The 288,358-nt window shown below is 41.4% G+C and overlaps 3 protein-coding genes and 3 pseudogenes across 7 annotated transcripts; 2 read left to right on the top strand and 4 right to left on the bottom strand.

The window, feature by feature from the left end:
* Positions 1-15,095: 15,095 nt before the first annotated feature.
* On the bottom strand, positions 15,096-113,707 carry TPH2 (tryptophan hydroxylase 2). Its single transcript, XM_036301652.1, has 11 exons — positions 113,443-113,707; positions 110,927-111,079; positions 108,054-108,237; positions 107,843-107,943; positions 102,542-102,609; positions 80,220-80,416; positions 76,834-76,969; positions 52,568-52,694; positions 24,595-24,690; positions 16,138-16,271; positions 15,096-16,005 (listed from the first exon to the last, which is right to left on the bottom strand). The coding sequence occupies exons 1-11, from the start codon at positions 113,545-113,547 to the stop codon at positions 15,831-15,833; spliced, it is 1,476 nt and encodes a 491-aa protein (XP_036157545.1). The 5' UTR covers positions 113,548-113,707; the 3' UTR covers positions 15,096-15,830.
* A 415-nt stretch (positions 113,708-114,122) lies between these two features.
* On the top strand, positions 114,123-116,075 carry LOC118650613 (annotated as a pseudogene).
* A 9,905-nt stretch (positions 116,076-125,980) lies between these two features.
* TBC1D15 (TBC1 domain family member 15) lies at positions 125,981-198,902 on the bottom strand. Of its 4 annotated transcripts, XM_036297365.1 has the most exons (18): positions 198,819-198,902; positions 175,011-175,109; positions 174,495-174,569; positions 169,494-169,632; positions 163,803-164,013; positions 157,470-157,572; positions 156,067-156,117; positions 155,597-155,794; positions 152,986-153,114; positions 152,350-152,453; positions 150,666-150,760; positions 147,468-147,584; positions 136,681-136,781; positions 132,180-132,279; positions 131,196-131,293; positions 129,366-129,482; positions 128,802-128,888; positions 125,981-127,323 (listed from the first exon to the last, which is right to left on the bottom strand). In XM_036297365.1, the coding sequence occupies exons 1-18, from the start codon at positions 198,846-198,848 to the stop codon at positions 127,102-127,104; spliced, it is 2,076 nt and encodes a 691-aa protein (XP_036153258.1). In that variant the 5' UTR covers positions 198,849-198,902; the 3' UTR covers positions 125,981-127,101. The 4 variants fall into 4 exon arrangements, with proteins under 4 accessions (XP_036153258.1, XP_036153259.1, XP_036153260.1 ...); XM_036297366.1 differs by lacking the exon at positions 156,067-156,117; XM_036297367.1 differs by lacking the exon at positions 129,366-129,482.
* LOC118649883 lies at positions 154,177-155,009 on the top strand (annotated as a pseudogene).
* A 47,493-nt stretch (positions 198,903-246,395) lies between the features above and the next one.
* RAB21 (RAB21, member RAS oncogene family) lies at positions 246,396-281,381 on the bottom strand. Of its 2 annotated transcripts, none has more exons than XM_036296965.1 (7): positions 280,954-281,381; positions 267,213-267,272; positions 266,173-266,280; positions 260,403-260,466; positions 253,565-253,619; positions 251,739-251,827; positions 246,396-248,847 (listed from the first exon to the last, which is right to left on the bottom strand). In XM_036296965.1, exons 1-7 carry the CDS (start codon positions 281,098-281,100, stop codon positions 248,705-248,707), a joined length of 666 nt encoding a protein of 221 aa, XP_036152858.1. In that variant the 5' UTR covers positions 281,101-281,381; the 3' UTR covers positions 246,396-248,704. The 2 variants fall into 2 exon arrangements, with proteins under 2 accessions (XP_036152858.1, XP_036152859.1); XM_036296966.1 differs by lacking the exon at positions 280,954-281,381 and adding an exon at positions 274,333-274,416.
* On the bottom strand, positions 275,507-275,647 carry LOC118652170 (annotated as a pseudogene).
* Positions 281,382-288,358: the final 6,977 nt, after the last annotated feature.

Raw genomic sequence — 288,358 nt, forward strand, 5'->3', positions numbered from 1 at the left:
AGAAAAAAAGAACCAGAAAAATTATAAGATAAAAGAGAGACATTTTTAACTTCTTGTGTATGTGCCTCTAAAATATAGAGAACGTGATGTTGTGTTCAGACAAATCCACCATTATGTTCTCTTTGATTCATTTTATGTGTAGCAAGCATACTAAAAATAATGGATATTAAACTAATCCTGACAAAACAAGCTAATTCTTATTAGTGCACAGTTATCTCATTTTTCCTGGATTGAGATAGGTATAAACTATGATTAGTACATGAATCACTTTATTTTTAAGAAATAACATACATCTCAAAAAAGAGAGGAAAGCTATAAATATATTTGAATATCTCCAAACATTGAATGTGGTCATTTGAAGATGGCTTTTTTTAAATTAAATCTTTATTGTTCAGATTATTACAGTTGTTCTTCTTTTTTCCCCCCATAGCTCCCCTCCACCTGGTTCCCACCCCACACTCTGCCCATATCTCCCCACCCCCGCCCCCGACTGTCCTCATCCATAGGTGTACGATTTTTGTCGTCTCTTCCTGCACCCACCACTCCCCTTTTCCCCTGAGAATTGTCAGTCCACTCCCTTTCTATGCCCCTGATTCTATTATATTCACCAGTTTATTCTGTTCATCAGATTTTTTATTCACTTGATTTTTAGATTCACTTGTTGATAGATATGTATTTGTTGTTCATAATTTGTATCTTTACCTTTTTCTTCTTCTTCCTCTTCTTAAAGGATACCTTTCAGCATTTCATATAATACTGGTTTGGTGGTGATGAACTCCTTTAGCTTTTCCTTATCTGTGAAGCTCTTTATCTGACCTTCAATTCTGAATGATAGCTTTGCTGGGTAAAGTAATCTTGGTTGTAGGTTCTTGCTATTCATCACTTTGAATATTTCTTGCCACTCCCTTCTGGCCTGCATAGTTTCTGTTGAGAAATCAGCTGACAGTCGTATGGGTACTCCCTTGTAGGTAACTGACTGTTTTTCTCTTGATGCTTTTGAGATTCTCTCTTTGACTTTTGCTGTTAGCATTTTAATTCTGATGTGTCTTGGTGTGGTCCTCTTTGGATTCCTTTTGTTTGGGGTTCTCTGCGCTTCCTGGACTTCTAAGTCTATTTCTTTCACCAGGTAGGGGAAGTTTTCTGTCATTATTTCTTCAAATAGGTTTTCAATATCTTGCTCTCTTGCTTCTTCTGGCACCCCCATAATTCAGATGTTGGTACCCTTGAAGTTGTCCCAGAGGCTTCTTATACTATCTTCATATTTTTGGATTCTTTTTTCTTTTTGCATTTCCAGTTGGGTGTTTTTTGCTTCTTTGTACTTCAAATCTTTGACTTGATTCTTACTATCCTCTAGTCTGCTGTTGGATCTCTGTATATTATTCTTTATTTCAGTCAGTGTATGCTTAATTTCTAGTTGCTCCTTTTTCATATCCTCGAGGGTCTCACTAGATTTATCAAGGGTCTCATTAAATTTATCGGTGGGTTCTAGAAAATTCTTGAAAAACCTTATAACCATGGTTTTGAACTCTATATCCAGTAGTTTGCTTTCCTCCATTTCTGTCATTTGTGTCCTGTTTCTTTGTCTCCACATTTTGGCTGCTTTCCTGTGTTGATTGAGTGGCTTTCTGTGCTAGATGTCTTATAGGGCCCAGTGGCTCAGCCTCCCCAATTACCTAAGGTGGACACTTTTGGTGCACCCCTTTGTGGGCTTTGTGCAGAGTCTTGTTGTAGTTAAGCCTTGATTTTTGTAGGTATCACTGGGAGGAATTGACCTCCAGGCCAATTGGCTGTGAGAATCAGCTGTGTCTACAATTGGGTGAACTTCTGTGCTGGGGACACCCTTCTGGGCAAGACTTGCTTCAGTGGGGCTTTGGTGCTCATTGAGTCTGCCCCCTGAGTGTGTCCCTTATGGATCTGAGGAGTTGTAATCTGGATGGTCCCACTCTGACCACTGGGTACACTGGCTCTTGGATCTCTAAGGAGGTGCTAATTTAGCCTCTGCCTGAGGCTACCCAGCAGGAGCTACGGAGAGATCTGCAGATTCCTCTTCTTTGTTTGGGGTTTGGAGGTGCCCAGATGAGGCCCAGCTGGAATCAATGCAAGCTTCTGTGGGGCCTTGGGCCTTCTTTTGGAAGTTCTGGGTCTCTCTGACCCAGCTGCAGTTTTTTAGATAATTTTAGATTGCAAAGGCCAGGCCATTGATATGCAAAAGCCTCTGCGCACAGCTTGGGTGGGGCAGGGTCTCAGGGAGTCAACAGGGCAGAGGAAACAGCTATGGCTGATCCTCAGCCCTGCCCTAAGAGGCCCCGGGTCTCAGTGTCCCGGTAATCGCTGCAAGCACCTCTGAGAGAAAGCCGCCCTCGAGTTCTGCCTGCTGCCAGACAGTCCAGTTTCTCCCCGTATGAGTCTGGGTCCCCAGAGACTCGCCCGGAACTGGAGTTCAGAGCAGTCGGGAGCTTGAGACTCCCTCCCGAATGAAAAAGACAGCCATGTCCTCAGTTGCCAGCCCTTTCCTCGTGTGCCTCCGTTCCTCTGCACTTTACTTCCGCACCTCCTCTGAGTCTCAGTGTGCTTTCCTCTTTCCTTCTAGTTGTCGAATTTCCACTCAGCCAGCCTTCCTGTGGTTCTGGGTGATGTCTGTTTTGTCTTTTAGTTGTATTTTTGAAGTGGTTGTGTGAGGCAGCAATTTCAGGTGTTTATGCCGCCATCTTGATTTCTCCCGTGTTTTAACTCTGAAGATAACATTTTTCATACAGGCAGAGGCTTCCACTCTGAAGCATTAGTGAAACTAATGAGCAACTGCTCTCTCAGGTTAAAAGAGGCATCTGACACTATACAGACCTCCTGGGCTTGAGCCTCTGACCTTAGTTTTCTAGGTTATACAGCTCAAATTATCACAGCCACAAGGTCACATAAACCAAGGGTAAAACAATCCTGGAAAACTCTGAGACAGAAAACAAAAACAAACAAAAAAACAGGACCAAATCTTCCCATAGTAGGTACCACAAACCTCTCACTTACATGACATCTCAGGAGTAAAGTAGGGAGTCAATTCACTATGTTGGCCTGCCTTACAGGTAGTGTCTTGATAAAAAATTAAGCCACAAAAAAATAAATAAATAAACCTCACTTTCCAAAGAAAGGAAAATACAACTCCCCGAATGAGGCAGGAATCCCAGTAGGACCACAGAGTCCGTATGCACAGAACTTGTCTGGCCATCCTCATGATACCAGCTCTAGTCCAGTGCACAGGTGCCCCATCCACATCCCTAACACCGGAGGCTGTTCTTTGGAGTCCATAGTTCCTTAACCCTTAAAGCTTTTCTCCTTTTTCTTCCAGGACCACACATTCCTGACACCCCTCCCTTTCTGGATGCTTCTGTTTTCACTGTCTCTCCTCTCTGCCCACTACTGTCAGAGCCCCCCAAGTCACCTTTCTAGCCCCCACGTGAAATGATATCAGATACAAAGTAGGGAGTGGCGAGAGGGACATTTGAAGGAGAAGCTAGCAAGTCCAAAAGGGAATGATAGAAATGAGAAAAAGGAGGTACAGGCCCACCCCAAATCTGATCATTTGAGATCTAAGGATTAAACTCCATTAAGCATGATGATTGTAAAGTGGGACAACAGTTATAGCCTGGACTATAAAAATCTAGTTGGGTTTCTGCCCAGCCTGTGTTCTCCCTTAACTGCCTCCTGCCTGCAGAAAAGGGTCTTCGCAATCATATTTATACCCCCTTACCTCTCCACTCTGACTGAAGTCAGCTGGACCAGGACTGGACAACTGACCCACACTGGATCAATCGGACTCTCTTTCCTAAGAATTTGAATTCAGAGGCAATGGAATCTTCTTTGGCTAACACTATAACATGTAAAACTCAGAAATTTTAGAGTCACCATATTCCACCATGCAGATAGGTGATTAGAAAAAATCTCATCTGCAGAGAAATAAAAGAAGATGAGAGTCCCGGAAAGTAGAACGAAACAAATGTGCAGAGAAGGCAAAGGTAAAAGCAGAGAGAAAATTCTGAAGTCTTTCCACTTACCAGCTCCAGTCCCTTTCGGAGGCCCACTGCATCCCTGCTCTTGGGTCGCAATGAGTCATATGTAATAAAGCTCCCCATTGTCTGCCAAGCTAACTCCAATTATACAAATACTACAAAAATAAAAGTCAACAAAGTAAAGAATGGGAAATAAACCTAATAGTTGGTTGATCTTTGATTATAATCCTTCCTGAAATGAGTATCTATTTTCAGATCACATGTGAAATGTCATTTCTCCTTATGCCTAACCTAGGTCCTCAGGTAAAAGCAAGCCACAAGGGTCATTCATTGCTCTGTGTTTAGGCTGGTGATTAGAACGAGCAATCCATTCAAAGTTGTTTAACTTACAACCCCGGTGAAAAGGAGGCAAGAATAAAGTCAAAGTAAAACTGAATCCAGCCTCTCTTTCCCTTCCCATATCAGAATATTTTCCTCAAAGTGAAATCTTCAAAGGAAAGGACATCACAAAGGAAACAGATGGTTATTTCCGTGGGAGCAAGTAGGAGACACTCCATGCTGCCTTTCCCTCACTCCTTCCTCTAACAGGAAGGATGTAAGCAGTGATGGTTATTCCTCACATACATTTCAGCTGTCCTGTTTGTGCAATAGATAGGCAGATAAGCAGCTGACTGTGGGAGGAGATTCAGAAATGGAAAGCTTGTCAGTTAGTGTTAGTGAATCATCACATGAAACAAATTGTTCACTTTTTGTTCAGCCCCTTAGCTGCCAGGATGAAAGGAATTGCTCTCCCAACACATAATATTCCATTTTCCTATTTTCACTTAGCACTTCCTTTTTCTGCTCTGCAAATAAAAGGCATTTCTATTCTGCTCTTAATTTGCTCCCTTTGACCAGGACTTTACTTTCATCAGGAGACAACCCTAAGCAATTGCTCTCTGAAATGGAGCCTGGGGAATGCAGTACCTCGGACATAAAGGAGGTTGGTTGGGCCTGCCTTTCGGTAGGTGGACTGGTGACTGGAACATATACCCACCAACCTCTCTGCCCTCTATTTCAGTTTTTCTGAGCTAGACAGTGTGCAATGGCTCAAAACCATCTTGCCACAATTCAACGAACTATGAATAATAGTTTGATTTGCTTAGTGTCTTTCTTCCAGAAAGTTCCAAACTTTATATTGTTTCATTGATTTGAATAGGTCTTTATTCCCATTTCATAGATATAAATTTTGATGTCCAGAGAGAAATGCAAAGCATCTCCGAGGTCACTGAATCGGTTCGTATCCATTGCGTTTGAATTTTCAGGTAGTGATTTAAGGCCATCGTGCAAATGACCACAAGCCTACAGATTTACATTTGAATGAGATTCTGTCAGTTCTACCAAAATCACCCAATAAAAGTATGAAAGGTCACAGAAATAAAAACAATGACCCATAACACTGATATAGTACTTCTTTGGGCCATTAAGTTACAATGATTTCATCATCTAAAAGTGTGGGAAAAGCTGGGAGTATTTAAGAGTTGATAGATTTAAAAACAAGAGAAGGAAATTAGCATTTTTAATATAATTTTGTGATTGGACATATATGTAATATTTAATTCTCATGATAATTCTGTAAATGAGGTATTCTCATACTCATTTACAGAAAATAAAACTGAAGCTCAGAGAGTACCAATAAGAGATCATCCACCTAGTAAGCAAAAAATGAGAATGTATTTCTGTTTACCCAATTCCAAAGCCAATGTTCTCTTTACTATAAGAATTTTTTTTAAAGGTACCCAATCCTAAAGAAAACTAGATCCTTCTGAAAATTACAGGTAAAAAAGAAAAAGAAAAACTACAACAGAAAAAGCCTTACCCAGTTATCCTAAGTTTAATTTTGATTAATCTTCTTTTTCCATGAAACAAATGGTGGCCTATAGATTGAATCTCAAGTAGTCACCTAGAACCCAATTAAACACTTCTATTGAACACGTTTGCTGGCCATATCTCATGGAAGAAGTCACAGTTTCCAGCATTAGAGGAAGATTAACAGATCAGGGTCAGGCATCCCATATTTCTATGGCACAGACGAAGCCAAAAAAATGTAACTCTTACTTCTTCAGGAAGTTGTGGTTTCCACAAATGTAAACTCTCCTGCCTCTCCTCTTGGGCTTTCATCCTGGGTGTTAGCAGTCTTTGGGTGTCAGTGACTGCAGCAGGAAAATAAGAGCAGGGGAAGTGGGCATTTATCAGTTCACAGATCTGGAAAGTCCAAAGGTACATCTAGCTTCAGGCACAGCTAAACCCATGAGCTTGACAATGTTGTTAAGATACTGCCACATGGGTCGACACTCAACCACTGAGCACATTGGCTGGTGTCATGTTGCTAATTGTTAATATCCTATTCTCACCAATGTAACAGAAGTATGTGTCCATCCATTTTACTCTTTGTGCAATTGATACCATTGTAATTAGCTAGCTATTAATAGAAGAGGAGCAAAAGGAAGGCCAAATATTATAAGTACTAGAGGCTTGGTGCTCGAATTTGTGCACGGGTGGGGTCTCTCAGCCTGGCCAGCAATTGAGGCCTATGGGGGGGTCGGCCAAGAGGAAGGGGCCATGGGAGGTTGGTCAGCTTGCCCCCCCCCAATCAGAGCCATCAGGGGGGCTGGTCAGCCGGGGGGAGGGGCCTCAGGAGGTTGGCTGTGGGAGCGCACTGACTGACCACCAGGGGGAAGCTCCTGCATTGAGCGCCTGCCTCCTGGTTGTCAGTGTGCATCATAGTGACTGGCCAACTGGTCGTTCCGGTTGTTGCAGTCGTTCTGTCGTAACGGTCACTTAGGCTTTTATATATATATAGACTAGAGGCCCAGTACACATAATTTGTGCACAGGGGGGTGTCCCTCAGCCCGGCCTGCACCCTCTCACAATCCAGGACCCCTCGGGGGATGTCCGATTGCCGGTTTATGGGCCTAAACCGGCAATCAGACATCACTCTCGCAATCCGGGACACTGCATGCCCCTGTGACCATACTTTTCATACAAGTGAAAGGCATCTTGTTGCAAGGGCAGCTACATTTTTTTGCCAATTATAAGAAGTAGTACATAAAGTGATCCTTCTGAGGCAGTACTACCATTTTCCCCATCTTATGGTGGAAAAACTGAAGCAGAGAGAAGTAATTGGCTTTGTCACAAGTTATAAGTGTCAGAATCAGGGCTGACCACAAAATGTGCAAGCCAGAGTCCATGCATGTCATCACTGCATCATCCTGTTTTTTCAGTGTTAGAGTAGCCTTGCCAGGTTTTAATTTTTAAATCTAAGAGACTGTTCCCAATATATAGGGTAGGGTCCCTAGGCCTGGCCAGTGATCAGGGCCGATCTGTGGGGAGACCGCTGGGCAAATTGGGGGCCCCCGCTGGCACCTCCCTTGGCTGGTGGCCTGATGCTGCCTGCTCGCCAGCCCCGCCCCTTGCTGCCGCCGGTCGCCTCCCTCTGCCCACTGGCACCCACCTTGGCTGGCCTGGGGCCACCTGCTCAATGGCCCCACCCCCTGCTGACTTGTCGTTCTGCAGGTGGTTCTGCTATTTGGCCAATTTGCATATTAGGGTTTTATATAGATAGACTAGAGGCCCGATGCATGAAATTCATGCAAGGGGCTCAGCCCCCGCAGCCCTGACTTCGTCCGGAAGGTCGTCTGGCTGTCCAATCTAATTAGCGTATTATGCTTTTATTATTATAGATGGCCATCTGGGCATCTTCACCAGGAACCTACAATTCAACACTCCCCAGCCCATTCCCTGTAGACCACTGGGGAAAGGAGTCCAACAAAGGGAAGGTAGATGCATGTGCAATAAATTTGGGGTGACATAGGGTAGGTGCCTGTCAATCAATTCTGGGAACAGAAATAATTGGCCATAGTGGGTGGGGCCACTACAAGCCTGTGAAAATTTTGGAATACATAATCCCCAAGACTAAGGAGGCTCTTGGCTCTCTTGTGGCTCTCTTGTTCCTCTGTTTTTCCTCCTGCTCATGTTGCCTCTGCAACCATGTGGCCCTGCTGACACCACACCCAGTGGACTGATGGACTGCAGCTGGGAACACAAACTCACCTAGCATAATGCTGGATTAGACTGTGTTCCAACGTGGAACAGAAACTCTGGACAATGGCCTTAATCCTAGCCCTGCTGAAGGCTTAGCTGGACTTCTTTTGGGGTGAGGTGGGGTGGGGGAGGGGGAACAAAGGAAATGGGACCTTTGGAAACTCAGGGATTTAACTCCATGCAAATAAATGTCACTCATTCTCCTAAAAAATTTTTTTAAAAAAGATATTGCCTCTCTCTTACTCTTGTCCCTGTCTCTATACGATGGCCCCCGGAAATTCCAGACTCACATACTACCACCTTTCAGTCGCAGAAAAAAGCAGCACACCTCTGCCCCAATGGTTCCAGAAAGGTCCAGGGTTTGACCTTCATTGGCCCACCTCACAGCATCATCCCCCCTACCCCTGCAGCAATCATTGCAGGCAGGGCCATACACATCTCATTGGCTGACACCAAGATCCTTGTTGAAACTGACCAGAACACTGACTGCACATCTACCCCTTTCCCTGCACATCCACACTTGCCCTCTCCCTTATAAAACAGTCTGGCTTTATAAGAGATGTTAATGTGGTTATTAGGACAGGAATCCGCTATCTTCTCACATCGCTGGCAATCAAATTAACTTCTTTCCTCCTCACCAGCACATATAGTTTGGCTCTCATAAGCCCACCTCTGCAACTGAGAGGTGGAGTCAGTCTCATCCAAGCTATAAACAAAGAATAGTGGGCGGTGATTCACAAAAGGAGAAGGGGGATACAGTTACTAGACAAAGAGGGTATGGATGCTGGGCAAATAAAAGCTACCCATGTAAGCAAAGTGACACCCACTCTCAAAGGAAAAAAACAAAACACCTCTGTCCAGGCTTGGTAGGAGTCATGAGGATTTTTCCCTCGGTTCCCAGGCAGAAGCTCAAGAGACAGATTCAGTCTGGCAATTAGCTGTCAGCTGATCACCAATTCAAATGTGCTGGAGTGGGCCGTGCTGATGATCTGTACTTGCAGTAATCATTTGGCTGGGTGAATCAAATTATGCTTTCCAACACCACTTCAAATCAGGATTGCTATGTCTGCACTCATGTTCAGCAGTAAGCATTCCCCGGCAAGTTATTTTCTTTGATATTGACTATACGTGGGCAAGGCAGAAATTTAGGCTTCTTTTTATTTTTTTTTAATAGGTTCCTTTTAAGTTCTGCTTAACAGGAAAGACCAAAAAGTTTTAGAGATTTGTGAGGAGGCTAATTAGGATCCATTCCAACTTAATGGCTAGGCTTTCACTGAAATGGATAAGGGAACATGTTCTGTCCTTGCAAGGTGGAGAATTTTCTTTCAAGTAACTGTCTGATTTGGGAACCTCATTCTCTCATGATGCCATGTGCAGTGATCAATCAGATGTAATGATCAAAAGGAAGTTTGCCTTAATCAATCCCAATAAACAAATAACTGCTATAGTGGCAAACCTAATGTGTTCTTCACTTCAAATTCACTTGCCAATAATTGGCCTCATTAACGCCTGTGAAGTTAGCTGTTCACTAAAATTGGGCAAGCTGTACATTAGATGTGTTCAGTGGTTTGCAAACCTTTGGGAATAACAGACTTACTGAATCAGCATTATTCTAGTTCTCTGGAAATTAACAAGCTAAAGGGTAAGGAGATTGCAAAAGATCTGGGAGAAGTTCAGGAGAGACTGGGAAACTCCTATCACCTTCCTATATTAATATTATCTTTCTTTGCCTATAAAGTAAGAACGAGATTTGCACCTTTTTAAAGATTTGATATTGACAGAAAATGAACTTGATCTCTTTGTGCCATCCAGCTTTCAAATTACCCTCCCGCATCTGTCAGATGTTTCTGTTGTTCAATTATAAAAACTGTATCCAGACTGGATTATGAGAATGCTGTTTGCAGGCACCATAACTGCAGATGCCTTGGGTTGAACATCAGGCTCACGACAATCTTCCCAAAGAGGGAATATATTTCCAGCTGCTGCACCAGACCCGTCCTTCTTGGAGAGAAGAAGTCACAGGAAGTGAACCTTTCTGGGGTATCTGAAATGTGCATTTGGTGAGATGAGAGGCAGCTAGAAGAATGGAAATAGACTTAACTGATTTACTTACATTTATGTGGCCTATTCTTACAGAAATGGCCAGAGTGAACACAACTATTTAGTTTGCCTAGAAGTGAGGAAGCTTTTTTTGTTCTGAATCACCCTCTATGTCAGCACTACCAACTTTCACCCAAAACACCCTATTCTCTACTTCATTTTTGCTTATGCCGTTAATATCTGAGAGTCACAAGAAAAAAAATGCATTTGTGCTACAAAGGATGTATGAAATCTTATACTAACCAATAATATAATCTTCTTGATTAAACAACACATAATGAGCAATGCTTCTCCCCAGATCAGGAAACAGGATGTATGCCTTAAAATAAAGGCTTGGTTTGTCATGCCTATAGCATGCCAACAGCTTTTTTTTTTTTTTAAGTGTATTGCAGGAACCAACTGTTCTAGATCCTGCCTGGGCCTGGGGCACTCTGGTCACAAGAAATTGGCTGACACCAAGATCCCTGTTGAAACTGACCAGACCACTGACTGCACATCTACCCCTTTCCCTGCACGTCCACACTTGCCCTCTCCCTTATAAAACAATCTGGCTTTATAAGAGATGTTAATGTGGTTATTAGGCCAGGAATCCTCTATCTTCTCACGTCGCTGGCAATTGAATTAACTTCTTTCCTTCTCACCAGCACTTGTCTCATGAGTTTGGCTCTCATTATGGTCGGCAGCCAAAACTGCATCCAGTTTCATTTGCTTTCAGTCTGGCTTTTTGTCCTTAAAAGATGGCGAGGGCAAGTTTGGCATGATGTTTTGTCAAAGACAGCTTTAAGTATTTGTGAAAGACACTGGCTATCATGGCATATCTGCTTCTCCAGCCAAATGATTACCAACCCTGATTATTCCAGCTTCCCTCAGTGCTTCATATGACAGTTATGACCTACCCGCTTAATTTTGTAACCTATGTAACTACAACTCTTTCTAATAATGTCCACCATGAACCAGCAAGATAGTGACCTTGCAGATCCCCAGTATTGTGATGGCTCCTACTTGGTTTTACCTCTTCTACTCTGTCCACACACCCACCTTTCAACACCCCCCCCCAATTCATTTCCACCCTGGACCCTGAATAATCTCTTAAAAATGTAAACTAGATCTTGTAACTCTCTTGCTTACAGCCCTCCAAGACTTCCCACTGCGTTTAGAGTATACCTGGCCCCTCTGGACCCCTGTATCATCCACCCTTGCCCCATGCTGCTCTCTTATCCTGCCTCTCCAGCCCACTGGCAATCAATGTCTTCCTCAGACACCTCAACCTCATTTCTGCCTTCTAGACTTTGATCTTGCTGTTCCCCCTTCTAGGAACACCCTCTCCACATCTCTCTTCATACCTGGCTTCTGGCTTCTTCTCATCCTGTCCTTCTTCATCAAATACCATCTGTTCAGGAAGGTCTTTCTTACCCACCTTACTCCCTCCCCCACTTTCTTTACCACATTACCCTGATTGTTTTCTCCATAAAAGTCACCAGGATCTCAATAAAATAATCTAGGTTTTTTTGCCTGTATCTCTCCACTAGAATGTAAGTTTGAAATGGGCATAAACTTCCTCTCTCTTATTCACCACTATATCCTCAGTGTCTAACAGTGCCTGATACAGTTCCTGATAGTGCCTAACCACTGAATGAATGTTATGATCCCAAATAACATTATTTAAAAAATCACCATTTCATGTTCCAGAACTGGTTTATTGAATACAGACAAATGTAATATTAGAAGCTGTATCCCATTACTACTTCCCAGATATGACAATCTGCATAAGAAGCATGTCCCAAAATAAGAGAATGTCTTTAGAAACTGTAGAAGAAGAAAAAAAATCTCAGACACACTGGAATACTCTGGGCTGCCTTCTTTTTCATTATAAGTAAGACAAGGTTCATGAGAGTGAGCACCAGCACCGGGTTCTTCAGAAGTTGAAAATTAGATCAAATGAATTGGAGGGCAACTACATCTCGTGTTAATGTTTTCCTCCTCGAAGGAAGAAAATGAGATGATGTGAGCCATGACTCTATTTGAAAATGAAACTTTGTATTTCTATTTGCCTGCACATTAAAGCTCACTGTTTTCCATTTTAGACTTTTCACGTTGGTAAATGTTGCAATGCTTCACATTCATTAGGCTCAGGCCCATTTACCATGTGCAAGTGAGACAAGCACAGATATGTCATCCCCATAAAGCATCATTTCTAAATTACACAGTGAGTAAGTACTAAGTGAGAAACTCAACTTTCACAACCCTTACCACTATAGTTAAAAAAAATTTCTGCCCTGACCGGTTTGGCTCAGTGGCTAGAGGGTTGGCCTGCGGACTCAAGGGTCCCAGGTTCAATTCCGGTCAAGGACATGTACCTTGGTTGCGGGCATGTGCCCAGTGGGGGGTGTGCAGGAGGCAGCTGATCGATGTTTCTCTCTCATCGATGTTTCTAGCTCTCTATCCCTCTCCCTTCCTCTCTGTGAAAAATCAATAAAATATATTTTTTTAAAAAATTTCTTGCCCAGCCTGCATGGCTCAGTTGTTGAGCATCAATCTACGAGCCAGGAGATCACGGTTCAATTCCTGGTCGGGCCAAGTTGTGGGCTTGTCCCCAGTGTGGGGCGTGCAGGCAGCAGCCAATCAATGATTCTCTCTCATCATTATTGTTTCTCTCTCTCTCTCTTCCTCTCCCTTCCTCTCTGAAATCAATAAAAATATGTTGTAAAAATTTTTTCTTTAACCATCTTGAATCAAAGTTCCCTACTTGTAAAAGATACAACTTATGAACAATCTATTATGCTCTTAGTCTAACCCATAACAGACAAAAATGGTCCTAAAAGAAAACTGGACTAATCAGATTCTGGCTGTCTTTGGCAAAGTGTGATAAGTGAGAAATCTGGTCTTGCTAGGAACCTTGGGTTGATTTCTGATGAGCTGATTAGTGAAGGCAGCAGCAAAGCCAAAATGAAGTAGCAATTCATAGTGAGATGACAGTGAACACGTGCATTTAAATTTATAATTGCCCTTGGATCTATTTAATTTAGCTTTAAGTCATGAGTCATAATTGAGATAAATGGTTCCACTGAGCAGGTATCAGCGATGACAAGAAACTGGCTGTGATTGTTTTGTTATACTGTTTTCATTTGGGAACTTTTTCTACCAACATTTTTCCTATGATGGCTATTAAATTTTATAGGATTATTCCCACCATTATGTGTAATGGCATTTGTGTGTTAAATGCTTACAACAAATGAAAACCAGGACCGCATTCTTTCCCAGGGTGAAAACCATGGTAACTGCTATTCCAAATGGAGAACAAATCTGAAGAGAATCGAGTGCAGTAATTCCTCCTGCTTGTGTGATACCGATAGAAGCTCTGTGGGAAAGCTGACCTACGTTGTGACCCTTCTGCTTTTGAGATAACATAGATTTTTGCACATGTAAGAAAACTAAAGGTGCCACTCTAACCCAATCAGAAGACTGCTCAAATGTTACTTTTGTTGAGGGAATTTGTTTATAATTAAATATAATTCTTCCTTCAGCACATTTAAATAAGCAGTTCCCCTTTTTATGGGGCTAGAAGGGAAAAGTTTGATGGCTACTTATGGGATTTTTTTAATGGTGCCTAAAGGAATGCCAAATTATGGAAACAATATAAAAGGCAGACATTAAGAGTTTCTTACCCAATTTCCTCCTCTGAGAAAATTCAGCAACTTGTTCTGGAAATTTCTGGATGAATATTTATAAGTAAATAAATACTCAGGATTATCTAGACTTAGCAAAACAAGGTCTAAGAAACTAGGCATTATGGATCTATAAAACTACTGAAAATACAACTACTTGATCTTTCTAGATCCTTTTAATTTGGTTCAACTTACTCATAATTTCTCCACCCCCAATAATTTTTTAAATTACTGTGTCTTTCACTTAGAATAGCATTTAAATTGCATGATCTTCACAGTCTATGCACCAAATCCTTTCTCAAAAATTCAGTTATTCCTAGAATCCTGCAGAAATGAAAGATCTCAATAGCTAAGATAACCAATATTCAAACATCTGATTTTTTTGTCTTAATTTTCCCTCTCTCTAATGCATGTTTTAACTCTTCCTTGTGTTCTTCCTGAACATATTTAGTCCAAAATAGTCTGTTTCATCATGGGCCCATATAAGATTTTGAAATTATATATATAATTTCCTATTAAGAGAACATCCTAGGAAATTGCTCCAGTCAATATTTTAGAATTGCTAACTTAAAAGTCATTTCATCATCTTTTCCTTCTCTACTTTTTCTCATCTCCCCTTTCCTCCCCCACACCCACTCCCTCCCTGCTCCCCCCCCCTCTGACCCCCCCCCCCACACACACACACACACACACACAGGATTCTGTACCCAAAGCAGAATGAGGAGAACAGTATTGTGCTTGTTGAAGAAATCAGAAGAAGATGAAATTCATTCACTTATTCCGCAGGGGTTTTTTTATTTTTTATTTTTTCACTTAATCACCTGATTACACCTCTTATGGCAAGCATGACCAGAGATTTGTGGTGTTATCACTCTTTTTTGTCCGAATGTGCCCAAACTTTGGGCACATAGACAGACTCCCAGAGATCTGGCTTGGTGTGGGCCTGTGAGAGGAAACATCTGTACTGTTGGCAATAAATCTCAAACCAATCCCAATTTAGTGATGAACATTAGTTTTGATAAGCATTAGTTTCCCTTCTCTGACTACACATAAATATATGCATATACCAAGGTAAGCTTCTTAGCAATTCAAAAGCAATATGCAATGGGCTATAAACGTTGGTGCACAACTAACTATGCTACTTCAACCAAATCACTTAACCTCTCTGAGATTCAATTTCCACATCTTTGAAAGCAAAGCTCTCTGATTTTATTGCCCTCTAAAAGAAATGGGTTAAACACCTGAGCATGATAATTCACTTTATTCCAGCATAAAATTAATAGTCCCAAGATTTATTACCCATTGTTTAGTCTTTCCTAGTGTCCTTTCTGGAAGTGTTTCCTTCCGAAATGCTTTGGGAAGCATGCCACAACCCCGTTTCCACAAGGTCAGTGCAACCTGTCTATCCCATTTCTAAAAAGCTTTCTTTCCTTCCATTGTATAAATACTCAACCTACAAGTTACTCCAACTGGTGTGTTACCTCAACAATTTTGGAAACAGAATACTGAATCCTTGTTAATGTGACGAGAAGTTTAATACAATTCTGTGTTTATCTCAAGTAATGCTGTGGAAGTACTGACTCTATGGAAAGTAGAAACAGGTTCGCTGCTATTTTCATTTTATCTAATGAACACAGAGGAAAGGCTCAAATCTGAGAAAGAAAAGGTCAAAACCTAGAATCATAAAGGGCTATTTGCTACAAAGTTTATGTAGATGCAGTTTGGTTAAAGACACCAAGCAGGGATGTCGAATTGATTAAAGGTATTTAAACATATTACAATCTTTCATACAATGAGTGGTTACCTGTCACTGGGTTCTTAATGGTGTTCCACACATTAGCACAGTAAGTTACAAGCAGGTAGAGATATACATAATTGCATGCCTACTAGCCAAGCCACGGCACAGAAAGTTATTGGTGTTATATGACATTGACTGCTGAGACCCAAAAGATCATGCTGGCAACAACACTGGTCCTGGGCATCAAATCCCCAGGTACTGGTTCATTTTGTTCAAGGCATCACACACGGTGTTCAAATCGCTGCGGAGATCCTGCACCACGTTCTCAATACTTCTGGTGTCTTTCAGAATCTCAACACTCTGTGTGTAGGGATTGAAGTATACTGAGAAGGGACGGGTAATTGACTTTGCAAAATCCCTGCAAAATAAACAGACACAGCAGCGTATGCGATCGGCCCTCATTGGTACACAAGATAGCTAGAGGGAAGAAACAGAGCCAGAAAAAAAAATATTTTTTTATTTTCTCTGTATGGAGAAAAAACAAGCTTACCTCATCTTTTCTTTGGCTTCTTCAAAACTCTCAGAAACAAAGTAGGCCTCCTGGAAGGTGGTGATAAGGCACTCCTGTAGGCACGTTGTCTTCGGGTCAAAGGCTTTCACACAGGCCTTGTCAGAAAGAGCGTGCTGCAAAACACACCGCAGGCCCCGAGAAACGCCACGGTCAGGTTTCCGACGTGCCATGACGTCACATTTCTACAGCCCAGCTCCATCATTTTACAGCTCCACTCAGTGACCAGTCCGAAGTGGGGTCAACTGAGCGTTAGGGGGGTTTGTAGCTGTCAGTGTTGTTGATTTTAAGGGGAGAAATGAGGTGATGGTATTATTTTATTTATTATCCACCAAATACACACGGCAAAAGAGTTCAGAGCTGTATCCCAACAGAAATGGAATTTTAAATCTATGCTATGAATAGAAGCAGGGGTAGCATAAATACGGTCCTAAATTTACTGCTCTAAGCAATGTACTGGAATTTCACTTAAATGGCAGAAGTAATAATTACCTGCGTGGAGAGGTAACAGGGGCTCTGAATAAACTATTTGTGGACTCATTGAGAGACACTTTGAGGCCAGGTAGCAACAGAGTCTAGAGTGGGCCTGCCAATTTGAGAAAATTTACAAAGCATTCATTTACCTTCCACCCAGTACAGCAGAGCAATACACAGCAGATAAATATTTCCGGGTGGGAACAAAAGAGCTAATATTAATAGTTTATAGGTATGCCCAGAGCAGGCATTAGGAAAATAGGAGAGCCAGGGCAATTACTCTCTGAGCCTTCATTAGCTCCATTCGGCTCACTACACGGCTGGCCGAGGAACAGCAGGGAACAATGAAGGACTGGATTCTGCAGATAAGTTCAGTGATGCTAAAAGTTCATGGTCATTTCCTGCCACGGGCCACCTGCCTATTTATAGACCCTGCATCAATGATTCTCACACGGAGTGGGCACAGAATCACCAAGGAGCTCATGAAAATGCAGATACCCAGGCCTCAATTTTATTTGGTAGGTCTGGATGAACCCCAGAAGTCTGCATTTTAAAGGCATCCAAGGTGACTCAGGCATAAGTGGTTGCGAAGTATATTTTGATAAATACTCCACTAGACTCTGTCTCTTAATTTCCAGGGTAAATTGGTTGGGAGAGAAAGAAAAGGGGAAGCAGTAACTGCCTTGAACTGGGAGTTGGGCAACTTGGGCTCCACTCCAGGTGTTGCTGCTGTCTGACCGGGTAACCTTGGCAAATCACTTCCCTTCCCTGGGCCTCAGTTTCCTCAGCTGTACAGAGAGGCTTGGGTTGTGTGATTTCTATTCCAGCCTCTGGATTCCACCCAAAGCACTCTTCCACCTTCTCCAGCTCTAACTGCTATGTTTTCCGAGAGAAATGCTGAAAAACCTTTCCTGTTCAGTATTCTTGGTGCATTCCCCCAACAATTTCAAAACACATGGAATGATTTGCAGCCTGGAGAAGGCTGTGGTTCCCTAAGTTTGAAAATATAATTGTGAACCAGAGGACTGACACGCAAGAGAAAGGGCACATGGCCCTCCCCTGTGATCTGCTTTCTGGCGAGTTCTGTTGTCCAGAGCAATGCATACGTGAATCAGGGGATGCGGAGGGCATCTCGAAGTGGACTCATTTTTTTTGGCCCACAAACAGCTTCATCATAAGCAGAAGGTCACTAAACCTGCAAATGCATGTGTGCCAGATTCAGGGCAGTGCAGCGAATATCAGGGGATTTGGGTTCCCCGTGACTAATAATTCTGTCCACATTTTTAAAACAACCTCAGCTTCAGGAAACAAAATGTCCTGTTATGAGAGCGGTTGCTCCTCTGCAAAGAACAGGCCTCCTGTTGGGTCGCCACCGGTTTCAGAATTAGAAGTTGCTTTCTTTGCAGCCATATCTGGGAGCATTTTAATTCAGTGTGTTGCTCTCGTCGCCCATCCACCCATCAGTACATACAAAAGGAAGGACTGGGACTGACACAGTGTCGTTGGTCTTTCTCTCAGCCCCACATTCAGGAGCATGGGCAGAGTCAAGCAGAGCAGCCTATAAGAACATTTAAGCCACAGCTCCCCTGGGGTATCCCTGCTGAGCCAACAGAAGGACGTTTCATTGGGTCTAGGATAAGCACAAAAAGGGGGTGAAACTCATCTACTAGGGTCTGCAATGCTTTCATAGGAAATTAACAACCATAACAGTCACTCCGTGTAGAGAATGCCTCCAGAAAATGTGTAGGCAATACTAGGGACTGGAATCAGCGTAGTTTTAGAGAAATGTATCATGGGACGACTTCGCTGGACACTCAGATGAGCTTGTTTAGCCCTTTTAACTGGCAAAGAGGATGAGAGGACACCAAGAAAAATTCCAGAGGCACAGGGTGCTCTGCCCCAGAATTTAAGAAAAGTCAGTGGACTCACAGCATATAAATTGAGGGAAGACCACTAGACAATATGTATCAGGACCGCCTCGTGTCATATTCAGGGAAACACGGGCAGCTGGTTGGCCTATGATCTCAAAAATGCAGCCCACCCGCAGGAGCCTGTGGTGTCCAGTGTGCTGGTTACCTGCCGAGGGCCTGTCTATCCACGGGGAAGGGGACCAGTGCTGCTCCTGGGCTGACAGGAACATGGGGCTGATAATGGTACCCAGGACCAGCCTGGAGAATGACAAGAGCCTAGAGCTGGGGGAGCAGCCAGTGAAAGGGGACGACAAATGAAGAGGTGACACACCTTTAAGTGGTCTCCTTTACCTGCCGGGGAACTCCCTGTGTGATGACTGCCAGGAATATCCATGCAGCCCATAAGGTCCCCTGTTCTGAATACTAGAGTGTAACGTAGCCATGTCTCGTTGATTCCAAAGCCCACTGCCCACTGCCCACTGGAGTGAGGTCCTACTGAGTTTGCTCCTCAGTCACTATCCATATCCCTCTCTCAGCTGCTGGGCCTTGGAGAACAGCTTTCACTCCCTCTCCTTGGTGCCCAGTGGGTTCTCTGTAAACATCAAGCCAGACTGCTCCATGTCCCCAGGGAACTCCGTGGTGAGTCCTTCCTGAAGTGTTCCTCAGGTGCGCTGAAGTCTGCAAGAATTAATCCAGCTTCCTGTAGAGAGGGGCCTGGTAATGCTGACAGGATCTGGTTTACAGTCCTTTATTCTCAAGCCATTTTAAAAGCCCAGGAAAGCTTGAGAATCACCTCCCCTCTTCTAAAAGGACTGTTTTGGATTTACCCATAATGCTAAAGACTAGGACATAGGACTGGGAGCCAGGAGACCTGGATTCTAAACAGAACTGTCCCAGAAGCACAGTATCACCTGCGTGAAAAACCCCCAGGTTGGGGCACAGTTTCCTCTTTGAGCACCTCCATGAATTCTAAAGCTCTTCTCACAATGCAGTTTGAACAGGGCCTGCACTCATACCACCGACCCCTCCCTCCACCTCTGCCAGCATGAACTGCCCACAGCAGCCTTTCCCACTGAGCCTTGGCATGGCCTTCCCACCTTTCCCAGCAGAGATGGACTTTACTATTTAATTGGCTTTTGTGTACTTATTTGCCATTCCGGCCTTTTCAATGAAAACATCTCTTTTCAACATCAAAAACTTCCTAGAATCCAATTGTTACCCGAAGTTCCTACCTGACTTTGGACAACTTATCCCACCTCTGTAAGCCTATTTCAGTCTGCATCTGGAAATGGGAATGCTGTACGAATAGTAACCGCAACCCAGGGCTGTGGTAAGAATTGAACAAGGCAATGCATGCAAAGTACCTGGCACAGCGGAAGTGCTCGATATATTTGTTTATCATCGCTCAGCTAGTCTCAAGATGATGTTTGGTGTGCGTGTGCATTCAGCCACAGCTGCCACCACCAGCCCCTCTCCCCCAGGGCTCCGGAACCCACAGGTAAAGACCCATGGCCCCAGCTATGAGGCTTCCAGGCCCTGCACTGCAGCAGTGCTTGCCCTGAGTTCCTCAATGTAAAATCTCCCTCCCTCCCAGACACCTGCCTTTGTAATGACACAGAGTTATTACCTCTACTATTCTAGATGGAAACCCTGTGACCCTCACCCTCTCTATTAGGACTGGGTAAAGCTGGGGAAAGCACAGTGTGAAGTTGGGATTACAGGTAGACGCTGGCCTTAGATTGTGAATAAAATGAATTTGTAAATGCCTTTACACTCACACTACAATCATCTTTTCTCACATCAGAATAACAAATATATACATTTGTATATGCACATATGTAGGTATACTATATTTTTTAACCTCCCTCTAATGCTCCTCCTGCCAACCAAGCACAATTTGGCACTGACACCCCTATTGCCAAATTTGGGGGTGATGGCATCACACTTTTTTTTTTGGTGTCCGTGATGTTGAAAGTTTCGTCAGTTTGAATAAGCTGCAGGGGTGAGGGAATCAACTCTCTCTTCAAGCAATCCTCTCATTAAGGCCAAAGATCAGTTTCCAGCTTCCAATGCTCTGGCATTTGTTCTGTCATTATTGTTAAGAGTGCCGGCTTCCGGAAGGGAAAGGAAGGAGGAAGAAGATAGGAGATGTGAGCCAGCTGAGCAGGGTACAGGTGTGGGAGCTCAGAAGCAGTGAGTCCTAACTCTAGCTCTATCTCTCCCTACTATTATACCAGATGACCTCAGAGAACCCTCTTCTCTATAGCCTGGCAGTAATCCTGACCACCTCACGGAGTCGTTGTACATGGCAGTAAATACAAATGACTGTAATAAATATGAACCTGTTCTGTGAATGCTGATTAACAGCTATAAAAAGCAGTACAGCCCGGCCGGCATGGCTCAGTGGTTGAGCATCGACCTATGAACCAGGAGGTCACCATTCAATTCCTGGTCAGGGCATATACAGGGTTGCAGGCTCGATCCCCAGTGTGGGGTGTGCAGGAGGCAGCTGATCAGTGATTCTCATCATTGATGTTTCTCTCTCTCCTCTCTCTCTCTCTCTCTCTCTCCCCCCCCCTTCCTCTCTGAAATCAATAAAAAAATATATATTTTTTAAAAGCAGTACAATAAATTTACTGTGCAATGATATCCTAAAACCAAAGCCAAAATAATAATTATTGAAAAATTTAAACTATCAGCTTTATCAAAACCTGCAAATCAGAACAGATGTATTTATACTCTGGGATAAAGAGGGGGGAAAAGGGCATGAAAGGAAAGACACATGCTAGACTGTGGGTGAATGGCAGTCAATTATCCTATTTTCAACCTGTTTTTAAATCAGTTTTCCAGGTGATTTAGCTGACATTAACTGCTCTCCAAAGTGATGATGGTAAGAAAAGGCCCTACTTAAACACACTTTTTTTTGCATCACCTTTTATCCCCTCTATGCCTCTTCACCTCCACCCAACCTCCTCCCCCTCCCCCACAATCACCACACTGTTGTTCATGTCCATAAGTTCTCTCTCGTTTTTTCACTTTTTTGCTTAATCCCTCTACCACACTAACACCTCACCCCACCAGAGCTGCCCACTTGCTCTCTGTCTATGAGTCTGTTTCTATTTTGCTTGGTAGTTCATTAAATTCCACATGATAGTGAAGTCATACGGTACTTATCTTTCTCTGATAAACAAACTTTTAGACTTTCTGAAAGCTCATGACAAAACAGATAACTAGAACAAAAGAAGATGAACCATTGCTGAAATTTAAAAAAAAAAAAAAAAATCAGCCTTTATGGCTATCAGATTAATGTTAACTTTTACAAGCTTTTTCATATTTTTGTTTCTGTCTTTAAAGATTAAAAATAAGCATTATCAAAATTGTAAAAGAAAAAAAGGAAATGTTGTTATCAAAAAAATAAGACAGAATAATGAAAGTTATCCTCCAAACCATAGATATACCACTTGGAAATACTTGCTCAATTCTGAAGTGCAACATCTATGCCCAGTAAAATCTAGCCTCTTAAAGCACAAAGTTTAAAACGTGTCTATTCAAGCAGAGAAGGTGAGTTGTATATGTTTATGTAAAAGTTGTAAAGATTACACCAAAACTTCCAACAACTTAGGACCTACATTGGGCTGCAGTTGGATCACAAAAATATTTTACCACATAAGGTAACTGGATCCCAAACTGTAAGCGTGTTTACATTGGAATTATTATAATGCTATTAATAAAGTACCCCTACTTAGATCAAGGGCTAGGATGGATCATCTAAGTAAAAGTTAGACTGAAGTGTTGAGAAGTGTGTGGGAGGGTTGTGCACGGTGCAGAGTGGGCAGGGATGGGGTGAGGGAGGGCTGCTACGAGAGCATCTGCATCACGTTATGTATTCTCTGTGCACTATCAGAGGATTTTTCTTGTAGAAAGAATGCCTGAATTGTAAAAATGGTCCAAAGTAGCAATCATAGGGATGTTGGAGTGTTGAAATTTGAGAATGGAAGAATGCTAATGACCAGAGGTGATGGACCAGAACAGGAAGATTCATGGCTGACAATGCCCTTCGTCGGTGTACATGTTTCTGGCTGATTTCCATTTCCAGACGGTTCCATCCACACCAATAGTAACAAAAACAACAGATTCACTCCAATGCTGCCTACGCATGCCTCATTAACCAGATCAGAGGACCCTGTCGAAAGTTGAGGCAATAAGAGAGATTTGTTTCTTTTGTTTCTGGCGTGATTTATAAACCCTCTGAGGAGAATGTAAATAGATGTAGCTCAAGAGCTACGTGGTTTTCTGGCTCATCTTTTTTCGGGGAAATCAAAAAAGCACTCTGTAGAAGGCCTAAGTCTTTCAGGTATATGACATCATACTATTGCTGTGGGCTCCGGCCACTGCGCTGAGATCAACCCCAAATGGATTATTTTTGTTGAGAATTTAGTAAAAAAAATATTTCACCACATTACATCAGGCTTTTGTTATGCTAAATATTACCCTCAATTCCAGCCATGCCAAGCCTCAGGCCGCTCCCTAAATGGGGCAGGCTTGGCGAGAGCACACACTCTACTGTCCGCTGGCTGATCTGTGGTATCTCATCCTCCTCGTATTCACCCTTTCTGTTCCTCAGGAATCAGCTTGGGCGGCTGGGCCCTTCTCAGGAAGGCTTTCCAGGCATGGCCCCCTCCGTGCAGGCCCATTGGCCACACTGTCTGTATTATCTGATTGGGTATCTCTTGCACTAGAATGTAAACTCCTTAATAACAGGGGTCCCAGGCAGTGTAGCCTCATGGTTAAGGGTTCAGAGTCTGGAGCCCAGACTGCCTGGACGTGGTTGCATCCAGCTCCAACACGTATTAGCTGTGTGACCTTGGGCAAGTTCCTTAACATCTTTATACCTCAGTTTTCTCATCTGTAATGCTTACCTCATTATGTTGCTATGAGAATTAAATGGGTTTGTATGGCTAAAGTGTCTAAAACACTAAGGTCTATTTAAGTGTCCATTGAGGTAGTTGTCATTTTCTTCTTATTCTTATTCTTCCTCATTATTTGTGTTTGTACCTTCCAGTGACTGGCACCGTACAGGGTACATAGGAGGTGCTCAACCAAACGTTTGAAGGATGAAGGAATGGGGTCATAAACTGAGAGGGCTTGATAAAATTATAGTTAAATTGCATCTTTCAATAACAGAAACAACCAAACACTTCCAATTATCATATATTTCCTAATTATATAAGGATAATCAATACTCAAAATCAAAACCCTAAGATAGTCCATAATCCTGATTTTAGTCTGAATAATCAAAGAAAGATTATTTTCAGTACCATTTCTAGATTATATTGCACATCTCATTCTAAATTCATCAAAACTTACTCACCCCCAATGGTATAGATAGTAATTCTGAAAGAACCGGAATATTTAAATTACCAGATGCCCCAGGGCCCAACATTTCTGAATAAATGATAATTTACTGTATTTTAAGGCCAAAAAAAAAGTAGCATTCCTTAGGCAGCATTATACATTTTAGATACTACTCAGTAAAATAACCATATGTTTATTTAGTCTTTTTCTAAATTATATATGTTCCACATATGTTTTAATACACATTAACTTTGAAGAAGTTAAAATAACGTCAAATTCCCCTTTGGGAATAAATGCCAAGGAGTCTGGGGGAGCCATGGGGGTGACAGAAGTGAGAGCAGCCAAGGCACCCTAACAAGCAAGTGTCCATCAGTGGGAGCACTGCTAGCTCACTGCCCGCTTTGCAGCACTAAACTTAGGGCAGCCATTTGTTCGCCAACGTTTTAGCACACATTTGTCATTCCTGTGATTGTGCACATAGCTGCTCATCCATTTGAGTCACACCACAAACCCAGAAAGGCATGACCCATTTTCGGAAGTGCAAAAAGTTAGGTTAGCACCCACGTTGAGGTGCCAACTCCTCTGTGTTAAATATTTATGGAGTATCTGCAAGTAGAAATGCACAGACAAACAAATCAATATTTTCCATGACCTTGAACCAGTTTGCTTGGGAAGGATACTTTCGTTCACAGCTTCATACCTTTAATTCTCCAATGGAAGAAAGCAGTCCTGCTCCATATGCCCGCAGTTGCCCTTCTTGCTTGCAAAGGCCAAACTCAATTGTAAAGAAATAGCACTGAAAAAAAAAAAAAAAATCAACACACATCCAGTAAACTGGTCAACAAGTTCTTTCTTAGAATAAAATGGTGCGCAGTGCATAATTTCTTCAACCATGTCAATTTACAATAAAAAATATTTATTGAAATCTACTTTCTTGTTTAATAATCCTTTCCTAGGTTAAAGGTATACAGAAAAGGTATCAACCACTAGAAGTCTTATGCTTGCTAGATTCAGAAACCCTGTGAGTCAAATCAGATCCCATGCAATAATTTTAAAAGTAAAAAAAAGATTTACAAAATAAATGAATATGTTATCATGATAATGTTGTAAGAACATGCTATTATGTTTACTAGGTTGTGTTTTAGTGATACTAATAAGTTCATGCATATGTGAAAACATAATATAGAATCTAGTGATCCCAAACTGATGTTTGCAGTTTATTAATTCAACAAACATTTGTTGAGTACCTTCGGGATGCCAATGATTGGTAAAGAAACAAGAGAGAGACCAATAAAGCAAGTACATGCCAACCAAATTACCAAAACCACAATTTTAGTATGATTTTTAGTGATAACTTAAGTGTATATACACATATATATATTTAAATATATATAGTAAGAACCATTTCATTGACCTGCAGTATATCAGCACCAACTACTACAGCTTTCCCGAGATATTAAAATCTACAATTGTTTCTGTTGAGTTGAGGAAATTAACCTAGACAGACAGGAACCTCTGTACAACCAAAAACTCACAATGCTCTTGAGAGAAGCTGAAACCACACTATTTTTGCTTTGAGAAAAAAGTGAGAAGCTGACAATGAGCAATAAAACTTGCATCAAATTAACACCATCCTGCATTAGTGATGACAGGGTGCTGAAGGTGCTGAGAAAGAGAATTTCAACACTCCTGAAAGGGGCAGAAAATAATATTTCTAGCCCATGCCAGTTGCTCTATTTTTATTTGGAGGTTAACGTGCCCCTTGGTTCAGGAAGGTTTTCTGTTTCTTCAGTGTGAGGATGATCTGAAGTTGCATGGGCTAATGCCCGGCAGCTCTGGGCTGGACCCAAATGACCGGTCAGTCCAGGTCATGGAGCTGAACCTCTAGAAGCACATTTTCTTTTCCTGGTTCACTTCCCAAGAAAGCTAAGATGATAGCCCTTCCTACCCCCATCACCCTCCTGTGTTCTGACTTTTCTTTCTTTCCCATCACACCACTGTTCTGACATGGTCTTCACTTTATTTATGTTTGGTCTGTACCATTTGTCATCTGTCTCCCCACCCTAGATTATAAACTCCATGAGAACAGGGATCTGTCTGTTCACCGAGAACAGGGTTTCCCCAGCTCAGCACTACTGACAGGTTAGGCTGAATAATTCTCTATTGGATGGATGGGTGGGTGGGTGGGTGTCCTGCATATGATGGAATGTTTACGGGCCTCTACTCACTAGATGCCAGTAGCACCCCCACCCCAGTTATAACCACCAGAAATGTCACTAGACATTGAAATATGTTCCCACAGGAGCAACATCACTCTTGGTTGAGAACCATTAATATGGAATAGTGTCTAAAACACAGTAAGAGCTCCATAAATATTTGGCGAATTATCTCTAAGTTAATTAGGCTTGTTGTGTGGCGGTATGACCTGAAGGAAAGAAACATAATGAGGCCTGCATTCAAGTGTGAGCCCTGCTTTTAATTAGTTATGTGACCACAACCTCTCTAGCATATAGTTTTTCTGCCCATGGCATCCATTCATTCATTCATTTATTCTATACACACTCCTTGAGTACCTACATGCCAGACTCTGCTTTAGCTGTTAAGGATATGCAATGAACAAAGCAACAAAGTCCCCCTCCCCATAAAGCAGGGGTCCTCAAACTACGGCCCGCGGACCACATGTGGCCCGCTGAAAACATTTATCCGGCCTGCAGGGTGTTTTTGCCGCCGCTGCCTGTCCTGCTTAGCAGCCGACTCGTCCCGGGCCCACAGTGCGCATGTGTGGAATGTCTGAGGGACAGTGAACTGGCCCCCTGTTTAAAAAGTTTGAGGACCTCTGCCATAAAGCATATATGCTATGCTGAGATGAGACAGGCAACAATAACAACCACAAAAATCAATACGCAGGGTAATTTCAGGTAGAATATGCTATATAAATAAAACCATGTAATGTGTCAGATATTAAGCAAAAGACATGGCTATTTTAGGTGGAGAGGTCAGGGGAGGCCTCCCTGAGGGAGAAATATTTAAACTGAAACCTGCTTGGAAAACAGCCTTTTGTGCAAAGATCTAGGGCAGGAATGGAGCACATTCAAGCCGTGTAAGGCCCGCAAAATCCCTTGGTCTGGCCCTGCCAAGGCCTCAGGGGTGAGTTAATTAAGTGTTTAACCAAATATAGCAGACTAATTTTTAAGCTGATAATTTTGTATGGCCCTCCAACAATGTTATAAATATCCAGATGGCCCTTGGCAGAAAAAGGTTTCCCACACTTGGTCTAGGGAAGAGTATTCCCAGCAGAGGAAGTGCAAAGGCCCTGTGGCGGGAATAGACTTGTATTGCGAAGGACAATGGGAAGTCATTGAAAGGTTTTAGGCCTGGAGAGAGATGCTCTAATTTAGTTTTCAAACGATCATGCTGGTGCTGGGTAAAGAATAGATTGCAGAGGGGCAAGAGTGAAAGCAAAGAGACCAGTTAGATTCTTAACCTTCCTAATGCCGCGACCCTTTAATACAGTTCCTCATGTTGTGGTGACCCGCAACCATAAAATTATTTTCGTTGCTGCTTCATAACTGTAATTTTGCTACTGTTATGAATCGTAATGTAAATATCTGATATGCAGGATGTATTTTCATTGTTCGCGACCCACAGGTTGAGAACCGCTGACAGAAGGAAGCAGGAGCCAAGAGACGAGGGAGTGGAGTGACTTGAATAGACTTACTTGGGCGAGGGGTCGCAGGGGGTTGGGAGAAGGCAATATCACATAGGCCTCTCATGAGAAGAACCAAAATAAGAGATGTGAATATGTTTTGAAAAGTTAAAATACACAGGATAATTTCAGGTAGAATATGCTATATAAGTAAAATCATGTAATGTGTCAGATTGCACAATACTGGGTACAATGAAGAGAAACGATCATATAGACTCATATAACAAGAAGACTGAAAGTTCAGCCTCCTATTTTATCAAAAGGAAACTCAACTTTAATGAGATTAAGTGATTTACCCAGGACCAGTCTACATGGTGACATTTAAGAGATCTAGAGCTCAGTATTTTAAAGTTTCTAGGTAAAAGATTAATAAATGCATGATTTTCCCTGACAACCAAAAAAATGGAGAAATAAAAGTCAAACAGGAAAATTAGAATCTCATAACGTCTTCTTAGTGTGTCTTTAAGATGACTTCTCTAATGTATATTGCACATGATGTGAAATCCTTGGAACCTTAACACTGCATACAGAAGTATTTGTAAAATAAAATAAAAAATGTGCTATCATGTTCTAAAGCCTCCAAAATACACATATGGAGCCAGTTACAGGAGCCTTTAGGTCAACCTGTTAAGAGCATCTTCTGCCCTGGCTGGTTTGGCTCAGTGGATAGAGCGTCAGCCTGCGGATTGAAGGGTCCCAGGTTCGATTCCAGCCAAGGACACATGCCAGGTTGTAGGCTCGATCCCCAGTAGGGGATGTGCAGGAGGCAGCCGATCAATTATTCTCTCTCATCATGGATGTTTCTAGCTCTCTCTCCCTCTCCCTTCCTCTCTGAAATCAATAAAGAAATATAGTTTTTAAAAAAAGAGCATCTTCCATTTTCCTTATGCTACATCATTGCATACATAATGCATGCTCATGGTTATGGCCTAAACCAAAACAGGCTGAGGGAGCCCGAGAAAACATGGTGCACTGTGCACACAGTCTTCAGAAGGATTTGGCATCCCATCTAATTTTAAGAGAAATTAAAAGGTCTGCATCAACTCCACTAAAGATTCAAAGCTACACCTATCCGTGTGTCTTTAGTCCTCGTGCTTCTAGAATCAGGGAATCTCAGAGGAGAGAGTGTGTTCTCTTCCCATCACTAGGAACACTCTCGGGCCCCAGATCTCTTCTGGGGGTCCTTCCAGAAACCCTGACCTTACACAGCTCCGTCTGCTCTTTTCTTTTACCCGCCTTTCCCTTTGGTCTCCTATTGTCCTCAACCATGAAAGGTACCTACATGCTGCTTCCACAGCCCGCTCTCCCCGTAGAATTAAGACCTTTTGCTCTGAGACAGTTTTCCATTTTAGCTCCACATGTGGCTACCAGGTAAAGAGAAATGGTAAAATGTACCTGAACCTTTGCTGTTGGCAACATTTCAATGACGGATTGGCTCAGAATAATTTTCTTTGTCTGTTTCCAGTAGCAATAAAGCCCTCAAAATGCAGGCTGCCCTGGTTGGTCATGGTCCTAATGGGGAAGAGGGCGACTGCACATTTCTTTCGTCTGATGTTAAATCAGTGGTCGGCAAACTCATTAGTCAACAGAGCCAAATATCAACAGTACAATGATTGACATTTCTTTCTCTTTTTTTAATATATTTTATTGATTTTTTTTTACAGAGAGGCAGGGAGAAGGATAGAGAGCTAGAAACATCGATGAGAGAGAAACATCAATCAGCTGCCTCCTGCACACACCCTACTGGGGATGTGCCCACCACCAAGGAACATGCCCTTGACCGGAATCGAACCTGGGACCCTTCAGTCCGCAGGCTGACGCTCCATCCACTGAGCCAAACCGGTTAGGGCTGAAATTTCTTTTGAGAGCCAAATTTTTTAAACTTAAACTATATAGGTAGGTACATTGTTATTAACTTAATTAGGGTATGCCTGCACCGCGCCTCCCGTTGCCCGACAGACCAACACCCCCCACTTCTTCTAATGCCACTTCTTCAAAATAGACTCGCCCAGGCTGAAAACCGACTTCTGCGCATGGGCCACGAAGTTTCAATCGCACTGTACGTGCACGCCCCCACGTGGTATTTTGTGGAAGAGCCACACTCAAGGGGCCAAAGAGCCGCATGTGGCTCGCGAGCTACGGTTTGCCCACCACTGTGTTAAATGCAAGGCCCGTGTAGCATTGAACTGGGTGACCCCTTGACGGCCTTTCAGAATTCAAGGAGAACTAATTGCTTCTGAAACAGTTAAGAAACTATCATTTGTTTTCCTCAGAGAATTCTCCAGATGTGGATCTATAATATATCCCCTAGAGATTTACCAAATAATTCGCCTACCTATTATTTAAAAAACAAATAACAACAACAAAAAAAACCCTCGAGCCTTATAAAACCAGTAAAAGAGAATTACAGATTCTTGGCCACTAATGTCCTTTAAACAGAAACAAATAATAATACTAAGGGTAGCACCTCCCAAATTGAAGGTTACCTTTCATCAAAGCTGAAGTTCATGAATTCCGAGATTTACATACCACTAATTATATGTAATTATTTATAAATATTTCATTTGAATATAATTACATATAATCATTAGCCGAAAACCAAAACAGGAATGACAGACTGGACCTCTTCCACAGAAAGAAAGCAGAGCCGTTCGCATACACAGAGTCATTAAGCAGAGGAAAGTCTGAGTGGCAGTCGGAAACCCAGACCCTGCTGTGGAGCAGGCTGCTGGCCCTGCTTCCACAGAGCAGGTGCGGAGGGAATGCGATAGGTCGCCCAATGCTGCCACCGTCAGGTCACTGCCGGGAGCACAGCACCTCTGCAGCAGTTCCGGCGAGCCAAATGAGCGGTCCCGATGAGCGGGCTTGAGCGAACACAGTCCCTAGAGACTGAACACACCAACGCAGCACCACTGGCCCCACATGGTGACGTACAGAAGCTCACAATGCAACGTCCTTCTTATGTTTGGTGTGAGGTACCTGAAGCTTTGGCTAAGACACATATTCCAGGTAAAGAGAGGAACAGGTTTTTGGTGTGTTGTGTTTTTTTTTCAAAGAACTCTTGATGGAAAAGAAATGTACTGTTCCAATTCCTCTTAAAGGGTCCTTTTGCCTCCCACTTCTCCCCACTCCCTGAGGCCAGGGAATAACTATATAACCTTTAGAGTCATGCAAGTCCCCCTTCCCTGGCCTTCACCACACTGACTATGTAAACTGCAAATACTCCCAAGAGTCACACATGAAGCCAGATCACATTAGGTGCAATAATGACCCCCACGCGTTATTTGCAGCAGAACAAGGGTTCCTGGCCAGGAAAGCTCTCTGGGATGGGCTTAGAGGGGGAGCAGTAAGGGAGAGTTTGCCTGCTTCATGATTTTTCCCTGTGCTAGTCCAGTGTGAAATCAGAGTGTAAGAAATGCTGAAAGACACGTCATCTGCAGGCCTAGGGCTGCAGCTGCTCTGTCACCACAGACCATCCCCCCACTCTCGGAGCCTCCCCTGAGCACAAGGAAGCCCCTCCTCGTGTGTTCGCAGATATGGGGGCCCGTCACTGCACGGATTCCAGGTCCCCCCGTCTGAATGCCTTGAGCCACTGCAGCTACGCCTAGATATCTAGACTCGTATTTTACCATGAGCCTCTAAATAAAAATCACCATACCTCTTGCCAACTCACAACATATTCAAAATATATTTTAAATTTACATTTATTAAATTCTGTGCTCAGCTCTAGTTAAGATTACAAAAGTACCAAAAGATATGGTTCTATGCTCGGGAAAACCTGCCATTATGGGTGGGAAGACCAGAGTCTTATAATATAACACTAATAATTGAACGCTGCTCTTTTTACCCCACAACAAACTTCTCTGTCTTGAAATCACAGTATGCTTATCAGCCTCAGAACACAAAGATGATGAAGCTTGTGTTGGACTTTGACAGATAAAAGGAATGTTGGGAGGGCTTTGGAAAGAGGGAAAGTGACTGGAAATAATAAGGTGAAGGGGTTGGGGGAGGAGGTGATGTAAGAGAGCCCTAAGTGTGCATCATGGGGAGGTAGAGGTAAGTCAAATGATGGGATATCCCATCAAGCTCCACTTGAACTGGCCCAGACTGCCTCTCTGGACAGTGATTCTCCTCAAAGCAAGACAGACAAAAACAAGTAGAGAAAAAGAAGAGGGCTGGAATTTGAGCAACTTGTCTTGTCAGCTAGAAAACAATGACCTGAATTGTGCAAACAGCATCTATTGTCTTAGGTTAAGAACAGCCATCAAGTGAATTAAAATGTAAAAACCTAAGCTCTGAGGAAACATTATGGCAAACCTTGTGGAAAATTGATCATCAAATATAAGAGGATCGTCCATAGGAGAAAAAAAAAGCGTCAGCAGAAAACAACTTTTATTGAAGAATACATCGACATAGGCAATTTCCAGCAGTACTGTGTTAGTCGGGGTTTCTCTGTGGTTCTTAATACTCTTTCCTATATCTTTCAGGTTGCTTTCAAGAACAAATGGATTTTGTTTAAATGCCCTCCGGCCATTTCAGTTTTATTGCCCCTTCTTCAGCTTATCTGAGAGCATTTTCAATTTCAAAGGAGACCACCTGACTTATTATCATTTAATATTTACTAGTTTTTATGGCATTTTTTTTTTAATCTAGAAGGGAAAAAAAGAAATATCCCTCATTCTCTTCCTCCCACTCATGGACTAACAGGAGTAACAAACACTTACCATCAGTGACACCCAGCAGTTGGTCCACCTCTAAAACCCTGACAAGACCCACTGCAAGACACTTCATCCCCAGGGCTCAACGGCAGGTCACAATGCCAATCACAAAACTTTACTGTCCCCAAGTCCCTAGAGTAAAGGTCCAAGCTTCTTCATATGGCAGAAAAGACCCTCCATTGTTGTAGGCAGTTAGATAGACATGAGCAGAGCAAGGACGATGGGCCAGGTATAGAAGGTTGCCAGCATGGAAAGTCCCAGGGGCCTAGCAATAGACAATCAATTGTAGGGTGAGAAGACTTGCCCCCCAGGGTGACTTTTCCGCCCCTAGCATATCACTCCATGAGGTTTGGACCCCTTGACCTTTCCTCCCTAGAAATAACATCTATGCCTCAATTGTATTTCAGCTCCAGGCCCAGATAAGCAACAAAACCAGCCACTGCTGAGGTCAGAACTGATGCGTGCATTGAATAATGACCCTCTGCCCTGATGCAGGCCAATCAATCAGTGGAGACCACAACCCTGAAAAGATACACCTGGAAAACTGCTGAATATTCTGTTAGGAACTTTCCCTAGGACCTCCCCTAAAATCTCTGTCCTTAAAATCTTTAGGACAGAGGACCCAGTGTGCTCTCCCACCCCCACCCACACGTTACCTTCAGCTTCCTCCTCCCAAGCTCCAAGGGCCCTTCCTTTACCTCTATAACTTGTGTCCTAAGCCCATTTCTTCTAGGAATTACTTTTTCTACCTGCATAATTTACCCAATAAATGTTCTCTTACAGTTTGGGCCTTGCTCTGAATTCTTTCCCAGCCAGAACCCAAGTACCAATGTTGCTGAATCCAGGTTTGGTCTGACCCCACCGGTCAGACACCTGGTGCCCTTCCCACTGCCTATAATACCAGGACCTAGCCCCTCCCTCCTCCAGACCTATCTCTCAGCCTCTCCTCCCTACTGCCCACCACTCACAGACTATTTGCAACTGTGCAGCTGACGGCGCTCTCTTCAGCTTCCCACCTAGGCCTTTGCACACAGCTTCCTTCTGCCTGGAGTGCTCTTGTCACTGACTGTCACCTTTGCCCAATCCCTGCCTGTGCACCAGGGTAGGTGGTCCTCCTCTCACCTTTGGTTTAGCCTGTGGATCCAAACTGAAATCTCCTGTCTTCTTGCCTCTCTCCCCACCAGACTCTGAACTCCCTGAGGTCAGGGACAATGTTAGACTTGGTTTTTTTTGTTATTGTTTAATGTCTGGTTGATAGCACCCTGCCTGACATGTGGCAGATACTCTGCAAATATTGAAGGAAGGGGGGAAATGGTTAAACAAGAAGAGTTTCCCAGTGGCCCAAGACAACAGGGTCAATGCTGATATTCCAGACCCGTAGTTATTACCATCAGCAAATTTTCTAATATTACAGGCTCTGAAAAGATGAAAACCTTTCTACTGTACCCATCAAATCAGTTTTCACTTAGGGCTTCAGAAATACATCTGTGCCTTGACCTCTCTCTCATTGGCCACCTCAATAGCAGCCAATACCCTCCATGCAGGAAGAAGGCAGGAGCCGGCCTCCTCTGGGGCTGTCAGGAACCAGGAGGTTGATTGGCAGGTATCTCCTGTGGAAGCTCAGCCGTCTGTGGTTAAGTGGCTTCTAGCCTCCTTCATTACTACAAGCTGCGACTCTGAAAACCCACTGATTCTGACATCTGGATCCTCATCAGAACATGGGGGGGAGGGGGGGCGGGGATTTTCAGTTTGCTGTTTCTGAACATGGGAGCCAGCTGGAGACTAACCAGGGAAAATGCTCACGGCTCGGTCAAGGTATAGTGAAGTCTGACTGTGATAGATCCAGGCCCTGAAGTGCCTCACGGCCCAGGCTGCTCAGAATTAGCAGCCACGAGGAATTTCTGTCGGCATCACTGCCCAGACCTTCATTGAGCAGATGATGACACAAAAGATCAGACAAACGCTATTTCACCTGGAGATGAATTTGTGCGATGACCATTCTTCCAATTCTGTCTTCCACATAATTCTGTGGCTCTTTAAAAAGGGTATTATGAATACAAATAGGCTTCTTGCTAATGCCTTCTGGACCTGCAGGTACTTTGAGTTTCACAAATCAAAAGCTGGTTTTCTATTCATCAGTATTATTCCTTGGACCCTAGATGTAGTACACAAACCTCAATGCGACATCTCCATAACAAAACAATTCACATAGTGTGTCTCTTCTTTTAAAACAATCCCATCTTCTTTCAAACGACCCTTTGCTGAAGTTATATAATTAAGCACCTTGAAATGGCTAAACTTCCCTCTGAGGACACACGCACGCACACACGCCCATAATTTCATACCAGGTGCATGGATTAGCATTCCATTTTTATATATGTGCTTAATCTACTTTGCACAGAAGACCTACTTAAGCAAATGCTATAGATTCAGAAGTGCCCAAGAACTGACTTTTATGACCTAAGCAATTCTGAGCTCCTTGAAGGAGAAGAAAACTGATGAGTGCATTCCTGGCCATTCATTTTTTGGCATGCCCTAAAATGTTCTGCATCAAATCACACCTTCTCCCCAGATGTGGTGATTTTAAAGGTCAGCGCTTGAATGCTAGTATGAAAAATGAGGTTTTTACTGACTCCCTAGTAAACTGTGGGTAGTCACCACTGCCTTGAGAGGGTCGTTTTATTTTTATCTCTGCCTTACGATAAGCAACGCCCTCCTCGACACTTGGGCTACAGAGCTTGAACGTTCTCAGCTATTTCTTTCCAGGCAAGATCAGGAATCCTAGAGGATGATCATATGTCTGAAAACTGACAAGAAAGGTATGTTCAGCAGGAGAGCCATTCTCACTGCTCCATTGCACTGAGCGTCTTCTATTTGAAGTTTTTATTAATGAAGTCATGTTTCTTTTCTAGTCACTAACCATCACCACCACCGTCATCATCTCTCACACTCGGAGTCGACACTGCTGTCTATATGTATAAATGGAGCTGAAAGATTTACCTGTAAACTGGGGTCCCTGTCACAATGGGGGTCCATGGGTGATTCAACCACCAAACAGCATTTCGGCTCTGTTGAGCTTCTGTCTCTAACAATAATCACTGCCAGTTACTGAAACGTACACACTTGCACAGTGCAAAGCACTTGACCTCATGCTCACGCCTCGAGAGGCAGGTGCTATGAAGGTGATATAATATGGTGGTTTCAGCGCATTGACTGTGGAGTGAAAGAACGAGGGTTCAAGGGCAGGCTCTGCCATTGACTTCACCTTAGGAAAGTTATTTAGCCTTTCTCAGTCTTAGGTTCCTTTGTCCATAAAATGAATGAATAACTAACATGTATGAAATGCTCACTATGTAAATCCCCCATTTTACAGATAGGATAACCGAGACTTGATTGAGTAACTTGGGCAAGTTTAGGGCTGATAGAGCTGGATTGGAATCAGTTGTGCCTGACCCCCAATATCTATCTTGTTTGTACTACACCACACTGTTCCCCCTCTGTTCTCAGATCCCTCAGTGACTTGGAAACTGCAGACCCCTGGAATTTATGCCATGTTCTTGACAGTTGAGCTGTGTGTCAGGAAAGACAGGGGTCTGTCTAGCTTGCCTGAAACCATCCTTCTATAGCTTGCCCTGGGAAAGTGTCTTCATTGCCTTTGTGGCCTCTGGATCGGCCAAGTAACACAGCATAGGCTAAATATGCAATTATTTTGTCCCCAGAGACATTAGTGAGAACAGAAGGCACTGATTTGCAATCCCGGGGGATAGCAAGACTTAAAGAGTCTGAATCCCACTTCTGTAACCATAACCAGCCTCCAGGACACTGAGAGCCTGTCTTTGCTGCCTCACCTGGTCACATCTTGCCCTGACATCCTACACTCCTGGGAAGTGGTTTGGTATAAGAGATTGGGACTTAGAAAACCGAATCACTCCATCCCTGCCACTATTTACTGTATGGTCTTGAGCAAGTCTTTTCACTTATCCAAGCCTCCATTTATTCATTTATAAAATGAGGAGCCCCTTCCTTGCCAAATGTTTACTGAGCCCCAATTGTGTGTCCAGCACCCTGTGGTTACCAGGGACTGTGTTAGGGGACCATCATATGAGTCCTGCTTATCTTGAAGGGGCATTAGGAGACTCAAACACTAAGTCGGTGTAAGAGCTATAACATAGGCGACAGTTTCCTGCTCTGAGGTGATTAAGACCATAGTTGTCTTCGTGGCTGACTCATCTTGTCTCTGGCTCAAATTCTATAGAGAAATTCCTCTGGGTAGAAGATTATGGGCTTAATTACAGCTCGACAGTTCCTGAAACCCAATCTAAGGAGTTCTCCAATATGCAGGTAATTCATTGAGATGTAAAATTTTCCTAAATTATTAACCTCTGCTCTATCAGTAAGTACATATAACAGCAAATTTAAAATTACCAATTTGACTGCTGAGAAAGTCTTCCCGTAGGAAACTACCTTTGATCATCCATCCCATATCCTGAAACAGATGGAAGTGCCCTCCTTCCCCTCTCTTTGCATTTACCACATTATATTTAAACCCCCACCAGTATCCTTCACTAGACTCTAAGTCCCCAAGAAGCGGGACCATGTCTACCTGTTTCACAGTTGAATTACCATTGCCTGACACATAGTAGAGGCTCAGTAAATATTACCAAATGAGTAAATGAATGGGCCATAATTGATTCTATCAGAGTTGTAAAAAACGATATTTAGCAGGAATCCAACAAGGTCATACTTTTGCTAGATCACCTTAGCAAAGAAGCAGAATCCAATGCGCTTCCTGCCGATGATAGCCTTGACTTTGATCTTGGGAGAACTAAGTCTTCCCAATTATATTTGAGGGAGGAATAGGTGAACATCCCAAAAAAGGTTTTTGCGAAAGCTACGCATTTAAATGTTTCTAAAGCATGCCATTTTAATGTATGTGCCCTTGTTTTATCACAGAGAACTCTGAGACCTTGCTAATTAGACACCAACATAGGTCCCCTGTTACCAACATGGAGGGAGACACATCCAGAAAATGCATCGAAACGAGAGCAAACGGCATCTTTTGGAACTCTTCCAATAGCTTCTTTGCACGCTTCTACCTTAATGCAGCCATCTTACAGCCAAAGTGCAAACACCTGGCTTGAATTCTCAGAAACAAATTCATGAGGAGGAGCAGCCAAGGTCTGAAAACCCAAATTTATTGCTTTCTTTAGTTATTAAGGGAGGGTTGCATGTATCAATGAACAGCATCACTCCTAATCTGCTTGAAAAGTTTAGTCAGCGCTTCATATTTCATGTGCTTTCGCTGGCACAAACAATATTTATTCATTTGTTTTTCCCAGGCTGTTTTCTGTGACTTGCCTTTCTTTATGTTCACTCAAGGGAGGTGTGCTAATTAAGTCAGGGGAGGCCTTCTCCATCTCCAGGGAGAAACTTGACATCTTTTAAAGGAGGGCTTCCCTTTATTATTTATGGTTAAAGCCCTTCCCATTGCAAGGTAGCATGCCATCTCCATCTAAAACTCCTCTGTATCATCAACTGCATAGTCTGCATTTCAGAAGAGAAACCCTGAATTCTTGAAAGTTAGAGAATTACCCAAGGTCACATGGAAGAGTAGAAATTCTCTACAGGGGCCTTTCCTGTACTTGAGTCTTACTGATGTGGCCACCTAGATACCAAAGAGCACAGTCATGTCATACTCACTAGCTAGCATTTATTGGACACTTTGCACTGTGCTAAGCAGCTTTACAATGCATTATCCCATTAATCCCCAACAGAGCTACAAGACTAGATAGCATCGTTGTTCTCATTTTGAAGATGAAGAAACTAGGGCACAGAGAGGTTAATTAACTTAACCAAGGTTACCCAGCCAGTAGATGAGAGAGCCTAAATGTGAACCTAGGTCACTTGACTGTAAAGTCTGCACTCTGAATTACCCACTACACATACTGCCTCACCAGCAGTTCCCTCAGATACACAGGCTCAAAGAAAACCAAGAGTGTAGTATACCATAGGGTTCACTCTATTTTATTCCAGTTTTCTCTTTTACTCCCTACGGTATGATTAGCTGAGATCAAGTGCTATGAGGAAAGATGGTTATGATCTTACTCAAAAAGAGAACAAAAGGAAGGTGAATATTGATGAAAGTAGCACTCATTAATGGTGACAAGACTAATGCAACATTTCAAGACCAAAGATTAAAATATATATGGAAACCAAATTTTTAATTTAAAATAAAAAAGTTGTGCCCTGACCAGTTTGGCTCAGTGGCTAGAGCGTCGGCCTGTGGACTCAAGAGTCCCAGGTTTGATTCCAGTCAAGGGCATGTACCTTGGTTGCGGGCACATCCCCAGTAGGGATTGTGCAGGAGGCAGCTGATCGATGTTTCTAACTCTCTATCCTTCTCCCTTCCTCTCTGTAAAAAATCAATAAAATATATTTTTAAAATGGTTGTATTGGACAACGCCTTAAAAAAAAGAAAGAAAGAAAAAGCAAATGAAACTCATTAGCCACATATGATGTTCACTAAAACACTGCAACTTATGTGAGCAAAAGTCATAAACCCCGTATTCCTACAGAGTACTTCCAACCTGTTCTTTCTTCTGTTGATGTAAAAGATAAGGCCTCTCCTGACAGCACCGGTCTTTGGTAAATGGATGAACACCTCGTTGCTCCTTTTCCCAAAGCCAGGACTCGCTTTGACTTAGTTCTTACTTGACTTGGCAAACTGGCTTTGCCAGAAAACTAGAAGGCTATGGACCAAAATGTTAACAGTGTGATCACTACCATGATGTTGCAAATGATCTTTATACTCTTTTCCTTATTTATTCATTTAAATTTTTTTTTCTACAATGAATATCCTTCACTTTTGTAATAAGGAGGAGAAAAAATGGTTTTTGTACAGACTTTTCAGTAAAGGAGCTCCCCAGTCGCCCTGCCTCAGCCTTCCCTTCAGTGCTCAGGGAATGACTTTTTATGGACACCATAAAGACAGACTTGCAGACCCTGGGAAGAATGATGAGGCGCCCTGGGTGACTGATTCCTCCCCACCCTCCCAGCATTCTTACTCACACCTACTCTGGATTTAAGCCCTCAAATCACAGCATTTCCATTTTCTGCGAAACCTTTCCTCGGTATGAAATCCACCCATCAGAAACATCCCAAACATGCCGTCCTTACAGCGGCAAGCACATAAAACTCTAAGCAACTCACAATATTTCTGAGAAGGGAGCAAAGAGATTTTTAATCGCTGTGTGTTCAATGTCATGCCGTGTTCCCCTTTGTGCTTCCATTCATTGTGGTGGCTCATAATGTACAGTAATACATTTTATATCTGCTGAGTGCATTCTGGGTTTTTATATCACAGTTCAGAAGAATAGCTCTGAAAATCCTTTTGACTCTTTTATATGAAAACTACATTTGTGGAATGGGGTAATTAAATTCCTATAGTTTAATATAATGTTACCTCTGCTATTCTAGCTCATAAAAAGAAAAAATCCCAACCATCTTCTCTCTGCTTTTGCTAGAAATGGAATTACACCACAGATATTTCTGTTAATACAAGTGTATGATTTTGAGAGCCTGCTCCATTGTAGTTAAACCAGAAGACTCCTTCTTTTGTACAGCTTTATGGAAATTGAAATGACTGCGAAAGTCTTCTGTGCTTGATGAATGCGTTCTGGCTTACTTTGAGAAGAAAAAATAAGAAAGGCTCAATGTCAGGGCTTTCAAATCACAGGGAGAAGTTAGCTCTAGATGAAGACCTAGTGGATTTCAGGTCTTAAAATGACTTTAAATTTACTTAAATTATAATACAGTTCCTTTGGTGCGGTTAGGATTTCTTGGGTAAGGTAAGATCAAGTACTATCATACTTGGGTATGAGGTAGATAATGGCATGGCATACATCACTAAAATATTTCATCTCATTTGCTCTTCATTCAGCACTTATGGGAGAACATCACCATTTTAAGAAGACATTTCAGGCACAAAGAGATCACATAATTTGTCCCTGAGTTCAAGGTTAGGAAGTAACAAAGCTGGCACTGACATCATCAAAACACACACACACACACACACACACACACACACACAAGAGATAACAAATATTAATGAGGATGTGGAGAAAAAGGAACCCTTTTACACTGTTGGTAAGGATATAAATTGGTACAGCCACTATGGCAAACAATATGGAGGTTTATCCAAAAAAAAAAAAAATAGAACTACCATACAATCTAGCAATTCCACTTCTGAGTATATATTCAAAGGAAATAGAAACAGGATCTCAAAGAGATATCTGCACTCCCATGTTTACCCATGTTTACTGCAGAACTATTCAAATAGTCAAGATATGGAAACAAACTAAGTGTCCATCAATGATGTGTGTGTGTGTGTGTGGGTGTGGGTGTGGGTGTGGGTGCGCGCGCACGCGCGTGCATGAAATTCGGTCATAAGAAGGAAATTCTGCCATTTTCAATAACAAGAATGGATCTAGAGGGCATTATGCTAAGTGAAATAAGTCAGACAGAGGAAGACAACTAGACAACTACTGTATGATATTACTTGTATGTAGAATCTAAAATGCCAAACTCATAAAAGGAAGAATTGATCAAAGGGTACAAGTCTCCAATAATAACTCCCCAAAATAAGTTCTGGGGCATCTAATGCACAGCGTGGTGATTATAATACTATATTATATACTTGAAAGTTTCTAAATGAGTAGATCTTAAATGTCTCACCACAGAAAAAGAAATGGCAATTATGTGACATGATACAGGTGTTAGCTAACTAATCATTTTGCAATATATAAGTGTATTATATCAAGTTATTTACCTTAAACTTGCATATTGTTATGTGTCCATTATCTATATAAATAAAACCCTAAGCGACCGGGCGACCATTTGAACAGTCACTATGACATGCACTGACCATCAGGAGACAAACGCTCAACGCAGGAGCTGCCCCCTGGTGATCAGTGCACTCCCACAGCAGGAGCGCCACTCAGTTGACTGATGGTGCCAGATGCGGGGCTCACAGCTAGCGAGCACAGCTGTGGCTGCATGAGCATCTCCCGCCTCCATGGCAGCGCTACCGATCAGCAGCGGCAGGCGCAGCGGGGCCAGGATGAGCCGTGCTGGAACCTGGCCCAGGCATAGGCTCCTCCCCAGCCGCCTGCCACTTTGAGCACTACTACATCCCTCGGGGTCCCGGATTGCAAGAGGGTACAGGCCAGGCTGAGGGACCCCACCAGTGCACAAATCTGTGCACTGGGCCTCCAGTTTGTCAATAAATCTGGGGATAAAAAATCTGGCACGTGAGCCCCATTGAGCGAACTTCAGATTCAGACCCTTTCCACCCAGATCACACCACACCACACACTGTCAATCAAACATCCTGAATAGCAGCTTCACCAAGTGCTGAGGGAACCCCCACTGCTGACTGTGGCATTTACGTGGATAAAATTAAGTGGGCACAGAGCTCACTCAGCACACAGAGAATGAACAGTTACCAAAGCAGCTCCATTTTTATGAGTTTCCAAATACCTAAAGTAGGTTGTGGGGTTTTGTTTTATTTGTTTTTTCATCTGCAGTTATATAATAGCTCTCTGAAGCCCCTAGGACGTAGTTATAAATGATGAAGAAAGAACTGAGTTGCAAAAATATACAACTATTCTTGATTGCAAATGGATTTGTTTCTAAACACAGTGGGCAATCTATAGCTCTTTTTAAATATATATTTTTATGGATTTTAGAGAAGAAGGGAGAGAGAGAAAGAGAAACATCAATGATGAGAGAGAGTCATCTATCAGCTGCCTCCTGCATGCCCCACACTGAGGATTGAGCCTGGAACCCAGGCATATGCCCTAACCAGAAATCAAACCATAACCTCCTGGTTCATGGGTGGACGCTCAATCACTGAGTCATGCCAGCCGGGCTAGAGCTCATTTTTTAAATTCCAAATAATGGTGGCATTCTCATCATGACGTGAATAGATGGCACACACCTCATAATGGCAACAATGAATATCATACATGTAAAATACACAAAGAGATAGAGCAAAATAGTCTTAGCTCCTCTATCAAAATTCTCAGACGACAGCTATCATCAGGAGGTGTGGCCTTGGAGCGCCCTAGTGGAAAGAGACCAAGGGAAGCAAATGGGGAAAACTGAAAAAGACCTGAATAAGCTCTGTGGGGCTGGTTAAAGAAATACAGCGTTCTTTACGAGTGTTACTACTTTCCTATATGCATAGACGATATAAAAGTGAAAGCAATGAGTTGGAATAGATATTAACTTTTAGTTAAGTTACTCTTGAAAATAACACACAAACTGATCATCTACCCAGACATCTTAATTAAATATATATATATATACATTCCTTCCAGCCTTTTGTTAGCTTCGTATCAAATGATCCAAACACTTAAACTACTTCAAAGGTGCTACATGCACTAAATAAGCCTAGGGCTTATTAACTCAAGCTCTCTGCAGAGAAACTGAAATGATCACTCCTAATGTCATCCTTCTTCAGAAGGAACTAGAGCTTTCTTTTATTTTTTTAGATTGGAAAGAAGTCCCAAGGTTTTTATTTTAATTCTTTTTTTTTTTTTTTTTTTTTTTTAGAGAAAGGAATGGAGAAACACAGAGAGAGAAAGATTAATGTGAGAGAGAAATATTGATCAGTTGCCTCCTATAGATGGCCTGACTGGGGATCGAACCTGAAACCTGGGTATGTGCCCTGACCAGAAATTGAAACTGCCACCTTTTGGTGTATAGGAAATGCCCCAACCAAGTGAGCCACACTGGCCAGGGCTAGAGCTTTTTTTAAAAAACATCTGAAAGTTCCCACTTCCAGCCACGTAGGCAAAGACATGAGAGACCTGGAAACAAGCTGATGTCCTCAGAGGCAGGCAGGAAAACATTAATGGGCAATTCATAAACTAAGGTTGCCTTTGCAGTTACACTTCTACTATGAATTACAGTTGATTATTAGTTTAAGGCTGAATGTACATTTTATTGCCACTCTCAACATGGGAAAGTACCGGTTATACCTGAAAATTCAAACACACTTGATTCATGGCCATCAAAAGCCCCAATCAATGCAAACAACTTCACTTGGAACAGATAAATTATTTGTTTTGATAAAGTATAAAAAGAATCCTTATTACTGATTTTATGACATTTCTTTCCTGCAAAAAATAAAATAAAATAAAAATTAGCTAGTCTCTACTCACAATGAAGTCAACCCTTTCAAAAAGTATTCTAGACTTGTATCTCCTAAACTGTGCTCCTTGAAGTATTAATAGTCTGGGATGCTAATACACATTCATAAAAAATAGACTTCTATGACCATATAATGTAGTTTCTCAATTCTCAAGTTCACTTTTTTTACTTTTTAACCTTTATTTAACATTTCCAAAATGGAGCCTCATTTTACAAGGGAAAAAAAATGCTGGTTTGGCTCAGTGAATAGAGCATCGGCCTGAGGACTGAACGGTGCCAGGTTAGATTCCAGTCAAGGGCACATGCCTGGCTTTCGGGCTCAATCCCCAGTAGGGGGAGTGCAGGAGGCATCATTGATGTTTCTATCTCCCTTTCTCTTCCTTTCTGAAATCAATAAAATATAAATAAATAAATAAATGCTAGCTGAATCTTTTGTCCCCCTAAAAAAATAAAACTATTAAATGAAGGGCGTGTTTTACAACCAATTCCATCTTAAAATGGCAAAAGCATGGTAAACTTGGGAAAATAATTTTTTTATCACTTGTGAAGATTTGTTCTGCACCTTATCTTATTAAGATTCTGAAAAGTCCTGCACTTTATAAACAAAGCTTTTCACTTTAACTCAGTGTTTCCCAAATCTATTTTTCCATGGATCCCTCCTTTTACAGAACTCATAATATCGTTTCATTAGACTACAGTTCTGAGAACAGATTCTGGGAAAGTCTGCTTATTTATTCCTTCATTACCCTTGGCCAACACACCTCTCTCACCACCTTAGGAAGACCCAGCAGCAGAATTCCTTCCATCAGAAAGTGAACAGAAACATATGTCGGGGTCAACAGAACTGAACGGATGACCTAAAACTCTCAGTCCAGGGAAAATTCCAACTGGGCCACGGGCTGATTTGTTCTGCCTGGGAAACATCTGTGGCGTATTCATACTGATTGCTTTCTCCTAAGAGTGATGAACAGTTTTTTCTGTTCAAATGCCTTTCTGATGTGAGAAATGAATAGACTGAATTGAAGCCATCTGCATGATAGGATGGGATTCACTGTCTGGTGAAAGGAGCCCTTTACATTTCCTAACAATTGGGAGAAGAGAAATCAATATTTTCCTAGGACTAGCTCCTCAGTTTACCTTATCAGCAAGTTTCTGTTTGTGCATTCCTGAACAATTCAATGATAGAAGACATATGGCAAAACAGCAGGAGGCAGGAGAGTGTGAGAGCAGACACGTAAAACAGAACCAATGACACGGCACTCCTAGATTCCAGGGTCCACCTTCAGGCCCAGAATAAGTCCTAATACACTCATCTCACGCCCCACAGAATTTAGCTGCTGATACCCTATTCATCCAGTCCTTAGAAGAAAGTATGAAATATGAAAATAAGTTTAGAAGATTGCCCAGCCAGTGTGGCTCAGTGGTTGAGTATCAACCTATGAACCAGAAAGTCACGGTTCAATTCCCGGTCAGGGTATATGCCTGGGTTACAGCTTGATCCCCAGTAGGGTCATGCAGGAGACAGCCAAATAATGAGTCTCTTTCATCATTGATGTTTCTCTCTTCTTTCTCCTTCTTCTTCTTCTTCTTCTTCTTCTTCTTCTTCTTCTTCTTCTTCTTCTTCTTCTTCTTCTTCTTCTCTCTCTCTCTCTCTCTCTCTCTCTCTCTCTCTCTCTCTCTCTCTCTCCCCTTCCTCTCTGAAATAAATAAAAATATTTTTAAAAATAATTTTAAAAAATAAAAGATTACGCCGAAACCGGTTTGGCTCAGTGGATAGAGCGTCGGCCTGCGGACTGAAGGGTCCCAGGTTCGGTTCCGGTCAAAGACATGTACCTGGGTTGCGGGCACATCCCCGGTGGGAGGTGTGCGGGAGGCAGCTGATCGATGTTTCTCTCCCATCGATGTTTCTGACTCTCTGTCTCTCTCCCTTCCTCTCTGTGAAAAATCAATAAAACCTATAAAATCAATAAATAAATAAAAGACTACCATGTGCCTATTCAAAGACACACGTGGGCACTGTCCAACCGGCCTGCCCGTCCAACAGGTCTCTGGCTTCTCTTGGACCAGCAGCACCAGCATTACCCGAGACCCTGTCAGAAATGCCATCGCACCTCAGGCCGCACTCTGTGTGCCCAGGGTCTGCATTTCCACAAGATCCCCAGGTTACTTTATATTACAGAAAAAAGCACTGGTCTAGGAGCTACATAGCCTTTGTCTGACTTCCTGTTTGCTGATGATCAGGGCCCACATGCTGGGAGTTAGATGCTACCTTGTGAAGATCGATAAGTTGCACGTTATTTTAATTCACTGACACATAAATGATCTCTGCCTGGTAGAAAAGATAACTTCAAGGTTACGGTTTCTTGTCCTGTAAAACAGAAGCCATTTTGCACCTTATTCCAGGATTCTTTCTTTCAGCGACTAGATAGTCTCGATCCCCCAAGTTCCTCTCAGAGCTGGATTGACCACCCTGCTTTTCTCTCATTATTGAGTTAAATCAACATAGATGTATGACAGTCTTGCTTATAACTGCTTAAAATTATAAATTATAATTCAAACAACGCTGAGATGCTTATTTCTAGTGAACACTGTAATAGTTACCTTTTCTTAAGGAACAAAATTGCCATTGTCCAGCAAAAAGGCACTGAGAATGTTCAACATGATATGAAGATGAATCTAGGACGGGCTGGTAGTCTAGCATATAATCTAGCTCTAGATACAAGGGCTGGCAACTGAGAGCCTATATGTTTCCGCTTGCAGACATATGTGTAGCCAAAGAGCTTTCGTCTTGTTTTAATTTTTGAATTGGAAGGTGTAATGTGCCTTCTCCAGTTCTCCACAGACTCCAATACTCCTCATCTTATATCAGGCTGTTTCACACGTGTTTGCTACCCATCTGGTCCCTAAGGCATTTACATTTACAACCTTTAGAGAAGACACTAATCTATTAAATCCACTTAAGCCAGCACTCCAGTGGGAAATGGCTGGTCTCAAAATTATAGCACCCTCTACACAGCCCTTATTGAGAGGATTTTTGCATATCTGTCACACACAGACCCCGGACTGCGATGAAGAGCATGAAAAGAGTGCAGCTGCCGAAACCAGTGGCCTTATTCATTACCCACCAGAGGGCAAATTATTTACATGTATAACAATTCATTTGAAATACATTTACCAAGCAGCAGCATCCATTTCTTCAGATACAAAAGAGTTTCATTTAAATGGTTCTCAGGGCGTAGAAACCATTGCCCACATAAAACAGCGGAGATAGCTTCATTCTCAAAGCTGAGCATTATTAAAATGTCAAAATAAATAACAGGCAGAAATATAGCAACGGAAGGCAGTAGCTCCAGGCAATAACCTGGTCCCTCTGAAATCAGACCCAGAAGTTCAAAAGCAGCGGGGACAAGACAGAGTTTGGCGGTGCCAATTAGTCCTAGTGGGGGTTGTTTCCTTCCTTAGGTAGTTTCGTTGACAGCACATCACAGAAAGTTATTAAGTGTCTGCTTTCACCAGGCATGACTCTCTTTTTCATCAGTGCTTAAATTCACGAAACAAGGAAAAGCAGACACAATATAAACAAAGTCATTAATAATATAAATCTCACCTAGAGTAAGAGAGTAATATGGCCTGTCTCGTTGGTCTGCATAAAGTGATTTCTGCGGTTTTCCATTTACCCTCCCTATGGATTTTTCTTCTTTGGTACATCTCATCTCATTTTATTCTAGGATTTCTTCAGGGGCCTTAATGGGAACAACTTTGAGGAAATCGGCTAATACTACCTCCATTTCTCATCTGGACAGCTAAGAGGGCTTGCTAGCCACCACTATCCCCCACCACTGGACATTGTACCCCTCCTTAGTGAGACCTTAGCTCTAACCTCTTAGTCTTTGCAATTGGGTCATTAAATTGGGCTTCTAGCTTCGCCTATGGCTTGAGGGTCATTAATATGCATGTCATTTGATAGGTTATTTATTCCAGGGTTTACTTTGAAATTGCCTGGCTGAAATCTGTGTTTTCTTTTCAGACCACGTTCCAGCAGTGTTTTATTCACTTTGGTTCTAACTGAGGGATGGCATGTGGTTCGAGAAGTCAAAGGAAGTTTTAGCATCATTTCAGGAAAAATCGTCCTGACCCCCTCAATTGTGAGTCTATCCTCTAGAGCAGTGGTTCTCAACCTTCCTAACGCCGCGGCCCTTTAATACAGTTCCTCATGTGGTGGTGACCCCCAACCATAACATTATTTTCGTTGCTACTTCATAACTGCCATTTTGCTACTGTTATGAATCGTAATGTAAATATCTGATATGCAGGATGTATTTTCATTGTTACAAATTGAACATAATTAAAGCATAGTGATTAATCACAAAAACAACATGTAATTATATACGTGTTTTCCGATGGTCTTAGGCGACCCCTGAGAAAGGGTTGTTCGACCCCCAAAGGGGTCGCGACCCACAGGTTGAGAACCGCTGCTCTACAGCCTCCAGTCACACTGAAAAGGCTTTCCAAATTTCTCTTTGGTCTGCAAAACACTGTTCCAAGTAAGTGGGCAATCTCTAAAATTGGAAAGGATAAGAACTGTGAAGCTTGTGAGAGGGGAAACCAAAGAGAGTTGGGTGGGGCTCATGCAATATGGGGAAATGAGAAATACCAGTAAGATCAGGCAAAACCATGATGAGACACCACCTCTCCACCCCAAATCTCCACTGCATTTAGAAGAGACCCAAAATCCTCCAGGTGAAAGTCTTTTGCAAGTTTACACTCTGATTGCTTTTTTAAAAAAAACTGCAAGATTTTGGGCAGGTTGGCTCTCTTGGGAGATTTTTGATCCTCCCTCACCTGTCTCCAGTCACTTCCTATACAGTGAAGACCCTCTCTGCTGCCCCTGCTCCCATTCTGAATTCCATTCTCCAATCTCAGAACTCACACACACTTAGAAGATTTACCTTAAATCCACTTCTCCTACATATCTGCTCATGTATCTCAATAAAAGTTGACACTGACTTGGAGTGCTCTATATTTCTGTGCACTAGAGTGTTAGTTCTTTGAAGCAAGAACTACCTTTCAGTCTTTTATTTACTCCCTTTTTTGTGGTACCTGAGATTCTTTGGACTCTTAAAGAATGTCTGTTGACTTGATTGGCTATTTCAGAAAGGCAGGTACATTCCAGGGAAAGGATAATGAGAAAAGAGAGAGAAAGAGAGAGAGAGAGAAACATGATTAATGACCTAATGCTCTCTAACAGATGAAAGTGTTTTCAGCTATTAGAGGCAGGGCGATCCACAGCCAAGGGTATTGGAATCATGCTAAGAAAGGTAAGTTCCAAAAGAAACTTGATCATCCTACAGATTTACTGGCTCTAATAAATAGTTTTCAAGGTACATGTATTAGCTTTTTTCTTATACATATCAAAATAGAAATGAAGACTAATGTCCCCCAAAGATGTCCATGCCCTAATCCCCAGAATCTGTACATATGTTAACTTTGTAGATATGATAAGTGCAGCATGAATTATTCAATGGGCCCAATGTGTCATATCAGTCTTTACAAGGAAAAGGCCATTCCCAGCAATAGTCAGTGGGAGAGAGATGTGACAATGAAAGAAAAGGCAGAAAAGATGCAACATGCTGGCTTGGAAGGTGGAAGAAGAGGTCCACGAGCCAAGGAATGTGGGCAACATCCAGAAGCCAGAAAAAGCAAGGAAACAGATTCTCCCCTGGAGCCTTCAAAGGGAACACAGTCCTGCCAACACCTTGACTTCAGCCCAGTGAAAACTATATTGGAATTCTAACCTTATGAAAATGTAAAATAAACTTCTGTCATTTTAAGCCATGCATAATTGGTTACAGCAGCAACAGAAAGTGAACACAAAAGGCTACCCTGGGCTTCAGTATGGCCCTCAAAACTGGGGAGCAGGCATTCCCTGCTGAGCCCCCAAACCAGAGAGATTTCTTATTCCAGCTGAAACTATCCTTCTACTAGAGGCTTCGTGCATGAAATTCGTGCACTGGGTGGGTGTCCCTCAGCCCAGCCTACGCCCTCTCACAGTCTGGGAACCCTCAGGAGATGTCCTACTGACAGCTTAGGCCTGCTCCCCAAGGGCACAGCAGATTGGCTTGGAAGGTGGAAGCACGCCCCCCGTGGGCGGGTCCGCTGGGGGCCTTGGTCCCAGGGCAGGCGGCAGAGCATGCCTGCCTGCAAACCCCTCGCGGGAGTGGCCTTGGAGCTGGGCAGTGCCACACTCCCGCCGGGGGCCTTGCTCTCAGGGCAGGCGGCACAGCATGCCTGCCTGCAAACCCCGGCAGGAGTGGCCTCGGAGCTGGGTAGCGCAGGGTCTGGGGGCAGGCTCCAAGCCACTCAGAGCCCGCCCACAGCCCTGATGTGTGGTGTGTGTCCGCTGAGGCTGGGGGTGTGCTCTGAGCTGGTCATGACGCAGCCTTCTGAGCTGATCATGATGTCCCGACCTAATTTGCATATTTCTCTCTTATTATATAGGATTCCCCCTTTTCCTCTCTACCACTTGGCTGGCTTTTTCTCATCTTTCAAGACTCAGTACAAACTTTCTCTCCTCTGAAAAATCTTTTTCTATATAGGCTATAAAGGTCTGAAAAGTGGGGACCATGTCATGTTCTTTGTACATGTTAGTTTGAAGGATGGAATTAATTAATCATCATTTGATGGAGTGTAAAAAATAAAGAACAATCAAACTGCTTTCTTGTCACTGCTTTTAAGAAAAAAGATCACTCACTCACTAGGATCCACTTTCATTGACATTCATCAAGTCCTACCTTAGTCTTTCTCCTCCTCTCTTTACACACACACACACACACACACACACACACAACCTGGCAGTTAAATCCCAGTTCGTGGCTGTTCAGAGTCAGACAAGTAAGCAATACATTGATCCCTGATCAAAAAAAGGAGCTGTTAAAAAAAAAAAAAAAAAAAAAAAAAAAAGAGCTGTTGGAGGTCAAAGGCTGAAAGCAGAAAATTTCAAGGAAAATTTAAAAGGCAGGGAAAAAGATTCCAAAATGTGGAGTTTAAACCCAGATCCAATATTTGAGAATTAAATAACAGGACTCATGTGTGATAGTTTTTAAAATATATCCACAAACACTTTGACACTTCTTTTCCAAAAATGTGAAGCCTAATTTCCCCTCCCTGAGTGTGGGCAGGAGTGAGTCCCTTCTAATGAATATAATATGGCTGATGTGAGCAGCATAAGATCAAGTCGAAAAAGGCATTACAACTTCCTAGCCACATGACTGACACATCTTGGCCTAAGATCCCAAACCTTCAGACAATCGCAGGCCCACATCTTGACAGCAACCAGAGGAGAGACCCTGAGCCAGAACCACTCAGTTGAGCTGTTCCCAAAGTCCCAACAACAAACACAGTGAGGTAATAGATGCTCATTGTTTGAAGCCACTAAGTTTGGGGGTTATTTGTTATGCAGCAAAACAGATAGTCAATATAAATGAGATACATTCCCTAGGGCCGTGGTTGGCAGACTGCGGCTTGCGAGCCACATGCAGCTCTTTGGCCCCTTGAGTGTGGCTCTTCCACAAAATACCACGAGCGGGCGTGCACGTACAGTGCGATTGAAACTTCGTGACCCATGCGCTGAAGTCGGTATTTTGTGGAAGAGCCACACTCAAGGGGCCAAAGAGCCGCAGTTTGCCGACCACTGCCCTAGGGCAAAGATGACAAATTGAAAGGTTAAGAACCTGATTTGGTCTACAAATGTATTTTTCTCAGCTCAAAATGGTAGATTTTTTATGAGCCAAATTTTAAAAATCACTCAATTCTATTTAGAAATCTAGATTGCCAGTCTCGCTCAAAAATGTGGAGATCTGGCAACACAAAAGCCTGCATTTCCATCCGGCAGCCATGAGCGGGAAGAGGACCAGCCTTCTGCTGCAGAAGACGCATGCTCTCCCGAAGTGCACTGGAGTCCCCACTAACCCCTGTTCATGCCCACACTACACCAACCGTGTGGCTTTTGCAGTGCTGTTCCTCTTTTAGTAGAGAAGTATTTGCCAGCTCCCATATCTCTATCAAAAGTAGGAGAAAAAAGATATACTGAAAGGGCTGTGTGTCTTAAGAAGTCTAAGAAAAAACTTATTTCTTAGTGGAAGTGAAGAATATTCTTGCATGTCTAATATGCCCTACATGTGTGTCTGTATCAAATACACACAACTTAAGATCCCATTTTTTTTTCTTTCTCTTGGAGCTTTGCTCACTTAGATGACCTGACTAGTCCCTGTAGGGAAGTGAGTTTGCCAAGCTTGCTCTTTCTTAACGGGCTCTTTGAAATGGGGCTAAAATAAGTCACATGAACTTGTCAGATCTGGCTCATCAGCATCTTCAAGATAGCTGCCAATACTACACCTTCCCTCTCATATTGCATGTTTTGAGAAGAACCTTGCTGAGACCATAGCATCTATAAAAATTTTCTGGTTTTGTACATATAATAATTGTTTAGCTTGAGCTTCTAAATGCTGACTCAAATTGTGTCTGAGTGCAACCATAGCAACTAATCAAAGACATAATCCCAAGCACAACCCCTCCTTCACCATAAATGTATACATTTTACTATTATTAATATTTATAGGAAATTAACATTGAAAATGAGAGTCAGAAAGCTACAGCACACAGAGCAAGCCTGGCCCACCACCAGCTTTTGTGAATGACGTTTTCTTGGAATATAGCCATACTCGCTCATGGACATACTGTGGCTGCCTCTGCACCGTAGTGGTTGAGCTGAGTAGTTGTGACAGAGACCTTATGTATGACCTGCAAAACTAAAAGATTTACTACTTAGCCAAAGCCTGAATAAGAAGATTCGAACACAAGTATGTGGATGGTTAATAAGCACACTGCTTCAAAAGAACACAACACGGGAGAAGATAAAGTCACCATGCCCTATCCAGCATCTTTGCCTTAAAATCCATAGTTGATCACTCTAAAGCTTTCCTTACCTTACAAATGAACATAAGTAGAACAGGTTTTTAAGTTGAAAATAAACTGACCGTGGCTAGTTTCTGAACATCTTCATCTGATGCTCCCAGAGATGCCAGGCCTATTTCTTGTGAAAATTGAGCAAACTTGGGGTCCGCTAGTAGTGGAACATGTCCCAGAAGTTCATGACATGTGTCTCTGACAAGAAAAACATCACAAAGAAACGTTATGCTAGAAGCTTTAACTATCACTGGTAAAATAAGACTTAAAATCCTAAACATAACTTTGATATGTTTACTCTAATTTCTGTTAATTTCATCAATTCTAAGACTTTCATCACATTTTAGCAACTCTGAAATCCAGATGTACCTTAGAGTTAATGGCATCTTAAATTATGATATATAATATTTTTAGTAAAATATTAGCAACTACTATTTACAAGGGCTTACTTTATATCAAGCACATAAGTGTTTTATTATATATATATATATATATATATATATATATATATATATCCTATCTAATCATAGACAAAGATTGAAATTAACCGTACCTCCGCTACACTTCCCATTGGCTAATCAGCGAGATATGCAAATTAACCACCAACAAAGATGGCGGCCGGCAGCCACGCAGCTGAAGCGAGCAGGAGGCTTGCTTGCTCCAGTGATGGAGGAAGCCAAGCTTCCTCCCTGCTGCGGCCAGGCTCTGAGCTCCACTCTAAGCAACAAAGTTGCAATTATAGAAGCTAAACAAACCCCAGATACCTGCTTTCAGCAGGCTGTGGTCTCAGAGCTGGAGCGGCAACAAAGTTTCAATTATAGAAGGTAACTAAATCCCAGAATAAAAAAAAAAAAAGAAAAAAAGGAGAGGCTGGGAGCTTCAGTCGCCAGCGGGCTTGGTCAGCCTGAAAACCCTCAGCCCCTCATCCAGACTGGCCAGGCACCCCAGTGGGGACCCCCACCCTGATCTGGATCACCCTTCAGGGCAAACTAGCTGGCCCCCACCCATGCACCAGGCCTCTATCCTATATAGTAAAAGGGTAATATGTAAACTTACCCTAACAGCACAAAGACTGGGAATGACTGGTCACTATGACACACACTGACCACCAGGGGGCAGATGCTCAATGCACGAGCTGCCCTCTGGTGGTCAGTGAGCTCCCACATGGGGGAGCTCTGCTCAGCCACAAGCCAGGCTGATGGCTGCCAGTACAGCAGTGGTGATGGGAGCCTCTCCTGCCTCCTCAGCAGCGCTAAGGATGTCCAACTGCAGCTTAGGTCTTCTCCCAACTGGCAAGTGGACATCCCCCGAGGGCTGCCATGCCGCCAGAGGGATGTCTGATTGCCAGCTTAGGCCCAATCCCCCAGGGAGCAGGCCTAAGCCAGCAGGTGGTCATCCCCCGAGGGGTCCCAGACTGTGAGAGGGCACAGGCTGGGCTGAGGGACACCCCCCCCCCAGAGTGCACAAATTTTTGTGCACCGGGCCTCTAATATATATATATATTGCCAGGGGCCGTCATATCCGAAACAACCGAATGGATGACCGAACAGGCTACATGGGGCGACCAGGCCAGCAAGGGGCGCAGTTGGCGGCAATCAGGCTGGTAGGGGGGGAGAGTTGGGGGTGGCCAGGCCAGCAGGGGGGGGCAGTGAGGGACAACCAGGCTGGTGGGGGGGGGCAGTTGGGGGTGACCAGGCCGGCAGGGGGCCCAAGGTGATCAGGCAGGCAGACAGGTTAGCAGTTAGGAGCCAGCAGTCCTGGATTGTGAGAGGGATGTCCAACTGCCGGTTTACAGGATCGGGCCTAACCGGCAGTTGGACATCCCCTGAGGGGTCCCGGATTGGAGAGGGTGCAGGCTGGGCTGAGGACCACCCCTCTCCCCCGCCCCCCCACACACAAATTTCATGCACCGGGCCTCTAGTGTGTGTGTGTGTGTGTGTGTGTGTGTGTGTGTGTATGTATATATACTTAATCCTCAAGAGAAACTTAGAGGATTAAAGTAACTTATTAGTACAAGATCCTGTAGCTCAGGGGTGAGCCAACTATAGCCATAGACCAAATCTGGCCCACTGCATGTTTTTGTAAATAAAGTTTTATTAGAAAACAGTCATGTTCATTCATTTATGTATTGTCTGTGACCCCTTTTGACTAAAACAGCAGAGTTGAGTAGTTGTGACTGAGATCATATGGCCCACAAAGCCTGAAATGTTTACTAGCTAGCCCTTTACAGAAAAAAGCCTGCTGACACTTGTTATAGGTAGTGATAAAACCAAAATATGATTTTATCCAGCTTGTTATGACTTCCAAATTCTTGCTCCTAACCCTTCAGTTGCACTGCATCTCATGTTACATTTTGCCAGGCTCTGGGAAACAGCAGAGGATCATATTGTCGTCATCAAAGTGGTTTTCCCCATAGTCAATTTATCTGCCTATAACACAAGCAATTCCCTTGAGCCTGCAGAATGCAAGACCCTCCTAGCCCTCTGCTTTGGCTCACCTGAACTAAGTAATAAAAGAAGCTTAGTGCCTTGCTCATTTGCCTGAGCTTCCATTTGGAGCCAAATGACCAGGCAAAGGCAGTATGTGTCACAATTTATCAAGGCAGATGACTTGCTGAGTCATCTCCATGAATCACAGACTGTTTCCTGAAACCACACTATATTGGAACAAAGTCCCCTATGCCTCTCTGGAAATGGATCAAAAGGCAGCAATATTTTATTTTCTTTACAAAAACCAATTAGCCAGGTAGTAATTGAAAGATGTTTCCTGATTTCACCTGGGCTCCTCTGAAGTGTATCACATCAAACAGGTGCCATACTATAAATGCCAGGTGCAACCACCATATTACAAGTATAAAGTAGTGGATGGTTATGTGGTTGAAGCAAGTGAATGGTGGTCAAAGACACAAGATTGATGCCCACATAAAACAGATGGCATTACTCAATCAAAAAATCTTGTTCCCACAACTGAAACCACATCCCCACCGGCCAGCCACTTCACAGACACATCAAGTGAAAGGGCAGCCAAATGACATATGTGGACATGATACTAAAAGAAACTCCAAATTCATTCTTTGTCAACTGTGTGCCAAAAGCTTTCTTCTTGCACGTAAGCTGAATTTGTGGAGAATAATATGTGTTGTTTTTTTCTCTAATCACAATGCTTAAGGCAAAGAATTGGGGACCAAGCCTCTTGTTTTACCCATTCTATCTAATAAAAGAGAAACATGGTAATTAGCCGTACATCCGCTACCCTTCCCATTGGCTAATCAGGGTGATATGCAAATTAACTGCCAGCCAAGATGGCGGCCGGCAGCCAGGCAGCTTGAAGCTAACATGAGGCTTGCTTGCTTCAGTGACGGAGGACTCCAACATTCCCTGCCTGCTGCTGCCGGCCTCTGAGCTTGCAGTTTGAAACATAGTTACAAATATAGAAGCTAAACAAAACCCCAGAAACCTGCTTTCAGCCAGCCGGGATCTCAGAGCTGGAGTTGATACAGTGTTTCGATTATAGAACCCAAACAAACCAGATACCTGCTTTCAGCAGCAGAGGCCTCAGAGCTGGAGCCAGAGCTAAAGCTGGCCCAGAATAAAAAATAAAAAAAAGAAAGAAAGGAGCAGTTGGGAGCTTCAGTCACCCGCCAGCCTGAAAACAGCCCTCAGCCCCTCACCCAGACTGGCCAGGCACCCCAGTGGGGACCCCCACCCTGAAGGGTGTGTGACCAGCTGCAAACAGCCATCAGTCCCTCACCCAGGCTGGCCAGGCACCCCAGTGGGGACCCCCACCCTGATCCAGGACACCCTTCAGGGCAAACCAGCCATGCACCAGGTCTCTATCCAATATAGTAAAAGGGTAATATGCCTCCCGGCACCGGGATCAGCGTGACAGGGGGCAGCACCCAAACCCCCTGATCGCCCTGCAGCTCTGTGTGTGATAGGGGGTGGGGCCACAACCTCCCTATCCGCCCTGCTCTGTTCCTGACAGGGGAAGGCGCCCCAACCCCCTGATCAGCCCTGCTCTGTGCCTGATAGGGAGGGAGCTCCCCAACCCCCTGATCTCCCTGCGGCTCTGTGTGTGACAGGCTGCAGTGCCCCAACCCCCTGATCAGCCCTGCTCTGTGTGTGACAGGGTGCGGCGCCCTAACCCCCCCTCCCCCCCACGGGCCCTGCTCTGTGTGTGACGGGGTAGAGCCATAACTTCCCCATCGGTCCTGCCCTGAGTGTGAGAGTGGTGGCGCCCCAACCCCCTGATCAGCCCTGCTCTGTGGGTGATAGAGGGTGGTGCCCCAACCCCCTCCTCCCCCCATGGGCCCTGCTCTGTGTGTGATGGGGTAGAGCCATAACCTCCCCATCGGCCCTGCCCTGAGTGTGACAGTGGCAGCGCCCCAACCCCCTGATCGGCCCTGCTCTGTGGGTGACAGGGGGCGGTGCCCCAACTCCCCTATCGGCCCTACTCTGTGAGTGACAGGGGGGACCTCCTCAACCCCCTGATGGGCCCTACTCTGTGCATGACAGGGGGAAGCTCCCCAACCCCCTGATTGGCCCTGCTCTGTGCATGACAGGATACAGAGCCCCAACCCCCCTGATGGGCCCTGCTCTGTGAGTGACAGGGTATGGAGCCCCAACCCCCCTGATCGGCCCTGCTCTGTGAGTGACAGGGGGCAGTGCCCCAACCCCTTGATCGGCCCTGCTCTCTGCGTGACAGGGGGTGGTGCCGCAACCTCCCCATCCACCCTGCCTTGAGTATGACAGGGGGCGGTGCCCCAACCCCCCAATCGGCCCTATCCTGAGTGTGACTGAGGGTGGTATCGCAACCTCCCGATCCGCCCTGCTCTGTGCATGACAGGGGGCGGTGCCCCAACTCCCCAGTCAGCCCTGCTCTGAGCCCGACCAGGGGCTGCACTTAGGGATTGGGCCTGCCCTCTGCCACCCGGGAGCAGGCCTAAGCCAGCAGGTCGTTATCTCCCGAGGGGTCCCAGACTGCGAGAGGGCACAGGCCGGGCTAAGGGACCCCCCTACCCCCCTGAGTGCACAAATTTTTATGCACCAGGCTTCTAGTAAAGAAAATAAAAACAGAAAGAAATAAAAGGAAAGATAGCATATGTTGAGTTCTTACTGTGTGCTAGGTACTGTAGGAAATGTTTTCATATCGCATTATTACTTTAACCTTCACTTACAAAGAAGTCTTATTATTCCCACCTAACAAATGGGGAAGCTAAAAGTCAGTAAATGTAAGCATCTTTGCAAGGTCACTCTGTTAATAAAAGACAGAGACAAGATTTGAAATTATCTGCCTTAAAGCTATGCTCTTTCTGTTCTAACTTGTATTTGTAGAGTAAATGAGAAGGGAGGTGGGCCTTAGTTTGTGAGGAGGAGAGTTAAACCAAGTTAGTTAGCACAAGTAAAAATGTAGTCAGTATATCCAAAGTCTCTTGTACAGTGGGGCCTTGACTTACGAGTGTCCTGACTAACGAGTTTTTTGAGATGCCTGCTGTCTCTCGGCAGATTTTTTGCATTGAGTTGATAGAGTAATTTGAGTTAACGAGCTCCTTAACGAGCTCAGTCTTGGAATGAATTAAACTCGTAAGTCAAGGCCCCACTGTACAGCTATTCAGTAGTCTTCAACCCTCCCAATTACTTGAGGAGCCTTCTTAAAGATACCAGTGAATGGGTCCCACCTAACACCAATTCAGGCCGGCTCTTTGGGACCTGAGCCTCTGTATTTTGTTAAATTCTCACCCAAGGATATGTTTTTAATTGACTTTAGAGAGAAATGAATGAAGAGGAAGAGAAAGAGAAACATGGATCAGTTGCCTCCCATACACACCCCAATGGGGAATCAAACCTGCAACCTAGGTATGTGCCCTGACCGGGAATTGAACCTGCGACCTTTAGGTGTACAGGACAACACACAAACCAACTGAGCCACACCAGCCAGGGCTGAACATCTACTTTTTTTTTTTTTTTTTTAATTTTCTGGATGATAATGAGACACAGCCAGAGTGGAGACCCAATTCATAACTGATGATGCTAGGAGCTCTGCTAGCAAGCTTCAAGCAACTAGTACTTGAAATTGAAGCTGAATGTGAGTATGTACTTTTGAGCCGCCCAAATTTAATTTCACTAGAACCACATCATTAATACCGGAGAATAATGAAAGGAGGTGACAGAAAGGTCACCAGGTAGCTAATTATTCCTTTGTGTGTATTTGATTCAGTTAAATGTCTAATACTTCCAGGCTAGGAGTGGGCTCCACAGACTCACGCCTGTGATCAGTTTTTTAAAAGGTCATGCTGTCTGCACCACTGTTGGAATTAGGACCAAGTGCCCCCCCCCCACCTCGGATAAATCTGAATTCACCACTGTAAATACTAAAGCATCCCACTGATCCAGGCAGGAAAATGTGACAATAACTCCAAAATTAGACCAGATGTCAAACTCCAGGGAAATACTGATACTGGTATTAGCTCACGGTATGAATGAGCAAAGTGAGCAGAAACAAAACTAACTTTTGTGGCCAACACATATTAAATGCCTGCTGCGGGTCAGGCACAGAGCTACGTGCTCATAATGTGAGCATAGGAGACGTTGTGCCTACTGCGCTGGTGAATTCTTGATGCGGTACCGGATTTACTTTTGAGCTCGTTATGTACTTGAGGAAGCTGCTGCAGCAAGCAGCCTTCCACCTACCTACATCGTGATGGCGAACCTTTTGAGCCCGGCGTGTCAGCATTTTGAAAAACCCGAACTTAACTCTGGTGCCGTGTCACATATAGAAATTTTTTGATATTTGTAAACATAGTAAAACAAAGATTTATATTTTTGATATTTATTTTATATATTTAAATGCCATTTAACAAAGAAAAATCAACCAAAAAAATGAGTTCGCGTGTCACCTCTGACACGCGTGTCAGAGGTTCGCCATCACTGACCTAGATCCTAATGGAGTCTAAAGGTAGGAAGGAAAGTGAAAAGCTGGTGATTGGAAAGGAGAGAACAAGGGAAATACAAGAAATCCCGAGACACTAAGGAGTTAGTTCTCTGTGGTAGAAAAAGAGCTGTCGCCTGGATTTTAAGTTAGCGTGCCATTATCAGAAACCTGTAACTCACAGCCAATTTAGACATCTTTAATAGCATTACAATGGCTAGGTAATCCAACTATACCTAGAAGAGGAATTATAAACTTGAAAGAAAAGAAAAAATCATGCAATCCAGCAGTTTAAGTTCTATTGTTTCACTGAGAGTGAAAGCCTGGCCCTGGGCAGTGTGGCTCACAGTTTGTAGGAGCATCCATCCTTACACCAAAAGGTCACGAGTTCGATTCCCAGTCAGGCACATGCCTAGGTTTCAGATTCAATTCCTGGCCATGGTTTGGGAAGCAACTGATCAATGTCTCCCATATCCATGATTCTCTCTTTATCTCAGGAAAAAAAAAATGAAAGCCTGAAGCAAGATGTCTAACAGAAGCATTAATGGCACGTGAGGGGTGCCCTCTGCCCCATTAGAAGCAGAAATGATCGCTCAGGACTTCGCTACTCTGTGCCCTCTCTCAGCCCCGTGTCCAGGCAGAGACCCGGTGAAGAACTGCCGCTGGGATTCCCCAGCCAGTGGAGAGGCGGGACGTACAGGAACCAGCTTGTCCTTGAGCCAGGCTGTGAGCACCACATTTTAACACCAGAAAGAAGATGATTACCTGTTCTGACATTAGTGGAACTTTCTCAGAAAGAAACACGGGGTTATTCTCTATCCCAGTGTCTTCTGATAATTTTCGGGGTGTAGACCAAGGAAACTGCAGTGGAAAGATCTTTGATGTTAACTAATAAAAGCAACTCATTAACTTTGAGAAGCTGACATTTTCTTGAATGTCTTTGAGACTGAAGGACTTAGACGCTAGGTTGACTACAACTCTCCGGGGCTGAAAGAGGTTCCAGACTATTGGGAGCCTGAGCGGGGAGACTAAGCCTTCTCTCCAGCCTTCACCTCAGTTCAGCTCCGCTGGGCTGAATCATGCTATTTCACCCTATTTTACAAAGTGCGACAGCTTTCATGTCCTGCAGGTAAAGCAGTTCCGTGCCTCGGTTACGGCATCCACAGCTGGACCCCTGAGTGTCTAATTATGAACAGGTTTCTGATGTGAGTCCACAGCTATTGCCTTATCTCACCAGATCCTTCTTAAAAGGTCCAATTATTTGGCCATAATTGCACCTGTCAGCACATGCTGCCTCCAATCTCTACATCGGCAAACTTTTTCTCTTTTTAACTCACATTCCTTTGATGTATTTTTGCCTGAATAATGCTTGTCAGAGCCCTTTACACAATAGCGCTCTGTTCACTGAAAATGTAGGGCCTTTCAAAACTGTTAACACTATAAAACATCATGTCTCCTTTTGACAAAAAAAAAAAGAAAAGAAAAAGAGCGAAAAGCTACAGCTGATATCAGACACTAAACTTTGGCTGCTCTAAATTGGAATCTTCTCTGATAAGCCCTTCAGAAGGACGCTAAAGCCTGCTGAAATGGGCCTGCAAAGGGGCCTGGGCAAAAATGCCTCCAGGGAATCCTTAAGTCATTCTCAGAAAGTTGCCATCATTTTGCTGCATCGGGAAACAAGGGTTCTGGTTGTTAAATTCAAAATGAGCCTGGCATTTTTTCCCTCTTATCGCTTTCCAAAGCTGACTCCCCCAGCTACGAAGGATGTGTTGAACACTTCTTTCAATTCCTGCCGTAAATTAAAACCTTTAAGAAGCCATGAGTGAGCATCCAACATTGGCTGCCAATCCCAAGTCTGTGCAACTGTCTTTTTAGCCACATTTCTACAGGTTTTGTTTGTTCTAAATGACACGGAAGCCAACACGTAGCTACGTCACAAAGAGAAAAAAAGGAAGAGGGGTGCAAGGGGTGGGGTGTTCACAATGATGAAAAGAAAGAAGATGAGCTGGGAGCCAAAATAGGGTACTTTTCTCAGCTGTCACACATTTGGTGGGTAAATGCAAGTCATCTGGGATAACACACCCGGATGCATTGGAAAGGGGGTGACTTGGTTTGTTTTCACTGCACTAAGGAGATGATAACAGAAATTCATTTCGTATTGAGAAAAATTTTTTCAGTGTTTGCTTTGGAGCCGTATACAGAGATTCTTTAGCTTAGGTTTAAAATACCGCACTATATAATCCAAGCCAGTTTATAGGCAGCCCTTATGATCATTCCCTCTTTTATCCTTATCACAGTGTAGATAAACACCTATGTGACCTCTTTTTATGAATCCGAGCACCTGGATACTGCCCCGGAGAAAGTCTTATTTACTTTTTACCCTTTAGGAATTGTAAGTAAGGCCACTGATGTTACTCTTCTGCACTGTAATTCTTTTGAGACTGGCAGAAAATACTATAGTTGTCTTTTTTGAAATTTAGTTCAAGAGCATTTACTGTGTGACTATTATGGACCAGGTACTATGTTAGGAACTGAGGCTTAACAGGAAATAAGGCATTTCTGAATGTAACTCTTAGCAAAAGTCACCTTATCCTAATATATAAAAAGCCAGGGGCTGTCACGACTGAAACAACCAGACAGATGACCAAATAGCAGGCTGCGTGGGTTGACCAGGCCGGCAGGGGGATTAGTGAGGGATGACCAAATGACTGAACAGCAAGCTGCGTGGGGCAACCAGGCCAGCAGGGGGGTTAGTGAGGGACAACCAAACACTGAACAGCAAGCTGCGTGGGGCAACCAGGCTGGCGGGGGGGCGGGGGGGGGGCAGTAAGGGGTGACCAGGCCAGCAGAGGGGCAGTTGGGGGCAACCAGGCCGGCGGGGGCAGGCAGTTAGGAGTGATCAGGCTGACAGGCAGAGGCGATTAGGAGGGATAAAGCTGGCGGGGGGGCGGGGGGGGGGGTGGGCAGTTAGGGGCGACCAGGAAGGCAGACAGGAAAGCAGTTAGGAGCCAGCAGTCCAGGATTGTGAGAAGGATGTCCAACTGCTGGTGTAGGCCCAGTCCTGGGATTGGGCCTAAACTGGCAGTCGGACATCCCCCAAGGGGTCCCAGATTAGAGAGGGTGCAGGCTGGGCTGAGGGGACCCCCCCACCCCCATGCACAAATTTCATGCATGGGGCCTCTAGTGTTTCCATAACAGCTCAAACAGCAAGTCCTAACTTTCCTGACCAGTGAAAGAAAGTTTCCAGTTCTTGCAAGTACCACACACACACACACATTAAAAAAAAACAAAAAAACAAAAAACACTGCAAGGAAAACTTTCAATGTCTCTAGTTCCCTACCATCTCAGCTATTTCTTATTTCTTAAAGAAATAAGAGACTTTTAATACTTTCCCTGCCCCTCCTAAATTTCACAACATACAGGGTGTCCCCAAAAAATGTATACACACGTAATAGCTGATAGCTCAATTGATGTTTCTTTCTTTTCAGATTTAACCCACTGAAATTAATAATTATTCCAAGTGTGTATACATTTGGGGGGACACCCTGTATTAAGGAGGCAATATAACATAATGGTTAAAAGCTAATACCCTGGAGTCAGACCTAAGTCCATCCTTCCCGAGGCAAATGACTCAGAGGTGGCTGTGCAATAGGACCTCCTGCTGAGGACATGGGCACAGCATCTCCTCTATGATGGAAATATTCTGCATCTCTATCGTCCAGTATGGTAGCCACTTGGCAAAGGTGGCTACTGAGCACTTGAAAGGTGGCTAGCACTACTAAGGAACTACATTTATAGTTTTATTTCATTTTAATTAATCATTTTAAATAGCCACTTCTCTACCATAGTGTAGTGCATTCTCAACTATACAATGGAGACTGTAAGGGTCTCTATCTCCTGGAGTTCTTAAACAGTGTAGTAAGATAATGCATTAAACATAAGCTCCCAACAAGTTATATATTATTCATCATATTACATTCAATTATACTTACGCCGAAGTCTACTGTACTGCCCTAAGTTTTGCTCTTTGGGGGGATATTTTATCGCTTAAACAAGAAGCAGTAAACTTCTCTGGGAGAGAGGTCATGCCATGTTCATCTTGTGGTTCCCAGTGCTCAGAAAAGCCTGGCACATCATAGATGCCCAAGGGCTACATTTTGAACTCAACTGAATAGAGCAGTGATGGCAGGGTTCTGCTGCTCCCTATAGAGGTAAAGTGAAACCCAACTATAGTGTTCCTAACTCTCAGTGTCTCACAGGGCTTTGGACTCTACCTTGGTTTTGCCATCTCCTAGTTGTGTGACCACAAGGAAAACACCTGACTTCTTTGAACTTTGGAGTTGCCATCTGTAAAATGGTGACAGTCCCACTGAACAGACAGACGTGCGTGGGAAACATCAGGTCCCCTTTTCCTTCTCCCTTGTGGTGGCTCCTGTGCCTGTCAATAGATGTCATTCTCTACACAGTAGTGAAGGGGATGAACTGTGGCTACCGCTTCCTTGCCTAAAAAAGAAATTCAATCATTCTGAATTGCTTCTTCTGAACTTGCAGTTTAAAAATGCAAATATTCCTGCCCTAGCCGGTTTGGCTCAGTGGATAGAGCATCGGCCTGCAGACAAAAGGTCCCGGGTTCAATTCCAGTCAAGGCTACGTACTTCGGTTGTAGGCTCCTCCCCAGCCCAGGCCCTGGTTGGGGTGTATGCAGGAGGCAAACTAATCTGTTTCTCTCACATCAATATTTCTCTCTGTCTTTTCCTCTCTCTTCCACTCTCTCTAAAAATCAATGGGAAAATATCCTCGGGTGAGGGGTTTTTTTTAATGCAAATATTCCTGAAAATATGTCTCCCAGGTCATCTCCGTCTCCCACATCTGAAGGTACATAAGTGAGCTCCTCCCCCACAGCATAACACTGAGGGACTGTGAATTATGACGTAGGTGTGGGTGCTCACGAGAGCTAATTTTGGATTACAGGCATCACACAAGGAAGGCAAATCTTTGGAACAGCGGGAAAAAGGAAACCTGCTTTGAATCTGTCAAGAAATAAAAATTTTAAACATTATTTGAAAGCTTTATCCCAAGCCACTACCAATTACAGTCCTAAAAGAACAAAAACAGGACTCCAGCAGGCACGTAGGGCACAAATTTGGTTTGAAAAAAAGGCATAGGTTTTTAAAAATGTATAGAGTGTTTGTTTTGTTTTGTTTTTATAGAATGTCCATTGTTAGATTGCTTGGAGCTCTTGAGACAAACATCTCTGTAAAAAGTATTGTTTTTGCTTTTAGGCACTTGGCAAAACTAGACACGATGTTATGACTGAAAACGGGAGTCCAGGGCTAGGAACGTGGATGAGGATGTAACTGAGGATGCACTGGAATTTCTGAGGCACATCAGCCTCCACATGAATTTAGGTGCCAAGTAAGAGTGGACCTACTTGGCATTAATCCAAAGCTTTTCCTCTCCAAAGATCAAAGCGTTCTTTCATCATCTCTCTCGCTGGGAGGCTAAGTGATTTGCTGCCAGTCATACAGAGAGCTGATAGAGGGGCCTGGGTCTGGGGGCATGAAGTCGTAGGTCCTTCTGCCCAAGGACAAGGAGACAGCAGCCTCCCCTCGGCGTTACTACATGGTAGTGACACACTTGCCCCTCCTTCTTCCCCGTGAAACAGGAGATGCCCCCTCTTTGTAAATGGGGCAAGTTAACAGGGCCTGTGAAGGTCAAAGGAGAGAGTATGCTTCTAACAAGACGAGTAGTTGGACCAAAGACTGGACAGGGCAGCATAGCACTAGACCACCCCATGGGAACAGGCAGTATTTGGGGTTCTGGCAAGGCAGGGCCACTTAAATTAAAGTAAGAAAGTGTCACTTTACTATCTTATACAGAATTGGTAATTAGAAAGCCAAGAAAGGAGCTATTCAGCTTCAGCACACCTAGAAGTTTAGAGTTTTTCTGTTTAGTACTACTCTGTCACATATATTAGTGCTTATTCCCACAGATGTGGTCACTACCTCCTAAGTTCAAATCCTGACTTTGTCACTTACCAGCTGTGTGACCTTGGGCAAGTTACTTAACTTTTCTTATGGTTTCCTCATCCATAAACAATAATATTATCCACAATAATAATAGTAACAATTAAAATGGTTGTTATATTGAGTTCATCCACATATAGCACTTAAAATAGTGCCTAGCACATAATAGTTGATATATGCCTGTTTATTATTAACTAGAGGCCTGGTGCACAAAAATTTGTGCACTCGTGGGGGGAAGGGGGGGTCCCTCAGCCCGGCCTGTGCCCTCTTGCAGTCTGGGACCCCTCGGGAGATAACGACCTGCTGGCTTAGGCCTGCTCCCGGGTGGCAGAGGGCAGGCCCAATCCCTAGGTGCAGCCCCTGGTCGGGCTCAGAGCAGGGCCGATTGGGGAGTTGGGGCGCCGCCCCGTCATGCACAGAGCAGGGCAGATTGGGAGGTTGTGATGCCACCCTCAGTCACGCTCAGGGTAGGGCCAATTGGGGGGTTGGGGCACCGTCCCCTGTCACACTCAAGGCAGGGTCGATGGGGAGGTTGCAGCGCCACCCCCTGTCATGCACAGAGCAGGGCCAATCAGGGGGTTGGGACGCTGCCCCCATCACACACAGAGCAGGGCCCATCAGGGGGTTGGGGTGCCGCCCCCATCACCCACAGAGCAGGGCTGATCAGGGGGTTGGGGCACCTCCACTCTCACACTCAGGGCAGGGCTGATGGAGAGGTTATGGCTCTACCCCATCACACACAGAGCCGGGCCCGTGGGGGGGTGGGGGGGCTGGGGAGCTCCCCCCTGTCAGGCACAGAGCAGGGCTGCTCAGGGGGTTGGGGCCCCGCCCCCTGTCACACACAGAGCCGCAGGGCGATCAGGGGGTTTGGGCGCTGCCCCCTGTCACGCTGATCCCGGTGCCGGGAGGCATATTACCCTTTTACTATATAGGGTAGAGGCCTGGTGCATGGGTGGGGCCGGCTGGTTTGTCCTGAAGGGTGTCCTGGATCAGGGTGGGGGTCCCCACAGGGGTGCCTGGCCAGCCTGGGTGAGGGGATGATGGCTGTTTGCAGCTGGTCACACACCCTTCAGGGTGGGGGTCCCCACTGGGGTGCCTGGCCAGCCTGGGTGAGGGGCTGAGGGCTGTTTTCAGGCTGGGAGTGACTGAAGTTCCCAACCGCTCCTTTTTTCTTTTTTTTTTTTTTTATTCTGGGCAGCTTTACCTTGAGGCTTGGCTCCAGCTCTTAGGCCTCCGGTGCTGAAAGTAGGTTTCTGGCCTTTGCTTACAATGTTGCAAATCTGCTGGCTGAAGTCCGGCAGTATTTGTTACAATGTTTCTTAAACTGCCCGCTCAGAGGCCTACAGCCGCAGGCGGGGAACGTTGGTTTCCTCCATCACTGAGGCAAGCAAGCCTCATGTTAGTTTCAAGCTGCCTGGCTGCCGGCCGCCATCTTGGCTGACAGTTAATTTGCATATCTCGCTGATTAGCCAATGAAAAGGGTAGCGGTCGTATGCCAATTACCATGTTTCTCTTTTATTAGTGTAGATAGTAAAAAATATATATTGCTGCCTGGCCGGCGTGACTGAGGTTGAGCGGCAGGAGGTCATGAACCAGGAGGCTATGGTTTGATTCCTGGTAGGAGCACATGCCTGGTTTGCAGGCCGGATCCCCAGTGTGGGGAGTGCAGGAGGCAGCCAATCGATGATTCTCTCTCATCATTGATGTTTCTATCTCTCTCTCCCTCTCCCTTCCCCTCTGAAATCAATAAAAACATATTGCTGCTGCTGCTGTTGTTAAAATTATCTAATTTAAAAGACAGAAGAGATGACAGTATTTTTAGGCCTTAGGGCTTTAAACATCTTAACTGACCCTGGGTGTAGCCCCAACCAAACTTCTCCTGGGGGAGAAGATGGCTGTGATGCTGGGGTTATGAGTTTTGGGCTAAAATGCAGGAAAGAGAGGCCAGATGGGATCGGCTTTTAGGGAACATGCCATTTTCTGAGAATCGTGGTAGGAATGCTGCTTGCAATCCTGAGCAGCAACAATGAACGTAGTGCTGTGGAGGGAACCAGTTGGCTGGGCAGGAAGCTTGGCTCAGGCTGGGGTGCCCCACGGGAAAAAGCAGGTTTAAGCTGAACAGAGCTCCTAGGAATGAAGGTTAAAGTCTACGAAGCTCTGGCTTATCTTCCCGGCTCTGCAGTAAGACCTTGCCCAGCCTTGACCTCAGCCAGCCAGGCCTGATTCTAAAAACACCCAGGACAGCCAGGGCTTAAATCAGACAAGTTCACAGACCCAGTCTCTCAGATGTCAACACGCAGGGAAAGTTGAGAAAGGAAAGATCCTATGTTTTCCTCTCATTACAGACCTAGTGAGAGGCATCTGTTCGATCAACAGAGGAGCAGCTAACCCTTACAAATGTGAAAGCCTGCTGATATTGTTACTTAACAAATGAGGACTAAGGTCTGAGCCGCAAGAAAAGGAAGGAAATGGCACCGCCTGCCAGTTTTAGGGAGGGTTCTGTTCTAATGAGCAGGGCTAGGCGTAAAGCTCGTCTAATTTATTTCAAAAAGAGATGAACAATAGTGTCAGAAATAATTCACTTTTCTTTTTCTTGTAAAATTGAAACATGGTGGCAATTATAAGAAAAAGCACCTGACTGCAAAACCTTTTTTAAATTTTAAAAGTTATATTTAATAAAGTAACATTAATTGCCCTAAAAACGCTAACTGCAGCAAGAAAGGTTTTCCTTGATGCAAAGGCATTTAGTTGCACTGTGCAATAAACATTGCAATATTAGTCACTAGTATCCTGAGTTATTTCCTAAGGGTGGACGTTTACTCTTCGGTTTGAAAAGTGACCCACCAGGAATGAGCAGGCGACACGCCCACAACAGACAGGCTAAATAACCAGGCGTCCCAATGCAGCCTCGAATCTAGAACTCCTCAATGAAGTAAGTTTATGCTATGTTGAGCCAAGTACATTAGTATTTTTGTTACTAGTATGTTAAGCTCAACATCTGATATGTAAACTGGAATAAATATTTTAAAATGTTTTCATTCAAGCATTTTTCAAAGGGATTTCTGGTGCAAAATTGCAATAGCTCTTTTGGAAAGACAAATATTGTACTGACTCAACCTCAGAGAATTGATGTCAAAAAGCATATTTTATATTTAAATTCCCAGTTGCTTCTCCCTGAACAATGGACGAGGGGTAAAGGGTTGTGCTATGGATGTATATTTCAACACTGCCTTGGGCAATGTTTTATGTTCCAAGGGGCACCAGCAGAGAATCATAGGCATCTGGTAACCTCTGGTCTCCTACCAGAAATCTAGATCAGAGTGGGTTTGACCTGTATTGAAGAGAACAAGGCTGGAGTTTCCTACATATATATAGAAGTAATATGTTAGAAAATAGGGTCTTCTTGTCCTACCCCCTTCATTTCTGAGACCTCAGTCAGTCCATTAAGCTTTAAAGGAAAGCATGAAATTTGGCCCTAGGAAAATATGGTTTCATTAAACTGTGTTTCTAATTAAAGAGCTGCATTGCTAAGATACCACTGACCATCAGGACTCCAGTTATAATTGCAAAGAGTATACCCAAGTACGTGTGCGCAATGAACATTCAGTTGGCAACTATTTAACATCCACCTCACACAAAACACAAGTCTGTAGAAACCACAAAGATGAGAGCCCACAGATCCCCTAGAAGGAAGTGCCATAGGAAGAAAAGGCAAATGAACCAAGGCAGAGAGCTAGGAAGAGTAGGTTAAATAGAGCATCTGAAATTCAAAGCGCCCCCCTGAGGACCAGAGCCTGGTGTTAGAGACCAGACCAGGCCCCAACAGACCAGGGAGTGAGAGAAAGAGCCCAGCCTACCACTTGCTTTTCTCTTCCCAGGGTGCCCAAAACTTTCCTAAACTGAAGCATCACCACCCTCCAGCAAGAAGCTTCTACAGACAAATGAGGACATGTTCCCAAATGTCTGATCCACTCTCCTCCCTGACGGAGGAGCACCCACCCATGTCAGACACAGACAGCACATCCATCCACATGACAGTCCTGTAGGGATGTTGGGCAGAAGTTGCCAATCTCGTAGAATTACCTCATGACACAGTATTTTGAATAGTTCAAATATAATTTAGATCGTGTCACAGAGTGGCATTGGTTTTAAAGGTAAGGCAATGAGCTTCCCTGCCTTTCAGGTGAAATCATATTCAAGGTTAGTTACCCAAAAGAGAAGAAAATGTACATTTTTTAGCACCATGTGAGGTGTGATTGGGGGCTTTCTTTTTTCTTTACCTCCCTCCCTCTCTCCTTCTCTTTCTCTCATCTTAATAAGAGGAGGTGGGGGAAATCTTCCCGTTGCTTTTCCCAACTCTTCTTCAGCTTCACAATGAATAACAACTTTTTCATCCTGAAACTAACTTTATCCCAAAAACAAAACAGATGAGAAAAACAGGTTTCCCATTGCTGGGCGTGATTTGGAAAGAAGGCTATTCTCCAAGTAGTGGTCCAATAGCTTCAACTGGCATCTACATTTCCACCATTAGAGGTTCATGATTTTGCCCGAAGACACTGAAGTGCAAAAGTGCCTTATTCATAGAGGGATGGCCAGCATCGATCCCTGAAGTTAGAGTAAAGTTGTTGGGGTGAGTGGAGGACACTCACCAATAGAGGGCTGTAGCCCTCCAGAAAGAGGCCCGACTGCCACAGAGTGTGTCCCCAGGACTCCCCACGCTCCCTCACTCCACAGATTTCAGGGGGATCTGGGATCTGAGGATATCTCGAACCTGGCACATCCAGTGGTGGTGCTGCTCATGGCTCCAGCCCACGTCAGACTCAGCTTTTACTTGTTTCTGTATTGCCTTTGCCAGCTGGCCTTGAGCTAATGATGCCTTAGGAAGGAGACTGACGCATGAACAATCACCATGCAGTGTTGTAAGCACTGAAATAGAAGTAAAGCCAAGTGCCACAGGAATATCTAACTCTGCCTACAAAAGTCTTCACAGAGAAGGTTGAGGCTGCGCTTTAATCCTAGAGAATGAAAGGATTTTACCAGAGCATTCAAGCAGAAGGAGCCACCTGTTCGAGGGATGGAGGCATGAATCAGCAGGCTCATGGGGATGTTGAGAAGTCAGTGTGGCGGGAGCATAAGATTTAGAAGAGGCAGAAAGAAAAGCAGAAGACATGGTTTAATGAGATCAGATGTTTTCCCTGTATTAACAGGGAACCAACAGGGTTAAACAAGGGAAAGCTACATTCAGATTTGTGTTTTAGAAGGAAACAATGTCTAGAGATTGCTTCTAAGAGGAAGAAGTGTAATAATCAGCAGACAGCGCAGCAGTGTTAATGTGACCTGTCAGATTTTTTCTTCTAGAACAGTGGTTCTCACTGGGAGCCATGTTGACCCCCAGGGGACATTAGGCAATATCTGGAGACATTTTTGGTTGTCATATCTGCAGGACATCTAGTGGGTAGAAGCCAGGGATGCTGGCAAATATCCTAGGACAGCTCCCCACAGCAAAGAATTGTCTGGCCCAAAATATCAATCGTGCCGAGGTTGGGAAACCATGTCCTAAGGGAAGATGAGGAGGCCAGAGAATGCAATATGGCACAACAAGGCAAAAAGGAAGCCAGGAGATAATGGGGCTTCTCAAACTTTTGCTCTGCCACTACCCACATGCTGGGTGATGCTCACACACCCATACACCTAGGAACTCCAGATCCTTCCCTCTCATTCCACTGAGTGAGAGGGATGCTATTATTGGAATAACCTTGAATTTGACCCAATTGATTTTTTAAAGGAAATCATTTGCAAATTTCAATACTCAATTAGTGACAAAGTTGCTTGTGATCACAGCTGATCAAAGCCTGCAGCTATGCAACAGCCAAGTGCAGAATCACCGCCTCGGGTGCTGCTTAGAGAGAGAAAGAGCAAGAGGGTGTCCCTACTTCCACCAGCAGCAGCACCTTCAATCCAGGGAGAAGCACACAGAAAGCCCCTCCTCCCACCAAGAAAAGCAGGAGTCCCTGACTCTCCAGGACTTCCTCTATTGTCCTCCAGGCCAGAAAACTTTCCCCCAGGAAACAATCCAACCTGGCATCATTTCTGAAATTCAAGTCCCATTCTCTGGCCAGATTGAGAGAATCCAGAGTCTAAAATGCAAACGCAGGCCAAAGACACGTTTAAAACCCAACGTGTGTGGAAAGCTATGACACCAAAATGCATTCTACACAGACTGAACAGGAAAAGGAAAAATTCCTTTTTCAGATAATGTCTTTTGTTGCTTTCACTCTCCTTTCTACCTGCGTCTCCAAGGGTCAACTTTGTCTCATTAGCGCTGCCTCCACGGCAACAGCTCGGCAACTGAAGGCAGTTGTTTGGAAGCTGAGTACAAGCACCGAAGGCATTAGCCAAGCTGCACTTCACAAATTGGAGAATCTGCCCTCTTGTTGGTTTTCAATCGAGGAAATGGGATTTCATTGCAGAACAATGCCTGTGGAAGTGCTTGGGCAGGAAACGGCGCTTCCAGTATACTGTCCCATCGATGCAAACTGTGGCTGGTGAGGCACTTAGGACTTTGCAACACGTAAGGATTCAAGGGATCGGTACTGAGGATTCTGTCTGCGTAGTGTGTTTCTGGAAGGATGCACTGGCAACTGGTGGCAGCTACTCTGGGGAGCAGCAAGTGGGTGTCGAGGGGGCAGAGGAGAGAAAGAAACTGTGTTCACAGTGTGTATATACCCTTTTGTAGCTTTGAATTCTGAATCATCTACATGGGTTACCTATTCATAAAATAATAATGTTTTTTAAAGAATGGTATTTGAGCCCACCAATTCCAAAAAACAGCCCTAATTTAGCAAATCCCAAAACTCTGCTCATCTGTGTCATAGTAGGAGTCAGGGAAGAGGAAAACACTCAAATCTATAGTGAGCGCTTTAAATTTACTTCTGAATTTCAACCAGTATTTCCAGCTGCCAGAAGCTTCTCAGAACATCTGGAGGGCAGCTCAAAAACAACATGCCCCAATCCCACTTCCTCCTTTCCCTCTTCCTTCCCTCTTCCCTCCAAGTAGGATCCTCCTCCAATATTCTCAGTCACTATTAGCAATAACTACCCATTTAGCTTCCCAATCCAAAAACTTTAGCATTACCTTAGGGACCCTCCCCTCTCCTCACCCCTATTACAGTCACCCAATATTGTTCATTCCATCTCAGTGATTCTTTGCACACAGGTGCCCTCTTGTCCTACCTCACTGACCCTTTCTAGTTCAACACCTTATAAACTAGATCCTTTCAGTGGCATGTGAGTTCCCTGTCTGTTTTTCCATCCAGTTCATTCTCCACACTTCCCTCTCCACAACCCCCACCGCCCCCCCACACACACACCACCACCACCACCACCGCCCCATTCTTCTCACACAAGATTATCCAATCATGCCTAAGAACCTTGGATAGCTCCCTCCTGTCTACATAATTAAACCCAAAGGGCCTAGTTTGACAAATGACCATTTACACTGAGGCCTGAAGAAACATTTTGTCCCTCATACATAACCTGTGATCTGGCCTCTCTGGTCTAATGAGCCTCGATCATTCACGCCTCTGCGTGCCTTTACAACTTCGCACTTACTGTTTCCTTGACTTGAAAGTTTTCCCTTACCTTCACACCCTGCCTTGTCCAAAAAAGAATTTCCTATCTTCCTTTCCAGATCCCCCACCCCCCACTCAGTTTATACCTCTTGTGAAAAGCCTTTCGGGACTGCTCTCTCCTCTGCGCTCCTCTAAGACTTTGTACACAGCCCATTATAGCCCTCGCCACACTCTCTTATAATTATTTATGCTTCTATCTCCTCTGCCAGAATGTGGGCTGCTTTAAAAAACACCTGCTATATTTTATTCATCGCTGAATCCACTGCACCTCCCTGCTAGCATTGCACATAAATGTTTGCTGAATGAATTGGCTAAAAGTACTTCAATAAAAATGTAACACATTATCCCAAAATTTTATAGACCTCTGTGGCTAAAATCTCATTTCTTTGCCCTCTCACTCCGCACACAGACCAATTGGCACGCTATCACTGGTCTCAGGAGGGCCAGGTATTCAAAGGGAACTAACAAAGTGCCTACTATTTGTAAACAGGGCCATTTGTAAACCCTCTGGGCTAGATTTAGAGATTGCCTTTCCAACTCTGACAACACTCCTTTGAGCCCTCACTCCACTCTAAGAAGCATTTCTTTTCCAAGTGTCTGGAGTCCTATACGTAACCTTTGTTTACCCTGAAAACACTTTCAGGGAAGCTGAAAGGAGCTTAAAAAAAAAACAATGTAGACTCTGTAGGGACCCACCTGGTCAGTGAGCTCCATGCCCACCTAAAAGGAGGAGGGGACTTCGCAGGCTCAACTCCAATCTCTGCCCACTCGCTCCACCATCAGCTACTTAACTGCTTAAACCTCCAAGGGCTCTCTGCTCCCAGTGAGACCATGGCAGCCCGTTAATCACAAGATTATTGAAGTAAAACAGCATCATAAGTAAAGTGACAACCCCAGTGGCCTGAACAACAGTGGTCGTTTGGGTTCCTGGCCCCAATCCCAACATTGGAGAGGGGCCACTCCCGCAAACAAGGAGCAATTCTCAGACACCAGCTGGGTGTCCTACAACTTAACTCCATGCTGACACTATCTACCCAGAGTCAGCATTGGGTTCCACAGGGTAAAGGCTCAGTCCTACAAGCCTGCCCTCCCCACCCACTTCAGACCCCAGGTACACAAGTCCAGGTTGTCGCTGGTGCTCTAGCCCAACCTGCTTTAGGTTGGAGGCTCCAATAACCACTGCCTTGGGCCTCAGACACCAGGTATTGTTACCTATGTTTCTGACTGACTGGCTATAAACCAGAAATTTCCTTGAACTCCTCCTCAGGTTCGATTAATTTGCTAGAAAAGCTCACAGAACTCAGAGAAACATTTTATTTACTAGATTACTGGTATATTATCTTTTAAAATATGATAAAACATACAGATGAGCATCCAGTTGAAGCAACATGTGGGGCATGTATGTGGGTGGGGTGAAGAGCTTCCCAAAAGCTCTCTGAACACCATCCTGTTGGGTTAGTACACAGGTATGACCGGTTAAATCAGTGGCCATTGGCAACAGAGTCGACCTCCAAACCCTCTTCACTCCCAGAGGCCAGGAGAGGGGTCTTAAAGTTCCAACCCTCCAATCAGGGTTGGTTCCCCTGACAACCAGCTTACTTTGTTAGATGACCTAAGGGTTTTCCAAAAGCTACCTCATGAATATAACACGTGACATTCTCTCTCTCACCAAGGAAATTTTCAAAGGTTTTAGAAGCTCTGTACTAGAAATGGGGGCAAAGGCCAAATATGCATTTCTTATTATAAATCACATTATTACAAATGGGTAACAAATTAGATTAAAATTAGGATGAGGCACTCATTTGAATGGAGCACAGGGAGGCAGTGACCGCTCCCAACCTCAGTCTTTGCTTTTGCTCTTCTCTCTCCATCTGGAACGTTCCCCGTGATACAGTGTTGTCTCTACTCAAATGTCACCTCCCAAGAGGCTGCCCTAATGACTCAATCCAAAAAAGCATCTCACATCACCTGCTTTATCTGTCTTCATAGCATTTTGAGCACATCACCGCACTTTTACCTGCTACCATATTATCTACCTATCTCAGCAATTTTCAACCAGTGTGCCACAAGAATTTTTAAAACATGCAATACCTAGTCAAGGGCACCGACCTCTCTTCCCGTTGACTGTCAACTTTAAAAAATGACGACAGCCAATACAACAATAGCCATTCTCTGTGAACAAATCAAAAAATATACCTATTTTTTGTCATATCAGCAAAAAATATATTTTCTGGTGTGCCGCAGAATTTTAGTAATTAGTTTATGTGTGCCACGAGGTAGAAAGGGTGGAAAATCGTTGCTCTCTTTACTAGTATATGCTGTCCGTTGTCTCTCCCATCCTTCCAGGAGGGCAGGGACCTTGTCTTGTCCCCAGACTACCCAAGCACATAGTAGTCTTCCAATAAATGTTTGTTGGAAGCACAAAAAGAAGTATAATTCAGAGCACTCGAGTACTTTACACTTTCTGGGAAGCAGTAAGACACAGTTTAACATGTTAAAAGCTAGCATGGTTAAATACATGGAACAGGTGGGTAATAAGGAGAATGAATGGCAAATTTTCTGAAGGAGTGATTGTGCACAGGATGGTGAGAGAATGTTTGCCAGAGAAGACAAACACTGTTCACCTTGAAGGCAGTGGAAATTTCAGAAAGTTCGAGAAAAGGACCTACGGTGTTTTACACTGAGAGAGTGTACAACACCATGTGTCATGAGGCCAAGTGATTAACAAGAAGGGGTTCACAGCTTGCCCTCGGGTCCCCATGATAGAACAGCATAGCATCATCACTCGCTTCTCTCTGCACCTAGCCCACTCACTGCACACCTAGCCCACCCACTGCACACCTAGCCCACCCACTACATACCTAGCCCACCCCCTGCACACCTAGCCCACACACTCACTTCTCTCTGCACACCTAGCCCACCCACTGTCCAGGAGAGATAGGATAAAATCCCAAAGACGAATTCCCTTGAGGAAACCTGACAGAGCCCAAGAAGAATCACAAACGCCATATGAATCTAGAGGGGGGTGGGTAGGGCGGAGGAGCGTGCAGAAAACTAGGATGGCAGGGAGAGCATGGCACAGAGTTCTGAGTTTGGGGGTGATGTGAGGACCACAGGAGGGGGGGTGAGTGTGAGAGGAGCCTGCTCCTGCAAGAGGCACGCATGCCAACGTTCGCTTTGCCTCTCCTGCCTGTGTCTTCTCATCAGTAAAAGTGGAGATGATAACAGTACCTACTCCATAGGTTTGCCATGTGGATTAAATGAGTGGATGAGCCTGACTGGTGTGGCTCAGTGGTTGAGCATCGGCCTATGAACCAGGAGGTCATGCTCGATCCCCGGGGTGGGGGGAGGGCGTGCAGGAGGCAGCCGATCAATGATTCTCTCCCATCATTGATGCTTCTATCACTCTCTCCCTCTCCCTTCCTCTCTGAAATCAATTAAAAAATACACATTTTTTTAAATGAGTTGATGAGAGCAGAGCCTGCAAGGTAGGAATTATCCCGATTATTGGAATTTCCGCGTTTCTTTCAATGAAACGTTGTCTATATGGACCATGGCTTTATGAAAGCTACACGTGACTCTCAGAGGCCCCGTGTGCCCAGCTGAGGAGCCTGAGCATCCAGTAAGCTCTTCCTTCTCAGGTGAGTGCTGTGCCCCTCACTGGCCAAAGGGTGAAGTCGGGGGGGGAAAGAGGGCCTGGTCACTTCAGTGTGGTGACTCCCGCCAGCCCAGGCTCCCCGTGTGGGTACTCACGGTTCTGGGGTGTAGAGGGGGTCCGAGCCGTGCCGGATGTACTGGGTGCAGTGGAACACCCTATAGGCCAGTCCCGCCAGGAAGTCTCTCGGACTCAGGTATCCAGCCACCGGCCTCACCGTGAAGCCAGATCTTTCTAAAGAGGCAACAGAAAGAGCCAACTAAATGCTAAACCGACAGGACTTGCTGGGCCAACCAGGGCTTTCTGTTTTTTATAAGGGTGTTCTGGAAACAAAGTAATCAAGGTCCTACACCTCTTGACAATTGAATGACATACACAGTTGACCCTTGAACAACACGGGTTTGAGTGCCCAGGTTCATTTACATGTAGATTTTTTTTCAATAAATACAGTCAGCCCTTTCTATCCGCAGGTTTCACAATCACAGATTCCACTAACTGCGATCAAAAAACCTATTGTCACAGTCCCCGCCGGGTTTTCCCAACCGCAGATCAAAAATCCTGTTTGATCTACAGTTGTTTGAATCCGGGATGGGAGGGGCCAACTGTAGAGTCAAGTTACATGTGATTTTCGACTGTGCAGGGGGCCCCTGGATTGCTCAAGGGTCAACCGTACTGCTAACAGCTATCACGTCAGTGGCTTCTGATTACTAAACTACATTGTCGAGTGATGGTTTCTAGGGGAACAAGACATCTATGAAAATGGAAAGAAAAGGTGAAAAAAGATTGAAGGATTTAAATACAGAAGCCAATTTAGGACCAGAAGGCTCAAATACACAGGAGAGGATTACAATCTAAAGTGATGTTTACCACGTATTACCTGGTATCTTTCTAAACCACCTCCCCCCACCCCCACACCCCCACACCCCACCCCAACCCTCCTCCCTTCGTCCCCCAGGTAGGGATCCCTCCTTCGGGTATGTGGTCAGTTAACAGCTCATTTACTCCCTTCACTAGCTTCATGGAATCAATTCACATCCCAGCTTCCTACTGTCAATACCACCTAACTCCTTCATTCTGTATTATTGTTTCTGTGATATTATGAAAACAGTCACATCAATTACTCCAATTTGAAGAGGCACATGAAAGCCCTACATGCTTTATTGGTTTATAGTAAGAGGGAATCAAATAAGCAGAATATAATAAAATCTATGAAACCGCTCTATGCTGCCAGCTCAGTTAGGCTGTGGGTGGGTCGTCAGGGTCTCGGTTAAGGGCTGCCTCCTGCTTCTTCCTGGTCAAGGCCCAGAGCATTTACCACAGGAAGGCCTGTCTTCCCTCGGACACCAGCACACAAAGGCTCCCGTTCTGAAAACCTCCCCGCATTACGAGAGCACCTTAGAATGTCCAGAAATGGTTTATAAGGACAAAAAGCAATTAAGCTTATAGAACCAGTCTCCGTGGAGTTTCTGGTGTCTGCGTGGACATTACTGTCCTCAGGCCGCCTCAGACCCCTCATTCTAACAGTATTACCCTCATGCCAAAGCTTCCGCTTTGGATTGCTCCCCATTGGATATCAAAAAGATGGAGTGTAATTTCTCCTTTTTCTATTTTGTATCCATTAAGCCAGTGCGTCCCACTCATGGGGGACATGACTGTGGTACACAGAGGAACAGTCTTTATTTTAATAGTTATGTACTTTATTTTTATATAAATTGTTAAAAAGATATACCTATCACAGCAAGAACTTTGAATTTGTGGATACCATTGCTTAAAAAGTGTTCTTTTAAAATAAATTAGATATTTTAAAAGTCAGTCGATTAAAAGCAATAAAAACACTGACATTGTGCTTGCTATGAACCAATGAGTGATGCAAACCACACTCCCAGTATCCAGTTCACCAAGGGTCATGAGAAACAGCAATAAAAACAATAACAACAACAATAATAGTAATAATCACTAAGACTCCGCTACATTTAATGTGTGTCGAGCAATAATGTTAGGGCTTTAAGTTATATTGGTTAGTTTCCCCTCCCAACCCTCGTGAGCTAGATAATAGTATTATCTTCATTCACAGAGAAGAAACCCAGAGGCACAGAGCGGGTGCGGTAACTCATCTCAGGCCACAGAGCTAGGAGCCGGCAGCACGCAGGCTCCTCCAGGATCCGTGCTATACGCTATGCCACCTCTCACAACACAAATGCTAAGTTGGGAGACAGATATGGCAAAACTCGTGGGATGGTGTTCCAATTCCAGGGGTTTGAGAACAATGCAGTAAGAAGCAAACCCCGTAGGTGAGCAATCAGGCCCATGGTAAATATGTAATATGCACATAGCTCCGTGGGAAACAAAGAAGGGCACGTCAGAGGCAGGGCTTTAGGGGAAATGTAATCTAGTTAAACAATATAACAAAAGCTGATTCCCCATCTCTGTCCCTCAGTAACACACACCATGGGTGGTGCTCACCCTCCCTGGTGCCGGGTGTGGTGCTCAGCGTACCAGCTGTCAGACCACACCCACCTCCCTCCTGATACTCACGTGATCTAGGAGAGCTCAGCAAGGCTGTTAGATCAGGATTCATAGAGGAGCAGGATTTGTCCTGAGCCTCAAAGAGTAGGTAGAATCTGAGTAGGTGAAAATGGGCTGACTTGTCTAGCCAGGGGCAGAGCCTGAGCAAAGGTGTGAGGGCCCACAGTTGGAACAGAGGACTGTGAGCAGCTCAGTCATAGCAGGAGACAAACTCGGAAAGCTGGGTCAGGGCCTTGAATTGAGGCTGAGCAATTCAGAACTTGACCATGTAAACCAGACCCAGCACACTATGGCCTGTAGTCCAAATCTCGCTGGCAGTCTGTTTCTGTACACCCGTGAGCTAGAAACAGTTCTTACATTCTTTAACCATCATATTTAAATGGTTATAGAAGTACCTAAATAGGAGCCTTCATTTTGCCTCTCGGCCCACAAAGCCTAAAATATTTACCATCTGGCCTTTTGGGGCGGGGGGGCGGGGGGAGTTTGCCAACCCCAATAAAACAAAGGAGAGGCACTGATATTTCTGAGCAGAGATGCCAGGCAGAAAGTCGTGCGATAGGGAGCTTTATCTGGAAGCAGTGGACAGGGGAGGAGAGGGGAGAGGACATGGGCGTCGAGGTTATAAAGTGAAGGGGACTTCAACTTGAGTGGTAGCATTGGAGTGGGAAGAAAAGAGTGTTCACAATGGGTCACAAAGCTAGAGTGGCAATACTTAAGAGGCCATGGTAAGCTGAATAATGGTCCTCAAAAAAAGCCATGGCCCTTAATCCCCTCCCTGAACCTGTGAATATGTTTCCTTACGTGGCAAAGTGGACTTTGCAGATGTGCTACGTTAAGGACCCTGACATGCAGAGCTCACCCTGGGTTATTCAGGTCACCCAAGTCAGAGGAGGACATGGGTGTCCTTGGAGGGCAAATGAGGATGCTGGCCGGGACGGAAGCCTGTGTGAAGCCTTACCTTTCAGAAACACAGAGACATCCTCAAGCTGAGGCACGTTGTCCTCCCTGTAGCCACAGTATTTAGTCAGCAGAGGGAAGTTTTTCAAATACTCCCGGCAGGCGTGGGTGGGATAGAGTTTGGAGAGCTCCCGGAATACAACGCCCCAAGTTTTCGTTTCTTCCTCTGTGTACTCCACCCTGGGGATGGGCTGGCCACTAGGCAGGAGAGAAGACAAATGAATGATTCCAGCTCTGGGTCACTGACTTAAGTGTATGCTCACCTTCACACCTATCGCAAGTCAGATTCTTACAAAATGGGACACCTGAGTGTCTAAAAGGATCCCATCAGTATTATTATTATGTTTTAATATATTTTTATTGATCTCAGAGAGGAAGGGAGAGGGAGAAACACAGAAACATCCATGGTGAGAGAGAATCATCAATCAGCTGCCTCCTGCATACCCCCCACTGGGGACCAAGCTTGCAACCCGGGCATATGCCCTGACCGGGAATCAAACTGTAGCCTCCTGGTTCATAAGTCGACGCTCAACCACTGAGCCTCGCCAGCCGGGCCCATCAGTATTATTTTTTAGAGTTAAGTGCTAACCTTCTAAAATTGTGCTTTCAGACTTCCATATGAATGGTTTGATTAAGTTACAGCTTCCCCTGTCCTTATGGAAATTTGATAAGATTTATGTTCTCACTCTGAGATCAGTAACAAGTAAGAGTTCTGGGTTGGAAGGAATGGTTTCGGTACAAAGCTATGCTCTGAGAGCCTTATCGGCAATTGCCTGACAACAATAACAAATGAATGTTGTTACTTGAAAATAAAATTGCCTGTGGGTTCTCTGTCCCGTGTGGGGAACTCACCCCAATCTCCAAGTGTAATTTTAAGAATATTTGTCCAGTGTGAAAAACGTCTGAGAAATACTAAAAGACTATGCTAAGTTTAAAACTAGGAGTTTTGCAAACTGCAAAACAGGAGCATTTATTACACATCATGCTGAGACACGTGCACATTAAGCCCCTCAGTGGAGGAGAGGGGTCAGCAAGCTTTTTCTGTAAAGGACCAGAAAGTAAATATTTTAGGCTTGTGAGCCATATAGTCTCTGTCACGATTGTTCAATTCTATCATTGGATCTTGAGAGCAGCCCTAGACAGTACATAAACAAATGAATGTAGCTATATGTTTTCTTAATATTATCCATATTTTTTTGCATTTTATTTTTCAGTTGCAGTTTACATGCAATATTAGTTTGTATTAGTCTCAGGTACATAGCTCTATGTTCTGATAAAACTTTCTTTACAAAAACAGGTAGTGGGCTAGACCTGGCCCACAGACAGCATGTGCTGATGCCTGGTTTAGACTATTGAGAGGTGGCCCTGGACTGGAGTGGTCAGGGAGAGCTTCCTGGAGGAGGCACAATGTAAGCTGAACTTTGTTGGCCAGGTATGACCTGCAAGTTCACGACAGGAAGAAAGGAGGGAAAGAAATGCTGTTCTAACAGTAGCCAGCAGCCATGAGGAGGGAGCATAGCTCCTGCTACAACCTGGAAGGGAACACAGACATGAGCTTTTGCAAACTATTGCTTGAGGGTCCAGAATCTGAATTTAGCCTCTGATTAAAATACCTGTTTGGAAAGTAAAATTAGGGTTTGAGAAAACCTCTCACGACATGCTCAACAGCTACCTGCAGCGCTCCCCTCTGCCTACCCTGGCCACTTTTCAGAAATTCTGCCCCTGAAGTCAACAAATATACGCACACAATGTATGGAAGCCCAAATATATACACAGAAAACTAGGAATTCTACCTCAGCAGGCCACACAATCCCGCCTGTGTCAGCAGCCACCACAGGAGCATGTGCCCAGGCAGCAGCAGACACTCAGGGATGCTGTGGGGCATCTTCCACCAGCTGAGACCTCCCCCACAGCCCTCCCCACTTCCCACCCCTCCAGCCCTGCCCAGAGGTAAAATGGGGAAAGAGAACTACAGCCAGAGTAGGCTCGCAAACTGCCCCCTGCCCCCCACCCTCTACATACTCAGTGTTCTTGCCAAAATGATTTCTGTTTAAAATTCAGGTAAAATTGTGGTTCCCACTGCCTCAACTTTTTTTTAAATCCTCACCTGAGGATATTTTTTTCCATTGCTTTTTAGAGAGAGTGGAAGGAAGGGAGGAAGGGGGAGAGAGAGAGGGAAAAAATCGATGTGAGAGAGACACATCAATTGGTTGACTCCTGCATACTCCCTGACCAGGGGCAGGGGAGCAAACCTGTAACCCAGGTATGTGTCCTTGACCAGGAATCAAACCCACGACCCTTTGGTGCGCAGTCTGATGATCTAACCACTGAGCAACACCAGCCAGGGCCCAAATTTCTCTTTTTTATTAACTGCAGTACATGAAGGATGAGGGGATAGCACACACGGAAGAGAGAACCAGACATTAACATTTGCTTTTTCTAACTACCAAGAGGAGGGCTGATACAAACCAAATTAGAACAAGATTCGCACTGTTTAAATCTGGTTGCTGATAGCAAATAAATTACAACCTGGTGAATATTGGCTGAGAAGGTCAAGACTGCTAAGACTTAGCATCTGCATGAGTTCAGAATGAAAGCTTGAAATGGACAGATAAAAAAAAAAATAGAAAGGACATAGGAAATAAATATATAAACGGTCCAGGAAATTCAACAAAATCAATTTGAGTCGGGTAAGCCAATACAGCTCATCAGAGCTGTGCACAGTCGGAAGGTAAGAAAGCGATGAGGCTGAAACGATAAATGAAATATTGAGAAGCCATTTGAAAAGAATCGTTAGGTCAAACTTTTCCCTTTGACACCAATCTGCAAACATGCCGCGTTTCAGAGGGGAGCGGGCTATGTCCCACAGGAAGCAGCAGCAGGAAAACAAGTGTGAGTTAGGGGAGAAAGAAAGGCGCACAGATCTGTCACTCAGTAATGAATGCCTGGTGTTGCAATCTTGGACATGCAGATGGTCATGAATATTCTCATTTGTTGCTGCTTGTTTGTCCTGCCTGAGTAGCTAACTAGCCTGCTCTTCTGAGTGAATGGCTGCTGCCGCATTGCACTGCTACCTGGATCGACCGCAGGTAAGTCTGACTGCCCGTCCCATCACGAGATTGCTCACACTGCTCTGACCCCACCCTCCCCCGGTCATCTTTAAGGGAAATGTTTAAAAATCAGCTTCACCACAAAGGAAAGGCTAGTTTTATCCATTTAATTTCTATTTAAAATATCCAAAATACAGAAAAAAATGAAATTTCCCATTTCTCTAGGGAGTTAATACAGGGATATAATATTAGCTCATCTTTGAGAGCTGACTGTGGTGCCAGACAATTTTGTAAAGCTAAGAGTTTTTATATGAATTAACCCATTAGACTCTCCCAACAACTCCATGAGGTAGACACTATTATTATCTCTATCTGCAGATGAGGAAATTGAGACGCAGAGAGATTAAGCTATTTGCCTAGAATCATAGTGTCAAGTTTACCACTCAGTCAGTCTGGCTGGAGACTTGATTGACTAGTACATACCAATAAAATAAAAAAGGTATTCCAGCCCTAACTGGTTCAGCTCAGTGGATAGAGCATCGGCCTGCGGATTCAAGGGTCCCAGGTTCAATTCTGGTCAAGGGCATGTACCTTGGTTGCGGGCACATCGCCAGTAGGGGGTGTGCAGGAGGCAGCTGATTGATGTTTCTCTTTCATCGATGTTTCTAACTCTCTATCCCTCTCCCTTCCTCTTTGCAAAAAATCAATAAAATATATTTTTTTTAAAAAAAAAAGGTATTCTAGGCACCAACTTACTTTCACATGCCAAACTAAAACAAGGTTTGTGGGTGTGTGTGTTCATATGTAAAAATCGCATATACAATGATATGTAATCATGATGCTCATGTATATTTGTAGATCACATAATTTTGTAGATACTTTCCTATTTATTCACTCATTGAACCTTCTCAGTAAGAGAGGGATGTAGTGCTGGGTTCCCCTGCAGAATAAACCTGTGCTTAGGGAACAAGGAATGCAGGAACACCTGTGTTCTTTTCCTCTGCACTTTGAGATTTGTAGTCATGGAGAAAATCAGAATTTATGGCACTTGCTTGTACTTTGGATTCATGGGGTTTTGTGACTCGTATGTGAAAAAGATGACAGAGCAGTGTCCTGGCCTTTTTAGGGCCTAGGATACACACCCATGTATCATTACGTACCTGTCTGCGGATAAACATTATAATGCATATATTTCAATGTCCTAAAACACTCCTCTGGTCAAAAACTAAAGCCACTTAAATACTCCACGTTCTAGAGAAAGCCCCAGCAGCTGGAGCCAACCATCTCCCTGGAGGTCTTGTTAAGCAGCAGCAGAAATAGCCCTACCGCCCACAAAGTCCTCTCCATCACCCTGCCCGCCAGACCCCACCCACCAGTCTTAACAGAGAACCAGGGATGTGTAGGGCGGTGAGGAGGCCAGGGGTCGAGGGACAGGCCGGTTCTTTCCCCTTCCCTGAATGAGGAGGGCGGGCTGCGCCACGAGAACCCTTTACAAGGTCTGCGGATGCCCTAGAAGTGGAGTCTGGCATCACGTGGCCCACTGGACTCATGCTGAACAGCAGGGGCACAGGCGGTCCCTGGTGCTGCCGCAGAGGGAGCAGTAGCGAGCCAGTCCTGGGGTTGTGTCTGGAAGCCTGGGAGTCTGGCAGGCTGTGGGAAGGAGGGGTTCCTGTAAACATGGATCCTGCTGCCCAGCGAAATCTAGAGATTTCCATGGGATCCAATGTGGTGTGCCAGAAGGAAGATGGTGAAGCCTCACCCCTCCAGTTTGCTAAGTTCTTAGGAGGCAGAATACCCAGGGTCCCATCACCCCTGAAGAAGAGGCACTGATGGGCAGGTGCGTGGGGAGTGCCCAGCTGTGGTGCCCGCCTTGGAGAGGGGCTGGAGGTGTGACCACTGGCAAGGTCAAGGGGGTGCGTAGCTGCAGGGGTGGGGGTGGAGGGAATGGTCTCGCCCCAAGAAAACTGCATAGAACACTGTGCAGAGACCATTTCAACAGAGATCACCCCATCGGAAAGAGTCTGTCTGAACCAGGGTGATGTGGACTCCGGCCTGTCCGCCTATGACATTCTAACAATCCGATAAAAACCCCTCAACTGCCCCCCTTCCTCCTGAACCCCTGCTCCAGAGGAACTAGGTCCTAGAAGAAAGGAAAAGGTGTCTCGGTAGCAGAGCGCACACACACACTACCAATAACAAGGGGTGGGGGGAGGGATACACGTTGAATCAAGTTTGATATTAATCTTTTTTTAAATGAACGGGACTAGGTCTTAAATACCCAAATGAGACTGCACTAATAATTGAAAATGACAGGAAATTAGACGTTGCTAGGAAACTAGCTCCCCAGCAGGAAAGTAGGATTCAACACAATACAGTGGAGCGCAGTGAGCAGGGAAAATAAAACCATCTGATGTCGGTATAAACCCCAACAAGATGAGACTCTTCAAGAAACTCATTATACCTAAACATTATCATCAGGTCCCTAGGGAGTTCCTCCATTTAAATGGAATTCATTGGGATCTGGAATTCTCAACAACTACCACGATTATTAGTCACAGATCTCTAAGTCACCGGAGAAAAACAGATGTCACTCTCAGAGGTTTCCGCTCACGGCAGATCCTACCCCCTGGCCAAGGAAGGCAAAGGCCTTATAGACACCACAGGGAACCAGTGCTCACCAAGATGTACCAGGAAGAGGACGGAAGCGGTCACGGTGGGGATTGCGGCTTGACAATGGGAAAAGCTCCCTGGTGCCCGATGTTACTCAGAGATGACGAAGAACTCTCTAAGAAGACACTACAGGCCGTGGGAGGCCCCTTTCTGCCTGGAAGGTTAAACCCCACTCTTCCTTGAGGCAGCGGGGTGATTCTGAAACATCTGTCTTGTCCCTGCAGCGAGGAGAGACTGGAAAGTGCACAGACAAACCTCATGGCGGGGCCAGAGGGGGAGCAGGTACAGACAGTTCTGCTACGGAAGCCCTGAGCTTGTTAGAGCAGAGCTGTTCAACAAAGCCATTCTGACACTGGAATCCAGGGACGCGTACCCCGCTGAGGCGGAAATGCTGGGGTTCTGTACACAGCCAGGTGAATAAGCAACAATGCTTTCATTTGATTTGACTATTTGATCCTCTCCCCCAGCAGGTCCAACAGCAATCTCTTTTCCTTCTATGTGTCTTTTTTAATTTGGTGGGGTTGGGAAAGATGTGATTATGGGGTGTGTCCTGGCGGCCTGCTGGAGCCCTTGCTGTGAGCACGCCTAATGTGAGATGCAATTTCTCTGCTTGTGTTATCTTTAGAGAAGCTCCGGTGTCGGCACGCAATGCACTTACTCAGTGGAGGAAGATGTGACAGGCTGCAATTGATAGTATTTACATCAAGATGATCAGACTGGCTGAGACACAACGTGGATTATGTTCTTTGAAAACAGCTGGACTTCCTTGGTGGCAAGGACCAAACAGAGCAGAAGGTAAACAGAGAATTGGTTAAGGGGACGGGTGAATCTGATAGAAATAGTTAGGGGTGAACGCATTTTCTCTTTTATTTCATTTTGTGTTCCTAGGGGCAGGAGACGCCTGACTTATTCAAGAGCGGCTCATCTGCCTGGAATAGACTGTCTCTCTCAGCGCTGCCTCATCTTTTCGCTCCTTCCCCATCTTAGACATTTCTCTCTTGATTGACATTTCCACCTGGGGATGGCAGCGGGAAACGGAGAGGAGGTGAATGTGAAGTTCCATCAGCTTTGCAACTCACTAACAATCAGCAGGTCCTCCTAGGCTCAGCCTGCGAGAGCCTCTGGAGAAAGATTATGGGGAAAGGAAGGCAGGAGGTCTCTATCTTTGTTGCTCCTTGAACTATGAGACGAATGTGCCACGCTCCTCAATGAGCATACCCTGAATTCTACACCATCCCCAAGGAGCTATCTGTAATTCATCGTCTTCCCTGCCCATCCAAGAAAGCACAGAAGAGTATAGAACAGCGATGTTGGCATTATTCTAACATTATTATAGAATAATCTTTATTTTGGCCTAATTTAATTTAAAAGAAACATTTAGCATTCACAAAATTTGCTGTTTGTTACATGTCTTACAACTGAGGTGACACAGCAGTGTGCAGAAATGTCAGTCAGTTCTTATGACTCTTACTCTAGCTGGGAACCACAGTGTGACCCAGTACTCTGCTGGTTGGTACCACCGTCATGAACTAGTACCACCTGCAGCCAGGCATCTCCAGAGTGGAGCCATGTAGTCAGTGAGTGTCCAACAGGAAGATGGCTTATGTCCCTGAGACTGGGAAAAATGTGGCCATGCCCTAGCCTGTTTGGCTCAGTGGATAGAGCGTTAGCCTGCAGACTGAAGGGTTCCGGGTTCGATTCCCACCAAGGGCTCATGCCCGAGTTGCAGGCTCCATCCCCAGTGTGGGGCGTGCAGGAGGTAGCCAATCAATGATTGTCGCTCATCGTTGATGTTTCTATCTCCCCCTCCCTCTCCTTTCCTTTCTAAAATCAATAAAAATATATATGGGTTTTTTTTTCAATGTGGCCACAGCCAGGAAAAAAAAATTATATATATATATATATATATATATATATATATATATATATATATATAATCTCCTAAGTGGAATGGATGGATTCCATCATAGTTATACCATAAAGCAAATGCCTTTTTTTTTCCTACTGATTTCTAAGAGTCCATGAGAAAACTCTAAGGCTCCCACATTTGATAAAATTACACTTCAGAATTCAGACCATAATGGACACTCAGTCTATATATATAAAAGGCTAAGTGACCAGCCAACCAGCCGACCGGCCGGTAGGTATGACACGAACTAACCACCAGGGGGCAGACTCTCAATGCAGGAGCTGCTGAGTGACAGCAACTTTGCAAAGTGCTCTCTCGTACTTCAGGACCCCTCCGGGGATGTCAGACGTCAGACTGCCGGTTTCGGCCCCATCCCCACAGGCCAGGCTGAGGGACCCCACCTGCCGGGGGATCCCCACTCACTCCACAGACGCTCTTTGAACCCTGGAGCTGCCTCAGGTGCAGCCAGCCAGGGAGGGACTGGGGAGGTTGGCTCCAGGGCATGTCCAGCCCATCTCATCCAGTACCGCCCCACCAGCCACCTTCTAATTAATTTCCTTTCAATGTGCACAAATCCATGCACTGGACCTCTAGTAAGTTTATAACAAAATACTATCAGTAATACCTAAGGGTAAAAAAGAAGTAAAATTTCTTAAAATATTACTCTGCTAAATCTATTGCCCCATTACAATATATGCTTCTCGAAAACAGGGATATTTGTTTGCTTTGCTCATTTTTATATCTCTGCCACCCAGAGAAGAGCCTGGAATACATAGCTGTTCAGTAAATAATGTTTGTGGAATAAGTAAATCAACCAATTAGGCCAAAACAAGCCACAGATTAAAAGGTTGAGAAAAATTGCAGTTGTTCATCAGACAATCTTGAAGATAGGTACTCATCTTACTTCATCTCTGCTTCATATACTTTAATTGCTATGGAAAAAGCAGCTCAAAGACTCTGAGGTTTAATCATATTGCTGGTAGCTTCATTTATCCTTATGTACTACATAGTTTACAAGTAAGGTTTCCTTTTTTCTAATGATCTCAATTCCGGTTTCCTAGGCACTGTCACCCATCATACTTGCAGCCAAAAATTTTATCAGGAAAGAAAGCAGCAACAACCAATCCAAAGGGACATAAAAACCAAGCCTAACTAAACACAGACATGTTTCCTTGGCTGGACATCTTAATGAATGAACTTCCAAAGATATGTTCAAAGCCATAGGGCATGAAGATTGAATATTATTTTTCAAAAAGGAAACTCACGAATCACTACAGTGACTTAACAACCAGCTGAGCTGTACCAAGCTTTCCAATCATTCAAGTTGTCTGACATCAAGTGGCTCAATAGGGTTCATTCGATGAGGAGACTGGCGGCCTGTGTCAGCTCAGCTGCGTGAGGAACCGTCAAGGCGCATACTCATTTCCAGTGGGCCCCCTAGGCCAGTCGGGGAAAGAGCATTTGTGATCACATATTTTATTTGCTTTTGCAAATGAGTTTTGCACACATGAATTTTCCTAAATGAGTCTATGGGCCCTAAGGAACTTTCCAATGTTAGAAAGCAAAAAATGTGCGTCTGTTTTGTTCCTATTGTTAATATTGGTGCTGCCTTTGTAAGAGACATAATGAAAACAAACTACTGTACCCAGGGAGCCTCGGGGAGAGAGGAGCTTTAACTCCGGGAAATTGTTTTTATTTATCCTGTGCCCCAGGATAGGGCTTCCCACCATCTCCTCACCTTGCAGAAAGCCCTCTGCACATTCAAAAGGAGTGATTTTCTCCTGCCAAAACTACCATGAAATTAAACATCAACAGCAACAACAATGGGTCAAGCAGCCATTAAAATGTGCATGCTCAACAAACTCAAAGAAGGCCATACAGAAAAGAATTTAAATTCAATAGCAGTCAACTGTGGGGAGCCCGAACTCAGGCCCTGTTCCTCATAACTCAGTCCCTGGTCTTAGAACTCAGTCCCTGGTCGCAGAACTCAGTCCCTGGTCCTAGAACTCAGTCCCTGGTCCTAGAACTCAGTCCCTGGTCCCAGAACTCAGTCCCTGTTCCTGGAACTCAGTGCCTGGTCCCAGAACTCAGTCCCTGGTCACAGAACTCAGTCCCTGGTCCTAGAACTCAGTCCCTGGTCCCAGAACTCAGTCCCTGGTCCTAGAACTCAGTCCCTGGATGGGCGCCATATGTGGGGAGCCAGCACGGTCATGGCATACTCATGCCAGCTCAGCCTGGTTCAGTGACCCTGAGTGGGGGCGATGAAAGGCTTAGAAAAGACAGACAAGAGAATGAAAGCTGGGTCTCGGTGGGATGCTGCCCCTCTGATGGACAGCACCAACACCCACAGCCATGTCTTTATTTTATAGCTGATGCCATGAGGCAAAGTAAGGGCGTGACCAAGATGTTTACAACATTCTCATTGGTTTTAACCCTACTCAACTACATGCACCTGAACGCTATCACACAGGCATGTGGGGCCAAGTGTTTGGACCATAGGTTCAAGCTTATAACTATAGCTGTTGGCTATAACTGTGCTGGAAGGCTCTGCCCTCCAAGCTGGGACTTGCAAGTGGGAATGAGAAGACTGTGCCCTCTCCTCAGTACAAGGCTTGAACCTGTCCAAAACACTGTAGCTGCGCCCCATAGTCAACAGTCTCAGGCCACGGAGATGAAGAGACCCAGGTGAGGTTCTCCCAGAGCCCACTTCCAATCCCATACATCTTGCATCTGGACACACAGGGACGGAATGCTACTAACTACCGGGCCCCACCTCTTTCAGGGGTGGATGTGGGTATGCAGTTATTCTCCAGTTCATGGCCTAACAATAGCATCCACTCACTCATTCATTCGTCCATTTAACTATAACAACAATAATATAATAGCACAAGATATGGATTATGGCATATGCTGCTCACCTTCTAGGCTGATTAAATGACTGTGTGCATCTCCATTTTATGGTTGGGAAACTGAGGCTTGGTAATCTTCCCAAGATCAATCAGCTAGTAACTGGCATACAAGGACTCAGATTTCGGAAGGCTAGCTCTAGAGATCCCACTCAACCAATACGCCTCCCTGCCAGGGACTGAGTACCTAATGGTATCCTGCATGGAGTTTGGTCTCTGCTTCCTCATTTGACACAGAGGAGAATAAGACAACTGCCCAACACTGAGCAGATGCAAAGACATGTCCTCAGTAAAACACCTGGGCCAATAGCTAACGGGTACTCAGTACAATTGGGTCTCTTCCTCTGGGTGTACAGAAATGAATAAAATTGCATCACTTCCCTGCAGGGCCAGAAATAGGTCTGGAGATGACAAAGCAGCAGTCTTTCGGGTAAGTCCACTCAGGTCTTGGACAGGACTTGTGGAAGTAATTTTAATCTTTCAAGTTTGTGGAAATCATTCTACCGTAAAAATACTCAGACCTCGTTCCCTGTGAAACATTAGAGTTTGGTGCAGCTTCTGGCCTTGTCAGTAATACCCAGCCTTACTGTGTTCATGTTTCTCACAGCTGTGGGAGCCATGCTGTCATCAGGCAACATCCCACGGAGGCATTTATGCACATCTAACAAACCCATCAAGCCCCCAACATGAAAAGGAGAAACCTTTTCCAAACCAATTTTCCCTTTTGTTTTTCTTTGCGACTCTCGGGCCCCCTTCCTTTCCGCCACTGAGCTGAACCTCGGGTAGTGAGAAAGGCTCGGCATGAAAATGGTTCTCCCCTAAAGCCTGATCGTTTAAACGCTTACAAGAACTCGTGTACACCGAGAATTCTGTGGAGCAGAATAACTTTTAAAAAACCCAAGCCATTTAATTCTGTTGTTCTTGTTTTCAACTTGATTGATTCCACCTGTGTCAAATAGAAGTTGCTATGCCAATTTTATTTTATTTTAAGAAAGAAAGGGTGTGGCCTTGGGCAGATTCTCTTAGAATCCCTAATGCGACCTTCTTCGGAAACTATTCTAGTCGTCTGGGAAATGACCCCAATACTACAACTATTTGGTTTTGTTCTACTTTTCAATTTACCGCTCCATTTCAAAGAAATTAAAGTATCCACAGCTAGTGTTTACGCAGGAGTCACAACGTACCCAAACAGCCCCATATATCTCAGCTTCATTCAAAACCCAGGAAAGCAAATCAATGGAGGATAATGAAATGGGATAAAATTAGCTCGGTCGAGAAGAAAACATATTTGCCTTCTAAGGTGCCTCTTCTCAAAAAGACAGAGAAGATAAAAAATTAAACCTTGGACCCACAACACAATAAAGCCCACAATTCATCAAGAAACTGATGAGGAAAATGTCATTAAAGATAAAAACTTGCAACCACCGCCCCCCCCCCCCCGCCCAGTTAAGTTTTTTTTTCCCCTGTTAAGAAAGCATAACTTTTCCCTTTCGTTCTTCCTCTGCCTACTATTTGTTTTGTTTCCAATTAAGATTCGCCTATCTAAAAATAGGTAATGTAGCACTCAGGACTCCTGTTAGTAATGTATTCCTTTAAGCTACATTCTGAAACCAAGCAGGACCCATAAATCATGCCTCTTCTCGCATGAAATGAGAAATGCTAAGGTCAACGAAAATTTCTGGAAAGGTGCAGAGGTGGAGCCACCCCAGTTATTTTGCTGCAAGTTGCAATAATTGCAAATGCCTCCTAGGAAAACCTCCACAATGAATGGTAATCCTGCGGCCCAAACAAAAGCTAACTCGTCACAGCTACCTGGAAGCCCCAATATGCACAGAACTGGTAACAAGAGAAAAATTCTGAGGCGCCCTACATGAAATTACAGCACGGCGGAGGGTAAGAAACAGACAAGAATTGCTAACCAGTTAGTAGCTGTGGAACAACTGACAAAAGACTGCTCACACTCCTGAATGCCTGTGGGAGTTCTGTATCACCCTTCCGGCCGCCTATTAGCCGCCCACTAGACGCCGGACGCTGCTTGTGGGCAAACGGTCACGACTGCTGCCTACCAGCCATCAAAAGTAGCAAATGTTTCCTTGTTACAGACTATGCATCCAGCCTAGAACTGCCCTGCTTCACCTTTTCCCGCCCACCCTCCTCATCTGTAGCCAATGTAAATCTTTCAGAACTTACATCTTTCTTCCCCAAACCTAACGTATGAAAGTGCCCGTGAACTCCAGCTCAGGGCACACGTTGCCTGTCCGTGGTGCCCTGCGGCTGCTGATTCAGTCCTCAGGCCCCAGCACCTGGTCCTTTTCTGGCCAGCATAGGCCTCCAGACCCCCTTTCCCTCAGAAAACCTTTCAGCTGTGAGAGTTGTTTTAACACTGAGCATTGGGAGGTCAGAGGCAGAGCAGCAAACAGCTCTACCCAATATCTGCCCAACACTTCTACTCGAGGGAGCCTACCTTTGTCTCTGATCACCCACCTCCTTCCTTTCCTTTGACAACCTGTGGCTGACTCCTGCCGAGTCATCTAAAGAAAAGAGGAAACTGAGAAGATCTCCTGAGAAGTGAGGCGCTGGCTTAGGAGCCCACTACGCTTATTCCAAGGCTCGTCCATTCCGTCATTTGTGTCTATCCAGCATCTTAAAATGCATGGCATATTGCTGAATCTCAGTCCCAGAGGGCTTTGTTATGACAGTATGTGGTATGTGGGGCTGTGGGGAGAGGAAGGCGGGTAGCAGGGGGAAAATGCCCTTCTCTGCTTTGATGGGGAGAGGAGGTGAGATTCCCGTCACCATTCCCCGTTGAATGAGAGAATGCTCCCTCTGTAATGGCGCTGAGTGGAATATTCACAGCTCACCCAAATTGAATGCGCCTGCTGGGCTGGTGATTGCACTTTTCAGATACGCTCGTCTCCATTTGGGGCCGTTTTGTTTTAGTCTTTGTTTAGCTGTGTACCTACCCTCAGAGCAAATGAATCTCAAAGGGTGCAATTTTGTCAATCAAAAAATCAAGAAATAAATAGGCTAGCAACTAGAAAAAGCCAGAGAAAGACAAATCTCTAACATTGTTTTTCAAGCCTCGGCCCAGCTGTGTTTATTTCCATCCATGATATACCCCACGAGGGTCAGGCTTCCAGCAGGCGGGGAGCACAGGGCCTGAGAGGGGAGCACAATTGCTGCGCAGGGCGAGGAGGTGGGCCGCCGGCCAGGGCCCGGCAGATGTCCCACGCACTCCACGAGAGACAGCACATGGCCTTGGAGCCAGACAGGGCTGGTTTGCGTCCTGGCTGCATAAAATCTCAAGTGTATCAAATACTTACAAGAATGATGCATCTCTTGCCCTAACTGGTTTGGTTCAGTGGATAGACTGTCGGCCTACGGACCGAAGGGTCCCAGGTTTGATTCCGGTCAAGGGCATGTACCTTGGTTGCGGGCATATCCCCAGTCGGGGGTGTGCAGGAGGCAGCTGATCGATGTTTCTCTCTCATCGATGTTTCTAACTCTCTATCCCTCTCCCTTCCTCTCTGTAAAAAACCAATAAAATATATATATTTTTTAAAAGAACGAGGCATCTCAAATATGCTGAGAATTCTGTGTAGAGAATGACTCTTTAAAATTCCAAGTCACTTACTTAGTTGTTTCAGTGTTATTTTCAACTTGTATATGAAAACACATATGGCAAGTGAAGTGTTACAGCCACTTCCAAAAAAAGAAAAGAAAAGAAAGAACAACAATCTGGCTTCTTGCGCTAAGGAGAGGTTTAGGTTCCATCAGAGAGGCACATGGAAACCCCCGAGAGCGACCTTGTTCTGAGACTGTTCTGGTCATCTGGGAAACAAACCTGGGACTATAGATATTTGCTTTGGTTCAATTGACTGCTCGATTCTGGAGAAGTTAACGGAAGAACAACTGGTGTTTATGTGGATGACAATCAGCTGTGTCACCTTTTGCAAGTCTCTTCATGTCGCTAAACCTCAGATTCCTCACCTTCAAACCAAGTTACGATAATGCCACTTGTCACCGAGGCTTACCGTGGGGTTACATGAGAGAACATGCGCAATGCGTTTAACACGGGTCCAGCACGGGGCCAGAATTTAACTGAGGGAAGCCACCCAAATAAGCCGGCTAGGGGCTCTGCGAATGGTGAACATTTCTACCGCCACCAGCCATTCAGGGATGCCTCCCACACAGCGCAGCCCCCACCTGGACCCCTAACTGTAGCTGAGACTCGCTGACCTGGGAAGGCCTTGCAGAGGGTCACTGTGTAGGCTGAAGAAGCAAGCTGTGTGCATGAGTTACGTGAAACTGAAACTGCGAACGCGTACACACACACACACACAGATTTTTTGAAAAGCTCCTTTTTAACCCAGTCCACCATGGAGCCAAAAATTCCTTAATTCGTTCACTCCTTAAAGTCCTTTACTCAGTTTAAATGAGCTTAACAAATGGTTATATGGAACTAAGGAACCATTAGCAACTTAACCGTGATGATAATAATCACATCATCATAGATTCCACACCCGCTTGCACAGTCAGCATCTGGGCTCTGTCATCATTGCTAATCCTCCCAATGATACCAGGTGCACATTAAGATGAGAGCGCTGAGACTCCGAGAGACTACGTCAATGCTCATGGCCGCAGAGCTTGTGAGGAGGGCAGGAATTCAAATCCAGTTCTGTCTAGCTCCAACGCCTATACATTCTGCCCCACCTTCTGCTGCACCACGCTGCCCTGCCTTCGGTACGTTAGTTCTAGAGACAGTGCATGGGCACCCATTGTGGAAGAGCAGTTAGGGAGGGTCTTAAAGAAATAATATCAAACACAAATTAAATGTATGTCTTCACCGATTTCCAAGACAGTTCCTAGTGAGCCCCACCTGCTGGTATTCATGCCCAGGTGCAGTCCCCTCACACAGTATATCAGGGTTGGGCTATGAAACCAATAGAATTCATCAGGAGTGATGGTATATCACTTCTGAGTTTAGATGGATTTTTCCTCGATCTCTTCGGATCACTTGGTTTGAGGGCACTCCGGCAGCCCTGTGGAGAGGCCCACGTTGCCAGAAACTGTGGCCTCCTGCCACAGCCATGTGCGTGACCAAATTGGAAACGTCTCCCAGCCCCAGCCCAGCCCAGCCCAGCCCAGCCCTCACATGACTGCTTCTCTGGTCAACACTCTGACTCCAGCCTTCGGAGAAACCCTGACCCAGAGCCACCCAGCCACGCTGCTCCCCGATTCCTGACCCTGAGAAACTTCGTGAGATAAGTATCTGCTGTTTTAAACTGCTCAATTGGGGGTAGTTTGTTACACGGCGATAAATAACTAATACAGTGTAATAATCAGACGGACTTCAGGGCTTGTAGAAAGTCTTGGCCAAGGTGGTGGAGAAGGGTATTAAAGGTAATAAAAAGATTGGGAGATGCTAGAGAAAAAGGCAAGATCGGTTGAAATGGGAAAACGAATGTTATAAAAATATTAGCAAATACTTAAAGTAGCATTTCCTATGCAGTATTCTAAGTGTTGTTAGTATATTAGCCCATTTAACCCTTACAATAATCCTCTAAAGCAGAAGTAGGGTTATCCCTATTTTACATATAAGGAAACCGAGGCACAGAAGACAAATAACTTGCAGGTGTCCCTTGGCTGGCAGTGATAAAGCTGGAATTCACCCCAGGCAGTCCAGCCATAACTTCTACAACTCTTAATTACTCCACGCACAGCCTTTCAGATTGGAAGAGAAATTAAAGAAAGTAACTGAAGCCTTGCAAGCAGGTCAGGGGTCTGAGTAAACCCCAGGCTTCTGGTCTGGAGGTGTTGACTATTGTTTTAATAAAGTTAATAGTAAAGTGCATTACATGGCAATGCTCCATTGATTTCATTTAATCCTTAAAACTCTCCCAGGGGAGAGGCAGAGAGATACTGTTACGTCTATTTTACAGAGGAGAACACTGAGGCTGAGAGATGTCAGGAACCATTTGGATCCCTGGGTTTGTTTTTTGTTCTGTTTTGGCTTTTTGCTAATCCTCACCCGAGGATATTTTTCCATTGACCTTTCTTTTAAATATATTTTTTTATTGATTTCAGAGAGGAAGGGAAGGAGAGAGAGATAGAAACATCAATGAGAGAGAGAGTCATTGATCGGCTGCCTCCTGCACACCCCACACTGGGATGGAGCCCCCAACCCAGGCATGTGCCCTGACCAGGAATCAAACATGGCCTACAGGTTCATAGGTCGACACTCAACCACTGAGCCACGCCGGTGGGCTCCACTGACTTTTAGAGAGAGTGGAAGGGAGGGAGAGGGGGAGAGAGACATCGATGTGAAAGACACATCAATTGGTTGCCTCCCACATGCGCCCAACCAGCGCTGAGGATCGAGCCTGTAACTGAGGTCCATGCCCCAGCCAGCTAGGGTGGATTCCCTGGAATTGAAATCAAATGAGTTTCCTTGGAAAATTGGGGAATTTTCCAACTTTAATTAAAGCAAATTATGACATGTTGAAACTCCCTTGTTTACCTTACCCACTGACATTTGCTTTTACTTATTTGCATTTCAGATTCCATGGACTAAAAAAAATAAATAAGGAAAGCAAAAAGGAGGCAGCCCCATGAGAAGAATATGAGGTTCACGTACCACCTTAATTTCAACCAGGAGAAAGCACATTCGTAACCAAACAATCACAGTAATATTCAAAATCAATTTAAGCAAACAAGAGGGGCATATTAAAGTCAGAGCTCGGGGCCTCTTTCCAAGAGAGTACGATAGATTGAAATAACTACCGCCCCCCCCCACCACCACCACCACTAATATAATTAAATTAAATATGCATGCATATTGTTGGGGAATAATCATTATAATAGCCCCCAAAGAAAAATCTGTTTATTTCTAGTCAACCAGAAGAAAAAAAAAACCTGTATTACTCATTTTTCCTCCAACAATATAGCAATTGTGAAACCCACAGAAATGCAGGAAAGCTAATGTCAAGCTTAAAATATAGCTCCAACATCACAGTCATCATTTCCCCTCCTCCACATGCCATGTACCCCCCACGCACTTCCATTGCAAGTCTGTATGCGCTTCACATATCTCCTCCCGGGGTCCTCTGTGCTTGTTTACACTCGGATTTCTTTCCTTTGGGTTGGGGAGGACTGGCTGCGACCCGCATCCATTACCCATGATATTAAAACACTGCCCTGTCATTCCAGGGCCTTCATTCTCAGGGCTTCTAGGGAGACTGATATTTGCACTAATGAATGCTTCCTCCGCCGTTATTGGGGAGGCAGCTAGGTCTTCCTGACACGCGTGGCCACAGCGCTCAGGCATGTCTGCGGGCGGCAGCGCGCCTCTGGGTAATCAATCATGGTTCTCGGCAGCGCTGTCAATCAGGAACGCACCTGAGTGGCACCTATGGACAACTGTGTGCTGGCACGGTCCCCGGCCCTCTCCTCTCTCAGGCTCGTGGTTATACGGACTTCGAGCCTGCTGTTTTCTCATCACAGAGTGGAATTGTTTCATTTTCCTCTGCATGTGTTGATTCTTCCCCCCTGCTTTATCCTTTCAAGACTATCACAGAAAATATAGTATTCAACACAAATGCCCCAGAGGGCTTCCTGGCCATGTTTCAATAGATATGATTCAGTACTTCATATCTTTTCCTTCCCCTCCCCTGTGTACCCCTCAGGCGACATCCCACCAATCCCTACGGCACCCCCAAACCATCTCGGCTCCATCTTTGTCTATATTTCAGACCATATATTTGACTTCTTCTCCGTGTCCTGAAAGCCTAAACGAACTACCGACAGGAAGTTGAATTGGTCTCCCCATGTCAGACTGGTCTCTAATTTTATCACCAAACTATGTTTGCAGGGACCCCATGCACTGGGGGTTTCCAGCACCACCCAGTTTCCAATGATCTGCTTCTCAGACCTGTGGTTCAAGCTTTGGCTTGGAAATCAGATCCCAGCACTCGGCCAGAAGCCACTCAAACGCGCTTATTTTAAGTAATTATTGTATCGACATCTTTTTCCTTTGCTCACTCAGAAAGCCATTAGCACCGGAAAAAGATCTATTTCAACCAGAAACTGTAGCTTTATTTTTTGTCAAATAAAAGCAAACCTCAAAAAAAAAAAAAAAAACCTCACTCTTACCGGTTTGGCTCAGTGGATAGAGTGTTGGCCTGGGGACTGGAGGGTCCCGGGTTCGATTCCAATCAAGGGCATGTGCCTTGGTTGCGGGCACATCCCCAGTTGGGGGGGGGGAGGGTGCAGGAGGCAGTTGGTTGATGTTTCTCTCTCATCAATGTTTCTGGCTCTCTATCCCTCTCCCTTCCTCTCTGTAAGAAATCAATAAAATAAAATAAAATTTAAAAAAAAACCCTCACCGCGTGGCAAGCTGGAGATGATGACCCAGGCCCCGCTAGGGACTTGCTAATACCTGTGTCCCACCCCCATCAGCACCTGAACACAAGCCTGAGCCCTGCCCTCAGCTTGCAAACACACAGGTACTTGCACACAAACACACGTGTATTTATACACACAAAAATGGCTGGCCCTTATCCATCCTCAAACTCATGCCTGTAGAAGCCACAGCAGTGATGGCATGAGGGACACTAAGCAGTGACCGCTTTCTCTCCCCGTCCCACAAGTCCCTGACTGAAGCATCCCAGGGCACCTTCCTCACTCTGTCCACGACAAGAAGCACCCGAGGCCACTGGCGATCTGTTATCAGTATTTGCAGCTTCCCACACACACACGTGGGAACGTAACTGCTCGCTATGAAATCTCTCCACAAAGAAGGATGTCGGTCAGCACAAAATGCATCGGTAGACACAACAGTCTTTAAGTGGGAAACCGAAGGAGTTTTATTCCCAGGATTACTTACGGGGACACTTGAACTACAGTATTTGTTAAGGTGGCAGCAAGAACAATGGTGTTAACACAGCTAAAGAATTAAACAATAGGTCACCTGGAAACTGAAGACAGTCTGTGGACAAGGGAAAGGGGAGGATGTAATAATAACTGACAGTTATGATCACAAATCACGTGCAAAGCACAGCCATGGGCTCTCTTTCATAGTCCCTACACCAGCCCTGTGAGATGGGTTCTATTGTTAGACACTCTTCCCTGATGAAGAAACTGGGCGCTGTGATGTTGATCACCCCAGGAGGAAGCAGTGGAGTCAGGACTCAAGCCCCAGATAGTCTGGCTCCGATGGCCCAGTTTTCCATCATGTTATTCTGGGCACTCAGCCTGAGTCAGCACTGTCCAGGGGAGAGGGTTGCAATGGTCTTGGATCCCAAACTCTCTTAAATATCCTCTGCTTTGACTGTGTCGCCAAAATAGCCTTCAGGTTATCATCTGGCCTCTCTGGTGTCATGACAACAGGAAGCGGGCATGAGTCCTATGGGAGTAGTTTCTCCCTGTGACATGATGACTTGCTGGTGTCCTGCATACCTCGGCCTCCTGAACCTTCGGTTACAGAGAATCAGGCCCTGGACCCTGAGTACAGCCCCACTTTGTAAGCTGGGGCCGGACCCTGGAACACTGCAGCTCCCTCCGGCCCCAGCCAGCCCACCTTTGTATAAAACCTCCACCATTTCCAGCCTCCAATGTTGACTTGTGTTTCCAATACACACCACATCTCCGTGTCCCTCTTGCACTAAGGGAAAATGGCAAAGGCAAACTTGTGAATACTTTGAGAGCCTCACCCTCCATCATTTCTACTATGTGCCCATTTCCTCTCTTCTCTATATAAACATGTTTCCTTTAATGCCAAAGGACTCCCCATAACAATGCTTCTTAAAACGGGTTGACTCATATATATCAATTCTATTAGTGTCATCACAATACCAGCTTGCCTTTGTCCAGTGTGGGCTCTGTCAAGAAGAAATAAATGACATTTGAGCTAGCTCCTTGATCACTATGCTAACAAAATCCTTTCTATACCACCATATATATAATATACTGCATATGAGATACATTTGTATCTATCTTTTATCTAAAGGAAAAGGCTCTGCCAAGTCCTGAGCTTTGACTGTGTCCCCTCAGGTCCCAAAGGCATGTCCTGCCCACCCCTTTCTAAGGACCCACCTCTGCAGGCATGGCCTGGTTCCACAGGCAGGGTGTGTGAACCTAGGGGAGTTCATCTTTTTATTTTTTTAAAATATTTTTGTATTGATTTCAGAGAGGAAGGGGGAAGGGGGAGGGAGAGATAGAAACATCGATGATGAGGAGAATCATTGATCGACTGCCTCCTGCACACCCCACACTGGGGATCGAGCCCGAAATCTGGACATGTGCCCTGACTGGTAATCGAACCTGGTGACCTCCTGGTTCACAGGTCAATGCTCAACCACTGAGCCATGCCACTGGGCGGGGAGCTCATCTTAACACTCACGACCACTGATCAGGGCCTGATGTGAAAAAGTGAGCACGGCCATCAGAGTGCTGTTTTGGCAACCTGACAGGGGAACCCTGGAAGACAAGGTTAGAGAGAGACAGTGCTGAGGGCTTAAGCGGGCAGGAGGTTGGGCTTGGGCCTGGACAAGCCACCAGCACACTGACATTGCGAGGGGGTAGAAGGTCACAGTAGTTAAAAAAGGGTCAAGGAGCTGTGTGGAACAGAAGAGATAAGAATGGAGAAGACACATGTGGAAAAGCATGTGCCAAGCAGTCCTGGTTTTCAGGATTAAAAATATACTAGAGGAAGAACGAAGGATGCGTGGGGTTTGGTAGGAGGAAAGGAAGAGCACCAGAGCATCCGGGAAAGTTAGAAATGAGCAAATGACTGGCCCAATCAGAGGCGTGGCATGAAATCCTCCCATTTTTGCCTTCAGTGCCTATGGGTCATATTCCTTAAAAAGAAAGAAAGGAAGGGGGGCAGGAAGGAGGGAGGGAGGGAAGGAAACACTGATACCTTGTATAACACATGTAATGTCCTAACTTCTCACCAAGGACAAACTTGCCCCACAGGACAACTGAGTTTCTCACCTAGTCTCAACTAGAATAAGAAAGAATCTTTCCTGCCAGGTAGGATTTATATTTTGTCCTGATGACAGATTTATGTAGCTGATCACATACCAGACAAAGTAAAAGCAGCACCATGATGGGCTACAAGTTTTATTGGTGTGACCAGAATACATAGAGGCCTACCGTATACTCCATTTTTCTAGACACGGCCTGCAGTCAACACACTACATCATCGCCTGTCGCAGTACCCTGTCACGGCCATCTAATACCATGCACAATGCATGGTCCTCACCCCAATCCTTAGGTTCTTTCATTTCCTCCCCACCCTCAACCAGGATTGGGTCTGAAACTCTCCAATTTCTAGGAAGTTTCCCTTTCCACACAAAGCAAACACATCTCTTTTCATTTCGGCTGCTCACATGAGCCCTTTCACCATTCTTGCTGAATACCCTACTTTCACTGGGGACGCTAGACATTGAGGGAGGTTACGGAAAACTCAAATCAAAAGCAAAATGAAAACACAGTTTCTGGGCCCTGCAGAGTGGACAAAAGCAGCTTCTTCGTGGAGCTGTGAACACAATGGTGAAAATGTAGCACTTGGCATGAGGCCCAAAGGTCTCATTCTTTCACAGTTGTACCCAGATGTCAAACATCAGTGTTGGTATTTAATGCCCACAGAGTTGGAGAGTGTTTAAAAATGGTTCCTATCTGCCTTCGGAAAAGTCAAAGCCAAGAGAAGGTGGGTCTGTTTAACACAGCATGTGCTTTTCTAACTAGCCAGTGACAAGTTGCAGAAAACAGTTACACGGGTACTTACTATTTATAACTCATGGCCACATCCACAAAATACTTTCTTCTCTGTCGATAGACATTGTCCTTAAATCCCTTAAACAGAAAAAGAGATGACGTTATTTAACCGAGAGCCAAAAAGTGAGCTGCAGAAGGCCTCAGAGAAAATTGCTGTGGTGTTGACTGACTACGCAATTCAAATGTAAATGTGTATCCTTGTGTGACATCTTTATGACACAGGCAGAAGCAAACTGTGCTCACACAGTAAAACCTCATTAAACCGGGACTGTACTAATTTGGGATGTGTGGGAATTCAGGCTAAAGTTTACCTTTCCACCAAGTGGGCAGAATGGCTTAGTTAAGCAAATTGATGCTGTGGACTATATCTTTTGGTTTTCATTTGCATGTAATTGATCTTCATCATAAATTAATATTATCCTTTCCGTTAAAATCAGGTCCCTTTAACCTGATTATTCAGTAAGTTAATCTAAATTTAATTTCTTTGTGTAAGTGATCAATAAGTGTTCATTTATTTAAAACTCATTCATTCACAATAATTATCAAATCCCCAAATTAGTATGAATTAAAGAGGTTTTGCTGTGTCTTATGAGTAAAGCCACACGATGCAAAACCAATTTTAAGGGATTCATGCACAGGACAGCGAGTCGGCTCCATTTCACCCTGAGTTCTCATGAGTCTGATGAGTTTTTAGCAACTTCAAGACTTTTATTCATTGTCATAACACCTGGGAAATTAAACATCCTGTCTGTCATTCTTCAATCAAGTGGAATCCTTCTGAGAGGATTTCTTGTTTTACTCGAAAATCTCTCCTCTTGTCAATAGGCTTTCCATTTCCTTTCCCTTCAGAGGGTGTTTCTTCCAAGTGCTGGGAGCCCAGAAGGAATTATTTCAATTTAACTTTCTATTGATGCAGCCCCAAAAGATAAGCAGGAAGCAGTGGCCACTCTGAGAAGGGAGGCCAGGCAAGAGGACAGGCCACTGAGATCACTGGTCTGAGAGGGGAGCTGCCACAGGCCCACACAGGCCCACACAGGCCCACACAGCCCACACGGCCCACACAGGCCCACACTGGCCCACATGGCCCACACGGCCCACACAGGCCCACACAGGCCCACATGGCCCACACAGGCCCACACAGGCCCACACGGCCCACACAGGCCCACACAGGCCCACGTGGCCCACACAGGCCCACACAGGCCCACACCGGCCCACACCGGCCCACACAGGCCCACACAGGCCCACGTGGCCCACACAGGCCCACACGGCCCACACAGGCCCACACAGGCCCACGTGGCCCACACAGGCCCACACAGGCCCACGTGGCCCACATAGGCCCACACGGCCCACACAGGCCCACACAGGCCCACGTGGCCCACACAGGCCCACACAGGCCCACACAGGCCCACACAGGCCCACACGGCCACACAGGCCCACACAGGCCCACATGGCCCACACAGGCCCACACAGGCCCACACAGGCCCACATAGGCCCACATGGCCCACACAGGCCCACACGGCCACACAGACCCACACAGGCCCACATGGCCCACACAGGCCCACATGGCCCACAGGCCCACACGGCCCACACAGGCCCACATGGCCCACAGGCCCACACGGCCCACACAGGCCCACATAAGCCCAGCCACCCCCTGCTGCAACTTCTGCAAAGTGGGCTGTTCAACAGTAACTCAAACACATAGGAAACCATTGCATTCTCTCTCCTGGCTGAAGAACTGGCCTTCAAGCCAGAAACCTTCCCAGGACTCTGCTGGACAGAAGTGAACAGCTTCAATCACCAACAGCCCTTCTCTCGGGAAGCACAAGAGAGTTACTGACAGGGAGAGAGATGAGGACCCTGAGGTCACCCAGACCCCTGCAGCCATGAAGCTTCCCGCCCTGGAAGCCAGCACTTTTTTCCTTTTGCTATGAATTGGGAGTTTTTAAACTGGGGCCCATAGGCAGGCGTGGGAAGCCTTAAAATGAGTGCATACAAAATTTCGTGACCAGAGTTACCACAATCACAAATGGGTCTGGGACCTCAAAAGAAAACTCCTGCTGCAGAGGGGATACGTGATCCTGCTAGATAGAGAGTGAGCGTTTCAGCACTCACTGGGAACGCCAGGCAACCTGGGATGGCGAAACTGAAGAGATCCAAGCACCTTTATTACTCAAAAAGAAATCAGGCCAGGACAAAAGGAAAAGAGCCGTGTGAAAAGCACAGCATCTGTTCCCCAGTTCCTGCCAAACCGGACACCATGGTAACAGCATCATAATCTGCTGGGCTTCCTGAAGACTCTCGATTGTCTCTCCTCAGCGAACACCTGCACCTTTTCCAGGCATGCGGAGAGTGATTCACTCATCACGCCTCATTAGCCCAGGGTGGCGGCGATTACATGAACGTGTGGGCAATCCACAGCTTCCAGGACTGAATCCTGGGCCTGCAAAGTAAACCGAATGCTGGCTACCCTGGGGATCAGAGACACAGCATTCCATCACTCGGGACTGAGGCCAGGGTTAAGGGTACCAGATAAAATACAGATACGGGACACGTGCAATATTTGGGGCATTCTTCTAAGAAACAATTATGTGTTGTTTACTTGAAATGAATATGTAAATGACCATCCTATATATACTTATTTGCTAAATCTGGCAACCCTAGCACCCAGAAATAGCTACTGGACAACCCACCCTTCCTCTCTCAGTTTCAGCCAAGGGAAACTGAAGCCAGGCTGGCAGCCCGAAGTGCTCAGCTAACTGTACGCGGGCACTCAAGGAGCTATCCCACGTAAGTCAACCCTGGTGGGATTTCAGACGCACCGGGGAGCTTTAAATACTACTCAAACCCCAGGCGCATTCCCAGGCGTTCTGATTTAAGCACCCTGAAATGAGGCCCTGGCTTCAGTCTGTTTTTTAATTCCCCACAGATGATTTGAATGGAAAGCTAGGCTGAGAAGCACTGAGCTAGGACATTCGTTCTCAAACGTTAGAGCTCATGAACAAGCACCTTATGGGTGGACCTTGAACCAGTCTAGATCCTTGCTACTCAGAGTGTGGTCCCAAACCTGCCACATAAGCCTCGAATGGGAGCTCGCTGGAAATGCTAGGAAGCTCTCTAGAATCTCGGGACCTCATCTGCATTTTGAGAAGATATTCCGGGTGACTTGTTTGTCCATTAGCATTTGGGAGGCCCTGGCCTAGATAGTTAACCCTTTCCGGGGCGCCTCCGCAGCTGACTCTTACACCCCCAGCCCCTTCTGAGCCATGCCAGCACGAGGGGGCCCATCTTCGTGCAATAACCCTTCTTAGGACCGGGGTTCTTCTGAAGCACAAAAGGGCCTTGGACAACATTTCTGTCCTCATCAAATAATAAATAAAAAACACCAACTTACCAATATCAAAGTGTGCACAATGAACATTTGGTGTGCTTATAAAAGAAAGATGTGTGGTTAAAAAAAATGAGTGAGGTAGGAGGTTGCTAACTACTTGCAATTATTTAAAGTGGCTGTAAAGAAAATAAGAAAAGGCATCATAAGGTGGGTGTAATTAGGGATAATGGAACAAAATTAAGCACAGGACAATGTACACTGAGTACTGAATACATTTTTTCACAGCAAGGTCAGTGGTTCCTGTGGTTGTTCCAACAAAAGGGCTGACCCCCTTTCCCCAGGTAAGTAATTTTCAAACTAGACTGAGGGGAGCATTTGGAGAGAGGTTACCAAGAAATCCTTTACTGCCCAGGCGTTGATCTGGATGATTTAATACAGCACTTCCATTCCTGGAATTGGGTATTTACTCGCCAAAATGCTTTCCACTTGTTTTATTAACTATGCTTTTCAAATGCCCCTTTGAGGTCAATAAGAATTTTATTTCCACTTTTGCATAAGGAATTTGAGACACAGGGGTAGACAGACTTGCCCAAGGTCATCCTGCAAGTGAACAGCTGGTGTCTGGGCAGTGATCTCACTGTTAACCTCTTAAATCAAACCTCTGTGCTAATTCTGACTCCCCTGGAGGTGGAGAAGGGGAAGATGACAAAAAGATGATGGCTGAAGGCGCTTTTGAGTGTTTTTTTTAATGTTCAGCAGTCTTAACCTGTGAATTATCCTGAAACCTTAGGCTATGATGGCAGATATGACACTCTGTGTCTGAGTGAATTCAACTTTTTGGAAAAAAAAAAATGCAAATAATGCAATTGAATTAGATCTGTTTGACCATTTGTCTGAACGATATGTTATGAATTAGTTTGAGTGGGTCTATTATGCCAAATGGTTTGATTGAAAATGTTCCTCTTGTTGAAGTTGTCATCGTTTTCTTCAAAGCAGAGCTCTCAGACTCAAGTGTGGGCTTGTCACCACCAGTTCCTGATGCAGCTGGTCCCGGGACCACACTTGAGAACCACTGCCTGTAGTCCCACTATCAGATTTCCAGACTTCCTCCGCTTAAATAAAATGAATACCTATAAGCCATTGCCCTCAGACCACAAACACTCTTGTAAGCATGACCGATCTGCTTGGGTTTCGCCCTTTTATCTGCCTGTTTATAGACAAGGGGCACCGGGGGAAAACATGCTTGTAACGAATGAGGACATAGCTTATTTCTCCCAGACTATTAACTGTACTTCATTCTGACCATAAAGAAGTTCCCGGTCTCTTGTGTTAAATAAAAACGAATGTAAAGGTGGGGGGGGGGGGGAATCATGGAAAATGCTTACCTACGTATCATATTTCTTTCCAGGTGGTCATTTTTATTGGCATAGGGGAGAGATGGTGGTAAATAGATTCCGGGCGGATGCGGGAAGAGATGCGTCTTCCATCACAGCCTTATTCTAATGCCCTCTGCCTTTCCATTGAGACTGAAGTCCACTCCATTACTCTACTCCTAACTACCTCCCGTCAAGGAAAATAGCAAGGAGAATTTTATGCTCTCACTGAGCCCCATAATGCCAAGTCCTCCCTAGTTTCCCCAAAGAGTGATCAATTTCAGTTCGTCATTCTTCCAAGGGTCACCATCTGCACGTATATTTCAGGCTGTCTCATTCTACAGAAATCATCTCCCAGCTTCAGAATCTCCGCCTCTGTCCAACCCTCTAAAAAATGAATGCTTTGTGGAAATGCCATCTTTCTAACCTGCTTCCAGCCAACGCATATTTACAGGGGAGCTTTCTCATCTAAAAGTCCGCTCGCAGTTATGGGGAATAAATAATACATTGCTCTACAGTACAGCATTGACAGCACAGAACATGGCACAGTGCCTGGCACATGGAGGGAACTGGGAGAGCGGGTGTGGAATGGATTTTACTGGACACTTACTGGGTGATCAGCATTGAGCTCGGAACCATACATGAGCACTCTGTGCGAGCATTTGTCTAATTCAGAGATCTTCCGGGGGAACCAGGGCACATCCTCTAGCTCTGTTGAAAACACAGTGCAGGATCAAACATGTTAGCTCACAGATTGTGTGTTCCCCTTGGCAACGTTTGTCAGATTGCAAAATCACCCGACAAGCAAAAGCTGGCCTTGCCTTCTTCCTCTGTCCAAATGTTCTCGGGCGGATTCAGCGTCAGGATTGTAGTCTGAAATTTCAGCGACTGAATGAGCTCATTGAATTCTGTTTTGCCACACTCGAAGTCCACAAAGATCTCCACCTCGGAACTTCTCCGCCGGGATTTCCTGGACTCAATATGAACCATGTTGACACGTTTTTCCTGTGGGGATATAAGCAACGCCTCTGAATCACCTCCAGGCACAATGAAAGGAATGCCACAGCTACTCTCCTTCAACTCAGACAAGGCACCCACTGCCCACAGAGGAAGAAGAGACACCCTCCTCCCTCTTTGGTTAATGAAAACATGGAAATGTTTCCTCCAGTGTTTCTATTAATAGGAATAGAGACTGTAATCAGTTTTCCTGTCTCATTAAAAAAAGAGAGGCGGGGCGGGGGCGGGGGGCATAGCTGGCGTGGCTCAGTGGTTGAGGGTCAACCTATGAACGGGGAGGTCACAGTTCGATTCCCAGTCAGGGTTGCAGGCTCGATCCCCAGTGTGGGGCGTGCAGGAAGCAGCCAATCAATGATTCTCTCTCATCATTGATGTTTCTATCTCTCTCCCCCTCTCCCTTCCTCTCTGAAATCAATATAAAGAGGGGGACATTAATATAAAGGGCCTATAAAATTACAAACATCGGCATTTCCCAGAGCAGTCCAGATCCCACTGATTCTTTGGAGGGTGGGAGGGGAATTAAGTTATATAATTCCCAGATTTATATTTCTATTTTCATATGCTTCCAAAAAACATGACTAAAACTCAAAACCCTGGTTTTATAGTGGTATAAAGTTTCCATTGTAATTTAAAGTTTAAAAATAAACTTTATAACATTTAGAAATAAAATAATCTTTGAAAAAAATAAGTAAATAGTACAAGAGGCAGAAACGGGGACAGTGTTATGAAATGGCTGAAGTTTGGGAAACATGGGCCAAAGTGTAGCCCACAGTGTAGGCAAAGAAAAGGAAGAAAAGCAGCCAGTGTGGATCCCTGAAGGCCAAGAGAAACCAAACCGCAAACAAAATACCCTAAATGGGACCACTTAGTAACTGTTCTCTCAGCAACCTCCGGGCTAGCTTCATACAAGAATGTTTTGTTGAAATCACCACCCCATGATGGATTTCAGGAGTAAAAGTCTCCTTACAATAAGGTGTTTGAGTGATGGCAGCAATTTAATACTTGAACCTCAGGTTTAAATTTCCCCGGGGATGTAGTCTTCCTTTCCCCTGAATTAACTGAAGACTTAAGTTCTCCTCTCACCCTAACCCACCCCCAAAAAAGCAGGCCCCTCCCCATCACTCCAAATGGCACTCTGATTATCAGCACGATTCCTGGCACAGGAGCAGGAGAGGTGGTTTCCAGTGCCAATCAAACAGCATCCTCCTCGGCATAAAGAAACTAGTCCTGCAACTAGGAAAGGAAATGCCATAATTCTGTTTTGATTAACCTTTGCGCTAATGCCACATTTTCTAAACTGGCCGATGATAAAGGTGAGACTAATATGAAGTTCAAAGTTCAAGAGTCTTCACGCAGATTGTGTCCCTTTGGACTTTTAATGTCCTCTGCTTGAAGCCGAGTGGGTATTTTGTAGACAAGGGAACTGAGGTCCAGATGGGTTAAGTGGTTTAGCTAAGACCCCATGACTAGCTGATGGCCAAGTGAAAACGCAGGGTTGCTAACTTTTTCTCCAGCGTTTTCTCCACGGCACCCAGCTGTCTAATTGAATTGCCCTGCCATTGGGCATGTATGCAGACAGCGCTGGATGATATAATTATGTGTAAAATATTTCCCCAGATTTCCATTACAACTGTTTATGGTGCCTGAGCCTTTCTCCAAGGTCAAAAGAGAACAAGGAAATATTTGCCAAATCGGGCTGCTAATTCCCCCTCTACAGTCATCAAAGAGACATTACAATAATGCCTCATATCTGTACACTTGACCAAGCATTTTCACTCATATTATTTCATCACAACAACCTTGTTAGGTAGGAAGAATTATTGCTATTTCACAAATGAAGAAATTGAACATAGGAAGCAGCTATGATTTAGCCAAGCCAGGAGAACACAGGTCTGAATCCTCTGACTGTAATTCCATCTTTTCACTGCACTAGGAGCCCCCGGCACCTCAAAGAGATCGGCACCCTATCTTATCTAATCAGCAGCCCCCATAATGCATTTGTAAAGGAGGGTGCCTTCTGAAGAGTAGAGGAACCATCGGGTATGCCCTGGCAAGCAGGCAGTAGTTTTTCTGGATTTTTCTAACCTCATTCTCAACCAGGCTCTTTCTTCAATGTTTAAATCACCCATTAGGGCCTGGGGAAAAACAAGGCTACTGCATTTCCTTAAGCGAAAGAGAGAACTTAGATATAAGGAAAGTGACTCATCTTTTTACAAGTGGCAAGTTCATGAAACAAGGAGGCTGAGGGGAATACCAAATGCTTATACTCGGGCATCTCGTTTTATGCAGTAAATGTGCTTCCAAGACGGGCATGATTCAAATGTCAAATCAAATCGGGCTGCAGGCTCTTAATATTTAAAGAGATCCTGGCTCTTTTTGTGTTTGTATTTCCAGGTGTGAGGCTCACATTTTTTTAATCACTAACTGCTTCACCTGGCAACAGTCTGCAGAATTACTAGTAGGCTAACTCTGAATTCATAAAACATTGTTCCCACGAATCTGCTCATCTCATTGCTTGGCAGACCAACTCTCCTTGTGGAGCCTTGTGAAGTTTGTTTTCTTTGAACCTTTCAACACAGTATCCAGAAATAACTCAGTCATGTTTTGTAACAGACGACAGGTTTGTAACCAGGCGCACAGTCACTTTTAAAGATATGTAGTGATAGTTTACATTCACCTGAAAGAGTTTCAGCGCTTTGACCAATCCACCAACTTCATTTTTCAAAGAGAATACAACTGCCGTCTTGCCACTTTCAGTAGCAGTTTCACTTTTGCTGCTTGCCTTGTTGCCTTTCTTATCATCATGCTTGCCAGAGTTTGCTTTATTTAGCTTTAAGAAGGTAGAAACACACACATGCACACATATTAGTTAGGATTCCAAAGTTCTCTTTCTCAGTTTTGTTTTGTTTTTCCAGAGATTCCATTCATATGCTGGAAGCCCCAGGAATCATATAAACTCAAGAAGCTGCTATGTCAGTTCACAACTTTGGATCCTAAATGTTGGTCTAATTGGCTCTGGGAAACTATTTTCCACTGCTCTAAGACATCATCCAGTGGTTGCAATTAAAAGAGGGGCCAGATTTGATCCACTTTAAGAGCAACAAACATCTGACTATCATAAAGTAAAAAAATCTCATATATGAATAATACCTGCCTTTCTAAGTTTACTTTACAGCATAAAATGGGAACTGTTAGCCTAGTTGACCCATATGAAAACTATATTATTACTAAATACAACACAAAGAAGACCAAATGTATATTTTTCACAATAATTTTAGTTTCAATTAAATATTAAAAACAGAGTATTCTTTTTATTCTGAAATATGTCCAGACATGCACTGTCATTGATAACCTCACTTTCTGCAGTTAGGTCCACATGGCCAATGGGTATCTATCTACAGAAGTTCAGCACAAAGGGAAAAAATCAGAAAAGGGGTGTGGAGAGAGGGGGAGAGAGAGAGAGAGAGAGAGAGAGAGAGAGAGAGAGAGAGAGAGAGAGAGAGAGAGAGAACTACCTAATCATTAGACACAAAGAGTAGAATCTGAGAAACTGAAAAAGACTAACACTTTATTAGCCATTCAAGAGACTATATATATGACTAAGTAATGATTACTAGTCCTTTTGGCTAAAGATACAAATGGCAGATTCCAGAAACTCAGGTCACATTGTCAGAAATGCAGAATAAAAAAAAGCTTGAAACTTTAATTTGACAAAGCAAACCTAGGGTGTACTCTTTTGTACATGCAAATGAGGAATTGGGTAAACAGAGAACTTTATCCCTGACAAAACCCTTTTTCAATACAATCTCGCCAATCTATTAGTTCCTCATGAAACTGAGGAAAGTACCTTAGACATGGAACCCAATGAATAGTGATTTGCCATGTCTTCCTCTGTTTTCTCTACTGGCTTTATTTTCTCGTGTTAGTATTGTCTCACTCACTAGATTTTTATATCCATACAAATATTTTATTACTTATGACTTAAGGGAGAAAAATGTTTAATGCAGATATTGGAGTTTGATAGCATGTTGTCATTAAAAGTTCAAATGTTGCAGTACTCTCACCATCTGCCTCCTCCTCACCACCTAACACAGAGATCTTAGATATTTAAGTAGCATAACTCTGAGTTTTCTTTGTTTTCTTTCTAGCATTACAAGATAACTTCAAAATTCCTCCATGCAATATCTCATCCAAATATTCATAATATTTAAATGTTAGAAAATCTATGTTTAAGTTTTTTGGTCTTATTTTTGCATATTGATTTAAATAGTTCTACAAAACTTGCCCTGATTACTTTTCAACATTTTTAGCAGTAATAATACACCAGTACAATACAACCCTCTGGCACGGAGTTGGAGCTACAATATTAAAACAGATTTTTCTATGATACAGACTGAATTATTATTGGTTGATAAAGTCTAATAGTACAATAATGAAATATCATTTAATATTTTTAATGACTAAAAATATGAATACATTTTTCTTTCAGTGTCTTTTTTTAAATTAAATTCCATGGCTATTACCTCAAATCAGAATCTAAAATCCTGCAAAATATTACTTTTTATTCTCTTAATCTTTAAATATAAAAACTATCTTAAATATTGAAACAAGTGGTGTGTTGCTTTCATATTCCATCAATTAAACTGAATAAAATGGAGTACTGAGCAATGCAGGAAAACTGTTGAAAGGAACTCAATCTTTCTTTTAATCCAATAGCCAATACCTATAGAGTAAAGGAGAAAAGATTACTTCTGTGTTTGAAGGTCAGGCTCTGTAGTTGGAATTGGGTATAGGAGATGCAGTAATCTTTCAGGAACCCTGAAAATCTATTTCATTTCTTCTCCCTGTTCCCTCTCATAATAAATGGCCTTGCAAAATTCTACACACTTTTTGGGGTGTGGGTGTACGACATTGGCCTATATAACCTTTCGTTGATGTTCAGGACCTTCTTTGCTTTCTATTTATACGTTCTGAGGAAAAGAAGTTTAGCATGTAGCCATCAGTACACCTGCTCTACTTTATGGAGAGAGAAGGAAGACTGGAGGCAGACAGGAGGGAGGCAGGGTACACAGAGGAAGGAGTTGAGGTGTGTGCTTACTCTACACCAGGTGTCCATATGACAATATGGCAGGATGAGACCATTGCTACCCTAGAAAATACTCTCTAGACTAGTCCCAGACACTCAGTACTCACTGTTAAGCTGCCAAGTAGCTGATGCTCTTCGGGCACCGCTGAATCCAAGGAAAACCCTCTCCTTGCCCAGTATTTACTGGAAAACATCATCATTGCCGGCTGCATGGATCCCGATGTAATTTTCTTTCTCTGCAGCAGGGGGGACTAGAGGGGTAGCAGCTGCGCTGGTGGAGATTGAGAAAGGAGCCTGAGAACAGCAGCCCGCTCGGGGCGCTGTCCAGAACCCTGGTGCTGAAGAGCAATGTGAATCCTCCCCTCCCAGGGCTCCTTTATATGAGTGACTGGGGACTGATGGAAGGCTGATTAGAAAGAAACTCATTTCTGGCTGTTGATGGTCACGGTCAGATTACAGACCTGAAGCCTGGGGTTATCTGTGCTCATGATGCGATTTGTTTCATAGGTCGAGTAGCCGTTTGGACGTGGGTGATGGAGAACAATACATAATAGGGTGTTATTTGTGAAAGAAAATATCTGTCGCCTGATGTTAGCTCTCATTTCTCAAACCCACTACTGGCAAGTTAACCTCAGCCTTTAGGTGACTATGAATTCAAAGATTTTGTGCTTTCTTTTCAAAAGAAGGAAAAATTTTTGAGACAAATCAGCACTGCTGAATCCCTAAGCCATTTTATTTTATATGAATAAGCTTTTTCTGATTTGATGTGTTGTGTGTGGACGTGTGCATGTGTGATGGCTTTCATAAAGGTACTGCTTTGCAATTGTGTGATGCCATTTTGTGGTAATAGGCAATTGTAAAGAAAATGTGAGGCTTTGATTTAGCCACACATACATAGATTAGCCATATGCTTGACTAACCAAATAGATATAGCTGAGACACTAACCCTAGGATCTTTCTCACAAAGTGAAAAGGAAAGGAAGAAAAATGCCCATTCAGTCATTCTTTTGATGCTATTGATGGTTAGTGAATTTTTTAAAAAAAATTTTCTTTATTGATTAAGGTATTACATATGGTTAGTGAATTTTTCCTTTCCACTTGTAACTAGATCAAATCCAACAATTCAATTTGAAATGCATATCAATTGATATACTTATTCAAACTTTCAGAAGTCATGAAATTCATTTATTGCCACCTTCTTGAGGGGTGGATGGATGACTCTTGACCAAATGCAGTTGTTTGCCTGCAAAACTAACCAAAGCCTGGGGCTGACACTGCTTGTTGACATAGAAAAGAATATTAAACATCTCAAAACAGAAATAGATGAACTAATTATTAACTGAATTTTCATTGTTCCTGGAGTCTTGAGGGTGAACATTATTTTATCTAATTTTGGAAATACTATTTGACTTGCATTTTCTCTAAAAATCATTTCTGACCAGCTAAGAGGAAATTCAAGTTTAAATACATCAACTGAAATAATGGTAACATTAACTAATATTCCTGAGTGCTTAGCATTTTTAAATTTCTATTCTAAGCATATTTTTTAGGTAAAATAGAGATTCACCATCACAAAAGCACCTACAAGACAGAAACTATTGTTTACATTTTACATATGAAGAAACTAAGGCACAAAGAATTTAGGTTCATCCAATTAAAGAGTAATTGAGGCAGTGTATAAATTCATGTAGTCTGGCTCCAAAATCCATTGCTCTCAACTATTACATTAGATAGCTTCTTGAATATTCCAAACAAGGAAAAACATCTTAACAAAAATAAAAAAACTAAACTCAAGAAACCATACATAGATTATTTCAGCAAAACAGGGTTTGGGAAGATGTGTAATTCAACAAAGATTTGTTTAGCACTCACTTTGTGTTCGGCATTGAAACTGAATCCTAGGATGCAGGATGAATGAAATACAGTGCCTACCTTCTAGAATATCACAGACTAGCTGAAAAACCATACATGCAAATAAATAAGTGAACAAAATATGTTTACTTCATAGGGAAACATTAAAGAATAAGGGAGAGAGTGCTTAATGCTACCTTAGGGGAGTCAGAAGAGGCTTGTAGGAGGTGTGCCCTCACTGGGATAGAGCATCGGCCTGCAGACTCAAGGGTCCCAGGTTCGGTTCTGGTCAAAGGCACATGCCTGGGTTGCGGGCTCAGTCTAACATGCAGGAGGCAGCTAATCAATGATTCCCTCTCATCATTGATATTTCCATCTCTCCCTTCCTCTCTGAAATCAATAAAAATATATTTTAAAAAATAAAAGTGAGTTTGTGTTGTCAGAAGGGAACGGGAAATGATCAGAGACATATTTCATCTACAGAAAACAGTATAAGAAAATATGGGGGTCTGAGCAGCTTGGGCAGCCGGAAAAGTGGCAGCAGCCAGGCAGCCCAGGTTCTCGCAGTCACTAGGTGCGCTGCGGCCCTCAGGCACCCAGCACATGCCCGCCCCACTGCTACAACGCCCAAGAGGAAGGTCAGCTCTGCCAAAGGGTCAGCCAAGGAGGAGCCCAAGAGGAGGTCGGTGAGGTGGTCAGCCAAACCTGCTCCTGCAAAAGTGGAAACATAGCCCAAAAAGGGAGTCAGACAAGGGTAAATCTGCAAAGGGAAAGCAGGCCAAAGTGACTGACTAGGAACCTAAAAGGAGAGCTACCTGCGGAAAATGGAGGAACTAAATATGAGGAGAGTCCAACCTCAGATGAAGCAGGAGAAGCCAAGTCTGATTAATGTCATAGCCAGCCGTGGGCAAACTACGGCCCACGGGCCAGATCCGGCACGTTTGAAATGAATAAAACTAAAAAAAAACAAAAGACCGTACCCTTTTATGTAATGATGTTTACTTTGAATTTATATTAGTTCACACAAACACTCCATCCATGCTTTTGTTCCGGCCCTCCGGTCCAGTTTAAGAACCCATTGTGGCCCTCGAGTCAAAAAGTTTGCCCACCCCTGTTAGACCATGTTTTATCAGTGGTCCCCGTCTCCCTTCTTGTCAATCCAGAACAATATTTTTATCAATTATTTTACAAATGTAAATATTTTAGTAGCCCTAGAAACATTTTTAAGGAGGGAATTCCACCTCATCTTATTTTTTTAAGTGTAAATGCTTTTTTATTTTAAGAGGTGAAATCATTTGCTGGTTGTTTATTTTTTGCTACAACGAGAAAATAGTGGGATATTGTGTTGCAGAAGACCGGAGAAGAACCAAGCAATGCTTAGAGAGATGGAGTTACATTTATTATTATTATTACACGCGGGCCCAGAGAAAAATGTCTCTAGAATTCTGGGCGAAGTCACACAGGAAGTTCCCTGTATTTATACCTTTTTACCCTCTTTGTCTCCCAAATATGGGGTTTTTCCAGTTCCCTTTGCAAGTTCTTAAAGAGCCCTATGTGCTGGGGCTTTGAGATCTCAAAGGCTTGGCCTGGTGCCAGAAATGATAACTTCGTCTGGGGAAGGTTTATGACTTCTCTGGAACAGGGAGTAGTCTTATTTCTTTATTATTTAAGCAAGCAAGCATTTACAGAACCCAAAATAGCAGGCTTAAAATTTCAAACAGCAGTTTTTATATAAGATGGATGCTTCAATTGAATATGGGAGGCTTTGTCTTGGGTGTCAGCTTAACTTTCCATAGATGGGGCAGTTCTATGTCCTATACTACAAAGCATACTAAATGGCAATTTAGAGTCAGTCGTGCATTTGCTATGTCTTGAACATTTTAAATTATTTCTATTCACATGTTTTGGGTAGAATTGTTTCCTTAAAAACAAACAAAACACTTCTTGATCTTGGTTCTCTCTTCCAGAATTTTGTGCATCTTTGATGTGGTAGTCATTTTCCTAGTAACTTTGTTAATGTGCTGCAAAAGATTGAAAATTTGATAATGTAGTATATATGATATTAAATTGTAAATTAGTGGGGCTTTGATGTAACAGTGTATCAACATTTAAAGATATTGGTACTTGATACTCTATTAAGGAAAATTAGCCTCAAAAATTTTAAGCTAGAAAGTCACTGGAGTAACAGTTTAGAAATGAATAGCTCAGGTGACTTTACAATTTGGTACACATGTTCAGAATTGTGTACAAATTGAAATGTTTGTGTACTGATCCTCAAAACAAACAATAAAATCTCAATTATGAAAAAAAAAAAAGAAAACACGGAAAGCATAGTGTTTACTCAACAATGGTAGGGAATGGTTTGGAGGCAGGGGTGTCCAGTGAGAGATAAGGCTGAAGAGGAAAGCAGGGCCTATATCCTGATAAACCTTGAATGGCATTGGTGGGCTTTGCACTTCACCTCATTCTTCAAGTGAAAAAGAATGATTGAAAGGGTTTTCTGCAAGACAATAGCATAACCATATTGGTATTTTTAAAAAGTAGCAGCCTGGAGGAGGACTACAAGACTGAAAGACATAAACCACTTAGGACTTGAAATAGTCCAGCCAGGAGAAGACACCTGGCCTCGTATTTAGGAGAACCACATATTTAGACTCCAGCCAGGTAATGGGATTAAATGTCCACGGACTAATAGTCACTATAATTTCCATACTACTAAAAATGCTCAATGCAGACATGGCTTGTGATTATTTTAATTTTTATGATTATTTGCTATATTGGCGAAGAAAATTGACTTGAGAATGATCAGACTTCATTTATAAGTAAAATATATCTTATACTAGTGTTCTCATTGTCTTTCTAACAACTTTCATAAAGGGAAATTGATAAAAGGCCAGCATAGTTAAGCCCAATTTGAAGGGTATAAAACTGAAGCACAAAAAGGATAATGATGTATTTTAGGATCAGTGAGCCAGTAGCTCAGATGAAACCAGAAAACAGTTCAGATTTGAAACCAAAATTACCCCCGTCAACAGGAAACAAACCGAACGGTGCCCCAAGGCTGTTTCTGTAGGATAGAATGTTTGGGGAAGAAAACCACAGCTTTAGATGAAAAAAAGATGGCCTGTGGCAGTATCTATTTGGTTGCCATCAGATAATAATGATAGCATTTATTAAGGTTTAATCATGCCAGGCACTCCGTATTAAACATTTTATATGTACTCCACTTAGTCCTCACAACTAGGGTAGTATTTTTCCCACCTACAAATGAGAAACCAGGGGCTCAGAGAATGGTTATGATCACAAAACTAAGGAGCAACTTAGTCAAATCCATGACTAGCTGACTCCATAACCTGTGTCAAAACCCAAATAGCTTAACCCTTCTGTTTCACGTTCATACGTACAGGGGACATTTTCTGTAATGATCAATTCCATCAATTTGATTGAATTCCCCCAGTCCCCGCCCCCGACATCTGACTCCTGGAACTCATAGAATAAACTCTCCCTCTATGCCAAGAACATAAAGTATAAAGTGACCCAAGCATCCACACTCCACCTTAAGCCACCTCAAACCCCTTGAGGAAACAATGTAAAAGAAACTGTTTTTTAGTTCAGAAATACCACTTGTTACTGGTTATTATTATTATTACCAGTTACCATTACTATTTATCCAAAAGTACCACGTCTTGTTACCAGTCCCAAGTCTGTGTGCCTGAGGCTTCAAAGGAACCTCAGAATTTGGAACAAGGCAAGGTTTATTGATCAAGAAGGCACCAACCACAAAGCTGGGAGCCCTAGTAGTTCCTAAAATACACCTTAAGAAAGTACAGGGGCCCTAGCCAGTTTGGCTCAGTAGATAGAGCACCTGCCTATGGACTGAAGGGTCTCGGGTTTGATTCCAGTCAAGGGCACATGCCCAGGTTGTGGGCTCGATTCCCAGTACGGGGTGTGCAGGAGGCAGCCGATCCATGTTTCTGTCATCATTGATGTTTCTCTCTCTTCCATTCTCCCTTCCTCTCTAAAATCATTAAAAATATATGGGGGGGGGGGGGGGATAAAGAAAGTACAGAGTTTAGGCTTCTTTTATGTCAAGAAGAGGGGAAATGGGAGGAGCTATCTTTTAAAACCTCAAGCCCCAAGCAGAATTCCTCTAGTGACTAGCATGTCTAAAGCAGAAGCTATTAGCCTGAAGGCAGTGGGAACAAAGCAGGCTTGAATAAAGCACTTCACTCTGCTACACTATTAGCATAACTCATATTACGTATGTTTACCTAGGTATGGAGCTCTGAATTGTTACCAAGAAACTTTGAGGCAGTGACAGCAGGCAAATGAGGAGAAAAAGTATGCAAAGCTTCTAAGATTTTAAAAAGTTTAACAAAGGATATATATTTTTAAATCTATGGTGATGCTCTCAGATGATGTGAGAGTCCTTAATATAAATTTAGAAAAGAGACTAAGAGGGATCCCCAAGACCCATGGTCGGCAAACCACGGCTCGCGAGCCACATGCGGCTCTTTGGCCCCTTCAGTGTGGTTCTTCCACAAAACACCACATGCGGGCGTGCACATACAGTGCGATTGAAACTTTGTGGCCCATGCGCAGAAGTCGGTATTTTGTGGAAGAGCCGGTATTTTGTGGAAGAGCCACAGTGAAGGGGCCAAAGAGTCGCATGCGGCTCGCGAGCCGCAGTTTGCCGAGCCACAGTTTGCCGACCACTGCCTAGACCAGTGATGGCGAACCTATGACACGCGTGTCAGAGGTGACACGCGAACTCATTTTTTTGGTTTTCTTTGTTAAATGGCATTCAAATATATAAAATAAATATCAAAAATATAAATCTTTGTTTTACTATGGTTGCAAATATCAAAAAATTTCTATATGTGACACAGCACCAGAGTTAAGTTAGGGTTTTTCAAAATGCTGACATGCCGAGCTCAAAAGGTTCGCCATCACTGGCCTAGACCATGGCCTTTCATGGATTCATTCTACACTGTGAAACTCTCAAATGAAATACCCACATGCAAAAGAATGAAACTGGGAGCCACTATCTTACACAATACACAAAAATCAACCCAAAAAAATTAGATTTGGGACATAAATGCTCACAATTATTTGACCCCTCTCACAGAATAAACTTCCATTCTTGTAAATTTTCCTTTTTATTCTAATTCCGAACTACTGAGTTGAAGAGAGAGATGAAAAACTCAGCAATCCAGACATGTGAAAAATATTACAAAATCAAGTTTAGAGAGTAACCAAAAGAAACTTCTGTGGTAAAGAATCTTTTTTTTTGTAAGGAGAGGGTAGATAGGTTCTCATATCTGGAATGATTCCGTTGTAGTCCTGTTAGGGTCACACGAATAAATTAGGAAAAAGGATTCTGCTCAAGCTGAGTAATGGCTCCAGGATTCTGCCATCTAATTCAAACCTCTGAACCTCAGTTGATGCATTTTTTTAAGGTTTTTTTTTTTCTTCTATTGATCTCAGACCCAGGCACATACCCTGACTAGGAATTGAACCATGACCTCCTGTTTCATAGATTGAAGCTCAATCATTGAGCCACGCCAGCTGGGCAGTTGATGCATTCTTATTCCTTAAATTTCCTCCCTAAGATGTGCCTCTGGCAGGACTAACCCATTCATTCCATAAGTTATAGTTTATGAAGCTAGGGTTTCTTTTGTTACCCCTCGTAGGTATAAAATGTCAATGAAAGCGTTTCTTTTCTTCCCTACAGTCGCCAATTGAAACTTCAGCACATCATACTACACTGAAATGGTTAAAGGCTAATTTAAAAAACACTATTAGCTAATAGGATGTGAAAGAAGCTAGTGAGAACCACAAGGCTGAGTTTCTCCTTCTTTGGAAAGTCCAGTAGCTTGTAGATAGAATCCTTAAAAGCTCTGTAAATCAAAAGAATATCTGTCCCAAAGTTATCCAGAAATTGAATTTAAACTGAGCAATTTAACAAAAATGTTTTCTAACTTGCTTTCTTTACACTTTGACATGTGCACAAGAACAACATTATCTTGAATTTTGTCATTTGGGGGGAGAAAGGTGGTGAGGCTATAGGGCCATCTATGTATTTTAATAGCATTACTTCTATTAAGAGTACAAAAAGTACAATTTCACTCAGAAAACTGAACGATTTAAGTCTTGATATATATCATCTATTTATCATCAATGGGTTAGATACTATTAACTACTGATGACTTTCTAGTCTACAAATACTCCTTTTGGCACACTTAGCACTTGACTCAGCTAACAAAAAGCATGTGGCCTATTTTCTTTGGGTGCATCCTGCATACTGTGTCCACCATTGACAACTGCTTGCAGTGTAACTGCTGAGCACTCAGGATGATGTCAGTGGTTTCTAGAGCAAATTGCTTTGCAAAGTGAGCCTACAACTCACCATGAAGACATTCCAGTCCCTTGTACAACCAGGCCAGACATCTAAAGCAATGTAAACACGGCCCAATTTGTGTTTTTATAGTGGTCCACAAACCCACTGGGTCGTTCAGCATACCTCCAATAAGACTAGTGAGGTGTTGGAAAACATCTATTACTGTCACAGTAAAAGCCCATCCATGAGGTTAATAAGTCTTTTTAATTAAAAAAGCTGAACCAGAACTGGACTGCTCATTGATCATAGCTAAGCTTACTGGAATTTGTTCTTTTCATTCTCTCTCTTTTTACACAGAGAGAGATGTGTGAGAAGCAGTATACTACATAGATATTTGAGGAAAAGGAGTGTATGTAATAGCTGAACTATTACATTCTAACTTTAGGCATTGAACTACATTATGTAAATATGGTATTTCTGATTTCTGGCAGTTCTTAGCAAAAGATTTTAATTTTTTTTTACAGTGCGTTCATAAATAGTTTAATTTTCCATGGGCTGTGAGAGTGCTTTGGATAGCCAAAAAGAGTTACAGCAGTCAGTCCAGTCTAACTGCCCTACCCGACCCTACCTTTGCATCTAAGGGCAACAGTTTTTCTCCATGACAAGATGGATAGCCTAAAAAATAAAAGTCTAATAACAAGACAGCATGAAAAATATTTGAAATCAACCATCTTCAAAAAACTACAACTGAAAATCCCCATATTATAAGGACCCACGGAGAGAACAGGCCAAATACACTGCATCATTCAAATGACAGTGTATTCACATTAAAAGCACAGATATTTAGTACCACGTAATGACATTAGGTACTGATGAAAACCTTTCAGAATCATTTCAAATTTAATCGTTTGATGTTTAGAAGAGACATTGAAAATTCATGTTCACAATGTGAAAAGGGGAAATCTACATAAAACAGCAGGTTAAGATGACTGACATCACTTTTTGCTAAAAACGAGAACTAGGGCAAATTCACCTTAGAAAACCAAGGAACTACTTTTAAAAGTTAGGGACTTGACTACCTGACTGACCATAGCCAAACACTAACCTATAAAATACAATACACAATGGCAGTTCTCATTGGGGAGGCTCGGGAACCACTTGAATGCTTGTTAAAATGCAGGTTCCTTGACCTGCCAAAAATTCTGATTCCATAAATCTGAAGTAGAGCCTGGGCATGAATTTTGTTAATATAAACCAAGGGTTTGGAAATGAGCACTCTGAAGATATTTTAATTAATGGAGGTTTAGCATATAAAATTATTAGCATCAGCCATATTATTCTCACATTAAATATTTGTAACACTGGTTCTCAACTTTTGAGAAAACCAGAGAACCTTTTAAGAAATTATGTGACCTTTCCCCCAAAATATGCATGCATACACACAAGACTTCACATCTGGTAAGAAGTTCACGCATCTTCTGGAAACCCCAAGTACAGAAATCCAAGCTAGAATAGCATTACCTTGTTACAAAGTTGCAAGCCGATATTCTAGGTTCTTCAATAAACATTTTGGGTTACTTGTATAAACTACCTTTAATAATGCTCATAGTTACATGAATTTCCCATAAGAATTAGTTGGCATCCATTAAAACCCTTGGAAAAATCAGGTTCAGCAAAAATCACTATCTATCCCAAAAGAATGTTTTCCTTACTCAAAAAACAACTTCAGTCATCACCAAGGCTGAAGTTCCTAAGGTACAGAGATGAAGAATCCTAGACACATAAATCAATCAAATTAGGGATGTTCTTAAATGCAAAAAAGGTTTCCCATACTTATATCAGAAATAAAAAGACTTTTTAAAATTAGACATTACCTGAACTTTAACAACTTTAAATATCACATAACACAGCATATATTTTATGTTATCAAGGTATGAACAGAACATCTTGTTAAAACTAAAAAACAAATCTTTAAAAAGTGAGACTAACAAATTTATCTGAACTATTTCAGCAATCTCAATAGCTGAAGTTTACAAAATATTTGCTAACTGGATTTTGTGAACTCTGATTAAGATTTTATCAAGCAATCACCTCAGCAGAGCACAATAAAAGCCAAAAGAAACAAATGAGACTACATCAAACTAGAAAGCTTTGCACGGTGAAAGAAACCATCAACAAAAGAAAAAGGTAACCCACCAAATGGGAGAAGATATTTGCAAATGACATATGAGATAAGGGGTTAATATCCAAAAAGAGGTGTTCCCCAAAAATGTGTACATATTTCAAATAATTAATTTCACTTTTTCTTTTCAGATTTAACCCACTGAAATTAATTATTCAAAGTGTATATATATTTTTGGGAAACACCCTGTATATAGAGAACTCATACTACTCAACATCAAAAAAATAAATACAAACAGCTCTAGCCACTTTGTCTCAGTGGATAGAGCATCGGCCTGTGCACCAAAAGGTCCTGCATTCAATTCCAGTCAAGGGCACATACCTCAGTTGCAGGCTCCTCCCTGGACTAGGCCCTGGTTGGGGCTCGTGCAGAAGACAACCAATCGATGTGTTTCTCTCACATCAATATTTCTCTTTCCCTCTCTTCCACTCTAAAAATCAATGGGAAAATATCCTTGGGTGATGATTTAAAAATAAAAAAATACAACGAACAGGGATTAAAAAAAATGGACGGGGGGGGGGGGGGGGGGGGGGGGGGGGGGGACAGGGACCAAGATGGCGGCATAGGTAAACACCGGAGATTGCTGCCTCGCACAAAAAAAATGGACAGAGGATCTGAATAGATACTTTTCCAAAGAAGACATACAGATGGCCAATGGACACATAAAAAGATGCTGGACATTACTAATCATCAGGGAAATACAAATCAAAACCAAAACAAGGTTATCACATAACATCTGTCATATTGGTTATTATCTAAAACACACAAATAATAAACGATGGCAAGAATGTGGAGAAAAGGGAACCCTCATGCACTGTTGGTGGGATTGCAAGTTGGTATAGCCATTATGAAAACCAGTATAGAGGTTCATCAAAAAATTAAAAATAGATCTATCATATGACTCAACAACTCCACTTCTGGGTATCTCTCTGAAAACTGTAACACTAATTCAAAAAAGATATATGCACCCCTATGTTCACTTCAGCATTATTTGCAGTAACTACGGTATGGAACCAAACTGTCACTGACAAACGAATCAAGATGTGGTATGTATATATATATATATACATACACACATATACATGTCTACACACACAATGGAGTATTAGCCATAAAAAATAATGAAATCTTTCCATTGTGACATGGATGAACCAAGAGGGTATTATGCTAAATGAAATGTCAGACAATGAAGAACAAATATGGTGTGATTTCACTTACATGTGGAATATAAAAAAACAAAAGAAACAAACTCATAGATATAACAAACTTATGTTTGCCAGAAGGGAAGGAGGTGGAGGGAAAGACTAAAAGGGTGAAGGGGAATAAGAGGCACAAACTTCCAGTTATAAAATAAGTCACAGGGATGTAGTGTATAGCATGGAAAATATAGTCTATAAAATCATAACTTTGTACAGTGACAGTTACTAGACTTAGTGAGATCACTTTGTAAGGTATATAAATGTTGAATCACTTTGTACTCCTGAATCTAAAACAATATTGTATGTCAACTATAATAAAAACACTATCTAGCACTATACTACATTACTCTTCTGTATAAAAAATGTGCTAGACTATTTAATCAAGTGTTTTAGCAGGTAGTTTTATTTAAAACTTGACAAAAGTTCAACTTACTAAATGTGTTAAGATTTTTTAAAACTCTGAAGTAGATATCAAATTACGTAGTGGGAACAAATGTCCCCAAAGCCCCCTGTCCAGGAAGGACAAGAAGGACATCAAGATGTTCTAAGCAATTTCCTGAACAGCAGGAAATGAAAGGCTGGAGATGCTGAGTTTTTGATCAGTTTACTTTTTTTTTTTTCCTGAATAGGCTTACTCATTATTAACTGATGAAAGATAACACATATGATATTAAAAACTAACATCTAATGGTTCTGTCATGATTGTCAGTTAATGCTCAAGTAGGAAAAAATTTCATTTGCTTCTCTAGTTTTATGAGGGGGGTGGGGGCAGAACCTATCTATTGGATCATTTTAGAACTGCGTCACATTTTACATTATTAGCATCAACTGTAGAAAGCTGCTTTACTGCGTCACATAATTATATCCTCCATGGCAACACTATGCCCAATTTCATGCTGGTGAAAACTGTTTTGTTATGAAAGAAGTCTTATTTCTTTATTTCCACAACTCATCCAACTGACTGTTTCGATCACATAAAAATATGAAATTTACTGGGTCCATCTTGGATTTATTTTCTCCGAATGAAGAACCAGCAGATTTTTTTCTAGGTGTGATTTAACTGAAAACACTACTTCAACTTCAAATGTATTTTAATGATATGTACAGGCGTTAACAAATTACAATTAGAACGGAACCAGTTATGTTAATTCCACATAACTTAAAATCATGCAACACTGCATGGTAAAAACAACAGCTTTGTTCATATACAAAAGAGTACTATTTTGAGACTTATAATAGTATACTGAAATTTTTTACATAAGCTTTTTGCAAAGAGTATTTTATAAAAATTTAAAGACCAGATTAATTAGTACACTTAATACATTATTAGGAAAGATAATAAAACATTAGGAAAGTGAGGTTACGATTAATTAATTTCAAAATTATACCAGGTATAGGGTTGAATGTAGCCTCATGAAATAAATGCTTGGTTAAGAAAATAGTTTTGAAAAAGATCTCATATTGATGCTGTGTATTAATTTTGTCAAATCAGGGTATATAAATCAATAGTCAAGTTTATTCAGTTAAAGAAAATATGCTATTCTTTTCTTATACTCATAAATAAGTACTTATATAGTCTTTATATACAAGTGAACAAAAGTCCATTGTAAAAAATATACTGCCAATCCTCTTATGCTTGAAGTAGTTCTTTATCTACACATTAAATTGCATTGATGAAAATGTCCAATTTAAATCACATTCGACCAGCATAAATATTTAAGCTGAATATTATTGTAAACAACAGAGAAAAACAAATTCTTTTATTTTGTCACTGGGTAGCAATCCACTTCTCAGCTTAGAATGCTATAGAAAGGCTCAACATTTAATTTCATAAAATCCAAAGCCATTAAATTTAGAGTAAACAAAGTGAATGGTTTCAAAGTGCATAATTTCCAACTCATCCACTTGTAATATTTATTTGATTCCAGTTCATCCACATCCACAAGAAAATAAAATGTACTTAGCTATAAAAATACTAAGGAATGTTATTGAAAAAGAAAGGCTATTTGGTAGAAGTAACTACAAAAATAATTAGTGTAAATCTTTGTAAAGCTTTAATGCAAGAACATCAGTACACTTTCTTTCCATTAATCTTAAAGCATGATCATTACCAAGATTTAAAATTTCCACCTTTCAAAAACTTGAAAAGAAGTTGCAACAAAGTGTCTCTTCAAAAAGTAAGCAACAAGAAGGATCATGCAGGTGTTAATCTGCTAACATCTGGGGACAATGATATCTGTGTGGAGCTGTCATCTCTGGCTCCACTGGCAGCAAGTACAGGCAAGGAGTTACTCTGAAACGCAGGTGTAGAACAAGCAGTCAAGCCAACATGTTCATCTTCACCCGTGTCTGAATCTGGTGTTGTGACTTCACTGTCCTGAAGCCCCAAAATCTCACAAACTGCTTGTGGCAATTCCTGAATATAAAAAACAAAACCATCATTCACCATAGAGGAAAATTAACCACAAAGTAACACTTCTAATTAAGACTACACTGATTCCAGAATTTGAACATTTGTTCTAAGATTGTAACTGTTATGTTCCCTCTCAAACCTTCCTTCTTCACTCCAAAATGAAATCCTAACCACTTTTTTCATTAACTGGTTCCCTGATCTATTCTGAATCAATCGCTCTTCACCCCACTCTATCACACCCACAAACATAGTTACTAATATTTTATTTATCTTTATTATTGAAAGTTACTAATATTTAGCATTTGTTCCATTCTCCTTGTTTTTCTACTATCTTATTCATACTTTCCCCCTCAATATACTAAGGTTCCTTAAAATGTAAGAAGGTATCACTGATATTTTTTTAACAGAATACCTACCAAATAAGTGTTTAAACTGAACCAAAATAAGCATTTGGAACCATGAACGAATGACACAAAGACCAAATAAGAATTCTCATAAAAATGCAAAAGCCAAAATACATCTATGATTTGAATTCAGATAATCAAATTTGCCTTGTTATCAAACAAAGTAAGAGCATGATACACAAATGTAATGGCATGGACTAATCGTTTCTGATTAGCATCTGTCTTTATTTGGAGACACTGCATATTAATATGAGGTCCTATTCTGTATTCACTAATTCGACTGGGGAATACATACCAATGCTTAAATTCTACAGCCTCGCCTGGCCGGCGTGGCTCAGTGGTGGAGTGTCGACCTATGAACCAGGAGGTCATGGTTTGATTCCCGGTCAGGCACATGTCCGGGTTGCTAGCTCGATTCCCATGAGGAGGCATACAGGAGGCAGCCAATGATTCTCTCTTATCATTGATGTTTCTATCTCTCTCTCCCTCTCCCTTCCTCTCTGAAGTCAATCAAAATATATTTTTAAAAATTCTACAGCCTCGATGGTTGTCACAGAAATGTTTTCATTACTTTTGTCATTTTGCCCTATTATATGATTTTCATCTAGCATGGTTAACCAACTGTTTTCAATTACATGTTGTAAATCTATAATGGTAAACAAAATGCTAGCCAATGCTTTGTGTCTGCCTTCAACTTGCTGAAACAGCCATTTATATTATTTCTAAGAAGAAAAATTTGTTCTTGAGCTCAACCCACCAAAAACATTAACAAAAACTCTTGTAATTATTTAAAATTCTGTATACCTTGAGCCCTGGCTAGATAGCTCAAATGATTAGAGCATCATCCCGTATACCAAAAGGTTGTGGGTTCAACCCCTGGTTGGTGTGTGCACTAGAGGCAACCGATCAATGTTTCTCTCTCACATCAATGTTTCCCTCTCACATCAATGTCTCTCCTCTCTCTCTCTCTCTCTCTCTCTCTCCCTTTCTCTCTCCTCTCCCGCTCAGTAAACATATCCTTGGATGAGAATTAAAAAAAATTATATATATATATATATATATATATATACTGTATACCTTGCATTTTACCATCTGTAGAGAAATTGCTTCTGCCTTGCACAGTACATCTTCTACATCAATTTTCATGGACAATTCATTAATATGCTAAAATGAATCAATAAAATAAAATGACAATCAAAATTGGAAGCACTGTATGTTCTACTATATAAATAATTACCAGTTACATTTTACTACAGATAAAATCCTTAAAATAAAAATATCCACACACTACAAACAAACAGAACATTTAATACATCTTTTCTTAGATCATTTCCCGTTTTAAAGCTGAAAAATAACTAATAAGCTTATGGAACATTAAATCTAACAGCTGTCTCAAGTCTACTATCTTAAAGTTATAAGCAAAATAACAATATTCTTTTAGAAAACTATTAAAAAAGTGTACATTGAATTTTCCTTCTCTCCTAATTACTGGCCAATATGTAATTGGTTGAACTGTCATTCCCAGAGTCACTGACAGTTTAAATTACTCGAGGGATTCAATAAATCTCCAAGAAAATGTTTTGTGTATCAAAAGAGGGAAAAAAAAACAAATATTAAAATCTAAATTAAAGAAATAACTACCTTAAGTATTTCATTAAAACCATAATGCTTTTCCATTATTTGCTGCTTTTCTGATTCCAGAATAGCACAACAGAGAAGAAGATGGAAATTTTTACATGGTAGTTCAGTCCACATTACCTATAAAACAAAACAACTATTTACTAAACTATAATAATTCTAAAACATTTTCCTCATATATACAATGGTGAACTCTAAATGCCTTCTATGTAAAGCAGAAGTTGCCTAGATGAGGTAGTCCACTAGTTTTCTAGTTAGGAAATGAGGGGTAGAGAAGGAAAGTCTTACCTTTACCTACAAAGTAATAAGCATTTTGTGAACACAATGAATTCCAAATGTGGCTCTTTAGATAACTACAATAAGCAAATCATCGAATCTAACCAATATGATGAATGGTATTAATTAAGGAGCCACAGCTATGAGGTTAAGTTTAAGGTATAAGGGTTAGAGGCATTTTCAATATTTTCCTGAACTTTCAATTACATGCTGTTTCCCACTTTTAAATCACCTTCTGTCTCTAGAAAACTAAACCCTGTAAATAAAAAAGATTCAGTTACACAATGCATGGAACCCAAAAGACCCACAGACAACTCTACATTTTAAACATCATATTATATGTCACATATTGTGACAAAAACTGAATCAAATATCCCAAATTTATACCCAAATGCATAAAATATTTGATCAATAGTGCACTTCTTCCTAAATATTTACTTATGCCCTCAAATTTAAGGCCTTAATTTCCCCCTGTTTAATGTACCTAATAATATCTTATCTGGAAACATAAAAAGACCCATATAACCATACTATTAAAGCATACTTAACATGTTTTCATTTCTTTTACCAGGTGTAAATCAAGTTGAATAATTTTCAGACTAAAGCAATTTTTTAAAGTTTAAATGAAATTCAATTAACATCCAAGGATTTCCACTTAACATCCCAATATATTTGGTAAACACAGATTAGGAAGTTATTCTAACTATGTGGTAATAATATTCTCAATCCATCCTTTTAAAAAAGTTGAGTACTAAATAACAAAATTGACAACCTTTAAAAATATGATTCCAGGTCAAGAACATGCGAGTTGTGCCTGGCCAGTGTAATCCAGTGGTTGGGCATCGACCTATGAACCAAGAGGTCACCAGTTTGCTTCCCAGTCAGGACACATGCCCAGGTTGCAGGCTCAATCCCCAGCATGGGGCGTGCAGGAGGCAGCTGATCAATGTTTCTCTCTCATTGATGTTTCCATCTCTCTATCCCTCTTCCTTCCTCTCTAAAAATTCAATAAAAATATATTTTTAAAAAAGAAAATATGTGAGTTTTTCTTGAAACTCTGGTTTCCTCATCTGTTAAATACAGATAATAGGATGTGTTATGTTGTTATTCATACTTTGCTCTAACTTAAGTTTCTGTTACAAAGCAAAATACAAGTCTTCTCCCTCCCAATATCTCAAACTATAAATACAGTGCCATCTCAACTGATTGGCCTCCTAAAAAGTCCTTGAACTCTACAACCTATACCAGAATATGGCAGAGCTTCACACAGTCAAGTCGCCTCAGCAGAGAACACAGACACAAATGGTCTAGAGAACTGGATCTGGGAAATCAACTATCCCCAAATCTCATAAGGATTATAATTTATAGAAAAAGGCTCCAAAGATCAGGTATTCAGCTCAAGATCATTAATTTTAAGGAGAGACAACAAACTATCAGAATTTTGAAACATACTTGCTTTAGAAATTTCAGGTAGACTGGTATAATACATTTATATTCTATAGAATAAATTGTTGCTTTCCATAATAAATAATACATTTGTATAATTTAAGAACTTACCTCCCATAATCGAAGAATATCTAGAAAACTAAATTCCCTTTTGAATCTGATTAAAAGCCATCTGAAGCAAAAGTAAAGGTATCCAGAGTCCTGAGATTCTATATAGAAGGGGGAAAAAAATATATGGCTTACTCTCATGCTATTTATCTCAGAACACAGTGACCTATTTCAAACTCAAATTTCTCTATGCATTTTAGGCTATTGAAAGTCCTATAAATTTGTCTTCTACTAATTAAAGGAAACAATTCAAAGTTTGCAGGCTAACTTCTTTAAAAGAAAACAACCAAATAACAACAAATAACTCATTTTAAAAATAAATTGTTTTAAGACGTAAGTACACAGACCGGCCAATGTGGCTCAGTTGGTTGAGCATTGTCTCATGCACCAAGAGGTCGCCAGTTGAATTCCTGGTTAGGGCACATGGCCTGGGTTGTGGGCTTGATCCCCATAAGGGACATGCAGGAGGCAGCCCATCAATGTTTCTATCTCTCTCCCTCCCTCTGAAATCAATAAAAACATATTAATAAAAAAATATAAAAAAGAACAACAACTATCTTTTTTAAAAAATATTTTTAAGCCCTAATCAGTTTGGCTCAGTGGATAGAGCATCGGCCTGCAGACTCAAGGGTCCCAGGTTCGATTCCAGTCAAGGGCATGTACCTTGGTTGCGGGCACATCTCCCATGGGGAGTGTGCAGAAGGCAGCTGATCGATGTTTCTCTCTCATCAATGTTTCTAACTCTCTATCCCTCTCCCTTCCTCTCTGTAAAAAATCAATAAAATATATTAAAAAATAAAATAAAGTAAAAAATATTTTTAAGATATAAGTATGCCAAGACAGTTTGGTCCCACACTTTTATTCCTCAGAGGAACCCTGGCAACAGCAATAGAGCGTATATGTCTTTAAAAGAGTCATTTACATTTTTTTTTCTCCCTATGAATTACCCTACAATTTGCTGGGTATAGTTCTGATTCACTACCTTACCTAAGTAACTGCAAAATCCACTGTCCAACAATCGAAGTAAGGTACTTAGTTGAATTAGCTGGGTCTTCATGCCTTGCATTTGTTCTTCAAAATTCTGGTGCTTTATAGAAGGAAATACATGTTACCATATAAGTAATATTTAGTAAATATTTTATAGTACATGATTAACTAGTAACTAAATCATGAGTCTAAAAACAAATGTTAGACTCATACCATCTATACTAATAAAAGGGTAATATGCGAATTAGACAGGACGTCTTCCGGACAAAGCCGCAGTGGCTGTGGCTGCAAGAGCTGGGCCGAGGCTCAGGCAGCCGTGGCAGCCAGCAGTGGCAGCAGCAACAGTGTGATGGGGGAGTCACCTTCCCATGATCGGCCAGTCACCTCCCACAGAGGGAGTCCAAACTGCGGCTCCCCACGGGGAGTGGGCCTAAGTTGCCAGTAGGACATCCCCTGAGGGTTCCCAGACTGTGAGAGGGGGCAGGCCAGATTGAGGGACCCTCCCTCCCAGTGTACAAATTTTCATGCACCAGGCCTCTAGTACTGATATTTTTTTAAATCACAACAAATTAAAAAGCTAGAGCAACATTAAAAAAGACGGAAAGAGAATCCTTGGTCTCAAACTAGGGATTATTTTCCCCTCTATTCCTTTGATTTAGATAAAAAAAGAATGTGGAAACAATTAACTATAGACTGATTGACATACTAATTTCTGACATGGAATAAGAGATTTAGTAAAAGGAAACACATCTGGGAAATAAACTTTCATCAAATCACTTCCATTTTAAAATACTTCTTCAAATTATCATATGAAAAATCTATTTTAGTTTTAACATGTTTCATTTTAAAGAATTAACTATTTCTTAGATTTGATGACATTAGGGAAATCTGCAATGTCAAAACCATCTTTATGACAATACTAGAAGATTATATGCATCTTGCACTTTAAAATCTCTCACAAGATGGGAAACATCTGTAATAATGTCAACAATTTTTTTTTAAATCTCCCAAAGTATAAAGGTTGCATAATGTGTGATAATGCAAAAGACTCAATCCAGAAGCAGGTAGGACCAAACTAGACATTAAAGAAAATGGAAATGTAGAACAATCCCTCTTCTCAGCAAATCTGTTTTTGTTTTGGAAAACTAACTTTCCATTTTAAAATGTTATACATGTTAAAGTGTAGTATGTTTACTGTTACTTTAAAATGAGTAAGTATAAATTTCTCAGTACTAATTTTCATTCAATAAACATCAGTAGATATAACCCACATAAACAAATGCTCTTGGGGTACTCAATAAGATTTAAGAGTGTAACGGGGTCCTAAGAGCACAAAGTTTGAGAACTGCTGTGGTTTACACGCTTCCAAAAATCTTCTAAGTTAAGTAAATTCCCTACCAACACATCAAAGATGGAGAAGGGGAACCAAAATAAATAAAAGGCTTCTTAGATTATTCTGATCCCTATAAAATGTGTGCCAACCCCTCTCTGGTAACCTACTACCCTACCCCTTGTGAAAAGCCTAAGAAGAACATCCCCTCCCTCACACTTGAAATCACCCATTCTTGGTAGAAGAAAAAAAAAAAAAAGGCTACTGATTCTCAATAAACTGGTTTCTCTTTAATGATTTAAAGAATAGTTTAACAGACTAACATAAAGGTTTAAGATGATTCTCTCTCATCATTGTTTCTCTTTCCTTTCCTCTCTGAAATCAATAAAAATATATATACATCTTTCAAAAAGATACAGCTTCGCCCTAGCTGGTTTGGCTCAGCGGACAGAGCATCGGCCTGCAGACTGAAGGGTCCCGGGTTCAATTTCAGTCAAGGGCACATGCCTGGGTTGTGGGCTCGATCCCCAGTAGGGGGTGTGCAGGAGGCAGCCAATCAATGATTCTCTCTCATCACTGATATTTCTATCTCTCTTGCCCCTCTCCCTTCCTCTCTGAAATCAACAAAGATATATTAAAAAAAAAAAAAAAGATATAGTTCCTTCACATTTACCACCTGGACATGTAGGGCAAAGGCAGAATTAACTCTGGTAAACAGCATCATTTTTGTTATAACACGGTTTGGGAGTACCAACTTGGCATCCCCACTGCTACCCACTCAGCTATAAAAAGAAGCACTCCCAAAATGACAGAAGCCAACTTTGAAAAAGAAGTTATTCCTGGAGAAGAAATAAGATCCATATGAATATACAAAGGGCTTCAACTGTATCTATATCTATAAATAAATGTGTGCACACATATGCACACATATATTATATATATGCATATTACATATAATGTATACATACATATACACATGCATATACATTTTATGGGGGTGTGAGGTGAGGAGAAGGGAGGGACTAAACTTTATGGCAAAATGAATGGTGGGTATAAGAAAGTTCATTAGATCGTTTTGCAAATGTTTCCATAATATTTCCATAACAAAGTCTATGCCTAGACCTACATTAGATGTGAGTAAATATCAACAAAAGTAAATCTACAGATATTACATCAGCCATCACATAAGAAATAATAGGTTATATGAAATAAAGCTGTAACATAAAATGGAATCAAACAACTGCAGCACTGATTTAAGGGCACCAAAACAATAGCAATACAGTGAAAAATAATTGTGTAGATTTTTTAAATTGCAACATATTGACCTTTTATTCAAATATTATGGAATGTTAGTAGACAATATATTAAGAGATCTTTTTAGAATAAAGACTAGAAAAGTCCCCCAGACTATCCTCAATGAAAAAGGCAAACACAGAGAGCATTTACTGTGAAAAGACAGAACTTGAACCTTCATATACAAAAAATAATAGATTACAGGTGGTCAGAAAGTAATCTTTACATTTGAGACCTAAATACATGCACATACACGAGTGCATTTGGTATCATAAGCCATTATATTGGAACATGTCAATATTTCCTCAGTTTTATGAAAACCATTATTGTAATAAACTAAATGCAGTATGTTCATGTTAACTCTTGGAGTACCTACTATAAGTTGAGGTCTAAACTAAGCACTGGGGAAATATTCATGTGTTTATTCTACAAAAATCTGTTGAACAACAATCTCATATCAGGCATTGGAAAAATTCTGGAAGCATACCAGAGAACTAAACTAGTTAAGCAAAGACATGAACCCTTTATCAAGGAACATACTAGCTCTAGTGAAAAGGGGATAAACAGAAACACAAGGAAGGCAGACAAGAGTTTTTATACAATTAGTATCAGTTGTACAGACCTTTGTAACAAATGCCTCAGGTTTCTAGAGCACTTAGGAGTAATTGGAACTAAGAAGGCAGGTAAAATCAATCAATCAAAAAGGTAAGGAAGACAAACTATGATATTACTACATTACTGCAATTAATAATCTTTCCAAATAATCCAAAAACATTAGTGTATAAAGAACTACATAATTTGTATATTTATCAATTTAAAAGCAAAAGATATTTTAAAATCATCAAATTTCATTATGCATGTGGAAAAGGAGCAGAGAAGTGAGGATGAGTTGAATCTATGGATGACACTTGAGTAAATAGACAAAAGTGAGAAAAATTGCAGGGGAAAGAATTGGTAAGCAACAGGGGAAGAATAGAAGGAATCAAATCAAAGAAGGTACCACTTCCAAATTCCATATTTGTATCCCAGAAACTCTAAGTTAAACCCTACATTGCTAGGAAACATTTTAAATGACTTCATATTCAAAATCTTTATCCTGTTGCAAGCAAGCCATTTCAATATCTGACTTCAAGGCCCACCATGAAGTATATTAATCTTATTCTGAAATTGTAAAGTAACCTATGTATTGATCAAGTCTTTGAATTTCATATGCCTTTATCTACTCTTAGACGCTCTTTTTTTTTTCTTTCTAAAAGATAACGTGAAAAGACTGTTCTATTTTATTTCCTTGTTACACTCTCTCTGTACTACTGTCCTAGAACTCCACTGCCAAGATAGATCAATGACGATAAAATGTTCTTTGTAATAATATGTATATATAGACATAGTTCAACTCTAATAACCACATGTTTCTGAGAAAGATTACTAAGAAAGTGTCAGCGTTATAAATAGTTCAAACACATCTGGAGAAAAATCAGTGACAAAATCCAAAATGTTCACAAAAGGTAAGGATATTACTTGGTATGACTAAGCTTTATCTCTGAAACAGATGATATGAAAGTTCAACTACTTCACAAGAATTGCATTCATCTATTTCATCAATATTCTGTAATGACTCATGGCTCTTCTGCAGAATATGAGCATTAACTGATATTAAAACCTGATTATTCCTGTACTACAGGCACTTTCTATTTTTTGTATTAAAAACAATGTCAGCATTTCCAAGCCTCTTGAAAAGGCTATTTAAAAAACAAACAACATGAAGCAAGTTTCTAAAGTCCCATCATAACTGACTAAATATAATTCATTCTTATATAATAACATTATAGAACTAAAAACTCAAATTAGTTTGATTAAAAGGAGGAACCCCGTTCTTACCATTTGGTCCATGTAGGAGGCAAAGCACCAAAAGGCATCCACCTCATTTTCCATCACATATAAAAGAGGGGAGAGTAAGTCACTCATTCCTTGCACATATCCTAAGAGGAAGAAAAAAATCATGTCTCTGAAAACCTAAGCTTTATGTATTCTTCTGTGCATATTACCACCATTCACTTAAAACTTCATCTTTTCTTTGGTAAATATGATGTTCACCAAGAAAAGAATAGAAACAAGGAGGAAGGAAGAAGTCTAGCAATGATGTAAGAAAGATGCGTTGTTTTCAATTGAGATGTCAAGCATATATTTATCTTCCAGTAGGTGTCTGAGTGTAGGCATCACTATCAAGAGTGGGTAATACTATTAAAAAACAGTGTGCAAGCCCTGGCCTGGTAGTTCAGTTGGTTGGACCATCGTCCCATACACTAAAAAAGTTGCGGGTTTGATTCCCAGTTGGGATGCGTACAAGAGGCAACCAACTGATGTCTATGTCTCGTTCTTTCTCTCGCTCTAAAAATCAATAAACATATCCTCAGGTTAGGATAAAAAATGAAAATATAAAAAATGTGCAGCCCTATCCAGTTTGGCTCAGTGGATAGAGCGTCGGCCTGCGAACTGAAAGGTCCCAGGTTTGATTCCGGTCAAGGGCATGTGCCCAGTTGGTGGGCTCGATCCCCAATGGGGGACTTGCAGGAGGCAGCCAATCAGTAGTTCTCTGTCATCATGGATGTTTCTCTCTCATTGATGTTTCTAACTCTCTATCCCTCTCCCCTCCTCTCTGTAAAAAATCAATATATTTAAAAAAAAGAAAAAGAGTACATACTCAAAAGAAATTAAATAGTCAAAGGAAAAAAATATCAAGGGAGAGATTTTTGTAAGTCAAGGAAGAGAAAGTTGCCAGGCCAGAATAGTAGTCAACAGTACCAAGCTGCCCTGAATAAGCCAAGTAAAATACACACTAACCAGGATCCAACTGCTTTAGCAACCAGATCATCGGTAATCTAAATAAAAGTAATCACAACAAAATTATCTACCTCTTTTAAATAGACAAATCTATGTCTTCTTTCTATTCTTGTTACTCTATTCCCAAGCAATGCTAGCAATTGCGTTTAATCCAATCAATATGTTGTGCCTGAAACTGCCACTTTAAATACCTTTCTCTTTATGCTGTTAAAATTTTTCAGTTATGACACTAATTACAGCCCTTGCTTAAAAGAAAAATTGCAAAGTTAAAGAATCAGGCTCCCTATTTAAAAATGAACAGAAAGCCTTAGTTCTACTTTTCACTTAAATATGTCAAGCTTCTTATTTTTTAGTTCCAACTTATAAAACCCTCAATTTTCTTAAGTGTTTTACAACTAAATTTCAGATAAGACATAAGATACTTAAACCAACAAAGGGACAAGAACGCATTCTAAGCCTTTTCCCATACATATTATCATTTAACTTTGGTTAAATTCATACATTTGTAAAAGTTACAAAGAAATTTTTTCCCCAATGGCAGCTTGGGAAATCTGTGGAAACAGATCCAAAGATTAAATTTTTAACATTCATAAAAATCTATGTGTACTGAAGCCATCTGAAGAGTATATATTTTAAAAGGGAAGGCAGTATTTCTGCTAGAAATGATATACAACTCTGCATCACTCTTATTTTTAAGAAAATGTTTTTTAAAATGACCCAGGAAGCATATAAGCCACTCTAAAAAAACAAAAACAAAAAAAACACCCTCAGATTAAATGTGTAACAAGGAGGCATGCAGGTCACTTCAGGATCTCCTTACAAATAAACATTTAGCTCCATCTGCTCAGAACCTGTCCTATCATCTACTACTGTAGCTAGTCTTTATCAACCTATGTATACACTATGCCCTGTGGGAAAATATGACTCTACTCACTTTAGCTTAAAAGAACACATGGGTTCCATGGCGGGCATCCAATTGAGTTACCAAGACATACACAGAAGTCCCAGAAAAAAGGCATGTGACATGATATCGAAATGTAAACATTTCTACATATTTATTGCAGATGCTTTTTTAAAGTAACAAACATTTGCAATGATTAATTTTATATCAACCTGAGTGGGCCACAGGATGCCCAGATGTCTGGTTAAACATTATTTCTGGGAATGTCTGTGAAGGTGTTTCTAGAAGAGATTAACGTTCGAATTGGAGAAATGATTATAAGCAGATCGCCCTCCCCAATGTGGGTGGGCGTAATCAAATCCATTTAGAGAGCCTGACTAGAATCCTACCTAATAATAGACAAACATGGTAATTGACCATACCTCTGCTATGCTTCCCATTGGCTAATCAGCAGGATATGCAATTTAACTGCCAACAAAGATAGCGGCCGGTAGCCACGCAGCTGAAGCGAACATGAGGCTTGCTTGCCCCAGTGATGGAGGAAGCCAAGGTTCCCTGTCTGCCACAGCCCAGCTCTGAGCTCCGGAAGCAACAATGTTTCAATTATAGAAGCTAAACAAACCCCAGATACCTGCTTTCAGCCAGCCGCGGCCTCAGAGCTGGAGAGAGCAGGACAGCAACGTTTCAATTATAGAAGCCAAACAAACCCAGATACCTGCTTTCAGCCAGCCATGGCCTCAGAGCTGGAGCGGCTCTCAGCTCCAATGACAGCTATAGAAGGTAAATATATCCCAGGATAAAAAAAAAAGAAAGAAAAAAGAGGCTGGGAGGTTCAGTTGCCCGCCAGCCTGAAAATGGCCCTCAGCCCCTCACCCAGACTGGCCAGGCACCCCAGTGGGGACCCCCACCTTGAAGGGGGTGTGGCCAACTGCAAACAGCCATCAGCCTGTCATCCAGGCTGGCCAGGCACCCAAGCGGGACCCCCATCCTGATCCGGATCACCCTTCAGGGCAAATCAGCCGGTCCCCACCAGTGCACCAGGCCTCTGTCCTATATAGTAAGAGGGTAATATGCAAACTGACCCTAACAGCAGAAATACTGGCAATGACTGGTCGCTATGACACACACTGACCACCAGAGGGCAGACGTTCAATGCAGGAGCTGCCCTCTGGTGGTCAGTGTGCTCTCACAGGGGGGAGCTCTGCTCAGCCACAAGCCAGGCTGATGGCTGCCAGTACAGAGGTGGTGGTGGGAGCCTCTCCTGCCTCCTCAGCAGCGCTAAGGATGTCCGACTGCAGCTTAGGTCTGCTCCCTGCTGGCAAGTGGACATCCCCCGAGGGCTGCCGGGCTGCCAAAGGGATGTCTGATTGCCATCTTAGGCCCAATCCCCCGCGGAGCAGGCCTAAGCCAGCAAGTGGTCACCCCCGAGGGGTCCCAGACTGCAAGAGGGCACAGGCCGGGCTGAGGGGCCCCTTACCCCGAGTGCACAAATTTGTGTGCACTGGGCCTCTAGTCCTATATAATAAAGAGGTAATATGCAAATTAACCCTCACGCCCTAACAAGATGGCTGCCTAAAACCAGGCTGGCAGGGGGGTTAGTGAGGGAGGACCAAATGACTGAACAGCAGGCTGCGTGGGGCAACCAGGCCGGCAAGTGGGTCGTGAGGGGCAACCAGGCCACGGGGGGGGGGCGGGGGGGGGGGGGGGAACCAGGCTGGCAGGAAGGGGGCAGTTTGGGGAGATCAGGCTGATGGGGGGGGGGGTAGGGGGCAGTTAGGGACGACCAGGCAGGCAGGCGAGCGACTGGGAGCCAGCAGTCCAGGATTGAGGGAGGGATGTCCAACTGCCGGTGTAGGCCCGATCACCGGCAGTCGGACATCCCGCCAAGGGGTCCCGGATTGGAGAGGGTGCAGGCTGGGCTGAGAGGACCCTCCCCACCCCTGTGCATGAATTTCGTGCAAAGGGCCTCTAGTAAAAAGATAAAGGAAGGTTGAATTTGCTCTGCCTGGTTGCTTGAGCTGGGACATCCAATCTTATCCTGCCCTGTGTTCCTAGGTCTCATAACTTCAGACATCTACACCACTGCTCCACAGCTCTCAGCCCTTCAAACTTGGTCTCTAGCTTGCAGACAGCAAATTGTGGGATTTCTTTTTCACTTTTTCTGGTTTGTGTGTGTGTGTGTGTGTTTGTTGGGGGGGGGGGGGGGGGCAGGGCAAACACATCTAATCTTAATGGTTGTTTTTCTGACAAACCCTGACGAATACAACACGTTTTTTTTAAAAAAAGAAAAAGTAGGTTGAAAGGAAGATTAAATTGTTATCACCAAAATTTTCCTACATGGCACTGACATAGTGAAAGCAATGTCAAATATAAAGGTTAAACGAATTAAAGCATGAAAGAAATTTGATCTGAATTCAACAAAGTGCAAAAGAGTACTTACTTTACTGGGTCTTACTGACTGCATGTGGTCTATAATAAAATATTTCTAAGTGTATTATCCAAAAGATTTACAAAGCACCTTTCCACTGGAGGGAGGTAATCCTTTATTATAAAGGTATAATAAAAAATTTTTAAAAGCCAATTTAATCCTTTAAGTCTTCAGCTTTCCTAAGGCATCACGACCATATTTCTTCTATAAGTCTTAGCTGAAGCAAATAGTTAAATTAACCTTTGTGTTCTAGTTGCTTGTAATCTATTTCATTTTATACATGATGTTAGTTGGGATATGCCATGAGTTGCGGGGGTGGAATTAATGTACAAATTCCTTTTAATTAAAGAAAGACTAAGGCTGTTTAAATTAGCATTCAGAAACACTCAGAGCCTACACTAGTGCTGACTGATGAACATCTTAATCAGCACTACTACAATTTCTGAAGTAGTTCCCTGAAATTATTTACATAGCAACTGTTTCAGTGGAGAGGTGTGAGAAATGATATCCTTACTACCCTAGTGTATACTCTCACACTGGTAACATTTCATCTACATCTACCTTAATTTTCCAGGTCAACTGAACTTTAACCCTTAAAGCAGTGGTTCTCAACTTGTGGGTTGCGACCCCTTTGGGGGTCGAACGACCCTTTCACAGGGGTCGCCTAAGACCATCGGAAAAACACATATATAATTACAATAATATATTGTTTTTGTGATTAATCACTATGCTTAAATTATGTTCAATTTGTAACAATGAAAATACATCCTGCATATCAGATATTTATATTATGATTCATAACAGTAGCAAAATTAGTTATGAAGTAGCAATAAAAATAATTTTATGGTTGGGGGTCACCACAACATGAGGAACTGTATTAAAGGGTTGCGGCATTAGGAAGGTTGAGAACTGCTGCCTTTGAGTATCGAATTTTAAATAATCTTAGGAGTTGGAAATCATTTTTTAAAATTAGCCGAAACCGGTTTGGCTCAGTGGATAGAGCGTCGGCCTGCGGACTGAAGGGTCCCGGGTTCGATTCCGGTCAGGGGCATGTGCCTGGGTTGCGGGCACATCTCCAGTGGGGGATGTGCAGGAGGCAGCTGGTCGATGTTTCTCTCTCATCGATGTTTCTGACTCTCTATCTCTCTCCCTTCCTCTCTGTAAAAAATCAATAAAATATATTTAAAAAATAAAATAAAATTAGACACTCCCTGATTTCTTATATACAGCACTAGAGGCCTGGTGCACAAGAACTTGTGCACTGGGGGGGAGGGGGGGTCCCCCTCAGCCCGGCCTGTGCCCTCTTGCAGTCTGGGACCCCTCGGGGGATGACCACCTGCTGGCTTAGGCCTGCTCCACGGGGGGGGGGGGGGGGGGGGGGGGGGTTGGGCCTAAGATGGCAATCAGACATCCTTTTGGCAGCCCGGCAGCCCTCGGGGGATGTCCACTTGCCAGCAGGGAGCAGACCTAAGCTGCAGTCAGACATCCTTCGCACTGCTGAGGAGGCAGGAGAGGCTCCCACCACCACCTCTGTACTGGCAGCCATCAGCCTGGCTTGTGACTGAGCAGAGCTCCCCCATGTGGGAGCGCACTGACCACCAGGGGGCAGCTCCTGCATTGAGCGTCTGCCCTCTGGTGGTGTGTGTCATAGTGACCAGTCATTCCCAGTATTTCTGCTGTTAGGGTCAGTTTGCATATTACCCTTTTACTATATAGAATAAGAGGCCTGGTGCACGGGTGGGGGCCGGCTGGTTTGCCCTGAAGGATGTCCCGGATCAGGGTGGGGGTCCCGCTTGGGTGCCTGGCCAGCCTGGGTGAGGGGCTGATGGCTGTTTGCAGCTGGCCACACCCCCTTTAGGGTGGGGGTCCCCACAGGGGTGCCTGGCCAGTCTGGGTGAGGGGCTGAGGGCCATTTTCAGGCTGGCCGGTGACTGAAGCTCCCAGCCTCTCCTTTTTTGCTTTTTCTTTTTTTTTTTATTCTGGGACTTACGTTCTATAATTGAAACTTTGTTGCCATCACTGGAGCTGAGAGCCGGCTCCTACTTGCTCCAGCTCTGAGGACACGGCCTACTGAAAGCAGGTTATCTGGGGTTTGTTTAGTTCCTATAATTGAAACTTTGTTGCTTTCAGAGCTCAGAGCCGGGCCAGGCAGGCAGGGAACCTTGGCTTCCTCCATCACTGGAGCAAGCAAGCCTCCTGCTCACTTCAGCTGCGTGGCTGCCGGCCTCCATCTTGGTTGGGTTAATTTGCATATCGTGCTGATTAGCCCATGGGAGGCGTAGCAAAGGTACGGTCAATACCACCTTTGTCTATTATTAGGTAGGATAATTTCACTTATTAGGTTATTCAGGATCATCATTATGAACATGCCCTATAAAACAGATACCTGATATGCCCTAGGTGTGGGGTCTTTGAACTAAAATTCAGTCCTCCTTGAGTTTTTCTAACTGCTTTTGTAATGTTTGTCTTCTGTCTGCTTTTGATCATTTTTGTCTCCTTCCTCACTATTAATCCTATCTAATAAAGAGGGAATATGCTAATTGACCCTCATGCCATCGCAAAGATCGTGGCACCCACAGCCTATAAGGAATATGCTAATTGACTTTCACACCCTCAAAGATGGCGGCACCCAAAGCCACAAGATGGCCACCAGGGGAGGGCAGTTGTGGGCGATCAGGCCAGCAGAGGAGGGCAGTGGGGGCAATCAGGCAGGCAGGGAGCAGTTAGGTGTCGATCAGGCTGGCAGGCAGGTGGTTAGGGGTGATCAGGCTGACAGGTAGAAGCGGTTAAGGGCAATCAGGCAGGCAGGTGAGCAGTTGGCAGCCAGCAGTCCCAGATTGGAGAGGGTGCAGGCTGGGCTGAGGCAACCCCCGCCCCCCCACCCCCACCCCCAGTGCCTCTAGTAAGATTATATTCAACACAAATAAACTTTATACCTACCTAGTCTATGGGCTAAGAAGTCAAATTAACTAAATATGACAGAATCACCTATAAGAGTTTATATGCAGCCCAAGTTCCTTTGCTATGAGTAAAAGGCAAGAAATTTGGTCCACTGCTTTATGAAAACTACCTTAGCTTCTCACAAGGCCAGAGTTCTTTATGGAAAGCTTGCGTATGTTTCAGATAACTTAAGTATTTGACTAGAAAGAATGTGGGGTTAATACAAACAAACTAAAAGAGCAATTTATGCAGTTAGCTGGTCTGGGCCTATGCCCTGAAAAAAATTTGAGCCTTCAGGAATTCCTTCTGAGAATATGAATAAATTCCTACCTCAAAATTCCTACCGGAGAGTTCAAGGCAATGCCTCTTACTCCCTAGGAATATGGTCCTATACCCTTTCCTACAGAGACCAAACTGGCAAAGGGCCAGGGTGCTGAATGTATACTGGCAAGAAATCCAGCCTGAAAGACCTGGGTTTCCACCCCCCACCAGTCTAATATTTACTACTTGTGCAAACTTGAATCACTTTCCAAACCACTATAACCTTATGCATAAAGTAGGCATTATTTTCCCACCTCTTCAAAAGGCTGCTAGTAGAATCCAAATCTATATCTAAATCAAGTATGAAAGCACTCTATAACCTGAAAAGCACTCTACTGATATGTGTTCAATGATCCAAGCTGAGATTCATTATAGGTGTGACAGACTTGTGAAAATTTAAAGAGAAATCTGTGATTTTCAACTTATTGTCACCAAATGGGCCAATGCCTCAAAGATCCATAAAGAGTTTATATCTTGCCGTAACCAGTTTGGCTCAGTGGATAGAGCATCAGCCTGTGGACTGAAAGGTCCCGGGTTCGATTCCAGTCAAAGGCATGTACCTTGGTTGCAGGCACACCCCCAGTAGGGGGTGTGCAGGAGGCAGCTGATTGATGTTTCTCTCTCATCGATGTTTCTAACACTCTATCTCTCTCCATTCCTCTCTGTAAAAAATCAATAAAATATATTAAAAAAATAAATAAAATGTCCCCTCAGTTTATAAAAAAAAAAAAAACAGTTTACATCTTTCCCTAATCCTATATAATAAAGAGGTAATGTGCAAATTAATCCTCACGCCCTCACAAGATGGCTGCCTACAACCAGGCCGGCAGGGGGGTTAGTGAAGGATGACCAAACAACTGAACAAGTAGGCTGCATGGGGAGGCCAGGCCAGCAGGGGTGTTAGTGAGGGACGACCAAACAACTGACCAGCAGGCTGTGTGGGGCAACCAGGCTGATGGGGGGGGGGGGGGGAGGGCCTTGAGGAGTGACCAGGCCAACGGGGAGTGGGGGGGTGAAGCAGTTGGGGGCAACCAGGTCAGCAGGGGGGCAGTTGGGGGCAACCAAGCTGCCGGGGGGGGGGAGGGGGGGGGAGAGGCAGTAAGAGGCAACCAGGCTGGCAGGGGGGGCAGTTGCGGGTAACCAGGCCAGCTGGGGAGGCAGGAAGGGGTGACCAGGGCAGAAGGCAGGGCAGTTAGGGGCGATCAGGCTGGCACGCAGAGCCAGTGAGGAGCAAATCAGGCCAGCGGGGGTTGGGGCAGTTAGGAGCGACCAGGCAGGCAGGCAGTGAGCAATTAGGAGCCAGCGGTCCAGGATTGGGAGGGGGATGTCCGACTGATGGTTTAGGCCTAGGATCGGGCCTAAACCGTCAGTCGGACATCCCCCTAGGGGTCGGATCCCAGATTAGAGAGGGTGCGGGCTGGACTGAGGGGACACCCCACCCATGCACGAATTTCGTTTACCAGGCCTCTAGTATACACATAAGAAGCCAGGAGGAATTCATATAGGATACAAATGGTGAATAAAATGTACCCATAATTCAAGGTTCATTTGGGTTTAACATGCCAAATATCCAATTACCTTCTCCAAAAGATGTTTCTAGCTATATTAAAGTAATCTGGAAAATATCTATTTCTACTATCCTCTACTTGGAATCCCTTTCATGGTAGGTGTACTCAGAAATGTCCCATTGTTTAAACTTACTTAAAGGTTGATGCTTAGGAAATTTGTTGGTCCTTTAAAGAAATAGCTCAAGTTCACTTGCCCTTTAATATATTGGTTTCTTAGGTTATCTATTCCTTAGCATCTCTTCCCCATGCAATCCCCAACTCTGACCTACAGTACCAGTGTTTTCAACCCATTTTTGAAACTATATTAGACAAGCAGTGCTGATAACTCTATAGGGCATGTAGTCCCTTTCCAAGAAAAGAAAGTAAAGTTCTACATGCCCCTACAGAGTTATCAGCACTGCCTGTCTATCAAATCAATAAATTCTTTAATAAGGGAGAAAGCATATCAAACAAAGGTTCCAAAACTTTCTCACTTCACAGAACCCATAATATCTCAGTAAATTTTTCCAAGGTATCCCATGGCTCAAAGAAACAACTAACATTTCCATTTATTAAGTAGTTAGATCCAAACAACCTAAGTCTTTATGCCCTATGACCTTAGCATCTGTTGGGCATTACACTACTTCTCAAACCTTGAAATCCAATTGGATTTCATCCTCATTCCTATTCCTAATCTATTTTCACCAGTACTGCTTATCACAGCCAAGGCCCAAAACATGGCTTAACAAAGATATATCTTCAGCCCTGGCTGGTGTGGCTCAGTTGGGCATCGTCATATTTACGGAAAGGCTGCTGGTTCAATTCCCAGTCAAGAGTACATGCCTGGGTTGCAGGCTCCATCCCCTGTAGGGGACATGCAGGAGGCAGCCAATTGATGTTTCCCTCTCACAATGATGTTTCTCTCCCTCTCTCTCTTCTTCTCTCTAAAAATCAATTTTAAAGTGCCCAGCTAGCTCAGTCGGTAGAGCATGAGACTCTTAAAAATCAATTTTAAAAAATCTTATATATATATGTAACTCATCAGAAGTAATGTGGTGATCTAATTTGAAATCCTATTTCAGATGGTAGTTAGAGCTGTGTCCTATAGATGTCACTATATTTCCCTGAAAAGTTTAAAATATCCCATGTTGTCCCCATGAGTTTGCTAAGACAACACAGTGCTCCTCAGTGCACAATTTGGGAGCCATAGCCTTGTAAGTTTCCAGTGCCCTGTAGAACAATCCCTATAAAAATTAGGCCACAGAACTATTACATACATATGTCTAACTGGTTAATAAATTGAAATTCTATTTTCTTTAAATATTTTCTTATTGATTTCAGAAAGGAAGGGAGGAGATAGATAGAAACAACAATGATGAGAGAGTGTCACTGATCAACCACCCCCCGCATGCCCCATACTGGAGATCGAGCCCACAACCCAGGCACATGCCCTGACCAGGAATGAAACCCTCATCTCCTGGTTCATAGGTTGATGCTAAACCACTGAGCTATGCCAGTATTAAAAATGCTCAAATCGATACTTGTGAAGAAATGGGGAAGTTATTATACAATAGGGTAGAATCTAACAATAGAAGATGACCAATTTAGGTTCTGTAAGAACATTTTTTAAATGTATTAGATCAATATTCTAAATCTCTTTAAATTAGAATATTAGAGTAGAACTTACCTAAATCAAAATCATACATACAGTAGGTCATCAAAATGTCATGAAGTAAAATCAACCCTGGATTATCTTGGCCTTCATAAAACTTGTTTGTTCGATCTGTTCTGTTAACATCTTTTTCTGAGGAGGAAAATCACATATATGAAACATTTCAAAAAACAGATTTTTATAAAGCTCACATCTTATAAGTACAGGATTATTTTTCTTGCTATTAACTTTACTCTCTCACCAAGCCTTTACTTAATGAAAATAATTAATCAAATTCCATTTCAGGTATGCAGTAAAGTAGCATTTTGGAATCATTTTCAAAAATCAGTCTACCTATCCATGAGTATGTTTTTAAATATTTTTATCTAAACACAGAAATCTTTTAATTGAATAATAGACAATATTTCCCATTAATTAAAAGCAACACTAGGTAGTAATTCACATTAGTTAGCAATAAAAATGCCAGTCATGATGCTTGTAATTAGGCAGTATTATTTGAAAACAGTAATGAAAAAAGCTACTATGTTATCAAGCGTATTCAAAGAGATTTGTTTAATTCATATCTGCTTCATTAATTATGAGAAGTAGTATCAATTTCTTCATCATGCTCCATAATCATCTTCAGGACAAATTACTTCCTTATTCTCATATGTACATTATTCAGACTATATGTTAGTATAAACAATTTATTTTAATTTTGAAAAAATGAAAATCCACATTTTAGTGGAAATGATTTCATAACATTCAAAATAGATTTGGAAACATCACAAGAGTATCCCAAGTTATACTGACAATTCAATTCACGAACCTATTAAATGCATCTTGGGAAAGACTTTACAACTAAAAAGAGCATTATCTAACCTAAATCCCTCAGTAAATTGGAAATTTTTTAAACTCAAAATGATAAATGTACTTTATAACCAATTCTGTTTAAAAGTTGTGGAGAAATGGGAGCGTATTATATAACAGAGTAGAATCTAACAATAGAAGATACCAGTTTACGTTCTGAAAGAACATTTTTAGAATGTATTAGATCAATATTCTAGCTTTCTGTTATACTACATGAGATTTAATGAAGAAAGTATATATCTATAGAATTGTGAAATAAGAAATAGCAATACAAAAAATGCTATAAATGTAAAATTTCATTTAAAATGTCAAAATATTTCAGTCTCATATTACAGTTGATAAAGAGGTACATAATGAGTATTAACTTAAGCACAATTTACATAGTCATAATGCCAATACAGAATATCTGGCTTAATAGGTGTTTCAAACACAGTAAAGTTATTTGTACTTTTTCCTCTTGTATATTTCTGCCAAGCAGAATACTAAAAAAAAAAAAAAAAATTAAAAAATGATATTTCATAAGGAAAGTATTTCTAGAAACTATTTCTAGAAAGACAATGAGTACTTAAGTTAAAAATAAATCCAACTCTCTGTCCAACTTGATGTAGCTAAAAATTTAAGACTGAAGAACACAACCATGCCGACTAATCCCATTTTACATTCACCATCACTAACCTTTCTTACCATTCATCCTCTTTGTATTCATGTAACTATTGTACAACTTCTCCTCTCTTCTCTAGCATCCAACACGTTATCTTCTACCACATCCATCATTTCTTCTCTGACCTCATCAGGTTCTATACTCCACCCAACTCACTCCAGCCACCCTCACCTCTCCACTGTACTTCGAACATCAAGACCCTGGGATGGAAACAAGTCTAACACATGTTTCTTTCTGCTTGGATTGCCCTTCACCTAGGTATCTACATAGTTCACCAATCCCTTTTTCAAGTTTCCACTCAAATATCACCTTTTCAAGAAGAGCCGCCTTTGATCACCCAAGTTAAAATAACACAACACATAAAATTCATAACCATCTTTCCTGCCTTATTTTTCTATTTTAGCACTTATCACTAACATACCACATATGTTACTTCTTATCTTATTGACTGTCTGTTCTTCCCCACAGAAACAAAAGCTACTTAAAGAATTTTATTTTGTTCCCTGATTTATCCCCAATGCCTAGGACAGCCGTGGGCAAACTACGGCCCACGGGCCGGATCCGGCCCGTTTGAAATGAATAAAACTATAAAAAAAAAAAAAAAGACCGTACCCTTTTAAGTAATGATGTTTACTTTGAATTTATATTAGTTCACATAAACACTCCATCCATGCTTTTGTTCCGGCCCTCCGGTCCAGTTTAAGAACCCATTGTGGCCCTCGAGTCAAAAAGTTTGCCCACCCCTGGCCTAGGAGAACCTACTACATAATAGGCACTAAGTAAATACTGAATGAATATGGGAATGTTTAAAATATCGTGATTATCAAAAAAATTCTTGTACAGCTATAGCTATGCATTCCTTCAATAACTTTTCCAACCTGGCCTTTATCATAAGAGTCACACAACCCAGTACTCACTATTTAAAAATAAATCTAATTCTCTTAATGTAAAATTCTATCATTCATCTCCTTTTTAGGTTAATAGTTATTCAATTTGCAAAAATTGACCAAAATTTTCTATCTATCTGGAGTCATTTAATGAAAAAATTAAATATATTCATATTTAGAGGAGACCTGGAGGGATATAAACCAAAGCCTATTTAAACACAGTTATCTCTGGATGACTGAAACAAACTAATTTTAATTTTTTCTTTGTTCATCTACAGTTACTAATTTTTCATAATAAACAAACTTTTTAAAATAAGACAATAATTTTAATTCAACAAGCAAGTAAAGTTAAATACTGTTTTTACTAATTCACATTTTGAAATTAAAATATAAAATCTATCAGTATTTATAAATATACTAACTTCATATAGCTATTTGAAGAGGAAAAACCAATAGTAAACACTGCCGGGCTGGCTTGGCTCAGTAGTTGAGCGTCGATCTATGAACCAGGAGGTCGCGGTCTGATTCCTGGTCTGCCGACTCAATCCCCAGTGTGGGGTGTGCATGAGGCAGCCGATCAATGATTCTCTCTCATTACTGATGTTTCTATAGCTCTCTCCCTCTCCCTTCCTCCCTGAAATCAAAATATATATTTTTTAATTGATTTAAAGAACAGTAAACACATTCTAATATACTCTTGAATTCTGATTTCTCTTTTGAGTCCCAATTCTATAACATAAATATTCATTTCTTAAATCTTATCAAGATTTTAATATAAACCTTTCTCGTGCACTTCCAAAATTAAGAAAAAATTACCAATAAGACTTCTATAATCTCTTAACCTCGAATTTCTCTTCTCTTGTTCCTCGCTGACAGATTTCCACTGTAGTTTCATCCTGAAGTATTCATCACTACAGAAAACAATTTTACACCAAAAACAGCTTACTTTGAACATTTTATTTAAACATTTTAATTGAGCTTTTCTACAAACATTTTATCAAAGCATTTATAATGCTAGTGAGATGCAAGTTTATAAATGATACTGCAATGTTTAAAGTTATGAAAACAAAGGAAAAATAAAACAACCTTATACATGTCATAAATTTTGCTTAAACTACTAGAATAATTTAGGTATGATTGTAAGGAAACATTTACCTTAATCCCTAATATCATACCTAAAATTATTCCAGTCATTAAGTATTTAACCATGAAAGTTTCTGAGTAATTCCAAATACAAATCTACAGACTTTTTAAAATGTGACAAGTTTACTACATAAACTTGTTAACATAAAAATGTCTTAGGAAAACTGGCAAAAAAGTTGAAAAGAATTGTTTGAGAGTTTGAATATGCACATAATGATTAGAAGTGAGCTTTAAATTAAAGGCTAGACCAATGAACTAATAATAACAGTGTACCTGGAAAGTTGTTCTGTGTTTCTTTTCAAATCTGAGAGATTATTTAAAAATAGAAACACTCTTCCAAAAAAAAATGAAAGATCAGTTTATGTTACATTACAAGAGCACAGAAAAATTAATGAAAAGTAATTAACCTAAATAGCAAATACACTTTTTTATGAGCTATTTTATAATCTCATAATAAATAACAAAAATAAATCTAGATAAATGAGGTATTTTAAAATCCAAACCTAATTAGTTATTTTTCAAGTATTCAAAATATTTGTACATAACTAGAACGAGGTCTAATAAAATGTTTCTGGTTTGAAATAACTGTGGTATTCATAGTATATTTTTTTACTACCACAAAGTTTATAATAAAAGTTCACTATGAAAATGCATACAACCCAACTTTTATATTATAGTAAAACAGGTGCTGTGGAGAGGGGACATGCAGAAGCAACTGATTTCTCTGGCGAGCACAGCCATTCTTTATACGCCACTAGTTGCCATCTTCACACATTCATCTATCACAAGATTCATAAAGGGATCAAATCCCTGCAATATTCCTTGGATATATCTGCCTTCATTTAATTTCAATGATAATTTCTTGTCCATAGTTTTGGTTTTTTTTACTCAAGAGAGTAAATTTTGCTCATGGTGTCTACTCAGTGAGCTCAAAGATACCTCCAAACACAATCTATGGACTCCCTCATGTTCCTGCACTGGTGGGCATAATTTTTAAGTTTAAAAAGATAAAAATAAAATGACTTTCTCATATCCTAGTCTACATATCCTAAATAGTCATCTAAAAACCCTTTACTGCCCAGCCAGAGTGGCTCAGTGGTTGAGGATCAACCTATGAACCAGGTCACAGATCAGTCAGGCACATTCCCGAGTCGCAGGCTAGATTCCCAGTAGGGGGCATGCAGGAGGCAGCTGATCAATGATTCTCATAATTGATGTTTCTATCTCTCTCTCCCTCTCCTTCTCTGAAATCAATAAAAACATTTTAAAATAATAATAAATAAATAAAAACCCTTTATTAATTTCTATGGGTGAGTTACCTGAATTTTTGATGAACATACAAAAGACAATTACTTACGTTTTTTGTTTTTGTAATTGAGTTCTTTCCTCCTTGGTACTGTCCCAAGGAAAGTAACCCAGAAGAAATTTCCATACTTGCTTCCTCAATGCATGACTGAGTCCCTGAAGAAAACATGCATATTAAAGGCATTCATAAAAAAAAAAAAAAAAATGCAGTACTTTAAGTTCACAAAGCTTGCATTTAAATAAACAGAAAGACTAATATTTGAGTTTTATACATAAAAACAGCTCAATTTAGTAAATACTATCTTGTTTTTGACTTCTGGATTCTCAAGATACAAACAGCTGCCAGAAAGCTTAAATAATGCAGAGAATATACAACAGACTGCATAGCAGACAGTGGGGCTGATTAGTCTTTCAAAACCAAATCATTACTGGATAACACAACTACCACTGGGGCATATACATGTCTTCTTCACATAACCCATCACATCTGAAGTAAGGAAAAATATCTTTCCCTAGGCTTACTGGTATACCACCTGACATCAGGGACATCACAAGCATCTAACTCTGTCCTACAGCACTTTTAAAGCATCATTCATCAAAAAGGAATTCATTCCCTTCCCCTCCCCCAAAAAAGAAGAAAATCTTGAACACCAGCAGTTTAAAATACAATCCATATTAAAGTATTTACCCCTCGAAATATCATCTGCTTCATATTATCTACATTTAAAATTCTTCCTTCGGAATCAATGTTCTTAGTCCATTCTTCCAGTGATACTGGCTCTCTCCTTTGAACAACAGGTCTTTCTCCCAAATCAATCTAAAATAAGATAATCAATAAAAAGTATACCTTTAACCATGAAATCATGGTAATAGAAACTTAAACTAAAATATGATTACTCAGAAATGTTCTAACATTTTTAATATCTTCCCTTGTTTTCCAATATTTAGTTTATGAACTAAATAGTTAACATTCCATACATTTTTCCTCCTACTAAACATACAAATAATTGGGTTATAAATTCAGGATGGAAAAACATTTGCTATTTTGGGTTTCAATTATGTAAGTGCAGAACAGTTAACATGTAAATTCCTATAAGAGACCCTTCACACTAAATGGTATGCTATATTATTAAAAAACAGTATTATTCCATTAATCATATTCTAAAATTAGTTTTTCTTCCAAACTAAAATTTGTAGCTCTCAGAACTGATTCATTAGCTCCACTTGGTATTTTCTACAGTTTTTAATTCAATTAACGGATGTTGGTAATTTAAAAATGCCATTAACAATATAAGCCCTTTAATTAAGTACCACAATTTAGATATTCATAATGTTCTAACTATGTGCAGCCTAGCACTGTAGCAAATTCAAAAGTGTTGTTGCACAGATATGTAAAGATTGGCCATAATTCAGGTCCAAAGTCCATATTGTTTTAAAAAGAAGATTCCCATGAGAATAAAAACCTTATAGTAGTAGTATCTTGACTGGTGCCTCTGGAACAGAACTAGAAGCAATACTCCAGGGCCATGGTCGGCAAACTGCAGCTCGCGAGCCACATGCGGCTCTTTGGCCCCTTGAGTGTGGCTCTTCCAGAAAATACCACGTGTGGGCGCGCACGTACAGTGCGATGGAAACTTCATGGCCCATGCACAGAAGTCAGTATTTTGTGGAAGAGCCACACTCAAGGGGCCAAAGAGCCGCATGTGGCTCGTGAGCCACAGTTTGCCGAGCCGCAGTTTGCCGACCACTGCCTAGGCGAGGGTCGCTATTCACTGCTGTCCACTCAATGAAACAAGCAATCTTTTCATTATTATTAAAAGGTAATCAGATCATTCCAGTAAGAGAAAGCAGCTTGCAAAGAGGAAAGGAGTACAAACAGGAAATGGCAAGAAGTCTTTTGAAAACATCATCCATTCTCTAAGGACAAAACTGCTACATCAAATGGGTTTGTCACTTTATAGTACATCTTGTGGCTTCCATGTGGAAGAAATAAAAAGAAAACTTCCACTGTTTCCTGGAGGAATCCAGTGACCTTCAGAAGGAAGACAATGGCATTGGCTTTTCTCCCTATGAACAATCCAAGTACAAGGAATGACTTCTTGGGTATTAACTTTCTCCTCAGGATCTGATCTGAAAGCAATAAAAGTACTATGAACCCCAGAGGATGGAGTGGCCTTATGTATGTTCATGGAAAGCACCTTAGTAGTAAGATTTAAGAAACTTTCTTTAAAAAGTATCCCACTGTATGAAGGTTGGGCTTTGGTTGGAGGAGCAGTATTTATTACAGCATATGATTTCAGATTAATGACTAGAAAGAGTTAGATCAGATTTGTTCACAAGGAGATGGGTATAATAAATACTAAGCTGAGGCAGAGCTGCCCAGCTGGCTGAAATTATCCACAGTAGATAAGCTCTCAAAGTGTTAAGTGGGGCCCTCAAACTGGATTCAAAACAAGCTTTCAACTTAGGAAGGTCAAAGAGGTCTTGCAGTGTTCAAATGAAACTGAATATACAAAAGGGGCACAAGTGGCTAAAGCAGTTTATGAAAGGGTCACCAGAAGTAATTAGAGCTTTGAAAAAAATCTGCTTCTTCAGGCAAAGAAGTTTTATTTCCAGGAGGCATTATAGACCGAAAGAGATCTTTTAGGAACACTTTGGGGTGGACCCATAAATTTAGAGGCTATTGCTAGGAAAGGAAAATTTTGTAAATAGTTACAACTCTAATGACTGATATGTAGAAAAGTTAAATGATATTAAAAATGAATGTCAGAATTACTTTGCAGGGTACTACTAGTATTTGGGTTTGTTTTCAAAAATATTTTGAATACCTAATCTCACTGGCTTAGTTTTCAGTATATAATATTCCCTCCCTTTTCTGTAGGGGATAGTTTCCATGATCCCAGTGGATGCCTGAGATCGTGGATAGTACTGAGCCCTATATATACTGTTTCTCCCTTTACTTACATACCAATGATAAAGTTCAATTTATACATTAGGTGCAGTTAAGAGATTAACAACAATAACTAATAACACAATTATAACAGCAAAGAAAGGTAACCAAAAAAAAAGAGATCCAACATTGATAACCAGAAAGAATATGTAGTAATCGTTGAAGAACAATTTGGTGGCAAGACAAGTGTTAGTTGTTAAATATGTTAGCAGAAAGTTACAAGAAAGGATTATGAGAAAGAGGCAGGTAAAACTAAAATTGAGTTTCTATTTATATAGCATTCATGCATGTTTAAAAACATTCCTCTGGTTAAAATATAAGAGCTATATTAATATAAATCTCCACTCACTCTTGTGATGACTTCAAATCCCGGTTCTTCTTGTTGATTTATTTTTAAACCTGGAATAGCATCACTAAGAAAATCTGCCATTTCTGAAGGTGGTCGCTGATGTGTAGAGGGATCGCTGCCTCTCAAACTATCAAAAATGTAGTTTGTGACTTTGGAAAATCCTACCATAGTTGCTGTATAAGGATCCTTTTTAATTTTCTATGTAGTAGAAAGAAAAATATTAGCATTAATTCAAATGAAAAATAAAAATACCTCATGATGGGAAATCAGCACTAAAATAGAGTAGTCTAAGATTATCTTAAAATATTATTTTTTTCCGAGGAGAAAAAATTTAATTTTCTAAGCCAATCTTTTCATTTGGTTAAAATAGTATATTAAATGGGAAATTAATGCTACTGATTGAATTACAGGTAAAAAATGATTTGCAGGCTTCATTCAATCTGCACATCAGAAACATATGCAGTGCTTACTTTCCATTGGTGAGTGGCCCACAACAGCTTTCTTCTGTCTAGCAGTCCTGCCTTCACAAAAGAACATTATTTCTGAAGCGTGCAGTACCACACTAGCCTAACACAAAATATTTGGTAGCTAAGTTTAAAAGCTCACAATACTTAAATATTAGCTGATATTTTAATCTAATTATATGATTAGTAAATCATGCCAAGAAAAATAATTCGTTCTGGGCAGTGCTGTGCCTAAAAACAGCAAAAGGTTTTTCTACTGCTAGGGTTACTTCTAAATCCCAAAATGCCTGATTATTCAGTTAGCAAAAATTGTTACTTCTTTAAAGTCAATCTTTATTGATTATTTAATCACAGTAAGAAAATCTGTTCCCTCACTTTTCTTTTTTAATCCTCACATGAGGATACATTTTAATTGATTTTTAGAGAGGGTAGGGGAGAGAAAAAGAGAAACATTGGTTTGGTTGGCTCCCCGTACCCACCCCAACCAGAGATCAAACACACAACCTAGGTATATGCCCTGAAAATCGAACCTGCAACTCTTTGGTGTATGGGACGATGCTCCAATCAACTAAGCCACCCAGCCAGGGCCCTGACTTTTTATTTTAATCAGTGGTTAGCTCTCTTGTCTCCCTTACTTATCTTGTTTAACTTCAGAACCAAGAAGAGCCTTGACCTGATAGCTTAGTTGGTTAGAGCATTTTCCCTACACACCAAGGTTGTAGATTTTATCCCCAGCCAGGGCACATACAAAAATCAACCGATAAATGCATAAATAAGTGTAACAACTAATTGATGTTGCATTCTCTCTCTCTCTCTCCCTCTCTCTCCTTTCCTCTCTCTCTAAAATCAATAAAAAATTAAATTAAATTTAAAAAAAAGAACCAAGAGAATATCCGGGACAGAGTAAGCACTCAAACATTTGTTGAGTGAATAAGTGAGTAAATGAATGAACAAACAACCATTTCATTATATTACATACAAATCTGAGTGAAAAATTAACTTTATTGTGTCAAGTGAACATTTTTAGCCAAATGCAAGAATATAATCAAATATTTTAAGAGGAATTAGAACCTACTTAAATAGAAAATAAAAATTCAAACCAGATCTTTGCCTAATTTTCTCATTAATGAATTCAAAACAGCTTACACAATGATATTTCACCTAATCAATGAAAGCTATTTCAGTATTATAAAGGAGAAAAAAATGCTTTGAGAGTAACTAAGAACCAAAGAAGCTTCTAACAATATAAAACATACTATTATTTCTATAAAATCACAGCGAACAGTTTTATAAAGTTTACAAAGAGACATTTGCCTCATTCTGTGTAACTAAAAAAGTTGAGAGGTAGGGGGTATATAAAATAATGGAGATAGATTAACAGATTAATAATACAGATTTAAGAAACATACTTGTATTAAACCATATGCTGGTTCATCAAGAAGATTTTCAAAAGACTGTGAAAGACTCTTATTCGGACAATTCACAAGAAGTATTCTTTTATCCTGTGGAGCTCTGTAATAAAAAGAAGGGATATATTGAAAATGCTAGCATAATGCATCAATTACTACCTGAATAACTCTAGTGCAGTTACTTTTCCTTAACAACAACGAAAAACTTAAATGTCTAGTTTTTGAACTGTTTCCCATTAATATAATATTAACAAGTACTTAGAACTACCTTAATTTCCAAAACTACATGAAATATTAAATTTACGAATATAAAAGGGTTGAAGTATATTTTTCTTCTAAGTAAAACCAAGAGGACTACATTGTAATGAACCCAAATTCCTGTTTAGAATTATAGCAGAAAACCTTAAAAATATATCTTTCTTTATATCATCAAAACTAAAGTAAGACAAAACACACTCTAGGATTCATCAGTATATATATTATATACACTCTAGGAAAATGTCCCATTTTGAAATGGTTTCCAATTTCATTCCACAGCTTGGTAGTATTGCATATAAGATGTTAAAAATATAAGATACAGCCCAGCTGGTGTGGCTAAGTAGTTGAGCATTGACCAATAAACCAGGTTCAATTCCCAGTCAGGGCACATGCCTGACTTGCAGGCTCGATCCCCAGTAGGGGCCGATCAATGATTCCCATCACTGATGTTTCTATCTCTCTCTCCCTCTCTTTTCCTCTCTCTGAAATCAGTAAAACCTATTAAAAAATATAAATGATAGATGAATTATCAGTTAAAGATCATTAATTATGCTAACCGTAATTATTAGCACACACAAACATATTTAACAAGGTTATATAATGTACAGTTCAGGTAATAGTATTTTTTAGTTCTTGCTTATTAAGCTCTGGACACAAGTTTTTCTTTATATTTCTTCAGAGCTACAGAACAAATAAAATACATTCCAAGTAGACATCTGTCTAATTTCAGGTAATCAGATGAATTACCCACTTTTTTCTATTCAAATAAGTTTGATAACTCAGTAAGTCAACTGTAATGAATCCACAACTTTTATGTTTAAAAATTAAATGTGTTATTTTGCTACTGTCTATTTCTAGTTTATCATAAATGTTTGAGATAAGAACTTTAATAACAGTTATCTCTTCTCCATTCTAACATAACAGAATGCAACAGCAATGCTAAGGGGAATATGAAATCCAAAACAGGATCTTATTCTTACATATTCAGAAACAGTACTCAATCTTCAGAGACAATAAGAGCTTAATAAGCCCATTGGCTTTTTAAAGTAGCTGAGGTTGAGTCATTTGCAGTAGAAAAAAAAATTTTTTTAATGTTCAATTTTCATTAAATACCATCTTTCTGAGCACCTTTTGGGGTCATGTTTAATATGAAGACCTAGAGTACAGGTTCTCGCATAATATTTTTAAATAACAGATCAACTTTTAAATGTAGCACCAGAACAAGAAACTAATATAGAAACATACTTTTTTCTACCACAGTGCTGCTGTTGCATAGGTTATCATTTTGTTTCTAACAATAACTAAGTCAAATTATTTCTTTAAAATCCAAATAAAAATTGGTCATTAAAATCAAAACTCTAGCTATGCATATAGAAGGGGAACAAAAATACAACCTTCAACTATCTGGACTCAGATCATTACGGCTACAGATCTAAAACTGTAGTCAGTAAACTGTAGATGGGAAGAAGAAATAATTGCCCAATGAACAAGCAACCACAGACACTTTGTAAAAAGGAAGGATTTCATTTTTTATAGCCGATATTCTGTGATGAGGGGCTGGGGAGAGCTCTAAGAGGAGAGATATAAGAAATTTAAGATTTAGTTGCCCCTAAAAAAAAAAATCAACAAAACATTTTTAAAGTACATCAGCCAAAAGACAAGTAGTATATTGTTAGACAATTACAGAGTATTGGCATTCCAGAATATTGCTACAATAGTACAAACTCCATGAAGGCAGGGGTCATATCTTTTTTGATTATTGCTCTTTTCAGCTCTTGACCCAGTTCTTCAAAAAAAATAAAAAAAATTAGTTGTTAAATAAAAAAATAGAGGGAGAAAGAACAATACCATTCCCCCGGTTTCATGTTTCCTAATGGAAATATGCACTTGTTCTAAAGAAATTCTCCTTCACTGGGACACATTTGATTGCTGAAATCAGGAAAAAACAAGGTGCATGTTTGGCATAATCCCATCCCAGCTCTCTCCTGTTCCTGGATCTGCCTGCGAACAGAGAAAGCAGTTTCTAGTCTGCTCTCATTCACATCATAAGTGATCTGTCCTCTTGAGGGAGACCTGCAGTTGTCTGAAAATGACAAACACTGGGTGCCTTCAAAACTAATTTAGGGTGAATTATTATGATGCTGCATATCTAAGCTTCACCGATAATGGTGATATTTTTATCAGCAACTGTCTGATTCTTATATTTACTACTCAGTAATTTATAAATACAGGAAAGAAAACAACAGTTCACTTACAGCCCTCATTAAAATATGACCAGCACAAGTTCAAGCTACACGTGCCCTTATAATGTGACTAGAGGCTCCGTGCACAAAATTTATGCACAAGGGGAAGGGGGGTGCACGGCGGCAGTCCCTTAGCCCAGCCTGCACCCTCTCGCAATCCAGGACCACCAGCACCTAACTGCTCACCTGCCTGCCTGCCTGATCACCCCAAACCACTCACCTGCCTGCCTGATCGCCCCTAACCCCTCTGCCTGCCTGCCTGATCACCCCTAACTGCTCGCCTGCCTGCCTGATCACCCCTAACCATTCTGCCTGACTGCCTCATAACCCCTAACCACTTGCGTGTCTGCCTGATCATCCCTAACCACTCACCTGCCTGCCTGATCACCTCTAACTGCCTCTGCCTCAGCCCTCGCCACCGTGGCTTTGTCCGGAATGACATCCAGAAGGTCGTTCGGCTGTTCAGTCTAATTAGCATATTACGTTTTTATTATTATAGATTGCTGAGTATATCGGTTTCCCATCCAGGATAGAAAACTCTACATCTTAAGCTAAAATCTGTTTCCTTTCATTTTCTCTTTGGAGTCATACAAAACAAATGTACAATTTATTTCTTTTAACATCCCTTTCAATATTACTTATAGAATTAAAAGTACCATACCATTTATTCATTCAACTAAGATTGATTGTACAAATATGTGCTATGCACTGTGGCTAGGAACTCAGGAGACAATGCAAACAAGATAAGAGCAATCCCTGCTTGTATGGGCTTACATTCTAGAGCAGAACATTTAAAAAATAGACAAAATGATTTTATTCTGTTAAGGGCCATGAAGGAAGCAAATAAGAGAATGAGACAGTGAAAAGGAATGGACGTTGGAACCTACATTATATGGGAGACAGGGGCATCCACAGAGAAGCTCTTCTGAGGAAATGCCATTAAACTAATACCTTGAGGATCAAAAAGGAAAAAATATATCCCACGCAAAAGAAATAGCATACATAAGACCCTAAGACAAGAAAGCACTTAAGGTGTTTTAGGAACTGAAAGAAAATCATGTGGCTAGACTACAGAAGAGAATAGTGGGAGAAAAGGCTTATGAGATAAACAGAGCTAAGATAAGGCAGGTCCTTGTTGACCACAAGAAGAAGTCTGGATTTTATTTAATGTTACACCAAAATTCCTCTTCTTCAAGTTAAAGTTTTTCATGATACCATTCTTATCCCTTTTATTACACATCATCTTTTTCATGTAGAATAATTAGTCTAACACAGTGGTTGGCAAACTGTGGCTCGCGAGCCACATGCGGCTCTTTGGCCCCTTGAGTGTGGCTCTTCCTAAGCCTTAGGAGTACCCTAATTAAGTTAATAACAATGTACCTACCTATATAGTTTAAGTTTAAAAAATTTCGCTCTCAAAAGAAATTTCAAAATCATTGTACTGTTGATATTTGGCTCTGTTGACTAATGAGTTTGCCGTCCACTGGTCTAACACATTTAAAATTAAGCCCAGTTCTCCAAAGTGTGAACCCACCAGTAGAGTAGAGAGGTTCTACCACTTCATTCTTAGTACTATGCTTTAATCAAGTCCCAGATCGAATGAGCTATTTTGTGAGTGTTACATCACAACGCTGATTAACGAGCTTGCTTGCTCAAAAGTAAAGTCTTTAACACCTGCTATTCAGAGGACCAAACCTTCTGCCCCAATCATGACAATGCCTCACCTGAAATCTACTTACTAGTAATCTCCTGTATGGTAGCCTAGTCACAGCTTTTCACTTGAAGATCCAAATACTACCAACCAGGCCTGACTTTCTTATGGTTACTGGTACTGATCAGCATATCTAATGTCAGCCAGGAATGATCAACATGGTAGGGGAGAAAATGTCATTCCAGAAAACACACAGTATCTTCCAACTATTGAATCACTCTTAGCTTTATATAATCTAAATTTAGACATGATAAAATAAGGATATTTTTCTATTTTCTATTATAAAGTGAGGACATTATTCATGAAGTTAACAATCATCCCTACAGTTCCCCAAGCTGAAAATCTCAACTTCTACCTCTCACCTCCATATATCCAATCAATCACAAACTCTAATGCTTGTATCTTCCCTGTCACTCTCCCATTTCATGGCACTATAATTTCATCTAGATGACTAGAACCTGCTAACATGATTTACAAGATCCTTCATGCTTTGGCCTTTACCCAGCTCTTTGGCCTCATCTTTATATTCAGTAACCTCCCTTCTCTCACTATGCAGAACTGTGATATTGAATTACTCTGTTTTGTGATTACATCATGTTTTACATCCTTTCTCTATCTAAAACATCTCTTTTTAAATATCTCCTACCCCTTCATGCTAATGTTCACTCATTTGTCAGGTTTCAACTTAGATGTCGCTTCCTCAGAAAGTATTCCTGAGTCCTACCCAACCTGCAGTTGGATGAGGTACCCTTTCCTCTCTTCCTGGGAGCTCCCAAAGCACCTTGTACATCCTTCATCTTAGTTCTTGATTTTATTGCCACTTATTGGTCAGCATCCTTCACAAGACCATAAATTCTCAGATATCAAGAAATGTGCCTGTTTTATTCAGTACTAAATATCAAGCAACTAGCACAGTGTTCAGAACATAATTGATATTCAAAATATATTTGATGAGAGTAACAGCAAGAAAGAATATGTGTATCAAAGGCACATAGGTGAATAAATGTAAGATACAAAATTTTTAAAAATCCTATATAATAAAAGCCTAATATGCTGAGTCTGGTCGTCCAATCAACCAATCAAAGCGTAATACGCTAATGATATCCTAAGGCCGCTCAACCACTCGCTATGACATGCACTGACCACCAGGAGGCAGACAGTTGACCGGTCGACCCATCACTATGATGTGCACTGACCACCAGGGGGCAGACGTTCGGACCGGTAGGTTAGCTTGCTGCGGGGGTCCAGCTGATCAGGACTGAGGGAGATGGGCCGGACACACCTTGGAGCCCTTCCACAGTCCCTCCCCAGCTGGCCAAACTTTCATGTCCCTCCCCAACCCCGAATGTACACAAGTGGTGTCCCTTGGTCTGGCCTGCGCCCTCTAGCAATCCAGGACCCCTCAGGGGATGTCAGAGAGCTGGTTTCGGCCTGATCCCGCTCAATGCAGGAGATTCCCCCTGGTGGTCAGTGCGCTCCCACTGGAAGAGCACTGCTCAGCCAAACGCAGGGCTCATGGCTGGCAAGCACAGAGGCAGTGGCGGGAGCCTCTCCCACCTCCGTGGCAACACTAAGGACCCCTCAGGGGGATGTCCATCTGCCAGCGGGGAGCAAGCCTAAGCCCACAGGCGGACATCCTCCGAGGAGTCCTGGACTGTGAGAGGGCGCAGGCTGGGCTGAGGGAGAACACCACCACACCCTCCCGCCCAGTGCATGAATTTCATGAATGGGGCCTTTAGTAATTTTATAAAGGACTCAGACTTGCCTAACTTAAATTTGCCATATTACAAATAAAACTCTATATACCTAATAAAAACTACATAATAAAAGGTTAATTTGGTAAATATATAATCCATAAGTTACTGATGCATCTTCATTTAAATGTGTATAAAAATATCAGACCACTTTTCTTTAAAACAGTGCTATGATAACAGGTTGCAGATCCAAAATATTACAATGGCAAGATGTTATTCAAAGTAGTTGATATCCAGAAAAATAAAAAGTTGCTTGTGCCCTGGTATGCACATAGGTCGCTGATACCCACTAACAAGTAAAAAGAGTTTGCCTGGAGTCCAATACAACAATCCAATTTCAATAAGTAGAAAATAATTTGATACTTACTCACACAATACCACATATTTTTCAAGAGACTCAATCAGTAGTTTGCTATCGCCTTGATGAAAGTGCAGAGCAGGGAGAACGACATCATCCTTTAGACAGAATACCAAATACGACCAGCCCATACCCTCTTTGTTTTGCTTGATTGATTTCAGGTCTGTCAAACTGAACAGGAATGACCATTTGCTTTTCCCATTTCTTTGACTTGGAGTATCTTGAAAACAAGAAAGTGGGGCAAAATATTTTTGTTCACCTTTTTAAAAGGTACTGACAGTGCTCTTCATGATGGCCTAACAGAAATTTGTTGACCCTAGGGAATGACTATGCCATTCATATCACTATGGCTCCCACCTGTATTAAAAATGGCAACATACATTTTCTTTATTTTTTTACGTTATTTTTTTATTGTTTAAATAAAGTATTACAAATAGTAGTACATATGTCTCCTTTTTTTTTTTCAATTGACCTTCCCCCAGCTTTTCCTACTCCCCAACACATTCCCTCACCTCCCAGTGTCTTGTGTCCATTGTTTATACTTATTTTCTTTAAAAAGTAATTTTTAAAATAATTATCCTATTGCACACAAACTAAAAAGGTTATCCCCATTTAAATATAAGCTTTGCCCAAAATGAACATGACTCTGGAAGCAGGCTGGCTGAATTCAAATTACAATACCACAATCTTACTAAGCGAATGATTTGGAGCAAATAACTGAATCTTTCTGAGTCTCAGTTTCATCATCTGTAAAATGCAGAGAATTATACTTACCTCACAATGTTATTCTAAGAATTAAAAGATATAATACTTGTCAACTAACTAGGTACAGTGCAAAGTATGTAGCGAATACTCAATAAATGTTAATACTTTCCACTCCCCCAAATATGAATGATGATGCTCTTAGAAAATCATTTAAAACAAAAACTTTTATTTCCATCACTTCCATTGCAATTATTTTTACTGGACTACATTGAGTGAAGATAAGTATACCAGTATAAAAAAAAAAATATTGGGATGAACAGCCAGACTTTTTATTTTTTGGCAAAATCCCAAAGAACAGTGGGGAATTAAGGGTGAAATATAACTAAGTTATAAATGCTTCAAAGAGAATGAATACATTTAACCTTCCTGCTAAATCAATCGTATACTAAATTAAAACCTCATTTCAAATCAAACTATAGTTATGTAAAATAAAGCATTTTCTGAGTTTGTGGGCTGTTTATAGAAGCTTTAAATCCTAGGTTTGTGAACAATATCATAATTGATAACAAGGAACTTAAAGATTATCCATTTAAATGAAAATTTAAAAAACAAAGAAAAATGTTCCTTCTCATTAATGTACAAAATTAGTTTCTAATCTAGTTATGATTTCAAGTCATTTTATTTTAACATTTTAACTCAGACATAAGCATGTCATGTTCCTAAAATTTTAAAAAACATTGTACCTAATGTTATTTCCTAAGAAGTGTCATACTGTTATTCAAGCTCTTCTTTAATTCGTTCCCACACCATCAATTCTACAAGGATAAACTGCATAGCTGATATATGCTTATAGAACTTGATCAAAGGGTAGACCTATTGGTGTTGACCTGCATGTATATCACTCTTCTTATACAGTCAGGAACACTGTAACTCCATCAACTCCAAAAAGACCTCCTACACTGACACAAAGAAATCTACAGCTTACAGAAATTGCTACCTTCAAGGAATGCAGGTACCATTCCTAGTTCATGGACACTTTAGCAAGTACCATTTCAAAGGAAGCCCAAAAAGGCTTAAGTAACACACCAGCTGGAATGGTGAACTCATATCTAAGGCTGGCACTAGATTAAGTGACATGTGCCCACTTGGCTGCTATATAACATGTTTTACTGGAATTTATATTATAGAGCTTATAACATTACTACAAACTGATATCAAAGTGAGAACAATACTACTAGTACAATTCCAGTATCTTCATGAATCATTTAAGTGTGAATATACACTTAGACTACCTATTACTATATTATCTGCAAAGAACAAAAATATTTTCACAGCAAAAGAGCAATGGAAAACTAGATATAAACAATTATTTAAACGAAATTCTTAAGTTACACAAAAAAGTATTGAACCCAAATTAATGTAAGAAAATCATGTGGAGAACATTAAATAATATATGCAGGTTATATGAATCATCAGGAGTTTGTGCATATCCAAAACTAAAAATTTTACAGATTTTTTCATTAAAGGAAGAGACACACATTACATATTAAGTAAAACAGAATATGCCTCACACATTTCTCAGTTAAAATGCTGACAAATGATGAGATAAACATTACAAGTCAATTCTAGAAGTCCCTTTTACTAGTATATAGCTTCATGAGAACAGGAATTTTATTTTGTCACAGCTATATCCCCAGCTCCTAGAAGAGTGACTACCATGTAATAGGTACTCAAAGATGTGTTGATAAATGACTAACTAAGACAAGTCAACAATTTAATCTATCATCAATAACTAACCAGAAACAGTTGGTTACAAAGAAACAGAACCCAAGAGTTAGCTCAAAATTTCCTTCATTTTCCTTACAGAAGGTAATAAAACTAATTGGTACTGATGAACTTACTATGTTACCAAATACGTATAAAAACATCTCCAAAACACTGACATGAGAAAACTGGCCATAACGCAGAAGAGTACAACAAAGAGCTCAGTAAGTATCTATCCATGTCTTAAATAGAATTAACATCAAGGACATGACATTTTAGATGGGTTTGTAGAACATCATGTCAGTCTGTTGTTCTGGGAATATATATTTTCAAGACATTTATCTAGTACATAAAAGCAAATATTTAGCAGTAGAAACTCTTAAGAAATATAAAGTTAAATAAATCTTCAATAGTCAGTTTTTTAAAGGTTTGTCCCAAGTTTCCTTTGTGAATCACCAACAAGGGTAAAAATATTTGGAAAAAAATGCTTTTTAAAAATATAAAAATGACCCTGGCCAGTTTCTCAGTGGTTAGAGCACCGGCCCTCAGATGGAAGGGTCCTGGTCAAGGCATGTACCTCCGTTGCAGGTTCAAAACCCGGCCCCAGTCAGGGCACGTGCAGGAGGCAACCAATTAATGTGTCTCTCTTATATCAATGTTTCTCTCTCTCTTCTTCTCTCTCTCTCTCTCTCTCTCTCACTCTCTCCCCCCCTCCTTCCTCTCTTTCACTCTCTCTAAAAGATCAATGTAAAAAATATCCTTGGGTGAGGATTAAAAATGTAAATATATATGTAGTTTCATAATGGCATAATTTTGAATTCTGAAACATCAAGCCTAGAAAATGCCTCCTTTAGGAAAGAGCTTTGATAAAGTATAATCAGATAAGATAGTCTAGGACAGGATAGGATGGGACAGAGTGCATTGCACTTCATAACTCCTTGTTCAGTTGAATATATGTAAGCATATTGGGCCATACTGTTCAATCTATTTCTTACTGCTATGCACAACCATAATTTTTTTTAAATACTGGGGAAAAAAGAAGAAAATCTTAACTTTTAATAACTACGAAATAAAGTTATGCTCTTTACTTAGTAAGTCACAATGCATGGCCAAGCCATGTAAGCAATATTTACATCTGTGTTTTTTTGCTAAGCTATACAGTGGTTCTCAACTTCACACATTTAAATCACTAGGACAGTGGTCGGTAAACTGCGGCTTGCGAGCCACATGCGGCTCTTTGGCCCCTTGAGTGTGGCTCTTCCACAAAATACCGACTTCTGCGCATGGGTCACGAAGTTTCAATCGCACTGTATGTGCGCGCCCGCATGTGGTATTTTGTGGAAGAGCCACACTCAAGGGGCCAAAGAGCCGCATGTGGCTCGCGAGCCGCAGTTTGCCGACCACTGCACTAGGAGATTTTGAAAAGTATAGATGTCCAGTCTCTATCTCCAGAGAATGATTTAATTTGCTGAATAAAAGCCAGGCAATAGTGTTTTTTTTAAAAGCCTAATCTTCCCAAATAATTTCAATGTGCAAAGTTGAAAACCATTATTCTGAAAAAGATCTTTAGCCCTGGCCAGTGGCTCAATTGGTTGGAGCGTCATCCTGTTTTATACCAAAAGGTTGTGGATTCAATTCCCAGTCCTGGCACATACCTAGGTTGTGGGTTCAATCCCAGGTCGGGGCAAGTAGGGGAGGCAACTGATCGATGTTTCTGTCTCACATCATGTTTCTCTCTCCCCCTTTCCTCTCTCTCTAAAAAAACAAATAAATAAAATAAAAATATCTTTATTGTCACATTATACTTTTCTCATCCACATAATGCTTCTTTCTTCTATGGAATTCTGAAAACTAATTTTGCTCATTCCTGCAGTCTGACTTTTTCATTTTCAAGGATTTAACAGTATTAGGCAACAACGAACAAAAAATAGCAATTCACATAACCAATCCTAAAGATCTAGTCTAGAGAAGTTAAAAATCCCTCACCTGCAAAATATACTAAAATCCTGTGGTTTTATTTTTCCTTAACACTTTGCATTGCTCTGATTCTCTTTCGATAGAAAGAGAATTCCAATAAGTTAGTTAGTTAGTAAGTAAATAAGTAAGTAAATAAATAAATAAATAAATAGGAGAGGAACACACATGCATAAACTGATTGTCAATATCTTGTGAATTAATATTTATCTTAATTGCCACTGTTTCCAAGAAATGATACAGTTCAAAATGTAACTACTATTTATAATAATAAAAGCGTAATATGCTAATTAGACTGGATGTCCTTCGATAAAGCCAGGGCTGCCAGGGCTGCCAGGGAAGCCTGGGTCCTGGGTGCCAGAGGGAAGCCAGTGCCAGCAACTTGGAGAAGGAAGGTCTACTCTTGCATGAATTTCATGCATCAGGCCTCTAGTATATGAGAATAATTCCCCAGGCCATATATGAAAATCAATTTTACTTAGTAACAATGCTATATAAATGTAGCAACAGATATTCTAATAAATTTTGATAAACATGGATAAATTCCTATATTCAAACCAAAATCATTAAGACATAAAATATACTTTTAGTTATAAAACATAGGGGGATCAATAGGAAAAAAACATATACAAGTGTTTAATATTTTTAAAAGCGATCAATCACAAATAACCTGGCCATATCACAGATACGCTATACCATATTTGGAATAATATATGTGTTCTATCAGGCTGTTAGCTTGGCTCTTTTTTGTTATCTACATGTAGATAATTACATATGGCAAACACAGATTTAAATATATATATAAAACAGAATAATCACTGAACAAGTATAAAGGGGAGACTGCAATGAGCTGTTAAATTCCCAGTAAACACTGAAATTAGGATGGTTAGCAGTATACTTCATCTCCCCCTGGTGCTTTGGGATAAAATAACTTTCTTTTTTAAAAATTCTACTAGATTAAGAAAAATATGCATGAGAGACAACCAAAGTAATTTTCTAACATGTTTCTATTTTTTGCCATGAATAACTACAAAACAGAAAAAGGATTTTTAAAGCCTTTTTTATGAAGTCACAACCAACAAAACCAAACAAAGCAAAAAAGTGATGAAAAGGGAATATAACTAAAATGTAAGAGTTATCTGTATCAAAGCACCAAAGCATCCTTCTTCTCTGAGGAACATAAAGAACTTCCTTTGCACTTTTGTTTAAATAATATTGCAGCAAATCAGTTTAAGATTTCAATGATTTAATTCATACCTCCATTGGTATGTGGCTTCTTTTTAAATGAAACTGTATTAACCATGTCCCACTCTGCTTCGTAACTGTTCACATGTTCTGGTCCTCGATGAACTCTTTCTTTTGGGGCCTGAGTCCATTCTACAACAGAACTGGAATCCTAAAATAATTATAACATATAAAATATTTAGAGACTAGAAGTAGAATTTAACTTCAAACAATAATGTCGTCTCAGCATCTACATAAATTAAATTTATACATTATGGCAGGCATCACTGGTGAGAAAACAGGAACACTATTTCCTGTCATTTCCTCCCTTGCCCAATCTTTACCATCGGGAGTACACCCGCACCTTTCCCAACCCCCTTCCCTTCCCCCCCAGTCCTGTTACACCTTTGCCTTTCCCTCTCCTAAGCTCCAAGGGCCCTTATTTTGCTTCTGTTGCTTGTTTCCTGAGCCTACACAGCCCAACTAGCTCACTTCTTCTATCTTTATAACTTTCTAAATAGACGTTCTCTTACAATTAGAAAAAAAAGAAAAGGGAAGGGAAGGAAAGGGGAGAAGAAGATAAGCTTACCCAGATGCCTTGCAGTTAGGGTTGCCAATCCTATCTAATAAAGAGAGAATATGCTAATTGACCCTCACACTGCCACAAAGATGGCGGCACCCACAGCCAATAAGGAGGGAATATGCTAATTGACTGCCCCACCCTCAAAGATGGTGGCTCCCACAGCCAATAAAGAGGGAATATGCTAATCAAGTGCCACACCCTCAAAGATGGCGGCACCCAATCCCCTCAGCCCCACCAGGGCGGCAGGCACACAGCGCCTCCAGAGTCCCCCAGACCCCTCAGGCCCCCAGACACCCAGAGCCAGCCCAAGGGGCAGGCAAGCCTCGGATGGCGGCTGCCCAGCCGCCCAGGGCCAGCCCGAGGCACAGGCAAGCCTTGGATGGCAGCTACCCAGCCGCTCAGGGCCACCCAAGGCTCAAGTAACCAGGACCAGCTGAGGCTTGTGCTGCCAGCAGTGGCAGCAGCAGAGGTATGATGGGGCATCACCTTCCCCTGATCACCAGGTCGCCTCCTGCCCTTGAGGACTCCCGGACTGGGAGGGGGGGCAGGCCGGGCTAAGGAACCCCTCTCCAGTGCATAAATTTTCATGAGCCCGGCCTCTAGTGAAATACAAGCAGAAGTCAACTGCAGGGCTTCTGGAACTGATTTTGCTTTCCTAATAAAAGCTTCAACCCTTTTCCCTTCTCCTGCTTCCAATGAAGCTGTGTTGCCTAAAAATATGGCAGCCACCTCATAACTATAAGAGACAAAACAAGATTACTACAAATAGCTCCAAATCTTCAGACTTCTGGCTGAGGAAAATAGCCAATGGTGCCTACTTACTTAAGCCACCATCAGTTGCATATTCTCTTTAACTTAAAATTAGCTAAACATTACAAATAACATATCTACATGTACAGTTCTAATAGAACTTGCTATTGAAAAAGAGACTAAAACCAAAAGTCTAAAATGTAATGTTAATAAGTATGTCAAATCAAAAAGTGAACGAATGAGACACGTGATGCTGGGCTGATGTTGTGGCATTCACTGGGACGTTCGCTGCTCCAACTAGCGGTGGGGTATCTGAAGCTGGCTCGTAATCTGAATTTTAGCTCGCAACTCAAAGCAAAAAATCGGCCAAGAGATGGCTCGTATCTCGAAAAACTCGTTAGTTGGGACACTCGTAAGTCAAGGCCACACTGTATTTCTAAATATTAATGGAAAAATATCCTTGGGATAGCATTAACAACAAAAACGAGAAATAAATAAAATAATAAAAGCAGTGTGGGGGGGGGGGGGAATGCAGTCCTTACCACCATCATTACCAACTCTACCATCTCTAGTGGAGAAGCTAAGAAGCATCTACAGAACCCTCACCTCACACAAAGGCTTGGAATAGGTACATCAAGTACTTTTGGAAATCAGTATAAAGGTCAAGCTAAAAAAAAGGACTACTAACAAAAGTCCAGAGGCTAGAGGTTTACTCATTAAAAAAGCTAAGTTTATCTCTAGATTAGGAGAAACCAAGCACAGTCAGCAAAGGGATAATACACTAAAAACAGGAGAATTACCTAAAAGTCCATCTCTACAAAGAGTTGGCAAGGTTCCTAGCTCTCTTCCTCTCAGTTCCCATAACACTGGAATCCAGGCTTACCCTTTCCAGCCGGGAATCTGCAGACTGTTCTCTGAAGAATGAGTAACCCAAGAGAAAGACCTAAATTTCAACACCAAGGATTCTCACATAAGCAGAGTAGCCAGATCATCCTGAGTCCCAACTGTTACCAAACCTACTCACACCTAGAGAGAGTATAGTCACTTTTCTGTGTGTGCTGTTAAATATGAGCACTACAAAGATCACCAAACTTCAGGCAAATGTCTATACAGAAGACAAAGTACAAATGAAACAAGAAAAAAAGTCAATTAGAGGAAGTAGACTATATATAGAAATGAAACCATCTAAAAAAAACTATCCTCAAACACCTTAGAAATAAGGAAGGATATTACATCCACTAAGAACAGGATGCTGGGTTTAAAAACAGGGTGAGGCAAGCCAGTGAGCCAGGATAAGTGGAACAGGGAAACTGAGACAGACAGCGGAATAACCTGGCAGAGCAATTTTTAGCAGATACAGAAAGTCACCTCCCTAGAAATAACATCTAAGCCCCAGTCGTATTTCAGCTCCAGTCCCAGAAAAGTAGCAAAACCAAGTGGGCAACACCAAGATTAGTTGCAATGACTAATGTCCCCTGCCCAGACACTGACCAATCAGTAAAGACCATGACCCTGAAGGAGCACATCTAGAAAGCTGATGATTATTCTGCTAAAAACAAGATCCCCCCAAGACCTCCCCTAAAATTCCTGGCAGTAAGAAAAGGATTCAGCTTTCCCTCTGGGGAGCAGCCCCCACCATTTCCTTTCCCCTCTTCCTCCACCACGGGAAGGCATCTCCTAAACTCCAAGGGACACCACAAGATTTACAACCAGAGGAGCAATGCGCAAAGGAAACTCGTCCTAAGCTAACCCCTGAACCTGTTTCCAAGGCCCCCTGTAGCTTACTTTCCAGAGGGCTAGGACAGCCCAGCCTAGGCTTTCCTGTTGCTGCTTCTATGCTAATCCCTTGCTTGCTTTACTGTCCCCGCTTTAATAAACATTCCCTCATAGTCATCTGGACTCGTGTTGTAAAATTTTTCCGGCACAAAGTTAAGAACCCACACACTACTGGCTGGTCCTAGGCAAACCCACTCAGGGCCAGGTCCCCTGTCTGGTAACAGTGGGAAGGAAAAAACAGCACAATTTCCTAGAAATTAAAACTATAATAGCATGGCCTGTGTGGCTCAGTAGTTGAGCATCAACCTATGAACCAGGATGTCACCGTTCAATTTCTGTTCAGGGCACATGCCTGGGTTGTGGGCTTGATCCCCAGTAGAGGACGTGCAGGAGGTGCCATTCAATGATTCTCTCTCATCACTGATGTTTCTATCTCTCTTCTCCTCCCTTCCTCTCTGAAATCAATAAAAACATATTTTTTAAAGTATTTTTTAAAAATATAACAAAAATGAAAATGTCAATAACTAAAAGATAAAATTGAAGAAATTTGCCAGAATATAGTATACATATATACACAAAGAATTAGAAAATAGGAAAGTATTAAAAATAATTACAGGACCAGTCCAGAAGGTCTAAAGAGTGTTTCCTAAGGAAAGAAAAGACAAAATGGAGAGGGAATAACTCAAAAATATTTCCTAAGAAATAAAAGACACAAGTTTCCATATTAAATAAGCCCAACAAGTACTCAGCACAAAGAATAAAAACAACTACAAAGGCTCATTACCAGGACATCCTAAAAAAGATTCTGAAGAGGAAAAATACATACAAAAGATAGGGGATTAGAATGCATTCAACCAAACATCAATAAGGAAAACTAGACAAACCTGGGATAACTTTCAAAAACGTGGGAAAATTTCTATGCCAGCCAAGCTATCCAATCAAGAATAAGAATAAAAAAAAAGTTTTTGTTGTTCCCATGCACCTTTTTTTCCCCTAAGGAAGCACTGGAACTTGGGAATAAACCCAAAACAAGGCAGTAAACCAAAATAGGTAGATAACAGCATAGGATTTCTTTAAAAGGGGGGAGGGAATAAAATATGGGAAAGAGGCTAAAAGAATCCCCAGGATAACTGCTGCAAAGAAAACCCAGAGGGCAACCAGTACAAAATGAAGCATGTGAGACTCTGGAAGAAATGTCTTTATGAAGATGAAATTAGAAGATCATGTATATGATTAAGCACTTTGAGAAGAAATGTGGACAGCTGGGCGAGAGTTTCAAGGTGAAGGTGAAATAGAGGTAAAACAGAGGTAAATCTCTACCTACCATGATACAAATGTTAAAGACAAATTATCATATAAACCCAATGATTATACACTTAGGTTTCCAAGAGAAAATATATGCTCACACAAAAACTTGTACATGAATGTTCATAGCAGCATTATTTATATTAGTCTAAAAGTTAAAAAAAAAATGTCCATCAAATAATGAAAAAACAAAATGTGGTATATCCATAAATGCAGTATTATTCAGGGGGGAAAAGAAAATTATCAATAAATACTATATTATGCATAAACCTTGAAACATTATGCTAAGCAAAAGAAGCCAGTCACAAAAGACCGCACATTATATGGAAATGTCCACAACAGGCAAACTCAGAGACAAAGTAGATTAGTGGTTGCCGGGAACTGGAAGAAGAGGGGATTAAGGAGTGACCAATAAAAGGTTGTTTCTTTTTAGGGAGTGATGAAATGTTCTAAAATTAAATATTGGCAATGGTTGCACAAAACTGTAAACTTACTAAAACCACTGAATTTTACACTTTGAAAGAGTGAGTTTTATGGTATATGAATTATATCTCAATAAAGCTGTTATGTTCTTTTAAATGGCCTAACTTTCCTGAGCCATTTATTTTTTTCTTAAATACCTTTCCAGCATAGAGAATACTCGAAGAATCTAAAGCATCATCCAATGGTCTCCAATCCACAATAACTTCAGCATCCTAGAGAAGAAAATTATGAACTACATTTACTATTCAGCAATATCTTACATTCTTAGTCATTATTACATTCTTACATTATTTTTAATTCCATGAACCCAAAATAAAATTTTAACCTCTTAAATATTAGCACTTTAAATATGCAATATCATATATAAACTACTATCGGACAACCAATATAATGTAGATTTTAAAACTCTGCTCACATTTTATTATAAGAAATGTATTACTGCAACTTCTACATGTTTTTAAGTATTCCATGCCATTTTACTGACCTTCTAAAGTATTTTATTTCTAATATCACTTAATGTTAAATTTACAACTATTGTTTGATTACATAACTTTATCTTACACATGGAATCCAAACTTGCTGATAATACCCCAAAGATTAGCCACTACCATGAACGATTAATTATTAAATAAAATCATTTATTGGAAACATACCTTCTCCAAAACACGTAATATTCCTGAAATCAAGCTGTCTTGGTCATTGCTCTTTCCACTAGATGAGTGAATATAGACACCTTCCTGTTCATATATAACCTAGAATAGCAAAAGTAAGATTAATCACACTATTTTTATTCAATACTATTTCAACATCAGTTTAAAAAAATTAAAGAGATGTTTTCCTATAATGTCTAAACCAAGTTTCTGGTTATTTCATACATAAATGTATTATCAGGAACAGACTGTGATGACAGAACCAAGATGGAGGTGTAAGTAAACACCAGTACTTGTTGCTTTCTACAACCACATCAAAATTACAACAAGCCCTAACCGGTTTGGCTCAGTGGATAGAGCGCCGGCCTGCGGACTCAAGGGTCCCAGGTTCGATTCCGGTCAGGGGCATGTACCTTGTTTGCGGGCACATCCCCTGTGGGGAGTGTGCAGGGGGCAGCTGATCAGTGTTTCTCTCTCATCCATGTTTCTGACTCTCTGTCCCTCTCCCTTCCTCTCTGTAAAAAAATCAATAAAATATATTTTTTTTAAAAAATTACAACAAAATACAGAACCCACCATCATTCAGAACTGACTGAAAGCTGGCTGAAAGGAAGTTCTACCACCACAGAAATAAAGAAGAAAGCACACTGAGACTAGTAGGAAGGGCAGAGGCATAAGATGGGCTGGTCCGACACCCACATGTGACATTTTTTTAATCAGGAGGGATATCTCCAATACCTCCCCTGAGAAGCAGGGGGTCGCAGCCCCATACGAGACTCCCAGCCCAGGGTTCCAGAGCTTGGAAAAGAAGTCCCTGTAACTTCATGCTGTAAAAACCAGCAAGGATTGTGGCTGAGTGACATGGAAGCTGCTGAAGTCCCAGGTGTTCCGCGAACTTAAAAGGTCCTGCTTCCTCTGAGCTCCAGCACCAGGCAGCAGGTTTAGGGGAATCCAGGGACATACAGGGAGGAACTGGACTATCTGGCATTGGGGCAGAAACTCATGGGCAGCTTTCTCCCAGACAGGGATGCTGGCTGGGGTCATTGTTCCTGTGCTGGAACCTCCCCCATCGCAGAGCTAACTGGCAGCCATATGTGAGTTTCTATAAGCATGGCCTATATTGTTTGTTCCACCCTGGTGATTCCCTGAGAACCCACCCCTGGCTTTTTCATATGAATGGCCTGTCCTGGCCCAGGCTTCAGATTTCCTAAAATCTCTCAAACAAGCAGCAGCTGGCATCACACCTATCAATAAAAGGCCCAAGACCCTACACTAGCACCAGTCTGCATTGCTTCTACAGGGTGGCCTCACCTGGGCACTTCCTAGCCCAATACAAGTAGCAGTCATCTATATATCTCACTGTAGTTCATTCCAGGTGGCCCCAGGCAGTGGCTGACTTTGCACCTCCCCAGGGGCCCCAGAGCCAGTGCACCCAGTGGAGAGCTTCAGACCATAGCATATGACACCTCTACACATCCACAGCAACACACTCAAGGGGTAGACTCAGTGAGCACCACTGAAGCAAGTCCTGCTGCATAGGGGTGTCACCTACATAGCAACTCTTCCATTGTAGATACAGCTGGTCCTCACAGCCAACTGGCCTGGAAGTCAATTCCTCCCAGTGATGCCAGCAGCAATCATGGCTCAAGTACAAGACTGTGCACACATGCCACAAAGGGGCACACCTAGAGTACCCAGATCAGGTGACTGGGGAGGTTGAGCCACTGGGCCCTGCAGGCCACCTACTACACAAGACTACTCTACCAATTCTAGGAGACATAACAGCTCTACCTAGAAACAAACTCAGGGAAGCAGCCAAAATGCAGAGAAAAAGAAACATGTCACAAGAAATGGAAGCAAGCAAGCTACTGGATACAGAGTTCAAAACAATGGTTTATAAGGTTTCAAGGATCTTAATGAGAGCTTCAAGGGACTTAATGAGACTTTCAAGGATCTTAGTGAGAATGTCAAAGACATGAAAAAGGAACAATCAGAAATTAAGCATACACTAACATAAAGAATAATTTATAACACCCTAGCCCAGTGGTCAGCAAACTCATTAGTCAACAGAGCCAAATATCAACAGTACAACAATTGAAATTTCTTTTGAAAGCCAAATTTTTAAAACTTAAACTATATAGGTAGGTACATTGTTATTAATTTAATTAGGGTACTCCTAAAGCTTAGGAAGAGCCACACTCAAGGGGCCAAAGAGCCGCATGTGGCTCGCGAGCCGAAGTTTGCCGACCACTGCCCAAGCCGGTTTGGCTCACTGGATGGAGTGTTGGCCTGCGGACTCAAGGGTCCCAGGTCCGATTCCAGTCACGGGCATGTACCTTGGTTGCAGGCACATACCCAGTAGGGAGTGTGCAGAAGGCAGGTGATCAGTGTTTCTCTCTCATCGATGTTTCTAACTCTCTATCCCTCTCCCTTCCTCTCTGTAAAAAATCAATAAAATATACTTTAAAAAAAGAATAATTTACAGGGATTCAACAGTAGAGTAGAGGATTCCAAGAATCAAATAAACAATTTGGAATATGAGTAAGCAAAAGTCACCCAATCAGAAGAGCAAAAAGGAAAAAAAAAAAATACCAAAAATATGAAGATAGTGAAAGGAGCCTCTGGGACAACTTCAAGCATACCAACATTCACATTATGGGGGAACCAGAAGAAGAAGAGAGAGAACAAAATATTGAAAACCTATTTGAAGAAATAATGACAAAAAATTCCCCCTACCTAGTGAAAGAAAGCACAGAGTCCAGGAAGCACAGTCTGAAAGAAGAGGAACCCAAAGAGGTCCACACAAAGAAACATCATAATTAAAATGTAAGGGCTGAAGACAGAGAATCTTAAAAGCAGCAAGAGAAGCCCTTGCCGGCTTGGCTCAGTGGATAGCGCGTCGGCCTGCAAACTGAAGGGTCAAAGGATTGATTCCGGTGAGGGGCATATGCCTGGTTGCAGGCTCGATCCCCAATAGGGGGCATATGCAGGAGGCAGCGGATCAATGATTCTCTCTCATCATTGATGTTTCTACAGTGGGGCCTTGACTTACGAGTTTAATTCGTTCCGAAACCGAGCTCATTAAGGAGCTCGTTAACTCAAATTACTCTATCAACTCAATGCCAAAAGTTGGCCGAGAGACAGCTGGTATCTCAAAAAACTCGTTAGTTGGGACACTCGTAAGTCAAGGCCCCACTGTATCTCTCTCTCCCTCTCCCTTCCTTTCTGAAACCAATAAAAAAAAATATTAAAAAAGAAAAGAAAAAGAAATTTAAAAAAAAAAAAGCAGCAAGAGAAAAGCAGTTAGTCACCTACAAGGGATCACCCATATGACTGTCAGCTGATTTATCAACAGAAACTTTGCAGGCCAGAAGGGAATGGCAAGAAATACTCAAAGTGATGAATAGCAAGGACCTACAACCAAGATTACTGTACCCAGTAAAGCTATCATTTAGAATTGAAGGTCAGATAAAGAGCTACACAGACAAGAAGAAGCTAAAGGAGCTCATCACCACCAAACTAGCATTATATGAAATGTTGAAGGGTATTCTTTAATAAGAGAAAGAAAAAGAAGAGGAAGATTAAAAAATATGAGATCAATCAATGAACTGGTGTGTATATATGCATAACCCGTGAACACAGACAATGGGGTGGTGAGAGCCTGGGAGTAGGAGGGAAGATGGGAGCTGGCCAGAAGAGGTTAATGGGAAGAAAAGAAGGACCTGTGTAATACTTTCAATAATAAAGATTAAAAGACAAAATTAAATTAATAAAATGGCAATAAATGCATATCAATAATTGCATCTAAAAATCAAAATAAATAAGAAAGCCAATAAACAAACTAAACTGAATACAATAGAATTAGAGGCATGGAAACATGGAACAGACTGATGAATCTCAGAAGGAACATGTGAGGGGGTGTGTGGGAGGAGATTAACCAAAGATCTTATACTCATACTAGAGGCCCAGCACACGAATTTGTGCACAGGTGGGGTCCGGCCAGCCAGTCCTGATTGGGGCTGATCAGGGCCGGGTCGGCCAGTGGGAGGAGCCACAGGAGGTTGGCAGACCGGCCCCACCCCCGTTCAGGTGGGGGGGCCGATCAAGGCCACAGTGTGCGTCAAATCAAGCAGTTGTTCAAGTGGTTCCGGCATTCTCGTCTCTTGGCTTTTATATATATAGATACGCATTATCTAAGGACATAGACAATAGGGTGATGAAGGCCTGGGGTGGGGCGGGGCAGGAACTGGGTGAAGGGAGACCATGAGGAGGGGGGACATCTGTAATACTCTCAACAATGAAGATTTTGTTTTTAAAGACTATGATAAAAAAAAAAAAAAAAAAACACTTAGACTTAAAAGTACTTCAAAGAAAGATAAAGTGGAATTTGTTTTGCTCTACATGAAAAGTTTTGAATTTCAAGATTATCACAATCTTCTCCATAAACAAAGATAGCAGGATAACTGCTGTGTTAACAATATGCAAATTTCACTTAGGTATGTTTTTAACAAATGTTAAGCAAACTGAAAGTGGACCTGAAAATATTCAAGAATAAGACTAGATGAAATATTATACTCAATGGACAAATACTAAAACCATTTCCCCTAAGAACAGGAACAAGAAATGAATGCCCATTTTCACCATTCCTGTTCGACATAGTATTGGAAGTGCTAGCCACAGTGATCAGACAAGAAGAAGAAATAAAAGGCATCCAAATTGGACAAGAAGTAAAATTCATTATTGGAAAATGACATATTATACACAGAAAACCCTAAAGACTCCATCAAAAAACTATTAGCTTTAATAAATGAATTTGGCAACATAGCAGGATACAAAATTAACACCCAGAAATCTATGGCATTTTTATACACCAATAATGAACCCACAGAAAGAGAAACTAAAAAAACAATCCCATTTACCACTGCACCAAAAAAATTCAGGTACCTAGTAATAAACTTAACTAAGGAGGTAAAATACCTATACACAGAAAACTACAGGACGTTGAAAAAAGAGATAGAAGACAAAAACATATGGAAAAATATACTGTGTCCATGGACTGGCAGAATCAACATCATGAAAATGTCCATATCACCCAAAGCAACCTATAGATTTGATGCAATCCCCATTAAAATACCTACAGCATATTTCACAGACATAGAACAAACTCTCCAAAAATTTATATGGTATAAAACAAGACCCACCCTAGATAGTTTGGCTCAGTGGATAAAGCATTGGCCTGCAGACTGAAGGGTCCCAGGTTCGATTCCAGTCAAGGGCACATGCCCAGGTTGCAGGCTTGATCCCCAGTAGGAGGCATGCAGAAGGCAGCCGATCAATGATTCTCTCTCATTGTGATGTTTCTATCTCTCCCTCTACCTTCCTCTCTGAAATTAACTTTTTAAAAAAATGTTTAAAAGACCCTCAATAGCTACAGCAATCCTGAGAAAGAAGAACAAAGTTGGAGGAATCACAATAGCATATATCAAGCTATATTACAAAGCCACGGTTCTCAAAATTGCCACAAGAATAGACATACAGACCAATGGAACAGAACAAAGAACCCAGAAATCAACTCAAGCCATTATGCTCAATTAATATCTGGCAAAGGAGGCAAGAGCATACAATGTAGTCAAGATAGTCTCTTCAATAAATGGTTTTGGGAAAACTGGACAGATACATGCAAAAAAATGAAACTAGATCCCAACTTACACCATACACAAAAACAAACTCTAAATGGATAAAAGACTTAAATGTATGACGGGAAACCATAAAAATCTTAGAAGAATCCATAAGCAGCGATATATCAAACCTATGTTGTAGCAATATCTTTACCGATACAGCTCCTAGGACAATGGAAACTAAGGAGAAAATAAACAAATGGGACCACATCAAAATAAAAACTTCTGCACAGCAAAAGAAACCATCAATAAAACAACAAGAGAGTCCACTGCATGGGAGAACATATTTGCTAATGTTACATCCAATAAGGGTTTAATCTCCAAAATTTATAGGGAACTCATCCAACTTAACAAAAGGAAGATAAACAATCCATTCAAAAAATGGGCAAAGGACCTAAATAGACACTTTTTGAAAGCAGACATACAGAAGGCCAAGGACATATGAAAACATGCTCAAAGTCACTAATCATCCCGAGAGATGCAAATCAAAACAACAATGAGGTACCATCTCACACCTGTCAGAATGGCTATCAACAAATCAACAAACGACAAGTGCTGGAGAGGATGTGGAGAAAAAGGAACCTTCATACACTGATGGAGGGAACGCACACTGATGCAGCCACTGTGGAGAACAGTATGGAGTTTCCTCAAAAAGTAAAAAATGGAACTCCCATTTGAACCAGGGATCCCAATTCTAGGAATATATCCCAAGAAATCAGAAAACAGCCTAAGTGCCCATCAGCAGACGAGTGGATTAAAAACAGTGGCACATCTACAAAATGGAATACTATGCTGTTGTAAAAAAGAAAGAACTCTTACTACTTGCAACAGCATGGATGGACCTGGAGAGCATTATGCTAAGCAAAATAAGCCAGTTGGAGAAAGGTAAATATCACATGATCTCACTCATTTGTGGAATATAATGACCAAGATTAACTGATCAACAAAAATAGATCCAAGACCTGGAAGCATTGAATAGACCTTCAAACCTCAGAGGGAAGGCAGGGGAGGGTGGCAGGGTGGGGTAAGAGATCAACCAAAGGACCTGTATGCATGCATATGAGCATGATCAATGGACATAGACAATAGGGGGGTAAGGGGAACTGTTGGGGGGGGGGGGGGAACAGGCTGGAGAAGGTCAATGGGAGAAAAAGGAAACATATGTAAAACTTTCAACAATAAAGAACTTAAAAGAAATAGATGAAAAATCAATGCTTCCTAACTGTTCCCATAAGAACACATTTCTTACCGTAAGATCATTTTGGTGTGTTTTTGTAATGGAAAATAAAATAGTCACTTCTAGAGCTAAGTACTTTTGACATATGTAAGTTTTGAGTAGAGTGTACTTTCTACTTATATAGACCCTTTATAAATATAATCACATCACTATTCAGAACAGCATGGGGAACAACAACACAGGACAAGGAGAAACCAAGATGGCGGCTTAGGAAAACACCGGAAATTGCTGCCTTGCACAACCACTTCAAAAATACAACTAAAAGACAAAACGGACATCATCCAGAACCACAGGAAGGCTGGTTGAGTGGAAATTCTACAACTAGAAGGAAAGAGGAAAGCACACTGAGACTCAGAGGAGGTGTGGAAGTAAAGTGCAGAGGTATGGAGGCGCACGCGGAAAGGGCTGGCAACTGAGGACACGGGTGTCTTTTTCAATTGGGAGGGAGACACAAGCTCTCAAGTGCTCTGAACTCCAGTTCCAGGCGAGTCTCTGCAGACATATGGGGAGAAACTGGACTGTCGGGCATGGGTCGGAACCCGAGGGTAGCTTTCTCTCAGAGGTGCTTGCAGCGATTACCGGGACACTGAGACCAGGAGCCTCTTAGGGCAGGGCTGAGGATCAGCCATAGCTGTTTGCTCCGCCCTGTTGACTCCCTGAGACCCTACCCCACCCAAGCTGTGCACAGAGGCTTTTGCATATGAATGCCCTGGCCCTTTGCAATCTAAAATTACCTAACAAACTGCAGCTGGGTCAGAGAGACCCAGAACTTCCAAAAGAAGGCCCAAGGCCCCACAGAAGCTTGCATTGCTTCACAGCTGGGCCTCATGTGGGCACCTCCAAACCCCAAACAAGGAAGGGAATCTGCAGATCTCTCCATAGTTCCTGCTGGGTAGCCTCAGGCAGAGGCTAAATTAGCACCTCCCTAGAGATCCAAGAGCCAGTGTACCCAGTGGTCAGAGTGGGACCATCCAGATTACAACTCCTCAGATCCATAAGGGACACACTCAGGGGGCAGACTCAGTGAGCAACAAAGCCCCACTGAAGCAAGTCTTGCCCCAGAAGGGTGTCTCCAGCACAGAAGTTTTCCCACCTTAGTCACAGCTGATTATCACAGCCAATTGGCCTGGAGGTCAATTCCTCCCAGTGATACCTACAACAATCAAGGCTTAACTACAACAAGAATGTGCACAAAGCCCACAAAGGGGTGCACCAATAGTGTCCATCTCAGGTAATTGGGGAGGCTGAGCCACTGGACCCTATAGGACACCTAGCACACAAAGCCACTCTATCAACACAGGGAAGTAACAAAAATGCGGAGACAAAGAAACAGGTCACAAATGACAGAAATGGAGGAAAGCAAACTACTGGATATAGAGTTCAAAACCACACTTATAAGGTTTTTCAAGAATTTTCTAAAAACCGCCCATAAATTTAGTAAGACCCTCAATAAATCTAGTAAGACCCTCAAGGATATGAAAAAGGACCAACTAGAAATTAAGCATACACTGACTGAAATAAAGAATAATATACAGTGTTCTAACAGCAGACTAGAGGATCGCAAAAATCAAGTCAAAGATTTGAAATACGAAGAAGCAAAAAACACCCAACCAGAAAAACAAAAAGAAAAAAGAATCCAAAGATATGAAGATAGTGTAAGGAGCCTTTGGGACAACTTCAAGCATACCAACATCCGAATTATAGGGGTGCCAGAAGAAAAGAGAGAGCAAGTTATTGAAAACCTATTTGAAGAAATAATGACAGAAAACTTCCCCTACCTGGTGAAAGAAATAGACTTACAAGTCCAGGAAGTGCAGAGAACCCCAAACAAAAGGAATCCAAAGAGGACCACACCAAGACACATCGTAATTAAAATGCCAAGAGCAAAAGACAAAGAAAGAATCTTAAAGGCAGCAAGAGAAAAACAGTCAGTTGCCTACAAGGGAGTACCCATACGACTGTCAGCTGATTTCTCAACAGAAACTTTACAGGCCAGAAGGGAGTTGCAAGAAATATTCAAAGTGATGAATAGCAAGAACCTACAACCAAGATTACTTTACCCAGCAAAGCTATCATTCAGAATTGAAAGTCAGATAAAGAGCTTCACAGATAAGAAAAAGCTAAAGGAGTTCATCACCACCAAACCAGTATTATATGAAATGCTGAAAGGTAGCCTTTAAGAAGAGGAAGAAGAACAAGGTAAAGATACAAATTATGAACAACATATACACATCTATCAACAAATGAATCTAAAAATCAAGTGAATAAATAATCTGATGAACAGAATAAACTGGTGAATATAATAGAATCAGGGGCATAGAAAGGGAGTGGACTGACTATTCTCAGGGGGGAAAGGGGTGTGGGGGGTGCAGGAAGAGCCTGGACAAAAATCGTACACCTATGGATGAGGACAGTGGGGGGGCGGGGGGGGTAAGGGCAGAGGGTGGGGTGGGAACCAGGTGTAAGGGAGCTATGGGGGGAAAAAGAGGAACAACTATAATAATCTGAACAATAAAGATTTAATTTAAAAAAAAAAAACAAAAAAAAAACAGGACAAGCACCACCAGAGCCCATCACCAATTGGCTGATGAATATAAATTGGCATGTATTCTTCTGTTTTTAGCTAACATTTTATGAAAGACTCAGGCACCAGGAACTTCTTAAAGGAGTTAGAGCTTAACCTTTACAATAATCCTAGACAACAGGTGCTATAACTATATCCTACTACATCATGAGGATGAGGAGCCCATTTGTGTAAATGAGAAAACTGACAGAGAGGTTAAATAACTTGCCTAAGGGAGATGACAAATAATAACGGATGGTTACGGAGTAATGTGGAAATTGAAACCCAGACAGTGTGACACCAGAAAACTGATCTCAATCACTAAACTATAAAGCACCCACATTATTTTGCTGCCTCTCCTGAGTTATGGAAGTCACTTCTGATATGGACTTATGTCAGAAAATAACTTCTGGTAGTCAATACCACACAGAGTTCTGAGCTCAAAATCTGAAGATGACCTTCAATAAAATAGTCATTTAGCAACAGATTAGCATTAAGCAGAAGGCAAAAATTGTGAAGTATGGTGGGAGACAATTCTATTGTTCATACAGAGATAGAAAAAAAATTTTGTTGTTGTTGTTGTTAATCCTCACTCAAGGATATTTTTTCCATTGATTTTTAGAGAGTGGAAGGGAAAGGTAGAGACAGGGAAAAATCGATGTGAGAAACACATGGATTGGTTGCCTCTGGCATGCACCAATGGGGAGGGATGGAGCCTGCAACCCAGGTATTTGCCCTTGACCACAACTGAACCCAAGACCCTTCAGTCCTCAGGCCAATGCTCTAACCACGGAGAAAAACCAGCTAGGGCCAGAGATGAAAAATTTTAATGCATACAGATTTACTCATACACATGCACAAAGATATGCATAAGATTATTCACAATAGTATTATTTATTATTTGTAATATCGAAGAAGGGAGGCATGAAAAGAGATGGTAAGGGAAGGTATGATTCTGAATGTCCACAATGAGGGAAATTACCAACTATACCCTGGGATATTTATTCTATGGGGAATGCTATTCAGAAGTTAAGAAAGAATGAGGGCGATTAAATGGACAAGTATACGTACATAGAAAAAATGTCAGTTATATATAGTATAATGACATTTATATTTTTAAACGTTTTTGTATACCTCTGTAAAATACATAACGTGTTTTCAAGTTACGGGAAAACACACTTTAAGGTATTAACAGAGGTTACTTCTGGAAGAGAGAATGGGATAGGGAAAGGTTGAAAATGTAACTGTGACTTTTTATGTTAATGCCTCTAATTTATTTTAACATTTCAAAGTTAAAAATTAGATACTGCTTTAGTAATTAAAAATAATTTTAATCAAAAAAGTCAAAAAAGGAAATTCCAAAAGCATAAATTGTAACCTTTCCTGATTTCCGTTTATGAATTCATAAGACAGGATAGTTATATCTGGAGCCACAAAATGGATGTAAGAAAAAGTTATGAAAAAGTAATCCCTTAAAATCTCAAACCTTTTTCAGAGACATTTCCAAAAATTACACTTTAGCATATTTTCACCTAAGTCTAATACACTCAGGTATTACAATAAGCAAAATAGTTCTCATAGAAAAAGGGGCACTCTCTTGCCAAGAAAAGTTTGGTATCATTAACAACAGAATCTAAGGTTCTGCAATAGTACTAACACTGTACATCTACAGAATCGAATACTACGCTGCTGAAAAAAGAACTCTTACTATTCGCAACAGCATGGATGAACACAGAGAGCATTATGCTAAGCGAAATAAGCCAGTCGGAGAAAGATAAATATCACATGATCTTACTCATTTGTGGAATATAATAAATAATATAAACTGATGAACATAAATAGATCCACATATAGAGAAGCACGAACAGACCGTCAAACTTCAGAAAGAAGACGGGGGGGGGGGGGGGGTAAGAGATCAACCAAAGGACTTATATGCATGCATACTAGTATAAGCATAACCAATGGACACAGACACTAGTGGGGTGAGGACATGTGTGTGTGGGGAGGGGGGAGAGGGGTGGCTGGCCGGGGAGAGGTCAATGGGGGAAAAAGGAGACATATGTAATACTTTAAACAATAATTTTTTTAAAAAAATACCATTAATACTAAAGAGATTCTGGAAGCTTAATGAAGTGAACCCTAAAGAATAAAATGCAACACTTCACCTAACTGAGGCACATTATGCAACTTTCTTTTCCATATATGTGTTAGTCAAGCGCTGCCTACTCTATTTTTCATTTAAGAAAAAGTTGAATTTCCTAAGTAATCCAGCTTGGAAAATATCTAAAAAGTATTAAAGTACCGGGAACCTTATGAAAAAGTCTCCCTGTGTTGAAGAAACAGAGCTGGGAACTGGGGGAAGACAAGACAGAATTCACAGGACAATATCAGAAAAGAGAGAAGTGCTCAGAGAGAGAACTCACGAGGTCTGTAGAGATCACTGAGTGTTCAGCAAGTGCATGTGTGTCAGTAAACAACCTAAGCAAAAAGAAAAAGCCACCTGAAATTATTAGAAGAATAATCTACAGGCTCATACAGAGCTGTTTCCACCACAGTGGGAAACCTCATAATTCACAGGGCACTAGGAGAGCACTCAGAATAGTCTTTCCTCAGCACTATGGCAAAATTAGTTCCACATTAAATACTGTGATGATACCATCTAGTATGTTTAAAAGCAAGACCCAAAAGCACCGAATTGTTTCCAGATAACTTAAGTGCCGCCCAGGATAAAACTCAAGAATATTTTATAGGAATACAAAGATATCTAGCACCCACATTAAATTCACAATGTCTGACATCTGGTGTAAAAAAAAAAAAAAATTTACTAAGCATGCTAACAGAGAAACATGACCTACAATGAGATAAGGAAGAAAATCAACCAATAAAATAAGATTCAAAAGACACAAATAATAGGATTAATACAGATATTAAAACATTATTATAACTGAATCTCATATATTCAAGACACTAGAGAAAAGTTAGAGCTCATCAAACATATTACAAAGACCCAACTAATCATCTAGAGATGAAAAATACAATGTCTCAAATGAAAATACACTGAGTGGAATAATGGTAGATTAGACACTGCAGAAGAATACTGAATTTGAACTTACAGCAATTAAACTATACAAAACATAAAGAAGGGGGAAAACAGAAAAAGTGAACAGACCATCAATCAGCTGCAGGAAAACTTCAAGTGGTCTAGTACACAGATAACTGAAGTACCTCAAGGAGATTATGGAGGGGAGAATCAAAAAATTCCTTTAAAAAAAAAAGATAACTGCAGAAATTTTTCCAAATTTGATGAAGACTATAAATCCACAAATTTAAACAGCAAGAATCAGGGTGGGGGATAGGGGTGCGCTAGAAGGGATCGATGGGGGGAAAAGGGAGACATAATACTTTTAACAATAAGGATTTAATTTTTTAAGAAAAGAACCACACAAAAAACTATATAAAGGCACATCCTAATCAAACTGTTCAAAATCAGTAATACAAAGAAAACCTTCAAATCTGTCTGAGGAAAAACCATTAAGTATAATGACTTGGCAGATTTCTTTTTAGAAACAATGGAGACTAAAAGACAATGGCGCAACATCATTTTTTAAACCACTTTATTCAGGTATGAGAGGCATAAGAAGCTATACATATTTAATGTATACAACTTGACTAAGTATGGGGATAAGTGTATACCTATGAACCATCACCATCAAGCCATAAACATATACAAAACCTTCAAAAGTTCCCTCCACCTCCTTGGAGCAACTTCTTTAAAGTAACTGAAAGAATACTACTGTTAACCTACAATTCTATACCCAGAGAAAATACCTTTCAAAAAAAAAAAAAGTAAAATAAAGATTTTTTTTTAGACATATAAAAGCTAAAACAATTCATCAACATCAGACTGACACTATAAAAACGTCAAATCTTTCCGTCAGAATAAATTAAACTAGAACGAAATCTGGATCTACATATAGAAATGAAAGCCACCCAAAATGGTAACTGTGTATAAATATATTTCTTGTTAACCGAATCTCTTTGTTTAAAAAGCATAGATTAAATATATGTTTGGTAGGATTTGTAACACATACAGAAGTAAAACGACAAAAATAGCATGAAAGCCAAGAAAAAAGAAATGGAATAGATTGTTCTAGATTCTTATACTTCATGTGAAGTAGTATAACACATGAAGATAAATGTGGTAAGTTAAAGATGTATACTCTCAAGTCCTAAAGCAATCATTAAAGTAAGTTATAACTAATAAACCAATATAGAAAATAAACATGGAGTATTGAAAAAGAAAAGCTAGAATGGCTATATTAATACTAGAGGCTCAGTACACAAAATTCGTGCATGGGGAGGGGGAGCTGTCCCTCAGCCCAGGCTGCACCGTCTCCAATCTGGGATCCCTCTCACAATTCAGGACTGCTAGCTCCCAACCGCTCACCTGCCTGCCTGCCTGACTGCCCCTAACCACTGCTGCCTGCCAGCCTAATCACCCCCTAACAGCTCCCCTGCCAGCCTGATCGATGCCTAACCGCTCACCTGCTGGCCCGACTGCCCCTAACTGCCCTCCCCTGCAGGCCTTGTCCACCCTAACTACCCTCCCCTGCAGGCCGGTCACTCCCTACTGCCCTCCTCTGCCAGCCCGGTCACCCCTAATTGCCCTCCCCTGCTGGCCTGATCACCCACAACTGCCCTCCCCTCCTGGCTATTTTGTGTCCACATGTAAATACCTGATATGTAGGATGTATTTTCATTGTTACAAATTGAACATAATTAAAGCATAGTGATTAATCACAAAAACAATATGTAATTATATATGTGTTTTCCAATGGTCTTAGGCGACCCCTGTGAAAGGGTCGTTCGAACCCCAAAGGGGTCGCAACCTACAGGCTGAGAACCGCTGCTTTATAGCCAGGTGGAAATATTTTACACTTTAACCAAATGTCTGTGACATGTTTTCAAGTGTCTCATCTCATTTGATTCTCACAGAAGTCCTGGAGTAGGTAGATAGGAGACTCGGTAGAATCCTATTTTCTTTTCACTAGGCCGAAAACGGAGATTCAGAAAGTTTAGAAACTTGACCTGACTGAAAAGAAGTAAGAAATGGTGGACCTTGAAAATGACTTCAGGTTTTCTCACTGCGCAGACTACAGTCAAACACTGCTGCAGTTAAACATTTTACCCTTTGTTCTCCCTGCGTGATCTACAATAATAATCTGCTTCATGTTGATGTTTACTGCTGTGATGCTGACAATTACCTGAAAGAGAAGTTGGGGTGCTTCACTGGGCTGGAAAAAGTTTAGCTAAATCAGAAAGCAGGTCTAATTAAGTGAGTTTATTCTATATATATAAAAGGCTAAGTTGACTCGCGCATGCGCAATACATATAAAGCTCTTGCTGGCGCCAATCGCACACGTCAATCTGTCATTGTCGATTATGAATTTGGTTGACACTTCTATTATAGAGAAAGGGTGAATAGTGATATTAAAATATTTCTTCTAATTAATTTCCTTTCGATGTGCATGAATGTGTGCACCGGGCCACATATCTAATAAAGGGCTTGTATCCAAAACATAAAAAGAACTCTCAAAAATCATTACCAGCAAATGAACAACAGTTTAAAATAAAATGGGCAATAGATCAGATACTCTACCCAAGATACAGGAACGGCATATAGAAATCACATGAAAAGATGCTAAACATCATTAGTTATTAGGGAAATGCAAATTGAAACCCTATGCGTCTTACCTGACATTCCCCACCCAATATATACAAACTTCCTGCCTGGGCCCACTCTGAACTCACCTCTTCCCTCAAAGCCTTGTGCCTTTTCGGTGTGCACTGTGTTCAGTGTACCTAGAACACCCTTTTACAATTTGTTTCTGCAAATAACTTTTACTAAATCCTGCAAAAGAGCACAAGCAACAGCCTCTCCAAACTCTTCCAACAACCCCCATTCCACTTAATCTGATTTAGAAGTTTCTTCATTCATACACTCAAATTTACTGAGATCCAACTAATTGCTAGGAAATAAAAGGTGTTGGTGGAAAACACACACACACTGAAAAAAGTGTCTGACTAAACTGGTAATGTCATATAAACCAGTAACTCTATGGTCATAGCAGAATGTCAATTTCAGTTATTTCTTTGATATTTAGCGTATACCTACAATATGCCTGGCATAAAGTAAGCTTCGAAAGTATAAATAAGATTCAGTCACTGCCTTCATAGCACTTACAATCTAATTAGAGATTAGGACAAGAAAACTAGTAATCACAGCATATAAGAGAAGTATAAATAAATGACAAATAGCCTATACTTAGGAGGCTCAGGCAGGATGAGAAATAAGGAAGACTTAACCAGAGTGACATAAGCTGAGACCTGAAGAATGGCAACTTTAACTAGAAGAGGATATATAGTCTATACAAAGAGCAGAAATTCAGAGCATGGCTATAACCCAGATCAGATAGTAGAAGCTAGTGTTGAGAAACAAGAGTAGAGATCAGATCATAAAGGGTTTTATAAGCCATTCTCAAGAATTAGGGAGTTTGTAATTTATCCAGAAGATAATCTTTGCCACTAAAGAGTCATTAGACTCTTGGGAATGCCATAGTCCAGCCATGGGCAAACTACGGCCCACGGGCCAGATCCGGCCCGTTTGAAATAAATAAAACTAAAAAAAAAAAAAGACCGTACCCTTTTATGTAATGATGTTTACTTTGAATTTATATTAGTTCACACAAACACTCCATCCATGCTTTTGTTCCGGCCCTCCGGTCCAGTTTAAGAACCCATTGTGGCCCTCGAGTCAAAAAGTTTGCCCACCCCTGCCATAGTCAGTCAGACTTGCCTTTTTCTAATACTCTGGCTGCAAAACCAAAAATAAACAGCTGCAGTAATCCAGGGTGGGAGAGACTCATGGTGGCTTGAACTAAGGCAGCAGCAGTGGGGATGAGGAAAGGCAGATGACCTAGAAAGTTATTTAAAAAGGTAAAATGTTAGGACTACATGACTGATCAGATGTGGGAGGTGAAGGGGAAAAGAGTCAAGGACAAAACTGAGTAGATGAGGTTACTCACTGGGATAAGTAGGGTATACTGAAGTAAATGATGAGTGTTCTTTAGGACATGTTAATCAGTAATGACTGTGGAACTGAAGAAATGTAGAGCATAGGATGATTTTAAAGGTAACAAACCAGAGAAATTCTGAGTGAAGATAAAAAGGTACTGAGATATTGAGGATGGTACAATTCTCAATGAAGGGCAGGGTACAGAACTAGTATTGCTTTTTAAGGACATTAGTGTGCCAAACAATATCAAACAGGAGGGCAGAAATAATTTAGCACTCTGGAGAGCTATAACAAGCACTAAGCGAATAACTTATATTATACCAACAACTCTACATACATTACTAGGGGCCCAGTGCACGAATTCATGCACCTTGAAAAGAACTGTGGGCCACAAGGCTGTGGTGAGCACAGGGGTGGGTCTCAGCCTATCCTCCGCACCCCCACCTGGCCCTTCCCACCACAGCCCCGCTCCCATAACCACCGCTGCTCCACATACTGATGGCTCCGGCCTCGTTCACACCCGCTGATGGCACCAAGCAATCAGGACCAGCAGCGGGTGCAAGTGGCAGCTCTGGAGCCAGTAGTAGGTGCAAGTGGGGCCAGCAGCAGGTGCGAGCACCTGGCAGGACCGCGGCACACGGGAGCAAAGAATTTTCAGTAACCACCAGAGGCTTGCCCCAATGACAGCGACTGGTGCCCGCCTTGGTCTGGCGCCCTGCTCACCTGCTCCACCATCCTGCTGCAGCCGACGCCCACCATGTTCTGCACTCTGCCACCTGCTGCCAACGCATGCCATAGTCCAACGTGCGCCCCCTGGTGGTAAGTGCACGTCATAGCAACCGGTTGTTCAGTTGTTCTGCTGTTCGGTCTATTTGCATATTAGGATTTTATATATATAGATAGTATTGCACTATACGAGATTTGTTAATAGATTTCATAAGAATTTCCTTCCACAAAAAAGTGAAAATGAAAAGGTTACATTATAATTTTGCATTTAGTCCCAGCAGCTATGTCCATTCAAAGGAAAGCCTTGACATTTGAACTCTTTGTCAAAAAGCCATGTTTTTTATTAATTCATATATTGAAGTAACTTGTTAAAATTGCAAACCACTGTACTGTGTCAAGAATGAGAATCTGCCGAAACCAGTTTGGCTCAGTGGATAGAGCGTCGGCCTGTGGACTGAAAGGTCCCAGGTTCGATTCCGGTCAAGGGCATATACCTGGGTTGCAGGCATATCCCCAGTGGGAGATGTGCAGAAGGCAGCTGATCGATGTTTCTCTCTCATTGATGTTTCTAACTCTCTATCTCTCTCCCTTCCTCTCTGTAAAAAATCAATAAAATATATTTAAAAAAAAAAAAAGAATGAGAATCTGTGTTTAGCCATTCTTGTATCCAAAGAACACACAGAGGTACTCAAATGTTTGTTAAACTAAAGAATGTCCTCCCCTGCCAAAAAAAAAGTCACACTCATATTGTATCCTATACCAGCAAGGTACTACCATGTTACAAGATCTATTCTAGGAAAAGAAATAGTCTCTGGGAAAATCTACTAAGCACCAAGAATATCCTTTATCTTTTTTAAGCACAAGGGTTTCACACACTATAACCATATCTAAAAGAAATTTGAAGGGGCCAAATTTAAGCTACAAAATAAATTCTTACTCAGAATGCCACCAAAACAAATTCTAAGAAAAAATAACTATTGATTTCCCATTTGTTTCAAGTCATTTTCAATAGAAACAAATTCTAATACAACCACAGTAAAAAACACAGACTAGAGTGAAATGTAAGGGTATAAAAATATAGGACTTTTTAACTTCAAGACAAGAGTGCTATCATTAGTGAGCCCATCTCTCACTCTAGTTCTCCCTCATTTTCTCTACCTTCTTGTAGGTTCCTCTTCACTGACTATCTATGTGCCAGAATCTATGCTAGATGCAAGTGAAATACTGCAGGCCCTGCCCTCAAGATGTCTACAGGTCTTCAGATTACAAAAATTCACAATACAAATATTTAGTCTACAGGCCTTCAGAATACAAATATTCACTAAAAACACAGCAACTTCAAGGACTTTAAAATCATATTACATTTCTTATTTAGACATGGTAAAGGGGTGGTTGTTAGCTAATGTGTTACTTCTGAAGAACTGAAGTGTATAAGCTCCAAGGTAAGGGGCTATTTGATGTATCCCCAATGCCTAATATAGTAACTGGAACAAATTAGGTGCTTAATAAATATTTGTTTAAAAATGAAAGTAAACTGTAACCATCAAAGGCATTGGGCTTAAGGACAAAATCTATTTTAAGCTATCTCCTTTCTCCTACCTTCTCTGTAAATTCAATTCATTCCACTAATTCAACTCTGTTCACCTGTAAGAAGAGAAGCAGAATGGCCTTTACAGACTTGTCCCCATATCTTCCCTCATTATTAACAGGATGTCACTCCTTCCATTTGGTTAACAGAAAATATATGGCTCTGCACATACATAGCAACAAAGAATAGCTGAACTCCAAAAATCAGGGTTTATTATCAAACTCAAACCTACTTTCAAAAGCTCAGCTAAGAAAAACAATATATAAAACAATCCATACACTCATGATGCCAAAAAAAAAACACAAAACCTACCCTTGAATTTAGTCAAATCATCCGAGAATTGAAAACATCGAATCAAAAAATGGGCAAAGGACCTAAATAGACACCTTTCAAAAGAGGACATTCAGAAAGCCAAGAGACATATGAAAACATGCTCAAAGTCACTAATCATCCGAGAGATGCAAATCAAAACAACAATGAGGTACCATCTCACACCTGTCAGACTGGCTATCATCAACAAATCAACAAACGACAAGTACTGGAGAGGATGTGGAGAAAAAGGAATACTTGTGCACTGCTGGTGGGAATGCAGACTGGTGCAGCCACTATGGAAGACAGTATGGAGTTTCCTTAAAAAACTGAAAATGGAACTCCCATTTGACCCTGTGATCCCACTTCTAGGAATATATCCCAAGAAACCAGAAACACCAATCAGAAAGGATATATGCACCCCTGTGTTCATAGCAGCACAATTCACCATAGCTAAGATCTGGAAACAGCCTAAGTGCCCATCGGTAGATGAATGGATTAGAAAACTGTGGTACATCTACACGATGGAATACTATGCTGCTCTAAAAAGGAAGGAACTCTTATCATTTGCAACGTCATGGATGGAACTGGAGAGCATTATGCTAAGTGAAATAAGCCAGTCAATGAAGGAAAAATACCACATGATCTCACTCATTCATGGATAATAGAGACCATTATAAACTTTTGAACAATAATAGATACAGAGGCAGAGCTGCCTCGAACAGACTGTCAAACTACAGCAGGAAGGCCGGGGAGGGTGGGAGGGCAGGAGGGGGGTGGGTAAGAGATCAACCAAAGGACTTGTATGCATGCATATAAGCATAACCAATGGACATAAGACACTGGGGGATAGGGGAGGCTAGGGGACTGTCTAGGGTGGGGGGTTAAAATGGACACATATGTAATACCCTCTGTAATACTTTAAGCAATAAATAAAAAATAAATAAATAAATAAATAAAATAATTTGGAAAAAAAAAAGAAAACATCAAACTAGTACCCTGTATTCACTGAGCTACTGAACTACCCATCAACAAAAACCAACAGCATACTAAGGAGCAATACAGGGACTGAAGTGTCTGGGTTCAATTCTGATCAAGGGCATATGCCTGGGTTACGGGCTCAGTCCCCAGTGGAGGGCATGCAGAAAGCAGCCAGTCAATCAATGATTCTCTCTCATCATTGATTTTTTCTTTCTCTCTCTCTCTCTCTCTCTCTCTCTCTCTCTCCCTCCCTCCCTCCCTCCCTCCCTCTCCCTTCCTCTCTGAAATCAATAAAAATATATTAGAAAAAATGAAATTCAGACATACTAAAACCATATTCTTAATCTTTAAAATTCCACCATATCTAACCAATGACTTGCAGGGAAATTAAGATGATAAATAACAACTGCACAGCATTTACTATGTGCCAGGCTGTCTAGTATATCTTCTTATTAATGCTAACAACCCCATAAAGTAGGTACTATTGCCATCCCCATATTACAGGTGAGGAGACTGAAGCACAGATGTTAAGTAATTTGACTGAAGTCACTAGTAAGTGTGAAAACAGTTTTTGAAACTAGCTTGGCTCTAAAGTCAAGCTCTTACCTGTTTTCTTACACTGCTTCTCCATATGACACAGATTAACTTCCTGCATCCATCACTTCCTACATTCAAAGTTCAAAGCAAGCAAAGTACTATACTCATTAGAAAAGTTACTCTACATCCCAAAGCTCAACACTGAGAGATTCTATTTCAGTAGAGTGGGGTTGTGGCCCAGTATCTGTACTTTTTTAAATATGTTTTTATTGATTTTAGGAAGAGAGAAACATCAATAGGCTGCCTCCTGCATGCCCCCTACTGGAGATCAAGCCCACAACCTGGGGGCTTGTGCCCTGAACAGGACTCAAACCAGTGACCTCTTGGTTCACAGGTTGATTGATACTCAACCACTGAGCCACACCAGCTGGGCAGCATCTGTATTTTTTAAAGGTACCACATGTGATTCTTGTGAACACTGGTCAACATCCCCTGCCCTAGGTTTCTAAAATAGACAGGGCTTAGCTGAACATTTTTATAGGGAGGGATGGTTGGAGGAAATAAATAGAGACACACACACTCTCTGTCATGTATATGTATATACTAGAGGCCCGGTGCATAAATTTCTGCATGGGTGGGGTCTGGCTGACCTGTCCCAATTGGGGCAATTGGGGGAGGGGCCGGTTGGGGGGAAGGGCCGCAGGCGGTTGGCCGGCGGCCCCACCTCCTGATCTAACTCTTGGTTGAACTCCTGGTGGAGGGGACAATTTGCATATTAGACTTTTATTATATAGGATATTTTTCCCCAAACTCCCCTTTCCAGAAAGGTAATGTGGGTTTTTATGCCTTGAGTACTATTTTAATGGTGACAGTAACAAAACAAAAAAAGATATTTTGTTTCTTAAAGCAAGATTGGATTAGATTTGTGCATTAGAAAAATAACTCGTGGTGGTGTGGAAAGGTGACTGTAGGCAAAGAGACTGCAGACAAGGAGAGAAAAAAATTAGCTAAGAACTCATAACTACAGGCAAACGAAAGGCCTGAATGAACTAAACACTGAGAATGAAAAGGATGCAGCAAATTTAAGAAACATCATTACGGTTAAGTGGCTAGGACTTGGTTATTGATTAAACATTGTTATAGAAATGGACATCTCCAAGTTTGTTTTATATGCACCCAGGTGAATGATGCTGCCATGAAACTAAATCTAAACTGAGAGAATAAGTGAATTTTGTGGATCATGATAGTATTATTTGGAAGAGGGGCAGCTTTTGGCATGAAAATATAGTTTATAGAAGTGATGGGAATGGGTGTGAATATGCAATGAGAACAAATGAGGTGATACAGTTATGAAATAAAAGACTAATTTTAAGAAGTCGGATTAGGAAAGATGAGTGGCTAGAGAGGCAGTTCGATTAATTAATAGTCGTACTTCAGTTTCATCTACCTTCCCAACCTTTATTTACTTTCCTTTTGCCATTTTCCCTCTAGTTTATTTTACATAACTATATTAAGTTTATATTTGTGAATAGCCTGGGAGGCAGGGTGAAAAAGGTCCTACATTTCACAACTATTTCATCATCTCAAGGGTTCAAAATCAATCCACACCTGAAAGAGGAAATTCTCCCTCTTGAAAAGTCTTAGATTGAATCAGTCCAGAGGGAAAATCAAATGGGATAACCTTCATATACAGGGCTTTACAGTTGTGAAGAATAAGTGAAACAGCTTATTCTTGTACTTTTACTTATTAATTGTATTATTTTCCAAATGAACAACTATAAAACTACTTTTGCCCCATTCTGTATGTAGTGAGTCAAGTAGATCAGCACCCACCCTGAAGACAAAAACTGACAATGACAAGACAACCAAAGAGCGTGAATAATCCCAAATTGATGACCAACCTATCGTTTAAAAAGCCAGTATGCAGAATATGTCATTTTTAATGCTTTTGTTATTTCAGGTAATCCTAACGACTCCAACACAAAAAATGATTGACATCACCTCCACTTTAGAGATAAACAATATGAAGGTCAGAGAAGTCATGCTTGCTCAATTCGGCAAGGTCACATTTCCGATTATCAGTAAAACCACGACCACAGATTATTATTCCGCCACGTAGTCTAGTAACCCATACACCAAACCACACATGCTGCCAAATCATTCAAAATGGGGTGGGGAGGGCACAGCATAGGGGAAATGAGTGAAACTCGAAGAACAGAGGAAGCTGTCTACAAGTAAATAGTCCTTAGGGTGGGATGAGTCATCACCAGACCCAACAGCTTACAAAATACTCGCGCAGAGGGAAACGCCGCCAGGGCTATGTCGTGACAGCCCTAAACTACAAGCTCACGTGAAGAAGCCGGGCGTGCTTTCGCAGCGTCAACGGGCACGACAAAATCAATCTCTGCACCCACTCCTCCTTCCTAACGAACGAGGCGGGGATCACTGACCGCCCCCTTAGGAAAGCACCAAAGATACTTCCGGACTGACAGCAGCAAGGAGACGTCCAGGGAACAAAATCCTTACCGAACAACTTCGCAGGCGAGCGTGGGACGGAAGCACGCCCTTTCGCTCACAAGCACCGACCAGTTCAGCAGTCGGATAAAATGGATCTACTACACTCTCTTCTTCTGTGCGCAACGGCTGCGCGGCACCTGTTTCTGGCTCCTCTCTAAGGGCCTTCGCCGAGAGTGAAGCAGAGGAAGGCAGGGGCAAACGCGATTAAGGCCTCCAAGAGAGGAAGCCGCAGGAGAACTAAGCACGGAACAAACACACAGAACTAAAAAAGGAGCCAGAAAAAATAAAGGAACTGGGCAACCTCCTGTCCCTACGCGAAAGTAATACAAAGAGCAGCCCCCACGCCCCGGGGCGGAACAGACCGCCGCAGTGCCGAGGCCTAGCTGGCCTCGGAGCGGGAACCAGGCGTCTCATTCCCCGACTGAGCCGGCATTCTCGAGAAAACAGCTGACACCGCCAAGTCCTCCTCTTCTCCCACACCCGCCACGGGCTGCTCCTGGTGCAGACAAGCCCCCGCCTCCCTCCCCGGCCGGCCTCCAAGCAGCCAAGGCATCCCCCGTTACAGAAAAGGGCGAGGCGTTTCCCGTGGCCGTTACTTACCTTCCCGCTCACTACGCCCGCCACCGCCATGTTTTCTGCGCGGGCCTGTGATGACGTAGCAGCGTCCCACGTGTCTCTCGGCCTCACAACAACATCCGGCAAAACTGGGCTGATTTCCGGGAGGGAAAGGGGCGGGAAGTAGACGGAACGGCGCGGCGTGAAGGGGCGGGGCGGGAGGAGCCGTCTGACGCATGCGCGGTGAGTAGGGCGCGGAGGCAGCTAGGGTGGAGTCTCTGGTACACACTGCGCATGTGCCTGGGTATTTTTCTAAGAGGGAAGCGGAGTGGACGTGGTTTTGCCTCGGGGTTTGCGGAGGAGTGAGACTCCGCCAATCACCTTCCAATTCAGTTCGGAGAGAACACCACTTTGGGAGCCAGCGAACATAGACCTGGCTTTGTGGCTAGAGGCAAGTAACTTCCTCCTTCCGCTTCAGCCTCAGTTTCTCTTCTGTAACACTGAGATGATAGAGCTGTGTGAAGATTAAAGGAATCCTAGCCCTCTGTCTGAGGCACACACAGTGCCTTTCCCCTCTGTATGTGAAGTGTCCGATTTTCAGTTTGGTCACTGCCGCTCACACTTGACATTGAGCAGGTGCTTTGCTAACTTCAGTAACAGCCCTGACCGGTTTGGCTCAGTGGATAGAGCGTTGGCCTGCGGGCTGAAGGGTCTCAGGTTCGATTCCGGTCAAGGGCATGAACCTGGGTTGCGGACACATTCCCGGTGGGGACTATGCAGGAGGCAGCTGATCGATGTTTCTGGCTCTCTATCCCTCTCCCTTCCTCTCTGTGAAAAGGTCAATAGAATCTATTTTTTTAAAAAAGAACTTCAGTAACATACCACACCCTCACTGTTCTAGAGTCCAATGTTCATAGCTCATAGATTCTACATAGTTACTTAATAACTGTGTGGCTTGAAACAAGTTTCTGAATTCAACCAAGCTTCAGTATGTAAAATGAGAATTACCCATGGAGTGGGTGTAGGACTCTCCTGGGACAATGCATGTGTGGTAAGATGGTTTGTCAAGATAGTAAGATATTGGTTTTCTTCTCCGTGCTATAAAAGAACGCTAGGGAATGATTGGAAACTCCCCTGATGGCTCTGGCACAAGATGTGGGACTTCCCTTGCCCCAGAGCATTGTAAAAGGGCCTTTGGTACCAAAACATCTGAGTTCATTGAGCTACTTCTCTTCACACAATGGAGAAAGGTTAGAGGCTTTTTGAGGTTGGTTGGGTAAGTGGCAACCAATGGGAATAACAGAAAAGGCGGGTTTCAGGTTCTGTGCCTATGGGGAACCTAATGGGTGAGGGAGGTGGCAAGACCTTACATGAGAATGGATGTGTAGCACTGTTAGGGAGGCTGCCCAGTGGGCCTCAGAGATTCTATTCATGGCCAACACCCAGGCCCACGCTTGGCACTGACTGAATCAGCAAAGCAGCTCATCTGTAAGGGATAAGTGAGTTGGGGAAATGAGCATGTTAATAGTAACCAACATTGAGTGAAGACTTGAGGACCTTACCCAAATGTACTGGACTAAGACCCCTTGACCTTCATACAATCCTGGGTGTGGTTTGTAGACCTCTTATAGTGATCCAGATAAAATTTTCCACCAGCTCAGAGTAATGGGGTATGATTAGAGGAAAAAACAATTTTTTTAAAATATATTTTTATTGACTTCAGAGAGAAAGGGAGAGGGATACAGAGATAGAAACATCAGTGATGAGAGAGACTCATTGATTGGCTGTCTTCTGCACGCCCCACACTGGGGATTGAGCTTGCAACCCAGGTTTGTGCAACCAGAATCAAACCGTGACCTCCTTAGTGGCAAAAATAGAATATTGGGAACTAGCTATGGTTATGGGAAATATTAATCATGTTCTGTTAACCATGATTTCCTTGTGTTGGTTAAAGAAAGGACATTCTGACCTGGGAGTCAACCATAGAATGTGGTCCATTCTCATTTAAGAACTGCATATTATCATGGAGAGATTAACAACCTTGTTGTCTAAACAATGGAATCTACCGGAGCCTGCATTGCCTACTTCCCCATGCCTGTAATCCCTACTTCCCTATGTAATCTTTGTCCTACCCTATATAAGCAGCTGGCTTATGGAGGGCTGCAGAGCAGATTTTTGTGGATGACCTGTTGCTCTCCCATATTGCTGGAATTATTGGAATAAATGCTCATATATTATTCAACCCTGTCTCTGTTTTAATTGGCTCAAGTAATAACATGCAGCACAGATCCATTGATTGTCCGGTTACCATCTCCTAGTTCAACCATGAGCCACACCAGTTGGGTAAGAAAAATTTTAATACATTTCTTATACCTTTGTTTTGGATAAAAGTTAAGTGCCAAGAATAGAATACTTACCATGGTACCTATTATTTACATAACTAGGGGCCCGGTGCACAAAATCCATGCACGTAGGGGGGGGGGCATCCCTCAGCCCAGCCTGCACCCTCTCCAATCTGGGACCCCTCAGGGGATGTTCGATTTCTGGTTTAGGCCCAATCCCCAGGCAGTCGGACATCCCTCTCACAATCCAGGACCACTGGCTCCTAACTGCTCACCTGCCTGCCTGCCTGATTGCCCCTAACTGCCCGCCCCCCCCACCCCAGGCAGCCTGGTCACCCCACACAGCCCGCTGCTCAGTCGTTTGGTCAGCCCTCACTAACCCCCTGCTGGCCTGGTCACCCCACGCAGCCTGTTCGGTCCTCCATTCGGTTGTTTTGGTTGCGACGGTTGCTTAGGCTTTTATATATATAGATAAGTTTGGGAATTAAAGGCTTCTTATTGAAAATTTGGCATCCTAGATTTATCTGCTACTTCTTCATATTCTTAACTGTCATCCAACAACTTTCCTTTAAATGCTGGTGCAACCCATGAGCTATCCTTGCATTTCTTTTACTTTTTCCCCCAAACACTATTATTGTGCCATTATCTTCACATTCCAGTATCACCACCACCTATGTGCTGATGACTCCCAAATACCTGGAGCCCAAGTCACTTTCCTAAAGTCTAGAACCTACACTGACTGCCTTGTGGATGAAAGGGGCCACATGCAAACCTGACAATCTCAGGGAAGGCCTGCATGGCAGTTTGGCAAACTCAGACCTAAAGTAACCACAAAGGATGGTCTGAAATTAAACTTTAACTAACAGCAGTTATGGTAGTAGTCACCTCCAAGGCTGGTATCTTCACCTTTACATTAACTGAGCCTATCTGTCTTTTTGCACCTATGATAATATATCCTTGAAATGTCTGGGTAACTTGTAACTTCCCTTTTTCCAGAATCCTTGGGGCACAACCTAATGTGCCTGGGCACCAGGACAGATACCACAAATTCCTTCATTATCATCATGTTCATTGTTCCTGCACCGACCTAAGTATGTGTCTATCATTTTGCTTTTTATCTAATCCCAGGGGTTTCCCTGCTTTGCTTTCTCCTGCCTCTCTAGTCTATCACCAATAGATTTCATGTAACAGACTTCATGAAAACAAAAAAATTCTCATTTTGTCAGATTTTCTATATACTTAAATAGTTCCCGTTACAATTGTTTGAAATGTAGCCAGTAAAAATAGTCTATTATTGCTTGCAGGTGTTAGAAATAAGGCGAGCCCCCAAGTCAGGGGTCCTGGTAGAATATAAAACATACTCGGGAGCCAGGCAGCAAGGCAAACATCTTTACCTCTATGTACAAGGGTGCGCACACATGGTCTGGAAGCAGCAGGCACACACCGAGCAGGTGGTCTGCTTGGGATTTATAACCCCTGACACACGAGACCTGTCCCTTGCTCCTGATTGGAGCTCAGGCGCACAGTCTTTTGCGATTGGCTAATTCAAAGGCAGGGGTTGGCCTTTGCTGTTTCAAGATGGTGCCCCTGAGTCACGCAGCCCCAAATGGCAGCTGTCTACACTGTTCTTTGATAGAAAAGATGACTTGTTTATTCTCACAATTCCCCCCTTTTCTTTATTTAAACTGTTTTCTTCAAACTCGGCTGACTCTCCTGCTCTGCAGTGTCTAGGGAGAAGACTTATTTGCTGCTTGGTCAATGCGGTTTCGATTGACCCTTGGATAAGACATAGGATGATGTGACATCCCATCACTGTAGCTCGTAATCAAAGGGGTGAAGTGGACACCATCGCTCTAGTGCAGCGGTTCTCAACCTTCCTAATGCCGTGACCCTTTATTACAATTCCTCATGTTGTGGTGACCCCCAACCATAAAATTTTTTTGTTGTTACTTCATTAACTGTAATTTTGCTACTGTTATGAATCGTAATATAAATATCTGATATGTAGGATGTATTTTCATTGTTACAAATTGAACATAATTAAAGCATAGTGATTAATCACAAAAACAATATGTAATTATATATGCGTTTTCTGATGGTCTTAGGCGACCCCTGTGAAAGGGTCGTTCGACCCCCAAAGGGTCGCGACCCACAGGTTGAGAACTGCTGCTCTAGTGCATCAGAGAAAGGACCCTCAGTCCAGGCTCCAGCTCACTCACCACTAAAGCTGCCGATGCCTTAGGCTCAGTGACGGTCCAGGCGCTGTGTTGTCAGGGATGGATGTGCAGCACTGACCCCAACATTACACATCTTCCTCCTTTTTTGTCAGAATTGTATCCAAGGCCAACCTCTCCCAGGTCATCCTGCTGCTGGCATCTAGTTGTTCACTATCCCTTTAGCTACATCTTGAGTGTAGTTAACGAGCCTTTGATGGTTCCAGAAAATATAATTAATCCACCACATTCTTGTTCACAGTGGACCACCAGCACAGGACAGACTCAAACCCTGTGGCAATCTGATTTCTAGCCTTAAACTCTTTGGCACTCCTCCTGGAACCCCAATGGGATCTGTGTGTATATGGGGATCAAAGGAGTCCCCCAGACTCTCTCCTCTTCCTAGTCTGTCCATTGAAAAAGGTTTATGATATGCCAGCGTGAAAGGGATAGCCAATTGTATCAGATTGCAAGGTCCACTCCATTTGCTGGGCAAGGCCACAAGTCAGGGTCCCCCATGACACCACCAGACATCGGCATGGGGTAGCAATATGCAGCATGATGGGCTTCTGAGGATACTCAGCCATTTATGCATCTGTATACATTTCTCATAAACTCTGAGCACTGTTACGCCCTTGAGAGGCAGGAGGTGAGAAGGCTAATGTAACCCTGATATTTGCAGGGGCTAGCATCTGAATCTGTGCTAGCATTCTAATGTACATTCTTGATAACCTATAATTAAGTCATTGACCCTTTCTCCACAAACTAGTCTTGCAAGACCTATTACCTAAATGCTCACATTTCACAGAAGCCATAAACCATGTCACAGCCACCGGAGGGGGGTTATCAGCACTGGCACCAGGCCAGGCCCTTAGATATGGTCTCAAGACCTCCATCCCAACCCATGGGGCTTTTTGCAAAGCCCACAAAAGGTCCGGAAGTATAATCCATATTTGGGGGACAAAGATACTAAAAGGGGATAAAAGAGGGTCTTCCACCATATTGGTTTGCTCAGATTTTGTAGGTGACTCGGCTGAGACTGCCAGCATAATAAAGCTGTGTAACTCCATTTCTCAAAGCGTCACTTAGGTTTCTGCAGTCTTCTACAACAGAGATATAGTTTACGTTGAAGAATGGGCTGGATCGTTTTTTGTTGTTGTTATGATTTTTGTGTTTTGGGGTTTTTTTTGCGGGGGGCGGGGGGCAGGGGGGGGACCCTTGCTCTTTACCTCTGTTGAATGGGAACAACAGGGCGAGAATCTTACAGGAAGCATTTCCCCAGGCGGTTTCCTCCTGGTAGAAGGCAAGCACACATTCCATCCCGTTACTGTCTGAGGTCTATCCGAATGGGAATGGGATCACTTGGGCCTCTAGCCTTCCTGCCATACAAGCATAACAGTTGCTTTTATTCAGGGTGTGTACAGAATATTTAATCCATTCCACCCAGACGTTCGTTCCCTTATATCCTACTTCTATTTGCATGGTGGTGACAGTGGCCTAGGGGATCTTGTCCTGCGACATCTACTCCTAAATCTAGTCCTAGCCAATCTTTTGACCTAAAGGCTGAAATATCCAAGTCATTCAAGTTATCTATAACCAATAACTTAACTGGGTAAGCATGATCCATATTGTACACATTTCTCCAGCCCACATTGTAAGCCCCTGCAATTTGCCAGATTCCTAAAGCAAATAGAACCCAGTACATGATGGTTATTAAGACAGCTCACAGTTTTTGCATCAGTTTCAAGGGGATATGTCCTGGTATGGCTGATCAAGTTGAGACATGTCTGCCCTTAACCCGTGTGTGATGGATCCAACCTTGCTCTGCAGTCTGAACAGCAGTCTCTGTGGTAAGCAAGAAAGTAAGGTCCTTCTCAGGAGGGTTCCAACTTGCTTCCCTTCCAAATCTTGATTAGAACAAACATAGTCTTCTGGTCGATGGTGATAAACTAGAAACTCAAGAGGGCCTTGGGTCAGGAGGCCTTCTAACCTGAGAGAGATTAAAGTAGAAGAGATACCCAGTACACAGTTCTTAAGAAATTGGTCCCTCACTTCCATTGTAGGATGATCGTGAGGCATTCCAGGGCCTTTTGGAATCACCTACAGCCAAATCTAGGTAAAAAAAAAACAAAAACTTTTCTTAAAATTCAAACCTTGATTTTACCAAAAGATTATATATTTAAGTGTATTAGACAGGAACATAGGCCAGCAAACTTCAGTTCCTATGATTAAAAGATGGTGCTTTTATTAAATACCTGTTTAATCTATATATATAAAAGCCTAAGCGACCGAACAACTGAACAGTCTAATGACTGGTTGATTGGTCGCTATGACACACACTGACCACCAGGGGGCAGATACTCAATGTAAGAGCTGACCCCCCGCCCCCGTTGGTCAGTACACTCCCACAGAGGGAGTACCACTCAGCTGACCAACAGGCGCCAGATGCCAGGCTCACAGCTGGCAAGCACAGCTGCTGTTGCACAAGCCTCTCCCACCACTCCAAGCAGAGGTGGCAGCAGGTGCAGCTGGGCCAGGATGAGCGGGAGTGGCGTGGTGCCCGGCCTGGGTTTGGGCTCCTCCCCGGCTGCCTGCCACTTCACAAACTACTATACCTCTCAGGGTATGTTGGACTGCCAGTTTTGGCCCAATACCCAGGGATCGGGCCAAAACTGCAGTCCAACATCCTCTGAGGGGTCCCAGATTGCGAGAGGCTGAGGCCAGGCTGAGGGACCCCACCAGTGCATGAATCTGTGCACCGGGCCTCTAGTATAACATGATTATTTTACTAGAAAAGAATTGACCAAAATAAAGCTTATTTTCTAACTTCATTTGTCCTTGGGTGTGGACAGCAAATCACACTAATTGGATTTCTCCCATCAGTCTTCCTGAGAACTTTGGTATAAGCTATTTACCCTCTGTTTAAGGAGGCAAAATACAAATCATTGACTTTTAAGTGTCCTTGGTTTAGGGAAGACAGAGTTCTCTAGATGGTTGCAAAATGCTGTTTAAATATCTGTTTCCCTGTTCTGCTTGTCCTGGCTTACTGGCCTGTATCATTTAATTAATTTCCTTTTAACATTTCTCTTCATAAACTTCACAGACAGTTTTACAACGTTCAAAAACATTTTTACAATTTCCAGAAATAACCACCTTTAGAAACCACCTTCCTTTTCCTTCAAAATGCATAACCATGCCTTAGTCCTTCCATTAAGTATTTCTACTCTAATATTCTTTCTTTCTGTCATACCATCAGCAACTTGTAAACCTTAATTTTTCAATGATAACCAAAAAGTAAACAGCGAGCATTTCTTAGATTGACATTTATGAACACACTTTAAATGCACTTTTACTTTCAAGAAAGTATACCTTCAACAAAGTACAAGAGACCTTCTGTAATAAAAACTAAGAGCAGGCAAATTAAAACATGTAACATTATGTTAGTTTTCTGTTTTTGCCTTTCTTATTTTTATGTACATAGACATTCTGAGCCTCTTTTAACAGCTTTTCTGTACCTCTATCCTTTCAGTTCTCTACCTTTGCAGTTTTCTTGAGATGTCAGGCCAACCATTGGTGACAAAATGTAATTTTTAATATTTCTTGGCCCAACAGGTCCTCAGGGTCTGGCCCAGAGTACTTTCTCATTTGATCTTTTAGTCTTTGGTAAAATCTGGAAGGCCCTTCTTCTTTGCCCTGCTGAATATTGAAGGCTTTATTTAGGTTTGAGACAGGGGAACTGCTCCCCTAATCCCTTTAATTATTAGTTCCCTGAGAGATCTCTCATGTATCCCCTATGGGCCTTGTTGTTAAGGTCCCACTGGGGCTCCCAGGTTTGGAAATCTTACATCTGCTGGAAGCACAGCCAGGTGCTCCTTTTCCCAGATAGCCTTAGCCGACTTTCAAATCACTCCCCCTTCTTTTAGTCTAGCTAGCTAGTCAGCTAAGTCTTCCAGCAGAGGTTTTAACTTTTTTTTTTTTTTTTTTTTTTTACTGCTCCAACTTCTTTTGCAGCCTAGAAAAGCTGGTTTCTGATGGTTCAGTGACCTCATGGCCTTTGGATCCTTATCAAGATAGCTCTCCTCCCTGGGGGGGGGGGGGGGGGCTGGGATTGTAAATTTCCATGTTGGCTGTCCCCTCAGATTGTCCCTGGGTCGCATAGGGAGGGGAAGGCAGGACAAGGGTCTCCTTCCTGTCTGCCCTTGTTCTCTTTTAGATTTTTACTGAAAAGATTTATCTAAATTCTTCATTTTAGTTACATCTATTTATTATATCTTAACAACTTTGAGGTTTTTTTTTAATTAAATCTTTATTGTTCAGATTATTACATTTGTTCCTCTTTTTTCCCCCCCATAACTCCCCTCCTCCCAGTTCCCTCCCCACCCTCCGCCCTCACTCCCCACCCACTGTCCTCATCCATAGGTGCACGATTTTTGTCCAGTCTCTTCCCGAATCTCCCACACCCCTTTCCCCCGCAAGAATAGTCAGTCCATTCCCTTTCTATGTCCCTGATTCTATTATAATCACCAGTTCATTCTGTTCATCAGATTATTTATTCACTTGATTCTTAGATTCACTTGTTGATAGATGCATATTTGTTATTCATAATTTGTATCTTTACCTTTTTCTTCCTCTTCCTCTTCTTAAAGGATACCTTTCAGCATTTCATATAATCCTGGTTTGGTGGTGATGAACTCCTTTAGCTTTTCCTTATCTGTGAAGCTCTTTATCTGACCTTCAATTCTGAATGATAGCTTTGCTGGATAAAGTAATCTTGGTTGTAGGTTCTTGGCATTCATCACTTTGAATATTTCTTGCCACTCCCTTCTGGCCTGCAAAGTTTCTGTTGAGAAATCAGCTGACAGTCGTATGGGTATTCCCTTGTAGGTAACTGAGTTTCTTTCTCTTGCTGCTTTTAAGATTCTCTCTTTGTCTTTTGCTCTTGGCATTTTAATGATGATGTGTCTTGGTGTGGTCCTCTTTGGATTCCTTTTGTTTGGGGTTCTCCGCGCTTCTTGGACCTGTAAGTCCATTTCTTTCACCAGGTGGGGGAAGTTTTCTGTCATTATTTCTTCAAATAGGTTTTCAATATCTTGCTCTCTCTCATCTTCTGGCACCCCTATAATTCTGATGTTGGTACGCTTGAAGCTGTCCCAGAGGCTCCTTACACTATCCTCGCATTTTTGGATTCTTTTTTCATTTTGCTTTTCTGGTTGGGTGTTTTTTGCTTCCTCGCATTTCAAATCATTGACTTGATTCTTGCGCTCCTCTGGTCTGCTGTCGGGAGTCTGTATAATATTCGTTATTTCAGTCCGTGTATGCTTAATTTCTAGTTGGGTCCCCAATATAACATCAAGGGTCTCATTAGTTTTCTTGTAGATCTCATTGTTTATCGGCGGCTTCTAAACAGTTCTTGAGAGACCTTAAAAGTGTGGTTCTGAACTCTATATCTTCCATTGACAATTTTGTCCTGTTTCTTTGTCTCCGCATTTTGTTATGCTTCCTTGGTGCACCCCCTAGTGGTCTTTGTTCGCAGTCTTATAGTTAAACCTTGATTGTTGTAGCTAATACCAGGGAGGGTTTGACCTCCAGGCCAAGTGGCTATGAGAATCAGCTGTGTCAGCAGTGAGAGAACTTCTGTCCTCTAGGGAGGTGCTAATCTAGCCTTTGCCTGAGGCTATCTGGCAAATGCCTTGTGCAGGGCTTGGGCGGGGCGGTCGCACAGGATCAACAGGGCGGGCTGAGCGAGCAGTTATGGCAGCTCTCAGTCCTGTCCCCAGGGGCTCTGTCTCTCTGAGTCCCAGCACCCGCTGCAAAGCTCAGAGAGAAAGCTGCACTCGCTCTGACCGAAGCCAGACAGTCCCGCTTCTCCCGTTTGAGTCTGGGTCCCTAAAGACTCGCCTGTATCTGGAGCTCAGAGTCTGCGACTCCCTCCCGATTGAAAACGCCAACCGCGCCCTCCGCTGCCAGCATGCTCCGCGCACTCCGCACCTCAGAATTTGACTTCAGCACTGCGCCTCCTCTGAGTGTCCGTATGCGTTTCTCTTTCCTCCTAGTTGTAGGACTTCCACTCAGCCAGCGTTCCTGTGGTTCTGAGTGACGTCTGTTCCGTCTTTTAGTTTCACTTTTGAAGTAGTTGTTCAAAGCAGCAAACTCTGGGGTTAACCTATGCCGCCATCTTGGTTCTCCTCTGAATTTTGTGGTATTTTTAGTGTCAACCTAAGAATTGTCCTTTGTTTTAAAGTAATTTTTTTTAACACTTGAGGATTTATCTTTAAAGTGTGTAGCTTCTGAATAGAAAGGATTAAACCTGAGAAAGAGCCAAGGTAATCCGAAACCCAACTGATAGGATCTTGGAGAAATGTAAATGATTTCTATTCATCTTCCTGCTGGAATCTTAATTCAACTTTGAGATTTTTAAAGCCAATTATTACCTAATGCATTTTCTTGACTACTTTTGTAATGGATAACTCAATGTGAAAGTACCATTTTATTTTAATTATGCTATTAACTATGATTGCCCTTTCTGTTCAAAGGAAGGACACGCTAATCTGGCTGGGAGTGCCTCCAGGACCACTCTTGGAATGTGGTCCATCCTCATTTAAGAACTGCCCATTCTCTTGCTGCCATGCCCCCAAGGTCAGCCTTAGTTCTGCCTCGGCTGGCCTGCGCAGGTTTGTGACGTCACAAGCAGGCAAGGGCCACCCGCTTCCTGTCCCGGTCTATTCCGGTCCCATCCTGGTTAATACCAATGCTGACAACCGGATGTTTAATGGACGTGATGCTGGGCAGAGTTTTGCAAATTTCTATGCCCTGCCGAGTTCTGCAGGCACTCAAGTACCACCTCCCATTCTGCCGCTTTGGAAACCTCCTGCTTCTCTTTTTTTTTTTTTTCTTTCCCCTCCTGCTTTGCCTCAGGTGGGGAAGATAATGGTTCGTTAACCACAAGCAGTCTTGGAACTGGCTGGCCTTTGTTTTAAACTCCCCTGGATTGCAACCTTTACAAATTTTACACTTTTAAATTAATCTTAGAATCTTAACCCAGCACAAAAAATCATAAATCAGGGAAGAGCACATTAAAATCCCTACTTTATAGACATAAAGACAGAAATCTTACTAGCTAAGAGTTTCTGGTGGGCCAACACCTTGCCAGGTAGAGGAGGATGAATCCCCAAGAATAAGGATTCTTGGCAACTGCTGGGATGTTCCTACAATCTCTGTCATGGGTTCAGGCCCACCACACACAACTGGGCTTCCCCCAAGGTGGGACTTGCCCCATCTTTAAACAAAGTAAACAAAACAAACAAAAGAAAACCAGACATAAAACATCAACACACACTCTCATATAGGCGCGAGCAACACTAAAAGTTTATACCAAGAGCAATGTCTCTGTCCCTGGTTTGGGAACTTGCTTCCCCAGAATCTCAGCATTCTCCCAATGGACTATTTCAGGGGGAATGTATTTCCTAGGCCTAGGATTTGTGTTTCCCATTCTTGGCAGGTCCCTTGTGACTGTGTACTCAACTCCCCATGTTGGAGGTTTCCCATACTCTCTGAGATCTGCTTCGTCCCTCTCTGGCCACTTCCCTCGCAGGAGAACGGAACCACAGATCAGAACTCTGCACTTGCTTTATGTCCAAGACACATCCCAGTCGTATATGCCCGACCTCTGAGGATACCCAATCATTAAAGTAGTACTCAGTCCAATTTCCCACCTTGGCTCATGCATGAGGTTACCTGATTGCCACGGGTCTTGCTTGGGCCCTTCCTGTGTTGCTGGCTGACTCTCGGTCCCAAGCTCGGAGCCCAAGGGGTAATGGCTGTCCCTCCTCACCGAGGCCGCAGCAACTTGGCAGTGGGGTGCACCTCCTCAGGAGAGGGGTCCAATTTCCCTGTGGCAACAGATGGTATCCCAGACGAGCCCCCAAGTCAGGGATCCTGGTAGAACACAAAACATACTCTGGAGCCAGGCAGCAAGGCCAACATCTTTACCTCTACGTACAAGGGTGCGCACACATGGTCTGGAAGGCCACGAACACCAAGCAGGTGGGCTGCTCGGGATTTATAACTCCTGATGCATGTGACGGTCCCTTGCTCTTGATTGGAGCCCAGGCACACAGTTTTTCATGATTGGCTAATTCAAAGGGAGGGGTTGGCCTTTGCTGTTTCAAGATGGGGACCCCCCCAAGTCACGCAGCCCAAAATGGCAGCTGTCTACTGTTCTTTGACAGAAACGATGACTTGTCTATTCTCACACAGTTAACCCTGGAAATTCACTTATATGGAAACCCACTTATAATTCTCCAACTATTCAAATAACAATAGGCTCCAGTTTTCAGAACAAAATGTCAAACTTTCCAGTTAAATACTTGGATCTAATGTGGATGAACTTTCCATAATTGCTGTTTCTAACTAGAAGTCATCAACATATATAAATAAAAATCTGATTTTAAAATACCTTGCTTATCATATTGAAATCTAGTTTAAGGTATAGATAATCATCCAGAAAGACTTTCTATGTTTATCTCTTATCATATGTGGTATGTATTATTATGACTCCCTACATGTCCCTTCCTTTGATTGCAATGTATAAATATAGATGTAACCCACCATTCTCCGGAGCATTACCTCAGTCTATTGAGATTCTGCTTCCCAGCTATTGTCAATAATTTGGCTCAAATAAACTCACAAAAATTCTTTACAGGTTTGAATGTTTTTATGTTAACAATCTGCTGGACCTTTTTATTTGAATGAACCACTGACGCCTCAAAAAAGTCCTAAGTTTTTGCTGTTCAAAGTATAGTCTGCAATCAGCAAGCACCAGTATCACTTGGCAACTTGTTAGAAATGCAGGATCTCAGGTCCCACCCTGAATCAAAATCTACATCTTAACAAGATCCTACGGTGATTTGTGTTCACTTTAAGCTTTGAGAAACACAGTGTTAAACTAACTTATATTTTGCTTTTGTTTTCTGAAAATTACTACCATTTGCTGAACTAGAAATGCAGTCAGAACACAATTTCTCCAGGGGAGTCTTGCAATCATGTTTCCCTTTTCTGATGTTTTTCTCTGGAGAGGTCCTGGGAAACACCCCCACTATGTCTCTCTTTTCTGCCCCCACTCCCACATTCAGGTCTCTCATTACCCCTGGTTTGGATGATTACTGTGGCATCTTAATTCTCCCCTTGCTTTCTACTTCATCTTCTTCCTAACCCATAATTCATATCCCTATCAGATTAATTCTTCTAAAACGTAAATGTGATCATGTGAACTCCATGCTTAAAATCCCTTATTAGCTGTGCCATCTCTTCAGGAAAGAGTTCAAATTCTCCAGCATAGCATACAAGGTCCTTCATAATTGTTCTGCCCACCATTTTAGCTTTATCTCCCAACTTTCCCTACTCACATCCAATTCTCCAACCATAGCCTAATATCTGAATGTTTCCTGAATGTACCATGCTGCGTCCCTAGATTGCTTCTGACTGTAGCAGATTGGCTTGGCTTGGCTCGTGGGATCATCCCTGAGGCAATCTCTGTGGCCCAAAGTCTATGATGTTCTGCTCAGCCTGATCTGCCCATAGCGTCAGTCAAAGTACCTGAAATGAGAGGAAGGGTAATTCCCAAAGAAAAATTTAGGAACCATTCCGGAAGAAAGGGGGGTGGCTGCTGCGTAAGCCAAAGCAGACATTAGTTACCGAGGTTCCATTTCTACATTCCCATGGTCTCAGACTACAAAATACTTGGTTACTTACTGAATTGCTTTCTTTTTCCTTAATAGGCTATGAACCATTGGAAGGCAGGGAGTATGTATACTTTTCACATCGTGATCACCACATCTGACATAAATGCCTAACCCATAGTAGACGCTAACTAAGGGTTCGTTTAACAAATAATTCAAATCAACTTCCATTTAGAAATGGCATAGTTAGACTTTACTTTCAAGAGGAAAGAGACCATTTTCTTTCTTCAATGATATCCTCTGTATGCAAAAAACAAGGTTGGGATTTCAATATAGTGTGTTTCATGTTTTAGTTTTTTTACTATATTAGAAGGAAAATAATCATAGTACACTTACATGTAACAAGTGGACAGGTGTTTTAAAGCAGCATGCATATGAGTTTAAAGTTAAAAAAAAGTCATTGAGTTCCTTATAACTTAAAATAATTACTGTTTTCATGGGAGTGAGTAATTTTATAGTTCTTAAGTTCACTCCCATGAACTATAGAGTCATTTACTAATTACAACATCACTCAAAAAGTCATATGATATAAAAGAATCTTAATAAGCACCTTAAAGAAACTTTAGACCTAGGCAGGACTTCAGAGATAGTCTCCCCAGATTTTTCAGTTGAAAAAATTGAGTCGCTTAGAGATCGATGATTTACCAAAGTCACGAGCTGCTTTCATGACTTAATAGAAACATCATTATAGATACGTGTCTGAGTTAGCTGTGCTACAATAAGGTGATCACTCCTCTCTGTAAACTGCAACATCTAATTACCTATTCAATTTGATGCTCTTTCAACTCAGTTGCTGACTAACCTATTTGACTTTGAGAGCTTATCCCATCATCTAATAAGATTTTCCCCAAATTTGTCAATTCTCATTGATCTTTATCTTTCCTGAACTCTTACAGCAGTCAGACTAAAATTTTTAGTGCTCAACCATACAAGATAGTACTATGAAAGAGCACAGACTTTGCTCATAGCCAAGAGATTTACAGATTTCTCTCTAGATAAATTAACCAGCTGAGGAAATCAGACTTATGGATACTGCAGCTGGGGGTCTTCATTGAAATGACCCAACCACCTTTTTCTACAGTGTAGAACAAAAACCAACAACCCCTACATATATATCTAAAAATTCCAGTCAGCTTTTGTTTCTGGACCCTAAGCTATAAACAGATAATCGTGGATCACTCCACATTTGAAGAAAACCTTTAAGCTGAAAGGCAGAGACCAAAATGAACAAACCAACAAAAAGTAATTCAAGACAACAGAGAACAGAAAAAAAAAATTTTTAGTTATAATAAATATCGTTTGAGAGATAAGAGAAGATTTTGCATTCATGAAACAAAAATAAAGGGCCTTGTAAGAAATATTCAGGAAAGCAAAATGAACATTAGAAGTTAAAAAATGAGAAGATAAATTATTAAAAACCTATAAATGGATTGGAAAATATGCTGAGGAAATATCCCAAAAATTAAAACAAAAAGGCAAAGCCCTGGAAGAGAGAAAAGCTAAGAAAAGTAGTGGATTACAACAAGTCATACAATATCCAAATGAGAGAGAGAGAGCAGAGAATATGGAGAAAAGAAAATGATCAAACAAATATTTTTTAAAATTTCCCATAAATGGGGGAGTACCAGTCAAGATAGTGGCATACATAAAAATGGTTCTGAGCAGAACCTCCCACAACCACATTAAAATTACAACTCAGTTACAGAACAACATTCATTCAGAATGCCCAAAACTAGTTGAACAGAAGTCTTATAACCAAGGAGATAAGGAAAACGCCACATGAGACTTATAGGAGGGGCAGAGGCCTGAAAAGGGCTGATACCACACATGTGTGGTAGAAATCTGGGCTGCAGAGGTACCACCTAATGAGAGAGGAGTCCCAGCCCACATCTGGCTCCCCAGCTCGGGTTTCCAGTGCCAGGAAGACGTCTCCATGACTTCTGGCTATAAAAACAAGCATAAAAACCAGCGGGGACAGATTCTGGAGAAACAGGCATTCCTCTTAAAGGACCCATGCACTAACTTGTACTCACTTACTCTGAGCTCCAGCATTGGGGCAGCATCTCAAAAAGTTACATCAGGGACATATGGGGAGGAACTGAATTATCTGGCTTCAGGATGGGGGCAGGTGAGGCAGCTTTGGGAAGGTGGGGGGCGGGGGCGGGGGTGAGAGATCAACCAAAGGACTTTTACGCATGCATATAAGCATAACCCATGGACACAGATAGTAGGGGGGTGAGGGTATGTGCTGGGGGTGGGTGGTGGGAACGACCAGGGAGATGTCAGTGGGGGGTCGGGGAGAAGGAGACATATGTAATACTTTAAACAATAAAGAATTTTTTTTAAAAAAAGTGCTGGCAGAGGCCATTGTTCCACAGAGCCAGCAGGTGGCACCATATCTGAGTCTCCATCAACCTAGTGAACACTGTTTACCTGGCCCTGGTGATCCCACCACACCCAACTTGTAGGCCTACCCAGTTTCCAGTGTTTTCATACAAATGGCCTGTGTTGGCTCATACTGCAGACTTTCCTAAAATCTCTCAAACAAGCAACATTTGGACTATGCATATCCTGTACCTCTTGCATTTAACCCCAGTCTCAGTTTGTGGCTTGGCCTCTCCTGGGCATATATCCAAGCCCAGCATAAGTAGCAGTCATCTGCAGATGCTCTGTAGCTCATTCTGGGAGCCCCAGGCAGGGCACAAGTGGTGGATAACCTTTCATTTCCTGGAAGGTCCCAGAGCCAGCACACCCAGTGGACAGCTTCATACCACAATGGATTACAACCCAACCACATCCATGAGTGACAGACTCAAGGGGTGGACTCATCGGGCACCAAAGATACAATGAACCAAGTCCTGCTTCTTGGGGTCTGCCCTGCACAGCAGCTCATTTGCTGTAGTCACAGCCAGTCCTCAAAGACATCATAAATTAAATGCAAAAGGTTAAAGACAAAGAGAGAATCTTAAACCAGCAAAAAAGAAAGTGATTAGCTATCTACAAGGGACTCCCATAAGACTGTCAGATGATTTCTCAACGGAAACTTTCCAGACCAAAGGAATTGGCATGAATTACTCAAAGTGATAAAACACAAGGACCTACAACAAAGATTATCCAGCAAAGCTATCATTTAGAATTGCAGGGCAGATAAAGAACTTTTCAGTATTAAAGAAATGTTAAAGGGTCCTCTTTAAGAAGAAGAAGGAAGCCCTAGCTGGTTTGCTTAGTGGTTAGAACATTGGCCCACGGACTGATTGGTCTCGGGTTCAGTTCTAGTGAGAAGTGCATACCTCCCTTTCAAGCTCAAAACCAGCCCGGTCGGGCCGTGCAGGAAGCAACCAGTCATGTGTCTTTCTTACATCAATGTTTCTCTCTTTCCATCTCTCCCCGTCCCTTCCATTCTCTGTTTTTCTTAAAAAAAAATCAATGGGAAAATATCCTTGAGAGAGGATTAACAACAACAACAAAAGAAAAAGGAGGAGGAGAAAAAGATAAAAAAGATAAATAATAAAATGGCAATACATATATATAAATCTATCAACAATTACTTTAAATTCAAATGGATTAAATGTTCCAATCAAAAGATATATGGTGACTGAATGGATAACAAAACAAGACCCTTACATATGCTGTCTACAAGAGACTCACTTCAGATCAAAAGACACACACAGACTGAAAGTAAAAAGGTGAAAAAAGGTATTTTATGAAAATGAAGATAAAACAAAACAAAAAAGCTGGAGTATCAGTTCTTATACCAGACAAAATAGACTTTAAAATAAAGGCTACAATAAGAAACAAAGAAGGATCAAGCAACTCCACTTCTGGGTATTAATCCAAAGAATCCCAAAACACTAAGTCAAAAAGACATACACATCCATATGTTCGTTGCAGCATTATTTACAACAGCCAAGATATGGGAGAAACCTAAGTGTCCATCAATAGATTAATGGATAAAGAAAAGTTGCACATATATGCATATATACAAAGGAATATGACTCATAAAAAAGAAAGAAATCTTGCTGTCTACAATAGCATGGTGGACCTAGAAGATATTGTGCTGAGTGAAATAAGTCAGTCACAGAAAGACAAATGCCAGATAATTTCACTTATACAGTGGGGCCTTGACTTACGAGTTTAATTCGTTCCGTGACAGAGCTTGTAACTCAAATTACTCATAAATTCAAATCTTAAAGTGAACGAGTGAGGCACGTGATGCTGGGCTGATGTTGTGGAGTTCACTGTGATGTTCACTGCGCCAACTAGCGGTGGGGTATCTGAAGCTGGCTCGTAACCCAAATTTTAGCTCGCAACTCAAAGCAAAAAGTCAGCCGAGAGATGGCTCGTATCTCGAAAAACTCGTTAGTCGGGACACTCGTAAGTCAAGGCCCCACTGTATGTAAAATCTAAAAAATAAAATAAACAAACAGAAGAGAAACAGACATAGATACCGATAACGTTTTGACAGTTGCCAGATGGGAAAGGGATTGAGGAAATGGGTTAAAAAAGTGAAGGGGCCCAACCAGTGTGGCTCAGTGACTGAGCATTACCTAAGAACCAGGAGGTCATGGTTTGATTCTGGATTAGGGCACATGCCCAGGTTTTGGGCTCAATACACCATTGTGGGCAGGAGGCAGCAGATCAATGATTCTCAGCATTGATGTTTCTATCTCTCTCCCCCTCTCTCTTTTCTCTCTGAAATCAATAAAAATATAAATTTAAAAATAAAAATTAAAAGGTGAAAGGTCTTAGATGTTCAAATTGATAGTTACAGAATAGTCATTGGAATGTAAAAGTACAACATAAAAAATATAGTCAATAATCTACACTAATAAAAACAAAGATGCTAATTGACTGTACCTTCGCTACGCCCACCAGCCAATCAGAAGAGTATGCAAATTAACTCAACAAAGATGGCAGTTAATTTGCATACACAGACGCCCAGAAAAGACTGAAGACAGTGTAGAAGGGAGCCAAGCACTGCAGAAGGGAGCCAAGCGGCGGAGAAGGGAACAGATCAGAGGTAGCAGAGATGGGAGCGGAGTTGAGGCAGCAGACATGGGAGGGAGCTGAGGCAGCAGGGAAGGGAGGGAGTGAGGCAGCGGAGAAGGGAGCGAAGGCCGCCTCAGTGGCCTTCGCTCCTTTCTCTGCTTCACTCCAGTCTCAGGAAGCCCAATTCTTGCAGGAATCTTCCTGCAATGGGCCTCTAGTATTGTAATAACTATATATAGTGTCAGATGGGTACTAGATTTATTAAGGTGGTCACTTCATAAGTTATATAAATGTCTAATCACAGGTTTGTACACCTGAAACTATAATATTGTGCACCAACTGTAATTTTAAATAAATTATAAAAACATTTTTTTAAAAGAAAAAAATTCCCCAGAAATGTCAGACATGAATTTTCAAATTCAATCAGCCCACCAAGTGCCCAGCAGAATGGATTAAAAAAACCAACAACAAAGGACATAATTGTGAAATTGCAGAAGAATCAGAATCAAAAGAAGATGGTAAAAACTTTGATGAAGGGCAAAAAGAAAATAGGTTACATGAAAAGGATGAGAATAAAGATTTCTTTGACCTTGCTAGTAGGAATATTGGAAGCTGTAACTCAATGAAGGAAAGCCTTTGAAAATATTTTTTACCGAGAATGAAATACCCAACCAAATAATCAAGTGTGAGAGTAAAACAATGCATTTTCAGACACGCAAATTAAAAAAAAATTGTATCTCTTATGCACCCTTTCTCAGGAAGCAACTGGTAGCTGTGTGACACCAAAACAAGGCAGTTAAATATGAGAGAGCAACATACAGAATCTAGAAAATGGGAAACAGACATAAGGGGTATGATACAAAAGAGAATGTTCAGAATATTCCTGATGTGAAATGGTGCAGCCACTGTGGAAAACAGTATGGCAGTTCCTAAAAATATAAGAATTTTCATATGATCCAGCAATTTTACTTCTAGGTATGTATCCAAAAGAATTGAAAGCAGAGATAGGTATTTGCACACCAATATTCCTAGGAGCATTATTCACAAGAGAGGAAAGGTTGAAACCCCCAAATCCATCAATTAGTGAATTGATAAACAAAAGGTGAGATATATATATATATATACTATCTAATAAAAGAGAAACATGGTAATTAGCCGTACGTCCGCTACCCTTCCCATTGGCCAATCAGGGCGATATGCAAATTAACTGCCAGCCAAGATGGCGGCCGGCAGCGAGGCAGCTTGAAGCTAACATGAGGCTTGCTTGCTTCAGTGACAGAGGAATCCAACGTTCCCCGCCTACCTTGCCGGCCTCTGAGCTTGCAGTTTGAAACATAGTTACAAATATAGAAGCTAAACAAAACCCCAGAAACCTGCTTTCAGTGAGCCGGGATCTCAGAGCTGGAGTTGATACAGTGTTTCGATTACAGAACACAAACAAACCAGATACCTGCTTTCAGCAGCAGAGGCCTCAGAGCTGGAGCTAGAGCTAAAGCTGGTCCAGAATAAATTAAAAAAAGAAAAAAAGGAGCAATTGGGAGCTTCAGTCACCCGCCAGCCTGAAAACAGCCCTCAGCCCCTCACCCAGACTGGCCAGGCACCCCAGTGGGGACCCCCACCCTGAAAGGTGTGTGACCAGCTGGAAACAGCCATCATCCCCTCACCCAGGCTGGCCAGGCACCCAAGCGGGACCGCCACCCTGATCCAGGACACCCTTCAGGGCAAACCAGCCGACCCCCACCCGTGCACCAGGCCTCCATCCTATACAGTAAAAGGGTAATATGCCTCCCAGCACCAGGATCAGCGTGACAGGGGGCAGCGCCCAAACCCCCTGATTGCCCTGCAGCTCTGTGTGTGACAGGGGGCAGGGCCACAACCTCCCTATCCGCCCTGCTCTGTTCGTGACAGGGGAAGGTGCCCCAACCCCCTGATCAGCCCTGCTCTGTGCCTGATAGGGGGGAGCTCCCCAACCCCCTGATCACCCTGCGGCTCTGTGTGTGACAGGGTGCGGCGCCCCAACCCCCTGATCGGCCATGCTCTGTGTGTGACAGGGTGCAGTGCCCCAACACCCCCCCCCATGGGCCCTGCTCTGTGTGTGACGGGGTAGAGCCATAACCTCCCCATCGGCCCTGCCCTGAGTGTGACAGTGGCGGCGCCCCAACCCCCTGATCGGCCCTGCTCTGTGGGTGATAGAGGGCGGCGCCCCAACTCCCCTATCGGCCCTACTCTGTGAGTGACAGGGGGAGCTCCCCAACCCCCTGATTGACCCTGCTCTGTGCGTGACAGGGAGTGGCGCCGCAACCTCCCCATCGACCCTGCCTTGAGTGTGACAGGGGCCGGTGCCCTAACCCCCCAATCGGCCCTACCCTGAGCATGACTGAGGGTGGCATCGCAACCTCCCGATCCGCCCTGCTCTGTGCATGACAGGGGGCGGTGCCCCAACTCCCCAATCGGCCCTGCTCTGAGCCCGACCAGGGGCTGCACCTAGGGATTGGGCCTGCCCTCTGCCACCCGGGAGCAGGCCTAAGCCAGCAGGTCGTTATCTCCCGAGGGGTCCCAGACTGCGAGAGGGCACAGGCCGGGTCCCCTCCCCCCCGAGTGCACAAATTTTTGTGCACTGGGCCTCTAGTTTATATATGCCGGGAGCCGGTCCATGCTTGCTGTTTCAAGGGACCTGGCATATATGGCATACTGTTCTTAATATGTTTGCTCACCTTCTTGGCACTATGTGTTTTAACCAAGGTCTCTGAGAAAGGGTGTTTTCCCAGGTAGGGATTTTCCCCTGAAGTTAGGGAGGGAATAAAACCTCTTAACTAAGTGCCAGGCGGGTAATTAATCACTTTAACTATGAACAATCATGCTTAAGCTACATAATCTTTACTCCCTGGAATGGAGATAAGAAACGCCCTAACCTTTGTAATAGAGATTGATAGGATTGAATCAACTGGTATAAATACAGATGTAATAAGACAGCAAGAGACAGAACTTAGAACTCAGAACCTAGACACAGAACCTACACAGAATCTAGAGACAGAAGAACTTCGCTGGAGAGGACATGGCAAAAGATCCTGGACTGAACCTGACTTCAGAAATTGGCAAGAGAACCTGACTAGAACCTGGTGACTGAACCTGGCTGGAGAACCTGGACAGAACCTGGCTGGAGAACCTAGCGAGGGAACATGGCTACAGAACCTGGCTGGAGAACCTGGAGAACCTAGCAAGAGAACATGGACACAGAACGTGGCTGGAGATCCTAACCAGAACTTCGCTGGAGATCCACAGCAGAACCTCTCTGGAGATTCAGACCAGAACTTGGCTGGAGATCCTGGCTGGAGATCCTGGCTAGGCTGCTGATGAACTGAACGCTGTCTCCGTGTCATTCCTTCTTCGCCGGCTCCGTCCACACCTTTTGGGACCCCTGGACCTGCTGGGGCAGGACCCCGGCATATATATAAATATTATCCAGCCTTAAAAAGGAATACAATTCTGATATGTGCTACAACATGAATGAACTTTGAAAGCATTATGGTAAGTGAAATAAGCCAGACACAAAATGGCAAAAATTATATGATTCTTTTTATATGAGGTACCTAGAACAACTGTATTCATAGAGACGGTAGAATAGTGATCCAGAGGCAGGAGGGAGGACAGGGGAGAATCAGAGTCAATGTTTAATGAGTATAGAGTTTCAGTTTGGGATGATGAAAAATTCTGAAGATGGAGAGCAGTGATGATTGCACAAAAGTGTGAATGTACTTAATGCCACTGATGTATACACTTAAAAATGGCTAAAATGGTAAATTTTATTACATTTTTGCCACAATTTTAAACATAATTAGAAAAAAATAGGAGAAAATTAGAACTTGATATCAAAATCATGATCCGTAAAGAAAGTTGATAAATTGGACTTTATGAAAGTTAAAAACCTTTGCTTTTCTAAAGTCTTCATCAAAAGGATGAAAAAGAGCCGAAACCGGTTTGGCTCAGGGGATAGAGCGTCGGCCTGCGGACTGAAAGGTCCCAGGTTCGATTCCGGTCAGGGGCATGTACCTGGGTTGCGGGCACATCCCCAGTGGGAGATGTGCAGGAGGCAGCTGATCGCTGTTTCTCTCTCGTCGATGTTTCTGACTCTCTATCTCTCTCCCTTCCTCTCTGTGAAAAATAAATAAAATATATTTTAAAAAAAAGGATGAAAAAGAAAACTACAGACTAGGGTAAAACATGTGCAAAGTACATATCCAGCAAAGAACTAATATCTAGAATATGTGGAGAAGTCTCAAAGCTCAACATTAAAGAAACACTTGATCCCGTTAAAAATGGGTAAAAAGTACTGCATTACTAGTAATTTTCTCTTGCTGCCACCACAAACTTAGTTGTGGGGGGAAAAACCACACACACACACATTTTTATTTTCTTACCATCATATGTCAAAAACAGGTCTCACTGGCCTAGTTAAAAATGAAGCTGTCAGCAGGGCTGTTTTCTTTTCTGGAGGCTTTTAGAAGAGAGTTTATTTCTTGCTTTTCCAGTGGTCATATGCATTCATTCATTGGTTCATGGCCCCTATCTTCATCTTCAAACTAGCAATATTTTTTTTTATTAGTTAAGGTATTACAAATGTGTCCTCATCCCCCCCCATTAACCCCCAACCTCCCCCCCACACACAAACTCATGCTCCCATCCCCCTGTTGTCCATGTCCATTGGTTTGGCTTATATACATGTATACAAGTCCTTCGGTTGATCTCTTCCCCTTACCCCCGCCCTCCCCTACTTTCCTTCTGGGGATTGATAGCCTGATTGCTGTTTCTCAGTCTTTGGGTCTGTCCCTTTTCATCAGTCTATGTTGTTCTCTATAATCCACAAATGAGTGAGATCATGTGGTATTTATCTTTCTCTGACTGGCTTATTTCACTTAGCATAATGCTCTCCAGTTCCATCCATGCTGTTGCAAAAGGCAAGAGTTCTTTTTTTTTTACCGCAGCATAGTATTCCATTGTGTATATGTACCACAGTTTTCTAATCCACTCATCTGCTGATGGGCACTTAGGCTGTTTCCAAATCTTAGCTATGGTGAATTGTGCTGCTATGAACATAGGGGTGCATATATCCTTTCTGATTGGCGTTTCTGGTTTCTTGGGATATATTCCTAGTAGTGGGATCACTGGGTCAAATGGGAGTTCCATTTTTAGTCTTCTGAGGTAGCTCCATACTGTTCTCCACAGTGGCTGCACCAGTCTGCATTCCCACCAGCAGTGCAGAAAGGTTCCTTTTTCTCCACATCCTCTCCAACACTTGTTGTTTGTTGATTTGTTGATGATAGCCATTCTGACAGGTGTGAGATGATAACGCATTGTCGTTTTGATTTCAAACTAGCAATATTCCATCTCTGAAATATCTGCATCTTTGATCCTTCTTTGTCAGTCACATCTTTTCCTGAAAGGTTCCCCACTTAAGGACTCATACAATTAGATTGAGTTTATCTGGATAATTCACAAAAATCTCCCCATCTCAAGGTCCATACCCTTAATTTCTTCAGCAAAGTACTTTTGCTGTGTAAGGTAACATAGTCTAAGGTTCTGGATTTTGATGTTATACTATCCTATCTAATAAAAGGTCAATATGCAAATTAACTGTCACTCTGTCACAAAGGTGGTGGTTCCCATAGCCACAAGATGGTGGCACCCAGTCCTCTCAGCCCCGCCAAAGTCCCCCATCCCGGGAGGGGGGGGGGGGGGTTTGCTGCCGCTGAGAGCAGGCAGCATGAGCGGCTTGGTGGAATGCTTGCTTCATCGCCCTGGCGACAAGGCAAGCGTTTCACTCTTGGCTGTGGATGGGCCTCTGGGCCTTGGAGAGCCTCTGGGCAGCGGGCGCCGAGCGGCCAGGCCCCGTAGAGAGCTACTGGCGCACTTATTCATGTGCAGGGCTACTAGTCATTATATAAGACTAGGAGCCCGTTGCAGGAAGATTCCTGCAATAATAGGGCTTCCTGCGGCTGGAGCGAAGCAGAGAAGGGAGAGAAACCTGAAAAGGCGGGCTTCCCTCCCGCTCCGCTGCCCGGCTGGTTTCCATCCCGCTCCTGGTTTCCCTCCCGCCCCGCCACTGGGCTTGTTTCCCTTCCGCCTCCTGCCTCCGCCACCTTGGCTCCGTTCCTGTCTCCGCTGCCTCTACTTTGCTCCCTTCTGCAGCGCTTTGCTTCCATGTTGTCTTCAGTCTTCGCTCCCAGCTGGTATATGCAAATTAACCACCATCTTGGTTGGGTTAATTTGCATATAGTTGCTCTCATTGGCTGGTGGGCATAGCGAAGGTATGGTCAATTAGCATCTTTGTCTTTTATTAGTGTAGATGTTACCATAGGGAAAAAAGATGTGAAAATGTATGGGTCCTCCCTGTACTTTTTGGGGGGGCAACTTTCCACAGTTCATATGTGTATAGGATATTTTTCAATTCAGTTACATATTTTCACATAAGTACCAGTTAGGATGCCTTTGGCTGTAAGTAGCAGACAATCCAAATAAAAATGTATTAGCCCTGGCCGGTTTGGCTCGGTGGATAGAGCGTCGGCCTGTGGACTCAAGGGTCCCAGGTTTGATTCCGGTCAAGGGCATGTACCTTGGTTGCAGGCACAACCCCGGGGGGGTGTGCAGGAGGCAGCTGATTGATGTTTCTAACTCTCTGTCCCTCTCCCTTTCTCTCTGTAGAAGATCGATGGAATATGTTTAAAGAAAAAAAATGTATTAAATAAGTAGATTTTGACTTGTCTCAACAAAAGTTCAAGAGAGAGGGCAGTTTTGGGGTTAATTAATTCACCACCTCAACATGGTCATTGAATACTCCACTTCTTGAAATAATTCTGTTCTTTCATTTCCGGGATGTTTTTGTCCTAAAATAGTCCCCACGCTCTCAAAATGACTGCAGCAGTCCCATCAATCCCATCCTCCTACAAAAATGTGCAAAGGCTGGAAGAGAAGAAGTTCCTTACATGGGTTCCCCTTTTTTCCAATTACAGTTGACATTCAATATTATTATTATATTTTTATCTTTAATTTCTTTATTGGTTAAGGTATTACAAATGTGTCCTCATCACCCCATTAACCCCCAACCTCCCCCCTCCCCCCGCTCATGCTCTCATCCCCCTGTTGTCCGTGTCAAAATTATTTTATATTAGTTTCAGGTGTACAGCATAGACATTCATAAAATTTACAAAGCGATCCCACCAATAAGTCCGGTACCCACCTGGCACCATACATAGTTACTACAATATTATTGGCTATGTTGCCTGTGCTGTACTTTACATCCCCACGACTATTTCGTAACTGCCAATTTCTATTTCTTAATCCTTTCACCTTTTTCACCTCCTTACCCCTCCCCTGCTCCAATTCCCCTTCCATCTGGCAACCATCAATTTAGTCTGTATCTATGAGTCTGTTTCTGTTTTATTTATTTTGTTTGGGTTCCACACATAAGTGAAATCACATGGTATTTCTCTGTCTGACTTCACTTAGCATAATGCCTGCTAGGTTCATTCATGTTGTCGCAAATGGTACAATTTTATTCTTTTTTATGGCTGAGTAATATTTCACTGTGTGTGTGTGCATGTGCACGTGCACACACAAACAAGCGTATTCCCACATCTTTATGCAATCATCTATCAATGAACACTCAGATTATTTCCATATCTTGTCTATTGTAAATAATGCTGCAATGAACATAAGGTGCATATCAGTTTTCATATTCATGTTTTGGATTTATTTGGATAAATACCCAGATGTAGAATTGCTGGATCATAAGGTAGTTCTATTTTTTTTTAATGTTTTCAAGAGCCCCCATATTGTTTTCCATAGTGGCTGCACCAATATGCAATCCCAACAACAGTACACAAGGGTTCTTTTTTCTCCATATCATCACCAATACTTGTTGTTTGTTGATTTATTGATAATAGTCATTCTAACAGGTGTGAAAAGATATCTCATTGTGGTTGTAATTTACATTTCTCTCATGAATAGTGATGTTTTCTAACTTTTCATATGTCTATTGGCCATTTGTATGTCCTCTTTGGAGAAGTGTCTATTCAGGTCATTTGCCCATTATTTTATTGGATTGTTTGCTTTCTTGGTGGTAAGTTGTATGGGTTCTTTATAAATTGTGGATATTGCTCCTTTATCAGGTGTATCATTGATGAATATCTTCTCAATGTGTTCCTCTTTTAGGACTAATGAAAAGCCATCAGGAGTCTTTCAAATCTTATTGGCCAGAATTCATCTCATTCTTATTCCTAAATTAGTATGGCTCAGAATGTAGTAGAACCCTCAAGTTTATGGCTCTCAGTACCAAAGAGCAGTTAGTTACCAAAGAAGAAAGAGAAAATGGCTATGGGGTAGACAGCCTATATGTTTGTAATACCATATGTACAACTGGGATTGAAAAATTTGTTTAACCCTTAATGCATTTGAAGAGCTCTCAAGTAATCCAATATTCCTAAGGCTACTATTATCTCCCCATGCAAGACTACAGCAATTTCCTGTACTCCCTGCCTAAAATATTGTTGCTTTCTAAACCTTTCTCAACAATGAAGCACAGTGATCTTTTTTCCTGTTTTCAGTTATAATAACATTAACCTCCTAAAATTATTCACTAATTTTTAATCAATACTGACAGTATGACATTCAGGCTCCTTTCTTGACTTAATCCTTCAGCTTCTTTTCTGCCATTCTCTGCAAACTGTTTGTGGTTCTCTGAACTCCATGCGATTTCTTCCTTTGCTTATTAGGTCCCTTCAGCCTGGCATCCCCTTGCTTTCCGTTCCCAAACCTACTCGTTTCAACTAGGAGATGGCTCCTCAGCCAGGACATCAACTCTTTCTCCTGGAAAGCTTCTCCACAGTTCTTCATCCTGGTAGTGATAGGCAAAAGAGTCTCAACTACTAGAATTGTAGGAGCTGGAAAAACAATGAAGAGCTATTGAAAAACAAATAAAAACTTCAAACCCGAGGCATGGTTATATGCGGGGAGTTTTTGAATGTCAATTGTTTATATCTCAGAGACAGCCTTTACATATGTTTTTTTCCTCTATTGCTACGATGCTTTGGAAATGAAAGACCTGATGGGCAAATAATAAAAAATAGCTTCCCAAACTACTGATTATTCAGGAAATGTTTCCATTTATCTCTGAATCATAACATAGCTAACTATTGAGAAATGGAGTTATTGGTGAGCCTGAGGAGGTATTCTTGTTTTCTGCTATTAAGGCACATATCACCTCATATCAAATGTTTCCTTCTCAGCTTCATTGCTTATCCACTCACATTTTTCTCTCCTTCAATATGTCATGAAGCTTTATGTTAAATGCTTTTCCCCCACTGTTTATAAAATGAAGAAAGAAAACAGGAAATTTATAAGCTATTAGGTAAGAAAAAGGAATATCAATGTAATAATCGTTTAAAATTATATTGGCACAAATCTACAGCATTATTTCTCTCTCGTACTCTGATGAAACTAATGGAAAACAAAACTAGCAAATTCAAATAGTTGCATAAATTGAACACTTGAAAATACCAGTTGTTGCAGTCTAAACATTCCATCTAAAGTTTGAGGGGAACAGCCTAGCTGGTTTGGATACAGCATTGGCCTGTGGACTGAAGGGTCCTGGGTTCGATTCCAGTCAAGAGCCCAGGTTTCAGGCTTGATCCCCAGTGGGGCATCTCATCATTGATGTCTCTATCTTTCTCTCTCCCTCTCCCTTCCTCTCTTATATCAATTAAAATATATTTAAAAAAAATAAAGTTTGAGGGCGTATGTTTTTCTACAACAGTTATTTAAGGATTTTATGTGAACACTCCCTGCATAACAGCATGTACACCCATAATCAGTATACTTTCCCTTACTTCATACCCACAACTTCGAATCAATATTAGGCCATAAGAAAAGATATCCTATATAATAAAACCCTAATATGCAAATTGATTGAACTGCGGAACAACCCATTGCTATGACATGGTCTGACCACCAGGGGGCAGATGCTCAACGCAGGAGCTGCCCCATGGTGGTCAGTGCACTCTCACAGGGAAAGCGCTGCTGAGCTAGAAGCCTAGCTTAAGGGCTGGCAATTTCAGCAGCAGTGGTGGCTGGAACGAGGGGTCCTGAACTGCAAGAGGGTGCAGGCCGGGCTGAGGGACCCCAGACCCCCCCCCAAGTGCACGAATTCGTGCACCGGGCCTCTAGTACTAGTATAGTATAGTATACATGGAACCTGTTATTGGGATTTAAGAATGTGTTGGAGCCAACTATTTAAGTTAACTTATTTGATTTCCTCACCTGTTATGGGCATAAAGGATAAAATAGGGGGAAAAAAGCCTTAAGGATCTACAGTGTAGATTCTACACCAAACACCAAACTCTTAGGACTGTAAAAGGATTTAACATTCTGATATTCATTCCCGCAGCTTGTCAGTGGTTTAATCTTCAAGTATGATGGTACATGAGCTCCTAAACTTGTTTTCCTTTGAATTAGAAGTCTGGTAGCTTAACTGAGATGGGACCACCACAGATGCCCCACAAACTAGTTGGAAGACCAAACTAGAAATATGGATGAATTACTGGAGTCCGTACATGGGACAACTCCAGAGAGTGAAGCTCCTGGAAGCTGTAGCGATGGGGGTGGGGGCAGTGTTCCTACCTTCCTACTGATTTTTCCTCTGGGAATCCCTCCAGGCTCCCATAAGATCAGAGGATGCAGAGAACCCAGAGAAAGATCTCCCTCGCCATGACACTGATGCTGCATTACTTTCAGAATCATCAAATAAGCACAACGTTTTAAAGACTTTATGCCTGGTGGTTCTGTTTGTATATTCATTTATGAGGAGAATTGAGGAATTCCAGCCCCAAATCCTCACTCCATTTATTCTATTCAAATAAATGTGAATATTTTACTTGAAGACTGGGATAGCAGAGTAAGAATTTATAAGTAATTGATTTAGTTCTCCCCTTTAAAATGTAGATATTTACTAATCCTGTATTTTCTTAGTACCTACTATGTGCTAGGAACTATTGGAATCGAGAATCCCTGAGAGCCCTAGCCAGTTTGGCTCAGTGGACAAAATGTCAGCCTACGGACTGAAGGGTCTCAGGTCTGATTCTGGTCAAAGGCACATGCTCAGGTTGTGGCCTTAATCCCCAGTAGGGAGCATGTAGGAGGCAGCCAATCAATGATTCTCTCTCACCATTGATGTCTCTCTCTCTCTTTCTCTTTTTCTCTCTCTCTCTCTCTCTCTCCCTCTCTCCCTCTCTCTCTCCCTCTCTCCCTCTCTCCCTCTCTCCCTCTCTCCTTTCCTCTCTGCAATAAAAGTATATTCTTTAAAAAGAGAAAAGCTTACAGCTAACATCATACTCAATGGAAAAACAACTGAAAAATTAAAAATAGAACTATCACATGATCCAGAAATCCCACTCTTGGTATTTATCTAAAGAATTTCAGTCAGGATCTTGAATAGATATTAGCATTTATATGTTCATTGCAGCACTATTTACAATAGCCAAGACATGGAAACAACCTAAATGTCCATTGATAGTCATACATACAATACTATTCAGCCTTCAAAAAGAAGAAAATTTGAAATATGTGACAAGTGGATGGACCTTGAGAACAGTATGATATGTGAAATAAGCCATTCACAGAAAAATAAATACTGCATGATTCTGCTTATATGAGGTATCTAAACTAATCAAATTCATAGAATCAAAGAGTGAAACTGGTTGCCACGAGTTAGGGTGGGGCAGTAATTGGGAAGTTACTAATAAGTTTCAGTTAGACAAGGTGAATAAGCTCTAGAGATTTGCTTGTACAACACTGTAGTTATAGTCAACAATGTATACTTAAAAATTTGTCCAGAGAGTAAATTTCATGTTAAGTGTTCTTACATAGATTTAATTTTTAAAAGCTAAAATACAGGCTGTGCATATTCTGCAAGTTGGAAATCCCACTTCTAAGCATATTCCCTAGTGAATCTTCCACATGTATGAAGTGTCATGTACAAAATATTTACTACAGCATTATTTGTAATAGTAAAAACTTATTAAAAACCTGAATGATCACCACAGAATTCCCAATAAGATGTGGAATACTACATGCAATTTGAACAAATAAAGTAAAGCAATCTATATTAGTATGCCTAGATTTCAAAAACACTGTTAACTTAAAAATATTTCTGTAATGTTTTGTTTAAAAATGTTTTTTAAAATTATATGCCTAATTTATCTTTATGCACTGCTAGAAAATTGAAGTCTTTTTCATCTTTACGTGAATTCTCTTTACTGTCTTACTATCGCCTTCTCTTTTCATTTGTTAAGAAATAATTTTCTTGCTGTTATAATAGGAAGAACAATACTTGTTTCCTGGCTTGTTACAAGATTGTATTTCCATTCACAAATTCGTCATGGTATATTAAAACACAAATGAGGTAGCTATAATCAATGGCAGTGGATCTCTAAAATACAATTACAGTGCTTCACAATTTGACTGGAAATGACAGATTGTAATTTGGATTACAACGTATTACAATTAATTCTAAATTGCCAATAGCAAATACATTTAACCCCCCTTCACACTTGTAATCAGTCAAGCATGAGATAAAGCATATCGGGGAACACAAATCACTACAAAATAAAAAGTACCGGCACTTGTGGAAGAAATAATGCAATATCCATTTCTGTTAAAGTCAACTTTCATTTTAATGCTTTTGTTTTGGAATTTAAAAGGCAATTCTTGTGGTGAACCATTTCATTAAATTTACTCACAAAAAAGCAGTTAATTTGAAGGGAAAAACTTTCAATATATCTTATGAAAATAGCTTACTCTTTAGAAATAACTGAATTAAAACATGCCCTTCTTTACATGGAGAGTTTTTCTGTTATTGAAATGTATTTTCATAAAAGGGAATAATAACCAAACATAGGGAGCTCGGACCAAAATGATGTGACCTTTGACCATACTTATCTGCTAATAAGTCTAGCGTGGTTAAGTCGTTAGCATGCCTCATGTAGTGCCAGTAGCATATATTTATTCTGAGTCTATATTGAATCCCAGAATATTGGAAATTTCCCTTAGGAATACTAATAATACACCAGGAAACTCATATGCCCTCTTTCCAAGATACTAAATTTCACTTTATGAATTTGAAATTGCATTCCAAAAACAAATTTTTTTCCTTATTGGATTGTACCTGTTATAAAGGTTATCATTCTACATGCATTTATCAAGAATTGCTCAATATGCAAGCTTAAAACAAGGATTAAGTTAACCTCTTTGTGGTGAAAAATGAACAACAGGGTACCATTTAATAAGAAGAATTAATCTACACTAGTACTACAATCTCCTAATAGAATTCATGCTCCTCTTTCTAATTCACTCTCAGAAAGTAATTTAAGGGTTGAAAGAACTGGTTGATAATTAACCTTTAGAAGCTTCAAGGAAGAAGGATTTTTTTTTTTTTAGTTGTTATTAGTGTCCCATAAAGTAACAATTAAGCACTTGGTCTGCTCTCTTGTCCCCTCAAGTGTCTGGATCCAATTACTAGTCATGACTATAAACAACAACAAAACAACAGGGACTGTCTATGACCCAGTATTACTAAAGAGGACCGTAAGCAGTCATTGGAGACATTTGCCTCTCTCAGCATTCTAACTTTCATCTTCCCTAGTAGCCTGCCCTATTTGTCAAGGACTACTTATTCCAGTGGTTCAGAATAATCCAAAAATTTTAAAAAATATATGTTTATGCTCAGTCCTTGACCTTACCAATACTTCTGGGGGTGAGGTCCAGGTATTAGTACAGAAACTCCCCTAGTGATTGAAATGTGCACTCAAAGTTGAGAACTTTATCTTCTGTTCTTGTCTCTGAACTTCTTTCCTTCCTGTCTTTGGCTTAAATTTACTTGAGCAGCAGAAGTATTTTCAAAAAATCCTAATAAGTAACACAAATTAGAGGGATAAACAATGTGAAGGTTAATTTTATGTATCAACTTGAGTGGCCACAAGGTGCCCAAATAAAACATCATTTCTGAGTGTGTGTGTGTGAGTGTGTGTGTGTGTGTGTGTGTGTGTGTGTGTGTGTTTCTGAAGAAGACAGACCAGTATTTGAATTAATGGGCTCAGTAAATTGCCCACTCTAATGTGTTCAGGCATCATCCAACCTATTAGTGGCCTAAATAGAACGAAAGTTGAGAAAGGAAGAATTTATCCCTTTATTCTTGTCTCATTGCTTGAACTGGGACTTCTCATCCCCTCTTCTTTGCCCTGGGACTGGGAATTACATCTTCAGCTCCCCTGTTCTCGGGGCTTCAGACTTGGATTGAATTACATCACTGGTTTCCCTGGGCCTCCAACTTGCAGACAGCGGATTGTGGGTCTTCTTTGCCTCCATAATTGCATGAGCCAATTCCTCATAATAAGTCTCCAGATAAACAGGTGATAGATGATGATAGATAGATAGATAGATAGATAGATAGATAGATAGATAGATAGATAGATAATCTCCGGTTACTTCTGTTTCTCTGGAGACCACTGATAGTGTCTTTAGGCAACTTAAATCTCCATTGTTTGCAAAATTCTAATATCAATTCATTGGAGATCTAGGGTTCCAGTGTAGAATTTAACTACTTTCTCAGGCCTTGGAATACCCAGAAGCATTTACCCAAATTGGGTAAATGGTACCATAGTGACTCCCCATGCACTCCTCATGCATTTACTTATGGATCAGTCTCTGAGCTAACGTGGCAGATAAAGAGATAAGAACAATACTTCCAGTCTTCTAAGTAGCTCTTGGTCTAATGTAGAAGACATGAAAATAATCACAATTCAGTGTTCATTCATTCAACACAAATTGCATTCTTACGATGTTCCAGCTCGATTCTGTGTTCTAGGAATGCGGAGAAAATTCTTATACTCTCTAATTTTACCTTCAAATTTTATGTCTGTTAACCAGGGAAAACAGACATAAACAAAGTAAGTAAAAATTATACTATGTTAGAAGGGATAGGATGTGTTGAAGAAGTTATAATTTTAATGTGGATGGGAAGTCATGAGACACAAGGGAAAATACAGAAGAGACACCTTGAAAATAGTTATACTTGACCTTGATAAAAACAATTTTGTGGCGTGATGGGGTCAGGTGGAAAATTGTAGTAGTTTGAAGAATGAAGGGAAAATAGGAGAACACAGATAGAGGTACCAATGTGGACTTTCAATAAATTTTATTATAAAACAGGAAAGAAGAGAAGATGCTCATAATTAAGGATGGACTTTGTTTAAAATGGGAGGCTCTTTTTTAATATGTTTTTATTGATTTTTAGAGAGGGAGAGGGATAGAGAGAGAGAAACATGATGAGAGAAACACATCAAGTGGCTGCCTCCCGCATATCCCCTGCTGGGGATCGAGCCTGCAACCCAGGCATGTGCCCTGACCTCTTTATTCGTGGGTTGATGCTCAATCACTAAGCCACACCCACTGGGCATAAAATGTGAGGTTCTTGACCATGTTTCTAATTCTAGGAAAAGGGCCAGTAGAGAGAATGCTGTTCAATATGCTGTGGTAAAAAATGAGATCATCTATTAAAATACCTTTAGATGGGAGATGTATTATAAAATTGTTCAACTGAACCCTATATAATAATTTTATTAACTAATGTCACCCTAATAATTTCAACTTTAAAATTTCAAGCAAAGATGAATGCATGAGAGAAAAATTTTTATGACCATGAGCTAAGCAAAGAGTTTTTAGAAACAGCACCAAAGCACACTCGATAAAGGAAAAGATTGCTAGACTTCATCAGAATTTAAAACTTCTGCTCTTTGAAAGACATGAAGAGAATGAAAGATAAACTGAACAAAATGTTTGTAAATCATGTATCTGTTAAAGAACTTATATTCAAAATATATAAAGAGCCCTCGCCGGTTTGGCTCAGTGAAAGAATATCTGTCCGCTGACTGAAGGGTCCCAGGCTTGATTCTGGCCAAGGGCCCATACCTCGGTTGCAGGTTCCCCAGCCCTGGTCGGGGTGTGTACAGGAGGCAACCAATCGATGTGTCTTTCTCACATCGATGTTTTTCTGTCTCTCTTCCTTCCACTCTCTCTAAAAATCAATGGAAAAATACACTTGGGTGAGGATAAACAAAACATACAAACAAAAACTAAAAAACCCTCCCCAAATATATAAATAACTCTCAAACTCAATAATTTTTAAAAAACACAATAAAATATGGGCAAACGATTTGAACAGACATGTCACCAAGAAGATACACAGAGCCCTGGCTGGTGTGGCTCATTTGGTTGCTGGCTTGCTTCTGGGTCAGGGCTCAATCATCGGGGAGGGATAGGGATCATGCAGGAGGCAGCCAATGCTTTTCTCTCTCTCTCCTTCACCCTCCCGCCCTATCCCAAACTCAATAAAAATATTTTTTTAGCCGAAGCCGGTTTTGCTCAGTGGATAGAGCATCGGCCTGCGGACTGGGGGGTCCCAGGTTCGATTCTGGTCAGGGGCATGTACTTGGGTTGCGGGCACATCCCCAGTGGGGGGCGTGCAGGAGACAGCTGATTGATGTTTCTCTCTTATCGATGTTTCTGGCTCTCTGTCTCTCTCCCTTCCTCTCTGTAAAAAAATCAATAAAATATATTTTTAAAAATATTTTTTAAAAAAAGAAGATATATAGAAGTCAACTAAGCATATGAAAAAATGTTCAACGTTATTTGTCATTAGGGAAATGCAAATTGAAACCACAATAATATACATACTTATTAGAATGGTTATAATTTAAAAGCCTGGCCATATCCAGTGTTGGCAAGGATGTGGGGGAACTGAAACTTTCATACTGCTTGTGGAAAGGTAAAATGGTACACAACTTTGGAAAACACTTTGGCAGTTTCTTAAAAAGTTAAACATACACCTACCAAATAAACCAGCCATTTTACTCCTAGGTAGTTATTCTGCACACAAATGTTTACAGAAGCTTTATTTGTATAATCACAAATGGAAAACCACCCAAATGTCCATCAACAGGTGAATGAATAAACAAAAAAAGCAGTATATCCATACAAAGGCATATTACTGAGCAATAAAAAGGAATGAACTATCAATAAACACTATAACATGGATGAATCGTAACATAATTATGCAGAGTGAAAGAAGTCAGACTCATAAGTGTACATACTGTATGATCCTTTTATATAAAATTCTAGAAAACTCAAGCTAATCTATTGTAAAGGAAAGCAGGGGTGGGGGAAAAGGATAAAGCATAAGGAAACTTTTGGGCTTGATGGATATGTTCATTATCTTCATTGTGATGATAGTTTCACAGGTCAAACTTGTCAAATTGCACACTTTATATGTACTTTATTTTATATCTATTATTTTTCAACAAAGCTAATTAAAATAATTTTAAAGCAGCATACACAGTTCTGCCTTCTGTTGTGTGTGTGTTTTTTTAAAGAAACTTAACATATCTTGTTGATTATATCTTTTAAATACACAAAACACCCTCATTCTTTTTTTAATAGCTACTTAGGATTATACTATACACATGCATTATAATTTGATTTTACAATTCTCCTACTGATGTCAATTTACAAACAATGCACTGAAAAACTTGAACAAACTTGTTTCTGTCATATATAGGCATATTCACAGGATATAGTTCTAGAAGCAAAAGTGTTAGGTCAAAAAGAAATACATTTACAATTCTGATTGCTATTGCCAAATTGAACAGTTTTCAATGCAGGAAACAGAACCATTCTAGGCATTTTAAACAGGAAGGCACTTGTAGGGAATTTGATGCTTGCAAAGTCATTGGGAGGGTTGAAGGAATAGGATGTAGGGATCTAGGTTGAGCCTCCCGGAATGAATCCTGCCATGATACAGAACTGATTCACTAGGGGAGCTCTTACTTCTGGGGTCATCACTGAGCCATGCTGGAAGCCAGATGCCACCACCACAACCTCTCACACCTGGGAAACTGGGAAAGAACTCATAACCACAATTCAGGAATATGTCAGATAATGAAGCTACTGCCACCATCACCACTACTCCATATCCTGGAAGTCGAAGGATGGACACTTGACCGCTGCTGCATGGAAACAGGTTTCTCACAACATTGCAACATTCAAGAACCTCAAGAAGATATCCTGTGCCTCACTTCTCTTCTCAACGTATGTGGAAAACATATAATTGAGAAAATCTAATTAGTTTCCAGAACCCTAGCTACACGAAAAGGTCTGGTAAATGTATTTATTTACCTCTCTAGGAAGGTAAATTGACGATTGACAAAATACAGAATACGTAGCTCACCATCCTTAGTGGTTGTTCCACTATATGCCTCTACAAGTAAAATCACTTGCTTCCTAATTCTTACCAATAATATCTAGAACATAAAACGATGGTTTATGAAATTAAAAAAATCTTCCTCAGGTGTAGCTAGTTGGTTGGAGCATTGTCCCATGCACTGGGAAGTCATGGGTCAGATTCCTGGTCAGGGCACATACCTAAGTTTCGGTTCGTCCCGGTTGGGGCGCCAAAGGGAGGCAGCCAACCAAAGTATTTCTCTCATATTGATGTTTCTCTTTCTCCTCCCAACCCCCGCCTTCCTCCTTCTCTAAAATCAATTTTTAAAAAATCTTTCTTGATCAAATAGGTTTCAAAACTAGTGTCTCAGTGTAGTTTTATTTTGTACTTCTCTTAACAGTGAAGTTGAATTTTTCCCCAGCTTGAGTCATTAGTATCCATTTTTGTAAAAACTCTCTAGTTTTGGATCTTTTTCCTTCTGTACTATTGAACTTTTTCTTATTGAATTATAGTTTTTTATATATTAAGCAATGCATAATATAATTTGCAAATTATTTTTTCCAAATTTGTCATTTTTCTTTATTTTGCTTATGGTGGTTTTTGCCAGGAAGAACTTATTTAACACAGTGATATAATTTATCATTATAATTTTATAGTGAAAATCTTTGTTTCTGGATTTTATATTGAATTTAGAAAAGCCTTCACACCACACTAAAATCTTTTACGATTCTCCCATGATTTCTTCAAGTACTTTAAACATTTCAGTTTTCACACTTAAAACTGGATTTTATTTTGGTATAAGATATGCATCCAACTTTATTTTTTTCCTGGAAAAAGCTACCTAGGTATCCTAACACCTTTCAGTGAGTAAGCCATATTTCCCCCCATTGTACTGAAATGTCATTTTTATCTTGTACTAAATTCCCATATCTGGGTCTATTTTTGACCTTTTAATTTAGTTATAATGATCTGTTTAGCCATATGCTAGGACAAAACTGTTTTAATTACTAGAGTTCTCTATTTTAATATTTTTTAAGACTAGTCTACCCTCATTGCTTTTTCAGAGCTTTCCTGGTCAGTCTTGCTTCTCAAGGAACTTTGGAATCAGCTTTCTAGTTTTAAAAAAGCCTTGATATTTTTATTGGGGTCACATTACATTTATAGATTATTTTACATTAATCTCCTCCATTTCTAATGTCTCTAAATACTCTAATTCTCCCCTTTGGTTTTAAAGGTCCTTGAGGACATGAATTTATACTCGTATATTTTGTGTACCTTTTAGAGCACCAGTAAAATGCTCTGCATTGAATGGGCTCATGATTAACCCCTACCATGAAAATAGAAACACGAAGTGCCTGCTAAATTCTGAATCTGCCCAGTTAGTTCATTTATTCACCACTTTGTCAGGTCCCACTAATCTTCTTCTAGAGAGACTAATCAATTCTGCCCATTCATAGCATCTAATTCTTTTCTCCTCTCACAGTGAAATCTTTTAAAGTGTCACTCATAAATTTTACAACAAAGTAGGCATTTTAGTTTATAAGTTTTTTTGTTAGTTTTACATACGAGATTGCAGGGAAAATTAAAATGTTTTAGTCTCAGGTTTGCGTAAAGATTCTTGGTGATACTCATACATTGTTCATAGCAGTTTTCCTAAATCTATGTATGATTTTATTTTAAAAATACACTCATTAAGTATAATGTGAGGAGAAATCCAAACTAAACATGTTTACATGTATGAAACATTACATTCTATAAACTATATAAGAAAATTACAGAGGGGCCTTGACTTACGAGTGTCCTGACCAAAGAGTTTTTTGAGATACCAGTTGTCTCTCCGCTGATATTTTGCATTGAGTTGACAGAGTAATTTGGGTTAACGAGCTCCTTAACGAGCTCGGTCTCGGAACGAATTAAACTTGTAAGTCAAGGCCCCACTGTAGTCTTCTTACATTAGGATATTATGTTAAAATATTTCCCAACCACACCAGTTAAATCAGAAGTTTCATGTGATAAAACATGTTTCTTCCCCAGGCCTTTTACAAGCATGGTAAAAATTCTAACTTCTAAATTAAATTTTCTAAAGTGAAGTTAAGTTAGTAACAACTGTGTGCTAGAAGTGAAATAAGATGAAAATTCAGGAAAATACAAACAAAAAGCAGCTCTTCAACCTGCCCAGCAAAATGGACAAATATTTATAGAATTTCCTCACAGGACCAGGAGACACTATCCCCCAGCATAACTCCAGCACTAGTCTCAAATCTCATGATAAGGCTCTTTCATTGCTTCAGTAACTAATTCTTCCTTGTGCCTTATGATATTGCACCTTATACCCCCTGGATCTTACATTGACTGTGTACATACCACACTCCCAACTCTCAAAAAATGAGGCATAAACTTTCAAATGTGCTAATATTTTAAAATTAGTATCAAAGACCAACAAAGGCAGATAATTGAGATTTAAAGGTCTAACCAATGAGTTCATAACAATAGGATGTGAATCCTGACCACAATACTCAAATTAAAAGTGCAATTACTTTTTATTATTAATTTGGATTAACAGATTTGTCAGTGTTAAGTGACAACTGGAGATTATGAGTTAAGATTATGTTTTGCCTCTTTTCCTGTCCATTTGCTGTTTCCCATTTGAGGTGCCCCATCAGGCACCTGCAGAAGTTCCTTTTAGCATTTCTTGGTATATATGTTAAAATGGCATAAAAATTCTTTTGAGTTAATCTAAATGTAATGATTTGCTTTTAATATCCCATTAAGTATATTGCAAAGCAACCAAAAAGCAAAAATAGCAAAATTATCTTGAAAAACTGAAGGAACTAAAAACATATACATTTTTCTAAAAATTTTTGTCCAAGATTAAGAATTTTAAGACACTAACGTCTACCCAGTTTTCAATACTAGGACAAAAATGGCGAACTTTCAGCTCAAGTTTTCTACCTCAAGTGTTTCCAAAAGATAACAGGCAGTGCTTAATCATCTTAAAAAATCCACCCCCCCCCCCCCCCCCCCGCCGCAAAAAAAAAAGAAGAGAGCGAGCGAGCAAAGATGGTAAGGGAATTCAGGACAGCATTAGCAAAAATTGTACATATGGAAAATTTGGAATTTATTATACAAATGCCAGGTAGCTGGAAGCGTCTGCATAATTTATTGATTAAAGAAAAAGGCAAATGAAGGAGAGGGCAGGGCTGACTCTGAAAAAGATATTAGTTACCCTTGGTAAGTAAAGGTCATAGAACCTATCTCAACCTTCCCTAATGATGTTAAAACTGACTTTAAAATAATGTCAACATAAGACATTATTAGGCGAAGAATATCCCCACACTTCCTTATTATTAATTATAAGCTTTTTTTAAAAAGCAGTGCTTGGCTTAGAGCTGTGTTTTGTTTTGTTTTGTTTTTTTCATTTAGTACCACTACAAATACTATGGTCCTTTGACATATTTTTAATGGCTATTTCTGGATTCTTGGCTTTTACTATTCTGAATCACAAATCAATTTTTCTTTAACTATACCCACCCATATTCACAGGGTTCACTATCAATAAAAAAGGACAAATAGAAGTCACTTATCAGTTGAACAAAGCTCTCCAACACCGTACCCTTAAGCTTTAACTCTTAGTTCTGCATTTAAGGACCACCCTCCCACTTTTATGAATCATATCCCTGGCAAACAGTCCACAGGTTGTTTGCTTTTATGAGAACTGTTTTTATGGCAGTGATAACTTTACAAATAATTATTCATGTTAGTAACTCTTTAAAAAATTTTTTTATCAGAAGAGGCAGCAGCACTCCTACTATAGTCTGGCAAAGCGGTGAACCAAATGCTGAGAAATCAGGACTATCAAATGTCAACCTCAAGCCAACATATCAAATAGAAGTACTAAGTAAATTAAAAGCCATATCTGACCATCTTCATTCAAGTTCAACCAAAATTATGTCCTTCATAAGTGATTTTCTTGTGCCACTACTGTTGGCCATTCTAAAAAATCTTTGAAGGGAGGAACTACTCATGCCAGCCACTTCTTCAGTTAAAGAACATTTTCAGGTTTAAAAACATCAATACAGGATTCATGGGGGAGGGGAGCTTATATTGCATATAGCTTTGGTACAAAAGTAATAATTCTGTCACCCTGGAGACAGCCAAAAATTTTCAAAGCGTCTTGCTTTTGCTGTTTAGTATTTCCCTTACAGGCTTTTACCTTTTGATGAACTGTCACTAGATCATTGAAATTATTCACCTTTGCCCTAACCGGTTTGACTCAGTGGATAGAGCGTCAGCCTGTGGACTCAAGGGTCCCAGGTTTGATTCCGGTCAAGGGCATGTACCTTGGTTGCGGTCACATCCCCAGTGGGGAGTGTGCAGGAGGCAGATGATCGATGTTTCTAACTCTCTATCCCTCTCCCCTCCTCTCTGTAAAACATCAATAAAATGTACAGTGGGGCCTTGACTTACGAGTGTCCCGACTAACGAGTTTCTTGAGATACCAGCTATCTCTCAGCCGATTTTTTTGCATTGAGTTGACAGAGTAATTTGAGTTAACGAGCTCGGTCTCAGAACGAATTAAACTCATAAGTCAAGGCCCCACTGTATTTAAAAAAAAAGAAAGAAATTATTCACCTTTTATGAATTAGTGATGAATTAATTCAGAGAAATAGAAGTTATTTCTTGATAACTGGCTATAGAATCATTTTTAAAAAATGATGATGTCATTCATTTTCTCCCCAAAATGGTCAAGAAGGGATCTGGATGTTACCTTTGATAATATACTATAATTAAAAATATATTCTTAAAACTTATTGAAAAGATTAGCAGAAAATTCAGGTAATCATTAAGCTATCTTTCTGACCTATCTTCAATATCAGGTAGGAAAAAGAGGACCCATATTCCCAATTTGGAAAGTGTATTTAGAAATTCACAAATTACACTGGGTTACACTCTCCAAACAGGCCTACTTGTTTCCTAGGTTACTGTTTGGTGACAAGGCAAAGAAAGTATCTGTCAAAGGCAACAATAAAAAATTGCTTTTTAAAATGCATTTTTTCTAGGTTAAAAAAAAAAAGCAACTAAATAAGCACAAGGCATCTGTTTCTGCACTGTTACCACAAAATTTGGAAAAGCAATTTGGGCTTGAGGATCATTTACTAGTAATTGCTCCCTTGAAGCTAAAAAACAATAGCTATTTTAATCTGGCTTTAAAATTATTTGCAAGACTCAAAATCATTCTGTTCAGCTTTACCTCAACTTTCACCATCAGCTTCAACTACTGTCATTCTAATTACCTCTGAAGTTTCACTGGTAGATATCTGATCAAATACAGAATGTGAACATGCCTGATTTGTTCACCTCATATCCACAGATAAAGTACTTACATGCTGGAGTATGGGCAATGGCTCCCTAATTTTAAGCTCTAACTATAAAGGACACTGGGCACACAGCACTCAATAAGTGAAATTGACAGAAGTCATGATAAGCAGAATGTTTCACTTTTTTTTTTGTTTGTTTCACATTTTTTAAATGACCACCAGAAAATTAAAAAATCATGGAAAGTTGTGCTTCAATTGCTGAGTTGTTTTCATTAAAAATCAAATAAGAATAAATTTGAATAATTGTTGTTCTGGGGCACACACACTTAACTTTATGTCATGGCACTAATGTGCTAAACTATTGCTTTGACAACTATTGCAAAGAAGAATCTGAAGCAATTGTTGGGGACATTGCAATGCTCCCCAAGTAGGAAAGTATGCCAAGAGAATGAATGAGCCCAACCCAAAATTACCTGGGTATTAAGGAGCTTGGACTTGCACACTCCTCCTTCTCAGCCATATTTACACAGGGAATAGAAACCAATAATCAATTTGACTTTCCCAGAGTGCTATGGTTACTCTTTAAGCTTAATTTATCATAAATATAAAATATATTAAGAGTTAGTTAATTTCTAGTTTAAGAACTGTTAACAGTGATTTAACTTTCGTTAAGGTGGGATTCTCTGGTTTGTTCTTGATAAATTGGTCAGTTGATTGAGGATGGAATCTGACATAGGGTAAAAGTTGCTTTCAGGGAACTGAAACATATAAAGGTCAAATATAATAAAAACATTTATATATAATAGGGATACAAACACACCCTAAGTTGTTAACAATGGGTACCTCTAAAGAGTTATGTAGATGGTGGGGAAAGGGAGATCTGAAAAGGAACTTAAATTTTTTTTACTCTAAAGGCACAGAACAAATGAAAGTTTAAATTTTTGGTAGCATTAAGTCTTATGTGACATAATTACTAGGAGTTGTATGAAGACTTTAGTTTATCCTGTACTTTTCCCTAACAATTATACTTCCCTCTTTTTCCTCTTCCCTCAAATAAAAACCTAAAGAACCTGCTTAAGTTAACTCCTAAATTTTTTATTCTAATCAGTCAACAGTCCAAAAATAATGTACTTCAAATTAATTGTAAGCAGATGCCGTTCTAATTTCCTGATTTACACATTTAAGGGAGACTGATTCTAAGTAAGCACTGGTTTGCATTAAAATTTTATGATTCTAATGAAGTCCACCAAATTAACCAGGTATCTTTTTGGAGGTAATTCAAAAAGGCAAAATATGCCCAAAGACATATGGGAGAAAATAAAATGAACGTCTGTTACACTGACACTAGAGGCCTGTTGCACGACATTCATGCACTTGGGGGTGGGGATCACCTCAGCCCGGCCTGCGCACTTTAGCAGTCTGGTAGCGCTCAGGGGAGTCTGAGGGAGAGCGGGCTTAAGCCACAGCCGGACATCCATAGCGCTGCCACAGAGGCGGGAGGCTCCCACTGCCACCACCACTGCACTCACCAGCCTGACTTGTGGCTTAGTGGTGCTCCCTGTGTGTCATAGCGACCCATCGTCCTGACGTTCTGTCGATTTGCATACTAGCATTTTATTATATAGGGTAAGAGCTCCTAGGCATGTTGGTAAGAAAAAAAGCAAGTTGCAAAACATATGCATAGTAAGAACAATTCATGTAAAAATTGTAAGCCCAACTAAACTATGTATGGCAAAAAGGTAATTGAATAGTATATATTAGAGAGCAAGGGTGACCATTTGGGAGGCAAGTTCCTAAGGGGCACTTTCACAGTATCTATGTTTTTATTCTTTTTTTCTAGAATGTATTTAGATAATTAAATACAAAATGAAGAACTTCACATTTCTAGGAAGTACTACATATAATGGCTTCCTTAAAATAGCTTGCTACCAAATACCACTGTTGTCTATTTTTCAACATTATCATACTTTATCCCTATCCCTCATTTCTCTCATTGCTCTAGACAAGTTCAAATATAAGAAAATCATATTAGCTTTTTCTTGAGCATCTAATAATGAAGAGATGATACAGCTGCCAGGAAATATCAAAATCAAGGTAAGAACTAATACAGTGGGAATAAAGGTTATTTAAGTAGGTAAGCCCATCTTCTGGTTTTAATGTGATGCATTTGGAAATATGTGCAGGCTTCTGAAGAGGGCAAGATGCTTTCTTGCTAGGTGTACCATGTAATATTAACTTTCAATGCTCATTTGTCTACTACAGAGAAAATGTTGCAGTAGAAAAGTTAATACTCAAAAGTACATTCAGCTTCTCAGAAAGAGATTATATAGGGTGTCCTCCAAAATGTATACACACTTCAACAGCTGATAACTCACTTTTCACTCCTTTTCAGGTTTAACCGATTTGAAATAATAGGTGAAGGCAGACTAAGCTTTGAAGAAAACGTATCCGAATGTGCCACTATACTTTTTTTTAATGGGGATACATACAAGTAAGTTTACGGTACAAAACCGACAACAGTTGCCGAATTGAGGGCACACAAGTACCAAGCAGAATAATTCTTAATATTTGCAATTCCATTGCTTGGATTAGCAGCAATGAAGTCATCAGTTTGAAAACATGCATTGACAAAAAAAAATTTATTCATTTCTGTAGATGCTTTTAATTTCTGAAAATGAACTGTATGTTAAACACTGACTTCAAAATCATTCAACGTATGTATACATTTGAGGAACCCTGTATACATACCCCAGATAGTACAAGTAGTGCTAAAGTAGTATTTATTTAGAAGTGAAGCATTTTTGCTTGATATTGGAAACTCAAGAGTATTTATAATTTTTTTCATGACATATGATAAGACTAAACTATTTACATTTAGGAAAATTCGCTCCGGTTGTGATTAATCTGTTTTTCTTGAAAAGAGAAAACCCAATGAAATAAGATAGATATAGCATGAATTTTGGCCCACAACACCAAATACATTACTGTTAGTTGATTAAAAATTACAGAACATACTAGAATCAATGCCTATTATAAAATCAAGTAAATGTGTATGTTCAATGAATCTCAGCTTTTAATTACTAAAATCTAGGTAATGCATTTTGTTTAGAAAAGAATACTTAAGAATCTATTGAAAGGATAACCAATGGACACAGACACTTGGCGGGGGGGGGGGGGGGGGGGAGTGAGGGCATGTGCCAGGGGTAGGGGAGGCCAGGGGAAGGTCAATGGAGGGGAAAAAAGGAGACATATATACTACTATTTGTAATAAACAATAGAAAAATACCAAATAAAATAAAATAAAGCAAATCATTGTGAAAATGTTGATGAAAATAAGGGGGGGGGGGAGAGAATCTATTCAGTCTCTTTTATCTTTAGACATTATTGTTAGACTACTGCTGGTCACTACTATCTACACTCTTGTAGAAGATCCCAACATCTTACAGCTTCCAATTAAGTATTCCCTCTTTGTCACACTGTCTATAAAGAACCTATGAAAATTATAATGGCAAACAGAAGTTAAATTTGAAAAGTAAAAGGCACAGATCAAACCACTTCTAGAGATAACTGGTAATTACAAGGGGAAATTATGTTATCTGGAGATAATAAATGATCTGGATTCTTGGTAGCATTTACAATACAGAAAATTGCAAATTGTGTATTAAAAGAAATAGCATCACAATTCCTTTTTTTTAATGTTCTAAATATTTGGCACAATGCACAGCTTGCCTTATTTACAAACTATGTGATAAAAGTAACGTATTTTTCAAAATACTTTTAAAAATTGTCAGGTTATAGAGTTTCACATTTACTCCTCATTACCCCCTTCTCTAGTTCCCAAATTTTCTATTTTCTTATTGAAAATCTAAAAGTGATTATCATTCCTTTCTTACCTGAAGGCCAAATTAAAAGTAATCACTAATAATATATGGTTAATATATAAAAAAGATCTTAATTTAGCTGTAACAGCCATAGATTTAGGGTATTTTCAGGAAACATCCCTAGAACAAAACAAATTCACTCATATTTATCCAATAATATGATGCTTTTTTTCTTTTCAAATTACCATTTACCTCCAGATTATTGCAACCTACTTTTTTTTTTTTTTTTTTTTAGATATTTTTATTGATTTCAGAGAGGAAGGGAGAGGGAGAGATAGAAACATTAATGATGAAAGAGAATCACTGATCGGCTGTGTTCTGCATGCCCCACACTGGGGATCGAGCCCATAACCCAGGCATGTGCCTTTACCAGAATCGAACCTGGGACCCTTCATTTATTATCGTATACTTTTTAACATAATATTAAGTATTTTTAATGACAATACTAAACCAATTTTTAATTATATATACTAAATGTATACACTTACTATTTGAAAAATATATTGATTCTATTTTTACTACACATGGTAACTTGTGTCTTCTTCCTAATAGCACAATTACAACAATAGGAATACAAAATATATATTAAATGTGAAGAAAGACTGGATAAACTTCCTCAGCCTTGGTCTATTATCGCTTTACCTTTCCTTTGTATACCCATTACAACTGATTGGTCTTCTTCATTTCCCTTTCAAGCTATTCATATCTAAAGACCTTTGGGGCTTCTGAGCAAGGACAGGAATACTATACTGTTGCTATTGGATTAACTTAAATTACAGGTTTAAAAAAGAATAGAATGCTTGATGTTAAGAAAGCTACACACAGAAGCCAAGGGAGAATAGAGGAGGAGGGGAGGAAACAAAACAAAACAGGGAGAGCGGTGGTGGCCCACCAATAATTATCTGGCAACTCCAGAGCAGAGGTTCCTATCTAGACTTTAAAAGGTCAAAATTGAGAGCACAGTTCTCCAGTTATCAGGTTTCATAACATTATTTTTTTTGGAATAATGCTCAATTTCATCTCTACTTTAAAAAACCTTTTTCACTCCAATGGAAAAGAGCTTGCTTCCCATCTACAACAGCAGAAATGGCAAGGCTTTCTTTATTACTTCTGAAAGAAAGTCAAAACAATTTTCCTCTATTATACTCATGATTCCCCCAACCTTCCCCAATTCCCTGCATAAACATCAAACTCCCAGAAAACCGAGAAACTACACAGAGTACAGCCACCGAAGACAATTTTAACTTATCTCCCTGACTTTTTTCCACCCCACCCCTCCAAACACACACAACAGAGGTCAATGTGTTTGTTGAGTTTGGCAAGGACAATCATTAAAAAAGGTAAAGTGCAATAGGGTGGTGAAGGAGGCAGGAGGCGGGGGCGGGCTAGAAGAAGTCAATGGGGGGAAAAGGGGGATAAGTAATATTTTCAACAATAAAGATTTAAAAAGAAAAAATTGGTAAAGCAAAGGCTCACAGAATCCTTAATACTAAGTAAAAATTGTAACATCATAAAATCAGTTCATTCAACTTTTAACCCATTTGGGAAAGTTTAAGCTTTTAACTTAAAAATATGGTAGTACTTCTTTATATCCTCTTAATTGTGCATGCTAACAACTTTATTGGATACTGCTGCTTCTTATTAGAAGTAAATCCAGGGACCATTCCATTTTATCTTAGACATAACATTTACTAGTTTTCCAAGCATGACAGAAATGGAAAAATATATATATTAGAGCAAAAACAATTTATGTTAATGTCTACCATTTGTGTTCCTTCTGTGAGCAGTGCCTGATTATATTAAAATTAACAAATTTAAGTTCAGTCCTATGCTTAATGAAAAAAAAAATCTAATGAGAGACTAATTTACAAAGTATACAAGAATATAATTTTATAATAAATCTTTCCAGTGTTCTCTGTAACTGCATTTCATGAAATGTTTCCCTTCACAGAAACTCAAAACAGCTCTTATAAAATTAAACAAAACTTTCTGTGTTCATCTCTGGCAAGCATTACGCAAATACAACTTGCTCACAAAAGATCTAAAAGTGCTGTCTCAGGAGCATAAACTACCACTAACATGCTGCATGAATTAGTCTTGTTGAGTGGCTACTGTCTGGGACCCCTTTTTCTCTTCTTACATCAATAAACCCTTCTCATATGAAGCTTAAGAGAAAACCAAAGCCGTTGAAAAAGTGAAACTCAGCATGCTCCACTCAAATATTTCTAAGATAACCATTCTAAAGCAAAATTGGCAGAAGTCATCTCTTTTATAAAAACAAACAAACAAACAAATAAAACCCAAACCAAAAGGCAAATGCCGCTGCTCGATCATCGGTTGAACTTACAGAGGCCAAAACATGTGACAACAGCAGTAATTCAAGTAAAGTATTTGTGAAAATTTAAACACGCCACTTTCAAGTTAAGACAAAAGTGAAGGGAGCTACGATCTTTATATATCAGAGTCAGAAAGCTTAGGCATTATCATCAAATGTTAATCACTTTACAGTCATCAATGAAACTATTGTATATATTTTTGCACCTTGCGCTTGTAAAAGCAGATAAAATATTTAATATGTAATTTACAATGTATTTTACCAGCTCAGCATACAGGATGTATATAGATTATATCAAAGTAGTAGACAGTTATAGGGGCCTGTGCAAACCCTGCAAAAATAGTACTTCGGGTATTTGCTAATTAAAAAACAAAAACAAAAACAGTTTACTGTTTGGAAGTGATACAGTTCAAACTACCACAAAATACAAAGGGCTGCAAAATGTATACCATTCCAACAACATATATAAGTTATTAAATAAAGATTTGATTTAAAAGAATATAAATGAAGCCTTTAAGTAGGTCTTTTCTACATGCATATTATTCCTTATTAAAGAAAAAAATATGTAAAAAGGCCATTGGTAATTGCTTTGTTAACATTTGTAGAAAATGCCAATTCTCTGGTCACAAACTCCACTAAGTTTAGCACTTAAGGTCTCTGCAGTGTTATAAACGTAATTTAAAATACTGTTAATTCTATAATCCCATTGGTAAAATAATGTGACTTGGAATATGGCAGTCTTCATGTTGAGGGCAATGATCCACAGTTTGTTTTAATTTCTGAGGTGTGAACAGTTATCCAGAAGAACAGCACCCTCCACCACTGCTCTGGACTTGAGGTTCATCATCAATAATCTGTACACCTCGCCGGGCAGCTCCTGGTTGACTGGAGCCATTGCCTTTTGCCCTCTCATCCACTTGTGCTGTTTCTATCATCCCTAAGAGAGGAAGAAAGCAGAGATTATTTAAGACTACAATCTTAGAATTTTCTTTTTATAATTTCGTATACCAGCATGATAGCCATTTCTGACTTTAAACCAAAAAAGGAACTAAATATAATAAACATTCTGTCAGCTCACTATACAGTTTTTCCTGCAAGTTTAAAAATTAATAGCAAGTTTATTTGTCTAGATATATAATGGCCACAATGACAGAGAAAAAAAATTTTTTGGCTTGAACAAATGAATAAAAGGATAAGTATAATCCTTAAGATTTTTCAAATGTACTTAGAAATATGTCAAAGACGTCCAAGTTGTTCCAAGAACAAGTGATATTTAGGGTGCAAGATTTAGTCTTCAACTAGTAATGCATATTTGAAATAATAAAAGAGTTTAACATGAAGAAGAACAAATCTGGAGAACTCACACTATCTAATTTAAAGATATAGTAGAAAGCTATTCTTATGAAGACAGATATTGATGAAAGGAGAAATACAGAGATCAGTGGAACAGAGTCCAGATACAGAGCCACGGTCACTTGATTTTTGACATATGTGCCAAGATTATTCAATGAAGGATAATCTTTTCAAGAAAACAGTAGTGGAACTGGACAGTTATATGTAAAAAATAAACCTCAACTTATACCTCTCACCATATGCTAAATTAACAAAAATGTTATTACATTTTTCATTAATAAAAAATGTTTTACATTCATATACTAAATCTAAATGTAAAACATAAAACAAAGTTTCTAGAAAAAACATAGGAGGAAATCTTTACAGGGGAAAATCTTTGTGACTTTGAGTTTGGTAAAGATTTCTCACATAAGACACAAAAACCAGAAATCATAGGAGTAACTAATGAATCAGACCTCATTAAAATTTAGAACTTCTGCTCTTTAAGAGACACAGTTAAGAAAAATGAAAATACAAGACATAGACAGGAGTAAATAACTGCAAAATACATATCCGAAAAGATAAGGAAAGAACAGATGGAATCCTCAAAACAGAACAAGAGTTCTTAAATTTGGGTCGAGACACTGCTCTTGAACAATGGTTTCCAAATTGAAGCGAGAACAATCCACTGAAATGAAATTAGAAAACATTACAAATTCTAACTTCTGCTTAGCTTTCCGCAACCTTTAAAATTATTTATGTGTTTTATAATGTACAAAATATATTCATACTTGTGTATGTTCTGTATTTTTAAATAAACATATGGGGAATGTTCAAAATTTTCTATGAAGACATGTGATTCAAACATTTATAAGCCAGATCTAGCGCGTGGTAGTCAAAGTACAGTCTGAAGGAGGACCAGCATCACCAGCTGGGTTAGAAATGAGAAGCTCAGACCCCACCAGATCCATTTAAACAAGATCCCCAAGAGATTGGTATACACAGCAGTGCTTCTCAAATTTTAGAGTGCATCAGAATCATACAGAGGGATTGTTAAAACACAGATTCTGGGCACCACCTCCTTAGATTTTGATTCAGTAGATTTGGGGTAGGGCCCAAGAATTTGCAGCATTTCTAACACAGTCTCAAGTGATGCTGCTGATGCTGCTAAGGGCACTTCACTTAGAAAATTATTACTCTAGAACAATTATGAATGACTTTCAGGTTTTCATAGAACTGAAATTTACTCCAAAGTTTGTATACATGTACATTTTTCTACAGAGAAAAACCAGTTTCATCAAATTCTCAAAAGAGTCTGATGTCCATAAGTTCAAGGAATATAAATTATCAAAATCATTTCAATCCATTATTCCATAGACTTGAGTTTTCCAAAATATGTATTTTATTAGTGATATGAGAAATGACTTCCAGGGTATATATAAATAAACATTTTCCTTTCTCTCTTTAAGCAACTTTTTAATAACAGAAAATTTCAAACGTATACATAAAATTGGAAAGAACAGCATAATGAAAATCCGTATGTCCATCACACAATTTCATCCATACCTGGCAAGCATCCTTACCATTATTTTGAGTCAAATCCCATATACATAATTTTAAAATATATTTTATTGATTTTTACAGAGAGGAAGGGAGAGGGAAAGAGTTAGAAACATCGATGAGAGAGAAACATTGATCAGCTGCCTCTTGCACACCCCCTACTGGAGATGTGCCCGCAACCAAGGTACATGCCCTTGACTGGAATCGAACCTGGGACCCTTCAGTCTGCAGGCTGACGCTCTATCCACTGAGCCAAACCGGTCAGGGCCCATATACATAATTTTATACATAAATTATTCTAATAATATAATCATCTGTAAAAGATAAGAACTCTTGTTAAAAAAAATAACTCTTGCCCTAACTGGTTTGGCTCAGTGGATAGAGTGTTGGCTTGCAGACTGAAGGTTCCTGGGTTCGATTCCCATCAAGGGCAAACGCCCGGGTTGCAGGCTCATTGCCCAGTAGGTGGTGTGCAGGAGGCAGCAGAGATCAATGATTCTCTCTCATCATTGATGTTTCCATCTCTCTTTCCCTTTCCCTTCCTCTGAAAAAAGAAAAAAAAATTAAACAAATAAAATATCTTGCCCAACTGGTGTGGCTCAGTGGTTGAGCATCGACCTATGAACAAGGAGGTCAGGGTTCAATTCTTGGTCAGGGCACATGCCCAGGTTGTGGGCTTCATCCCCAGTAGGAGGCAGCTGATCAGTGATTCTCACTCATTATTGATGTTTCTCTCTCTCTCTCTCTCCCTTTCTGAAATCAATAAGAATATATATAAAAAAGAAAGGAGTTAAAGAAAAATATTAAGTAAATAGTAGTAATGGTAGATGTGACAAATCATCAATGTGGTCATTAATGGAGATTGTAAAACATCACTTTAGAAATCTTATATTTTAAAAAGCCATTTCTAAATATACTAAATCTAAATATACCTACTTTTACAGAGGTCAAGAAAGAGTTCCTCAATTCCTTTGTTCTGTTTGGCTGATGTATGATAATGTTTTGCTCCCACAGATTCTGCATACCTTAAAAAAAATCATATCATCAATGACCAATGTAAAAAATATTTCTCATATTCACAGCTATGTGAATTTTTTCATAGTACCAAGTTTAGTGACCTTTAATTAGCCCAGATTTAACAAAATTAAGACTATAGCCCTGGCTGGTGTGGCTCAGTTGGTTGGGCAGTTGGCCCATGTACTACGAGGTTGCCAGTTCAATTCTAGTCAGGGCACACGGCTGGGTTTGGGGCTCGATCTCCCGTGGGGGGCATGCAGGAAGCAACCCAGGCAGCCGACTGATGTTCCACTCTCACATCTGTTTCTCTTTCTCTCTCCCTCTCCCTTTCTCTCTCTCTAAAGATCAACTAAAATATATTTTAAAAATAATAAAAGATTATATATAGCTGTTTCACATCTCTGTACATTGAACCAAATTTTAGATGAGCACAAGTTAACAAGATTTAAAATTTTTTATTTTTTAAATATATTTTATTGATTTTTCACAGAGAGGAAGGGAGAGAGATAGAGAATTAGAAACATCGATGAGAGAGAAACATCGATCAGCTGCCTCCTGCACATCTCCCACAGGGGATGTGCCCGCAACCCAGGTACATGCCCCTGACCGGAATCGAACCTGGGACCTTTCAGTCCGCAGGCCGACGCTCTATCCACCGAGCCAAACCGGTTTCGGCGATTTAAAATTTTTATAAGTTAACTTGGAACCCAAATATTTTAAAAGTTTTTGTGACACACTAACTATTTGATCATGATAGTTTTCTTATGCATTACTTTATATTTTTTACTGAAATCATAAGGAGATGTGAGAGTGGATTATCTTTATATACAGCCAAAAGTCTAGAAATTACCAATGTTAACATACTTCACTGAATCCAACAGCTCAATCTATATTAAGACATTTGAGCATGCCTGGTGTAGTCCAGTGGTTGAGCATCAACTCATGAATCAGGAGGTCACAGTTCGATTCCTGGTCAGAGCACATGCTGGGGTTGCAGGCTTGATCCCTGGTGGGGAGCATGCAGGAGGCAGCCGATCGATAATTCTCTCTCATCACTGATGTTTCTATCTCTCTCTCCCTTTCCTTCCTCTCTCTGAAATCAATATATACATATATAAAAGAAACATTAAAAAACCTCAAACCAGCCGAAACCGGTTTGGCTCAGTGGATAGAGCATCGGCCTGCGGACTCAAGGGTCCCAGGTTCGATTCCGGTCAAGGGCATGTACCTGGGTTGCAGGCACATCCCCAGTGCAGGAGGCAGCTGATCGATGTTTCTCTCTCATCGATGTTTCTAGCTCTCTCTCTCTCTCTCCCTTCCTCTCTGTAAAAAAACCAATAAAATATATTAAAAAAAACAAAACAAAAAAAACCAACCTCAAACCAGACATTAGAGCAGTGATGGCGAACCTATGACACGCATGTCAGAGGTGACGTGCGAACTCATTTTTTTGGTTGATTTTTCTTTGTTAAATGGCATTTAAATATATAAAATAAGTATCAAAAATATAAGTCTTTGTTTTACTATGGTTGCAAATATAAAAAAATTTCTATATGTGACATGGCACCAGAGTTAAGTTAGGGTTTTTCAAAATGCTGACACGCCGAGCTCAAAAGGTTCGCCATCACTGCATTAGAGTAATACCTAAATGGTAAAGCACACTCCTAAAAGGAAGACTTCTACTGGGGAGTGATTGTTGGGGGAGGAAGGGGTGTCATTGGGAGGATGGCAGGGATAACACTTACGATTCTGCTTCTTGAATGGACACATGTCTCTCCTTTTCCAAGTCTATTTTATTACCTAATTTGAAAAAGTAAATGCCAATCTTTAATATTAATTCATTATTATAACAAAATTAAGCCAATTCTAAATACACAATTACAACTTTAACCACCTGGAAAAGTAATACAAATCCTCATCAGACTTCTAAATATCTTAAAATTATAACCATAACCCTTATGACATGAGGGTTGATCATATCTATCAAGATGAATGCCTCAACCTCCCTCAAATGGCTCAATGCATAGCATTCCTGAAGCTGTAGTCTGTCAGAGAAAATACGGTCACTATTCCTTGTTTTGCAGTATTACAGAGACTAAGATCACTAGGGAACCTAGACATAAACCTATGTTTCTTAGCCAAGTGTAAATGGTCCCCAATCAACTTTAGAGTTAGTTAATAATTAAGCAAGGCTACCTTATTGTTCACAAAAATATATTAGGCTAGCCTCTTGGATCCTAAGAGTATTTTGGTTTCCTGGATGATATAAGCTGGATAAAGAAAGAATTGTATGGCTTTTTAAGCACTTCACCACCACAGAGGAGGAAACTATACTCTTTTGTTTTAAAAACATGAGAGAACTTAATACAGTATGTGCACATTATAACCTAGAGAATATTAGGCTAATGAAGTAAGTCAGAAAGACAAATACCGTATGATTTTATTTACTAGTATATGTGGAATCTAAACCACAAAATAATTGAACAAAAAAGAAACAAACTCACAGATACAGAGGAAAAAAACTCACACAGAGAAAAAAACTAGTGATTGCCAGATAGGTGGGGAAATAGGGGGATGAGTGAAAAAGTGGAAGGGATTAAGATGTACAAACTGCCAGTTATAAAATTAGTCACAGGGACATAAAGTACAGGATATGGAATATAGTCAATAATATTGTAATAACTGTGTATAGTGTCAGACGGGTACTAGACTTATTGAGGTGATCACTTCTTAAATTATATAAATGCCTAATCACTATGTTGTACACCTGAAACTAATATATTTGATGTCAATGGTAACTGAAAAAAATATATATATGTGCACACTATACACATTTAAAATTACTGAAAATAAGTTTAGCCGTCCTTAAACAAGGGAACCAAACTGAGATTATGATAAAAAGCCACCAGAACAAAAGTGAAGACACTGCAAAATGCAGATTCCTTATTAAATGCAGGATAGAAGTAGAAGTGAGTTGGCTGGATACACCAAGTGCTAAAGGGAATGGAAATAACAGATAGGAATGGGGGAAAATACCCTAAGGAAGGAAACTTCAAACAATATTTTATTTTTTTCTATTATGACTTAGGGAGGGGGGAAGAAACCTTGTAAATAAAGTTCTTTTTCTTAGGACCTTAGAAAACCTAGAAGAGCATTGAAGTAAAAGCACCTATTGAAAGATTCAATGCTTGGAACTGAGAAGCATAAGTGCAGAGGTTCTACATGTAAAGGACCTCAAATAATCTGAGCACCTAATTGTAAGCAACTGCAATCAACTACCTGACTCCATAGTCTAAGGATGAGAGGGAGGGAAGTAGTCTAAAGCTCAGTAGGTACCAACAAATTTAGTAATGAATTCTTCCCTCTTTAAACAGTTATTTATATACCTCAGCAGGAAGATACATATTAGTTCTGATTTCCTACATTAAACTTTTTCAATAAAAATTTTAATTTGCTGAATATTATAGCCAATATATTCAACAGTCACCAAAGAAAAGTTTTATTTATGTTATAAGAATGCAAAAAGCACCACCTAGTGGCCAGTGGTTCCAATAAACAGAGGCACAATATTCTGCCACTCTTAAAAAGGTAAAACAAGATTGCCTCCTAGAGGAAGCAAGACCTTTGTTCCAATTAACTAAAACCCTAGATGGGTTTTTTCCTAGATCTTTTTGCCCTCCCCCTTTTTTTCCCCCCAAATTCCATCTGAATTATCAATATATATTTTTAAAAAATGAGAATAAAGAGAGTACTGCCTCAAATGATTACTTGGGGGAAATTACTCAGTTTTATTTTTTAGTAACATTTTAAACTTAACTAACTTTAATAAACCCAGTTATTAAAATAGCTATTTTAATTACTTACTATTTTATTTATTTATTTTTTTAAAAAAATATATTTTATTGATTTTTTTACAGAGAGGAAGGGAGAGGGATAGAGAGTTAGAAACATCGATGAGAGAGAAACATCAACCAGCTGCCTCCTGCACACCTCCTACTGGGGATGTGCCTGCAACCAAGGTATATGCCCTTGACCGAATCGAACCTGGGACCTTTCAGTCCCCAGGCCGACGCTCCAGCCATCGAGCCAAACCGGTTTTGGCTTACTTACTATTTTAAACAAAAGTTTTTAAATCCTTCTATGAAATAACTACTATTTCTTTGAACAATCAGTGTTCATAATGGATTGGGTAAGCACAGACTAAGTCACAGAAAACTGCCTGTTAGCAATGCATACCTTTCCAAAGCTCAAAATCTTTTTAGTTCTATATTCTTTTAAAAGCAAGACAGCTAAAGGATTAGGCTTTAAGGTTCATACCTGCTTTAATACGATGGCACAGCTAAAAGGAAACTGTCTAATAGGCTTAAAACACCTGAAAACAGGATAAAAACACCTACTTGAAAGTACAGTACTAGAAAGATTAAAAAAAAATTGGCTAAAGCTACTGGAGAGGGAGGAAAAAAAGCCACCCTGTTAAGAACAGTAAAAACTTTATCTTCTTTAAAAACACCTATTTGACTAAAGAGCAGAGGGCCTAAAAAGAGCTAGAACCATATTTTGCTTAAATTGGATGGTATCTGGTTTAGTAATAAGCAGCTTTCAAAAGCCTTTTAAATCCGAAGAAAATTTGTTAAATCCAGGCTCATTTCATGGCTATAAGATTTCAGGCAAATTGCTTAATGTCTCTTAGTCTCACTTTGTACAAATATAGTTAACAAACTTTGCAGGGCTGATGTGAAAATATGATATATGTACTAAGCTTAGCATACAGTACATGTTCAATAAAGAGTAGTTATTAATATTAGCCATATTCATTACAGTGAATAATCATATGGAAAATCAATCTTGTTATGAAAGAGTTAAAGCCCATGATAGATGCTTTCTACAAACACCCTGCTGGTTCCATCTAGCTAACTTAGTTAATCCAATGCTCTAGGAAATCTTCCCCTAACCCTTGACTCCCTAAATTTAGTTAGGTTTGCTTCTGAGCTATCACAGCACTCTGTAGTACTCCATCCTTCATAGCATTTATCATAATATATAATCGCTTGTTTTTTCTCTCTCTCCTTACACAATAAACTCTGAGAAAACAAAGGCATTATCTATTTTGTTTACTTATTCACTACACAATTCCCAAAGCCTGGTACATAGTAAGCAATATATAATATTGATTAAGAATATGGGCTTGAAGTAACAGACAGATCCTACTTAAAATCCCAGGTCTACCTCCAACTAGCTATGTATTTTGGAAGGTATCAAGCTCTCCAAGTCCATTTCCTCAGGTATAAAATAGAAATGGCCACAACACCTCCCTTGCAGTATTGTCAGGAGGCGTAAATGAAATAATAAATATGTAGTTCTTAGAAAAGTACCTGGCACTCAATACATAACTTATCCTATATAATAAAGAGCTAATATGCAAATGGTCATCATGCCCTTATGCCATCATGCCATAACGGCTCAGACACTCAACACTGGGGAAAGAGGAATGGGGACCAGCCAGGCACAAATGAGGTCGCGAGAGAGGAATGGGGACCAGCCAGGCTGCGGCCCGGGAGAGGGACAAGCTACCGCCCCATGGTCCTGGGAGGCCAGCGGCTGGGGCTGGGGCCCGGGAGAGGGACAAGCTACCGCCCCACGGTCCTGGGCACCTGCGACTGCGGCCCAGGCGAAGCCACCCACCCATAGTCCCCTGCAGCTACAGCTGGCCCAGGCGAAGCCAACCCGGGTCCTGGGTGCCTGTGGCCAGCCAGAGGGAAGGAAGCCCGGATCCCAGGTGTCTGCGACCGGCCGGAGGAGGGAATCCTGGGTCCCGGGTGCAGGGCAAGGCAGAGGTGGTTAGGGGCGATCAGGCCAGCAGTGGAGCAGTTAGGGGTGTTCAGGCCGGTAGGGGAGAAGTAAGGGGCGATCAGGCCGGTAAGAGAGAAGTTAGAAGCGATCAGGCAGGCAGACAGACAGAGGTGGTTAGGGGCGATCAGGCAGGCTAGCGGTTAGGAGCCAGGGGTCCCAGATTGCGAGAGGCAGTCAGACATCCCCTGAGGGGTCCCAGATTGGAGAGGGTGCAGGCTGGGTTGAGGGACCCCCTGCCCATGCACAAATTTCATGCACCAGGCCTCTAGTCATAATAAATATTTGGGACTGGCAGGCGTGGCTCAGTTGGTTGGGTGTCGTCCATGCATGGAAAGGTTGCTGGCTCAATTCCTGGTAAGGGCACATTCCTGAGTTTTGGGCTAGACCCCTGGTTGGGAGCATGCAAGAGACAGCCTATTGATGTTTTGCTCTCACAACTATGTTTCTCTCTCTCCCTCTCCCTTCATCTCTCACTTTAAAAAAATATTTTAAAAGTAGTAAAAATAAAAATAATAAATATTTAACAAACATACAAATGTTAAGGGCAGACTAAAACCAAAATACTATCAAATAGACCAAATAGGATGTAATCAATGGATTAATTAAAACCTAGCAGGGGGAAAAGTCTCTGCCAGTGAAGTATGAGGTTCTCTATTATTGGTTAACACATTATCAGAGGCCTAGATAAAGACCTAAAAAACTCAGTATCTAATTTAATCTATTTAGAAACATAAGATAAGTTGAAATTCCTATTCTTAGGCTTAAATAACAATTATAGAAGAACAAGATGGGAAAAGACTGACAAAAGAGCAATATTTATAAAAAGGAATTCAGAGTTTTGTTATCTCAAATCTATATAAAAGAGACACTGACCTGACATGGCTAAAAAGTGTATACATTCTTGGGCAATGTTGGTAGAAGGACAGTAAGAATTTATAAAAAAAGAGAGAGAGCCATGTAAGTATACACTGGCTCAATAATGTTAGATTCTAGGGTTCATTTTAAGCATAGGAGACACATTGATAAATTGAAATAAACCCATAAAAAATAATTAGGATGATGAAAATGTTTGGAAGTTAGACCAATAAAAAAAGTTGAAAACCCAGAATATAAGACTGTAAGTGAACTATCCAAACAGGCTTCAAAGGTTTGAAAGGTTGTCTTATGTTCAGGAAAAGGAACAAATATTTGTCCAATGCCTTCACTATCCTAAGTGTTCTCCAAATCATATCTAATCTTCACCACAATCTTGTGAGGTATTATTATTTTGAATTTAGTAATAAAACAAAAGAACTACTTACTATTAATAAAACTACTGAGCTACTGGAATAATAAATAATAAATATGTAATTCTTAGAAAAGAACTACTACAGAGAATAGAATGAACATCACTAGGTGAAAAAAATAATGCAAATGTTCATCAATAGCAAAAGGATAAACTGTAGAATGTTCAACAGGATAAAGTATTAGATAGCAAAGAGAATAAAATGAACTACATCTATATACAAGAATGCAGAGAAATCTTGCAAACATAAAGTCAAAGAAATCAGACAGACACAAAAGAGTTCATTCTCTATGATTACACTTATATAAAATTTAAAAAAAAAATAGTCCATGAAGTAAAAAGTTAAGATAGTGTTTGGCAGTAGGAGATGGTGAGGAGAAGGCAGCTGGGTAGTGAGGGGATGAGAAAGAAGCACAGGTGGGGCTTCTAAGGTACTGGTGATATGACTTCATTAACTGTGAAATTTTTCCTTTTGTGATAAATGGGCTCTCCAAATTCTTCCAATTCTGAATTACAATTAAAATCCCATGTCACATTTGCCAATAGGAAAGAAAAGAGAGTGAGCTTTTTATACTTTATACCAATCATTAATAAATAATATATAACATTAAATATGAATATTTTACCCTATTGGAGTAGTAAGCTACCAGACACAATATTCCTAAACCTTCTTATAATATGAACATGAAGAATATACAGTTTACATTAATTGAGCTTAATATTCATAAGCTTATTTACCCAGTTTTTTAAAAATGTTACTTTATAACTTCATCAAGTAACAAGCTCTTGAGACTTCGAGTATATATCAGCCATTTCTTTCTCTCTTCCAAGAGATAATCCCAATTCTAAATACTCAAATATTCATTTGTTAATAATCATAGCCACTTCTACCCCCAGCAAGTCCCATATGCCACACAAAGCCAGGCCAAACACACTAATGACTAGCTGCAACTTTGGCCCCAAAGTCCTATACAGCCTACTATCTCAGTGTTCAGTTCTGAAACATTCCTGCCATCTAGCCTAACATGCAGCATCTATCCCTCCCACCCTCTCTCTAAGCATGCTCTTAGATGAGGATTTTAAAAAATGTATATAGTTAAATGTAGAGAATACGAACATTAGCTTAAGTAATTGGTTTTAATTTTAGTTCCTGAACTTAATTCTAAATAAAATCTTATGGTGAAAAGGTAAAAGTCAAATTGAAACAAGGCTGGGGACTTAAAGCCTTACATGTTTAGCTTCCCATTTGTTCCCCAAGGCATTCCATGAGGTACAGAGTTTGAATCTCCTAAAAGAGTAATTCCAAATACTAAATTATTCTAAAACATTATGCATTAAAATGCCATTCTTCTTTTCTCATATAATTTTAAAATGAGAATTACTGGTTTACTATTCTTTATAAAGCATTAAGAAAACAAAGGAGATTTTTTAAAAATAATGATGCTTACCAACTATACATAAACAGATTTCATTTCCCAACATTTTCCGCAATTCTTTGACCCAGTTTTTTACCTGTGTATATAAAAGAATTAATATTAAAACAAATTCTGTTACAAGACTATCATTACAACACTCCAAAATTCAACAATGTCAAAATACCTCAGAATTTGGCTAACAAGCCATATATTTAGTTGTTACCTGAAATGATTCACTGTAAGATCATTTATTGCCAGGTTATATTACAAACAACACACATACAAACATCCAATAGATATATTTCTCTCTGTCTCTACCTATAGGTAGAGAGAGAAGTACCTCTTATTACAAATGTTCATAAACCTTCCATAGATTCAAGCAAAGTTATTCACCAGAGCAAAAGCATGTCAACTCCAGCCTCTGATAACAGGTACTTGCATAGAGCCACTTTGGACTTAAGAACACAAGAACGTAACCCAACTGGTTCTGAAATACAGAGCATAGGAGCTTCTGTGTCACACACTTAAAGGAAAAAGTATATATGGGCACCTAAAAGACTGGCAAAAGAAACTTCCATCCTTTGGTATATGACAGGTTTTTTTCAACCTTGGCAACTATTGACATTTTGACTCAGATGATTCTGTTATGAGGGACTGTCCTATGCAATATATGATGTTTAGCAGCAAACCTGGCTGCCTAAGCACTCTGCCAGTATCACCCTCCAGTTGTAACAACCACAGATGTCTGCAGACAATTCCACCCCCTCCTGGAGAACCACTGGTATACAATGACTCTAGTAACAAACTGATACTTCATTATGGACATAGCAATAAGCCCAGCTGGGAATAAACTAGAATTAAGAAAATTAATCTTTTGAAGCCGTGATTTTAATGATGTTGACTACAATAAAATAAGATTAAAAAAAAACACCTGGATACCTCCTTTCATTTTTTGTAATGGAATTTATTCTGTATGCAATCAAATTACACAGAACTTATATACCTCCCCCCAAAATTACACACATATCTATTTATAAGTTACAAATATTACATTAAATATATGGTAAGCATTTACTGTCCAATTGGTCCGATGGTAAAAATATACCAGCACTATACTCCTATTCCCTGCAAGAATGCAGAGGAACCACGATCTCACTCATTTGTGGAATATAATGAACAACATAAACTGATGAACAAAAACAGATCCAGAGACAGAGAAGCATCAATCAGACCGTCAAACCTCAGAAGGAAGGTAGGGGATGGTGGGGGTAAGGGGGAGAGATCAACCAAAGGACTTATATGCAAGGATATAGGCCTAACCAATGGACACAGACAACAGGGGGGTGAGGGCATGAGTGGGGGGGGGGGGGGAATAGAGGGTAATGTGGGGATAAGGACAAATATGTAACAACTTAACCAATAAAAAAAATAGCTATACCTGCACTAGGTTATAGGAATTTTTAAGCTCCACTATAATCTTTTTTTTTAAAATATATATAATGTGTGTGCTCCCAGACCATGTGTGTGCACACCCTTCTTCAGAAGTAAAGATATTTGCCTGACAAAAAAAAAAAAAAAAAAAGAATGTACAGGAACTAACTCTTTAGTAAACCCAAAATCTTTAAAAAAGCAAAGGTAATCAATATCAACACCTTGTCTCTGTAACAGCACTGAACCAGTTTTCTCAGAACAGCCCCATCTTTTTGCTTCATTCATGCGTATATAGAGTTTTCAGAAAAGCATTTAACTTCTGCCCCTAGTTAAGAAAAATTTGATAGTACTGGTATAAAATGTCCATCCTCATCACTTCAAAGGAAACATGTCAGAATCCAATTATGTATTACTCTACATATATACTATATGTATACTATACATATAGTATCACAAATCTAACCAGTTAAAAAAAATTGTTATTCACCTCTAAAAAGAGCTCCCTCCGCAGGCATCCAATTCATTACCCCATACATTCTGTGGTGAGTTAAAGATGGTCACAAATTCTTTGTCAATCTTCCTATCAAGAGGCAGACTCTATTTCCCTTTCCTCTGAATTTGGGCTAGCCTTGTAACCTGCTTTGACCAAGAGAACATGGCAGAAATAATGCTATGCCAATTCCAGACCTAAGCCGTAAGGACTGGCAGCTACAATCTTGGGATCCAGTTATCATATAAGAAGCTTAGGCTAGAATAAGGAATAATGAGAGAGCATGTGGTGAGAGAACCAAAAGATGAGACACCAAATGGAGTGAGAAGCCATATGGAGGAGAACCAGGCTGCCTTGGATGGTTCCAGCCCAGCTAAACTCCTAGTTCAATGCAACTGCATGAGTGACTTCGCTGACACCAAATATAGCAGAGGACGCACAAAATCATAAGAAATAGTAAATAATTTTAAACCACCAAGTTTTAGGAGTTTTGCTACTCAGCAAAATAAATGGTCACTTTTCAACTAAGAGACTCAACCTTCCCTCTCTCCCTCTCTCTCTTTTTGTTAATCCTCACCAGAGGACATTTTTCCCATTGTGGGAGAGTGGGGAGGGGGGGGGAGGGGGAGGGGGAGGGGGAGGGGGAGGGAGACATATCAATGTGAGAGAGACACATGAGAGAGAGAGTGAGAGTGAGAGAGAGTGAGAGTGAGAGTGAGAGAGAGAGAGAGAGACATCAATGTGAGAGAGACACATGGATTGGTTGCCTCCTACACCCACCTTGACTGGGGTCAGAAGGTGAGCCCCCAACCCAGGTACGTGCCCTTGACCAGAAATCAAACCTGTGACCCTTTGGTTCACAAGCCAACGTTCTAAACTCTGAGCAACACCAGGCAGGGCTTAACCTTCTCTTTATCAAGAAGATACCTAAACCATTTTTTTAATGTAAAAAGGCAGGAAGGGCCCTGACCAGTGTGAATCAGTTGGTTGGATCATCGGCCTGTGTACCAAGAGGTGGCAGGTTCGATTCCTGCTCAGGGCACATACCCAGTTGGGGCGTGTACGAAATGCAATGAATCAATGTTTCTCTATTACATCTCTCTCTCTTTTCTCTCTCTCTCTCTCTCTCTCTCTCTCTCTCTCTCTCTCTCTCTCTCTCTCTCTCTCCCCCTTCCCTCCCTCTCTCCCTCCAAGACCAAATTTTAAAAATATATTACAAAATTAAAAAAGGCAGGAAGGGCTAAGAAATTGCACCAAATAGCAGCCCCAAAATAACTTGAAAATATCATTAAATCTGCAAGCTGTTTCATTTTCCTACTTTTAAACTAAGTTTTTCCATGTCATCAGTAATCTAAGGCAAGCATGTCAAACTCGTGGCCGGCAGGCTGCATGCCTCATTTATTTAAACGAGGCATACAGCCCACTGGCCGCGAGTTTGACATGCTTGATCTAAGAGCTAACACATATCTGCTTCATCAGTTAAATGCTTGGAGATAAAGGAAAAGAAAAAAAAAACCTAAAAAGGCAAGCAATTTCAACATGAAACAACTATAACTCAAGCTAAGGTAAGTTTTTGCTTTGGAAATTACCCCTTTTGGTTATACACCCTTGAAAAATTCCAAAGGAGCTTTCAGAGGGAAGGTCAAATAAATAATCAGTCACTATCCTAATAGTGATGACAATCTATACAGATAAAACCCTGCCATGCAAAGAGACCAAATGGTGGAACAACCGGTCGCTCTGACATGCGCTGACCACCAGGGGGTGCACGTGGAACATGGTGGGCGTCAGCAGCAGGCAGCAGAGTGCAGAACATGGATGGCATCGACCGCAGTGGGATGGTGGAGCAGGGGTGCCAGACCAAGGCAGGGCGCCAGTCACTGTCATTGGGGCAAGCCGCTGGTGGTTACTAAAAATTCTTTGCTCTGGCGCACCATGGTCCTGCCGGGCGCTCGCAGCTGCTGCCGGTGCCAGCCCCACTCACATCCACTGCCAGCGCCGGAGCTACTGCTCGAACCCACTGTTGGCACCCGGTGCTGGTCCCGATCTCTTGGCGCCATCAGCGGTGTGAGCAGTGGCTGCCAGCCCCAATCGCCCCTGAGGGTTTCTCCACCTCTACCTGCTCCTAAGGGGCAATCAGGGCAGCAGCCGCGGCTCATACCCGCCCCAATCACTCCGCACTATTAGAAGGTGTGAGCAGGGCCGGCATCGTCAGCACGTGGAAGCGGTGGCAGCAGGAGCAGGGCTGCCGGCAGACAGGAGACCAGGAGCCCGGGGACCACAGTGGGAGGGGCCAGGCAGGGTCGAGGAGGATGGGCCGAGAGCCACCCCTGTGCCCACCGCAGTCTCGCAGCCCAGTTCCTTTCAAAGTACATGAATTTGTGCACGGGGCCCCTAGTTCAGAGATAAGTTTAATGGTGGTAACTCATTTTTGGTCCCAACTCTATATTATTGATATACAAGCCCAGATGGTATGGTTCAATGGTTGAACATCGACCTATGAACCAGGAGGCCATAGCTTGATTGCCAGTCAGGGCATATGCCAAGTATTGCAGGCTCTATCCCCAGTGTGGGGTGTGCAGGAGGCAGCCGATCAATGAATCCCTTTCATCACTGATGTTTCTATCTTTCTCCCCCTCTCCCTCTCTGAAACCAATAAAAATATTAAATAAATATTAAATAAATAAAAAGGGGTGAAAAAAATGGAGGAGCTATAAAATAAACACTTTTTACAGTTATATTATATCCTTCAGAACATTTAGTGAGGAGAAAGAGCTTAAATTTGATTTAGTTCTCCGTTTTCCTCTTCACAATTAGGAAGCCCGTGCAGCCGTACCAAGATTTCACTGGCCCAGTATGCATGTAATCCAAGAAATGCATGTGATTTTTCTTTAACAGGGAAAAAATATAAAGCCTCTATATTTTCCTGAAGTTTCACTTCAGATTCTCTTTCCTAAGGTCTAAGAAAGCTATGTAATTTTAACTATTAACAACTATTATTCACATTGCTGACATGAATTAAATACTCCATTAAAAAATATGAGTGGTCACAATTTATATACAACAATATCTTTAAAATCAAGACTAATCAAATTAGTAAACAAAAGCATGTTATGGAAACTTGAAAATTCAGTGTTGTTCTATTAAGTCATCTATACATCTATATATATAAAAAACCAGAGATTGTAACAGCCATAACCACTGTAATGACTGGTCACTATGACGCCCACTGTGGCCAGCGAACTGGCCTGATCAGGGCATGGGGTGTGGGGCCGGCCGGCCAAACGACCCCTCCCTTCCCCCTGGCCAGCCCCGCCCCCAATTAGCCCACCCCACCACGATAGCCCTGTCCCCTATGGGCCCCCACCATCCTGATCAGTCCACAGCCCCTCCCCGCAGCCAGACCTGCCCCTGAGCCCCCCAACTGGGGGCAGAGCCGGCCAGCCAATCTCCTGCAGTCCCTCCCCCTGCCCGGCCCAACTCCAGGTCGGCCCCCTCACCCCGATCAGGGGCAGGGCCAGCCAACCAACCACCCATGGCTCCTCCTACAAGCCGCTGGCCCCCAACTGGCACCCCCCCATCCCATTTGGGGGCAGGGCTGGCTGGCCCACTGCCCACAGCCCCTCCTCATGGCCTGTCCCACCCCCAACTGGCCCCCCAACCCAATAGGGGGCGGGGCCCGCCAGCCAATTGCCCATGGCCTTTTCCCCAGCCAACCCAGCCCTGATCGGGCCCCAATCGGGGTGGGCCAGCCAGCCAACCTCCCGCCATCTCCCCCTCCTGACAGGCCCAGCCCCGATCCGCCCCAATTGGGGCAGGGCCGGCCAAACCCCACCCTTCCACAAATTCGTTCCCTGGACCTCTAGTAAGTAAATAAAATACCTTCTGAAAAGAATCTTCATCTGTTATATCATAAACTAAAATAGCTCCATTTGAATCTCTGTAGTAAATTGGACCCAATGCATGGAATCTCTCTTGACCTGCTGTATCCTAAATAAAGAAGCAAATGCTTATTATATCAGAAGAAAAAAATATACCTGCTATTGCAACTATAGTCAACTTTTGACTAAAAGTTCATGACCACAAAAAGCGGGGCATGAAGTTATAGATAACCACAAAACACGGTTACAAGAAACAAAGCAGGTTACAAAAACTTTTTAAAACTCAAGTTATAATTAATATTTAATGTTTTACTGTTATACAAAGTTTCCATTTTCCTTCCCAACCATCTTCCTCCCCAGCAATCATCCCACTCTCACTAAAAAAACAGTTCAGTTGCCTCGGGGTCAGAATGACCAAGATGGCATTATAAGCCAGGTATAGGCCTGGCCCTAAATTTAGGCTTCCCACAGAGGGAAGAGACAAGGAAAGAGAGGAAGCACCAGGACCACCTGCCAACAGGTACCCTACTGCATCACCCTCACCCTTTTCCCCACCAGCCACTCCCTTAGAAGAGTGGAACATAGAGACACAGGGGGAAGGCCAAGTGGCCCTGGCCTGTGTGGCTCAGTGGGTTGAGCATAGTCCTGTACACTGAAGGGACTATGATTGATTCCTGTGTAGGTTCGTGTGTAAGGTGCCAATTGAATGGTTTTTTTTTTTCTCTCTCTCCCTCTCCCTTCCTCTCTAAAATAAAAAATTTTAAAAAACCATTATTTTTTTTAAAAAGCTAAGCAGCTGTCCTATCTCTAACACGAGTTAATCCTTACCCAGCTGAAAAGTTATGATAGCAATATTCATGTATATAATTGTATTCAAGATATCATTATTAACCAGATTTTAGAAAAAAATATTTTAAAAAGCTTTGGCTAATCTGGAGTTAATTTAAAAGAAAATTCAAGTTTTCAAATTACTATTCCTTGAGTCAAACTGTTATTAGAGTACCAAGACGGTAGAGGCCTTAACTTTCAAGGTTAACTTACCCATATAGCAAGGTTTACTCTTTTTCCACCAATGTTTAACTTCTTTGTTAAGAATGATGCCTAAGAAAACAGAGATACACATTAAACAATGTTTCATATAAAATAACATTTTTTAACTTAACTATAGATGAATAAATCATCTCAATATGAACCTCAAGTTATCTGGGTGAAAAAATAACCACTGAATTTTTATTAATGTTTACTGAGTAAACATTTTCACTGAAGAAAGAAAATTACTTATATTCGAATCTAAAAAAATGTTTTATAAGCATGTTATAAAAAACACAAAGAAAAACAGTACTTATTAGTAAATACTTCTTCTTAGTTTTTCCCCTTAAAAAATTTTCTTAGAGCATTGAATTTGATATAACCTTAACTACTCAATATAGAAAGAGTCTAAGAGATTTCTATGATGAGATAAAACAAATATTTACTGGTAATTTAATGTATGAATACCAATATTACTCAAAAATACTCTTGCAATTATTTTTTTAATATATTTTATTGATTTTAGAGAGGAAGGGGGAGAGATGAGAGACAGAGAGAGAGAGAGAGAGAGAGAAAGAGAGAGAGAGAAACACCAATGATGAGAGAGAATCATTGATAGGCTAACTCCTGCACGCCCCCCACTGGGGATCGAGCCCGCAACCCAGGCATGTGCCCTTGGCCAGAGTTGAACCCGGGACCCTTCAGTCCGTAGGCCGACGTTCCATTCACTGAGCCAAACCAGCCAGGGCTGCAATTATTTTATAACTCAATTATTTTACCTATATCTAATACTTTCCCTAGATACTAATGCCACAGTAATGAAAGGGAACAGTTTCAGCCTTTAAGGAGCTTATGTCTACTGCAGAAATAAAAATGTAGAGAATTAAAATACCATGTGATCATTGTTAAAATGAAGGGTCTTGCCAAGTATATTGTAAGGGGGGAAGGGAGAGCCTAAGAAAGGAAATGTAAAGCCTGCCTAGATGAGTCCAAGACAGTTTCAGAGAAAAGGTGATCTCTCCTTTACTCATAGGAGGAGTTTTCCTGACAGATGAGTGAAACCACTGAAGGCTGTAACATATAGCTCCTTGCCCCATGGCAAACTTCACGTTGTATGGTCAATGCGAGATAAAACCACAAATACAGCAAACCCTCCATTTTGCGACCTCAATTTAATGGACTTTGGATTTAATGGACAAAATTTCCAGTCTGTATGTCACAGGTGAAAATTAATACCCTGTTAATTTTAAAATGCTTTTACCCAAGATTTGCTTATAAGTAAATTAATAGGGTTTTTGTTGTTGTTGTTAATTCAGTCTCTCCCTCTCCCCTCCCCTGGCGAAAATATATTTTTATTGATTTCAGAGAGAAAGAGGGAGAGAGATAGAAACATCAATGATAAGAGAGAATCATTGATCGGCTGCCTCCTACATACCCCACACTGGGGATCAAGCCTGCAACCTCCTGATCATAGGTCAACGCTCAAACACTGAGCAACCAGCTGGATGTTTTCACTGTTATTTTTAACAAATTTTATGGAATAGGCCATATGTCAGAAAAAACACTGTAGTAATTTTGCCAACATAAATATTACATGTCTACAACTATAGTCCACCTATTCAAATCCAAGAGTCACTGCTTGTTAACAATGTTCTGCAAATGATTAGTACGTGATCACACCGAATCACATGTGGTAGTTGGTTCTGTTGTCACATGGTGTGACTTTCTGCAGCAGTTTTAACATGTGTAGTCAGATGTTCTAATGTGCATTAAACCTCGCTCCAGCCGTGTGTATTTGTTTACTGATAGTGTCTGGTGAATGCACGCATTTAAATTTATCCAGTATAAATTTAAAATTACTGTAATACATATAGAAAACTTTTCTGTGAAATTACAGTCATTAATAATACAGTCATTTCTACTATTGCTAACACTAGCTAACAGTTATGGAATGATTACCCTCTGCCAACTACTTTGCTAAGTACCCTTTTTTAAGATTTTTAAACTGATTTTCAGAGAGAGGAAGGGAGAGAAATAGAGAGAGAAATATCAATATGAGAGCGACATTGACACTGTACAGCTGCCTCCAGCCTGCCACTATCTGGGATCAAGCTGCAACCTGGGCATGTGCCCTGGCAATCTTTTGGTGCATGGGACGAACCCCAACCAACTAAGCCACACTGCCTATGGCTGTGCTAAATACTTTTTACAAGATCATTCATAACGTTCTCCTTTATACAAGTTAGGGAGCCCTAATCCTATATAACAGTGGTCGGCAAACTGCGGCCCCTTGAGTGTGGCTCTTCCACAAAAGACCACATGCGGGTGCGCACGTACAGTGCGACTGAAACTTCGTGGCCACACTCAAGGGGCCAAAGAGCCGCATGTGGCTCGCAAGCAGCAGTTTGCCGACCACTGCTATATAATAAAAGGCTAATATGCAAATCGACCGAAAGGCATAATGACCAGTCGCTATGACACGCACTGACCACCAGGGGGCAGATGCTCAACGCAGGAGCTGCCCCCTGGTGGTCAGTGTGCTCCCACAGGAGGAGCGCCGCTCAGCCAGAAACTGGGCTCATGGCTGGTGAGTGCATCCGCGGTGGCGGGAGCCTCTCCTGCCTCCGTGGCAGCACTAAGGATGTCGACTGCCGGCTTAGGCCCGCTCCCCATGGAGCGGGCCTAAGCCGTCAACTGGACATACCCTGAGGGCTCCCGGACTGCAAGAGGGCACAGGCTAGGCTGAGGGCCGCCCCCCACCACATCCAGCGCATGATTTTCGTGCACCGGGCTTCTGGTCTACAAATAAAAATCTCAAAGCCTTATCTTTGTATCCAAGGACCTCCAAAATGTGTCTACATCTGTCTTCCTAAGATAGCTTCCAGTATTTCTTAACTCTTCAACTTACTTGGGCTGTATACAGTCCCTCCAATTCTGTTTTTTCATTAAGTACCCCCTCTATCTTGGGTCTATTATTTATTCTCTATCTGAATTGTATACTTTCAACTTCTGTTCTGACCTATACTCTTCTTCCTTGAATTCTTAGGTCTTCTCATACCACCCATACAACCCACAATGAGTCTCTCTATCCTGAAGAATTTTATGAACCCCAATCTTGTAATATACAGCATATACTACCTTATCTTGAAAGTTATCTTTTCATAGGTATAAGTCTTGTGTTAACAAAATCACATATTTTTATTAACAGTTTTGCAGAGCTTACAATAAAATGGGCAGTGTTCTAAGAACTTTTAATAGTAACTCATTTAGTTCTGATAGCACCTTGTGATTTATACATAATTACTAGAGGCCTGATGCACGAAATTCATGCAAGAGTAGGCCTTCCTTCCCCCGGCTGCTGGCACCGGCTTCCCTCTGGCCGCTGGCAGGCACCTGGGACCCAGGCTTCCCTCACAGCCCGGCTTTGTCCAGAAGATCGTCCAGAAGGATGTCCAGTCTAATTAGCATATTATGCTTTTATTATTATAGACTAGAGGTCCGGTGCACAAAATTCGTGCGGGGGCGGGGAGGGGGGGTTGTCACCTCAGTCAGGCCTGCACCTTCTCCAATCCGGGACCCATCGGACATCCCTCTGACAATTCTGGACCGCTGGCTCCTAATCGCTCACCTGCTTGCCTGCCTGATTGCCCCCAACTGCCCCCTCCCTGCCGGTCTGGTCACTCATAACTGCCCCCCGCCACCAGCCTGGTCACCCCTCACTGCCCCCCCCCGACAGCCTAATCACCCCCAACTGCCCCCCTGCTGGCCTGGTTGCCCCCAACTGCCCCTCCTGCCAGCCTGGTCACCCATTATGGCCCCCCTGCCAGCCTGGTCACGCCATGCAGCCTGCTTGTTCAGTCGTTTGGTCGTCCCTCACTAACCCCCCTGCTGACCTGGTCGTAGGCAGCCATCTTGTGAGGGTGTGAGAGTTCATTTGCATATTACCTCTTTATTATATAGGATTATACAAAAATTATAGATGTAGAAACTGAGATACAAGAAGGATAAGTATCATGCCCAAGTCACACAGTAAGTGATAGAGTAGGATTTGAAATCCAGGTAGTTTGGCTCCAAAAAGAACTTATAGCTTCTATGCTCTGGTACCTCCCAGACTGAGATCTGGGCTAACACTTCTTCTCCAGTGATAGGGGCAGGCAGAGTAGTGCCAACATCCACACAGATGAAAATCTGCGTATAACTGTAGACTTCCCAAAAAACTTAATTACTTAGCCTACTATTAACAGGAAAAAGACTTAACGGTAACATATAGTTAACACATATTTTGTATGTTATATGTATTATATACTGCATTGTTATTAAAAAATAAGCTAGAGGAAAGAAAATGTTATTAAGAAAAATCATGAGCCCTGGCCAGTTTGGCTCAGTGGATAGAGCGTCGGCCTGCGGACTCAAGGGTCCTAGGTTCATTCCGGTCAAGGGCATGCACCTTGGTTGTGGGCACATCCCCAGTGGGGAGTGTGCAGGAGGCGGCTAATCAATGTTTCTCTCTCATCAATGTTTCTATCTCTCTATCCCTCTCCCTTCCTCTCTGTAAAAAATCAATAAAATATATTAAAAAAGAAAAAAAAGAAAAATCATGAGAAAATAAAATTTAAGCACTGTACGTATTTATTGAAAAAAAATTCACATGTAAGTGGACCCGTGAAATTCAAATCCATGTTGTTTAAGGGTCAACTGTATTGTTATTATAGATAAACACATTTACAAAGTGCCTGGGCAAATCAATGGAGGTATAACTCTATAATAGAGATGTTCCTAAAAGCTTCCTTATAAACCAAATTATTTTAACTCAGACATCTGGTGCACTAGTAAAGCACATTATCAAAGGGTCCCCACTAAAGCTCTTTTCCCCCTTCATAATGAAAAATGTTAAGTCCTACCTATAGAAAAATTCCTTCTGTAATATAAATCATCTCATTTTACAGACATCCAAAGTTTTTAATATTCTGTAGTTTCTTAAAGAGCAAACATCTAGTTTTAAAAACATACAATTATATACTTGAGAATATAAAGTTGAAAAGATGTAACTGTAAGATGGCAGCAAACGATCAAAAGCTGAAATTTGTCTTACCCTTTTTAACCACCTCTATGAGGCACACACTTAATTTGTCTAGACTACTGATACCACTATGGTTATAATACTCTGGGCAGTGATTCTTTTTTTTTCCCCCCTGTTATAAAGTAATTTTATTAAACTGATCTGGACATACTGTAGGTCAAATAATATTTTCTGAAGACAATTGTGGACTTTAAAGCTCGACATAAGATTAGTAGCTTCAAAATGGGCAGTGATTCTTAATTCTGTTACATGTCAGTGAGAGTTAGAGGGGGAGTGATCATGGACTTCTTTGAGAATCTGATGAAAGCTATGAATCCACTCACTCCCAAGAAAACTGCTCATAAGCACATATCAAAAACAATTTTCACACACTTGCCAAGCACTGTGTTTGGACTTTCTCATTTAATCTTTGTAACAACCCTGTGAAGTAGGTTATTATCCCTATTTTAGTTGTGAACTTGAGATTTAAAGAATACAGTGACACCAAAGGTGAGATAATTGAGTCAGGGGCTACAGTGGATGAAAGCCTGTCTGACTCCTCAAGTGCTTTTCCTGTTGCTCAAAGCTGCCTATTCTAGAACATACACACATTCTTAACCTGGCACTCCTCTACTTAGACACTAAGTGTTTCTGGAAGCCAATTCATCTCCCAAATATTCTCAGGGTAGGCAACAAGGTAATGAGGATCAAAGTAACAGTACATTTCCCATCTTACTCCTTCAAACTCTGAGTTACAGCACCACTACTTCTAATTCCAATGACTTCATCTTCCAAACCACAGGGGTATTAACAAAATTAGCAATCTTATTCGTTCAAGACTGCCATCCGTCATCTGTACCTGATGCTGGCTTATTTTGCCCATCTTATCAGAAATCTTGGCGGATAATTTTTTAAAATCTCTACTTAAAAACCAAAATAGAATTATAGGAGAGAAATAATAGGCACAAATTATATCTGCCAAATGAAAGTCTTTTAATAACTTCTTTTAATGTTTGTTTTCTGTTGTTGTTAGCCAGATCACTTGCTGTGCTTGCTAACCACTGACAAAGCAAAATACCTAAATTAGCATAGTAACTGAATTGTGGACGAATAGTTTCCTGACTTTATCTGATGTATTTTAGTAGTAAATTCAGCCAATTTTCATTAGTGTGTGTGTGTAACTGAATGGTAATGTTATTTTTGCTATACTCACTAACACTGTTTCAGGCTAAAGTATCTATCACCATGTCCAGACTTAAGAAAGGATTCAGGTAGATAATTTATAAAATTAGTCCTTTGTAGCAAGGCAATAACAATGAGCTATCAGAAAACTAAGCTAGATTGCTACAATGGCAATTGTATTACAGTATTAAAACGTAAAAAATTAATGTTGCACACCTTAAATTTACACAATGTTATATGTCAAATATATTTCAATTTTTTAGAAAAGAAAGAAAACTAAGCTGGGTGCTTGAATACCTCATTTCTTGTTCTTAGCTTCTAAAAAGAGGGACTATAGTCATTTTAGAATCCAAGTAAATGCCTTGCAAAGAAGAGTCAAAAAGTCCCTTCTAAGAAGTAGCTTAAAACACAAAGCAGGAAATGGCAGTCAGATATAGAATACTTACATACGTATTAGAAATTCAAAGCCACAATTCAGAAAAACCCATTTGTTAGAAAAAGACTTCAATTATTTTATTTTATAAAACTGTTATAGATGACCTGGCTAAATCAACAGTGATGTGGCTTCCAGAACTATTTGGAAGATATTTCAGATATTCAAACATTAATTTTACAAACAAGGAAACCAAGATTCCTTCACCAGAGACTATGATGCCAAGTACAAAACCAACTACTAGAACCTGAATGCCAAGTGTTGCTCCAGAAGTTAAGGTATATAGGGGAGGGGGGAAGTAGACTTAGTTTTTAAAAAATGGTACACATTATTTTTGTGGGACCTTGGAAATCCAATTCAAATCTTAAGTTTTCTCATTTGCCAAACTGTCAGGATACCATATGCCCAGCCAAACTTACAGCAAGCACTGTTTTGCTAATCAAATAACAGGCACCTACCCTACACTTTAGGAGGCAGATAGGTGGAATTCCAGTTAGTATTCTAAAAAGGAAAATGATAGAAGGCATTTAAATTAGAGGTTGTAATTTTAAAACACCTTCAATAAGGAAAAAAAGAAGGCACATCTAAAGAAAAGAAAGCAATCACCCAAGAGCACAGACATAGAGACATATCAAAGACAAGAGAGGGTTATAATCAAAACTAGAGGCCCGGTGCACAAAATTCTTACAGGGGTAGGGGGGTATCCCTCAGCTTGGCTTGCACCCTCGGTTTAAACTGGCAGTCGGACATCCCTCTCACAATCCGGGACCACTGGCTCCTAACCACTCACCTGCCTGCCTGCCCTAATCACTCTGCCTGCCTGCCTGATCCCCCTAACTGCTCTCCCCTGCTGGCCTGATCACCCCTAACCACCTCTGCCTCGGCCCCCCCACCGTGGCTTTGTCCTGAAGGATGTCCTGAAGACATCCAGTCTAATTAGCATATTATCCTTTTATTAGTATAGATGACACAACATTTAAGAATACATAAAGGCAAGCCCTCGCGGGTGTGGCTCAGTTGGTTGAGAGTTGTCCCATGCACTGAGAGATCACAGGTTCAATTCCAGGTTAGTGCACATGCCCAGATTGCCTGCCAGACCCCCAGTAGGGGGAGTGCAGGAGGCAGTTGATAGATGATTCTCATTAATATTTCTCTCCCTCTTCCTTCCCCTCTCTCTCAAATCAATAAAAACAGGTGCTCTCCCTCCCGGGAGCACACCTTTCCCTTCCCTCTCCATTTCCCTTTCCCTGGCCTTCCTCCCCTCCCCCCAACCCCCATCAAATCAAATCAATAAAAACATTTTAAAATTTAAAAAATTTTATATAAAAAAATACATAGTCAAGAAAGCTAACTAACAGTTAAAGTATCTTACTCATCTTACATTCCCTAGCTAGCACAATGTTTGATATATAACAGGTATTAAATAAACAATTCTTGAATTTAATTGCTTAGGTTCAACAGTATTGCTTTGAATAAATTCCAGAGAAAAGGCAGTAACTCCCTCACTCCAATTGTCTTTCTTGCCTCTGCCAATTTTATCAAAGCTCCAAATCAGAAGGGAAATCACATCAGAGAGCTTGGGGACTCTATATAACAGGGGTGGGAAATGTCTGGCCTGCAAAATCACTTGTCCTGGCCATGCCAAGGCATTAGGGGTGAGTTAATTAAATGTTTGACCAAATATAGCAGGCTAATTTTTAAGTTGATAATTTTGTATGGCCTGTGAATGATGTTATACTACACTTGATCTTAGCCAAAAGGCCGAGAAGCAATGAACGATGTTATAAATATCCAAATAGCCCTTAGCAAAAAAAAGGTTCCCCATCCCTGCTATATAAGCTTAAGCTTCCTGGGCCAGGTAAAGGATTTTGGGTTCTCAGAGAGCTCACCTACAAGATTACTTCACAATTATCAGTAACTTAGGAGAAGCTCTGCAAAAGGCCGCAGTACTAAAGCACTAAAGCACAGCAAATATCACAATTTTCAAAAAGGAAGTGAATTTCCAGAAATGTCAACCCCAACAGAAAAGTCAGTTCCAGCTAAAACTCGATAATGAATATATTTTTTCTATATTTTAAAAAATTGTTTATAACCTAATAAACAATTTTAAAATGTAGTTATCCCTCAGAGACAACATGAGTTCTCAAAATAATTCATGCCAAATTCCATTATCTTTTTGAAATGGAAGAAACCAACACACATTAAGCACCACCTATTTATTCAACAGCAAACATTTATTAAACAAACATGTGCCAGGCACTGTGGTAGGAGCTGTACAAATGATGGCCTTCTATTTAATCCACATAAAAACCCTATGTGTGAGATTCTCCCATTCCATAAGAAAAAGCCAGCTTATAAACATTAGAATAACCAAGATCATGATGGCTGTAAGTAGAAACCAAAGTCCCCTTTTACCACAATGTATGGCCTCCTAATGCGGAACACAGTGTGTCCTGTCTTCTGCAAGAATTTGTCAAAGCATCTAGTGATAACCAGGGGCAAGACTAACGTATCTAGGGCAAAAAAGCTAGGAGATCAATAATGCTGGAATAACCATTTTTTTCTAAAGGTTTCATATCCAGTAGGTAGTAGCCCACAGAAGTAAGTCTTAAGTTGTTTTTTGCTTCCATTATCATTAATATGTACAACACTCCATTAGTAAGGATTTCTCACTCAAGGGGAAAAAAGACTATGGGCCATACATAGCCTAAAAAAGCCCCACCCTAAGATTCCCAAAGTCTAAAGAAAACTACACCTCTAGTCACACATCACTGGACTAGTGAGACCTGCTGCAGAGCTCTGCACTTGGCCCTCTCTTCCCCCTTTGAAAGTCTTTATTAATGACCTGGCCAGAAATTAAAGAAAAATCTTTGGGTGTCCAAGTTAAAATGAGTAGCTAATCAAGACAATAGAGACCATGCCTTATTCTTCTTTACATGCCCAGGACTCAACCAACTGCCTGACCCCAAAATCAATGTTTTTTGAACTATAGAATAAAAATTTAAAAGGATATTAAGAGGTTTTAACCACTGACGCAAACCTATCAAAGTCAAATTTAATGGGTCAAATACATTAGGGACAAAAAGCAACTACAAAATCCAAGAAAAAATAATTTAAGGGATGTAAAACTTTTTTAAGCAAGTAAGACTAAGATAGCAAGCCCAATATTAATTGGTGTGACAAAAAGATAGAATCTTTTCTACTTCAGTATTAGAAAAGGATTCTCAGTAGGGGAGGTGATAGCCTGCACTACTCTGCTCAGTTCAAACCACCCCTGCAATCATTTCTGCAGCTCAAGGCATCACATTTTAAAGAAAAGAGGACAGCCCAGCTGGCATGGCTCAGTGGTAGAGCGTCAACCTATGAACCAGGAGGTCACGGTTTGATTCCTGGTCAGAGCACATGCCCGGGTTGAAAGCTTGATCCCCAGTGCGTGGTGTGCAGGAGGCAGGCAATCAATGATTCTCTCTCTCACCTTTGATGTTTCTAACTCTCTCTCTCTCCCTTTCTCTCTGAAATCAATAAAAAAAAGAAAAAGAGGACAATGAGTAAATAAATAGTGAAGAGTCTAGAAAAGACGTCAAAATAGTGAAATGAGGAGCATCTGAGATCTTGCTCCCTGGTATACGCTGCCAGTTTAACTAAAATAAATTCATTAAAATTCTCAAAAAAAAATAGTGAAATGATTTAGAATATCATAGGAAATCCAGTTAAAGGAACCAGAGCTGTTTATCCAAAAGATGACAAGACTCAAGATGTGATAGCTATCCTCAACTATCAAAAGGGATGTCCCATGCAACCAAGATGCAGTAGCAGAACTAGGACTGGAAACTACAGGGAAACAGATTTTGGCTTTACACACAGAAAAACTTATTGGACCTATCTAAAAATGAAACAGGTTGCCTTAGGGCATATAGTTTTACACCTTCTATGTCAGTTTATCACACCTCCAAGACAAAAGTAGACAATCACTTGACTGAAATTAAACAAGAGACTGAAACAGAGAACCATAAACTATTATTAGGTTCCTCAGTCCTATAATTCTTTGAAATATGAATGCATGAAAGTGTACTTTGCAAAACAAAGTATTTTACAAAGATAGATAGTAAGTCCTTGTTTACAAGAAAAAGGGGGAACTTCCTATCATATCTACTGATGCATGGTCTCTCCATTAGGAAATTAAAAGCTTACAAGGACGTGTAAGTCAAATTTCTCCATTAGGAAATTAAAAGCTTACAAGGACTGAAGTCAAATTTCTCTGAAAAAAATTATTAGAATCAGATGAGATGAATTGATATCTAAGAGAAAGATTAGATATAATTCTGTTTCCATACATTGGAATACAACAAAATCCTCAATTCAATAATATAATCCAGATATTGTTGTGATGAGAGTTATATATAAACATCAAAATCAGGACTATGCTTTGATACTGGAGATCTACCATAATTTCATCCTCTCCTGTGTGGATTGCACAGGACACTGTGTAGATTCCTGGATTTGGTAAGGAGAATGTGCCTAGACATGGGCAGGAGCTTCTGAGACCTCTTCCTGGAGTTGAGTTGGATGTGAGTGGACTGCCTATAGACAGTCTCCAGCAGTGGTTTTTCTCAGATATTTAAAAATCTCTAGCCTGCTTTTAACTTTGATGGTGTTTTTTGAATTATAAGGAAAGTGTAAGTTTTAGGTTGAAGGGCTAAATTATCTTTTTTAAAATATATTTTTATTGATTTCAGAGAGGAAGGGAGAGGGAGAAAGAGAAACATCAATGAGAGAGAGAATCATTGATCGGCTGCCTCCGGCATGCCCCCTACTGGGGATCGAGCCTACAACCCCGGCATGTGCCCTTGACTGGAATCAAACCTGGGACCCTCCTCCAGTCCCCAGGCCGACACTCTATCCACTGAGCCAAACCAGCTAGGGCGTCTTTTTCTTTTTAAATTGAGAGCTCAGCAGGCTGGCTTAGCTCAGTAGTAGTGTCGACCTCTGAACCAGGAGGTCCTGGTTCAATTCCCGGTCAGGGCACATGCCTCGGCTGTGGGCTCAGTCCCCACTGTGGGGCATGCAGGAGGCAACCAGTCAATGATTCTCTTTCATCATTGATGTTTCTATCTCTCCCTCTCCCTTCTTCTCCAAAATCAATAAAAATATTTTAAAATAAAAATTGAGAGCTCAATTGCAATGGTTTTGTCTTTTATCTTAGACCTGTAGCATAAAGGAAACCACTAAAGGGGTGGTTTACCAATATCCAGAGGCAGTGTGACTTAATTGCTCAAAATCTGAAATCAGACCTGGGTTCAAATTTAAGATGGGCAGCATGACTTGTGGCAATGTAATGACTAGCAAATTACTCAACCAAGCCTGTTTTCTCACTGTAAAATGGGGCTAACAAAACTATCCACCTTAGCCCTAGCGGGTTTGGCTCAGTGAATAGAGTGGGTTCAATTCCAGTCAAGGGCACATGACCTGGTTGTGGGCTCAATCCCCAGGAGGAAGTCGATCAATCATTCTCTCTCATCATTGATGTTTCTATCTCTCTCTCCCTCTCCTTTCCTCTCTGAAATCATTAAAAATATTTTTTTAAAAAAAAAACCTATCCGCCCCATAGGCCTGATTAAAAAAAAAAAAGAACTCAATATTAGCTATTGCTATTTTACCTAAATGATTTTCTAAACTTCCAAATGACCATAGACATGTATTTACCCTACACATCTCATTAGTAGCACTCAAAAATAACAATCCACTATTAAAATTGTGTAAGTGGTCTTGTGCAAGGATGTAAGAAAAAAAGGAGTTTCCTGGCATTAACCTTTTCAGATATTATGCTTTACACAGGAATAAAAATAGAACTGGAAATAGAACTGGAACATCTTCGTAAATTCTAGACTCGGTACTTTAATAATAGAATCAAGCATCAAATGTCACAACAATAAGAACACTGTGAGTTCTATTAATAGTGTCTATGTTCTTACACACTCCACAATCATTAATTAAGATCTACTGTGCAATCTGGGGCAGTAAAAATGATGAACTTACACTGGACCAGGTCCTAATCGCTTTATATAGGTGTATGTGTCCTGACAACCCTATGAATTAGATAGACACTAAATTATGGCGAAGAACTTTAAAAGACGAAGAACTTAGGCAAAGATACATTAACGAACTTGCCCAAGATGACACAACTAGTTAAATGAATGGAGGCTCAAAAGTTCACTAGGGTTTACTGTCTCTGACTACACTGACCAAGTCAGATTAGTTGGATATTTCTTTTTTCCAACACGTGCAGCCGGATTTCTTCGGGGGAGAGGGGGACAGACTACAACCGCCTCCAAGGACCGGTTTCCCTCCCAACAAAATGATTACATTCTAACACTTTTCTGAGGAGCCACAATGTAACTACGGAAGAAAGCCGGCTCTCTATCCGAAACAAAGAAAATAAACAGTATTCACATGACGTTCCCATGTGAATGTGGGTCGACCTCGCAGAGCACGACAGACCCGCAAGGCGGCAACGAAGCTGCGTAACCCGCACCGGCGAGCGGTCCTTTCAAAACCCCTCCGGGGTGGACGTTTTGCCCATCGGCGCGTTACGTGAAGACGGGACAAAACCGAACTTTCGCATAAACACTTAGTCATCGGTAAGCGCTGAAGTCCCAAGTCACCTAATTCGCGGAATCAAACCCGCAGCGAAGTCCCTAATTCCGAAAGAAACCAACCACAACAAAAAAGGCGGGGGGGACATCTGGCGACCGTAAAGCGAAGGCACCTAGGGCGCAAGAGGAAGTAAGACGAAGGGGAAAAACTAGCCCAACGATGGGGACTCCGCGACCTGCGCGGCCGCTGCATGGGGACTTTCAGGGCCCTTCCACTCCCCTCCCGAGTGACTGTCTGTCTGTCTGTCTGTCCGTCTACAGGCTGCCAAGACCCCGGGCGTCCCCAGGGCGGGTTCGGAGGGGCCAGTCCACGGCGGCGGTGACAGGCCTGGGATGGGCGAGCCCCGCTCCAGGAGACCGCGGCGGCCGGGTCCTGCGGGCGGGCAGGGGCCCCCGGCGCCGCCTCCCGCCCCCCGGGGCCCGCACCTGCAAAGTGGTGATGTGCTTGTCGTTGAACTTGTTCTCGCAGTAGCGCAGCACCAGCGACGTCTTCCCCACGCAGCCTTCCCCCAGCAGCACCACCTTGAACGAGTAGGCTCGCCCCGCCGCCGCCCCGCCGCCGGCCGCAGCCATCCCGCCGCACCCCGCTCCCGGGCCGCCCGAGCCCTAGAGCAGCGCCGAGCTCCGCACGGCCGCCGCGGCGCCCTCACAGCCACGGGCACAGGCCCCTCCGCCCCGGCCCGCCGACCCCGGGCGCCGTCTGCTAGCTCGTCTCCTGGGGCGAGGCCTGGCGGGGCCGAGAGAAAGTCCGAGAATGAAGGGCCCCGGCCACCACGTCAGGCACCCCACGAAAGGAGAAGAGCGCTCCCTCTCCGCCTCCCTCTAATGGCGTCTCCTTCCTCCTACGTCACACTCCGGGTCACGTGACCGCGTGGCCCCGGGCGGAGACGCTAGAACTCGGCCCAGGAGGACGCCCCCGGGGTGGGCGGGGCTTCTGGCCGCTTCCGGGGGTGGGGCTGGCGGGGAGGGGAGCTGCGGGCCCGCACCCGTCTGCCTCTTACGGGAACTGGGGGGACCAGCCCAGCTCAGGTGCAATGCTGGAGTGCAGGGCGTTGTCGTTCTTGCTCGGGGAAGGGTCACAAAGCTAAGTCGCTGTAAGCCAAGCTGCCAAGGTGCCCTTCAGTAGCTTTACAGTATTTTCCTGTGGGACTCCAAATCATAACTATTGAATTTATTTTCTTTTTTTCTATATATTTTTATTGATTTCAGAGAGGAAGGGAGAGGGAGAGAGAGATGGAAACATCAATGATGAGAGAGAAGCATTGACTGGCTGCCTCCTGCACGCCCTCTACTGGGGATCGAGCCCACAACCCAGACATGTGCCCTTGACCGGAATTGAACCCAGGACCTTTCAGTCCACAGACCAACACTCTATCCACTGAGCCAAACCAGCTAGGGCCCATTGAATGTCTTTTAGTTCCCCAGGCCGCCAAGTCTCCTCATCATTCAGGTCTCAGCTTAGACCGGTAAGGCTTCCCAGACCACCCATCGTTCTCCCTCTGGCCTCCCACCCCCCAAGTTAGGTATTTCATAGCACAGATACACCTTCTTTGGCAGTGTTTACCACAGTTCATGGAAATTACTTTGCTGAGTATTTGTCTATCCTTGTTAGACTGCGGATTTGTTAAGGACAAGAACTGCGTGAGACTTGCCCACCTTTGGATTTCTGACTCAAGGTGCCAAGCACATACTTGGCTGTGGGGCGCGGCTACAGTGTTTGGGCCAGGTTCAAGCCTCAGACTAATGAAAGGACAGGGTCCTCTCATTGCCACGTGCAAGTCCCAGCTGGAAGGGCAGGGCCCTCCCAGCACAATCATAGCCAATGGCTGTGGTTGTAAGCTTGAACCTATGGTCCGAACACGTAGCCCCACGTGCCTTGTGATAGAGTTTGGGTGCATGTAGTTGAGTGAGGATGAAACTCACGAGAATGCTGTAAACAATGTGATCACGCCCCTACTTTGCCTCGTGGCATCTGCTATAAAATAAAGACACGGCTTGTGGGCGCTGGCGCTGTCTCCTCATCAGGGAGCAGCATCCCACCGAGACCCAGCTTTCATTCTCTTGTCTGTCTTTCCTTAATCCTTTCACCTCCCCCCCCCCCCCCGCCAGCCCCCACTCAGGATCACCCTTGGTCATGCTGGCGTGACACACTTGGCATTTTATAAATATTTGGGTGCTTGATGATTGCTTATTTTTCTTCATCTGCCTCCCCTTTCTTTCATGGAATACACTCTTTCAAGAAACCATGCTGGTGTTTCTGAAAATGTGCAACTAGAAATCTGGTGTCAGGCAAATATTCCCCCCCCCCTTCTTTTCCACTTTAAACCAGATAGTCCATTCATTCATTCAAATATTTCAAGATATTCACCATGTGGCAGGCCAGGTGCTGAACAAGATACATGTTTTAGCAGGGAAGGTAGACACAGTCAATTATACAATAAATACTTTCATCTTGATAAAGCAGTTCAGAATAATTTGCAAACTCATATGGGGAGCCAACTGGAGTAACTTAGGCAAGAAGGGCGAAAAGCTTCGAAGCAGACAGAACAGTATGTCCAACAGCCTTGAGGAAGGAAGGATCAAGTGTCTAAAGTTAAGCAATACAAGAATGCAGAGAGGAAGGAAAAACACATCAGATAAGATGGGCAAAGAAGCTAGGGGTCAATACTGAAAGGTCCTTTCAGCAAATGAAGTTTTAATCAAGGGGGCTGACAATTATATTTGACTTTTAAAAGATCACTCTGACTGTACTGTAATTTGGAAAATGGATTAAGAAGGATAATATTACTTAGATTTATTTAGAGTCATTAAAGAGACTTTATGTCTTTATTAATATCCTCATGATTGTATCGGAGGATATATTCTCTACTTCTACCTGCATTCCTCCTCTCAGGGTCTGTGCATATTCATGAATACTTTCAGAATTAGAACGAGACTTCATTTTGAAGGGGCACCTTCTATTATTCCTTCTGAATTCTTATTCATATTGGATTGGATCTGTCTGTCTACACCTACAATTAATTGTTCCTAACTCAGCCTACACAGTATGTATGTAAGCTCTATTCTTTATGAAATATCTCCATACGTATGAAGAAAGCTATGTGATCCTCCTTTAAGCCTTCTTTTCTCTTTTCAATAGAACAAATTCTTTCAACCACTGTTCAAATGATACGGATCCCAGATCATTTAATAGCTTGATCCTCTTAGAACCTACATGCAACTTTTTCATTATAAAATAAAATAATTTTTAAAGATAAAATAATCTTTCAGATTTAGCTTACATCAGGATTTAAGGAAAGTAGTGCAAATGTTCATGGATGTGCCTCTCTGGTGAAGCTCAGTTGATTGAGCATTGTTCCATGCACCAGGAAGTCGCTGGTTTGATTTCTGGTCAGGATGGGTTGCATGCTCCATCCCCAGTATGGGGGTGTGCAGGAGGCAGCCAGTCAATGTTTTTATATTTCTCTTCCTCTCCCTTTCTCTCTCTGAAACCAATAAAAAACATTTTTTTAAGTATGACTTTTAACAAATGTTCATGGATTACAATATGTCAGTTTGGCATAGTTTTGAGCAGAGTGGGTAAATATAGATGTAAGTTGTGGCAGGTTGATAATGCCCACTCCAGTCCCCCTGCCAAAGATATCAAGTCCTACATCTGGTGCCTAGAGATGTTAACTTATTAGGAAAAGGGTCTTTTCAGATATGATTAAATTAATGATTTTGATATAGAGAGATTATCTTGGATTATCTGGGTGGCCCCTACATGCAATCACAAATATTCTCATAAGAAGAAATCAGAAGGAGATGCCACACACACACGAAAGAAAAGCAGTGTGACCATGGAGGCAGAAATTGAATGATGCAGACACAAGCCAAGGAATGCTGACAGCCGTCAGAGGCTGGAAGAGTCAAGGAATAGATTTTCCTCTAAAGTTTCTGGAGGGAGTACACCCTGCCAAAACATTAATTTCTGCCTAGTGAAACTTATTTTTGACTCTTGACTGCCAGAACTGGAAGAGAATAAATGTGTGCTATTTTAAGTGAATAGATTTGTGATCATTTGTTCCAGAAGCAATAGGAAACGAATGCGTAAGTATATATTCAAGTACCCTACATGAGTCCAAGCATTGAAAGACATTCAGGCTACTTCTGGGATAGTTTCTGTGCTCTTGAGAACTTAGGTCAGCTGTGGAATCAACTATGATTGGTCTGTATAAACTTGATAGAGGATGCCACAAAAAACTAGAACTCCATTTCCTCCTTACATAGGAGTTGCAAAAATATGAGGGCTCCTTTGTGAGTTGATAGCAATAGATTCCTGATTGATAAGGGTTGAGGCATGATACAGCTCCTTTATACCAAAACAAGCCTCTCCCCCATCCCAAACCCCTACCCCACCCCAAAAAACACAAGCATAATTATACAGGTGAAATCAAGTTAACGATGAACATGTAGCACAGTATCAAATGGGAAAAGTTGCCACAGAAAGGTAATGTGTAGCTCTAATAGCTTCTGTAAGACAAGAAAAATAAGCCCACCAATTTTGTGGTGGTTATAAGTTTGGGCTTATAGACTACTTTTTAAAAATATATTTTTTCATTGATATCAGAGAGGAAGGGAGAGGAGAGATAGAAACATCAATGATGAGAGAGAATCATTGATTGCCTGCCTTCTACATGTCCCACACTGGGGATCGAACCCACAACCCAGGTATGTGCACTGACGGAACCATGACAACCTGTTTCATAGGTCAATACTATGGACTACTTTTAATGTATGTAAGTCCTAGTTTTGTGTTTTGTTTTTTTAAGTCCAGCTTTTTTATGATACCTCATTTCTCTCCATTTTCTTATACCATTTTTGTGAATTAAGACCAACCTTATCGTCTCCAGTATGATTATCTGGGGCCCTCAATTGTTGAATTTTGATGAATTCTCCAGCACTAAGGAGTTAGGTAATGCTATTTGTTCATTTGGGAGGGATGTGATTGTCAGTGGCCTTTTATACATCTTTGGTTCATTCATTCATTTGTTCATCATTGAACAAATTTTTATTAAGATTTACTACATGGCTGCCCGGCTGGTATGGCTCAGTGGTTGAGCATCAACCCATAAAATAAAATATTTTTTTGCTCTAAAAAGTAATCTAATCAGGCACAACTTCTGTCCTCATAGAGTTTACAATTTAATGTAAGCCACAGATAATTAAAACAGTTACAATAAAGTATGATAAATGATGTATAGGACATATATGTGAGACTGTGGAACTATATGGGAATAGCAACTAACCAGCTGTTCTAGAAAATAAGTCAGATCAAATGACACATTATTTTATCTTCAATTTTATTAACATTTCAGCAGATTTGACTCAGCGGACCACTCTATTTTTCATGGAACATGTTTCTCCCTTGGCTTCGAGGTAATCACAATCTACTTTTCTCCTGCTTCATTGGCTGCTTCTTTTCTCTCTCTTTGTTGGCTTCTCCAACTGTTCCCAACTCTAAATGTTGGTAGGCTTCTAGATTCAGTTCAATGGAATAAACTTCTCTCTTCCATTCTATGACTTGAAATATCCTCTACATGTTAATGATGCCTAAATTTACATCTTTTACTCCTGATACCTTCCCTGAGCACTAGAAATGTATAAGCAACTCCCATTAAACATCTTGTTTTTTCCTTTTGACATCTTTACTCAGCTGTCAAGCAGTCAATTCAAACACAGTATTTAAAAAGAGCCTGGCTGTTGTAGCTCAGTGGTTGAGTGTTGAACTATGAACCAGGAGGTCACGGTTCAATTCCTGTTAGGGCATATGCCTAGGTTGCAGGCTCGATCCCCATTAAGGGGCATGCAGGAGGCAGCTGATCAGTGATTCTCTCTCATCATTGATGTATCTATCTCTCCCTCTCCCTTCCTCTCTGAAATCAATAAAATCAATCAATCAATCAATCAATAATCCCTCAATTTCTCTCCAAAAGCTGTTCCTCCCTTGGTTTTCCCATCTCACTAAATAGTTCTACTATACATTTCTTCACTGAAACTAAAACCTAGCTTTTATCTTTTCATTTTCTCTCATTCCTCATATCCAATTCACTACCATGTCTAGTGAATTGTGCCTTCAAAATAGATCTTTATTAAAAAATATTTTTTATTGATTTTGCGAGGAAGTGAGGAGAGAGAGATAGAAACATCAGTGATGAGAGAGAATCATTGATCTGCTGTCTCCTGCATGCCCCACACTGAGGATCGAGCCCACAACCTGGGCATGTACCCTGGCCAGGAATCAAACTGTGACTTCCTGGTTAGTAGATCAACACTCAACCACTGAGCCACACTAGCTGTGCACTAACTGCTTTTTTCTTACTGCTCTTAATAGTCTCTCTTTGTCTTTAACCTTTTGTATTTTACTAGTAATTGCAATGTGTCTTGGTGTGGGCTCTTAAGGTTCTCTTCTTGTCTTTAAACTTTGGTATTTTAATTATGATGTGTGGTGTGGATTCATCATGTTTGGGACTCTCTGTGCTTCCTGTATTTGTATTTCTTCTTCCTTCAAAAGTTAGGGAAGTTTTCTGTCATTATTTTTTCAAAAGCTTTTTAAAAATATATTTTTTTATTGATTTCAGAGAGGAAGGTAGAAGGAGAGAGATAGAAACATCAGTGATGACAGAGAATCATCGATCAGTTGCCTCCTGCATGTATCCCACTGTGGATGGAGCCTGCAACCTGGGCATGTACCCTGACTGGGAATTGAACAGTGATCTCCTGGTTCATAGGTCAACACTCAACCACTGAGCCACACCCTTCGGGCTCAAATAGGTTTTTAAATCCTTGCTGTTTCTTTTCTCCTTCAGGCACCCCCATGATGTGAATGTTTGTATGCTTGAAGTTGTCCCAGAAGCTCCTTCCACTATCCTTATTTATTAAAATTACTAGAGGCCCGGTGCACAAAAATTTGTGCACTCAGGGGGTCCCTCAGCCCGGCCTATGCCCTCTTGCAGTGTGGGACCCCTCGGAGGATGTCCACCCCAGTGGGGACTCTCACCCCATGGAGGTTTGGCCACCCTGGGTGAGGGGCTGATGGCTGTTTTCAGGCTGGCCACACCCCCTTTAGGGTGTGTGTGTGGGGGTCCCCACTGGGGTGTCTGGCCAGTCTGGGTGAGGGGCTGAGGGCCATTTTCAGGCTGGCCAAGCCCCCTGGCAATGTAAGCTCCCAGCCTCTCCTTTTTTTCTTTTTTTCTGGGATTTATTTACCTTCTATAATTGAAACTTTGTTGCCTTTAGCAGAGGCCTGCGGAAAGCTTGGCTTCCTCCATTGCCAGAGGCAACCCACTCCTGCTCTCTCCAGCTCCGTGGCCACAGTTGGCTGAAAGCAGGTATCTGGGGTTTATTTACCTTCTATAATTGAAACTTTGTTGCTTTCAGTGGAGCTCAGAGCTGGCCGCAGCAGGCAGGGAAGCTTGGCTTCCTCCATCACTGGAGCAAGCAAGCCTCCTTCTCGCTCCAGCTCTGTGGCTGCCAGCCACCATCTTGGTTGGGTTAATTTGCATATAGTCGCTCTGATCGGCTGCTGGGCGTGGCTTAAGGCGTAGCGAAGGTATGGTCAATTTGAATGTTTGTCTTTTATTAGTGTAGATTTTTTTTCTTTTGCTGTTCTGATTGGGTGTTTTCTGCTTCCATATATTCCAAATCGCCGATTTGTTTCTCTGCTTCATCTATTTTACGGTTGTTTCCTTGTAATTTATTCTTCATTTCAGTTAGTGTATCCTTCATTTCTTATTGGTTTATTTTTATGTTTTCTATCTCCATTTTAGGTTTCCTACCTCTTTGTTTAAGT

This window comes from Myotis myotis, unplaced genomic scaffold (assembly GCF_014108235.1).
Source record: "Myotis myotis isolate mMyoMyo1 unplaced genomic scaffold, mMyoMyo1.p scaffold_m19_p_3, whole genome shotgun sequence".
Classification (NCBI taxonomy): domain Eukaryota; kingdom Metazoa; phylum Chordata; class Mammalia; order Chiroptera; family Vespertilionidae; genus Myotis; species Myotis myotis.

Coding starts and splice junctions, on each gene's coding strand:
- TPH2 (XM_036301652.1), bottom strand. CDS start 113,547: ATGCAGCCGGCAATGATGATGTTTTCCAGTAAATACTGGGCAAGGAGA. Junction 107,944..108,053: donor CATTTGGACAGAGGAAGAAG/GCAAGGCCAGCT, acceptor TGTTTTCAACAG/AGCTAGAGGATGTGCCCTGG. Junction 16,272..24,594: donor CTTCCATTGGAGAATTAAAG/GTATGAAGCTGT, acceptor TGTGTTTTGCAG/CACGCTCTTTCTGACAAGGC.
- TBC1D15 (XM_036297365.1), bottom strand. CDS start 198,848: ATGGCGGTGGCGGGCGTAGTGAGCGGGAAG. Junction 169,633..174,494: donor GTATTCTCTATGCTGGAAAG/GTATTTAAGAAA, acceptor TAATTATTTTAG/GATTCCAGTTCTGTTGTAGA. Junction 136,782..147,467: donor TATGTATGATTTTGATTTAG/GTAAGTTCTACT, acceptor TCTTCCTCTTAG/GATATGTGCAAGGAATGAGT.
- RAB21 (XM_036296965.1), bottom strand. CDS start 281,100: ATGGCTGCGGCCGGCGGCGGGGCGGCGGCGGGGCGAGCCTACTCGTTC. Junction 253,620..260,402: donor AATCTGTTTATGTATAGTTG/GTAAGCATCATT, acceptor TTTTCAAATTAG/GTAATAAAATAGACTTGGAA. Junction 251,828..253,564: donor TCCATTCAAGAAGCAGAATC/GTAAGTGTTATC, acceptor ATTTTTTTTAAG/GTATGCAGAATCTGTGGGAG.